Here is a 288,358-nt window from a genome sequence, read left to right on the forward strand (position 1 = left end):
TGTGCTCGATAATTCGCACTTTATTGGCTGCCTTCCCTTCCTTGACTCACTTTCCTGCTCCCCTGCTGGTATTTCCTTCACCTCCCAAATAGACTGTTTGCACTTAAATCTTAGAATCTGTTTCTGGGGAAACTCAAACCAAGACAATTGAGTTCATTGGAAACAATATTTCTTGAATTTCCTGGCCCTCATTATTATTGCTAGCTTAGTCATTATGATCTTAATATTGCTCTTCTCAATCAGCTAGTAGAAATGACAACAAAATCCCTTTCCTTGACTAAAAGGCATAAATTAAAAAATAACCAAAGTTTTGTTTTTTTAGTTTTCATTAATATTGAATAGGAATTATTTTTACAACTGGCCCTTTTTATTAAGATATGATTCACATAGTATAAGATTCACCAATTTAAAATGTGTGATTCAGTGGCCTTTAGTATATTCAGAGTTGTGTAACCATCACCACTATATAATCCCAGAACATTTTCACACCACAAAGAAAAACCATAGCTCTTAGCATTCACTCCCCATTTCCCTGGACCCTTAGGCCCTGGCAACCATTAACCTACTTTTTATCTCAATAGATTTACCTATTTTGGACATTTCATATAATGAAATCATCCAATATGTGGCCTTTTGTGTCAGGCTTCTTCCACTTAGCGTACTGTTTTCAAGGTTTTTCAATGTTGTAGCATGTAACGGTACTTCACTCCTTTTACAGCTGAATAATAGCCAGCCCTGGTGGTCTAACGGTCAGGATTCAGCGCTCTCACCACTGCAGGCTGGATTTGTTTCCCAGTCCAGGAACCACACCACTCATCTGTTGGTTGTTACTGTGGTGTCTGTGTATTGCTGTGATGCAGAAAGCTATGCCAACAGTTTTTCAAACACCAGCAGGGTCACCTATGGTGGACAGGTTTCAGCAGAGCTTCTAGACTAAGACAGACTAGGAAGAAGGACATGGCCATCTACTTCGGAAAAAACTGGCCATGAAAACCAGGTGATGGCAGTGGAGCGTTGTATGATATAGTGCTGGAAGGTAAGAGGATGGTGCAAAAGACCGGACAGAGTTTCGCCTCTGATATATACAGGCTCTCTAGGGGTTGGAATCAACTGGAAGGGACTAACAATAACAAAAAATATTCCATTGTATAGACATAGCACATTATATTTATCCATTCATCACTTGATGCACATTTGAGTTGTTCTCATTTTTTGGCTATTATGAATAATGCTGCTATGAACGTTCATGTACAAGATTTTGTTTGAAAATCTATCTTCAGTTTTCTTAGGTATATAGCTAGGAGTGGAATTGCTGGGTTACGTGATAACTCTATGTTTAACCTTTTGAGGGACTGCCAGACTATTTTCCAAACTGGCTGCACCATTGGACATTGTATGGACATACATACCAGCAGCGTATGAGGATTCCAATTTCTCCGTATATTTGCCAACACTTATTTCCCCTTTAAAAAATATTATAGTTATCCTAGTGGGTGTGAAGTGGTATCTCATGGTTTTAATTTACATTCTCCTAATGACTAATGATGTTAAACATTTTTTTCAAGTGCTTATTGTCAGGTTTTATATATTCTTTGAAGAAACGTCTATTCAAATTCTTTGCCATTTTTAAATTGGGTTATTCATGTCTTTATTGCTGAATTGTAGGAGGTCTTTATATATTCTGGATTCTCAACCCTTGTCAGACATTTTGATTTACAAATATCTTCTCTCTTTCTTTCAATTGTCCTTTTGCTTTTTTGTAGTGTTATGTTCTCTTCTCTGAGTTCTATAGTTTTAGTTTTACATTTAGATTTTTGATCCATTTTTACTTAATTTTTGTGTGTGATATGAGGCAGGGGTCCAAGTTCATTTTTTTGCATATGGATATTCAGTTGTCTCAGTACCATTTGTTGACTATTCTTTCCTCCATTGAATAGTTTTGGTATCCTTGTCAAAACTCAATTGACTATAGATGCGTGGGTTTATTCTTGGACTTTTAATTCTATTCCATTGATCTATGCATCTATCTTTACGCCAGTACCACACTCTTGATTACTGTAGCTTTGTGGGAAGTTTTGAAGTCAAGAAGTGTAAGGGGCCAGCCCGGTGGCCCACTGGGTAAGTTCACACATTCCACTTCAGTAGCCTGGGGTTTGCTGGTTCGGATCCCAGGTGCGGACATGGCACTGCTTGTCAAGCCATGCTGTGGCAGCCATCCCACATATAAAGTAGAGGAAGATGGGCATGGATGTTAGCTCAGGGCCGGTCTTCCTCAGCAAAAAGAGGAAGATTGGCAGCAGATGTTAGCTCAGGGCTAATCTTCCTCAAAAAAAAAAAAAAAGAAAAAGAAATGTAAGTCCTCTAACTTTGTTCATTTTCCAGATTGTTTTGTCTGAGTCCCTCGCATTTCCATATGAATTTTAGGATCAGTTTGTTCATTTCTGCAAAAAGACAGTTGGAGTTTTGACAGGGATTGCATTGGATCTGGAGATCGATTCAGGGAATATTAGCATCCTAACAATATAAAGTCTTCCAATACATGAATACAAGGTGTCTTTCCACGTATTTAGGTCTTTTTAAATTTATTTCAGTGAGGTTTTATAGTTCTCAATGTACAAGACTTGCATTTCTTTTGATTAAATTTTTTCCTAAATAGTTTATTGTTTTTGATAATGTTGTAAATAGAATTGTTTTCTTAATTCCATTTTGAGATTGTTCATTGCTGGTGCATAGAAATACAATGGACTCTTGTATATTGATCTTGTATCCTGCAACCTTGCTGAACTCGTTTACTAGCCCTGAAGTTTTTTTGTGTGGATTTTTTAAGGGTTTCTCTATATAATGTTATGCCACATGCAAATAGAGGTAGTTTGACATCTTTTTTCCAATTGAATGCCTCTTCTATTTTCTTCTTCTTTTTTTTTTCTTTTTGGACTAATTGCACTCGCTAGAACTTCTACTACAATGTTGAGTAAAAGTTGGGAGACAGACATCTTGTGTTTTTCTTGATCTTCAGAGGAAAGCTTTCAGTCTTTTATCATTAAATATATTAGCTATGGTTTTTCATAGATATTTTCTATCACACTGAGGAAGTTCCCTTCTACTTCTAACAACTGACATTTTTGGGTGGAAAAAAATGTCAATTAAGGTCTAAACTTTGGGTAGAAGACAGATTTCTTATGATTTTCAAGTCCAGAAAGCCCAAGGAAACATGCTATGGTTTCTCTGCTGTTCCAGAGGACTTCGGTTGGAAGTGAGTTGGTTTTACGCCTATTTCTAAACTAACATGGACGTTGAAGCTGTTTCACTTGCCTGGGTTCAGTTTTTCATTCAATGACTAAAAAATCCAGTTCATTTGAAGAGTGAGAAGGATTGCCAAAGCAATGACAGCAGAGGTGCGTCTGTTTCCTCATGAATCAGATCAGTGGAAATAGTGACACACAGTAAGCATTCAATAAGTATTTGCAAATGGATGAATTAACAAACTTCAGATGACATTAAGGATTTTTACCATGTTGGATTAGAAACCCTTGAAAGCTTCCCCTAACTTTAATACCCTCAGATTATTAAGGACATTGAAATCGGAGTTACTCCGAGCCTTTCCTGCCTGTGAGTTAGCTACAGGACTGGGATACAGCTGGAGCTCCCTAATTCCTCCTGCAGAACTCTCCAGCATATACCGTCCTAGCTGAGAAAGCCTGAGTCCATGCACCTTCTAGGAACAGACGTTCTCATTAGGTAGATTTAAAAGGGTTGTGTGGCCCCAAATAGCTGCTCCACTGCCAGAAACTCCACTATTACAGATTTATTCCTTTCAATCAGTGCCTTCTGAAAGACTGCAGGAGCAAATCAGGCCAAGACGTGAGGGAATCCAGGCAAGAATCCTGTTGAATGATTAGGAGTCAATTCAGGCTTCAGAGGCAGACAGAGCTGTGCTTGAATCTCAGATCTGTTACCTGCTTGTGTGACTTTTGGGTAGGTACTTAACTTCTTTGAGGTTTGCTTTTTCATTTGTAAAATGCAGGTGATAATAATACCTACCTCACAGAATTATTATGGTGATGAGTAAGATCCTAGATTTAAAGCACTTAGCAGAGTGGGAGAAGGGAGACCTTGAATTGGCTCTTTTTAACCTACTCCCCTGTTGCAGCCATTCAGGCTTGTGAGTCAGGGGGTGGGACCTGGGCGTGTACCAGGAGCCCACCCAAGCCATGGTCCGCACAGACCTGTTGCCCTGAGGGGCCTTCGCAGTAGACACTAGAGCCAGGGAAACTGTGGGCAGAGCCAGGGCAGAGGTGGGCAAAGGAAAAGGAGGAGAGCTTCTTTCTAAACGATTGGGAGGGACGCAGAGAAGGGAAAGTTTCCTCCTTTAGAACCAAATTGGAGGAAGAAGAGAATCCAGCAACACTGAAGATGGAAGTTCCACAGGAGCCTTCTGCCCTCTGAGTTCTTTTAAACCAAGAAATATCATAGCAAAGAAGGCCCACACCAACACACAACAGGTGATTTGGGTTCCTATTTTTCTTCCTCAAAGTCTGTATTACATAATCCTATACAAACTGCGGGGGTAGAGGGGAAATTAGGTTAATGTTGATTTTGATTTATATCTTCGTTTATTCACTGGCACTTGGCTGGCACTGGAGACTTGCTTAAAGAGCTGAGTCATGGCTAAGCCTGGCTTTGGGTTCTCGCGAGGCCGCATACCACCATTGACTTACCGCACTCACCTCTCCTTCTCTGTAGGCCACAGCTCCTGATACCAAAGCCTGCCTTGGGTTTGAATGTGATGCCAGCTGCCTACAAGCCCTGAGGGAGGTCCTCCATACCTAGCGATGGCAAATTTATGTTTGGCTCATGCTAACACCCACTTACTAGTATTACAGTTACAGAAATGTGTTGTAGATTCTGAATCTGCCACTGGTCTCAGTGGGAAAAATTTGTGGTTGACTAGCCCTGTTGGCTTTTGGAATGGTAGTGAGGAACTGCAAGTATAGGTCGTGATTGGCCAGCCCTGGACTACGAAAAGAAGACTCACTGAATCAACAAATTACTGTACCTTTTGTCTCATTTAGAATAGGAGGGACACAAAGTTTTAAAGATTCATTTAATCCTCAGGTTCAAAGGCAACAGGTGATGTGCCCACAGTGGACTCAACCAATTTACCAATTTCTCTTTCTTTCTTTCTTTCTTTTTCTTTCTTCCTTCCTTCCTCCCTCCCTCCCTCCCTTCCTTTCTTCCTTTCTTCTTTTTTTGTGAGGAAGATTGGCCCTGAGCTAACATGTGTTGCCAATCTTCCTCTTTTTTTTTTTCTCCCAAAGCCCCAGCACACAGCTGTATATCCCAGCTGTAAGTCATTCTAGTTCTTCTATGTGGGATGCCGTCTGAGCATGGCTTGGTGAGCAGTGAGTAGGTCCGAATCCAGGATCTGAATCAGCAAGCCCCGGGCTGCCAAAGTAGAGCACACGAACTTAATCACTTGGCCTTGGGGCCGGCCTCTGAAATTTCTTGAATTTTAAAAAGTCCATCACCTTCTCTTTGCTCTTTTTTTCTTGTGATAAAATATACATACCATAGAATTTGCTATTTTAATGGTACTGTTCAGTGGCATTAAGTACATTCACAATATTGTGAAACATCACTGCCATCCGTCTCCAGAACTTTTTCATCTTGCTAAACTGAAACTTGGTTTAGGTAACTCCCTGTTCCCCCCTCTTCCCAGCCCCTGGCAATCTCCATTCTACTTTCTGTCTCTATGAATTTGATTACTCTAGGTACCTCATATAAGTGAAATCATACAGTGTTTGCCCTTTTTTTTTTTTGAGGAATATTAGCCCTGAGCTAACTGCTGCCAATCTGCGTCTTTTTTTTTCTGAGGAAGACTGGCCCTGACCTAACATCCATGCCCATCTTCCTCTACTTTATATGTGGGACGCCTACCACAGCATGGCTTGCCAAGGAGTGCCATGTCTGCACCCAGTATCCAAACCGGTGAACCCTGGGCCGCCAAAGGGGAATGTGCACACTTAACTGCTGCGCCACCGGGCCGGCCCCATATTTGTCCTTTTGTGACTAGCTTATTTCACTTGGCAGAATGTCTTCAAGGTTCGTCTATGTGTAGTATGTGTCAGAATTTCCTTCTTTTTTATGGCTGAATAATATTCCACTGTATATATACGCTACATTTTGTTTATCCATTCACCCGTTGATGGACATTTGGATTGCTTCAACTTTTTAGCTGTTGTGAATAGTGCTGCTATGAACATGGGTGTACAAATATCTACTCAATTCCTTGCTTGCAATTCCTTTGAAATTCTTTTACCCGGAGGTGGAATTGCTAGATCATGTGGTGATTCTATCTTTAATTTTTTTGAGGAACCCACATACTGTTTTCCATAGCAGCTATACCATTTTACATTCCCACCGGTAGTGCAGAAGGGTTCCCATTTCTCTCCAATACTTGTTATTTCTGTGTTGTTTTTGTTTTCTTGATAATAACCATCCTAATGGGTCTTTTGGGGTTTTAAAGATCATGCTAGCTGTTCCCAAAGAGTTATGGCAAATCCAATGCAATAGGATCTCTTTGCGGAGGATTTTCCTTCCCCTTGATTTTTGAAGTATTATACCATTCTTTAGGTAAAACACTAGATGGAGTACACCACATTTTCTTAAAATATACTTGAAATGTTTTCTCCAGTAGTGCTATCTGATCAGACAGTTCTACCAGCTTTTAAGAACAGATACAAAGAATGACCTTGAAATGATTCCGTGTGTCTCCCAAGCCTCTCTGAAGCACTGGAGGAAATGTTGCGTTTGGGGAGGTTTTCTGAAGGCAGAGCTGGGGGCAGTGGTTCATAGGTAGTGGGCATTGACCTCCCTCCCTCCCTGTCAGAGCCGTGGTCTGACCACGAGCTAAGTGTTTATGGGCCGCATCTTGTCCAAAGTACTGGCATTTGGACAGACATGCATAAGGCATGATCCCTGCCCTCAAGGAGAGCTCAGTTGGATTGGATCAAAAGTAGTAGGTAAACAGTGTAGTCCAGGTTGCTGGAGAGGAAGTAAATGCTTCAGGGCTCTGAAGGTGCTCCTCAGGGCTGTGGTCATCTAGGAAGGCTACCTGCAGGCGATGGGACACATCTGGGACCTTGAGGACTGGGTAGGACTGAGAGGGGTGTGGTGTAAGGGGAAGGGGGGAACATTCCTAGGAGATGAAAGAGCCTGAGGAAAGAGAGAAGGAAATAAATCTGAGGTCTTCATCGCCTCATTATAGGGTACCTAAAAGTCACTAAGAGGATCTTTGACATCTTTTATTCAAGGAGGTTTTTTTTTTATTAATGTTATGATAGATTACCACCTTGTGAGATTTCATTTGTACATTTTTGTTAGTCATGTCGTGGGTACACCACTTCCCCCTTTGTGCCCTCCCCCCACCCCCCCTTTTCCCTGGTAACCACCGATCAGATCTCCTTATCAATATACTAACTTCCACCTATGAGTGGAGTCATATAGAGTTTGTCTTTCTCTGACTGGCTTATTTCGCTTAACATAATACCCTCGAGGTCTATCCACGTTGCTGTGAATGGGCCAATTTTGTCTTTTTTTATGGCTGAGTAGTATTCCATTGTGTATATATACCACATCTTCTTTATCCAATCATCAGTTTCTGGGCATTTAGGTTGGTTCCACATCTTGGCTATTGTAAATAATGCTGCGATGAACATAGGGGTGCAACGGACTCTTGAGATTTCTGATTTCAGGTTCTTAGGATAGATACCCAGTAATGGGATGGCTGGGTCATAGGGTATTTCTATTTTTAACTTTTTGAGAAATCTCCATACTGTTTTCCATAGTGGCTGTACCAGTTTGCATTCCCACCAACAGTGTATGAGGGTTCCTTTTTCTCCACAACCTCTCCAACATTTGTCGCTCTTGGTTTTGGATGTTTTTGCCAATCTAACGGGTGTAAGGTGATATCTTAGTGTAGTTTTGATTTGCATTTCCCTGATGATTAGCGATGATGAACATCTTTTCATGTGTCTATTGGCCATATTCATATCTTCTTTTGAGAACTGTCTGTTCATGTCCTCTGCCCATTTTTTGATCGGGTTGTTTGTTTTTTTGTTGTTAAGCCATGTGAGTTCTTTGTATATTATGGAGACTAACCCTTTGTCGGATAAGTGGCTTGTAAATATTTTTTCCCAATTAGTGAGCTGTTTTTTTGTTTCAATCCTGTTTTCCCTTGCCTTGAAGCAGCTCTTTAGTCTGATGAAGTCCCATTTGTTTATTCTTTCTATTGTTTCCCTCAACTGAGGAGTTATAGTGTCCGAAAAGATTCTTTTGAAACTGATGTCAAAGAGTGTACTGCCTATATTCTCTTCCAGAAGACTTATTGTTTCAGGCCTAATCTTTAGGTCTTTGATCCATTTTGAATTTATTTTGGTGTGTGGTGAAAAAGAATGGTCAATTTTCAATCTTTTGCATGTGGCTGTCCAGTTTCCCAGCACCATTTGTTGAAGAGACTTTCTTTTCTCCATTGTAGGCCCTCTGCTCCTTTGTCGAAGATTAGCTGTCCATAGATGCGTGGTTTTATCTCTGGGCTTTCAATTCTGTTCCATTGATCTGTGGACCTGTTTTTGTACCAGTACCATGCTGTTTTGATCACTGTAGCTTTGTAGTATGTTTTGAAATCGGGGATTGTGATTCCGCCGGCTTTGTTTTTCTTGCTCAGGATTGCTTTAGCAATTCGCGGTCTTTTGTTGTCCCATATGAATTTTAGGATTCTTTGTTCAATTTCTGTGAAGAATGTTCTTGGGATTCTGATTGGGATAGCATTGAATCTGTAGATTGCTTTAGGTAGTATGGACATTTTAACTAGGTTTATTCTTCCAATCCATGTGCATGGAATGTCTTTCCATCTCTTTATGTCGTCGTCAATTTCTTTCAAGAAAGTCTTGTAGTTTTCATTGTATAGATCCTTCACTTCCTTGGTTAAGTTTATCCCAAGGTATTTTATTCTTTTCATTGCGATTGTGAATGGGATTGAGTTCTTGAGTTCTTTTTCTGTTAGTTTATTGTTAGTGTATAGAAATGCTACTGATTTATGTACATTAATTTTATACCCTGCTACTTTGCTGTAGTTGTTGATTATTTCTAATAGTTTTTCTATGGATTCTTTGGGGTTTTCTATATATAAGATCATGTCGTCTGCAAACAGCGAGAGTTTTACTTCTTCGTTACCTATTTGGATTCCTTTTATTTCTTTTTCCTGCCGAATTGCTCTGGCCAACACCTCCAGTACTATGTTGAATAGGAGTGGTGAAAGTGGGCACCCTTGTCTTGTTCCTGTCCTCAAGGAGGAGGTTTTTGAGCAGAAGACTGATGCTACCAGACTGCTGTTTAGAAGGATTGTTCTGGCAGCAGGCTGTGGATTGGATAGAAAGTGGAGGGCAGATAGGAGGGCCTTTGTATTCTCTGATGGGAGGCTCTAAACTTCAGGCTAGGCTGGCAGTAACATTAAGGGTTTCCTAGAAACACAACCCCTTTTTGTATCTTTACTTTCCATCCTGGTACCTGGTGTCCTTAGGCCTCCAGCCTCCCATTGGCCAAGGCCTGTCCCCTAGTGAGCCAATAGCCTACCCTGCCTTCTCCTCTTCACACTGGTTTTCTCCTCCTCCTCCACTGGCAAACCACCCACTGCCGAAGGGTCAGGTGGTCCACAGCCAGCCTGGAAGAGGAGTCAAACTAGTCCTTGTTATCTAAACACTCCAGTAGGCTTTTGTACTGACCCACAAATCCTGCCCATCTTTTGGTTTTAACCAGAGGGGAAAAATCAGAAATTACAATAACGAACGTAAAAGAAGAAAATAAAAATCAACCATAATGCCTACTGTCAGCAGTACAGATTAGGTTTTGCTGAGGTAACAAACAATTCCCAACATCAGTGGCTTAAAACCACTGGTATTTTTTTCCACAAGCTACGTGATCATCACATCAGAAAGTTGCCTTGGGGCATCTATTCCAATGTCATCATCTTCCTCACTCTGGGACCCAGCTAGACAGAGCTTGCCCCTACCATTTGGAACATTGCTGGTTGCTGTGGCAGAGGGAAAAGAAGAGAGCAAGGGAAAGTCTCACACCAATTAAATACTTGACACAGAAGTGACACATGTACTTCTGCTTAAAACTCATTGGCCAGAGTACTCCTATGGTCCCACCCAACACAACGGAGCTCCAATGTGCACTCCTACTGTAGGCCTTGAAGGTTGGGAGCCAGAAATATCCAGTCAGGAGCACAAGTTACTATTATACCAGGACCAATTAGAGCTGTAGTGCTAACATTTCAGTGTTTATCCTCGAGGCTTTTTTATTTATGCACGTGTGCCTACATCATCTTCCACACATAAAAACAGACATTTCGTATTAATTTTGGGTTTTGTCTGTTTTGTTTTTATAAAAATGGAATCATGTTATATGTATTATTTTGTAAGCTGCTTTTTGCACTTTATATATCATGGCTGTTTTTACTTATCACTGAACACATTTAATGGCTGCATAGCATTCCACCATATGAATACCTTTCTCCTACTGATGCACATTTAGGTTATTTTCCAAGTTTTACTATATTAAATAATGCTGCACTGGACATCCTCAGACATGTCTTTGTACTCTTGTACAATCATTTCCTTAGCATACATTTCCAGAAATGAAATTACTGCCTCTAAATATATGCCATGATTTATATTTTGATAGATATTGCAAAATTGCACTTCAATAATGTGCCAAGTTATACTCTCACCAGTGGTATTTAAGAGTCCTAAGAGCCTGGTTTCATCAGGAATGACTTAATTCCCCAGCAAGAGCTTTCACAATAACAATCATATTAATAGCGCTTACCAGACCAGGCAGTGTGCAAAGTATTTATTGAGCATTCTCTCATTTAATCCTTACAGTGTGTAAGGGAGATATTATTATCTTTACTTTCCAGATGAGAAATCTGAAGCTCAGAGAGAGTAGATAACTTACCCAAGTTAACTCGGCCAGGAAATAGCTGCTCTGGGTATGACAGAGACTTTCCTTAATCAAACGAGTTGGGCTCCTCTGAGGCCTCTTTCTGACTAGACTTTACCCTTGGGCTCTGACCTTGGCCCGTTTAGTCCAGTTTTAGCCAAAATCCTGCTGGGTCAGTTTAGTGAATATCCTCCACCCTTGATATCTGATCAGATTTCTCATTCCCTATCCTGGTCTACTGTCAGCAAAAATCCTATCAAAGTTGGTTTACCCAGAATTCCTCTTACCCCCGATATTTCCTCTAGAAATTTTCCATCCAATAACCCCTCCTCTGCTCCTTCGCTATAAATCTCCTCTTGTCCTTGTTGTCTTCAGTGTTGTGCCCAATCTCCCTCCCCTACCACTAAGCCCCATTGGAGTAGCCCCTCTTGAATAAAGTCTGCCTTACTGTCTTTAACAAGTGCCATAAATAATATTTTTCTTTAACAAGGATTTAAACCCAGTTTTCTCTGACTTCATAGCCAATGCTATGGTCTCCAACTTTTCTGATGGATGATTTCTACAAAATTTGAACTTGAACCTCCAATAAAACCATAAGTATGCTTACAAACAAACAAGGTTTTTGCCCGTAGGGTGTGCAGCGTAAGGGTTAGTAAGAGAACTGACGATAGTGCTAGACTGCTTGGCTCCAAGTCCTGCTCTGCCACTCAAGAGCTGGGAAAGTGACTTACCTCACTGTGCCTCTGTTTCTTCACGTGGAAAATGGAGATAGTATCAATATGGACCTCATGGAGTGGTTATAAAGGTTAAATGAGTTAATGTATGTGAGCACTTTGAACAATGACTGTGTATATAGCAAGCACTATCAAGTGTTGCTATTAGTGTTATCCCAGTACTATATCTTATTCGCTATAAAGAATATCCCCCTTAAAAAAATGAAAAAGATGAGATCAACAAACAGATAAAACAGAAGTGTGGTATTTCCCGCCTGCCTTCCTTGATTGGCTTGCACAGCCCTTGGCCTCCTCATCCTCTCCTTTGAACACCACCAGGCTTGACTGTGCCTGCTGTGATGGTTCCAATGGGCCATGAAGACCCACAGTCTGGGCCCATTAGGATGCCATCATGGACTTGGAGCATGCCATCTTGGAAAAACATTTGCACTGAGGACCAGTCTGGATACCCAGTGAAAGGATCAGGACAGAAGTCCTGCAGAGACCCACAGTCTGGTTGGCTCCTCATTTCGGCTAAGGACAAAGGTTCCCCCGCAGAGGGACCTTCACTCACTCTCACCCCTAGGCGTGCTCTTTTCCATTACATAGTCCTATTTTCTTTTTGACAGCTCCTATCATTTTCTGGATCATCTGATTTCTTTATTTGTTTGCTCATTTATTGTCTGTCTCCCTCATCAGGGTACAGGATGTTGTCTATTTCATCATGATGGTATTCCCAGTGGTTAAACCAGTGCCTGGTACAGAGTAGGTGCTCAACAGACATTTATGGGATAAATGAGCCATTAAACGTTCCTTCCTGTGCCCCAGGGACTGCGAGAAACCACCAAATCAAAGGAGAATGAACTCAGGAGCTTATCTAAGCAACTCCTCCTCTATCTCCCACCTCTTTCCACACCTCCCCATTCTACAGATCAGGGAACTGAAGCTCAGGTTAGGAGAACATCCAAGAACACATATAGGGCAGGACAAAGGGCTCCTGATTCTTTATTTGACACACAGTGGCCATACTATGGTGCTTTGTCCCATTGGGAGGGAATGGAAAAATGCAACAATCTTTGTGGGTTCAACGGTTGAGAAACCAGACCCTATCATCCCCCCCTTGCAAATAAGAGCAAATTGGGTCTGCATGATTTTGAAATAGATTTTACCTTTGAAAGAGAGAGGAAGGGAGGAAGGAAGGATTCTTCTGGTCCACATCAATTCCATTTGCTCTGAGATTTCTATGGGAGACTAGATTCCAGATCCATTTCAAGAGGCAAGATAATTTGCCCACTGCCCCTTTGTGTTGAGATTTCTTGAGGTTTTCCCTTATTTATTCCTTCTGGATTACATTCCACCTCACCTTGCTCTATTTGTATTCCAGGTAAGCCTCACCTCCTGGATATCCTTCCATATTCTTAACAAAAAATTTTTCAGAGTTATTGAGCTGGGACCTATAATATGCAGTTACTTTTGCCTCCCCTTTTTATGGAATCCTCAGACCTCTGTCTGAGCGGCTTTATTAGCCCCATTCTATGCCTATGGAGACAGAGACCCAGAAAAGTTAAGTAGTTATGTATCCTGGTAAACCACAGGGCTTGATTGGAAGCCAAATCCTTTAATTCCAAGACCAATGCACGTTCCACTCTCCTAACTATTTCCTCTCAAGACCAAGTGAATCGGTTAATCATGGATTTGGCTGCAAATAACACAACATCCAATTAGTAGCAGCTTAAACAAATGGGAACTTATTTTTCTCATATAATGAAAAATCTGGATGCAGGTAGTCCGGGCTGGTGCAGTGGCCCAACAACATCAGCAGAGACTCGGTTCTTCCTTTCTTCCACTCTGCCCTCCTTAACGTGTTGGCTTCACCCTCATGGATGTTGCCACTGATTGTAAGATAGATGGCCACCTCACCTACAGCCTCAGGGCCACATCTTCAAACGAAGAGAAAGGGGAAAGGACAAAAGGTCAAAGGAACATGCTGACTGGGTCTGTCCTTTTTACAAATGATTTCTTTTTTCACCCAAATATCTCTTTGCCCGAACAGTGGCACAGGGCTGCCCCTTGTTGTATGGATAAAGAGGAGGTTAGCCGGAGGTTGAGTCAGGCAATTTGGCTGAAATTCTTTCTTTAGATCCCTATTTTTACATGGCCACCTAACTGTTTTCTGAGGCTCCTCAGAAGCATCCAGAAGTTCTTTGAATGCAGAGGCCATGTTTTACCATCTCTTGCACCCCACATGGTGCTACACACAGAACTGGCCTCACAGAGCGGCATCAGTACAGATTGACTGGACAGAACTGCCTTCTCAGAAGGACAGGGGAGAGGAAAAGCCTCAGAAAGGAGTGATGCAGGGGAGAAGACCCAGCTGGGATCACAGGACGTGTTCCTGGGATCCTGGAATCCAGCTGAAACCTGTTGCATGTTTAGCCCACCAGGGCATGGAGGGCCCATAAGAAAGTGGAACGGGTGTGAGCCATCTTAGTCCGCCCCGCTAAGCAGAGGGGAAGAAAAGGCATGAGGTGAGCCTGTATCTGTTTTTGTCATCTCGCTCACATTTATCTATAGAGAGGAAATGCTTGCACAAATCATAACGACATTCTTTTTAAGCTTGATTTCCTTTGATTTATTTTAACCCTCTTGACACTGAAGCCAAATTCCCTGATGGTTACATATGAGAAGACCATCACTATTCGAGGCAAGTGGGGAAATCTGTAAAATGTTAGAAAGTCCCCTCTCTAGAAATAGCTCCTCCTGGAGCTCTACAACTGTTGGACAGGCCACCGTTCGAGGTTTATTCCTTTGGGTCAAGACAGTACCTGGTGTCTTTTTCTTTATTGCTCCTCTCCTCAAACTTTTTTTTTAAACTACAAACATTTAAATAAGAAGAAAAAAGTCCGTTATCTCCTTACCCAGTAATCCATGTTTGTATTTGTGTGTGTGTGTGTGTCAGGAAGATTGTTCCAGATCTAACATCTGTTGCCAATCTTCCTCTTTTTGCTTGAGGAGGATTGTCGCTGCGCTAACATCTCTTGCTAATCTTCCTCTATTTTATGTGGGATGCTGCCACACCATGGCTCGATGAGTGGTGCTAGGTCCGTGCCAGGGATCTGAACATGCAAACCCGCTGCCATAACAGAGTGGCGAACTTAACCATTATGCCACCAGGCCGGACCCCATGTTTGTATTTTAGTTAATGAAAATAGTTAATCTCTATAGTGTTTAAAAAATTCCAGTAGTAGAGCAAAGTATAAAATGAAATGTAAAAGCCTGCATCCCTCAGGCCCATGCCTCTGCCCAAACGTCGCCACAGATAAAATATTTTTGATGCTTTCGGGAAATTTGTTTATGCCTGTACCAGTGTGTATGTCTGTCTATCTACCTATCATCATCTATCTATTATCTATCTTTCTATTCCCATAAAATTGACACAAGAACGATGACACTGTACACACAGTTCTGTACTTCTTTTTTCCCTATCTCTGTACACAAAACCCAACTTCGTTCTTTTTCATAGCTGCTTAAGAATCCATCATATGAGAGCCCCATGCTTTATGTTACCTGTAATTGGTGGGTTTCTTCTACTTTTTCGCTATTTCAAACAATGCCACAATGAACATACCTGTACATATTTATGGAGCAGCCCTTGCTGGTATATTTATAGAGGTAAATTCCTAGCAGAATAACTGCTAAGTTAAATGATATGTATCTGTCGTAGTCCATCCAGGCTGCTGTAACAGAATACCATAGCCTGGGTGAATTATAAATAACAGAAATTTATTTCTCACAGTTCTGGAGGCTGGAAAGTCCAGGATCAAGGCGTCAGCAGGTTCAGTGTTGGGTGAGAACCATTTTCTGTTTCGTAGATGGCTGTCATTTCACTGTGACCTCACGTGGTGGAAGGAAGAAGCTCTCTGGGATCTCTTATAAGGGCACCAATCCCTTTCGTTGAGGGCTCCACCCTCTTGACCTAATCACCTCCCAAAGTTACCACCTCCTAACACAAAGGTACCACCTCCAAGCCACCTTTAACACAAGAAGCTTGAGAGGACACAAACATTCGGTCTAAAGCAATACCTTTAAAATTAGGTGGATTTTGTCAAGTTTCCTTCCCAAAGTGAACCAGCTCACCACCCCTCACCTCAGCTCAGTGTCTAACAGTATTTGCCTCTCCACAGCCTTCTCAGAATAGGGCCTCATCACTTCAGTTTCTCACAATCTGAGTTAAAAAAAAGTCTCTTATTGCTATTCAATTTGCATATCTTACTTATGAGTAATATTGAGCGTATTTTCATATTTACTGACTACTTTTTATTTCACTTTTTGGTAATTCACTACTGATATGCATTTGGTTCATCATTTCTCTATTTTATTAGCAAGAGTTTTTAAAAATGAAAGAAATTAGCCCCTTTCCTGTCACAAGAGTTAAATATTATCTTAACTTGTCACTTGTCTTTTCTCTTGGTTTATGGTATATTTTTACAAAAAAATTTCCAATTTTTATACAGTCAAACATCAACCTTTTTCTTTATGGCTTCTGGGTTTGGGTCCTTCTTAGAAAAGGATTCCCCATTCTTGGTGTATAAGCTCAGTGATTTATTCTTCAAGAACTTTTATAGTTTCTTTTTTTTTTAAGACAGAGAAATGCATGCCTGGATATTAGCCAAGACCAAAGATTTATTCTTAAATTTTTTAGGTTGATATTGACATTTCAGTCAGTAAGAAAGTGGCCACATTTTTAAGAGATGCATGCTGAAATATCTAGATATGAAATAATCTATCTAGGATTTGCTTTATTTTTTTTACTTATTTATTTATTTTTGAGGAAGATTAGCCCTGAGCTAACATCTTCTGCCAATCCTCCTCTTTTTGCTGAGGAAGAGTGGTCCTGAGCTAACATCCGTGCCCATCTTCCTCTACTTTATATGTGGGATGCTTGCCACAGCATGGCTTGACAAGCAGCGTGTAGGTCCACACCCAGGATCTAAACTGGCAAACCCTGTGCTGCTGAAGCGGAACGTGCAAACTTAACCACTGTGCCACCGAGCTGGCCCCTATAATTTCTTTTTCACATTTAACCCTTTGATCCATCTGAAATTGATGTTAGTGTAATAAGTAGAGTAGAGATCCAGCTTAATTTTTCCTCCAATCAGCCAGTTGCTCCAACACCATTTACTGACTAATTGTCTTTTTCTTGCAGTGGTTTTTTTTTAAGATTGGCACCTGAGCTAACAACTGTTGCCAATCTTCTTTTTTTTCTTTTTTATGGTTTTTCTACCCAAATCTCCCCAGTACATATTGTATATTTTTAGTTGTGGGTCCTTCTAGTTGTGGCACATGGGATGCCACCACAGCATGGCCTGGTGAGCGGTGCCTTGTCTGTGCCCAGGATCTGAACCAGCGAAACCCTGGGCCACCAGCAGCGAAGTGCATGAACTTAACCACTTGGCCACGGGGCCGGCCCCTTTTCTTGCTGTTTTGAAGTGCTAAAATTCATATACTAAGTTTTCACATGAATTTCATTTCATTTATGACCCTCCATTCTTATTCACTGATTTTTCCCTAACAACAATTTTAATTATTGTAGCTTTAAAATAATTTTAGTATTAGACTAGGCTAGTTGTTATTGTTTTATATTTTCAAGACATTTTCTGATTAATATTCATAATTTGTTTTACAAACAACTTTAATATCATCTTGTTATGTTAAAAAATTACTATTTTAATTGGGATTTCATTAAACTTATAAATTAATTTAGGAATACCATAGTTTGTCTTTCAATGTCTTGTCATCTTTATTTCTGTCAAGAGATTATTAAAGTTTTTTCAATAAAGGCCCTGCAAATTACTTTGTTACATTTATCCCTAGAATTCTTTTTGGTTGCTATTTTAAATGAGATCTTTTCTTTTACCACAATTTCTAACAAGTTGTGGTTTAGGAAAGCTATGGGTTTTGTATATCTACTTTGCAAGTCATCTCCGAATTCTCTTACTGTTTCATATGGTTTTCCAGTTGGTTCTCTCAGGTTTTCTGGGCCTGGTATTCTCTTTTAGAATGTAAATTGTCCCATAAGGGGTAAAACTTGTCAAGTCATTTATTTGACTATTCCTGTTTTATGGGAGGTCACGGTACAGTTGTAACGTAATAAGTCAGTGCTTCTCATACTTTCTTATTCAGGTACTTCCCCAAAAAGTCCTGCTTCACCACCCCAACCACTGACTCCTCCACTATCTCTCAGTTCCTAGAACACCTCATGCTCTCTCTTGTTTGTGAGATTTCATATATCTTATTTCCCATTAATCACTTCCCAGATCTCTGCCTACAAGTCACTCCCTTCAAAAAGCCTTCCCTGAATCCTAGTTGCAGTTACCGTTCTCTCGCTCTGTGCTCCTACAGCTCTTTGACTGTCCCCTTTCCCAACGCTTGACCCACTTAGACGTACTGCTTTCATCTCTGTTTTCCTTGCTAGACTTTCAAGCTCTGGGAGAAACAGAAAGCTGCCGCCTTACTCAGTGCCGCGATGGGGAGCCGTGCCCTGTGCCCGGACACAGGAGGCACCCAATGAGCCTTCGTTGGACTGCAGCCTGAAGCAGCCTGTGGCAAATGTGACATTTTTTGATATCTTTGGTTTTATCTTAAAACTCAGAAGAATTTTCCCTTCTATTACATACTGCATCTGTTATTTTCAATATAAAAATAATTTTGTGTTCTAATGATGGAGTAATTTAGCACAACAGGAGATAGCCATGGTTTTTCCATTCCTTTGTGAATTGCTAGAGATGAAAACTCCCCATCTTTAACTTAAAAGATTAATGATGATTTAGCTTCCCAATGAAGTTATATTATGGATGAGGATCTTTTTCCAAAATGATCACTGTGGGGATCAGCATATCCTAGTTTGAGATGAGTGAAGGAAAACTGTCATTCACACTTTGCTGTAGGCTCCTGCATGCCACCCACATGAAGCAGGACACGGGGGCATGCCACGGCTGAGAGGAAAGGTTCAGAATGTCTGGGTGGGCTTCAGATGAGCAGAGGAGACAGCCCAGCACAAACCTGGCACAGACTGTGTGTGTGGCAGTAGGGCAAGAGTATTTGATAAATAAAGAATAAACTTCCCAAAGATGAACTTCCCGAAGTTTGGGTGATAGACCCAGAGAAGCTGAAAAAGAGCAGTCACCCAGAGGCCAGATGGAGAGAACCCAATGTGGCGTGTGCAGGCCTCACTCACTCATGCCAAGAGCCTGGCAGCAAAGTGCAAATCCTGAGGGGGGAGTTCTGCTGTGTCCGTTCAGAGTCGAGGCTGGGCTTTCGGACACTGGCACCAGACATTCTGTGTTCACAGTCAGCGCTGACACTTACTAGTTGGTTGACTACCGGTAAGTTACTTACTCTTTCTAAGCCCCACTTTCCTCTTTAAGGAGTTTTAATGGAAAAATGAAATAATATGTTTGAAGAACTCAGTGCCTTGCTCGTATTGCAATAAAGGATTAACAGACATTGTTATTACAAGGGCACTAAATCAGAGCTTTCAAAAAAGTCCATTTTTCATTCCCCAACATTGACATCCTTGGACCCAAGCTGCTTACTGATTTAAGAAGATGCTGAATCTGGTGAAAAGCAATGCCTGCAAACAGCATCTGTCCTTTGGTTCCCTTGTAGAATTTCCCAAATTAAAGGAAGCTTGACTTACTCCCTGACTATGACTAGGTTTACACACATGGACGGAGCAACTTTCAGGAATTAGACAGTGTTAAGAGTGAGGGAGTGTGGGCAGGACCTCAGGGCTCAAGGATTAAGGAGTCAATAGGACATTTTTCTACCATACAAAGAAAACATTATTCCTACTGGGATGTCTATGAAACAGAAGAGATGATGGACTGAGATGTGCGCACTTTGAGCTGGAAGATCTGGGCTTGAATTACGGCTTCGCCATAAATGCTCTAGATGACTTTTGACAAGTTGTTTAACCTCTCTGAGCTTCAGTTTCCACATCTGTAAAGGAGGTATAATAACATAACCCCAGAGGGTTGTTATAAGGAGATTATATATGGGGAAGTACTTAGCACAGTGCGTGTGTGCTACACACACACTGTGAGTGCTCCTTCCTAGCTCATGGAAACTAGGTTCATTACTTTGTAGCCTCAGTTTCTCAGGAGAGAGATTGGAGACCCACCCCTCCCCCATCCTGATCCCTCCCACTCCAGGCAGGCCTGTTTGCCTGGATTAGAAGCCTCAATTGGCGATCATTTCCGTCATGTTCTTGAAATCTGCAAAATTGTGCTCCAGAAGATATGCAGAAAGGTGCTCTTCTTCAATCCACAGGCACTGCTGTAATAACTGCTTCCCAGCCCCACTTGGCTTTGAGGCAAAGGGTCAGACTGTTGAGGCCCCGAGCTGGGAAGCAGTGAGGGGCAGGGCTAAGGAGCAGAAGGATGTGCTCTTGGTGCTGTTGGGGGGATCTGAGACCTTCTAATGAGATTCCAGGAACCAGGCCCTTCCCTGCACTAGGTAACCAGGAAAATGGTTCACCAGCCCTGAAGGTGGGTGGGAGGTGGATAGGAAGGGTGGAGGTAGGCAGGAGTCTTGATAACACAGGTTAGAGTGTTGGGCGACCTCTTTGTGTGAACACTGACATGCCCGGGCTGGGAAACAGCTACCTAGCGATCAAGAGCAGAGGTTTCAGAATGAGATGGACCTGGATCAAACCTTGTCTCTTCCACCACTCACTTCCCAGTGAACCTTGGGTCACACACTTCTCCTTTCTGTGCCTGCATCTGCTTGCGAAATGAGAGTGGTCATAGCGCAATACCTGTCTCTCTGGGTTGTTGTGAGGCTCACATGGGCTAAAGCATTGGAGATTCTTAGCAGGGGGCTGCTGCATAGATACATGCCACGTGAATGGCGACCTCTGGAGTTGTGCAATGAAGCGGTCCTACACATCAGCAATGACACTGGTGTCAGCTGCGTGGAACTTCACTGCTCATTAAAAGTTTTCAGATCCTGACAACACTGCTGAGAGATCAGGCAGGGGTGGTTTACCTCCAGTTTACGGATGAGTTAACTGAGGCTCGGAGGCTGTAAACCCATGTGTCTTTACTCCGTGTGCAGAGTTACATGTAGATTAGTTGATTTTACAAAGTAGGAACAATTTCAAATCAACAAAAATGTGTCATAATATATGACCACATTCTTTCCACTCGAATTCAATAAATATTAACATTTGCCATCTTGTCCCAGACTTCAAAAGAAAGAAATCTTACAGAGGGTGAAAGGCTGCCTCCTCCCCCATCAGATTATCCTTCCTCCTTCTTGTAAATAACCTGAAGTTGATGTGTTGCTGTTTATGTGTTTATATATCCATTAAATATATCCATAAACAGTATTACCTTATTAATTTATGTTTTTACTTCTTATCATTCTGTGTGAACCCTTTTGCAACTTTTTTTTTCACTCAACATCTAGTTTCTAATTGCTCTTTACGTTGATTCATAGGTATTTAAAATATTCATGTTGACTACTGTATGTATTCCATTTACTTATTTATCCCTCCTTCACTGATGGACTTTTATGTTGTTTTGTGTCTGGTGTTTCTCTGTGAGTTATGAGAACCAATGCTGCAACAAGCATCCCCTACTTACTCTTTCTAATACAAGTGTGAGGGTTCTTACGCATACCCAGAAGGGTTCCTGCCGAGTTTAGAGTAAGCACATCTCCAACTTTACTGGATTTTGCCAAATTGCTTTCCAAATTATTTTGTTAGATTTATTCCTAGGTACCTTTTGGTTTTATTGCTATTGTGAATGGAAATTTTTTTCTTTTTCTTTTTTTTGAGGAACATTAGCCCTAAGCTGACATCTGCTGCCAATCCTCTGCTTTTTGCTGAGGAAGACTGGCCCTGAGGAACATCCGTCCCCATCTTTCTCTACTTTATATGTGGGACACCTGCCATAGCATGGCTTCATAAGTGGTGGGTAGGTTCACACCCAGGATGTGAACTGGCGAACTCTGGGTGGAGAAAGTGGAACGTGCAAACTCAACCACTGTGCCACGGGGCTGGCCCCTGAATAGAAATTTTTTTTAAAGTATTATTTCAATTGTTGCTGGTAGATAAAAATGTTATGGACTTGAGTATTTTAATCTTATGCCCAGCAAATGTGCTGAGCTCTCTCATTCAATATAATACTGTATTTGTAAATTCTCTTGGATTTTCTGGATAAATAATCATATTGTTTATGAAAAATACGAATTTTATTTCTTCCTTTCCAAACTTTATGTCATTTATTTCCTTTCCCTGTCGTATTACACTGCAAAGGACTTACAGTACTCGGTTAAATAAAAGCAGTGACGTGATGTAAGCATCTTTGTGTTTCCAATTTTTAAGAGCGCTAAAAACAGGTGTAACAAATCTCTGATGATAGAAATCAAAACAGTGATTACCTACTGGGTCAGAAAAGGTCAATTGACTGGAATGTGTCAGGAAAAAACGTACTGTCAAAATGGGGGGTGTACTATCTTTCGTTCCTGGTCATGGTCACATGGCTGCACATATTTGTCAAAATTCATTGAACAGGACACTTAAAATTCGTGTATTTTACTGTCATTTGCCCATTTTCTTCCTGATTTTTAAGCACTCTTTATATATTAAAGAAATTAGCCTTTTGTGATGTGCATTGCAAATATTCAATACTAAAGTAAAATTTTCATTTTGAATTTGCTTATTTTGTGTATACAAGGATTTAATTTTTATGTAGATAAATAATCAATATTTTATAGTTTCTAAATTTTGAATCATAGTTAGAATGGCTTTCCCCATGCCAGGCTTATAAAATAGTTCTCCCGTATTTTCTTTGTTGAAATTCATCTGGGTATGGTCTGAGGTATGGATCCAACTTAATTTTTTTCCAGATGGCTTTCACGTGTTATTTCATTAAGAGAATTTCTAGTGTTTCACCATCCTTATCTTTCTAGGATAAACTTCTTGGTCATAATGTAATATTACTTTTAACACATTTCAAATATGTATGTTATTTTAGTATATTGTGTATGCATCTATACACATATTTATGTGTGTGTATATGTATGTACATGTATATAAACATAAACTGTTACAACTTTCTGATATTTTACTTATGATTTCTGCCTCTGATTTATAAGTGAGATTGGTCTATATATTTTTTTTTCTTTCACTGTCTTTTTTGAGTTTTGGTAATAAGGTCAAAATAAATTCACAAGAGAAATTAGATAGCTTTTCTTCCTCTTCAATTCTCTGACACACTTCTTGAAACCATCTGGGCCTGGTGCTTTTTGTGGGGAACTATTTGACTCTTGATCAAATTTTTAATCATTATTTGAGTTTTGTTTTTCTTCTTAGGAAAATTTTATTAATTTCTATTTTTATAGAAAACAACTTCCTTCATCTAAGTTTTCCTATTTATAGGCTTAAAGTTAATACTATTTTCTAATAATTTCAAAAGACTCTACTGCGTCTGTTTTTCCTTCCTAATATTATTTCTTGGGACCTTCATTCTTTTTTGCCTCATTAATTTACAGACAACCTTAGGGTGTTCTGATGCTTTTTTTGGCTCATCGCTTGAATTTTCAGGGTCAGGGTGGGAGATAAAGAAGGAGAAGAGATACAATAAGAACAAATTTCAGGAGGAATCTTCTGATACTACGGGGCAGGTACAACACGTTTTGATTGGTCATCAAAAGCCCAGTTATTTGCTTTGTTTCCCTCAACTATAAAGTAGGAATAAATCTAGTATCTACATCATGGGATGCTATAAGAATCAAATTAATTGATACCAAAAAACTATCTAAAGCAGTGTCTGGCACATACAGAGTTGTCAGTCTGTGCCATTAGTTGTTGTTCTTGTTATTATTAAGTGTAAAGGAGAAATAAAGTGGCAAACCCTGGACAGAAGTACAAGGACCAGGATACTAAAAATATGTGTGTTGTAGATTCTTCCACACTTGGTCCCTGGGGCCCCCTCTCCCACCTGGCCATCTCCTTCCTGCCGAATACTCTCCCAGTCTCCAGAGATAAATACTGAATTACCAATAATTATTGTGGAGTGAAGCAGTGTGGCTTGAACGTGGCCACAGTAACACTCACAGACTTTCCAGAAGCTGCATTCAAGCTTCACACAGTCAGATTTAACATAAAAGAAAGGACTGGATTACAAGATTCTGTAATTGTAGGCTTTTTTCTTAATGCTCTCTCAATGATTTATTTGTTCACTTAGTAAGTATTTAAATGCCTATGATGTGTAAACCCTGAATGAAAAGATGTTAAATCTATTGCCACCCCTGATCGATTAATGAAGTTTTGCTAAGAAGAGATGCAACATTGCCTGCTTTAGTGTTTGTTGAAGTTTATGTGCAGATATTAACCTATCTGTAATTGGGTCTGTCCTATGTGTACATGGCCAACTGTACCTTGTAGAGCTGTGCTGTCTGATATAGTAAAGACTAGCTATATGTGGCTATTTAAACTGAAATGAATAAAAATTAAATAGAATTAAAGAGTCCATTCCTCCATCACTCTAGGCACATTTCAAGGGCTCAGTAGCCACATGGACTAATAGCTACAGTATTGGAGAACTCTAAATTATAAAACATTTCTACCATCTCAGGAGGTTCCATTGGACAGCTCTGTTCTAGAAGACGTTTCAGCAATAATTATAGTAGCAGTTCTTATACGGGTGCCTCAGGGAACAGATCACCTTGTCCTTACTGGGCTGGCTGAATGCCTAGGGTTATAGCTAGCATGATTAAAAATAGTGTGTTCTTTTAAGCAGATTAGACAAATGCTTTGGAATGTTATCTATCCCAGGAATTAGCCTGCAGACTCCAAAATTTAGGAATTCTGAATTAGAGAATTCCAAATTAATGTGATTTACTATAATCCTTAGGTCAGTCTTGAAGCCTCTGCTTTCTTTCATGTTATTCCCGGCTAGAGGTCACTCCCCACCCCACTCCCCCCTTCTGCCACTTACATACTTGTTGATGTAAATGGTCACCTATTTCCTGGTCACTATCAGCTCTAAAACATTTGTCAACTTTGGCCATTTTCCTAAAATAAATCATTGGGCATTTTCATTGCTTTTGCACTATGAGTGACATCTTTAGCAAAAGCACCCTCCCTCCCAACGGTATTTGCCAGCCAGGCCTGGTAAAAATAGATAACTTATCATGATGTTTCCTGTTGTGTATGATTCAAGTATCAGATCTGTAAATGCTGAATGTGTCATAGATGGTAGAACAATCTTTTGATGTACTCCGAGCAAGTCACATGATATGGTGAAATACACATGAATCAGAATGAGGGCAAGGAGATCATGGGGGCTAGGTGTTCTTCCTGTGTTTGGCGTGTATGGATTACCAAAGGGAAGAGGCCTCAACCTGTTGCTACAACTCCTGCTGGCCTGAGGGGTGGGCAGGATACTTTGATAAGAAAAGGGTCTTGTGGCTTTTACCAAAATGTGTGGGGTTTTTTCCCCTAGAGTTGTGGCAACATGCTTGATAGCAGCTTACTCTCTCCTGCCTATTCAAAGTTCATCTTGACCTGGTGTGGGCTGTAAACCAAGACATTCAAAGTCTGGCCGCCCTCTCCTTGGCCACAATCTCTGGGACCCATTAAGAAGGGAGCACACCGGGTGCTACTTCGTGAATGCCTCATTTCAACTAATAATAAGCTGAGCAAAACCAGGGGAAAACCTGGAGGCAGAGGATTAAGGAAACAAAAGGTCAGCAATCTTTGTCCATCATCACCAGACGTCAGAATATGCTATTTTCCTAGCTTTTCAACCCTTCCTGAATATCCATCAATTGCTCCATTTAATCCATCACGAAGTCTGTTCATCCTTCCTTCTAGGTACCTCTGAAATGTGTCCACTTTCCTATTTCACCACCTCAATCGAAATGACCACCATCTTGGTATTAGACAACTCTCAATCTGCCTTCATACAGTAGCTGAGAGCGACACTGAAAAAGACAAATCTGAATATGTCACCTCTCTGCTTAAACCTCTTTTTCCTTAAGATAAAGACCAAAATGCTCAAGCTGGTCTATTAGGACCTACCTGGCTGGGCCCTGCTTATACTCTCTAACCTCACCTCAACCTCATTCCCTGGACCTTGTAATTATGCTTCTGTCACACAGGCATGTTTTCAATCCTTGTAATAAGCGCAACTTGTCCCTGCCTTGAGGTCTTTACCCTCTGCTTGGATCCTTCTCCCAATTCCCTCCCACTTGGTCACCTCATCCTTCTTGTATCGGTTTTACCACCACTTCCTCTTCATGTATCGCTTTAGTCATCACACTCCTCTCCCTGGAACTAGGTCAGGTTGAGGTTTTGTATTTATACGGGTGACTATTTGATTAACCCTCTTTCCTATAAGATTTATAAGCTCCAGAGACAATATTTATCATTTACTCACCATTGTATTCCCAGCTCCTAAAACTATGCCTGGCAAGTGAGACATGGGTAAATCTTTGTTGACCGAATAAATAAACAATGACTTTTGTTATCTGCCAAGAGAAGCATCTTGTATACAAAGGAAGTCATAGACTTAAGAGCCCTGGGTTCCAATCCTGACTCCTACACTTTGTTAGTCAGGTGGCCTTGGGCTGGCTGATTTCTCTCTTTAGTTTTCTCATCAGTAAAATGAGAGTAACCATATTTACAGGGGGTTGTGAAGATTAAAGGCACCCAACAGGTTCTCTACAAACTACAGACATCATCATCATCATCATTATCATCATTATTGTTCTTATCCAATTTGAAGACAGTAGGGTGGAAAGTACGCTGGTGAGGCCACAGGGCTCCTCAGGAAGAAGTGACAGATTACTCACACCCAAAAGGAAACAGATAGTAACATTTTTTATTAAATATTACAGTGGATCAAAAAGTACAAAATATCTCTTGCCTGCTATGTGATTGGGAAACTATTGGCACGTAATACAGTATCAAAAGCAGTAATAAGTACAATTTGGAAAACATACAAAATTGAGTGTTTATACTTGGCTCAGCATTCTTCTGGTAGTGTTTAAACTAATGCAAAGGTTACTCAATAACCTCTCCATTGGGAAACTGTATAATATCACTGGGCCATGTTGCTATATACAAATAATCACCTTACAGAGCATAGAGGTTACATAGCTGGAATCACCAAAAGTATACAATATTTACAACACAGGAAAGTTTAAAAAAGTATAAACAGCCAAGAGATTATGCTGCTATTCTTGAGACATATTTCAACCATGGGGAGACAAGCAGAATATCAAATACATCAACAGCCAACACTGGAATTTAAGTGCTCAAGATAATCATTGCAATGGTGTGGGTCTCACCAGGGCAAACTTGTTCCCATTTCTTTTTAAAACTGGGACAAGAGTAAAACTGGACCAGATGGGACTTGGCTGACCACCACCAGATGTGACTTTGTGGGACAACAAGTGAAGAGAAAGAAATGGTTCTCTTTGAAGGCACACTACATAAAATATTTTTGTGGGATCACCTCGAAATTTCCATCAGACACACCAACACAGTGAAATACAGTACTTGAGAATTCATGCACCAGGTCAGAAAGTTGTAAAGTCAACATTGAGTTTTAACAAACCCTTCTGTATATGCCCTGATAAACAAGTGAACTTAAGAGCTTCTAGCTAGTAAATAAATAAGTCAGTCCTGCGGCAAATATTACAAGTTAGAATCACTTACTAGGAGAATACTTAATTCTGAAACTCAGTTGGGCTGTTTTTCTTTTTTTTTTATGTTGAGTTGCCAAAAGTTAGACCAGAAGTTGCATGGAAAGGCTTTTTAAAAAATATTATTTAGAATCTCCAAATCTCCAGTAAATCACGGACTTAGTGCATTTTGAATTGCAACATTTCTTGGAAGCCACACTCAGTAAATAGATTTATGACTCCATTGCCAATTAGATTCCACAGTTTCCTTTACAGAACTACCAATAACAATGGTTTGCTTGCACAAAGAAAGGCTTGTGCAATTCCATTCAATAATAAGGCCCCTTGAACTCGAACAATGCAAACAAAGCCCTATTTAAGACTTTTTAAAACGTAGTTCTCAGCCAATGAAGAATTCAATGGTCTTTTTGAAAGATTTCCAAGATCTCTGCTCAGAGTTTTAAAACAAATAACACACTGCTTCTGCTGGGAATGTATACCCCCGTTTCTCTTTATTTGTCCTCATGTTTTGCCGAGGGTATGAGCTTCCTCAGACAGAAACAGTGAGTCTCCTCTCGGAAGAGATGAGAAAAACAAAAGCTGGACTATGTTAACATTGTTTGAAAATGGTGTGATCGAATTCCAACATGATGAAACCAGACTGAAATCACTGCAGTGGGGAAAACAAATGGCCTATATTCCAAATGGCTAGGTGAGCTCCACCAGGGACTGACAGCCCCCGTTTTCTTTGAGAAACCAACTCACAGTAACCACGTACGATCTAGCCCATGTCTGCTGCAGAACCACTGGAGTCTCCTTGTTCTTCCATGGCCTCTGATTCCGGGACCATTCAATCTAGTGCAACATTCTTATATGTGTCCTGGCTAGCATTCTGCCAGCTGGAATTGAGTTTTTTTTTTTCCCCTTCTATCTTGTGCAATAGCAGGATAATCTGCATTCACACATTTATAATCTAAATTCTACTAGTCTATCTATGGTTCTATTAAATATATATATATATATATTATTCCACAGGAAGGTAAATAATTAATTGAAGCAAATGGAACTCTTAACACTAGATCTCTACATTCTTTTGTTTCCACCTTTGGATATTAAGTATGTTACATTGAATATTTGGCTTCGTATCATGGAGACATTTCAATACAAATGCACGGCATGCATGGCTTTGTTTAAGAGCCGCAGTTTTATTGTTTACCAGTTTTGATTATTTTGCAGTCGAGTTAGCTATTTAGAAGTTGAAAATTGTCATCAATTTTCATAGAATTAAATATCTCAGAGGTAAAAGACTTGGTTAACTATGGTTCTAATGTCTACTGGTAGTGTTGGGGGAGGGGAGGGCTGGTGGGGGAGTTCATCAAAGCAGTCTTAGCAGCAGGGACGGGGCTTGGAAAGAAAATCCACTCTCTGTATCGATCGACTTTTAACACACTTAGAAAATGCATCCACCTTGATGTTACATCTTGGCAGCAAATGAAATAAAGTGGCAAGAATGACAATAGACATTCTCCACATCTTTTGACTGCTTGAACAGCTTGACCATTTCTTTCCAACAATAAAAGAACTCATAAAGCAGGCTGTATTGCCAGGTGGTTAAAAACATGACAGAAGCCACCGTGTGTGTGCGCGCGCGCACGCGAAACTCAAGCCCCGGAAACCCAAAGAGGATGACTTTCTCTTGAAACGGGTAATCCAGTGTGCCAATTTTCCCCAAAGATGTGGCCTGGGAGGTTCTTCTTGGGAACAACAAGAAACCAACTTGATGAAGGCCATGTGACTACCTATTACCCAAGAGACCACGGCCCAGGGAAGGTGTCTGGCGCGGGGGCCACCTGCTGCTCATCTGCTTCTGGATAGTCGAGTGCCATCCTCTTCCCAGCCCCCTTTCCCAGAGTGTTTAAAGGGATCAGTGCCAACACCAATGTAAATCATTTTGGCTCCTGTTCTAATTTCTGAAATTCCTAAAATATCTGTGCAGCCCACAAATATGTCCTCTAGACTCTGTTGTTATTCAGCAGCGTGCTGCCAGTGAGGTTTTTGTTTTTACGATTCCTCTGGTATGTAGGACAGTTTCACAGCCTAGATAAGGTAAGTACAATGCTTGATATTTTCACGTAACCCAATACTTCAAAGCAAAGCCTTTGGTCGGGTAAGCAGTGTATAAGCTCTTTCAACTATGCCATTTATGAGGAACAAAATCCTTAAGTTGCGGATCTGCAAAGGAACGTTCTCTGCACCATTGTGTGCTCAACTGTTTCTTTTTCATTTGTTCCACTAGAATCAGTTGCTTCAATTTGTAAACAATAACTTGACCACCCAAAGCTGCTCAAAATGATAAGATGTGGAAAAATTACAAACACACGTCAACAACTCGGACAGTCAGTCAGCCTTTGAAACAAAACAAAACAAAATAAAACAAAACAAAAACAAAAGACCTGCAAACAAAAGCGATACTGTTTAATTAAAAAAAAAAAAAAAGGACAAGAAGGAACCAGGAGAAAATGGAACTACCTGTATATAAATTAGGTGAGCAAACAGTGATACGGGTAGTTTTACGAAGCAAATATATACAGTCAGTTTAACAGTGTTTACTTCTCTGGATTGTTTAATAGTGTCAAAATGAAAGATCTGCTGAAGTTTCACTATACATTGCATTGATTGAACCTTGGAGTTTTATGAAAAGAGGGGCATCCCTTGGCATATGTCTGCCAGTCTTCCTTGCCCCTTCTTTGAAATGCCTGCGCCTTTTTTGCCCAGGTTGTTTCCTGACCATCAGAACTCAGGTGGGGTCCTCTAAGTTCTTCCTGGATACACACAATCCCTTCACAAGACCCCCGTGCAAAGTGAACGATCTGGGCTTCCAGGGCATCTGGGTTGGAAAAGGGGCTCAAGACCGACCAGCCAAGGCTGGAGTTGTCCCAGAAAAATCAGGTATGTTCACCTCCCCTCTCGGCCCCTTTGGCAGGGACTGATCTCACCCCTAGATTAGGAGAAATACCGACTTCTAACTCTACAAGCCATCGCCCCCCAGGGTAAGGAGTGCAGCTCTGTCAGCCATGCCATTTAGGATGCTGGGCAGAGCTGGGCTTACAGTTTTGTACTGGGGTGTACAGACGACAGCTGGGAAGATGGAAAGGCAGCTTGAGGATTTATAGCAGCTAAAGGGTAAATGCTGTTGTGCAAAAGGTCCCCATATGAACTTCCTACAGGTGTGGCCGCAGCCAAGTGTCTGTATAGCTGCTGAGAATTTGTCGGCGATGTAAAAATTCCTCTTTGCATCACAAGCGAGTGGAAAGCCAGAGGCTGCATGAGTGGAGAGAGCACAGTCTGGTTTTTCAAGTACTGCAGAGAATGAGAATACCCAGCGGGGAGCCGGGAGTTGAGGCCCGAGTTACACAGGCTCCCAGAATACAAACCTGGGAAGATAGGGGAGGACAGGGGAAGCTTGTGGCCTTCCGATGCGCCCCCAGAATGCCCACCGTGCGCTGCCTTGCTGCCTTCACTCTCTTGCTCAGAGGCCTTCTCCTTCCCGGAGACGTCCTTGGATGCGTCTAGGGGAGACACTGCCCGGGCCTTTTTCCCGGCAATCACAAGGTCCAAATCCTCCAGGCTGCGCTTTATTGGACGCGCTGCACCAATGTTCTGAGGGCTCATTTTCCGGTGCAGGATAGGGTGGACCATGCCTTCCATCTTCCTGAAATTCTCCAGTCTCACATGGTGAGGTTTTCCCGATCTCGAAAGTGACTCAGGGTATTTTTTAGGGGCCGACATGGTCATGGGCGACACCCGACAGGCTTTGGGGTGACAGTCTCGACTCTGGCTGCTTATGACCTGGAACTGGGAGATGCCTTTGCTCTCCTGGGGTCCTGGAGCCGAGTGGGCCAGGCCCAGGACCTTGCCGGTGGGTTTGTGCGGGTTCTTGGGAAGGCTCAGATCCGTTGGCTGATCATCTGTGGGGGCTTCCGCTGCAGCCGACTTTTTGTCTGGAAGGTGTAGAGACGCCAGATAATTTACATGGACCTTCTCCTGGTGTTTGTGGGACGGAAAAGAACTGTTTTCCGATTCCCTGTACATGTCCCTGCAAGGGTACTTGGACGTCTGTTCATTATGAAGATGGTGTTCAGTGTGTCTATAGAGGCTGTGGAGATGAGGGGACGAGTAGAAATCGGCCAGGAAGCTGGGCATGTGGGAGTGGGGGAGCGCCCTTTTCTCTAATAGTTTTTCCTTGCCCTCCTGAATTTCTTGCTTCAGGACGTAGGAGTCAGCAAGGGGGCTAAGGTGATGCTTGGAGAAGCTGCAGCGGTGGGGATCCGATCGACTCAGTTTGTCATGCTTAAAAATGTCATTGATGCTCTTTCTCTCCTCAGAGGGCTTGCTTCGGAAACTCTGGACGTGCTGAATCACTGACGGCCGGCTGACCGCCATGTGGTCAGTGCTTTGGCCATGGTGGGCCTGGGACAAACCCGAACACAGGTCATCCCTTGCAATCAGTTTCTTTTTGCTGATCAACGGAGGTGGGGAGCCATAGGGGTAGCTGCTGGAGAGGCTGGCCCCACTCACTTGCGACAGAAGTTTTTTCTTGGCCAGTGGGGACATGATGCCTGGGTTGCCCCTTGAGTAGAGCAGAGGGGTGTAGTTAAGTCCATGGTTCTCATTCATGGGCCCAGTCAGGTCTTTGTCTTTGAACATGTCAAATGACTGGACCACCAGGACCTTTGGGGTCTGCTTTAGTGCATTGTGGATGTCGTCACTGCCCAGCTGGTCCACCTTCACGGTGCAGTTGGCGATGTAATCCGCCATGGCGGGCAGTTTGTCATCCTCCATCTCACTCTGGTTTGCCAGCGGTGGCTGTGTGGTGGGGAAGCCAGGGAAGGATGCTTCTTGGAGTTCATCTTCAGGGCTCTCTGTAAAACAGCAGGGCTTAGATTCTTGTTTTGAGTCCATGAGAGTGCTGGGAGAGGTGAGTGACTGTTTGCCGGCCCCGGGGATGGGGGCTGGATCCCTTTCAGGGGCCGGAGGGGCACCTGAGAGCGGAGGAGCAGGCCCCTTCTCTCCCGCCTCCTCTGCCACCTTCTCACTGTTGGCACCTTGATCTGTTTCGTTGTCCTTTTCTGGGTCTGCTCTAGACACCAGGGGCCTGGCTGCAAAATCCTGGTACCCTTCCATTTTTTTCTTCATGTCTGCTACTGGAAGAGGCTCAGTGATGCTTTTCTGGTTTAAAGTCTCTTGTTCCTTCTCCTGCTCTGATGAAACCTGAAAAAAGATTTCAGAAGACAGTCAGAAGGAAGCCAAATGCATTGACACATTTTTCTATGAAATAAAATATTACACACAGCAGTTTTTCTTGAAAACAGGCTTGTCAATCAGCTCACGGAGTTTTTGTAAAGCTTTATTACTCCTCATCACAGCTCTAAACAAAGAAATCTAAATTACAGAAACATTAGGGGAAATATGCATATTCACTCTGGTCCCGTATGAGACACCTATCAAGATAGCAAAGCATTATGTACTGAGAGCGTACAATCGTACCGCTCCCTGATTCTAATACATATTTTAATTCTGAGGTTGTCTTCTTGTCAAATCAGTCAATTATCCAAATGGGTTTTAAATTACATGTTGTGCTTTATGACACTTGGGAGAGAGATTTTTTTAAGCATCTCTCTTTCAAAAATCCAACCAAACCCATGTCAACAACAAACTTAGCGCAACTCCTCGCCATTCTTTGAGACAGCAAATCCTGTCTTAATGTGTTCAACGTGATGCATGAAAATTTGCGATGCTTAAGTGTTAATAATTTCTACTCGGTGCCATATGACATGCAGGTAAGGCAAAAATATTGAAAAATTATGCAGATGCCACGTCAGCCTGTCTACCTGAGGGACAGAAGGACTTTAAGTCCTTCTAGGCTGCAGCCAAGTACATTTCTATTAAAGCTAAAAATGAAGTTGTCGAAATTCAGGCAGTTAGCGCCACCACAAATACAGCTTTTCTGTTCATTGAAATAAATTGTAGTCAATGAGATGGATGCTCTTTATGTGTCGCTACTGACAGAAGTGGTGGGCACAATTCGACCCATTCATTGCATTATGTAGCTGTGCAAACTTTGACCTTAGAAGGCCATTTTAACTTTCCATCTGTGACCCAGCTGACTGACAAGCCCTTTCAAAACTCATGTCATTCTGCCCTGACATGTCTTAGTGGAGAACAATCACAAAACAGTTGTATTGAGCTGGTCATCTTTGTTTCCCCCTCCATCTCATCCCTTGAAGTTCTTCTTTGTTAAGAAAAGAAGAGTCGGCCACATTAGCATCTTTGGGTAAGACTGAGGATGCTGGTATAGGGATGCATAGAAACAAAAATTTTAAGGAATCGCACCCATTTCGTAGATAATTTCGCCTAAATCCAATTAAAGCTACCCTGCTTTTTAGAGATCTGTTATATCTAAGAGCCTTTGCTTATCATCTTTTTTTTTGTACTAATAGCTGCCTTTTCCAGTGCAAATATCATTACTTGTTCTACATTAACAATCATCATTGGTCTCTTGAGTTTATGCATTACATAAAAATACAGAAAAATGAGTACAGCAAGGAAAAAAGGCAAATTGCATTTAAATGCTAGTTTCTGTTGGGGCTGCGGTTTGAAGTGGGGCTATGCTTAGTCCTACTGAAGTTGCTATGACCTAGGCCTTCAGTTACACGGAATTCTATGCTTTTGGCTCTAAAACAGGTTTAGGAGGTCTTTGAAAGCTAGGCAGAAAAAAGTAAAGGGCCTCTCTTCTAGGAAGTCATTTTATGAGCTGCCTTAGTATGTTAAACGCTATCTGCCCACCAAGCAACTTGCAATCCAATTACCTAAGACAGTGGGTTTGAGCAGAAGGGCTTTATAAGCCTTCCTATATCATCACTGAATTCACTGCTTCATATTGAAAACATCGAACATTAAAAACAATAAAAATAACAATGACAACAATAAAATCTGAACCCCAACACACAGTCATTGAGAAGAATGATACTTGGTCAATAACCTGAGTCTATGTTGGAGGTAGGGAGCAATTCTTACCATAAGGTCAACCTAGGAGAGGGTATGAGATTCCAGGTAATTTGGATAACCTGATGATGATAAAAACCTTTGACACTCAAGACACAGCTCCCTGCAGGGAAGCATGGGGTCTTTAGGAAACAAGGGACCTAAAGATGGCAGGGAGTCAGGCCAGTACTCTCGGCAATGGTCACCTCCCAAGCTGATGGGCTCAGCGCACGAGCTGAGGCTTCCTCTCCCAACTCACAAACCAACTGTTTCAAACTTCATCACCAAAGTGGAGCCATTCAAAGGTCAGCCGGCCTCTTGGTCCTCAGTTTGTCCCCTGGTGCTTTGGCAATGCTGTACATATGGTATCTAATAGAACTCGCTGATCCAAAACACCATAATAAATCACCAGGCCAACAGGATAAAGGAAGAATGGAATGTAAGCCTTAACTTGGAATTTCCTTGCTTTCGGCCATTTATGTTGCAAGCTTGCAGATGTTTAGAAATCTCTGCAACATCTTTTCTCCCCCTTTTTAATTACTAGAGATTAAGATAATTATGAAACAAAAATAAAAACAAAAAAACCCCACCTCTCTTCTTGGTATTAATACTATCTTCTTACACAGGAGTCAGTTGGGTAAGTTAATTTCTAGTTAGGAGGTTGGTGTGTGTTGTGTGTGTGTTTTAAGCCAGTGTTTAATTACGGAGTCTCTTATGTGTTCATTACAAACCTGATTTTTAGGGGGTGTTTAATATCAGCACCAAAATTCCCTCTGGGGTTGAATCCTAGAACATGCTGTCTCCAAATGTGGCTGCTAAGTTTTTTTATGGGCAGCAAGGTTTTTATGATTCATGTTGAAACAGAGCCCAGATCAGTCTCCATGGCTGACTGTAGGCTGACAGTAATGGCTTCTCCCTAAGAGCTGGTGGGGGCTGTGGGTAGCTGGGGCTTGTTTTAAAAGGTTCAGAAACTACCTGTTACCATGAGAGATAATAATGGTTTCAGGGGAACCGTTTCAAAATTCTCCTATAAATAATATGTACTTAAGATGTTTCTAAATTGGTCTCAACCCAAGGCTGTTGCACAGAGGTTAATTACAGGAGGCAAACAGAATCTCTCAAGTTCTCAGGACAGTCCTGCAGAGACACAGCACGTCCATTTCAGCATCTCTCCTTGCTGGATCCCACAAAGTGTGTTTCAAAGTCACACTGGCTCCTCAGATAGATCCAGACAGAAGCCACATCTTTGGTACCGGAGTCCCATGGCTGAAGTTCTGGCTCCTTCTATCTCAAAGTCGACATTTGCTATCAGTTTTCTGCAGGATGCTCACATCTTTCTAGATCCTATTCTTGGCCTATCCCACTCAATACCAGCATTGCCTTTCAGCTCCTGAGCTAACCAAAAGGTCCACTATTTGGGGAACTGTGAAGTTTAGATGATTTGATTTCTTAGTCGAGCGTTGCAGTTGCACAGGGACACGGCTATGGATGCAGGGCTCCGGAAGACCCGGAGGCAGCCATGTCTCACAGAGGAATTTCTGCGGAGGAGAGCAACTCACCTCTGATGCATCCTGGGGCTTAGGGGCATTCTCTTTTTCTTTCTTGCTCTTAGGGATTTCATGTTTGATGCGTTTGGTTCCTGATACTTTTGTTTTATTCTCATTTTCCTGCGAACTGTTCTCCTGTTTCCGAGGTTTGATTGGAGGCAGGGGTTTATCTTCCTCTCCTTTAATAAACCTTTCATAGGGTAGGATTAATCTGAAAGGACATTAGAAGAGAGGATCAATCAGGGGAGGTAATTCCAGTCGCACTGATGCTATGGGGCTTTACTTCTTTTCTTAACACAATCAATTTAAGGAATGACTTCATCTCCAATGACACCAAAGCATTTCTAGAAACGTATTTCACAAAGTAGCGATCTACTTCTCTGGTCAAAACCAGTACCTGGTAACTTACATACTTCTTTGCAAGACCCCTTTCTGATTTTGTGAATCTATATACCAAGCATACCAATGGAAGCAACTAAAGTTATATCATTATCACTGCCCGTGGAACCCGGCTAAGTGCCAACAACACCACAACAATAATGACAGCTGCCAATCATTTATCATTCTGCCAACAATTATTTATTGACCACCTACTACGTGCCAGGCAGTGTTCTCGGCACTGAGATACAGCAGTGAACAAAACATTCAAAGCTCCTGACCTCAAGAGGTTTATACTCTAGTAGGTACTAGTATGTGCCAGGTAATGCCCTAGGTACATTATATAGATTATTTCATGTAATCTGCACAACATCACTATGGAGTATTACTATTATTGTTGTCGTTATTATTATTCACTTTTTAACAGATGAAGGCACTGAGGCCCAAAAAGTTTACATAATTTGTGTAAGAGTCACACCATTTGTTAGAGGTAGAATTTGAACCTAGTTCTGCCTGTCTCTGAAGTTTATATTTCCATTCATGTCAAAATACAGACTAGACACTTAAGATAAAGAGGTTAATGGGAGGCAAGCCCAGCATGGCCAAGAGACAGCTGTCTCATCCAGAACTCTGAGGGGGGTGGGTGACGCCACTATGAGGGGCTCTGTTTTGGGGTGCCAAGTAAAAGAGGCCCCCAGTGAGAAGGAAAGCAGATAGACCACTCAAGCCACAAAAATCAGAGGGCTGAAAAATTCAAGCATTTTAATTATATAACTTTTTAAACAAAGTACATAAAATTGTTCTAAAAAGAGAAACATCAAACAGCTCTAGTTTTAATCTGTTTTCCCTTTGCGACATAGCACTTGATCTGAAAGGGAAAAATAGCTGATGTAATTAAAAGGGATGGATTGCATTACAATCTCAGTTTCAACTTCAGTGATTAAAGTTTTTATAATGCATTTGGTATGATTAATGACTCACTGTGGGATTAATACAAGACTCAGCCCTAAAAATATGAACTTTAATACAGCAAACATAATTTGTTTTAAATAAGACAAGTTGAGTCAATGAAGAAAATGTACTTGGCTTATAAACAACATAAATCTGTTCAAATATTGGGAACCCTAATTATTTTTAAACTAAGACTCCCAGGCAAAAACTTCTTTGGTTTGGATATTTGTTCGCTCTCCTAAAATTGGTTTCTAGCTATGCAATTTGGCTCTCAGCTACTTAAACATACACAACTGTTCAGGTTTGCGAGTACAGACGTGGGGACATTTGTGATCATAATATTTCACTCTTTAATAAAATACCAAGTAAATTATGGGAGAATCAAATCCCAATTTATAGCATATTAGAAACAAAATTCATTTACTGAGCATGCTTGGACAAGGTATGTGCAAGGAGGCGTGAATAATAGTTTTGAGCCCTACATCTGGCAGCAGGCCAGCCATGAAGATCAACACAGCCCATGGGAAATAGTTATCTTCAGATCCCATTACAAACTGAGTTTAAACATGTTACAGCTGCTAAAACTGGAAACTGTTCTCTCTATGCAGACTTACTAAAATAATATATGGCTGCCAAATACCTGCTTCCCACTGTAATATTACAGTTAATGTTTACATAATAAAAAGCATAACTAAGCAGAAGAGGAGAGAAAAAAGCAATCTTGTTCATACTTGAATTTATTCCGTCTCATCTGTAAAGTCCCCAACATTCCCCCCAATTCCTTTCATCTGCCAGGGACTTTATCCTCTTCAACATGGGCAGGTTGGGGATTTTTGTTTGAGAGCGAAATGCACTGAATACTTTAAATTGGCAAAAATATTTTAATTTGACTTTAATGAAACCATATTTTCATTGTTGGGACAGATAGATTTGTTTTACTTTTGTTTGGTTGCCATGGGAACCAAAGGAGCATTGAAGTCTGGGTATTCCGACGGTTACCATTTGTTGGTACCACTCTCCCTCGAACTCCATTCTCTAATTAAGATGGTGACACCATGAGGGACCCTCTTCACTGAGAAGCTTTACCTCTGAGTGTGGGGAGCTGTGTGAGAGGAAGCAGAGAACTGGGTGGGAAAGACACCCAAGGTGGGACCCCTCAGAACCCCTCAGAACCCCTCAGATTCTGATAGTCCTGGGCCAACACAGCTTTCTAGATATGTGCTAAGGAGACTTTAATTTCCTTATACAATTTTGCAAGTTCAAGAGGCAGGGCAATATTTCTACTTTCTTTCTTTTTTTTCCCTTTGCTTTCATTTTTTTTCTTCCCTTCACTCAACTTAGCAGCTGGCTGGTCGACAGCAGTAAAAAATACATTTCACTTTGCTGGTCAAAGGCCTAAAGCCAGAAGCAGGAAATCTGGAATTAAATGTTTCTTGTATCTGGAAAGAGGCATGACTAAGGTAAAACTGAATCCAAACACAAGCCCTGCTTGTTTAAGGCTTCCAGAAGGACGTATGTGAGTGTGTGTGAGTGTGTGCGTCTAAAGGTCAATTGAGTGTTTTTTTTCCCTCTAAATCACTGAAAGATAATTATAGCGGCTCAGGGAAAAAAGCTCCCAAAATAAAACAAGAAAGGCAGCAGCTAAAAGGAAACAAGTAGAAATATGACCAGCTAAGCCCTGAAGAACAGGGCACGGTCTCGCACGCACACAATCGCTGTTCATGTAGTGATTTCCGTTGGTGCGATTTTCACTGAATGTTTTTTCAGTTATCCTGTCATGGTACAACACAATTACCCCACAGGATATGATCTTATCATCTGATTATTAGAAGTTTTTACAGTACAACAGGACGAAAGCTATTACAGTTTTCTGAACATTTAAATGTTTAACGTACATGCGACACCATTAAAAACAGATTAGCCAACTTAAGGTCAACATTGCCTAATGCAGGAAGCTGAGTAGGTTTGTACTGTACAAAGAATTTAGTATAATGCAACATGCCTGCGCCTTGCAGATGATTATTCCTCAAATATTTTTAGTACAACAAAGATCTAATCAGTTTCTAAACTGTACAGATAAAAGCAAAAATGCACCCCCGCCCCCAAGAACTCATTACGCAGGAGAAATATTTTCAATGGGCTACAACTCCAAGAATGTGGGTTGGGTTTTAGGTGGGTGGAAGTAATGGGGAAGAGAAGCAATATATTCATTAGAAAATCCAGAGAGATATTTCCCCCTGGTCTACATCCAGTCTGGGGATTGAAAGCTGGGCAGATAAATGGGCCTTTATTATTATCCAGATTTCACATTTCAGATTAGCAAAATGCTTATTTACGATGCCATTAATGGATCTGAAATAGGTAAGCCACCATGTATTAAAAAATAACATCTTTCCATAGGCATAAGATTTGTAGCAGCATGAGATTTTATTTTTCCCTAGGAATAATACAAGAATAACATTTTCCACCCCAAAGCAGAAACAGTAGGGGAGCCTTTTGCTATCACGGAGATTCTTATTAAATTCAGTCACTGTGAACAGCAAGGTTTTTTTCTCCTCCTTTTTTTTTTAAAATAAAGACGACTTAAAATCAACCCAAGTTAAAATTAACAAATCAATGGCATTGTAACCTTGATTTATTAGCGTCTGAGCCACTAAATTATCATCATACAAGAAATTGCTGGTTTGAAAAGATTTCGGCTTTGTTAAATCTCAAGTTAAATAATGGTGCTCAGAATACTAGGCTTTTAGATCTGCCTCATCTGATATTATGAAAAATTCAATACATTTCTCTACAGCAGGAGTCAGGGGTCAGCAAATCTATTACTGTAATGTAAGTAATCTGGCAACCTGCCAACTCGTTCTCCCTTTTATTATTTTTTTAAACACCAAGGCAGATAATTTTATATTTACAAATTCTAAAATCCTCCAGGGTCTTGCCTCTCTTTCTCAACAAAAAGCAGCAGCCTCACATTCGAGAAATGTCTGTCGCACATGTCCTCATCATTTGCATTTCATACAAAAGAAGAAAAGACCCTTCATCTTTATTAGGCAACATTCTCCTCCCCTCCCCACAGGCAGAGGAAAAATAATGTCAAATCTCATCTGAGCAAGTAACCACTAATGTCTCCTGTATTGATTAATGCTTGCATGGAATGACTGAACTTTTGGGCCAAAACATTTAGCAAACAGTGCTTAAGAGGAGAAATGAGAATCCATCTATTTATAGAGCTCTGAAAAATGGTATTATAATAATGTCTGGAACTGATTCAACCCGGAGAGTGGGGTAAAGAAGTGGGAAATCTTTAGGGTTGTATTCGAACCTCAAACTCACCCTAGTTACTTCATAGACACGTTTATGGTATCAAACCAGTAAAAAATTCCAGGCCCAGAGATCTGCTGGTGCCCTTGGAGCAGAATATTTTAGGGGCAGAGGGAAATAAAGTCAGTGTGCATGTCAGGGCAAAAATGCTACTGCTACTCTTACACTATTAGGTTTTCCTGTGGCAGTGGAAAAGAAATGACATATTGGTTCCACTGGGGCTTCAGACCTGATCTGATCCCAAATGGAGTCATTACACCACCAAGTTGATTCCAGGGTTGATAAATTCTAAGGCTTGGCCAGACATTTCCCTTCTCAGCCAGAAATTGAAAATATAACTTCACTGTGAAGTGTGGGAAGCAATCTTTCACAAAATATGCAGCCAATAGAAGGTATATTTTTCTTCTTTGAAGATGAAGTACACACACTTGTTAACGTTCCAAGAAGTATAGAAAGTTTCTAATCTCACATACTGTTCACCTCTCAGGGCGCCAGACCATGACACTAAAAATGGCGGAAGAGCATTTGGGGAGTAGGCACCGAAACAAGAGTCAAATACATAAACGTGCTACGTCAACGTGCAAAGAAGTGGGACTGTTGCCTCAGTGGGCACAACACTTGCTAAGTACAGTCGCAACTGTGCTGCCTCGTTTCTGTTCTTTTAAAAGCCAAGCTCCATCTGAAAAAGATGTGGGCTCCGGATAAAGATCTCCTCTGTTTTATGGTGTGAGTTTCAGTAGAGTAGAGAAATTAGTGTGCCGAGTGTGAGGAGCAAAATACCAGTAACCAAGAGAGCTGATAATGAGGCCTCCAGTGTCCCCTTCCAACAGATGAAGATGTGAACTGAAAGCTTTGAGCACCAAACCATGGAGGGAGATGCCATGCTGATATGTAGGCTATGGAGAATGAGCGTATGGCAGGACCCATCTGAGCCAAGAAAATGGTGGGAGAATGCAACATGGGTTCTGTGTAAAAATCTTAGCTTGCCTGTGAGCTACCAAGGGTAAACTGTACCTAGCTCTTTAAAAAGGATGTAGGTATACAGGGCTGGCCCTGTGGCCTAGTGGTTAAGTTCGGCATGCTCCACTTCGGCAGCCTGCGTTCAGTTTCTGGGCACAGACCTACACGACTTGTTGGCAGCCATGCTGTGACAGCGACCCACATACAAAATAGAGGAAGACTGGCACAGATCTTAGCTCAGGGTGAATCTTCCTCAAGCAAAAAGAGGAAGATCATCAACAGATGTTAGGTCACAGTGAATCTTCCTCAGCAAAACAAAAAAAAAAAATGGGGGGGGGAAGTAGGTATAAATACCATCATTTGTATTCTATGCTAAGATACCTAAAAGGTATATGGCCCCTTATCATCAACAACAAAACATGGCCACTTGTCTTCAGAGAAGCTCTTCCTTGGGAAAATTATCTGCTCACCAGGAGCTTCATTACCTACTCAAAGGGCAGCAGAAGATGAACAGGAAAACCATTTAAGGCATTAATACTCTCCACTTGCCCCTAGAAGTGGTGAGAGAGTAGTTTCTTAGGCCCATTGATAACTGTGACATCTTCTTCCATGGTCCTGGAGTGACTATGACCCTAACTAAGCAAAGAGAGGAAAGACAGGTACATGGTGTTGGGATCCAGGAAGATGGTGGCTTGACTCCCATCAAGGTGTGTCAATGTGAGAGAGGCGGCTCAAGGGTGACAGGCCCATTGAACTGGATTTATATGGGCTGTGGGGGCCAGGGTTAAAGGTGAGGTTGGAGGGTAGGGAGAGAAAGTTCTGGCTGTTCTTATATATTGATTCGGCATTACAATATTAATAGCAGCTGTCATGTATTAAATTCCTATTAATACGAGGCACTTTGTATGCCTTGACTTCAACAATTACAAAAAGGAATATACACAGATATGTTATTTTATCCTCATTTTATGGATGAGGAAACTGAGGTTCAGTGTGAAATAATTAAATGACCATTAAAAGGCATGCAGCCAGTAAGTGCCAAAATTTGAGTTCAAACGCAGATCTGCCTCTTCTCCGAGCTGCTTTTATCTCAGCAAGATAGCTGTGCGTCTTCATACATTGTTTCACAAACACCAACATTGGGGAGACACTGAAATGATTACCCCTAGGTTAAGAAAATTCCAAGCTCCTGAGGCACTGTCTGTCTTAATCAGGGTGAGCATTCTCCTTTTCTCAGGGGCAACAGACCTACAAAATACATACGTGGCCATTCCACAAAGGGTCGACCCATTACAACAGAATCAGCCCTATGGCTTGGGCATTGGGCACACCACTCCTTTTACAATACTCCAGGATAATCATGCCCATGCTCTCCAAAAGTAGTAATCCTAGTTGGATCAGGCCTTAAGAATCATGTCCCCCATGAATTCCAGCCTGTAGCACTTAACCTTACTGAGTCTGAGCTTCCCATGGTCTCTCTAACTAGACTGAAAGCTCATGAGGGAATCTGTTTCTATGATGCCTCCTTGCCACTTCTAAGAGGGTCTAGATTGATGTTAGCCCCATGTCTTTCAAATGAAGACCACGAAGCAGAAAGTTGGAATGGACTTAAAAGAGGCTGACTGTATACTCCAGGGGCTAAAATACACGCTCACAACAGAGGGCCTGGACCATAGACAGTACCCAGCCCTCCACAATGCCAGCCAGCAAAGATGGCAGCCATTATTATTCTCAATGATTAAACAATGACCAACTCAGATTCAAGTTGTGTGGATCCATTTCAAGGGCACATTAACATTATTTCAAGAATAATAGACCAATATAACTACAGTGTTTTCAACACGATGCACACCCCACAAAGGAAGGAAGGAAGGCAGTCTCCACACATAACAACGGGCAAACGACTATTGCATTCAAGTCCCATGCATGTAAGATACCACGGGTTCCAGAGCTTCTGGAAGGTTCAACAATTCCCCAAACATTTATTATTTTGATCAAACTCTGTAATCACTTGTACAAAAACAAAATGTTCCAAGAGGTTTTCAGTGGAAGAGTTAAGGATATATTTTAATGGTAAACAATTACATTCTTCTGTCATCTGATACTTTTTTTTTTCCTTTCTTTTTTGGAAACATGCTTTCTGAATTTTCAATAGTTCCTTTGTGAAGGCATCTGTTACTCACATAATTGAAAAGATGTTTGTGCAGTGGCATGCTTGAGAGTAGTTATTTAATCTTAATGATAAAGCCCCGAGGACAGAAAATCATAAGTAGAAACCTCTTGTTATTTATCAAAAAGAAAAGGGGCTAAGACACCTAATCTATTCTCAAATTTAAATTCATGCTTGATGAAAACTATCAATAAAACATGGGACCTGCAAAGTTTCTTAAATACTATAGCTAGGTTCAAAGCGGGTGAGGTAGAGCGAAAACAAAAATGAGACAATAAAGGAGCTAGACAAAGAAAAACTGCTGTTTGGCAAGCTTTTTTTGGGTCAGACAAAGAACTTGCTGTAGTTTACAGCATGACATACACACTTGATTAGTTTGTGCCTGAGGGTGTTTTTACATCAACAGTATAAACTCCAACTTCTATTAATTACAACTTGCATTTAGAGGCAAATTTAAGAATTTTTAAATAGAGATTTTTCAAAGGCTGTTGTTTATTTTTTTTTTAAACAGAAACCAGTTTTTCTACTCCAGGGCCTGGCTGGGGTTTTGTTTTCCTTTGTAAAAGTTTCTTGAAATAGCCAGGCATTGGAAAGTTATCAGAGCATTTTAGGCATGCTGAGTGATACGGAGGGAGGCTCTTGCTTATGAAATTACCTGACTCTCCTTTAGGGAGAAATTCTTTACTGATGATAAGAAGCAGCTACTCCAGGTGTAGGGTGCTTACATCTACCTGATTCAGGTCCTTGTAAGAATGGTGGGGTATAGATGGAGGAACAGAAGCACAGCCTCAGCCTCCCTAATCTCAGCCCCTTGTGTGATATTTCCTGGACTGCCGGTTATTGATAAGGGCCAGGAGGCCTTCTGTGGGTTTAGGGGATAAGGAAGATGAGAGTGCCTGGGTAGCATGTTGCAGAGGTGTTACCAACAGAACGTCCACTGGCCAGGGCCCTGATTATCAAGACAGTGTTTAGAAAGGAGATGCAAATTCATAGATTGGTCAACTCCACCACGGGTGAGGATGGAGCATGGTCTACCCATTGGACCTCAAGGCAAGAGAGTTAACAGACACCGAGAGGATAAACTGCAAGACCTGCCTTTGGTGTCTCCAATTTGGAAGTTCAACTTTTGGACTCTCCTGATAGCCCCTTCTACTACCTCATTCCCTACCTCTTTGCACACATTTCCTTGAGGAAACTGTCCTTTTTGTTTGTATTTAACTTAATTCATTCAACTCCTAATTCCTGAGTCCTTGATATGTTCATGCTGCTGCACTGGCTGCAATAGGGAGTCTTAAGGAAAGCAATACCACATAGTCCTTGCCCTCAAAAACAGTTTCTTTGCTGTTCCTGAATTCCACAATTGAATTATTTAAGCAATGTAGGAGGATGTATCTTAAGTTCTAACCTAACCTCTTTAAGATCCAGTTCAAATTCTAGATCCTCCTGGAAGACTCTCCTCTTTCTAGTTGGAAGTCCTCTCTTCTTTCTTTGACCCCTGTTGAACTTATTATTTGTATCTCTTACTTCCCAAGGTTTTGATAGACTTAAATATTTAACCCTCTTTCATGTATGTATGGACTATGAGTTGGCTCATATGGTAAGTTGGGTAATAAGCCAAGGATCACAGCACCTCCCAGGTCTGATGAGTTGGTAGTGTGCCTGGGGGTGTCATATTGAGAAGAATTCTGAGGCTGACCCTGGGCTCATGGGAAGCAGCATCAAGTTCCCTGAGCAGTCTCTGCCATGAATGTGGTAACAACCTCTTCATTGTTTGCCAGCCTTTTTCTAAACTCTTTGGTTCCTACATTTACAATATCCCTGAGAGTGCTTTGCACATGGCAGATGTTTAAAAAACAGCAACTGGCTCTTGAGGGCAGCAGCAAAGGAAAAAGGCAGTCAATCCAATGGCAAATGTATCCTACCCAAGAAAAAGAAACTGGCCCCTAGAAGAGGGTTTCTTACCAATTTCAAATGTCATCTTAGGCTATGCTGATGGACGGACACTGCCCACATCCCAAGTACTATATGTCACATCTGGATTAGCTTTGGGTATTCTGAATGACACAAATTGGAGGCATCTACACAAGAGCAAGCAAAACTAGTGAAAGTCCATAAATCATGCTCTGAGGCTTGGTTGAATGGAATAGAAAGGCCTGAAGCGAGAGAGGAGCTTTATCAAGCATATGGAGGCCTGTCACTGGGAAAAGGGAGACACAGAACAAGTCAACCCCAAAAGGCAAGGAGGGGTCCATGGAAAGCCACACAAGGCATTTTGCTCGACATGTGGAAGAGCGTTTAGAGGAAGAGTGCCTTCAACAGTGGCGCTTCTTCCCTGCCCTCTCACGACAGGGTGTTCAAGCAGAGACTGCATTAGCCCAGCGACAAAGATCGTGCTCATGGAACTTGGTAGCCTGTGGGCGCATTGTGCCCACGGGCATGTTTAGTTTAGCTTATGTAAAATATTTTCAGAAATAATGGAGCCAATATTTGTAAGTCAGGTGATTTCATATAAAAATTACCTTGAACACATGGAAGGTCTGGAAGCAAAGAGACTGTACCTGCCTAAGGCAAGAGTGTTGGCTGATCCCACTGCCCCCTCTGGCTGGGCTGCGTGTGCCGGCTTCCCACCTTCCTGCCTGGCCACCTGCCCTCACCTGTGCTACCTGCTCCCATAAACATCTGAGTTTGTGACCACTGGCGTGGGGCTGTGCTTCTCCAATGACCTGGGGAGAAGGACAAGTTTTCTAAATTTCCCATTTGTTGCCCGCTGATACTTTTGTAAAACACCCTAAAAATGAATTACTAGAAAAATGAAATTTTTAAAAAGGCCTACAAAATACAAGCTCCAATTTTTTATTAGATCGAATGGACATTAAATTATTCTGGCAAATGGGTTTGTAAGTGTACCAATGCTTACTCGCAGTGGCTGTGCTCTGCCCCTCGCGGGCTGGGAGCACACAGTTCACGGATGGGTCACTTGATGGATGGGTCACCTCACTTGAGCGGCATTGGTCTGCAGGACTGTGAAGGGATGGCTCAGATCTAAAATGCTGGGAGCCTGCCTGTGACTTTGCGAACTGTGCACCGATTAACTGCAACGGTATTAAAATGAGCACGAATACGCCAAATCGTGTCCTGGACATGAACAGAACTGTAGCTCACCTTACTTTCCCTTGGCCTTTACCCACAATACAATTAGCTGAGTTCCTGACAACCTGATACATTTTTGGCATTTATCTTAAAGCACATACTTATACTCAAAACACGAACCTCCCACACCCTGCCTTCCACCTTCAGAGAATAAAGGCCGAAGCGCCAGCTGACTGTCACTCGGGTTCTGCCCAAGTGCATCTGGCTTGGGTACAGCTCACCCCAAGCCACTGCAAAGGAAGCCACCTCAGGATGCAGCATGACAGTCCTGCCCGAGGACTGCTTAAGGGAGAAGCAAAAGGTCAGAATTTGATATTGGGTATTAAGTATGCAAGAAGATGAAGCATAATTGCTCATTTCCCCCCCAAACACATACATTTGTCATGATTTTGATTTTCTAAATACTCAGAAAAGCAGATCATAAAGTACTTTTGCCTTAACGCTCCTTTTTAAATCCCTAATAACAACTTCATGTGCACCGCAGAAACAGACTATGTAATTTATTCAGGAAAATTAAAACCAGTAATCTGGTATTCTGTGTAAAGATTTCTTCTCCTTGCATGTGCTTAAAAAACATTTTTTTTTTAAAAAAAAGAAAGCAAATCTGCATGTGAAAACAAAGCCTTTAAAGTGAATTACTATTCCAGAAAATCAAGCGAAGAGAATTCCATGAAAGTAATCATTTTCCTTTTTGTTCCTTTACTGATAAAAGAAAGCAATTCGAGGTACCTTGAATAAAGAGTTGGACAAGAAAGCCAATATTCCACTTAGAAGGGTCCTGCCCAGGAGGTAGGCATTTTTTTTTTTTTTTTGCATTATAACCTACAGGAACTTTATCTATAAATCCTGAGCAAGAAATGTCCAGAGTAACCACACTTCATAAGCTTCGCTGAGTTTGAGACATCTACATAGCAAGAGTCTTGTGATGGGGAAGCATTAATGCTTTTTATATTGGTGATCATCTGTAACACGAGCAATTAAGTACCGTACTAATGGACTATGGCCAGGAGCCTGGTACTAATATTAAAAACTGACAGAGATGAATAGGTTTGGAAGCAAAACCAGGCTGACAAAGACATTTTTATGAAGTGGCTTAGACCTATTTGATTTAAACCAATCAGAGGCAAGTTTGGACGAGTCAGGCCTTCAGCGACAATGATGCATTCACAGGCATTGTACCATTTCTGCTATGCCTTAAATAAAAACACCCGTTGATTCTTTTCAACAACCCGCACTTTCATTATTACACTCATTAATAAACCGAAAGTGCCCAACGAATATACAAGTAACATTTACTGAGGAACTGGCTACATTTTTTCTTGTTGGAAAATGAAAACATTTACTGGAAACATGAACCATGCTGCACGAAGAATAAATCAGTGGATAATGCACAATAGGGCACTCATGTCTTCTTCTTCTAGGAAAGCAAAGCTGGAGGTAGGGATAGGAAAAGAAGTCAGTCTATATTAAAGTGAAGAGAACGAGAGACCAGATGATCCGGCAGTAGAGGGGGAACTCCCATGATTCTGATCTAGTCTGGAAGGCTTAAAAAATTTCCAAAGGCATGTCCAGACTAGATATTTGCCTACAACATCTTGACCCTTCTGAACTCCTTGAACCTTCTTGAAAACATTGGTCCTTCAGCAATCTAGTCATCACCATTTTAATTGTGTTATCACAGCCTATAACTAGCAAGAATGGATGAAATCTGCCATAAACACGAAACACAGTTGTAGTCAAGAGCTTCAGTCTCTTCTTCGACCAAAATACAACTGTTTCAAGTCCCTGGACAGATCCAAGTGCCCTCTGCCCTTCTCTGGTAGACCCACTGAAGAGAAGTAAGACATCTAGAGCAGTAGTTCCCAGACTTTTCTCCCCACCACAAAACACAGAAGTATGGGTGATTCCTTTGAGGTCATGATTGGTTCAAATGAGTGAGAATGGCATTCCTGTAAGTACAGTCTGATTTAGGAAAAAAAAAAATCAGTTATTTGCAATCCACCCTTCTGTGCTCTGCTTGGTGATGCTGGGACCAGGACTCTGTAAATTACGTGTCTTTTTTTGTCAGCTGTCTTCCTATTGGGGTTCTCCAAATGGGGCCCTAGCAGGCCAAAGAAGGGGAAAGGGGACCTCCTTCTATTTTGCTTGCTTTTCATTTCAGTGCCATCCCAACAATAACTTAGCAGCAGCAGTTGGTTCCAGCCTCTGGCTTCTTTCAACAATCCCAGAATAGTTTCAGTGCATTTCCTCTGAGGTCTAGCACCAGCCACAGAGCACTGCCTCCTCAGGGCTGAGCCCAGCTCAGCAGGGCTCCTCCTCTGAGCCCCTGAAGTATCAGCACTGGTTGGGTGCCTCTCCCTGGAAGGGATCTGAACCCCAGCTCTGTGAGACTCACTCTCAAACATCTGGGTGGTGATAAGCTAACCCTTTTTCTCTATTCCCTGAGCCCTGGGGAACCTGTGGTTATTACCTCCACATTAACATAGTGCTTCACACCCACACTTGTTTCAGCCAATTCTCCATAGTAAATTCTCTTTGTTAAATACCTAGGGTGGTTTTTATTTTCCTTACTGGATCCTGGCGGATACACTGACCAAACAAACTCTAGATTTAGAAGAGTAAGTGACACAGCTTTTCAAAAAATTTAATCCAGTGGGAGACCAAACCTTTACGAAATATCCAGTCTGCTCCCAAGAATGAGGCGAGAAGAGAAATTAGAAAAAAATCTTTAACAGTGTTCCTTAGTTGCTAAAGTTTGAGGCATCTCTACTAGAATTTTCCAGTTTGACTGATTGAAGGCATTTGGGATTCTGCTACTCCAGGAAGAGGTAAATCATGAAATAAAGTACACAATCTTCAAAAGAATGTATCTTGGCATTTCATTTAAGATTGAGGCTATTTTTATCCACACAACTGCTTAAGTAAATTAAACACATACGTGTGCGTATGCACACACACACTTCTATTAGATCCAATCCTTTTTCCATCTCAAACCTTATTTATTTGTTTTTGACCATGTGATGTTTTGTAATACATTTGATTAATTTTTCATTCTTTAACTAAGTGAGCCAGCTAACAGCTGAGGTACAGTCCTTTATCAAATTTTACTTGCTATCTGGTCCTTTAGGTTTGATGGTTCGGGTGTTGGGGACATTTGCACATGGAGGTAAGGAACGTTCACCATCATAACAGAAGCTATTTGAAAGTGGACACTGTGTTTCTAATGAAAATGTTCTGATTAAAGCCTTGACTCATAAGTGAAAGAGAAGTCACCTCTGGTACGTTAGATACTATTTACGGAACACCCACATGAGATACCAAAGCTATTTTGTATGAGGATTTCAGTGGTGTACCTGTTATGTTCAGTGAGAAGGTGGGCTTTTGTATTAAATACTGAAATAGCACTCACATTTTAAAAAATTCATGCGCTATATTGAAAACAATGCTATGAAGAGTAATGATTTGAATTCCTGTCACCAATTTTTAAAAATCCTTCTGGATTATAACACTGTCAAGTAAGGCAATCTCTAGGGAAAACTGGGAATTTTTCATAGGATGCTAAACTCAACTCTGCTTACCATGATTATACCTACAAAAACATTCTAAGTTTCACTGAATGGCCATCCTAAAAGATGCTCTGCATTAAATGCAATACAGATAAAAGTATAATTGACCTCAAAAGAAATATGACTAAGAGTTGATGTGCTGGATGACATTATCCGAAGATGCATTTGTATGACCCAAAGGTGGGTGTTAAGCATCTGGGTTGAAGTTGGAATGGTAACTATGTGAAGAGCAACCATCAACTCTAGCAGTTGTGTTTTACCTTTCAAATGAGCAAGCTGACTGGTCTGTTTGTTCAGCTGACTGTGTCTTGACTTCATCCCATCTGTGGCAGTTATTAAAACACATAGGCACACGCGCACACACGCCTCTACTTGGATCTCACAAGCTCTGAATCTGAAACTAGGGAGCTGAGTCAGTCAACACCTCAGCAGGGAAATACCAGAGATAAGGAAGTTGGTAAGACCTAAACAAATTAAGTATGGGCTTGAAGCACACAACAAGGATAACGCATGAATTTTCTAACTGCTCTTCAATGCTGTGGATAACATAGTCCTAAAGCAAAGAGGAAATATTCCTATGGATACAACCTTCATAATAAGCTAATCTGCCACTGTTTCTTGTTTGCATTATTATCACCTTTCTGAAAGAAGCTGAAATTGTTAGAAAACTAACCCACACAGAACTTGGCAAGAAGGGACTTCCTGGGTCAAAGCATACCCATAGAAGAAAAATACCAAGATGGGAAAAAACAATGCATCTTAGCTGGGGCCAATTTTCTTATTAAAGAAATGATTACTTTTCAATCTTAATACATTCAACGTGAATACATTTCAATGTTAATACAGTTACTTGGTAACTTCATAATAACACTGTAGGCCAATGTTTCCAGAAGTTGAAGGTTCTCACAGTAAATGAACCTACAGAGAACATAGTGAGTAATCTATGCTTGTGGGGAGAAAAAAGTATTGTCGGGCGGGTGGTCACAGGATAAAACCAAACTAAAAGACCATCTAATTTTAGCCCCCGTAACCAGAGAAAGCCACGTCCCCTGAAAATCACCAGGCGGTATGCAAGACTTCCTCTTGTCTTATCCTTGACCAGAAGCTGTTCCAATTAACGCACTTTGAATGAAGTGAGGACGTTCTAAGAAAGGGTTTCTTACCTTTCGTAATGTCTGCGGGTGCAAGTGGCGGCACTGGTGCTCCCAGGATTACCGCCTAATTCATCATAAATATGTTTCCACTGACGGCGGGCTGTTATCTGAAAAAGTGGCAATGGGAAATTCAATCTCGCATCAGAAGAGATTCACAGAACCAGGATTCAAGACATAGGCAACAATCAGAAGAGAACAGTCTGTTCTGGAAATCCAGAAACAGAGAAAGCCAAATGAGTATACAGGGAGACCTACGGTTCTGTAGTGAGATCTCACTTTCAACGCTTTTCTTTACAATAAAAATGAAATTCTGCTTTTGGCTCTATATTTTGTCACCCTTAGTGCATTTTCATCTAAGGCATCTCCCTGGATATTCAGGTCGTTATTGGCTCCCAAGGTCCCAAACTCATACTCTGTTCCTTTCTGTCATGTGATAAAGCATCAAAATAAAATAAGATTTTAGCTAAAATATATTTTAGGACGTCAGTTTAAATGAAATCAGAATAAACACTGGTTGCTTAAGGGATGTGGATACGAGTGGCTGACTACATAGGTAAGAGAGAGGCTTTTCACCAAACCTGCTTTTGTATCTTCTGATTTTTGAACTATGCGACGTGTTGCCTGCTTTAAAAACTAAATAAAATTACTGCACAAATTAATTAACTGATCAAATTATAACACTGTCAAGTAAGGCAATCTCTAGGGAAAACTGTTTAGTTACAGAATTTACAGTCGTCTTAGGGTATGTTTTTATGCCAGCGCCTCTACCCACCAGAACAAAACCAAAATTTGAAACTGTATATGTCGCAAGCTGTCTATTTTTATTCACTTAGATCAGGAAAATGCGATATCGATCAAAGCCTATGCAAACTAACATATTCCAAAGCTAAGATGCAAGCTACGCCTGTTATTGAGTCGGGTGCATAAAAGCAAACAGCTTGCAATATACTGAACGGCACACTATGGTCTTGCTTTATTTTCTTTCTTTAATTTTATTTTGGTACGTAAATGAAGATTTTACAAAATAACAGATGCATGATCTGGCAAATGATTAATCTGGGGAAACCACGTCATTTACTGCATCCGAGCAAGTCTAGTGTTTCCTTGAAACTAGGAAAACAGAACAAGTTCTGAGGTCCTTGTGAATGTTTCTAAACAGGGTTACAGGAAAACTCTGTTACTGGAATGTGCAGGGGGCAGGGCGTGGCAGAGGTGCCAGTGGCATTTAATACAATCAGAGCTGCAGGCTTCTTTTGAAAAATACCCGCAGAGCTGCCAGCGGAGTTCACTTAGGGGCTAAAGGCAACAAGCTGGGGGAAAATATCTCAACTTGCAACCAGGGGCTCTGTAATTGCAATCTAAGGAGGAGGGGAAGGGTGGTTAAATATTATAGGGTAAACGGTACCTTTTCCATTTCAAATAAAAAGAACTCCTTCATTTCCATAAACCCTTCTCAACAGGCCCAAGTTGGTCCTGGAGACAACGTGAGTTTTGCATTGTTCAATTTCCCATGAAGCATTCTTGAACCAAATTGTTTCAATAGTTCTCGGCAGACAGAACCACCTCTTATATCTACTAGCAGCTATAACTAAACTAAAATCCTCCTTTATTTGTAGCTTGGTTTAGATTATAACAAATGGTTTCAAGCCCCTTTCAAAACACTCACAATATCTATTTTGGTGATTATTTTATATTTAATTACAATCTCCCTCTAACCCTTTAAATAATACAATTTCAGGCTGATCTATTCGAGACCTATGTATGAAGGAAGGAGCAGCAGGACCCCCTCCCAAGTGTCTATGTCTTTCCTCAGAGCCCCAAGGATACCGAGACCCCTTGAAACACACCTCCACATGCCCCATCTTCAGAAGAGGTGTGTGGGGAGCCCAGCAGGACTAGAAAACAGCCAACGTACATCCCTGCAATCACTTCAGAAGGAACCATCAGTCCTGTCATTCTTGTATCTCTTGTGTGCACTATATTTCATATTTTATGGAGTTTTCACATCCATGATATCATTTAATCCTCCTATCAGCCTGTGAGGCAGATTATAGAAATCTCATTCACAGATGAAGGGAGTGAGACTCAGAGAGGTTGCACGACTTGCCCAAGACACACAGCAGCAGAATGGCAATGCCAGGACTCATACCAACGTCTTATGGCCCCAAGAGCAGACTTTTTTCCACTACATCAAAGCAGCCTCCTCATCGGAATGACCTGATGATTAGCTCATGCGTGTAGCAGGGTGATAATACAGAACTCTGGGGGCCTTTTGCTCCAAATGAGGCAGATGACCGTGGGGATCACAGCTTCTGCTACAAGTTCTCAACTTTGAGCTTTGGGTCTCTCACTAGTGGGGAATAGCATAGCTAAGAAGGCAGCAAGAATCTCAGGGGGTGAGTTAGGTTACCAGTACTCTGAGATTTTACTCTTTTAAAGTATCAAGTAAAACTATGGCTGCTTCTACTCTGACCACTTGTGTCTCTAGTTAGAACAGAGGTTCTGTATTATGTTCATCATGGAGTCATGAATAAGTCCCAGTGATACTGGAATCCATCCATGCACCCATCCATTCATTCACCAAACATTTATTGAACATCTCCCATTGTTACTGGGATGCATCAATAAAAACCAGACCCAACACCCAACACGACTGCATCCTAGTGGGAGATGCCAAAAATAAAGTGCCCAAATATATGAACAAAATAATACAGATTGTGAAAATGTAATGAATCAGAGACCACTGCTGAGGGCTATTTAATGTGTGGAAACGGACCGTGTCCCCCTCCAACAACCTATCATGTAGACTCAGGAATGCCCTGTCCACCACTTGCCTATCACAGAAATGACAAAACTTCTTTAAGAATAAATAATGCATTATCAAAAGGAAAAAAAAAATCTTCTTCACACTTGGATTGAAACTGTGGCAGCAAGAAGCCAGCATCAAGCATCACTCAATGTTAATAAGCCACGTGCAGCTGGCTAGGGGTCTGTGTTAGCCTCCTGCTAGCAGGTTCTGGTGTTTAAATAGTTTTTACCAGCGAGGGTTCATCTGGAGCAAAGACAAGGGCTGGGCGTTCAAGGAAGTCATCTCTCTGTTTACCGAGCTCCCACTGGCCAGCCTGGATGAATCAGGCCATTTTGAGATATTTTCTTTCCACAGGAAAAGTCATAAAATGTGCTCTTTCCAACTGCTACATGCTTTTAAGTATACAGTTCTCCGGGGTACACATCTCTATTCTTGTGCCCAGATGTGCTTTTAATTCAAACGTTGACCATAAGCTCTAAAGCGAGGAATGTCTAAATCCTCTCATTGTCCAAACCTACAATGGGTCTCAGAGCCCTAAGGAGAGAGGAAAGGACATGAGAACTCCTCCTGGCCCAGCTACTGGGCATCGTGCTCCCACCCATGTAAATCTGCCTTCTGTACCAATATGCTTTTGTCGTGCCTAATTATGCATTTGCTTAAGGTTTTAACGCTATTGTCCAATGTCTTCTCTGCATGAATGTTAACTTTAAACTCCCATGAGGAGAAAAACTGATGTCTGCCTCCTGGTATCTAGCCTCCAGCCCCATCCAGCTGTAAAGTTTGAGCTAGCCATGGATTGAGTTTGATCAACTGTCTTATTAAGCCTCAGGCCTGCTGGTCCTGTTCACGTTTCAACCTGACCTTCTGTTATTTTAGGTTTTTAAGGATACAAAGAACTTCTGGCTCTTTGTTTCCTAAAGAAAATGGCCAAATTCATCCAAGCAGTTATTTCTCTTGGATTGCGCTTCCCCAGTCATCCCCTTCAAGGTCCTCACTTAGTTGACAGGAATCCCTGACATCAATCCATCTTCTATGGCTTACCATTACAGGGCACTGTGCCATGTACAGAGGCATGGAGGTGGAAGGCGGAGGATGGAGGGTTGAGGGTCAGGAGATATCAAGAAAAGAAAGAGAGGTGACTGCTTTCAAGAGTTCATAATTTAGCAGGAAGCATAACCCCATAAAATTAATTGTAAAGCAAGAGGAAAAACTGAGCAGACCACACCCAAGCAAAATAAACCCATCTAGGTGTGTGTGATACTTAATCTCACTTTGAAGACACTTGACAGTTACTTCTTTTCCTAGTGTGGGTAAGACCCAAGAAACTGAAAAGCACTCTGTATCTAGCATGTTCATTAAGTTTTCATTGCTTATAAATATAGTGGCTTTCAAACTGCTTTTTAGAAGCCAGGTGGTGTTTTAAAGGTGGCCTGAAATGAATTCTCCACAGTGCCCATCCCTTCCAAGAAAACGGGTCCAGTGAGTGGGAAAGGAATCTCTCGCTTCCACAATTTTATTTGATGAAAATATCCTGTCACTTAAAAAAAAAAAAAACTTAGAAAACCATTTTCACTCCAGACCTGGTCTTGGAACCTTGATTTCTCTATCTTGGAGGTTGCAGGGATGAAATAATCTTGGAATTTTTGTGGGCTGGTGAGGACAGAGCAATCAGAAATCTTTAAGGACATCAGTGCTTCCAAGGCCTGAGAATGTGTAGGAAATATGAAGTGAAAGGAGAGTTTGCCTGCAAGCAGTGTTGCTCAGGCTGCTCTGAGAAACAGCTTCCTTCTCGGGACACCTTGAGGGCGGACTGAATTCAAGGAAGATGACTTTTTTTTCCTGGTAGTACTCCAGGAACTGGAGCCTTTCAAAACTACATGACATCATCTTTGGCTTCGAGAATTTTGAATTAAGCAAGAGGCTTTGTCTGTCCAGAGAACTAGGGTTAGATTCAGAAGACGTCTTGAGATGATGTCAAAGCCAGTGTCTGATGTCAAAACCTAATCCTTCCAGCAAGAAGACAAGTGACTTCTTCTTCCAGATGAGAAATAATGGTCCCGTCTCACGGGTGGGGAGAGACGGGGCTGCTAGCTGACATTCTTAGAAGGCACCAGTTGCATGGTCCTCTGCCTCTAGGATGAGATTTACTCAAGACCCATTTCCCTACTCTACCTTCTCTCCAAATATTGCCTTTGGCTTGCCATCAAATAGTTAGCCAAAGGGAAATCACTTTAGCAAACCACCCTCTACATGCTGCATTCCTGGTAATACCCCAAGCTACTCTGCAAGCTTTAATTGCTTCGCCAGACACTGAAGTGAAGGCTTCTTTAGCTCATCAGCAAAGCTTTATCCAGTTCTGCCTCTTCCACTGTAGGTAACCCATGCTCTAAAACGTTTGGAAAGGGAAGTTGGACATATGACTATAAAGGAAGGGTCCTCACTGCCAACCACTCAAAATGCCAGGATATTGTTTTTTGGGAAATCAAATCTATTCAATACATTAATGATCTGTAAACCTAAGGATGTAGAGACAAAATATAAATTTATAGCAAAGGCAGAAGAGGCCAAGGAACTGAATATAGCCATTAGTTGAATGCTATAAAGGCTTAAAATAAAACTTCGGCTCTTTTTTTTTTTTAATTCAATTTGAGGGTTGTGAAGGACTGAAATGAAATAATCCATAATTCGCAATTCAAACCAGAAGGTTTGGAATAGTTTATAACCGCAAACAAAAACAAGCCAATTAAGATGGCTTCTTTTTATAACCAAAAGGAATTCCAAAGAGATGTCTTTATCCAATCACAAGTTAACAGCAGAAGAGACACATCTACAAATTTCAAACTCCCAAGTTTTTACTATTACTGAATATTTTCCTCATCCAGACTTCTTGACCCATCTCCTAAGTTCACACATTTTTCTGAAGAGTCAGATAAAACCTCAGCTAGTAGTTAGTATATATGGTAAGGCTCATGATAGGTACGAAGAACTGAGAGAAAAGATGCTACTAATGAAGGTAGGTTATTAGATCCTTTCTCCAAAACATCACCCAAAATATGTGGAAGCATTCCAGATCCAGAAGAGACTGCTGGGAATGGAAGGCATAAAGAATGATCATTTACGAATCTCCTTCCCATGATGCTACAGGAGGTTGAGACAATTGTGCCCCAAATTCTCACAAGTCAGAACTTGAAGAACATCACGATGACCCCATCCAACTCATTTCATCTCCTTGCACCTCAGTTTCTTCATTTGCAGCAGGGCAAGGATCTTTCTCTCCACAAAGGCCAATTTGCAAAAGATCAAAATGTTAGGGCACTACACTTTTTCTCATTCAAAATGAAAATAGCTTATCGAGTCCCAATTTAGATTACCATTTTACCAAATGGAAAAATACTCACTGGAAACTTTGTGCTGCTTTTCAGCCAAGGAAATGTTAATATTCTGGCATGTTTATTTAGTAATAGCACGAAGACAACTTTCTAATCTTTGATACTTGACTTAGATGGGGGCCACATTTGGAAGCTAATAGCCATGAGGGCCAGCAGCCTAAGTGTTAATAATCATTGTTACCATTAGCTTTGAATTAATATCACCTGGGCAGCTTAAGGAAAAGGATTCTCAAGTCCGCAGACCTAGACTCCACTCCAGAGTTAACATCTCAGTATGGAGGCCTAGACAGCTAGTTATACTTTCAAGTTCCCTATTGAAAATCTGAGCCCCAGATCTTGAGTAGCCTTTGGGAACCCCCGATCTAGAATATTCTAAGATCTTTTTTGAGCTCTAATGACAAGTCTACACTTGCTTCTGATATCAGATAATCTCACAGTTAAGTGTTCTCCAGTAACACTATGATGGCAACTTAAGTCATCAGATTTTGGATATTATTCACACATCTCCTGGACTGACTTCAAAACTGAATCCTTACTGAACATCTCAGTTTTATTAGTCAAAATATAATAGGAGTAAAATGGATTTTGTACTCAGGAGGTTCAAAAGCCTAAATGTATAATGGGATTGGCAAACCTCAGTGCCTACAGGGCCAACAGGTAGTATGAGGCATTTAAAAAAAAAGAAGGGAAGAAAGGAAGGGAGAGAGGGGAGAGAGAGGGAGGGAGAGAGGGAAGGAGGTAGGGAGGAAGGAAGGAAAAACCCCACCAATTGGCTTCATCCAGTTTATGGCACCAGATGTAGATTTTATAGTAAGATGGCTATGTAGATTCACTGCCTGAGATGAAAGATGTAGGGTGTTGTGAAGAATGGCAGGGACCCAGTAAACAATGAGGGAGTTGAAGGGTGAGGGGAGAGAGAAGGAAGAAAAGGACGGTCCCAGAGGTCACCCATCCTTTTGAGGTTTGGCTGAAGAGACATGAAGCTCATAACCAGACAGAAGACAGATGCCAATCTGGTTTTCCATATTCCCCCATCCAAGCCTCTCTCTACTTCACTCCACCTACACACAAAGTGAAGGCAGAATAAGTGGCAAAGCACAGCACTTAGCTTGTTATCAATCTTCCACGTGTCCCCCATGCCCCTGCTGCCTACTGAATAACTCCAGGGCCTAGCATCCAAGGTCTTTCCTCACTTGGCTCCATCCTTCCCTCTGGACTTTCCTTCATGGCCATTTGTCCCAGCCACCTAGTCACTCTACTTTAAGTTACTCAAACTCTCTAGGACCAACTTCATTCTACCTCCACATTTTATTTCCCCATTTGGTTTTCTGTTCTTGGAAGACCATGGTCTTTTACATCTAAACTCTATCCTTTCTCCAAAATTCTGCTCAAATGGCATTAGAGCCATAAGTCTTCCTTCCCTCATCTCTAAATGGGGAAATACTTTACCTGAACAGGGCACTGATCTTTTCCCCCTTTGTCTTATTATTCTAATTACGTCCTCCTCTGGCAGGCTCTGGTAACTGGAACCACTGGTCTAGATACTTTTGCATCTCCCAGAACATCCAACACAATGCTTTATATACGTAAGACACTCTGTAAATATGTGATCAGGTCATTTGCTAATTGTGTGGTCATTCATTCATTTAACAAAAGAATAAATACTATTTGCTCAAAGAGTACTGCAAATTCCCTGAAACTTATCAGAAGTTTCTTTTGTATATTCTGCACCAACTTGCTGTTGCATGAAAAAAAATCTTTGTGAAGATACAGAAGATATGAAAGCAGGACAAGCTGATTCTGTGAAATTTGCTGGCACTCTCCCTATCAGTGAGTAACAAAAAGTTCCTGGGTTTAAAAAGACATTTCATAATGTTGTGCAATATCATGTAACTTATCTGCAGTCACAGTTCATAAAAATGTGTATTTCTGTTCCTAACCATAAAAGTTAAGACTTAAAAGTCTAGATTATGGGGTTGACTCCTAAATTTATGAGACTAACTCTGAATAAGTTATCATCTTTTTCACATGGACAAAAGCTATAATTAGCTCAAGATTTTGCAGAACCTCACAGTGGCAAGGAATCAATCTCCCCATCCTATCAAGAGATCCAACCAAGTGAAAAATTACAGTATTTATTTTTACATAGGGTACTTGATAAAACGAGTATTTTAAGAAAATTCGTGTCTATGAAACGCACATTTTATATGTAGTTCACATGAGTATTGTATTTCCTTATAAACATATATATATAGCCCACATATTAAATAAATATTTAAAGCTAAATAAACATTTTACAAGCATATTTGCCCACATCAAAGAATTTTTAGTCAGAATTCATAGTAGATATCTCTATAGCAAATACCCAACGATCTGAATCACATAACGCTTGCCATCTTTTCCCATCCCAAGCCCTTGACATCAAACCATTATATTAGTTTGTGGAACAATATGCTCTATCTGGCAAGAAACACTAGTTATTATGTTTGGGCTAAAATGAATTTCATTTTCTTGACTTTGTGTCTCTTACTGTCATTTTACTATGATACAGAGATATCCCAGGTTACTTCATAAGAAAAGAAAAAATAATTTCTTATTCAATTGCAGAAGAAAATGCACAACTTAATCTGATCATTGTGTGGAGAAAATATTTCCAATGACGACATCTTCCCATGTCAATTGATTTTATTACAGATGTCATCTCTGTGCGCTACATTAAGGCAGCTCTTTCTTCTTCTTTCAAGATTTTAATCTGAGTTTGTTGCTTTAATATTTTATTGGTTCAAAATACATGCTGTAAAAATCCGTGGCCATCAAATTTTCCTGTGGGCTAAAAATAACCCATTCCTGTCAGTTAGAATTAGCTGATAAAGAGTGTCAGAGCCTGTTCCGAATAAGTTTGATAACTTCCTGTTTATGCGGCACTGACCCTTGTCTAATAAAGCTTCTTTGCTCTAGAATGAGAGGAGATTCTGCTGCATTCTATTCCTTAATGGCCAATACTGATTACTTTTGAAAGCCTTTAATACATTTCCCATATTAGACATGAACAGATGTCAGGTATGTTGCCAAGGGAAATTTCTTTTATGCAATCTTGGCTGCTTGTACAATAATAGCCCTTTCTCAACATGGGAAAAAATTACAGACCCAACTAATTTCCCTGACAGGGGAGAGTTACATATGTTTTCCACTTGTAGTTTTTACGACAAGTTTACAATTTTGCCAAACCTGGAACTAATTGGGACTGTTTCCAAAAGTGGCCCAATAAACCCCCAAAAGTGTAGAGCCATTTGAAAAGGCAGTCAATGATGGTTTGCTTTTGCATTTTCTCCATTTTGGTCAAAGGGGGGTGGGGGGAGTTAGATTGCAAAATTATTTCATTTAAGTTGCTTAAACACTTACTGTTTCATATCCTCCCAGTTTTTGAGCAGCTTGAAACATAGTCCAAAGGTTAACTGTTAGAGGGACAATAAGTATTTAGATAAGCATTGCATTAACATATTTCCAAGAAATGTCAATTAAAACATTTTGCTGTTCTTTTTTCAATGAGAAAGAGAAAAAAAGAAATATTAACGTACCCCAGAGAGCTATGTCTTAGGAAACAATTTGCCAAAGGGCATTCAACAACAGGATATATTATTACCACTTAAAATATTTCTTAACAAACAGTCACAAATATGGAAATGGTTCTACTTTTGGGATGAAAGACACCACAGTTTTAGTCCTGTTGCCATCAGCAGACCAAGAGAAGCTACGTTACAGCGTCCTTGGGAAAAGCGTGGGATTTCAAAATTGGGGTTGGTCTTGTTCAACCCTTAGAAGCCATTGATTAAATGGTAATATATAATGCTTCCTTGAGATAAGAACTCTCCATAATCAAAAAATAAGAGTGACTTTAATATATGATTGCCTTCTTAATAGAATGTCTGATGGCAGGACTATATTAAAAGCTCATATCATATTTCACTGACACGTGGCGCCTTGCAATGAGTAGGAAAACTAGTATGTCACCCTCGAGGCAGCAGTGATAGAACAGATCAAAGGGAAGGAAGATATTCGTTCACAGAGGAATTGAGTCATGAGTCCACTCCTTGCCCTAACTTGCCTGTGTGATGTTGTAAACATTTTTTTTCAAACAGATTTCTTTTTCAGGGTGTGCACATGTTTACGCTGTTAAACAATTATGCCAAATTGCGAGCAACCCTGTTCATTTGTACCAAATATCATGGAATGGGACTGCTATGGCTTTGATTCTTTTTACAAGAGGGGAAAATTGAACTTCAAGTAATTCCTTGGTAAGGGAAATGAAGAATAAAATTAAAATCAAAAAAACAAAAAAGGCTCTTTGACACAACACGTTCGAAAAGCCTCATTGAACCTTGCACTGTTTCAAAGCCATCAAGAGCCCTGCCTCGGCCTTGATTTAATCTGAATCAATGCATAATGCAACAAAGCTGTTCATAGTACATTAATTTTACTTCTATTTCAAGCAACCAGTTTTCAGACAAACATTGTAATCATTCGTAGTTATATAAGTTTATAATGGCTGCGAGGGTTCTCTTGCAATCAGTGCCAATTGCTATTAGGTATGTAAATTGTTATGTAAAACATACAGGTTTGACATTCTTCATCAAAATGACACATGGTTTTAATCTAGGAAGATACATTTGGAGAAAATACTATTTCAAGCCAGGGGCTCATCGCTTTGTGTGCCACAAAACCCAGACAGAGGCAAAATATATATTCAGTTGTGAAATCAGGACAGGATCTGGGTTTCTTCTCTTTTTATATGGAATTCTGTTCAGCTATGAGTTCCCTGTTCCACCTAAAAATATATGATGACACTTAAATATGTCGAAGTAATTCAAAACGGGACCCTCGATTCAAATCTGTGTATTTCTTGTTTCCGCTGAAGTCATCAGGTTTTTGTTATTGCTTAACAAATTTGGGGCTTAGGGAATATGTTTTCTTTTTGTGGTTGTTTTGTCCACTTTTAAACGTCTTCCTTTTAAAGGCTGTCTTTTCATAGGCAACATCTGTGCCTGATAAAGCTACGTCATATTATTATCTCAGAAGAAAGGCGTTACGGACACTCAAGATTGACAAAACAGAAAATGAGAAACTTTCAACATGTCTATTTCCAGTCATAATCAGTGGATTCAAGCCTATAAATATCTCACTGCAACTGCCCCAGAAGGGAACAATGTAGCGGAAAAAGGCAGGGAAAAAATTCCTGGCTTGGATGATTTGCAGATTTAGTATAAACAGAGAGCATCATCTCTAGATTAGGATTTCAACATAATCCTGAGTCAAATTTTTTTTTCCAATTCAAAGATTCTAAGCAGTTTTGATATTTCAGAAATGAAAACAAGTATACTTACTCTGCTTAAAACCTAAATAGGGTATTCGTTCTATAGGGGTCTTCCTTTCTTTCATGTATTTATAAAGTGCCACCAGGAAGGCCTGCTCGTCCGCCCTGCACTCTTCACCAATGGCAACCTTTGGTTTTTCCTCATTTGAGACTTTTTTACAGTTATTATGGTTATTCTTCGGCTTGGTCAAGGCTGACCTGGCCTCACACTTCACCTGGAAAAGGGAAAAAAATATGCCACATCAAATCAAGCGCAGCCCTGGAATGCTTATGAAGACACAGCTAGTGACATCTTTCACTGAGTGGGAAGGGCGAACCAGTAAATTAGCCTTGCGCTGAAATAGCTTTCTAGAGGCATCATTGAATATAAATTGTCTTAGACCAGGGGATGGTAAAATTTCCGTAGAGGGCCAGAGAGTAAATATTGTAGGCTTTTGGGCCATACAGTCTCTGTTGCAACTACTCAACTCTAGCACAAAAGCTGTCACAGACAATATGTAAACCAACGGGTGTGGCTGTGTTCCAATAAAACTTTATTTATAGAAACAGGCGGTCAGTGGGCCATAGTTTGCCAAACTATGCCAGCCTCTTTTAGATTCTTTACAAGTATGTTGACGTGAAACCAGAAACAGTGTCTGAATCTGGTGAGACCATTCTCCTGAAACGGTGTCTGAATCTGGTGAGACCATTCTCCTGCCTCTTTATACGCTTTATTTTCCTAAGGGGCACCATCTGTTAATGTCATTGAATAAACTCTGCCTTCTGCATAAACAGTCCCATATTTTGTACTTTGTATCAAAATGAAAGGCAGGTTTATGTCTTCATAGTAAACTTATCTTGTTGTTACCCTTTACAGCAACCTGGAAAAACATGTCAATGCCAGCAGACGTTGGCATCAGGAACATCAACAAGGTCTCTGCTGTCTGTCACCTGAGGGCAATGCCCGGATACACCCTCAGTAGGAAAGGAAAGATCTCACTCTTTAATGAAGGCTTCTTGCTTTTCAGTCAGCTCTGAGAATATAATAGGAGATGTTAACTTGCCTCAAAGGAAAGATTAGAGGTCAGCTGAAAACCCAAGAAGAGTAAAAAGCTTGAAAAAAAGTGAAAAGCTCCATGATTAAAAAATAAATGGCGGTAAATGTGCCAGATGTTCCTCCTTCCACTCTAGGCGAATATGGAACTCGGCACACCGAGCGGCCAACCTACCTTCCCTCCTTGCTGCCATGTTCTACAAGAGGCCTTTGATGGTTGTTAAATATAACGCTAAGTTGCTGAGCTATTTTAATTGTAAAAGGGGAAGTACAAAGGGTCAACTTTGAGTTCAAGTGCGCCCACGGGGAATGTGTACATTCCAGTATTCTTTACATCTCCATATCCAACATCGGAAAGAGGGCAAGTGCTGGAGAAACGTTATGAATTAAAATGTCCCACATACTCGACAATGTTTTCCATTTCAGATTTTTGACCCTTCTTTTTCTTTCCCTTCAGATTCTCCTTCCCAAGTGCTAAGAACATAAAGGTTATGCTTATTTATTAAAGGGAAGTGTATTTTCTGCAAGGGTTTTCTTTATTGCTTATTCTCTCAAGTGATCAGGCTCGTTTAATATCTTCAGAATGGTCCTCTTAAAAATAAAACTGGTTCCTGCACAACTCATTCAACTGGGCCTGTAGATAGGATTTTAATTTTTAAGGGGCTGTGGAAATGGGATTAAGACATTTTTCCATGTAGAATTTTTACTTACAATATTTTCAAACTTTGGTACTTTGTAACATTGTATTAAGGCAAACATCCCGGGAAACTTGATGTAATCATCATTTTTCACTGCCAAATTTTAGATTGTTGAGTCTAAAGTTCTGATGAAATCTACAATTTAATGGCTTTTTGAAATCATAAAATCACTTTAGTTTAATCTGTATTGTCCCCCTAGCCTTTACTGAGGGCTTATCATGTAGCCAGGCTCTATTCTAAGCACTTTTTAGGTATTATCTCATTTCACACTCACAACCAAGTGAGGCAGGTTATTATTCTCTTCTTAGAGATGAGGAAACAGAGGTACACAGAGGATGGGTAATATGTGCAAGGTCAGAGGATCACATCCAAGTTCGTAAGTGGCGGGTTTGGGGTTTGAAGCCAGGTAGTCTCCGTCTAGGGCTTATAGTTTTAAACACTAGACTTTACTGACGCTTATAAAAAAAGATTCAATTGATAGTCAAAACACACTTCCAGTTAAAAAAGTATATCTTATTATGAGGTATTACAAAACCCACAGCTTAGAAATGTAATCTATCAAAAGAGAAGCAAAAGATACAACTAGGTGGTTTTCAAAGTGTAAAAGGGCCCCATTCCTTCTATTGTATATTGAGCATAGGGAAGGAAACCAGTATCAACTGAGTACCTGCACTGAGCCAGACACAGTGTCGCGGACTTCACATAGTCTGCCTAAGGTTCATGAGAATCATAAAAGAGAGGTATTTGGCTGTATTTTACAGTCCAGGAAACTGAAGCTCAGTGAGGTTACATATTTTTTCATTCAGCTAGTACAGAATGCTGGGTTTAGAACTCAAGTGTCCCTCCTTCCGAGCCCCAATCTTGTATAAACAGGAGTAGATGATGTAAGGTTGGCATATAAAACAGGCTGAGTCTGAAATTGGCAGTGATAATGGGCCATTATTTATATTGCTAGATGAGAAGCACTACTGTTAAGGGGGTATGAAGTTTGCCCCCCTCAGTATCTAGATAGCTGCCTAAGCTTCTGCCTCACCTGTGCGGAAACACCCAGAAACAGAAGGAAAGCATGGAGGGGGTGTGCAAACCAGGCCCAAAGTCAATCAGACACCTTGCTTCGTAGACAAGGCTCCAGGTGAAGCCAGGCTGCCACCTGCTGAACCCCATCCTGAACGTCAGTGGGCTTCCCAGCAGGTTCCTCGGGGAGGGGGGAGGAACAGGTGCTTCAAAGGAAGTGAACAGTGATTTCCTTTCTTGGATCAGCTCCATACATTTCTTCCATTAACATAAATGAGCCCTTTAGGGTATTATTCTGTTTCTGGGCACGACGAGGCCAAGTTCCTTTCTACATTTTTCCACATTTATCCAAAACATTCTCAGCATTTTAATCTACTGAAATATTCAACAGGAACCAGTCTTCGTGTTGACCTTGAGAAAGCCCAACCTTTTGATGGTAACAGTTAATTACTAGATGTGTTTTTCCCGACCTGAACACCTTATACTTGTTGAGTTCACTAAGAGCTTTGGGGTTTCCAAAGTGACTGAGGAAGTACTAATTAAAGAATCCACATTTAACGTTTTCAGTGAACCACCACCTATTTGATATTAACCACATCCTTTCACTGGATAGAGTTATAACTAATCCAGCCTCAACGGGGGCAGCAAGATGTGCTGAACCAGCGGGGAACAGCCAGTGTCTAGTTTCAATTTGGTCACTAACTTGCTGGGAGAACCTCATTTTCTCCCTCAGGAAAGCAGGAAGGATAATCCCTGGGAGTAGTTCTGAGGATCAAATGGGAGGAAAAATACTGAAAATAATGAAAGTATCCCATTTGTGAAATACCGAAAGTATTTTTGTGATTGAAATGAAAGAGCATTTTACACACCATGGTTTCCCTTTTTACGTTCTTTTTGGAATACAAATCACCCGTTAGGTACTTCCGGCCTTTGGAAAGTGCTTACAGGATGTGAAAAGTCACTTGCTTTCTGTCAACGGAGGCCTTTCATTGTAGACCCAGGCTGAGATACCTTGGTCCCTACATCTGCTGCTGTAAGGTGATCCCAGTGAAATGGCAGGATTTGAGTTGGACCCATTCATGGCATCTGCAGAGAAGTGGTAGCCTCTTCCCCATGTGACTTTTGTTGTCTTTGGAAAGCCATGAAATTCTCCGTCCCTTGGAGAACAGAGTCTTGCAGAGCTAGTTTTCATGTTCTCATTAAGAGAGTGCAAACTTTTGACGGCAACAGGCAAATTGCTTGACTTGCTTTTCCAGTCATGCACACAACAAACCTAGTGGGTTCTCACTCTAAGAGCTCTTCTCTGTGGAGCTGCAGGAAGCTGGAACTTATCCATAGTTAGAAATGGTCGATTTGAGGCACTTTTGAAAAAAACAGTCACACAGGTCTTGGTCATAAAGCCAAACTGTCATTTGAAATGTTGCTTCTAGTTCAGCAAATGATCAGATGGTCACAGGCTTGTAATTTCTACTGTAGCATTCCATGAGAAAAGACCACTTTAAGGCAGAAAACTCTTTAGTTGTTGTCCTCGCCCCAGATGTGGCTTGTTCATTCTGTAGGGATTTTATACCTGTCTGTTGGTGCCAATAGATAAGCCCCCCATACTTCATACCTACCAGTCTCTCTCTTCTAGGTGAAGTGGTCTTGCCAGACCCACTGGAAGCAGCCAAGGCAGGACCATAATCCAAGGCTCTGAGAAGAGCTGGGCATTTAGACCAGTCCCCAGCAGCTGACTGCAGCCTGACATTCATCCATTCACCACTGCAACCAACGATGGAGGATGATCTTCCTCCTCATAAAGATTCTGAATGGCAGCACTGGTGGGAGGTGGGGTGGGAAGGGTCACTTAAAAAACTCAGTAGTCACTTGGCTACTACCCCTCCTAAGAAGGATATGTCAGTGAACATCAAATACGGAACAGCCTCTTGTTCTCTGCAGTTTTGTGGGTCATAGTGTGAGTCCTGAAGCTGCCTTCCATGGAGAAAGATATTGGAGGTGCTGTTCTTTCCGATCAATTGTATGAATTTTGCAAAACTCCCAGAGGCATACTTTGGTAGTGACTCCAAATGACATGAGAAGGAGCTTCATCCTGCTGGGCTCAGGTACAGAACATGCTGGCATAAACACATGATGTCATCTTAGAAGTATGGGGCAGGGTGCCAACACAAGGTATTGGCAGTACAAGCTCTGCTGAATGTTATGATCCTAAATTCCCGCTCCATTCTGCAGCATCTTGCAAACCACAACACAGGGAATAAACTGTTCCTGCCGACATCCTTCAAGATCATGGAAGCTGAAGTCCTACATAGGTAGTTCTAGGGTCGAGATGTCCAAATTACTAGAAAATGTCATTTTTGGAATCCATGTAGACTCACTCACACAAGGTTAAATGAACAGAACAGAAATCACTTGAGGGAAAGACAGATTTGTTTTTAGCCAGAAAATACACATTTCTACTGATCGATCTCTTTTTAACCCTTCGCAGTCTCAGAAGCATGAAGAAATCCTAATCAAAAAGTCCTCAGAAATTCCCCATGAAGCAATCATCCTTGAAGAGAAGATTTCTAGAATGTGCTCGTCTCGGATTTGCTTCATTACACTGGTAGGAGGAGTGGAGCACGCGGCAGAAAAACAGTAGATGGTCAACATAGAACTGAATTCACGTTTTTCTACATCAGAATCTTCCAAGGTCACCAATAATCGAAATGTTCCCATTTTCATAGGTTTAGTCCTTAGATCTGGAAACGTGATGTCAGTTGAAATGCAGTCTTCAATTCAGGTCCTAAAGGGGCTATTGCTGTCTTTGGCACAGAAACAACACCTGTACGCAAACACTCCGTAAAGAGAACCAGGGAAATCTGACCCAAGCCCACAAAAGTCAAAAAGATAAGTCTAAAAATATGAAGTGACACTTCACCCTTCACAGTGCTAAATACCTCAGGCATGCATTTTCAAGATTCCAAAGAAGGCTTAGGCAAAACAGGGCTGGGTCTTGAAAAACAGTGTAGAATTTGGACTTTCGTTCTGCATTATGAGAGATCTTTAAAAACATCTAAATATACTCATGGGTATATGTATACATGTAAATATTTCGCTATGTGTCTTCAATTTTACTCTAAGGTAAATTAGAGGTGACTTTGAAAAAAAATAGCTGAAAAGATTAATTCTAGCCATTTCTAATTTCATCCTCTGTTAATCTCAAACATATTTAAATGAACACATTCAGAAAGAGGATGGTTCAGCTGGTCTATTTTTGATACAAGCAGAGTAAACTATGTCATTGTGTCACCTACTATGAAATCTCAGCCTCAGTGACGTGGGCGCTTAATCATCTGTCCTTTACCCAACAGGCCAAACTGGGAGGTGGGAAGTCTTTGTGTTGACTAATCAAAATGCCTACACTTCCCCCTCCTCCCGACACCAGGCGAGGGGAGGTGGCAGCAACAGACTCAGCAGAGAGCTGTGAATACCAAAGTCAGATTCTGAGTTGAAAACTGCCACCAGGACACAGGAGCAGAGAGAAAGCAGAAAAAGGAAAAATAAAAAGATGCAGGCAAACGAATACCGTGGAGCGAATGAACGTACCTTGGCAACGGCTTTGCCATCGGAATTGTTGTTGGAATCTTTAACCCCACTGAAAGAATCTCTTCTCTGTGGGCATGGCTTCTTCTTGCGTGGTCTGCCTTTAAGATTTGGCGCTGAAAACAGATGGAGAACAATTCAGAAACATTTTCATCTGCATAGGTTTCCTTATTAAAGACTGAGAAGCGTACTACAGGAGTGGTCCCCTCTGATTGTCTCGAGAAATGTACACGTCTGTGGCAGCCAACCCTCATTTTAGGCTCCTCTCTCTGAACGGTTGCCTCTTGGTAGACTACACACTTCTGTACATGTTTCCCAAAGCTGATCTATTACACTTCAACATGTCTAATTAATATAAATAAAGGGAAGCCCTTAGCTCTAAGCGATAATGATAAGGAAAATGCACTTCCCCATTGTTAGAAAACACAGCCCTGAGCCAGGCTCCGAGATTATTCTTTGTTTTTTGTTTTCTATCTTGTTTTCAGAAAATCTAAGTGATATGCCAGCCCATTACGGTATCGTAGTAATGTAACGACTGAAAACACCTCTCTTCAAAAGTGGAGACATAAGCATTTTCTAAAATTATGATACAAACAAGTAGAGAGAGAGCTACAGAGAGAGGCATCACGCTAACAATCTGAAAAATATTATTCTATGGGTTTACTAATAATCTTGTGACCAGCATGTTTCAAATCTCAACAAATCTGGCAGATATATTTAAATCAGCATGCTCCCTTTTCCTTTTCAATATATTTTTTTATGAAGATCTTGAAGGTTATTTAAAAGAACTTCCAAAGATCACACTGGGGTTAGCCTGCTTCCATGGAGATTATACTTTTTAAAAGCTGTAGACAAGACACAAATCAAAGTTCTATTTTATCCTTGATGTTGAGCCTGATTCCCTTTAAGATCCACACAGAAAGCAGGAAGAAAAGAAAAAAAGGCTGCTGTTTATTGAGGGCTACGACTGTCTGGCGTCAGCTTTTACATTTAACTTCATCAGTCACCCAAGTCAAACAAAATTAAAACAAATCAACTAACCAACTAGCCCTTCAAGAATTCCAAACTAATTAATTATACCCCAAGCAATTTCTTTCAGACCTTTCAAGGTACCCACACTTTTTAGTACTTTAAGGTATGATTATGACTGTGCCAAATCTGAACAACTCGAACCCTCTTAAATGTTGTTCATCTTACTATGTCACATAGTTAGCCAGTGGTTTTAGGACATTTTACATTGTGCTCATCTTACAAACAAAATCATCCCACTCATCTGATCTTCTAGTGTGGATTGCAGTTTTGCTGTTGGTAAAGCTCAATAAAGCAGAGCCGCCTTCACCATCAGGCAAAAGTTTAAAAAGTGGCTTTTGGGCTCAGCCTCTCCCTTCCCAAATCCACTCTCCTCTCATCTCCCCAAAACGTTCCTCTGAAAGGCCATCCCGGAAAGCCAGCCTGGAATTAGCAAAGGTAAACAAACTCACAAACAAAAACCAAGCAAAGAGAAAGTAGCGATTACCCATTCCAGTCGACAAACATCTGCCTGATGATGTCTGTGCTCATGAAAGCTACAGCATGTGACTGCCTCCCGGCCCTTCCCTGGAAGTCTCGACTTGACTTGGTGTGGATGTCAGCTTCCCCGCGAATGCGAATGCGAGCTGCGAGGCTCAGCGCTCTGCTTACAACTCCCCTCCCCCGGCAGCTCCATTACTCATGTAAACACACAGCAGTGACTAGCACGGAGTGTGTGGGATGAGCTCTGAGGACTTGCTGGAGTTGCCAGACTGGCAGGGAGGGCTCTGCTCTCTCCACCTCCCTGCACGGGGCTGGTGATTTCATCGGCCTGTTTTGTGGATCCTGACCTCCTGCTCCCTGTCAATTTGATGCCACCTTCCATGAACTGACACGGTCGGTCCTCAGCCTGGAGCCAGGGAGTGGACTGTTTTGGTTTGAAGACTTAGTGTAGCACAGAAGTGTTTCCACAACTGACCCAAGTGCTAAGACTCTAATGACCGTGAGGGAAGGATGTCCTTTCACGTCCCTTATCAAAATAACAGCCGAGCAGAAAGCTGACAGAAATAAACAGAACTTGGGTAGGTCTGAGGCATTTCATTAAAAGAAACAAAACAATATCGCCTCTGTTCTAAGACTTGTTACTATGATCTTTCCTTCCTAACATTTTGGCAAAAAGCATTTAAACCTAAAAGGCATTTATTTCCAGAAAAGCTTTCAAATCCCCAAGGCCTTTTAGATAGAACTTGCGTTGAACAGGCTGTTTTAAATAAAGGCAAAAGTTCCGGGAACCGACAATAAGTCATCCCCAAATTGGGTCTATTTTCTCCATTCTTTGAGCTGTTTTCAGAAACCAGAGAAGCTGATGTCCTTCCCTAGCAGATTCTGAGAATTACAAATTTAGAACAGACTAGCACCTAATATTCTAGTCACACAGACTTAAACTCTAAATGGGATTTGATCAAGAGAAGAAGCCTTTTGTTCCTAATACGGCGAGAACACAGATATTCAGGTCTAGTTAGGTAAAACCCACCAATCGCTCACGTCTCAAACTCAAATACTTCTTTTAGTCTCCCCTCTGAACTCCTTTTCTGAACTTCTCTTATGGAGGGTGTCACTGTATTCTTTGTACTGTAGCTATGTTTTATGGCTTATTATTATACTAAATTGGAGAGTCCTTAAGGGTAAGAACATAACGGATTCTTCTCTTACCTCCCCCCCACACGCTGAGGAGGGGGCATTGCATAAGATGAATTTGTTGAATGAACAAGTAATTAACAGAAATACAGATGCCTTCATATACATCCTTCGTGTCTTCACGAGCTGGACCTGCAACCTGACCGCCTATATATACCTGTCACTCTGGGCAGAGGTAAAATTTTATTCATCTTTGCTATGTATACTTGAACTCTGGGAACATACACCAGGGACTTGATTTTGCTCTGGGAATTGAGACAGGAAACCCAAGGCCTTTGGTTGCAGATTACTGTTAAGCCATTGTGTCTGACATGATCTTGTCCCACATACAGTGCACAAATGCCCTGAAGAGCAGATGTTCAAAGTCCCAGGGGGAATGAAGCATGCAGGACAGGGTGGCAGTCCCATAATACAATTCGAGATCTCTTGGATCCACAAGACCCCAGGTGAAGCTTTGGGATTGAGGGGCTAGCTTTAGGGGAGAGCAAAAATTCTGGCCCCTACATTTTTTTCCTACAAGGTCAAGAAAACACATCATTTGCTGCTAGGTGGGTCAGTGAAAACAAATGCTTTACAGTGGGGTGGTGTCAGAGGTGGGCTGGAGGTTCTCGCCTTTAATTCTTTTACATAAGAAACAGCTCCACCTCCTTTCAGTAGCCCTGGACCAATCTAAACCTGTCCTCTCCTTGACAGCTAAGGGCTCTGTACCTACTGAGAGAATCCAAATCTTAAGACTCCAGAGTTACACCAGCTCCAGTGCTTTCAATGAGATTGATCTCTACCAGCAAAACCATTCTGGAAGGCCAGCAGAACACCTACTGAGAGCGTTACTGGCTCTAGTCAATTCTACTCCAAAAAAAAAAAAAAATAGCGTGAAGCAATAAATGCCCCATTACCTTTACATGTGTATATAATCCACTGCCCAGCCCTGGCCTGACTCATCATAGAGTTCAGTCAATGTTCTTTGCACAAATATTTTCAATATTATACACGAATAATAATTATAGTTGATACTGAGCACTTTCTCTGTGCTAGTCAGCGCTTTGCATACAATCACTTATTTAAAGCTCACAACAAGCCAACCGTAAGGTGCGATTATTATTCCCATTTTATAGACCAGGAAATTGAGAGCCAGATAAAATTACTTGTCTTAGGTCATGCAACTGGTTACTGGTAGCACAAGGATTCCAAATGAGGCAGCTGGAGTTTATTCAGAGCCCCTACTTTAAGTAACTTCTCTTCAACAGACCGACACACACACTTACTCTGTCTCATAATGAGATATTTATATTATTAACTTGGGCTGGCAGTCACCAGGGAGCTTTGCCCAAATGAAAACACTCTCAAGTACCACATAGCACCAGGCCAATGCAGCCCATCCCAGGAAGCAAACAGCATCCTGTACACTTGACAGGGAGCAGGGTCCCCCTCGATCTTGATTCGGCGGTGGGTGATAAGACTACAGCCACAGAGTTCCAATAAAACTTAGTCAGAGCACCATGCACATTCTCCCTTTGCAGACGGCTACTGACTCTTCTGCTAAATCAGTGAAAGATCTCTGTGGTTTTAAAAACATCTTTCCTCTCTGACTGCCCATCTGTTCCTCTTACTCAGTGCCACGAAATTAACTACTATTCACCGTTGTGAGGTCACTTCTATTTCTATAGGTGCTAATCCCAGGAGACTCAGCTACCGCCAGTGCTCCAGGCTCCTCTGACATCCAACCCGTGTATTCTGTTTTTTCCTTTTTTGAACTCCTCCCACTATTAATGAATTACAGTCTTTTTTTGAAAGACAATGTAGCAAAACAAGTTTTCGGGTTTTTTTCTTAAAGAGTTTAGAAGCAGAGAGTTGCAGGCATTTCATAATATATTTACCTCACTCTGCGTTCTGACAAGTTATGTGTCAGGGCAGCGCAGGTGTGGGAAACTTTCATCTCAACCCCAACTCTTGCAATAATAATAATAAAACAAAGGAAATGTAACCAGTTACTGGCAAAGTCAATTGCTTTTGGCTTAAATGTTCCTGTTTTTTTTCGACTGTGTTCTTCCTGTCATGACCATCTCTCTTTTTTATAACATTTATGCTCTTGGAAATACCACGAAGATAAACTGCTATAAAAGCTGGACTGACTCATCAGTTAACAACACTTTCTTCTTATTTTGCAGAGAGGATTTTGTTGCCAACGCAGCTACATATTCTCTCGAGAAATTCTCTGTGAGCTTCCACTCAGAGATAGGACTTGCTTGTTGGTGGGGACTGGAATTAGAGGAATGGAAAACCAGGCATCATTTTCCTAAGAGTTTGACCCCCAGGGTCAATGTCTAGAGGAAGTCGGCAGAGCGTTAACTCATTTGATTTGTAAGTTGTGTGTGTGGTGTGTGTGTGTGTGCTTTAAACGCTAAACATGAGCCAGAAAACTAAACTCCACTGATGGAAGTATTAAAGACTGACAAACGTTCTATGTATAGTGTGCATTACTGATAATACTTTGCATTTCTGTAATGCCTTTCCTCTGAGGACCTCAATTCTCTGGTACATTTTCTTTATAGACAATAATCTTAAAATATTCTGGCAAGTTTCAGCATGGAGCATTGCTCTTTCTGGAAAAAAAAAAAAAACCCTACCCTAATTTAGTTATCACTTAATGTGTTCTATTTTCAATGTTTCCCTTTCGACTATTTAGAAACTTCCTCTTTCACTACAACAAAAATAAGATGAGTGTTTTTAAAGGTATTAACATATGAGGAAAAGATTTAGAAACCAAGAATGGCAGGAGGCTTGATCAAAGCCACTCCTGAAATTTATGGGTGTAATAAAAGAAAGGCATTTCACAGATAATCTCTTACAGAATTTCAGTTTTCAAATACCTGGAAAAAAAGAAAAGAAAAACAGCAGCTCTCATTTTGGCTTTAACTTAAAGCCAACATTTTTATTTTAAAAATTCATAAATGATTCCCTGAAATTTTGATTTCAAATCCACAGTTATTCCATACAGTCACTGCTCCATACCCAACACAGTGATGCCGGAAAACTCTGGCCCCTGGTACTCAACGTCTGTTAATTGGTTGAATATTTTCCTGAATTCACAGAACGTTAATTACATACAGATTTAAGAATATTCAAGTTTACTTTTATTCTGTTTTCCTACAAACAATCCTCCACATCCCAATAAAAATGTTTGAGAAGCTACTGTGTTGTCTGAGATATAAACACACAGGGCCCTTAGCAAGCACAACTCCATCTTCTGGGATATTCTCATTTAAATGATGAATTTAAAGCAAGAGGCATGGTGAAAAAAAAAAATGCTGCAAGAGAGTTATTATTTTCTGCAATTCTTCTGACAGTTCCCTTTTTAGAATAATTCTTTTCTCCAATAAAGGCATTAGAAAGATGAGTTGGGAGTTATGACTCCAGACGAGAGCCACCCTTACTCTTAAATGCCACCAAAACCCAAAACCACACAGTCACGAACAATGTCCAATGGACATGCCCCAGAGGAAGGCGTCCATTCGCCACTTTGGATGTCATGGCTGCTTTGAGTTTCCAAGTTTGTTTTAACCCAACCATACCCTGACTTTGCTTGAACCACAGTGCCTACTAACTACAGTTTAGCATTTCCAGTGAACTGCGCTCTCACGGAATCCAGGTCCCCTTCTACCTCCTGTGGAAGGGTAAGCAGTTGTGTTGTTAGAAAGGGTGGGGGGGGGGTGGGAAATGAAGCAGGCTTTATACGAGGTGCAGTCACTTTGGCTCTTTGTCAAAATCATTGAGATCCCCGAGAGTCACTAATGAGAGTGGAATGTATTACTGCATTTGTCATACCTGCACTGCTCTCAGGCAGCTGAAGTCCAAAACAGCCGTGGACTTCATTGACTGCTCAACAAACCACGTAAGTAAACACTCTTGTAATCCTTTCCAAAACATGCCTAGTCTTACTCACTCCTTGTTTCAGGCTTATGAACGCTGGAGCAATTGTTAATGCCCCTGATCAAAGTTTTAGTAATTTCATAGGCATGTGATTTGCATTGCTATTTCCTGATCCGCCTTCTCTCTGCCCTGGAGGTCTTCATTTCTCAGAAACACTTAAAAACACAGATTATTTGACTTCTCCCCTTCCCCCACCCTATAAATGGAGCTCGGCTTGCTAGCTCATCTGTATTGCTAATTGGTTTGGAAGCATGTGACTCCATGCATTCTTGCCATTAAAACACAAGCAAACCTCTTTTTCAGTCAAGTTTTACCAGCAGTGATGGGCACATTTCTATCTTTATTTCCCCTCTGTGTCTTGAGAGGGAGAGAAATTTAAATGACCAAATGTTATCTATAATTATTCTGAAATGATGTAGTGAAATCCAAAGGAGTGCAAAAATGTTCTAGAAGTCTATAATAGGCTTGTCTACAAGGGCGCTGGCAAAGAAGAAGGGGTTTATAGACTCTTTTTACTACCACTTTTGGAATAAAGGGAAAATCTGGGAGCTAAATCTAGGTAGAGTGAGGATAGATTCTGGGTTTTCAGAAGATGGACTTTCTAAGGAGAGAATTTTGGAATTATTGGGAAGAAGATTGAAATCCATGCCTTTCAAACTCTCACCTTACTTTTGGTCTGTTCCGGCTACCCACAGAATCCTCCAGTGAGATAATTCTCAGTGAAAGGACACCTCCAGGACCCGCAAGGGGCTGGAGGTGGTGGCTCATGGCAGTTTTGCAAACGCTTATTCGTCTTTGGGGCGATGAGGTCTACGTACCATGGCATCAGGAGCCTATGGGAAAACTCTTTTGCCTTAAAATTCCAAATAGCCTGTAAAGAGACATCAGGGCAGAGTGGACACCTGAGGACTTAGCTTGCTCTTTAAGGCACAGGTGGCAGTGCTGTATCAGGGCTAATACTGCACACAAAGGGTCTGATTTCCTTCCCCACTGCAAGGTCTTGTCATAAAGTCACAAACACAGCAAACCCAAAAATGGACTCTAAGAATACCATAGTGACTCAAACTTCCACTTTTATATTTACCTGGCAACTCCTTTCTCCCACTATTCATCTCCCCAGAATCCAGGTACCCAGGAGCCATTTCTAGGCCCTGGACCCTAGGCTCCTCTCTTAATGGAGATCAGGCTGGATGTTGAGGAAGAAACTGCATGAAAGCTATTATAATTAGAATAAGTGTGCTGTTTCAATGCTTACTATATACTTTTTCTTAAGATTTCGAAATAACTCACGTTTTAATTTTTTTAAAACTATTCCATAAACATAGATTTAGTTTTTCTTAGTACGATTGTCTATAATAAGAATAGAGTATTAATTTAAGACACTTGATACTTGTCTCTTTTCTTTTAGGCTGTTTAAGGAGCCACTCTGGATATACTTTTTAAGGACATTTTGATTTCTATAATTTATGAAGTTTATAAAGATAGGAACTCTTAAACATAGAGAATTAATTTTTGTCTCTCTCTTTTTTTCTTTTTGTTACAATCAATAAACCCACTCATTCTAGTCCATGATCAATATGCTCTGTGGTGTTACTATTGAACATGACAGCCCAGAAGTGAAAGCTACATTTTTGTATGGAACAGCCTTGCAGGGAGCAGTAAATATCAGGGCAATTTTTAAACTCATATATAAACAGAACATTCTTGTTCAGCCATTTCTCCAGGTTTAGAAATGAGATATTCCATTTTCAACATTGAGGATAATTGATTCGCTACATCTCTAAAGAAAACATTCTCCATTTGGAAATAAGTAAAAGAGACTTTTTTTGTGTGTGTATATGTGGATTAATGTAGAGATATTTAACTTCTCACAGACTTGGACTAATATGCTATGAGAGACAATTCAGTTTTTCAAACAAATACACATATGAAAAAGGTCATCAACGAACAAGCTCCCAATTTCTTTTAAAAAGATCCCAAAAGGAATTTGTACTTAAAGGGGAGTTTTCACTCTCTTTATGCTTTTTTATCTTTCAGAGAGAATAATTTAAGAAGTGGGATAGTCTGTTACTTAAATTAAAAAGAGGACTATCCTTGTTTGTCTGAGACTCGGAGGCATTTTTCTTTGCTCAGGTAAATCCCACTTTTCCCCTCCTCTTTTATGAGCCACCACTGCCATCTCTGACCTTCACTTATTTGTGGATATATACGAGCCACCACACTGGAAAGTGACTTCATAAGCTCTACTGTGATACCAAGGAACTGACAGATAGTGGAGAAGGAAGAATGTGTATGTTGGAGCAGTGTGGACTGAGGGTCCAGATGAGAAGAGAAAGGGTCTGGGTCGTGTGTGGAGAGTGTGTGACAAGGTCCATAATACTCGACAGTATTCTAAATAAGGACAGGTGATTATAACCTGGCAAGGCCTCTGTTAATCGGAGGGAGTGCAGGTCACCCTGCGGAGAAACAACAGACAGATACCAACAGAAATCCTAACGTGAATCTTAGGATGAACAAAGAGAATGCACAGAAGAGGTTAGAACTTCTCACTTTATCAGTGTAAGATGAAACATTTTTATGACTGTTTAGAGTCACTCTGTCCAATATGGTCACCACTAGCCACACGGGGCTATTGAGCACTTGAAATATGTCTAATCCAAAATTGAGATGTGCCATAGGTGTAAAATACATGCTAGACTTCCAAGACAATGTCAAAAAATGTAAAATATCTCATTAACAGCATTTCATATTGATTACATACTAAAATGATACTGTGGATTAAATAAAATATATTATTAAATTAAATTATTATTAAAATTAATTCTACCTGTTTCTTTTACCTTTTAAAATGCGGTTACTAGAAAATTTTCAGTTACACGTGGCTTACATTATCTTTCTCTTGGGTGATGCTGTTTAGTCAACAATTCAATGTTGTGATTACAGATATGTCCTTGGAAATATGTGTTAAAGAGCAGACAGAATAAGATTAACGTGAAGGTAGAATAATCAGCAAAAGTGATGATTCAAAGTTTCAGTGCAATATAAGATTTTATTCACTGTTATGGAAAACAGTCATGTATAGCTGTTAGTATCTGAAAATTTTGCCCAAGCTGAGATGTCGCCTTTGTAAAATTCAAATCTGGCAATCATTAACTCCAGGTTACTAAATGGCCCGAATGAAGATGTTATTTCATTAACTTCTTTAACTAAGATGTCAAAGCAAATGTTAAGCCTTGACAACAGACTTGGAGGGAGAGGGGAGGAGAGAGAGAGAGAGAAGGAGAGTCTGTTTAATTATTTATTTCACTAATTATTCTCTCCTGCTACCAACATGGGTTGGGTATAATGTAAGCCATTCGCAAACTGAAAAAGAGAAAATAGATCTTGGGTGATTTTGGCTAGTTGGAAAGAAGAAGCTTCTTAACCACAAATTGTTGAATAAACTCATGGTCTGGTTGTGTTTTTCTTTTTGGAGATTTCATTTGCAAGTAAGTAGAGAGATCAGATACAGTCAAGCATAAAGGCAAGGGCATGGCCTTCTTGGCTTTACCAAGGTGCTTCGAGTCCCACGGTTTCATACGACAGAAAGTGAGATTACTGGGTGAAGACAGGCGTTCCAATAAGCCCAGAAAAGTTGACAGAACAAAAAGTTTGAGTTCTAGCAGGCAGGGGAGGCGACACATTCTTTCCCCAATCATTCTTAGCACCAAAATACTACGGGGCATCACTCTGAGAAGATGGCTGCTCAGTGCCCAGCTGGCCCAATGTCCCATCCTCCCAAATAACTGGGCACAGTAGCTGAAATCAAAGCCTGTTCCCTCCACCCCCTCACTTTTTGATTCCTGTGGCAGCAGCAACACAGAAACATAACTAGATGTTAACAGCTCTCTAAATACAACATGCCAATCAAAGGGCTACACACCCACCTGGATTCTTTTATGGAACCCCTACCTTACCCCCCTTTTAGGGATCCCATTGTAAAAATAGAAGAACAGCAATGGTAGCGGTGGAAATAAGCTTAGGAACTATTTTCTTTTCTTAGAAGGCAAGAGCTGCTATAGCATTTAAAGGAGTAACATGCAGAGAGATTAAGACCAAAATCCCAGCAAAATAAACAAAATGTGCAATGAATATTATACATTTTACTGTATAATACTCATAATAACTTTTGTGAAATCATTTGGCGGGTTCATCATACATCCAGTGAAGCAGTCTGCACACCTCTGGTATGTTTCCGATATCTAACTATAGCAGTATTTGTCTTTGTCCTCCAAACTCTTTTATAGCACATGGTATGCATATTTCAGCATCCAACATTATTAACTCATGACCAACTGTCAGTTGATGGTTATCTAACACATGGGGTCTCCACAAAAGGGATCCTTATTTGGGCAAAAGCTCTTGTCTGCCCCAGTCTGTCTATATTTTCCCTGAGAAGAACTTTATTTGGATTATTATTCGCTGTTGGTGGAAACTCAGAGGCTGCTTGTGTGGCAACTGGAAGGCGGGGAAATAAATCCTTAGCAAGTTAAAACACTTTAGCTGATATTAAAACCATTTCTAGCTTTGTTAGCTGGAAGTAAACTCTCGGTTGCCCTCTGGTGGTGAATCTATGTGATGTGGTGGGAAAACCATAAAAATCCAGAAAGGAACAAGAGAGTTTAATCAGATACAGGTAAGAAGATTCATCCTTGACAGAAATAGCCACAAATCACGATCTTATGTTGTTTTATATGTTTTAGAATTTACATTTAGCAGCCCTCCCACATGGAGAAGGATGAGGGGAGGGGACGAGAGGAGGGGCTTGTTACATGGAAATTAGAACTTTGTCTTTCTGGAATACAATGACTTCACTATGTTTACAACCATAACTGTTCTATATGCGGCAAATTGATTTTTATGAGATTCAGAACCTTAAAAAAAATCAGGCCCACATTTTAAAAGTTCCTTCATAACCAAAAATAGACTGATGTTCCAACTGGTCTGGAATTATAGGAACCAAAGAAAGAAGTCTGAATAATTCCCTAATATGGAAGAAAACCACTTTTTTTTTTTTTAAAGGAACAGTTTATTTGTTTCTGACAATAAGGAACATATGGAAACTTGGAATTTATAGAACCAAGGGTAGGTAGAGAATTTATCCATGTCCTCTAAAAATAAAATTTTACAAAAATCTGAACTCCAAATTTAATAATCGGTTACCTAATTTGGTATTTCATTTTAATTTTTAAAAACACCATTTGAAATTTCTGCTGTATGCCTCTTGACAATTTCCTGCCCAACAGGCCCATCCCCAAAAAGCAAACAAACCTGGTATTAAAACAGACTGAGCAGCTTAAGAAAAAGCTGGGGGCAAAGTACATGAGAAAGTAAACTATTTTTCCTCTTATTACCAGTAAACGTACCATTTCCCTCTTTTATGTGTCTTCTCTTTAGATAAAAGCCGCTCCTTCAGCCAGCATTAACAAAAATGCTCTGTATTTTTAATATGATTTTCAGGGCAGATTAATCTTAACTTGGCTTTTCCACTCACACATGCAAGTTCAGTGTTGCAACAACAGTTGTTTGGTTTTGTCTGTGAATTAGCAAAGTTCTTAAAGTAATTTTACTATAAAATTAAACAGCTGTGAGTTCTTTAGCAAACATGATGATTCTTGTTCTTTGTACTATTGTGCAAGCTGAAATACCCTTTCTTTCATGTCTTTTTATTCCAAAATGAATTCCCTAGTTAGCCTTGTTTAGCTTAAAAAAAAAATAATAAAGAAGGGGGGCGGTGTTTGCTGACCTCTGAAATTCATCAGCATTTAAACACAGGGCGTTTACACAAGGTGCAGGCTCAAAGGGCTTTTGTTTAACTCCTATTATGGAATGGAAAATGATATTCTGCCCCAATATAATGCCAATCCTTGTGTACAACAGAGCCGTTTGCAAATATTTTTGTGGGGCAAGATATCTTATGCCTATTTTGCAGATGAGAAAACTGAAACATGGATAAATGGTGAGGAAGCGAGGAACTAAGACGTTCTTAGAGGCTGGAATTAAATTTAGAATTTGACTCCTAGCCCAGGACTCTAACCACGTGAGGGCTCTGACTCTTTGGAATCAACAGAAGAGCAATTTTAAAACATTCTTTTGACATTATTAACTACAGCCGCAGGGCTTAGGGAAGTGGGGGTGGGGGGCGGGGCCTGGAAATAATACAGAGCTGCTAGGTGACAGCCTTTTGCGACATTGCTAATAAAATGGATTACTTGAGCCATACTGCCATATATTCTAGGAATATTCAGAAGTTTAATATTGTTATTAATACTTTTCTATCTTAAAAAATTAAAATCTAGGGGCCGGCCCGGTGGTGCAGGGGTTAAGTTCGAACGTTCCACTTCTCAGGCCGGCGTTCACCAGTTGGGATCCCGGGTGCGGACATGACACTGCCTGGCAAAAGCACTGCTGTGGTAGGCGTCCCACGTATAAAGTAGAGGAGGATGGCCATGGATGTTAGCTCAGGGCCAGTCTTCCTTAGCAAAAAGAGGAGGATTGGCAGTAATTAGCTCAGGGCTAATCTTCCTCAAAAAAAAAAAAATTAAAATCTAGATTTGAGTGCTAGTGTAGACGGCCTCCTAAAATACAGAGCCAGAGAATCATTACAAGACATGAAGTGCAGACAGTGGTTCTTGGCTTTTCAAATGGTCACTGCTAGGAGTTGGTGTAACCACAGATGTGATGACAGTAGGATTCTTCATTTGAGTAATTTATAAAATGATGCAATTCCAGAGCTTAAGCAGGATCTTAGATACCATCCAGTCCAAACTCTTATTTTACACATCAGAAAAGGGAGGCCCAGAGAGTTTGTAGTTTGCCCAAAGTCACACAGCTAGCGGCAGAGCTGCAATAGACGCTGATGTCTGTTGGCTGCATGGGATCAGCAGCAGAGCCTTGGCAGCAGATGGCTTTTCAATGGGCCCTGAATACCTCCTCTTGGGTCTCTGCGGGGTGAGCTCTGTCATCCCAAGACCACGTTACCAAAACACACTTTCCAAGGAACTGCAATTAATAAAATCAAATGGGAGCTGACAAGGACATTCCCACTGTGTTCAAATGCCAAAACATACAACTGAGAAAACTCACTTGGAGCGCACGGACTGTGGGTCCTTCTGGCGGGACTTCTGTGCACCACACTCCCAGCTGTTTGCTCAGACCCAAGTGGGAGGGACTAAGAGGAAAGCACTTGCGAAGCCACGAGGGCAGTAATCGGTATTTGGCCTCAGGGCCTGCCACCTGCTTGCTTTTGTTGGGCTGTGCTGTATAACAAAGGGGCCCTCCTTGGAGGAGGAAAGGCCTTGGGAATTCAGGACCTCTGGGGGCCAGAAGTGGGCCAGCACAGACCTCACTTTGGAGGGGCCCCATTATCTTCCACCAGTCACAAATGCCTTGGAGATCCTCAGCACCTCACGTCGCCTCACACCTGTGTGTCCCTGCTCCTCTGACAACAATATCTTTCCTTTTTTGCCTTTGTCCCTCCTGCCCCAACTCCTACTTGTTCTCCTAGACTCACATTGGGCATCACATCCCCTAAAAAGCTTTTCCTTACTTTCCTCACTGCCAGTGGGGGGAGGAGCCCCTTGTCCGTGGCTTCTAGATCAAGTAGGCTTCTCTCCTAGCACCTATCACCTTGTATTGAAGTTGGATGTGTCTCTCCCTCAGACTCTAAAGAGATGTTGTCCATCTTTTTTTTTTGAAAGATTTAATTTTTTTCCTTTTTCTTCCCAAAACCCCTGGTACATAGTTGTATATTCTTAGTTGTGGGTCCTTCTAGTTGTGCCATGCGGGATGCCGCCCCAGCGTGGCCCGATGAGCGGTGCCATGTCTGCGCCCAGGATTCAAACCGACGAAACACTGGGCCGCCTGCAGCGGAGCTCGCGAACCCAACCACTCGGCCACGGGGCCGGCCCCGAGATGTTGTCCATCTTGATCACTGTAGCACTGGCATAGTAGGCACTCAATAAACATTTACTGAACACGTGACTCTCTCTGTACCATATTTTGAAATCAGTGTCTGGTACTTGATAAGAGTCTAGTAAATGTTGGTTAAATTGTACTGACTGCTGATCCCACTGGAGGAAATAAACACCTCTGAAGAGGGCAAGGTGGCTGGCTTGTCCTTGGTGGTTCACTGTCCTGTCTGTAGCACCTCCCCTAGATCATGATTGCAATTAAGAAGGGGAAAAGTGTGCGCCCACCTTTTAATTCTCACTATGTAACTCTGAGACCCGACTATTGTCAACCACCTAATTGCTTCACAGAAATCTGCCCTGTCTGTGCATCTATAGATCCACCCTGTTTCGCCAAGACCCTCCAACCCACAGGGATGCTTTCTCTCCTGGAGAACCCTAAACTGGAAAGAAGTCAGCAACACCTAATAGAAAGAAAGTTCCCTGGGGGAGATGGCAGACTGCCTGGTGAGAACGACTTTTTAAGGAACCTCATCCCGGCAAAGCTGCCTAAAAAAATGTGCCTGCAGACAAAAGTGTGGGTAAATCTATAACATAGAGATTAAATTGAAATTCCAATAAAGATTTTTATCAAAGATCAATAAAATAGGAGATTGATCTGCAGTTAAAAATTCCCAGTAATGCGATCGTCTAGAAATTTCATAAATAATGCTTTTATCTTGATTGCAAAATAATCCCCTGCCACAAAAACAAGGTGAATCAAGGTAGGAAATTGTTCAGCGGGAATTAAAATGTCACACTTTACACAGAATAAAGCATTGCAATCACCAGGGAAACACACATTGCAAATGTGTTAACACAAAATTACATACATCACTTAATTATATAAGCGCATAGCTCCTGAGTAACCCATTAGCTAAATATGTCGGGCTGTAGTTGAATATATACATGCAATATTTTTAGCACAGAGGGGATGTAACTATGTCAGGCCTGGCACCATAAAGCCTGAGATGGCAAGTGCTATTAAACTGAGATGCAATCATGTTGAAAAGGAAACATTAACAAACAGCAGACAATTGAGAAGAAAATACAGTGAGCTTGTGTTCTACTCCATGTGCTTCCAAAACCTTATATAACTCTTCATTGTCTATTTTGTCTGGCTTGCCTCCCGGCTTTGTTCTATGCCATACTAATTTTATAATAATAAACTACTACACCAGTTTTATGAAATCACGCACGCAGAGAGGCTGCAGATGACATTACATCTGATTATCTTCGCCAGCAAAGGACACCGTTCTGAAATTAAACACAGTCTCATGCAAAATCACCCACTTTGTTTAAAATGTCCCCTAGAGTTCGCTTCCGAAAAAAGATACAGCATCTTTCCTTTCATCTCCAAAATGCCGGTGAAGTTGGTAAAATTGCTACTGGAGACCCAAGTTTCCTAGGGAAGTAAAGAGGGCACGAGCTTTGAGAGCAGGTAGCTCTTCATTCACTTTACAGAACAGGCAATTGGATGACCCTGCGCAAGTCATCCTCTCTCTCTGGGGTTGAATTTGCTGATTTATCAAAACATGATGATGGAGAAAGACTACGAAGGAGATGAAATGAGACAATATGCCTAGCACATTATTCGGTACACAGGAGACACTAATAAATGCTGGGTGCCATCATTATTACTATTATATACACAGACACAAGGAAGTAATACATCACTTCAAGCATTTCAAGAGGCCAGTAGTTCCCTGGTGGAAGAGTTATTGACACTCTAGAAACACCTGAACCCTCAGCCCAGAGGTAAGGACCTTGTAGAATCCAGGAAAAAAGAGAAGGTGCAATGAAAGCTAGAGGATCATTTGACACTAGCATCTGGTATACCTCCTTGGAGGCTGACTATTGTCTGCTCGGGCAGAGCCTTCCATTACAGTGGCAATAACCAGGTTGTTAAAAAGGGAGAACATGTCTTGGTGATAATTGATTCTATGTTCTAGGGCAACTTTAAATCTCAAAACAAAAAGTGAAGAAAGGAGGGGCCGGCCCCATGGCCGAGTGGTTAAGTTCGCGTGCTCCGCTTCGGCAGCCCAGGGTTTCACTAGTTCAAACCCTGGGCGCGGACACATGGCACCACTCATCAGGTCATGCTGAGGCAGTGTCCCACATGCCACAACTAGAAGGACCCACAACTAAAATATATTTGTATACAACTATGTACTGGGGGACTTTGGGGAGAAAAAGCAGAAAGAAAAAAAGAGAAGAAGATTGGCAACAGTTGTTAGCTCATGTGCCAATCTTAAAGAAAAAAAAAGTGAAGAAAGGAAATTACCACAGTAATGTGTTGCCTAAATAGGACCAAAAAATAAAACTAAAAAAGAGACTATGCCAAGTATCTTCATTCTTTAAATTAATCATTGACTGTTTCTGACGCTCCCACACTCATCTGAATCCTCTATATCTTGGAATCACCATGCAGAGGCCTCTGCACATTGTAGGAGCTCAATAAACAGACAACCAATTGAATGGAATTGAATATGGGAGACCAAGAAGAAAAGCAGCCTTTTGTTTCTAGGAGTCCCGGTATAGACAAATCTATGGGGAGGCTGAATCTCAGAGAGTCCAAGGCTTTTCCCCTGGGGTTTTCACTAGGATGTTCTTATTAATCAAATCTCACTTTAAACAAACCACTACGTGGCAAAAGAGAAGAGCAAATTTTATCTATACAGAAGTAAGGGCAGTTCACTTAGGAGAAAAAAAGTCATTTAAGAAGAAGCATTTAAGGTCTTGATTTCTTGCTGGCCAAATTAAGTCCTGGTTTTGCTTCTAACGTCTAATATTTGCTGGTTCAGTAAATATTTGTTGAGTTGCCATCATATTTCTGACCCTGTGCTAGTCCAGTTGGGGATAAAACAGAGAAGATGACACAGGCCCTGACTTTAAGGAGTTTACATTTTCACTGAATCTGAGCAAGTATCCTCACTCACGAGGCCTCAGTTCTCTCATCTGTAATATTAGGGGTTCACTAGACAGGATTGGTACACGGACCGAATCTGTCTGGTGGCATAGTTCATTCAGCTTGCGCAATTTTATTATTATTGCTATCAATTGAAAATCATGAGATTTTCACATAAAAATCAGTATGTCTGGATTTTCTTAAAGAGTTGAGAGATCTAACTACGCTGGGCTCAAATTCTTACTACACAACTAAAGACTAGAGCTGAAAATCAGCTGCTCCTTTTGACAGAGCATGAGTATCTCCTGCTTCCTAGTTTCCTATAGGCCTCTCCAGACTTTTCCTTCTAGGTTCCCTGCTGACACCTCTGGGCACCTGAGTTTGTGACCTGTGATCTAGAAGGTCACTTAGGTTCATTTCTTTTCAAATAAGCTATGAGTATGAGAGCCAACCAATGGGTAAATCAGTAACCTGCAGAGAGGAGGTTAATTCCTTGACTAACCCATGTTCTTTACCTAGTGGTCTCAGTCCAAAGCCTGCAAGATCCTAAAGTGGGATACTGGAGGAGGTGTTATAATCCTTTTTCTTAAGAGTTTTCCCAAAGTCCATTATCTACACACGTATTTGGGATTAGGTAAGAGGCAAGCCCTCCTTGAACATAAAAAAGTATATCGAGCTACACTTAGAGGTCCCTCTTATAGCTTACACATTCCCTCTTTGAATGTGTCCAAGATGAATAGGACATTTCAGTGGGTCTATACGGATGCCAGACAAGATCTTGTTACTCTTAAAGATGCATAGCCTGATTCCTGGGGGATCTGCTTTGAAACTGGTATCACAAACCTGGTCATCTCAGCTGCAACTCAAACTGTATTTGCTCTTTATTCATTTTTAGACCCTTTGCGCTCCAAAAATGCTTCTTGATGGTTGCTAGGCAACTATTGTTGAATACATGCAAGAGATATTAATTGTGTGAACATTTTCTAAAACAGGGGAAAAAATTGTTTAAAACTGAGGACACTGCCACACCTAAAATAAAACATTTCCTCCTTAGGCAGCTGTCCACAATAGAGACACTGCAGACTGCTGGCTTCTGTATGTCAAGGGGGTAACATGATTCACCAAAAATTACTCATCTACACTTCTCTGTCTCTCCTATCACCCCTCTTCAACCCCTCACTCAAATATGTAAGTAGCCTCATCTTGTAACAAAGTCTCGCAAACAGGATAACTGGGACCTGTCTTATTAAATATTTTCTGCTTTCCCTGTTGTGTGGTTCCTCGCTGACCACAATTTTCCTGACATGTGTATGTCATACTTGCATATCCTCAGGGCAGGACAACTTGTGGCTCGTCCATTATTACATCTAGCTTTAGAACCCACTAAACTTATCGTAGAGCGATCGTCTCTCTGACCCAAGTGGAAACAGCAAGAACTCTTCTATTTTCCACATCAAAGACTAAGCTTTCCGCTGATGCCAAATGCTCTGCACTTCTTACCAGTAAATGTAGATTTCATTTTATAGTGTGCTTTCCTTGCAAATTTTTTTTTGACATTCCAATATCATGATCAAGCTACAAAGACATAGACTTCTCTAAATTGAGTCAAATGTCTAAACTAAACAAGGGTAGAATTGTGGCAGGGTGATCTCCCTCTTTTGTTGGATATTAAGTGGAGAAAAATAATTTTCAATCAGGATGGAGTCCAAAGGGCAAAGTAGGCTAATTACATACTCTTTCCACTATATAGTTTACATGGGTAACTAGTGTCATCATCTGTAAAACGGAAAAAATGATTCAGGGCTCAGAGGAGGGCTTGGAATATAATAGATGACATATAAGTGTTATTATTATTATTATTATTAATATTATTATTTCTGGGCCTTCAATCCTTCATATGTCTTTCTCTATTTCTTTTTAAAAAAATTTTTCTTTTAAAGATTCGCACCTGAGCTAACACTTGTTGCCAATCTTATTTTTTTTTTCTCTTCTCCCCCAAACCCTTCAGTACATAGTTGTATATTCTAGTTGTATGCCCTTCTGGCTCTGCTATGTGGGATGCCACTTCAGCGTGGCCTGATGAGCGTGCTAGGTCCCTGCCCAGGATCCCACCTGGCGAAATCCTGGGCCTCCGAAGAGGAGGGCACGAACTCAACCACTCGGCCATGGGGCCGCCCCATGTCTTTCCCTATTTCTTGATCATATATTCTCATTTTGGCTAATTCCACTCAAAGATTATGTCTTCCCTATGAAATCAATCTGGAAAAACGTTGAGGATAATAGACTTAAGCCAAAAGAAAAAAAGAGGTTGCTACCAGAGATATAAATATATTAAATAAATAAATATGATTCCAAACCTTCAAGTTGACTTTTAGAAAGCCACAGAGATCAGAGAGGGCATGGCGTACCTGGAACAGAGAGTGATCTGGATGGTGTGCAAGTGTTACGGTGGTAAGAAGGGAGGAAGAGAATAAAAATGGAGGCAAGAACATCATGGCTCTGGAATATTCTAGAAAGATATATCCTAGGCCTCTCTGTGCACCTACTGCCACTTCAAACTGTCCCACAAACAGTTCTGGAGAGGAGACGGAGGCTAGCAGATCTCCCTCAGTTTAGGTGAGTGTGGTCTATACTGTAAATCTCTAACAAGTGTTGTATGCCAGGCACTGTGCTCAGAGCTTGATATGCAGACTTCACTTAATCCTCATATAATATCCCCTTGAGGTGGGCAGCATCATTATTGCCAGTTTAAAAATGAGAAAACTGGGGTTTAGTGAGGTGAAGTAATTGCCTGGGAGCACAAAGGTGGTAAGTAACAGTGAATGGAGGCTGAGATCCAGACTCATGTGTCTTCAGAGTTCACCTTCTGGGCCCTGTGCTACCTGCCTCTACAGAGGAGCCTGCTCAAAGACCCTACTGGGGAAGAGACTTTGTCCCCTGAGACGAGAAGGCCAAGGAGGAGGGAGGCCGTAAAAGAGAATGCAGTGACAACCGGCACACACTTCACATACGACTGCTCACTCAATACTATAAACTAGGATGTTTGTGCTTACATAACTCCTTCAAACTAGGAAAGAAACAAGCTCAAGCTTGTTCATTCTTCTCCCTGTCCCATACATCATCAGAAGAAACTCTTCTCATTCCTAGCTAAGGTAAATATAATACCAGAACTAAGAATTATTTTCAACAAATATTTCTTTGGCATCCATTAGACCTATGAGGGTCACCAAAGAAACACGAGACAGGATTCTTCTTTTCTAGGAAAGTGGAAGTGAGTTTGTTTGCTGAGAGATAGAACCGAGGGTTTTCCTTCAACATTCACCAGTTACCTAGGATATAGAGGCTACATACTGGGGACACAGTAGTTTCCAAGATGCCTCTTGGCCTCACTCTCACAAAGTTGAGGTTCCGGTATGGAGAATAGAGAGATATGGTAGAGTGGATGGGTAGGTGTTATCAAGGAGCAACCGTAGAAGCTCTGGGAACATCCAGGGGATGCTGAACTCGTGGAAACATCAGGGAAGACCTCTCTGAGGAAGTGATGTTTAAGCTGAGATCTGCAGGACAGAAGAAGCTGTCCAGATTGAAGGGTGAGATGACGATGAGAAGGTTTCTTTTCCAGGAAGGACATATGCAAAGGTTTAGATTCAAGGGAGACAAAAGCAAGGTCAAGAAACTGAAAAAAGTCCACATTGCCGGGCTGTGTAGAGCACAAGGGAGGGACCATTATCCTCCCACCAGACCCTGTGACACGAGTACATCCCGCTGGTGAAGACCCTCCAGGCTACAGGCTTTCAGGAGACACACAGAGGGATCCAAGGAGGTTGCGGCAGGACTGCGGCAGAATGGGGCTTGCTGGATAGGCAGGATTATGAGGGTTGGTGGGAGGAAGAGAGGAAACACAGGCTCCGTTTCCTTCTGTGCTCTTTCATTCTGTATTACACGGACACGGGGAGACTAACCTGGCTGCCCACCCTGCCGAGGGCCTCCTTCCCCCAGTACTCTGTCTCCGTGACACAACTTCACATTTGTATGCGTCATCCTCAGTGATAAAAGGCTCACAATCACTCCTTTCATTCCCCACTAGCCTGTGTTCAGCTCCTTCTGGAGGCTGATGATGCCTGTTTTAATATGTGATTCTTCCTTTATTCATTTTCAGCTGGCAAACGATTTTTAATTAGCCTGTTCTTTATTAAGAACATGGAGTGGGTTATTAGCTAGGTGTATCTTTAGGTCTTTGAAAAGAGTGAAAAAGACATAATCAATCTGTGTAGTGATGTTTAGGAGTTTAATTGGTATTAGTCAACATTGTCAGAGCAAATCTCGTCAAGTTCCATTTTTAAGCCTTGACTCAACTGACAATCCTACAAGGCAGAAGGGAAGAGTGGAATTAATATATTAGTCACTTATAAACCTTGCCAGTCCCTCAATTACATTAGTCCCAGTAAAATATTCAAGGGAATAATCAAAATAAAAAAATAATAAGTACCTTCCTTTCTGTCCACTGAATCTGAGAAGAAAGATTCGCTTAGCTCTATCATAGTACTTCAACACTGTTAGAAGTGACTGTTTAATTCAAGGGTGCCCCCACTGGCATGTGAGTGCCTCAAAGGGTAGCACTGTGATCTTAATTGTACTCGCTCTATATCCTTACATAGGGTTACACACAATTACATAGTTGGTTATCAATACATACTGGTGGGACACACGAATAAATGAACAAACCGATTGTCCACACCCCAAGTATCTGCTCATACGTAATGCAGGAACGTGGAGGATCCAAAGGCCCACATGAGCTGCCAGTGAGATGGAAGAGAAGGCCTTCAGGTCACCCTATTTGGCAGTCTTGCCCTGGCCAGCTCTTCCATATGGTTCTGTTTCTTGCAACAAGGCTTGGGTATAATAATCTCAGCACGAGTCTGACTCCTCTCACGGAAAAGCCACTTGGGATCTGGACCCACCGGAAGAAGGTAAGAAGGAGGTAAATGAGTGTTATCACCACCTTATTAGAAAGCCAGCCCTTTAGCAGTTACTCGGATATTTCTTTATTATCCATTCTGAGGCACCTGTCAGAATTTGTAAGACCAGGGTCTTTGATGTATCTTCACCAGATAGAAACACCTCTTGAGCATCTACTCAATGAAATTTCTGGAATTCATTTTGGAATACATTTATCAAGATATTTGAGAAATTCTTCCAATTTGCCAGAGTTAAAAATGCAAACATGCTCTTCCTTTGCTTCAATTCCATCGTGCCCCCAGGTCAGCCTGCTTGGGATGACCTGCTTGATTATACACAGAAAACTTGAAGAATTTATGTAAATACAGGCACCACAATATGGTCACAAGTTATACCTATACTTCTCAACATGAAGAGACTTGATCAAGAGTGATTTGTATGTAGCATGTTTTGCTAATTACACCTCTGTTGTAATATCTAGCAGCTATTGCAAGAAGTACACAAGCCAACATAGGTCCATCTAGCTAATTTTAAAGCAACAGATGCCAACTGTGGATACAGTAGCAAGACCACAACTTAAGCACAAATGCCCAAGGTTGTTTTAGGGAAATTTTTGACAAGTAAAGGCAGACAGACAAATCCAGATCACCTTTCTAAAAAAAGTCATTAGAAATGACCCAAAGTCTTCTAAACTCTCTTTAAAGACATCCATGTAGATCTGCTCAAAATAATGTTACTAAATGCTATAGCCAAGATAAAGAGGTTCGTTTACTGTGAGATTTGTTGCAGCAAAAAAATAAGGCACAGATGAATCACAAAGATGTAAGATAAAAACTGCGTGGAAAACACTGTGATAGATGACACATCTCATTAAATGCAATTTTATGTGATCGGTTACTGTATTGCCCTGTTTAATTGATTTATATACACTTTAGGAAGCTTTTTACTGTTCAGAATGTAATTATATACTTTATAATTGAGTACATAGTTGATTAATTACAATGTTTATGGTCATTTCAATTAAAAGCTGGATATCAGGCCCATGGTTGGAAACCTACCCTCCCCACCTTTAAAACACTGCTTCTACAAATAATGTTCTATGAAAATGAATTACACTTAACCTATAAGACTTCTGCTTACAGCACTGTTTCCAGTAGGACGTTTATATATAATATATCAAGGGGTCATCTTTTCTTGGGATAATTGTCTATTCTTAACTATTTTTAGTACAGGGTCATTCTCAATATTTTGAAAGTTCTTTCCAAACGATTTCAGAACAGGAAAAGCACATCAATACAGAAGATAATTTGAATCCAGTGGAAACTCAGTCAATATCTACCCATGAAAACTTTTCTGGATTTTCTTCAATTCAATGGTTTGGTAGCTTTTGTACTTTTTAGGAAGAACAATGAGAAGTTAATCTCTCTCCTTAAAAAAAAAATCAGAAAACATAATTTTGTCAAATCTCCTTCAAAGGAATTTCTTTTCTAGCTTCTTATCTGTTTAAAGCTGCTTAAGATATGGTAGTCAATATCAATCAGGAAACATTTGACCCAAAGAGATAAAGTCCGGAGGTATGATCCTTTGATGAATGTTCTGCCCTTATCAGCTTGTAATTGCTATTATAAACTCAACAGAAAGGTTCCCTTCCACTCTCCTTTCTGAAATAAGCCTCAAAGAGAAAGGAGTGGTGGTCTCACCATTAAACTTCAGGCCTTGGGCATGTGCAGTAACCACTGGCTGCCACAAAGACAGCAGGTGTTGCACTAGTCAAAATTAAGAGTCTCTGAAGGTCTAAATTTTATAGCCTATGATGCATTTTCACATACAGTGTGTCATTTAATCCAGACAGCAATCTCTTTGGGTTTGTAGCTCTTATCACAGCCTGTAATTCTGTGTGTGTATATGTGTGTATGTGTGGCTATATATATAATTATATATATTTATCTACTTACTATTCACATCCCTAGACTCTAGACTTCATCAGGGCAGGGGACCTATGTCTGTTTAACTCACTAAGGTTGACTTAAGGTCTAACGCAATGTCTGGTACATAATAAATTCTCCCTAAATATATTTGTTGAATTGAAGAATGGTGACCTCAACCAAAAGAAGAATAGACTGATGGATGAATAGGGCACTCTGTTCTGAGGGGATTATCATGCTCATTTTAAAGCTATGGAAACTGAGGCTTGAACGTGAAGCTGCTTAAGCGGAGGGGGCAGGCACTTAAATCAATGTCTGCCATATCTTTGTGTGGGTGTTGCTGAGGATGCTGAGAAGTCTCTTATCTTTATCCAAGACACAAAATGTGTAAAGCAGGAGAGAGCACACCACCCGCTTCATTGCTGTGTGACCTTGATCATAACTACTATTGCTATTATTTTAAGACTACTATACCAGGAGCACAGTGCTACACAGTACCCATACATTATCTTGCCGAATCCTTATGACAACAATGGGAAACAGGTGTTATTATTGTACACAAGATAGAAAACTCAGTAAAGTTAACTAACTTAACAAACAATGACAACAATAGAATGAACAAGAGAGCAGACCAAGTATTATGAAAACCTGGGGGTAAATTTCCTAAATATCTATTATCTATTACCCAAAAGTGGGTAGACAACAGCAATGGCAGAGTGATGGCTTTATTTCTAAGGGCCACAGGAAGCCTCTAGCTCTGCATCGCATTACTGGAACACAAGAGTAGCAGTGGTGGCTGAACCAAGTACTGGTTTATTCCAGACTCTCCCATTAACACATTTTATCCCATAAGTCCCAATAACACTATTTCTGCATCTGTGATAATGGGCTAATATTATTTCCCTCCCTTCACTCAAAGGACTCTTGGAAGAACAAGATAAGGAGAATCATGTTTACCAGCTAAATGATACTGTGACAATTTGGAAGAGAGGTGGAGCATTGCTGTGAAAAGTTCCCCTTAAAGCCCTCGTAATCTCCAACCAAAGGTTTCATCTCTGTGGATTAGCGGCTTTGTGTTCTGTAGACTATTTCACCCACAACTCCACCAATCCCAGGTGGCTGTAAAGATAAGCTGCTCTGAATGCCCACCCTTATGGTAGGACACAAAGTCTTATCAGGTTCAAAGCTAGTGTCAGTCCGAGTATGCCAAACAGTGTGGACATACCTAAGTCTTCTCTGTCCTCCTCCAAGTTAAAGACCATCCAGGAAGCCGCCCTGACCACTCTGGCCAAAATTATTATCCTTTTTTTCAGTTGCATAGTCTTCAAAACGCAGTTAGCTCCTTATTCTTCTATGCACGATTTGTTTTATGAGTCAGTTCAAATATACTTACTGACTCTCTCAAATAAGCTGTGTTCTCAAATTGGCTGTGTTCTCCAATGTGCCTAGGGCACAACAGGGCAGAACAACTGCCACCAAATAAGTATTGTGGCTTGATTGGGAGATAAGAAATATTTCTCTTAACTTTGTCAAAAAGTACCATTCTTATTAATTTTATAAGTAAGGCTTCTCTTCACTTGACTACTATTATATCTCACTATGTGTCTTTCTATCCAAGTTGCAACTATCTTATCCTTCTTTGCTTCCTTACTAGGTGCTGGGGAAGGGGTGGGAGGCTTGCCCCAATGTGTCAAAAGTCCAGGCAGGAGAAAAGATAAACAGAGAGCCAGGTCTCTTTCACTTGTTTCCAGTATTTCCTTCATCTAGAGACCTTATCTAAAGTCTTAAGAAAATAGATGGGAAGTTAGTGACACTGGCTCAATGGGTTTTGCTGCCTTGGTCAATGAACAAATTTAACCCTGTACCCAGTTATAAGAGAACTCTGTGGATTGTTTACACTGAGGAGTTTTGTTTTATTTGTTTTTAGTTTAAATTTGGGTCAATTTCTTTGCTAGAAAGTATGCTTCCAGCTCCTTTCTGTCATTTTAGTTCTTTATAAGACTCAGGGAATATATGCCTACGGAAAACACATTGATTTTAATATTCCTTTGATGATGGCCATCAAATCACATCAAATTCAGAGCCAAAGCTACCAATGAGGGATCATGGTGGCACATGGGAGCATATGGAGGCACAAGTAAAGTGGTGAGGTTTTCAAAGGACCCCATGCCCTAACAGGTTGAAATAAAGCAAGAGTGCCCCTAACCTGGAAAGGCACATGCAGTCTAAAAAAATCCTCACCCACAGAATGGGTTTTAGAGTCTTAGGAAAGTGGTGTTTGGAAGATCTTCGAGCTCATCTAGTCCGGTCCACTGGACTACACTAACAAACTCAAGTATATAAGCTCTGCTCACATCACATGAATTCTATTTCAGAAAAAGAAGAGGATTAGAGAGCCTGGGGCAGGGGGCTGTAGAGCTACTAAAATGGTTACCAAGTGAGAAATTTATAAGAATCAAGAAGAGCTATGCGATAGTGTGTCTTATTTCTACTTTTCCCAAAAGGAGAAAATTACAAATCATTAATAACTTCCCTTCTCTGACTCCTCTCTATGTTGTGTCATCTCCCAATTACCGAGATTGTGCTGATGGCGCCAGTTTCTTCAAGGCCCACCTATAAAATATATGGACTAATTGTTGAACAGAACCAGGGAGCTATTAACACCGCAGTGGTGCAGCCCCTCTGGCCACGGTCTGTTACATCTACACCACTGGCTTGTACAGCTCCAACTCAGGCCTGGAAATGCTGAAATAAATTACCTCCTTTATTTAGACATAAACATCACATCACACCCCAGAAGGGGCCAGCATGGACGTTTCTGGTTCACGCAATCAGTCCAGGGCAAAGAGAGATACTTCCTTGTAAATATCATTAACCATAATCTGAATTCTCTAATTCCAGAAACCCATTCCTCCAACAGAGTAATATTTATAGAAAATGAAATTTGGGTTTTCAGTTTTGCCAACTTTCTCTTTCATATTCAAATGCTACATATATTCCAGAACATGTTTACAGAATTTTCCCATATTTCTAAATAAATACACAAAAGAAGTTCTGAAATATACACATTTTAAAGATGACTTTGCACACACCAAGTTATTTCCAGATGTTTTACATTCTGAATTTCTCAATAAATGAATAACATACTAGGAAAGCAAACACGGGCTGACAGTATTTAGTCTAAGTTTTTTAAATGGTATAACATGTGTAGCTAAAAACAATTTTCAATAACTATATTTCACTATCAGCAGTTATTAAAGAATTCAAAATGAGCATTTGTAGGGCTTGGCCCTGAGTTCTTACAAATGTGGTCTTTAGGATGATTTTAATTGTTTTGGGTTTCTCACAACCACATGGCAGCAACAACTCTTGTATCCTGTGAGTTATATTATATATATATTCATGTGACAAACCCATGATCTCAGTTCACTGCCACAAGTGCTCATTAACAAGCCTCACAGCCCCACAGTCAGTTCTGGGAGCTTTGAACCAGTTCCAGAAAGAGGGCTCCAGCAAATGGCAGCCTGGCCTTTTCACTTCTCCCATTTTTTACATTAAGAAAAAAAAAAGCAGAAAATTCCCAATAACTGCTCCTTTCACACCTTTTATCTCCTTTATAAATTGGTAATATTCACTCATTAAATCTCAAACTTTGCTACATTCTTATGTAATTCTCTTCTTCTCTGGGGTTGGCTTGTGAAATGTCTTTAATTAAAAAAGCTAAAAGCACTCTAAATCTGGATGGCAGACTCATTTCCAGGGCATTCAGGCATGTTGTCTAATTTTAAAACTCTGACAGGATACATGTAAATTTATGCAAGTTTCATAAAAGTCACAATTTCCTCCTTGAATTCAAGCTAAAGTAAATGCCCCTGAGCTCTTTTCAAAGCTGTTTGTTTTACTGGAAAGCTCATTTTGCCCATTGTGTTGGAGGTGATTATTCTAAAGAATATCCAATGTCAGAGTCCCATCAATCCACTAAGAATTAAGGAGTTAAATTTCCCTACTATTGATCAAACGGGCTCTTTGATCACTATTTTATGGCTCTTAAACACAGATGGGGGAGGGGAGGGGAAAATATTATCATGCAAATTATTTTGGTTGACAGTAATTAAGAAATTATATGTTAAGAAAATCAGTAATTGTTCACATGAGTCATTAATGTGTTTTCATTCTTTGTAAAACTTTCTGGCACGCCCTTCCTTTCTTGCTTTAAATAAGCAAGGACTGGAAAATATGCACAGTATTTGGAACCCAGGGGAGTGACATATTAATTCAAAGTTTGCTTGGAAGCGTAGCTGTGTGGAAACTCAAACGTGTTCCCATCTTTTTTGTTTCTACCACCCCTTTACCCAAGACTCCTCTCTAGAATGTTGGGGCCGCCTATTTGAATGTGTGAGGCAGGGTCTTCAATGGGCTGGGGCTCTCCTCCTCCTCCCTTCAGAGTGCCTTAACTAGAAGACCCAGTGCTTAAGAAATCTATAAGGAAAACCAGAAAATGGAGGAATCAAAACCAGCTCAGCCATGGGCAATTAACCAGTCCTTGCTAATTCTGTTGCTCCCCAGAAGCAAATCCTCACTCTGAATCAAACCTTTGCCAAAGTTTGTTTTGGAAAGGTCTTAAATCCACAGGAAAGAGACTAACAGTGTATGATGGAAGGCTGAGACAGGCTCCCTCCTAAACGGTTGGGACACCTTCGAATGAACTCAGGTTCGCTTACAAATCGCCGATCCCTAAAAGAGCGCAAACTAAAATTACATTTGTTTTTATTGAAAGGCAGCCTCAAGTGCTGACATGTAGTGTATGACATGTGATACATAATAATACTCTTAAACCAGTTCTGACATAATATCTCCGGCGGCCTAATAACCACAAATGATTGCTTTAGTTAAGAACTAGCCAGAAGCAAAATAGATCCATGTAAAAGTAGCTTGAACCATAAATACCTCAACAATATTTTATGTCACTTTGTAAAAGTTAAAGGACTCCTATAATAATTAACAACAAAAACGCCATGTTCTTTACTATTGTGTGTTGGTTGTGAAAGGTTATTTCATAGACCTGAGGCTGCCAGTGCCGTAAATTATGCAGGCACCAAGAAGCATTAAGGAGAAATAATAGCAATTTAAACGAAGGCTGACGTAATTCATGATAAACAGTCATTGGAAAATATTACAATGTTGTCTTTTTTGAGTGGGTTTAATCACAAGAATGTGACCATATTCTAACATAAACCACTTCTCTTTTCCATTGTGCTAGCACTTGGAATGTTGGCACCCACCCTAGCTGCAAGGTTCTTATTCACAATAATTGCTGAATCCAGAGCTCTAACACCTCCAGGGAACCTAACAATGTAAATTTGGTATTCTGATTGATGGAAGGAGCTTCCAAGACAAAGCTCAAAAGCTCTGGGCTGCATGGTGGTCCAAGAGAGGGACTGAAATTTGAGACTCATGCAGCCAGGATACCTTAAAGAATACCTATCAAAAAGACGGCTAAGTAATGCAAACACTGAAGAATTACTTTATTGTCGCATCTAAGAGAACCTTCAGATGTGGGATAAATCTGGCAGCTATTCTGATAAAAGCAAACCTTTGTCACAGATCATTCTGGGTGAACTGTAAATACAGCAACACGTTAAGAAGCAAATATGATGAGGAAGACCAAACCTGCCAACCTTCATTAATGCAAAATATTGCCGGGTCAGGATCATGAGACATGATCACAGGATATGGTGGCCAAGCAGATGTTTATATCTGAACAAACATAAATAATTGTTACCTTTAATATGGGGGAGGGGGAAGGGAATGCTGTGCATAAAACTGATTGGGGGAAGCTTTTTTTTTACCAAAAAATTAAAGCTCAGAACATGTCAACATGGAGACTGGTCAATACTTACTTCTCTGGATTCGCCCAGTCTTTGGGAGTGTAAAGAGAATAGTGATATTGCGATTATAACTGCACAGCCTTCCTCCGTAGAGTTCATTTAAAAGTCTTTAAACCACCTATTGATTATCTGTGTCGACGAAGCAAGGCAAGGATAAAAGAAAACACAGAAAAGCTAATAGCTTATTTTTCCCACTGGTTTCTATTTCATTCATGATCCATTCTTTCCAAAGGCCATTAAGAGCAGCAGAAGTGATTTCATTTTTTCTTCCTCTCCTTTTCTCTGCCAGCCTTCGGATGGAGGTGCTAATGAGCTGGAATAAACTCAAATGAAGGCAGAGGAGGCCTGCCCAGGAAGTCAGGGACTTGGATAATTTACATAGTGGGGCCCCTGTCCCTCATAATCAAAAATTAATTGCCACCTTCCAAAGATCATTTAAAATACCCATTATATAGCAAAACAGACTATTTGTGACCCTAGATCTCTTTTTCCACCTGAATCTATTTAAATAGTCCCAGAGGTCAAATATCTGGCCCCTCCTTTAAAAATATTCTTTCAAAATACGATAAATGGCTTTCTTTGGCATTCATACTAACAAAAACGTGTTTTATCTCCTCTTACCACACAAACCTTACTTTCTCTAAATAGCCCACTGCGAACATTATCAGTGAATTTTGCTCAGTGTACAAATATTTTATGTATTACAATGAAGAGCAGAACGCAAAACTTGCAAATATTTATTTTTAGACATATGGGGAAAAAAGCAATTAGAGCTAAAAATGTGAAGAATGAAGAGCTCACTTAGAAGCAATTACATTGGACATGCAAACTGTTCTGCCATGAAACTTTTATTCAGATGCTGAAAGCATATTAAGAAATATCACTTGCACATAAAAAAAGAGAATATTATTTCACAACTGAAAATATCCGATCACTATAAACAACATCTGGGGGTCATTAATAACTTACTCTGCAGCTGAATTAGCCAAATAATACGTGGCCTGACTCAGAATTCCTAAATTTCTATACTTGAAGAAAAACAGAAAAAACAAAACATAACAAATTATGACATATTTGCAAATATGGATGTTCCCTGGGCAGTTTACGTGAGTATGCAAACATGTGTACACATAATGGTCAATTTGTGTACACATACGAGGCACAGGCTGTTTGTGTGTTACTCACTACCTCCCCTTAAGTGGTGTCCTGTTTTTGTTTGGAGGAAGTTTAAGATTGTAATATTGAGTTCACTCTCTGCTCAGAGCCTTGTATGTAATTAGCATATTTTTCAGACTGGTAAGAATCTGACCATAAGCAGCATCTGAGAAGCTTTCCATTCCAATCTACTACAAAGCCTTTCATACGTGGCCTCATCACACATTTTAAGAACAAGCACACTGTTCAAATATTCCAGTCCTAAGATAAAAGAACTAACAATTTTACTGCCACACAAGCCACTGTACTGAAACACCCTAAATATTTATACTAACAGGAGTTGAAAATAGTATCAGAGAACAAGGCCAAAATATTTCTCGCACTCATTAATAGCAACAGTCTTGGGGAAGACAGATGCCAAAAAGCCAGCACTTTTCTAATTCACTGGGTCCCCTCACATGGTCTGTTATTATAGGTTTCATGGGGAGTCAACAGACTGGGTGACTATGGGCAGGGGAAAAATAGTCTTTCAGATAATCCATATTTACATTTTTTTAAATGTCTCTAGAACATCTCTCTGAAAAGTACCGACTTTCGATTGTAAGATGCACAATTCTTTTCACATCTCAATGTCTCCAGAATCCGTGGTCTCCCAAGTGATGGCATCCTACAATTATAACGATTTTTATTTCCTAACGGTATATATAAAAATGTGTATTACAAACAATGTTGTCTTGATGAAATATAGTACCTAGTTTTTGGTCTGTATCAAGGGTTAGCAAATTTTTCTGTAAAGGGTCAGAGTGTAAATATTTTCAGCTTTGTGGGGCATACTCAACTCTGCCATTGCAGCACAAAAACAGCCATAGATTAAGACATAAGCTCATGAGTATGGCGTGGCAGTGTTCCCATAAAACTCTATTGAAGGCGACGGTCCAGATGTGGCCTGGGGGCTGTAGTTTGTCCAATGTAAACTAGATTGTAAACAGCACGCTGACCTGTGAGAATGGACCAGCCGTGCACAATGATGGGACACCAGGCCTGGTGATGTACCTGCTGAAACACGAACCTTGCCATATTTCGCAGTCTTCCCAGTCTAACAACTCGCCTACAGCAGGTGCTCAATATATGTCAGATAAGGCTGAAGTGACTGGCCATGTTTAAACTCACATGAGTCACTAAACGGACATTGTTCAGGGGCGGGGAAGCAAAGACTTTGCAGGTAAATGGGAAGAATGTACCAGGCTACCTCTATGGGAAAATTGCTTTATATATTTGACAAAAGCCCCGGAAATTTTGAGTAGCATTCTTATAATTATTATTTAGTGAATTAGAACAGTTCACAGTCTACTATAAAGAGGAGCCCAGCATACCCTGTAAGAGCACCGACTGTAAAGTACACAGAGCCTGGTTCGAATCCCAGCTCCACCACTTAACCAGCACTGTTGGATGACTTCCTTAAACAGCTCTGAGCCTTGGTTTTCTATCTGCAAAACAGGGATAACAATACCTACCTAAAAGTCCTGTTGTGAGAGTGTAAGGAGATAATGTATATAGTAGCTGCTCAATAAATGTTAGATAAAGTTGGCTTCACTAAGCCTTTCTCTGAAGTGATCAGTCATATTTAATAAAACAATTCATCAAATGGGTATCATTTAGGGGCACAAACTATATTTAAGCATCTCACACAGTGCCTGATGCACAGCACACTCTCAATAAAAGGTATGAGCTACTGGTATTATTGTTATTTTTTAACTAACCAGAATTCTCAGGGAACGAGCTGTCCTACTTAACAACTTGTAAAGTTTACAGAGAATCATTTCACATCGTGATTTGTTTGATTGATAGAATATAAGTATGTGAGAACAGAAAGGGATCTTAAAGATCCTCCAGCCCAGGAGTTCTTAATCTAAGGTTTCACATTGTCTATGAATCCTGAAAAATATATGCAGAATTTTCTATATTTACTCGATATGTTAATTTTTGCTAATAACATTGTTCAAAGCCATGATGATGATGGTGATGATGTTTGCATGCACATTTTTATGAGAAGAAGATTCACAGCTTCCATCAGATTCTCAAAGGGGGCTGAGATCCAAAAAGGCTCAAAAATTTGGTCCAACCTTCCATTTCTCATATAAGACACAGATAGACAGAGTTAACAGAGTTGCCAAAGCTCTCTATTTGGTATGAGGGTCAAATTCTGAACCCATTTCTCCCGGGTCCCAGTCAAGCGCCCTTTCTATTATGTTGTGCTTTTTCTTAATTTCTTGATATTTAATAGCACTAGAGTATATCTCCCCAAAATCACGGCTCTGCACTTTTCCTTAAGGCAAGGCCTTCTACCTGAGCCTGTGACTGTCCAAGGAACACACCGTGCCTTCTCCTGCTACTTCTCACCACATCTGACACGCATGTCAACACCGGTTGTAGCTCAACGGTTCCTCCACCACACCTGGACAGAAGCAATTAAGGAAGGAGGAGCTGACGGTAATAATTACTATGTCAACTTCCATTCTCCATTATCATTGCCACCAACTCCAACTTTAGGCATTCCTACAGCACTGAGTTTCAATCTTAATGTGTATAAAGTGGACTTAAAATAATGGTAACAGGACATTACCCTTTCAAATTCAGGAGGTCTGAGACTAAAAATCAAAGTTTTAGTAACTTCTTCAGGAGACTGATGCTGATGTGAAAATCTTTGCCTGAGCTCACCTTCTTGCCTAAGCCCAGTATTCATTGAGGAAATTTTTTCTGGTTGTTCTTTAGAGCCGCGCAGAATCTCTGGATCTTCCTTCTGAACACTGGTCCTCAGTGTCCTCAACCGTAGCTCTAGAAGGTTCGGTACATGGGGCTGTTTGTGAACTAAGCCATAGCAGGCTCTGATTATCTGATCTCTCTGCTATGACTTAGAAGGAAAATAGTTTTGGCAATAAGAGATTCCTGGAATTTATCCTAAAGAAACCATCAAAATCCTGATCCTTTTATAGATAAAGATGTTCATTACAATATTACACATCAAAGCAACATAACAAAATGAAATCCTGGAGGAAACAATATAAACTTCTAATAGAAATGGATTCTGTAAACCCTATAAATTCACTTTATGCAGTATTATGCAACCATTAAAATGGTGTTTATAATAATGTGGGGAAATGTTTATTTTATAATAACTAAAATTTTAAGATACAACAATTGCATACATAAAATGTTCTCAAGTAAATAAAAATGCTTGGAAAAAAAGACTGGAAGGAAATAGATAAACACTGATGCAATTATTGATGATATTTAGAGAGATGATATCAAAGAGTGGATAAGCATATCAGCCTTGAAGCCAGACAGACTTGAACAAGAATCCAGCATGACCACTTACTAGCTCTGTGACTTTGGTTGATGTAAGCTTTTGTAGCCTCTGTTTCCTCCCCTGTGAAGTGCTGGTTAATATGAGCTTCCATATAGTGGCGCTCTAAGGGATAAGTAAGACAATATATGTAAAGGGCTTAGCATAAGGCCTGGCATATGGTACATGCTCACAGAAGCATGGCAATTATTATTATTAGTATACTTGTGCTTTTCATAATGGAAGTAATTTCATAATGAGAAAAATATTTGGAAAAACATATGAGCTGTTTTTACTATTTACTTTTTTTTTCCTCCTTGAAATAGTGTACAAAGAGGGTGAGGGATTGGGAGCAACTGGTTAACTGAAGATTCTGGTTCATTAGGGTTTGCTGCACATAATCTTGCTGCTGCGACGCCATGCCCTTCAGCACTGGGCCACATTTGGGGTATGGCATTAAGAGCACAGGTCGAGAAGCTGATGCCCAATCCCACTGTGGTCTTACCATTACTGCACTAATGTTTAGCCACTGATTTTCCTGATCAGTTCTTCAACTGCCCAATGGAATCAATGACACCTGTCCTCCTGGTTATACAGAGTTGTTTAGAGGCAAGACATCATGGACTGGGTGAAGTCTCTTTAAAAAGTATGAGGAGTGCTCTTCCATGTGAAAGACATTCCTCTCATGAGGTGTGAATACCAGGGCAGAGAGTGGGATGAGCAGTCACCGGGGTTGGGATTGCTGAGGCCACAATCTCTGCGTTTCTGAGGCCACCTCCTCAGCTCAGGCAAATGACATTGGCACCAAGGGTCAGCAAGACAATTTAATGGGGGCTCCACAACACTGCCTGTTTGCTCTACTCCTGACACATTTCAATTTCCTTTCTCTCAGGAACAATGGGACCAAGGCATTCTTCACAGCAAAGATCTGTCATGTGTAAAGACAACCCTCAAAAGAACCAACATCCTCTCTCTTTCTGAAGTCATTTATGTGTGGGGATGGGGCAGGGGTCAGTGTCCTGATAGAATATAGTTTCTGGCACTGTGTGTGACATCAATGTTAAAATATTTAATCTTCTATTTTAAAGACCTAATGTTCACGTCTGGGACTCTAAGGAAGAAAGTGTGTCCTGCTAAACCCTGCATGTTGTGAACTTGCCTTATCCAGGATACTCCATGGAACTCTCCTGAGAAACAGAAGGCCTCATTCTCATCTATAAATAACACAGAGCATGTCAATGATCCATAAAATATCCTTGGGCCATTAAGTGCCATCCATCAAGTAGTTTTCCTAATAATGAACATTATACTGGCTAAGCCTTTTCTTCCCCAATGCCTTCTGATATGATTCCAGCTTGAACTGTGATCTGCATCTTGTTCCTGATCCATAGAGCCCATATTTAATTAGAACTTGTCAATGTGCTAATGGTCCTGTCACTGTTCCTTGATTTCCACAAAGAATTCTGATATATGTGGTTTAGAGGCTGGAAAGGTCGATAAGCTGACTTCTGGGTACAGGCTACTGATTGCCCTAACTTAAGGATGCTCCTCAACTTCTTCAGAAAGAACACCCTTCTAGGTTGTGCCATCTCCAGGGCCTGTTAAGCATTGTAACAAATGAACAATCTTCAACCAAAGACATTGACCAATTTATGAGCAACGTGCTTCTGGTTTGAAAAGTTGAGGAAATGTTGAGAAAAACCCACTTCCTTTGTGCTGGACACTTTCTCTTGAGAGTTCAATCAACTGGCAATGAGCGAAAGCTTAAAGATTGAGGTCAAGAAATACTTGACTCTAAGAAAGGAAGTAAGATGGTGGAGATTTGAAGCTGTCTGGAATCTAGCAGAGTTTCTATATCATTTCAGCAAACACATGTTGATACAAAGATGAGTAGGGCATGATTCTTACCCCCTCTAGGAGCTTAGAATCTAGTGAAGAGAAATGCAATTGAAGCTGTTAACTTTAATACCAAGCACAAGGAAAAAACAACTTTGGAAAAGTACTAACACAGAAGGGACAAAGAGCAAAGTGTCAAAGCTGATTATTCTGAAGCTATTCTTTTGGCCTAGAAGTGGCCCTTTAAGCAGCCAGGAAACCAAGCAGACACCTCACTCTCATATCCCCTACTGCAAAGCTGGTGCAGCCCTCCTTTTCTTTCTTATAGACCCAGGGGAAAATTTCCAATTTAATAAGAGACAAGTTGATTTTTCCTCCAAGAGGCTTCCCCTGGGTCCAAACCACAATGAGGCCCGTGAGAGAAGGGCTCAGGAGCACGTGCTCCCTCAGGGTAAGGTGACATCTTCTAGGAAGGAAAAAAAGAATTTTGCTTGTAGAGACTGTTTTTTTGTCTATGCTGAAGCTAAAAATGACAGAGGACAAAACCTCTGTCTTTGAGCTTCGAAGTTCAAAGTATTTTCCATCTCCTCACCTGAAAAAACTTCCTCCTTTTTGAATCCCTTAAGGTCCAGTTGAAGATCCACTTCCTCTAAGAGGCCTCCCCTGACATCTGGGCCCTCTTTCACACATCTTTTAACTCCGGTGGCACCTAGAGCTTGACCTCCTCAGTTAGCCCTTAGCAGACTGCCTGGCAGTGTCCATTATGTGGCAAACCTTTCCCACTTACGAAGCTTGGCAGATGTCATCTCCTCTGAACGTCAAAATAACTCCCGACCCTTAGTTCCACGCTCCTCTCACTTTGTGGTGGAAAAGTGTGCCCACTGGGGTCAGCAGACTGGGCAGGAGGAGGTACTAACTCCCACTTCAGAACATGCTAGGTCTGTGGCCTTGTAGTAACTGTTACCATAAAATGCAGAATTGTTAAGGAACCACAGATAATATTTGCAGTGGCCCATTGCTCTATGTCTTCTCTCAGCCAACTTGATTTTTAAGTGTCTTGAGAGCAGAGACCAACATCCCAACAATGCCTGGAGTTCTGCCTTAAACAGAGTCAGTGCTCAGTGAATGAAAGAACAAGTACCCAAGAAGCATTGGAACACATCAGTCTTTTTCTGCCCAAATCCCATCTGTTCTTTAGTCCTCCAAGATGGCGACTGGAGAGCCAAAAAGGCAGATCAGAGAAGAAATTCTTGGGGAGAGAATTTCTAGGCAACTTCCAAAGGGAGCATAAAGCCCAGATGATGGAATAAAGGTCCACGCCAGCCAGCAATGAGAAGATTTCCTGAGCAGGCAGCACAGCCGGCTCTCGTGCCAAGAGCTTGGCTATTCTGCCTCCTTTGAAAACCCATTACCAAATCATGGCAAGTGAAATTTAATTTTAAAAAGGGAAATGATTTATGTGCTACAGGAATAAAGAAGTGACAGAAGCAGGAAAGCTTGCATACATTTCATTTTTTGAAATTAGACCTATAATTTTTTCATTAAAGGAGGATGCCAAGTTGGGAAAGCCAATGCGTTCTAAGCAGAAAATTACAGAGAGGTGTATAATGAAAGTCCTGTCAGCATTGCAATCCCATGTCTTAAAAAGAGTCCATGAGAACACAGGACAGTTTGCTACCGCCCCCTTCAACTTCTAAATTGTTCCAGCTCTTAAAGGGCTCTATACTCATACCTGCTTCTCTGATGAGATGGAAAGCCATTGAGCGACTGGAGCAAGGAAGTGATTATTCTAGCTGGTGTGCTGAAAAAAGATGAAAGGACAGCAAGGCCTGAAGCAGGGAGATGGAGAGGACAAGAGAGGATAGTGGCTGGCATTAGAGTTTCTTGATCCCAAGCCACTGGTTTTCAGATTTTGAATCTTTATGATCATTCCTGTCCCAACCGCTCCAACACACCCAAGCTCTCTGCATCCTACAGAACCGATTGTACATTCATTGTGTAGAGACCTGGTGGTCAGTTATCTGTTTCCAGTCATCTTGATCTCAGGAAGTCTGAAAGATCTTTCTGAGCTAGGTCTAAGAGGAGAGGCAGTCTAGTGTAATGGTTAATGGCATGGATGCTGAACCAGACTCTCTAGGTTCAAATACTGGTTTTAGCACCTGCTAGCTGTGTAATGTTGCTGTGCTTTAGTGTGCATACCTGTGAAATGAGGGAGAGCAATGATATTGACACACAGTATGCATGTATCCATTCATTCATTTAACCAATATTTATTACACATCTACTATGTGCTAAGTATTGTTCTGGTCCCCAGGCACACGGTTATGAACAAGACAGAAAACTTCCCCACTCTTAAAGAGGTTACATATTTGTCTGGGTTGGCAGGGGGGAGACAGACTATATAAACATGTAAAGAAACAAATATAAGAGTTAATTTCAGATAGCGATGAGTTATAGGAAAATAATTATACATTTGGTGATGGGATAGAACCCAACTTGTGGAAAGGGGAAGGTCAGAGAAGACTTCTCTGGGGAGGAGACATTTGAGCTGAGGCTGGAATGATGAGAAGGAGCCAGACCCAAGATATCTGGGGAAACACATTCCATGCGGAAGGACAAACAAACAAATATTTCTGGAATGAATGGATGTTGAATGAGTTTTGGTGGCAAATGATCCCTCATTTTCCCTAGCAGTCTGTATAGGTATGAAACAATTTTGTGGGTGTTTTTTGAGGAACCACTATGGACCTGATATGTAGTTAAGGTTGTGTTGGGTGGTGCAAGAGGTAAGAGAAGATTCTTATACTTAACAATGAGTATTTAAGTAGTATTTACCATGTACCATCTAAGTGCTTTAAGTCATGAACACATTTAATCTTCAGAACCACCCTGTGAAGATTATGGTATGGTCTATATTTATGAGGTATGGTCCACGGCTATCCCACATTTTGCCAATATCTTCCCCACATACTACATTGTAAGCTCCTTAAGAGTGGGGAATTTTTCTGTCTTATTCATGGCTGTGTGCGCAGGGACAAGAACAATACTTGGCACACAGTAGGTGTGGAATAGATACTGGTGAAATGCATGAATGGATGGGGCCTACTGTGTATCAGGCACTGTGCTGGGCTCTAGGCATCCCTCAGTCCACAGCCTAATCTACAGTCCAACAAACTTAAATCAATCCAGTTCCCCTGACAGGAAAGGATGAAAGAGCTTAGAGACAATCTTCTTTTATCAAGAGGATTTTAAAAATCAAGTGAATACAGACTTACTCTGAACTTCATTCCACCAACCCTAACCCTCACTAGCAATTTTGCCTGTGATTTTTTCAATGACCTGGCTCTTTTCTGTAGTGTGTGTGGTTTTTTTTTTTTAATTGATAAAAATATCTGTTTCACCCTAGAGAGGAATATGTTGATATTGCTAATGTAATGGGATATAACTTTCTTGCTTTTCTAGATGAAATGCTAGGTGAAATATTAGCCAATATAGACACAAATCCTTTCTTCTGGGGTGAACAAGAGTTTATTGTACTCATGAGTCCAAATAACTTTTTAATAACCCATTGAGTCCACTCAGCTACAAAAGGAGTCCAGAGTTATTTTAAAATATCCTTTCAAGTTCCAAAAATAGAAAAGAAATCCACTAATCCTACCCATTCCATATGACTCTGTAAATTAATTTACGGTAGCAACATAAAAACTCTTTTCATTAACCCCCAAGAGAGACGGTACCCTAGCTTCCAATGTCTCTGCCCAAGGAGGTCTGCCCTCCAGCCCTCTTTGCATCTTACTGTCCTGGAAACCAAGGCCATGTGTTAATCATTACATGCGCTATGAGCACATCCGATACACCTCAACCAGCAGATTTATTTGGGTCTGGTTTATGATTTTGCATGATGAACTTAACATTCTCTCTGTCCCCACTTTGGCAGCACATAAAGAGGAGGCACCAAGAGCGGTCTTGGTTAGACGATTCTCTAATGATAAATACTACCTCTAGAAAATTTCCAAGACAAAGCAGTCCTCCAAATGGGATCTCTGAAGGACAAGGTCTTCTGCATAAACAGCACAACTTCTTCCCCACTTGGCTTCAATGAAAGAGAAACGGCTGCCTTGTTATCATTTTGGAGCTCGGTGGGCCCCGCGGGCAGGCAGCAGAAGCCCGAGTGTGGACAGTGGCCAGAACAAAGCCATTTGATCATTGACATCCACTGTGACCATGAAACCTACTCTGGCAAGGAAAAAAGTGTTTACTCACTTACAAATTCCCATGATCCTTAACAAAACAACTGCCTTTCCTTTCATTTCCAGCAAAACATGTGATGTTTAGAGGGGAAGAGGCAGAGTCCAGCTCGTCCTTTACGGTTCAAAATAATTTTATACATCCTGAGTTTTCTTTCATAAAAAAGTCAAGGTTTCGTCCCCTCTTCTGTTTCCCTACCCCCCTTTGCCTTTTCTTTTGTCCATAATGTCATTATTTCACCCAACAGGAAAACGGAGAGGGAAAGTTCAGTGCAGAAAAGCTTCTTTAAATCATACTGTAAAACGTAGAAAACTTTTCCTTTCCATTAAGGTTCCAGTAAGAGCCTCGGAGCCTTAGGGAAACGATTCCCCTATTATTCAAAGAGCAAGATTGGTTTAGATGACTACAAGCTGTCCACGGCCGAAGATCCTAGCAGAAACAGTAGAGAGTCTGCACTTACCAACAAGATTTTTTTTTAATCAAGTGAGTACAAATTTTCCTGAGCCTAGTGAGTGGGCTGTTACACCTGGATTTTACAGAAGGGACAAGTGAGGGACCTTATGTCACTTGCCCATTGGCACGGCAAATCAGACAGTTGAGCCTTGATTAAACCTGGGCTATTTGCCTATAAGCCTAGTACTCTTTCTACTGTACCATACTGTCCCACTGCTCCCCCCTAGCCCTTTGGCAGAGTATATGTTTTAATATTGATGTAGCCAACTTCTTCTCCCCGAAGATTAGAGCTCGTTGTGTTCAACACATGGACTAAACACCAAGATGACAGTCCATCTCATCTCTGTTCCTCTCAGGTAAATTACCACATCCTTCCTCTAACCCCATCTCATTCGGTCAAGAAACACACTCACACACACAACCATCTGCCAAAGAACTTAGAAGCACAACTTCTTATGTCTCTTTGCAATTCAAAACTCTAACCAAAATAAACTGAATTTTTATTATTTTTTTAATCAACCTTATCTTAATCCATTTAGGCCTACCCACCTTTGAGGACTCATTTCATCTCATTTATGCATACTGGGTCTGCCTGACATCTCTTTGATAGAAGCCAATACCTTAAAGTTATCCATTTATCTGCAGTACTGTGTGTGCCTCTGTTTGGATTTAGCTGTCAACACTTCACACATGTGAAATCAATCTGTGTGATATTAATGTAAACATTGTGCATTACAAACTGGTGGACATTTTATCGTTCCAACAGGAAAAATAGACAAAATGTTTGCATGTATGTGTTTTCTCTACAGCATAGACAATAACACAATATAAATGACAGTATGTGTTTTTACAAAAGAGGAATCGAATTATAAAAAGAGGTAAAAGGAAGATGGGAAGCTGTTGGAGAAGACTCAGGTTAGGAGATTCTAACAGGATAGTGGGGCAGGATTATGCATCGGGTAAAGATTTTCATGAAAAATATTGTCATCCCTAATGTCACTTTCCCCTCATTCTTATTATAATCTCATTTCCTAATTGCATGCGCAATACAACCAGTTTTCATAACGCTTTAATGGGGAATCCATTGCTTTAGTTTTAAAAAGAGCCAATTCTCTTGTGCTAAGAAAAGAGCACATTGCCTTTAAGAGATTTGTAACTGACAAGATGGAAGAATGCGGGCAGGATGTCAAGGCTGAAGTTTTTCAATCACCTACCATTAATATGATTCAATTTATGCTTATGTCATAGGTTTAGACATTGCACAGTGCTGTAAGCAAGGAAGGGACTTGAATAAAATATAACGAAGAAAGCAGATGGTATGCTATCAAAACCCTTCAAGCCTAAAATAACCTTTCCCAAGTTAGGAGGATAGTTAATTAGAACCAGGACATATTTACTCTATTCTGAATATCTCAATGTAAATAAAAATCAAAATGACACTACTGTAATGTGGAACTAAATGATGAAATTTCATCTATTCTATTTTTCTTTAATAGTTTCTAATCAAACTTTTCATTAAATAGCTTCATAAAATTCCACGGAGAATTTATTTACAGGGACTCATTGTAGATTTAAAAGCCTTACTTTTATTGTTCAATTAGACTTGTTATTCAGTGGACATTAAAACAATGGGCAAGGGGAAGGTGTCTGAGCAGCCAGGCAAGGTTGTCACACACAGCAAAGTCCGTTTTCAGAGACGAGCCCTGGGAAGGCAAGGAAGCTGCCAGCACACGGAGAAAATAGGGGGGCAGGCCTGCCCAAGAAGGAAAGCCCAGTTCCACTTCTAAAGCCACTGCCTGGGTTCATCCCAGCCCTAGTCCACCAACTCACATTCATATCTCTCTGGTAGAGAGGGCATCAGGCCATTTACTAAGGGAAAACAAACCTAAGAGAGGCCAACAGTTGACCCAGGGTGAAGGCAGCCATTCTTAATGTGGAGAGTCAGCACATGAATTTTATAATTTAGATATTTCCAACAGTTTTCTATTACCCTCTCTCTCTGTCCTTTAAAACCAGATCCAGTACTGCCTTTTCTGTGAGACTTTCCCTGACCCTCCCCATGATCACCATCTCCAGCCACGCCACCTCTCCCACCCCCCGGCTTACGGAGAAATTCCTACCGTACTTGCTTTCTGCAACGCTCACCAAATACTTAATCATTGACTTTCTTGTAACATTAGTTAACCTTTCAGGTGCGTTAATCCTGTCTTCCCCAATTAGATTTTAAATTCTCAAAACAAGCAACGACTGTGTTTTATTTATCTTTTGAACACCCTCAACCACCCCCACTCCTTAATCCCATTTAACAGAAGAAAGCAAAAAATATGTTAGTTAATAAAATAAACATTATTTAATCATAGGAAAGCAGACACTGTCCTTTTGAGAAGGGCCTTGGAGGTATTTTAGGGCAATTTATGAATTTCATGTGTCAAAGGTGTAGCTGCTAAATGCTATAAACTCTTTGCCATCAGCTCCACCATTCATCCACCTGGTGATATGGCTAATAAAATTTGATTTTTACAGCCTAGGCATACTGTTACCTAAATTACATTTGACCAATTACTGAAGTCACCAAATGTGTGGTACAGAATATATACTGTGTAGCAAATTCATCTGTGGGCCCCCTGGCACTCGTGGTAATCTGACAGAAGTGTTTCAGTCATCTGGCAGTGTTTAATATTAGGAACATTTGTTTAATGCTAGTCACTAATTAAATTTATGTTCTTCCACCAACTATTAGTTGGTTGGAGAGACCCAAGCCCGCGTTCTGACGAACGCCTTAACCCATGTTGATCTCAAATACAACCAGTTGGAGGTTTCAAAGAGCGTTCTCTGGAAATTTAGCTGTGTGACCAAAAGTGGAATGTGGGGGAGGGATGCCAGTGAGGGTGTTCAAATTAAGTCAAAATGAGCTGTTTTTGTTCACTTACTAAAATGAAATACTATAAGAAGTACAAACTATTTGAAGTACACACTGAACTGAAAAATGAAAATCTAATACTCTAAATATTATACTAGCCATCTAGGAGCTCTTTAAAGGTACCTTATTCCAAAAGAAAACTTCCACTTTAAGAGGCTGGAGAGGAAAAAGAGCATTAAAATTAGCCATACCAGAAGAAAGTTCAGGAAAACATTCAAAAGTCAGATGCTTGTGTTTGTGAGAACATTTAAAACTAATTTAGTAACTCAACAACCATTGTGATCACTATTAAATTGGAACTTCTTTCTGTTACCAATTCTAGATGTAACAGCTTTGAAACTCAATGACTAATAATTCAAACTAGCCAAAGGTTAAAACATTTTTTCATTATTTTACATTGTGAAACTCTAATTCTGAATACTCTTAAATGAGGGAAAGCATTCTTTCAGTTTTCTTTTGTGTCAGGAATTTAGAGACCTCCTGAGCAGCAGGCAGGACGGATGGTCTGCGGGTAGAGATATGGAAGAAGAACTCCAAAAAGAAGTATTGAAAAGGGAAGATTTGTAAATGCTGATCTGAAGAGGAAGTACTTTTAAAAATGTATTGGATATGTTCATCTACTTGAATAAAATGGTTATTTGAATATTACAAATATGACAATAAACTCTTTTGGGAAGAAGGAAAAGATAAGGTATAAACACTAGTACTCTCTTATAGATTGACAGTGATTTGATAAGCTAGAGTGTGAAAGGCATCTGAAAAAATGGTTCATAATAAAAAAAAGTCATGTCCAGTGAACTTACGTCCCCTTCCTCTCTTTCTTCCCTGCCTTCTTGAATCATTAGATCCCAGCCTCTCCTCCTTGCCCCTCCTCTGCCCATACACCTACTTAGAATATCCCTCCCACAGCAGCTACAGGGCTGCTGGGATCATGAATAATCACATTGGAAAGGCCACACTGGACCCCAAAACCATGCCGAGGCCTGTAATGGTTAAGCAGAATAATCTGAATTTGAATAATCTGCAAACTAGGGATCCTTAGGAAAACATTAGCCAACAGAATCAAGGACTTTTCCAGCTCAAAGGGACCCTGTACTCTCTCTAGACCAGAGGTCTCAACCTCTTCTCCACCCAGGTACTCACGAGGGACTCAGCATGGCTCAGTCGTCACACTGGTCACTCTATTGTAGCGATTCCAGAGAAGGGGTGGGGTGAGGGTGGGGGATGTTCATGCCTCTGTTAGGATAGGAATTTCCAAGGAACATGTGTAGTTTGGTAAAGTACCCTGGGAGTATTCTGTATCCCTGCCTAGCCTGTTGAGAACCACTGATATGGTCGAATCTCTTCAACAAACAGATGAGAAAGTGAAGATTCGAGAGATGCGATCTTGGCTTGCCTCCAGTCATTCACTGAATCATGCAAGGTCTCCTAAACTGATATTGTGGTATCTTCTCCTCCTTCCCTTCTATCTATAAAGACACGTGACCAATCAGTTAGGCAGAGATGCAGATAAAGATCCATGTGCCCACCAAAGATGGAAATATATATATGTATACAAATACATTCATACACATGAAAAAATTCAGGGGCATGGGTATCTATCGTCTATCTGTCTGTCTATCTATTCACCTGATAATACTGAAGCGGTTACAATTGGTGCATTTTTTTCAGTTCCTTATAACACTGAAAAGGGAGAGATCAGTTAAATAAAAAAATCAGTATCTGAATAGCCAAAGCCTTTTAAGAAAGCACTAACATGAAGGTTTCCTGTCCTAAAGTCCAATTTCAAGGTCGACCAAGCAACTTCAGATTCTATATTGAACAACAAATTCGAAATAACAATCTTTTATCTTGGTAAACAGAGGCTGCCAAGGAGGCAATGATGCTGTATAATGCAGTAATTTGGGGGATGGGAGGGGTGGAGTGGCACATTGGGCTCGTGAAAATAAGCCCTGTTCTCCATCACTGCTCTCCACAAGAACTGAGAACAACTAAACACACACGCACAAGCTTCATGTAGAAAAAAAAAAGACTCACCAAACTCATCGCATATACTCTCATTTTCTATGAGAGTTGGGTGGTCAAAGGTGTCCCGACAGTACAGGATCTGAGGGTTCTTGCTGACCACTGCAATGCCCCCCAGGGCTAATGCAAACTGGTCCGTTAGAATGGAAGACGGCTTATCCTGGATGCGTTTCAGCATCGAGCGGTACCGGCAGTACTGAGGGTAGCTGAGAACTATCACATTCGTTTCTTCCTCGTCCTCCCCTAGACAAACGAGAAAACACTTCCATTACCCTTCTCCCTCCAACAAAGAACTGTCACAGCCATGATATAAGTTCAATGATCACTTCTGGTTTTGTACTAAAAATGTAGTCTTCAACAAGACTCTTATACCAGTTCATCTTATCACAGTCTGGCTAATGCCAGTATCCCCTCCAGCCCCATCTCACCAATCCAGTTCCACAGCAAACCCTCAGGCTACCCGCAGAGAAAAGAAAAAGTGGAGAAAAGAAAGAGTGGGATGACCCTATTGACAGATAGAGTAATGCTTCGGTCACCATCAAGCAGCAGAACCAAAACACTGTTTCGAAAGAATTTTATATATATTTTAAGCATTAAAGTCATCATCGTAGGAAAAAATCAGAATTTTCTTGAGCTTCTTTATACTTATTTTCACAGCCAGCTATTACTTTTATTTTGGATTATATAGTCTTTCGGTGCTTGAAGGCTCTGGAAAGGTCATCTGGCCCCAGAGAGATGTCCATGGGTCTAAATACATCATCTGCTTTGGAGGTCCTTCGTGCTGTTCAACAAATATTTCTTGTTCTCTTTACGGACCCTGTGGAGAGACCGTGCTCCTCAACCCACTGGAGTCAAGTGGCTGTGTGACTTGTTTTGGCCAATGAAATACGACAGAAGTGGGTGGCTCCTTTAAGTGCCAGTGTGTAACTGACCACACTCTCTCCTTCCCTTTGTTCTGGACATCTGTAATAGTTCAGGGAGTTGCTGCTCTGCCAGTCTGGGTTTTGGAGGGAGAATAACATGGAGCAGAGCCCCTGGTTGATCCTAAATGGACATATAGCATAAGCAGAAAACAAACCTTTGTTGTTTTAAGGGAGACTGTGATTTGGGGGTTATTTGTTTTTGCAGCATGATCTATCTCAGCTTGATTAATATGCCCACCTCTCCACCCTCCCCGAACCCATACCTCCCATCTTCTAATGTTCCTCAAATCCATCTGGTAACTTGGCACATCTCAGAGAACAACACCGGGAGGACTTCCCAAGCACGCTTGTGAAAGAGCTCCATCAGAACCAACTTAACTCAGGAGGACATTTCAGCAACTTTAATGAAGCTCCCTCTAACAATGATCTTAACGCTTATTTACATCTCACTATATTAATGCTTATTTATAAAAACCAGATTCTGCATGGATGAATCTTTCCTTCGTCTTAAGCTTGAGAAATGGCAAACACTCACCGTTGGTGGCCTGCCACCTGCACAACGTCAAGCTGAATTTAGGCTCCATGACCCAGTTTGACATCGCTCTGTGTAACCACACCATCAGGGCGTTTGTAAGCAATTCCCAGATATCTCACTTGCTTATCCAAAGGGAAAACACTCAATATTTCGAGCTCTTACCCTGCTGCAGGGAATTGCACAAGACAGTTGTTAAGGATACCAACATTATCGTGGCCATCTGGTAACCAGTGGGAGACGAATGAGTAGGGACAGAACATAATGATGGAACATAACCAGTACCAGTGGAAGGTGTGCATGTGACCTTTTCAGATAGGAGGCCAATCCCCAGATGTATTTCTAATTATGTTCACTTAGTTCCTCAGGCTGGAGGCTTCTTCAAGAATGGAGATGTTTAGCTGCTTTCAAGATGACATCTTTTAACAGTTTACATTTCTTAGACTCCTGCCTGGTTTGTGGGTAGCCACTTTGTCAGCTGGCACACTTAATTAAAAGGAAATATATTTACATTGAAGGAAAGTCCCCAAATAAAAAGTGGTTTTGAGATGCTGATATATGTCCCAAGACATGCCAATTTGAGATTTTTACAGCAGACCAAGACACCAGTTCACACTTTGGGTTCAAATCTGTGCTTTCTATAGAGTTAAAGCACAAAAAGTTTTAGTGGAAATATTCACAAACATCATCAGGACTCCAGAGTATCTAAGTGCTAGTTGAAGAAGGAGTCCCCAGTGTGGCAATTCTATCATTCAATATTTGTTATTCTATTTGTCCAAGACGTTGAGGATGAGAGAGAGGGGAATAACCATGAACCCCCAGGACTTACGGCAGTATGCCCAGCACCTAATACCAACTCCTGTCAATGAGAAATACTGTGCAAATACTATGACAGCTTCCAAAATTCTACCTTGGCTGTGCTATTGGCTTTCTGTGATGGGGGAAGTTGCACTAGTTTCTCCAAGTGTTCTTGAAACGAAATGGAGAAAGTTGTGCTTTTTAGGTTAAACGAGGGCAAAGGAATTGATGCTTTGGAGTTAGTTTCACAGCAGAAAGTGTCACCTAGACTCTTGAGACCACTTCACTTCCTTCCTATGCCTTCATTCTCCTTCTGTTTTTCTCTGACCATTTTTCATGATGATGCCATCTCTAACTGCTTCCTCATTCTCTGTTCTGGATGGAATAAACTCCTTGGTGATTAGAAATGACCTCTTTCTCTCTCTCTCTCTACCTCATCTTAGCTTGAAACACTTATCCTTCTTTTTTCATGCAGTTCCCAAAACACTAGACAAGCCAGGAATCCTTCTCTTCCTGTTGGAAGAAAAACAGCAAGTTCCCCCGATCCCAAGTCATGGAAACATGTCCTACGATGATCATTCATTCTGGAGAAAATCTCTCTGAGTGCTCCTGGGACTGTCCACATCAGAATTACATAGGGTGCCTCTAAATAGGCAGAATCCAGGGGTCCATCAGGAACAACTGACTCAGAATCTCTAAAGTTGGGACTAGGAATTTACATTTTTTTTTTAAAGATTTTTTTTTTCCCTTTTTCTCCCCAAAGGCCCCCGGTACATAGTTGTGTATTCTTCGTTGTGGGTCCTTCTAGTTGTGGCATGTGGGATGCTGCCTCAGCGTGGTCTGATGAACAGTGCCATGTCTGCGCCCAGGATTCGAACCAATGAAACACTGGGCCGCCTGCAGCGGAGCACGCGAACTTAACCACTTGGCCACGGGGCCAGCCCCAGGAATTTACATTTTTAACAAGCTCCCAGGTAGCTCATGCACATTAAACTACCTCTGAGTGTGACTTTAGCTTTTGCATAGATTTATAGTAATTTATTTAGTTTGGATTTTGATGCCCCTCTCTCTCTATAGATATACATATAGATATATAGACAGATATAAATATATTTATACATTCAGTTTTCAAGTATATGCTTCTATCCAAACCCGCATTATACCTAGAACAGAATACAGGACCAAATACCCTTCCCCTTGCCACTCTCCCAGGATTGTTGCAGGTATCACTGAACACAGCAAATGAAAAAAGCCCTCTTAACCAAAAATATGAGAGACTGAGGGACTGTTTTCCTGTTTAGAAAGCAGAACAAATACTACTGCGTTTTATGGTACTAATAATAAAACACTAAAATGAAAATAATAAATAATAAAACCTATGTATCTAGTTCCTCACAATAATCCTACAAGTAGTAGGATTACTATTTTTTTTAACATCCTCCAATTGAGAGATGGGAAAACTGAGTTTCAGACACCCAAGTGACTAGTTCGGGATCTCAAAGAACTAGAAAGTGATGAAGAGGAGACTATAACCCAATTTTTTAACTCCAAGCTCGATGAGCTTTTCATTATGACAAAATGTCTCGAATCACAATAATAATAATAATAGAGATTTAACTAATTTACAATATTAGGGATAAGGATGGTGGCCTTTGATCAAGTAAAATCTGAGGCTTCTGTTTCATTGAGAACTGTAGAATTCAGCCAGTGGTATGCCAGAATTACTCTATTCTGGTTAAGTTAGCTTGTTATAATTTTGGAACACTGCAATTCCCCATTATGTAACAACATTATTGACACACTTTTCATGTATATCAACTTTCTGCTTCCCACTCATGTGATAGGAAATAAAGCCGACTCTAGGCGGTGCAAGCCCAGAACCCCAGCCCTTCATTAACCTCTTTCCACACTAAGAGGCTAGAGGCACAGCTGGAACCCAGGCTAATGTGGCAATGCTTAGTGATGCCAAAACAAAAATGATGATAACTTTCTTGCTTATGAGCAGAACCACCCATTTGGACCAAAATTTTGGCATTGGTTGGACAGCGGCAAATTTCCAACCTTACAATTACCTCTTCCCAGAGGAGTTGCCTTTAATATTTACAAAAACCAGAGAAACCCCATGAGACCCTCAGGACTCCTGTGAAGGTGGACAAAGCATTCCAGTGAGAGTCAAGAGAAGATCCAGAGTGAAGGTGGGACCTGGAAGAACCAACAATTCATCCAGGTCAAAGTTTCACTGAGTGAAGACGCCTGAGTCTCTTCTTTGTAGTCTCGGCAGACATTCATTTAACTGGAAAAACATTATCTTTCTCAAGACAAAGTGTGGTCACCTTAATGTGAAAGGTATGTATAACAGAGGGTAAAATTATGAGTTTGGAAGAGCTTTCTAGATCTAAAATTCGATGATCCTATAACTCCCTTCTAAGCCTTTACATTAACTTCCTCCTGATACAGCTACAAAAATATTAAATTGTTCAACAGCTGTCGTATTTTATTTTGCCCAAGTACGCTAAGAAACAAATAAAGCCAAACAACTCTTCCCAGAATTCTTATTTAAATTCCTCAGATACTTCTTTGCTCCTTATGCATTTCATATACACACAAACACTCCTGGGCAAAGGTACTCATGAAGAAGTGCTGCCAATCAATGTTGTGTGGGACATTTCTCCCTCTCCAATTCGTGACACGTCTAGTAGACAAATCTAAGAATGAATAAAGAATGGATAAATTGCACATTTGTTTAGGAAAAGACAAACAAAATGTTCCTAGAACAGAGATTTTCTTTCAACCACACGCACATAGGAAAAGAAATCGAAGTATTACCCTAAGGAATCTTCCTCTAACACACTCTGGTCAGTGGCAGTTGGTTGGGATATATATACATTACTTGATTTCTGTCAACAGAAAATGATCAGCAATAAATTGCTGGTACCAAAGACTGAAATTTTAAACCATGATTATGCTATTCTATTAAAATGTCATCTCATTCCTCAATTCCCCCTCAACCAAAAAAAAAAAAAAAGTGAACGTGCCTATTTTAAAACGAAATATTCAAAGGGAATAAGAGACCCCAAATTACTAAACCTCATTTCAACTTCAATGAAAAGAACTTTGCCTATTAAAAGTTAATACCTAAAGTACACTGCTTGTAATGCTCAACCAAAATTACTCTAATCCTGCGCTTATATCATAATTACACGTTTTGTTAACCTCTCTCAATGTCAATTTTTCACTTATTTATATATTTTCAAAGTCCAAAACAGAATTCCACAGAGAAACTGTAATTATAACATGAGACTCCACCCAAGCTTTTCAAACAGTAACTGTATACCATTGCTTTAATCCTCAGAGTTGGGCTGGGGGTGGGGAGGGGGTGGAGGGAGAGGGTAAGAGCAGGCATTCATTCTCAATAGCACGTTGCTCAAGTTGTCTTTGCACAAAGAGAGATGCATGAAATGGCAAACACAATGAATTAATGGAGCATTGACTTTCAAATATCCATAATGCTATTTTTTTAAATAGATTATGGTGGCCAAATGCACAGAAGGCTGAAAACATAAATTCTGGAGGAGAAATTTGCTTTCATCCCTTGCACAACAATTTAGAAATGTAACTTTCTTTTTCATTCTGGGGGGATGAGGGAAGGCTTGTTTCGGAAACATCACACTATTATGCTTACTGAAAACCACTATAATCTACTTCTAACATCAGTAAGCTTGAAAAAAAAAAATCTTAAAAAAAACCGTCGCCCTGGGATTTTAGAGAGCCTGGTGGAAAAAGTATGCATGTTCCTTCCTGTACCTAATTACCTCAACTGAAAAATCTGCCAAGTATTTTGCCCTTTAGTTCTCTTAATCGTATTAGGGCAAATGCATTTGGATGCCAATAGAAACAAACATTTAAAGATTTTCACTTAAAAGATTCCAAATATGTATGAAGGTTATGTTTGAGGCACAATGTCCCTAGTCCTTCAAAGACAACATAAAGTGTTCTTTTTTTTTTCCCAAGCAAATATGAATATGCTCATGTTATAAAACTTGAAGTCTAGTTTTGAGACAATCTAAGTAAAATAATGTCAATATGAGAGGCTCTTACAATGATTTATGCTTCTTTCTGTTACTTTATTACATTAGACATTCCTTTCTCAAAGCTTTGTACTTTTCACTGTGCTCCTAGCAACCAACCCACGGCAAAGCATCAACTTTATATACCTGGCAGTATTCCAATTCTTACTGCTATTGACAATTATATTGAAGTTTCCATTTAATTGCTGCTCTGTTGTGACACTGAATATTTGTCATAATTAGGCATTTCCTATTTTCCATCCATTCATTTTTGATTATTACTGAAAATGAAATTTTTTTATTCCAGAAAAACCTAAGCATGAAAATTGTACAGATAAGAGTAGCCACAGCTGTTACTATCATTACCAACATTGTAACATGCAGCATAAAAAAAAAAAAAGAATATAATTTCTCGGAAGGTAATTTTCCTTTCAGTCTAAGTGCTCTTATTCATCTTACAGTTACTCAATGATTTCCTGTTCTAATTACAGGACATTATACAGAAAGACATTTGTAAAAGGGAAATGCAGCCGTGCATAGGACTAAATGGCTTGAATTGGTTGAAAATGTTTAAAATTCCAAAGTTGTACCTCAACTTTATCAATTCCTGATTACAATGCTGTGTAAACGTGTAATGTGTCCCACCATATTTTTAAACCTCTCTTAAGGCAGTCAACTTGGTCCCCAAAGTGAGCACACATCAAAGGGGAAAATACATTTGCAGTTAAACTGATGTCGTGGAGCTGGGGTGGGGGAAGGTCAGTTGCGTTCTTTTTTTCCCTCATCAAAGCTGTTAAATTGGAGGCATGCCAAGACAAGGAGTGGAAAATATTAATAATAAAAATAAATTAAACGCCTGATTAAAAGGGAAAGAGAACAAGATTCCATCCGGAATAGGAATGAAAATGCCACAAACTATTTCATAAAAACATACTGTGACGTAAATTACACATCAGTATTGCACTGTTGTGGTTATTTTGAGAAATGGTTTGTACTGTAAGTCAGCTGGTGCTGCCCCACCCTTAATGATTTTGTAATTCTCTACACAGTAAGCAAGCGGGGCAGCCCAGAGATTGCTAAGACAGAAAACAGACCTAGCCATACAGAACTGGCAATAAAAAGATAATGTACTTTTAACATAACAGAACAAGAAGATTGGCTTTATTAACTAAAAAACTACTTTAAATGGTCCCCAGCTTGCCATTTGTTTTGATAAATGGAAAGACAGATCTTCCCAAGATAGGCAACAAAAACATCACTGGAGAACTTATAAAAAGAAAATGTGGGAAAATATATCAGTGCACGGTGGCAAACGAAACAAAGAATATTTCAAATGCAAAACCCAGGGTTGTAGCCAGCTGTTTCCAAACACAAGTCACTTCAAATGGATGGACACACACAAATATAAAAATATGTATTAATATGTTAATATCAGCCTTTGCCCTTATGGTTGTTTCATGACTCAGAAAAGAAAACAACACAAAGCTAAACTAAAAGCAAACACTGCCATCACTCCCAGTAACAAATGAACCCACTGGGAAGCCAGCCAGCTCCACCTCCAAGGTTCTCCCAAATGGTCACTGAGTTCTAAGCCACATTCAGGAGCTACACTAGATTTCATCTTGAGAATTCTGCATCTTATTTCCATATGGCTCATCTCAGCCAAATTTAAATGTCACACAAGACAGGGATTATGCAATAAGTATATCTACTGCTGAGACCACATGGCCACACTGACGCATAGGTAAAGTGGTGTCTACATTTGGGGTGTGATCCTAAGGCGCTCGACCTACCTTAACTTGCTTCCCCTTCACAGAGTTAACCGTTAAGCTACAGTCAACCGTTCACTTTTAGTATAAATGAGTTTTAGTATCTGAAGAAGAAAATATAAAGGACCCATGAGAACACCTGGGAGCCAGGGCTTAGAGAAAATTTCTCCTACTCTAAAATTATGCCAAATGTTTTCTCAGAGATTAATTTATGCATTTATTTATTTTGTAGTGACCCAGGTAAGGCTATTATATTGGATTTGAACTTAATTAAACTCAACCCTCTATTGGTTTACAAGGAGCTATGACTAAGATCTGATCAGCCTCTATGGTTTCCAGGACAAAGCTGCCATAAGAAAAGGAAACTTGACCATCATTAGCGCAACTGGCCTTAAAAATCATAATAACTTCTGCCATCTTTCCTCTTGGAATACCTACATGGCTTTTTATTTTTCAGGTTGCGTTGTATGCCTGCCATCATTGCAAGAATCACAATTCCATTACTGTAGCAGCTGTAGAAACCTTTGACACTTGAGCGACTCTCCTCAAGCCCCAAACTGATGAAGAAAGCTAATTAAGGTGTGATCCTGGACAGATCAATAGCTAAATGATTAACTTCCACACATTACTCTCTCAGCATGCAAGATCCACAGTTGTGCCTTAACAAAATGACTAATCACTATCTGCCATGACTTTCACGGACATGATTATTTCACAAGTAGTTAACACAGATGAGGCTAAATCTCATAGTTTCTAACATCATTTATATCAGGGGAAAAAAATGTGTGTGTGGAGAACTAAATACCAAACAGTGTAGGACTAATATTGATTACCTAATGTCTAGCATTTTGAAGGCATTCTATACATATCTACATACACACACACACATATACATACAAGTGTATGTGTGTGTTTGTGTATATACAGGTATATATATATATAATGCACATATATATATAATGAGTGGTATGGCTACTTTCATCAAAACTGGGTTGCCATTAAAAATAATAAAAGTAAATAACATTTCAGGTCATGCAAAGATGCTTCTGTTATATTCAGTGAAAATAAGGAAGGTATGAAATAATGTATTCAGCCCCATGTTTTTTATTTAATAGCATGACTGAGCTACAATTCACCTATCAGACAAATCACCCATTCAAAGAGTACAAGCTTTTAGTATATTCACAGAATTGTGCATCCATCACCACAATCAAATTTAGGACATTTTCATTATCCCAAAAAGAAACTCTGAACCCTCCTGCTCACACATGTCCCCGCCCCTCACCAGTTCAAGGCAACCACTTATCTACTTTTGGTCTCTATAGATTTGCCTATGCTACACATTTAATATAAATGGAATCCTACAATGTGTGGTTCTTTGTGATTGGGTTCTTTCACTCAGTATAGTGTTTTCAAGGTTCATACATAGAGTAGAGTGTATCAATATTTCATTTCATTTATGGCTGAATAATATTCCATTGTATGGATATCCCACATTTCATTTATCTATCCATAAGGTGATAAGACATCTGGGTTGTTTCCACTTTTTGGCTACTATGAATAATGCTGCTATCAACATTTGTGTAAACCCTTTTGTGTGGACATATGTTTTCATTTCTCGTGTACATTCCTAGGAATGCAACTGCTGGTCATATGGTAATTCTATGTTTACCCTTTTGAGGAACTGCCAGACGACTTTCCAAAGAGGCTCTGCCATTTTACATTCTCTCCACCAATGTATGATGGTTCTGATATCACCACGTCCTTGCCAACACTTGTTATTATTTGTCTTTTTGATAGCCATCTTAGAGGGTATGACATGGTATCCTATGTTGTCTTGGTTAGTGCTTAAAAATCATTAACAGGGGCCAGCCTGGTGGTGCAGTGGTTAAGTTCGCATGTTTTGCTTTGGTGGCCTGAGGTTTGCTGGTGTGGATCTTGGGTGTGGACCTACACACTGCTTGCCAAGCCATGCATCCCACAGATAAAGTAGCAGAAGATGGGTACAGAGGTTAGCTCAGGGCCAATCTTCTTCAGTAAAAAGAGGAGGATGGGCAGCAGATGTTAGCTCAGGGCTAATCATCTTCTTCAAAAAAATAAATAAACTTAAAAAAAATCATTAACAGTCAGTGCCCCTAGGTTGTGAGATTATCTGCAATTCTTATTTTCTCCTTTGTTTGCCTGTATTTTAACTGTTTGTTTGTTTTTTTCTTTTTTGCTGAGGAAGATTCCCCAAGCCAACATCTATTCCCAATCTTCCTCGTTTGTTTTTTCCTCCCCAAAACACCAGTACATAGTTGTATATCCTAGTTCTAAGTCCTTCTAGTTCTTCTATGTGAGCCACCACCAAAACACGGCAACTGACAGAAGGGTGGTGTGGTTTTGCGACGAGGAAATGAACCCAGGCTGCTGAAGCGGTGAGAGCACTGAACTTTAACCACTAGGCCATCAGGGCTGTCTCTTAACTGTGCAATTTTTTAGAAGATGTAAACATCTGGCAAATTTATGTGGAATTTCAAGGGATCTTAGATAGTCAAAAAAATCTTGAAAAAAACAAAGTTGGAGGACTCACACTTCCCTATTTCAAAATTCAGTACAAAAGCTACAGTAATCAAAACTGTGGTGCTGGCATAAGGATCAAGTGTGATCGAATAGAACAGACAGTCCAGAAATAAACTTTCAAATATATGGACAATTGATTATTGACAAAGGTGCCAAGAACATTCAATGGGGAAAGGACAGTCTTTTCAACAAATGGTGAGGGGAAAACTAGATATCCATAAATAAATAACGCAGCTGGACTCTTACCTCACACCACATACAAAAATTAACTCAAAATGGATCAAAGACTAAAATTTAAGAGCTAAAACTACAAAACATAGGGAAAAATCTTCATGACCTTGGATTCACAATGGTTTTTTAAGCATGACACCAAAAGCACAGGCAACAAGAACAAATAAAAATAGGTAAACTGGACTTCATCAAAACTTGAAAATTTTGTGCACCAAAGGGCACTATCAAGAAAGTAAAAAGACAGCCCAGAGAGTGGGAGAAATTTGCAAATCATATATCTGATAAAGGATTAATATCCAGAATATATAAAGAGCTCCTACAACAACAAAAAGACAAACAATCCAACTTACAAATGGGCAAAGGACTTGAATAGATATTTCTCCAAAGAAGTTATACAAATGGCACATGAAGAATTGCTCAATATTATTAGTCACTAGGGAAATGCAAATCAAAAGCACAATGAGATACTACTTCACACTCACTAGGATGGCTATTATTTAAAAAATAAATAAAAACAAAAAGCCCCAAGTGTTGGTAAGGATATGGGGAAACTGGAACCCTCGTGCACTACTGGTGAGGATGTAAAATGGTGTGGCTGCAGTGGCAAACAGTCTGAAGTGCCTTAAAAAGTTACATATAGGGGCCGGCCCCGTGTCTGAATGGTTAAGTTGGCATGCTCTGGTTTAGTGGCCCAGGGTTTTGCAGGTTCAGATCCTGGGCACGGACATGGCACGGCTCACCAGGCCATGTTGAGGTGGCATCCCACATGCCACAAATAGAAGGACTCACAACTAGAATATACAGCTGTGTACTGAGGGTGTTTGGGGAGAAAAAGCAAAAAAAAAAGAAAAACATTACATATAGAATTACCACATGACCCAGTAATTCTACTCCTAGGTGTATACCCCAAAGAATTGAAAATAAGAACTCAAACAGATACTTGTACATCAGTGCCAATAGTAGCATTATTCACAAGAGTCAAAAAAGTGGAAACAAACCAAGTGTCCATCAATAGATGAGCAGATAAACAAAATGTGGTACATGCATACAATGGAATAATATTCAGCCATAAAAAGAAATGAAGCTCTGATACATGCTACAACATGGATGACCCTTGAGAAGATTATGCTAAGTGAAATAAGCCAGACACAACAGGACAAATATTGTATGATTCTATTTATATAAGGTATCTAGAATAGGCAAATTCTTACAGAGAATAGAATAGAGATTGCCAGGGGCTGGGGATGGGGGCAGGGAGTGGAGAGTTATTGCTTAACAGGTACAGAGTTTCTGTTTGAGATGATGAAAAAGTTCTAGAAACAGATAATGGTGATGTTTACACAACATTGTGAAGGTACTTAATGCCACTGAATCGTACACTTAAAAATGGTTACAATGGTGAATGCTATGTTACATATATTTTGCACAATTAAAAGAGGGAGCTATTACTTGGCAAGGGTTATATTTTCTATGTGGATGCACTCTTATTTGTTTCTTGGGAGGAAAGGAGGAGCCTCTTCAACTAGCAGCTAAAATATAAACTCCTGGAGGGCAGAGAATCTGCGTCCTGATTTCTCGTTATCCCTCCTAGACCTTTGAAGGAGCAGTGACAAATGTAATCGCCCATAGACAGCATTGCAATAAATAACTGGACCTTCTGTCAAAGAGTAAGAGCAGTCATGTCATTAGTTCACCCTAGGCTCTGGACCAACAGCTCTTCCTAAAAGGCTGAAGGAATCTGGAGGAAGTTATCCATCAAACAGGGCTGTGGTCATAGGCTGCCAGGCCTTTTTAGACGAAGGGTCATGAGTCTAGGCAGTCATTTCATTTTTTTGAGGGGGGAATAATCGCACCACTGGAGGACTTTGTGGACCACCTCAAAGTGCCGAGCCATCTCCAGACAAGTGTACTGACCTCTGGAGCTCACATCCTAAGGTGATGAGAGTTGTATAGGCAGCATTGTTTCTTTCTTATTATCATAGGGCTTCTGGAGTGGCTTAACAAGGAAAGGAGGACAGAGGCCTCTCTCTTCTATCAGTGGCTCATCTTAAATCAGTGGTCTTCAAACTGGTGAACCCTTACCCAGAGAGTCCAGGAAGACTTTCCTAGGGGACCCTACGTAGGAAGGAGACAGATCCTCAACATCTGTATTACTCCCTCCTCAATTCATCTGCCTGAGAACGAGCCTGCATTCAGTACAGCCAATCTCCTTCTTTGCCCATCTCTCATCCTTAGCTTTATTATGACTACTAAAGAGACAAATCAAAATACTGGCTTCAGAGAAGCCTCCTTTATTGATACATCAAGGCATCTTACACCACAGGCATTGATTTTTCCCTTCTTCCACCAATTTCTGTTAAAGGAGAAGCTTGGCAGTAGAAATGGAGTACTTTGGCCTGTGTTAGGATGCTCTGAATTCAGAAAAGCCAGAGCAATAAAGGTTAACGATGATTTAAATATAGCTAGAATGCTCTGCAAGGCTACCAGATTTTTTTAAATAAATTGGATAAAACCTAAGGCTAAAAACTTCACATGAATTATTTCAGAACTACTATGCTTTAATAAGCACAGATTTTAAAAATTAAGATTTTATCAAATTATATATAATGTTTAGTTTAATGATAGTCAATCATCATCTTATTTCATTCTATATCATGTTTAACATTTTCGACCTCCTATTAAAAACTCATTCAAACTTATGATAAAAATATTTAGATATACACTTAAAACTGGGCAAAGGAATATATACAGTGCTTCAAAAACCTTTTAGAGCAGTACCGTCCAATAGAAACATAATATGAGCCAAATATGTAATTAACATTAAAAAAGTAAAAGGAAAACAGGTGAAATTAATTTTAATAATCAATTTTTTTAGCTCTTATTTTTCCTATTAAAAGCAATAATTTAATGAAAATTTTGTTTTTCTCCCCCCAGTTTTATTGCGATATAATTGACATAGAACATCGTATTAGTTTAAAGTGTGTAACATCATGATTTGATACATGTATATATCGCAAAAGGATTTTGTCTTATTTAATGGTACAAGAGTTTCTCTAGCGCACTTTTTTTTAAAATCTATTTTATTGATTGGGTTAGAACCCAACATACCCAAAATATTTCAACACACAAGCAATATAAAGAATTATTGGTGAGATATTTTATGTTATTATTTTCATATTAAGTTTTTGAAATCTGTTAGGTATTTCGCATTTACAGCATCTCTTAAGCCACATTTCAAGGGCTTAATAGCCATATGTGGCTGGTGGCCAACCTATTGGACGGCATAGCTTTAGAGAGTCCACTGGAAAGAAATGTGAAGGCCATTGTGTTAGACAACCTGGGCCTGAAGAGGCAGCTGGGAGGAGCAGGGCTGGTCTGGGCTCCTGGCACAGTCCCCATGGTGCCTTTCATTCTGGACTCCAGGACCCTACAACCTTACAAGAAGAGGTTCAGAAACACAACTGGGAGAAGAGAACGAAATGGGGAAAAGCCACTACTGTGGCTGTTATTTCATCCTTCTGATAACCAAAACCCCAACAAAGGCCAGCAGGCAGCAGGCTACCCTGTGTCGTTATTTCAGTAGAGAGGCTTGCTTGCCACCTTCAGTTTCTGGTGAATGATAAAGATCAATTAAAAAAAAAAAAAGCTTCAACTATAAAACCTGGTAAGAGCCCTCTCCTCTGGGTTGTAACTATTCTCCTGCTGTAACTAGCTACAGGTTCACCTGGTGCCATTTCCACAAACCGTCAGCTCTGTTTTCTGTCACAATGCCAGGAGAACATCAGTCGTTCAGAGCAGGTACTTTTTTATCTTTCTTCTTTTCTCTAGTGTATGCAATTCGAAAATTAGTTTAACATCTGAAGGAAAGAGATACTTATAAAACCTACTGGAAACTGAAACCCCTATTCAGTCTCACGGCGATGTAATCATATAAAAACTCTGGCACCTTCTATGTGCTCTCACAGTGCACCGTGAAAGAACATCACTGAAAGCTGGTGATACGGATATGCTCTGTTTTACTTCCTTTTGTGCAGTGTTAGTAGTGAGTAAGCTGACGTAAGACAGGAGGAGGAAGAATCTGGTTTATTCACATTTCCCATAATACCCATCAACTGCTAGAAATCATTTCCACTGCAAAGTCTTCCTTTCCCCAATCTCTAATAACCAAATATACTTCCCATTTCTCATAAAAGACACAATAAACAAATTGCTGGTGACTAATATAGTAATTCCAGTTATAATTCTGCGGTTTCATACCACGAGTTACCAGTGCTACAGATCCCTGTTCTGGTCACCTCTTAGATAATCCCGTGAGATGGTTTATGTTAAGCAAGGGTTGGCAAACTACAGGCCAAATCCAGCCTGAAGCGAGTTTTTAAAGTTTTACTGCAGCATGGCCATGCCCATCGTTGACATTTCGTCTATGCAGAGTTGTGCAGTTGCAGAGTTGTGTATTCATCGTGACAGAGATCTTATGGCCTGTAAGTCTGAACTATTTACTCTCTGTCTCTGTGACCCCTGCTCTGGAGAAGATTACTGCTTCCAGAAATATTAGTCTGGATCACTGATATCAGCTTAATTCCTGAGACACAGTTACTCTGTGATACTTCATTGAACTTTCCTGTTCATGTGAGGCTCCCCTTTCTAGACTGTGTGTTCTTCGAAAGGCAGGAGCTGGGTTTCTAGCATCTCTGAATCCCTAACATTGTGGATACAAGTAAAGCATGGGGTAGGTTTTCAATTAATGTCAATTTCAATTAATATTTCAAATTAATGTATTCTGGTTATTCACTATTTGGTGTCCCTACTCCTACCCCACCCCGCATCCAGTACCTAAGCTCTCTCCCCTGCTGCGTGACACCTGAAGGTTCTATCACTGGGCTCCCTCACACTCTGGCTTTTCTTAGTTCAGCACATGGAAGACACCAACAGGAGATCAGACGGTGGGAAAGAGAGAAGCTGGGGTATTTCTTCCCGCCTCCCTCTCAGCTTTGGCATCACAGTTCTGGCCACGGCTTCGCCCCTCCACTGCTGCGGTTCCTCTGGGACTCCAGCTTTCACCAGTTAGCAATAGTTCCTCCCCCTTACTTCCTGCTGTTACTAGACCCTAGCGCCTCAACCGCCCTTCTTGGTTCTCTTCACCCTGACTACGCCTCTGTAAGTCTTCCCTTTGTTGACATCTCTTGAGATGAACCCTCTGAGTAGAAATCTTTTTTTGCCTTGACCTTGACTGATACTCCTCCAGGGTTCCCATTTGGCAAGTGGTAACTCAGTAGGATGTCCCCACACTCAGAGGTTAAAGAAAACCAAGAGAGGACACATGTTCTGTGGACCAGTCACATCAGAACCACTGAGGGGCTTGTTTAAATAAAGATTGCTGGGCCCCCTTCCTGCCATGCTGAACGAGGAGGTCTGAGCTGGGTCTCTGGATTAGTGCTTTGTAATAAGTACCTCAGGGGCCGTTGTACCTACTGAAACAGATGGTGAAATTCAGGTTTGGGGGCAGGGTGGAAACAAGAAACAGAAAACTAGGCTGAAGCAACTGCAGAGTGTCTGAAAGCTTCGGAAGTCAGATGTATAAATTCAGAAGGATTAAATGAAAAAGGGGGTCAGGGCTACCCACCAGAAGGTCACAGGCGGTGCTGAAGCTAAAAACGGGAAGTACCCATTTCCCTTGGTAACACAGTTAAGCCCTTTAAAGGAGGCTATGCACTTAAAAATTATACATTCCAAAATATTGGCCTCCACAGTCTATCTATTCGTCAGTACTGGTATCATGGTGAGCACAAAGATCAATTGCCTTGAGATTTGGAAAAGCATGAGCCCCACAGTTCAATCGTTTGTAGCAGGTGTGAATGACACGCAGCAGGGCATGACATTTGCCACCTGCTAACTATGTGATCTGGGAAGTGATGAGCTCACAGAGCCTCAGGTTCCTAATCTGTAAAATGGGCACAAAAATAGTGCCTTCCTGGGAGGATACATGAGTTAAAACATGAAATGTACTGAGGCCAGTGTAGGACATGGTAAACACTTGATAGATATTCACCGTTGTTACTGCTTTGCAAGTTGTTTCCCAAAGTATTCCAAAGAACACTAGTTCCTGGGGAGAGAAGGGAGCATATTACCAAGCGACATGTGGGAAAAGGGTACCAGAGTATGAACACAGGAGTTTACAAAGTTCCAGACAGTCTCCTTGGAGCCTTTAACATGCTAATGGGCATCTTAAACTACAGGAGGGAATACACTGCTTTTCCTGAATTTGTTTTACCATGAAATCCTCTCTCACCTCCTTCCTCATACTCCCCGCCCCATTCTTTTTTCAGTCATTCAAGGCTCAACCCAACAGGCTAGTGTTTCTCTGATCACATTTTGGGGACTGCTCACCCAAATGTTGATTACAGCAACCCCTCAGCTCCCTTCAGCTCCTCTTCCTGTATACACACCCTGCTTAGCACTGTGCAATTACAAATAGTTTATTACGCTTAGTATAATCACACATTTGTATAACACTACAGAATTTCTAACGTCCCTTTGTGTGTTTAGATTCACTTAATCCTGCCAGAACCCCCCGTGAAGTTTATCACGAATACCCCCATTTTATCCAAGAGGACATGGAAAGCTCAATGAATGACTTGCCCAAGGTCACCCAGCTAACGGCAGGGACTGGTCACCTGGCACTAAATACCATGCTGTCCCCATTACAGCCCATCTGCCTCCTGCTTGGCCCCAAACCTCTGAGAGGGGCTCTGCCAGATTCATGAGAATCTGAGAGTCTTCCAGAGACTTTCCAGGGGGCTGGTGTCCTTGAGAATCTTGGTGACTTTATGAACTAATGAGAAGAAAATTTCTTGTTTCAGGTTGTACTATTCAAGTATTCCTTTCTGTCTCATGTTCAAAACAATGCCCGAAGTGAAGCTGGGTTTTGCCTTATTTGGAAGACAATCTCAGAAAGAGATTGCCATTGTATAAAACGCCCTTCATCAGCACACTTCTCCACTTTTAACCCCTTAGGAAGCAAATTTTAGCCTCAGTGAAGGCAAGAGTGTTATTTTTCTTTATTATCTCCCCTCTTTGGATCCCAGGACAAAGACTCACATCCGTCTGCCCCTCATCCACACACAGCTCACACAACCGCACCCTCTGCATCATGAAAAAGATAGTATCTGATGTCAACATGGCCATCCATCCATGGACCAGTCAGACACCATTTCCTGTGGATCAGGAGGTGGCAGGAGGACAAAGATTAAAGAGCCAGTGCCCCTCCCTTCAAGGATGTACAGCCTGGTAGAGGTGGTGGAGATGGACACAGATATACAAATAAGTGTCCTGACAAGAGGCACGGCAAAGGAAGCAGGTCCCTGCTACCAAAAGAATGTCAAGAAAGCCTTCTGGAAGAGAAAGCTCAAGCTGAGTTTTGAAGGACACAGAGAAACTCCCTAAGCAGACAAAAACACCATTGCTCACTGAGTCCCTCCTCTGTGTCAGTCACTGGACATATTCTTTTTCCTCCTTCAGACAATTCTACAGAAAGTTATTATTATCCCCATTTTTCAGAGGAGAAGACTGATGCATAAAAAAGATTAAGTGAGTTGCCAGCAGTCACATTGCTAAGGAGGCCTGGAGAAGGAATCCGAGCCCAGCACCCAGGTCTGCCTGCCACTGCTGCCTCAGAAGGGGAGAGGTGCATCTCCAGTCCCTCGGGCTGCAGCCGGAGTCAGCCAGTGAAGACGCTGGAATTAAACCGCTGTGGCTGAAGCACATGGTTGACACTCTGAGAGGTGACAGAGAACTCCAGGCATCATGTTATGGGGTTCTTATTAAATCCTGAAGGTACTGGGAGGTACCATTCAAGCATGGTAGGTACAGCCCCAATTTCCATTTAAGAAAGAGTGGAAGATGTGTTAGAGGAGAGCCAGAGCCAAACCCTGGCTTTCATTTTCCTCTTTTCATCTCAGGTAACCGAAGCCCCCCATCTGTCCAGGCAGCCTGCACAAGCTTCACTGACCCTGGTTCAGGGGAGACAATGTTCAATGTCCCAGCAAGTCCCTTCAAGGCAGAAAGAGACCATGGGTGGCCAGCATTTAAGGGGCAAGATCCCAGGAATGGTAACGTACACTGGATTAATTAGATACACAATAATGTCTTGTGCTTTACTCATTCATTCAACAAGTTTTTAATTAATTCCTACTCAGTGCCAGACACTGTGCTCATCAGTGGGTTTCCACCGGTGAACATGACAGGGCCCACCCTCAAGGATCTCCAGGCTTGTGTTCCAGTGGAGAAGACAGGAGACAAGACTCCCGGGGAAGGAGGGATGATGGCTTCAAAAGGAACCACAGAGCTTAAGGGATCAAGAATGAAAATGCAAAGCACCCCACAGAGCCCGACGCTTGGGAGGTGTTTATGACCGAGCTCTGAAGGCCATGTTTTTGTTTCATCTTCAAGGCTAAAATTTCAAAAGTGGTGGTCAGTGAAATAGCTTGAAAAAAAAGGGGTTTAATAAATGCAATTTGGGGGGCTGGCCTGATGGCATAGTGGTTAAGTTTGTGCACTCCACTTTGGTGGCCCAGTGTTCGCAGATTGGGATCCTGGATGTGGACCTAGTATCGCTTGGCAGGCCACGCTGTGGCGGTGTCCCACATACAAAACAGGGGAAGATTGGCACAGATGTTAGCTCAGCAACAATGTTCCTCAAGCAAAAAAAAGAGGAAGATCGGCAACAGATGTTAGCTCAGGGCCAATCTTCCTCACACACAAAAAAAGCAATTTGGATTATGACCAGGTTCATGCAGAAGAAAAACAGATACACCAACTAGGTCTCCTACGGTTTAAATGCTTCCTTTTTCATTTTTATTTCTGGCACTTGCCTTGCAAATAACCCACATCTTCAACGGGACAGACGTTTCACACTCTGGGCATGAAAGCAGTTGAGATCTGTTTTAATAATCAAGGATATTATTAATATATTTTGCCTCGACTGAAATTCAAACCCAATTTGATTTTTTTCCTCAGGTGGGATGTGGACAGAGAACATCTAGATAAAAGGTGTTATCATTCACGAGGCCAAGACTGAACCAATACTTTGTAGCTAAATGTAATCCGTGAAGCATAATTTCACAGCTCCATTTAGCAACTCTTCACAATCAAGATGATTTCAACAGTCTCTAACACCAGCCAAGACACCGCCAAAGTACATTTAAATACCAGCAAATATTACATATTATAAAAATTCCATGTTGGTCTCCTTCTCTGACTTAAGAAAATCACCTACCTCTCTCATCCTACCTTAAGACAAAGCCGGTGCAATTCTTCACTCCTAAGTGGGAGGACGAAGGGTACAGGCTTGGATGAGAAAATAGAGGTCTGCTCTTGTCTCAAATTACCACTCATCTCCCACCAACTCTCCTTTTATTGGCTGTTAAGCTTTCAGTCCTTACTTCAAGTCAAGTGGGACGCCCAAAACACCCTCTCCTTGCTCCAGTAACAAATCTTGAAGCTTAGGGGACTTCCAACACCAGTTATTCCAAGGATTTAGTCAGAGGCACCATGAGCAGTGTCTGAAGGAGCCTCACCAGGCAGCACTTAGGCAGCCGAGAAAAGAAACGTTGAGACCCATCGCATCCCTCTCTCTTCCCCCAGCCTTCAAATCAATCAGATTATTTAAAGTCATTCCTTTCTTTCTGTTTAGGGGGCCTGTTTCTAGATTAAAAAGCAACATAATTTACCACCTTGGGTGGGTTGCTCATGCTTTGAAATCTGGAAGTAAAATCTCGTCTTCCCACGCACAACATGGAGAACCAAAACAAGGGGCTTCCAACGTCGCCATTTCCCCAGGCTGGCCGAATCTCTTCTCACCTTTCTCTAACAATAAGCTGGGCTTCAGAGCTGGGACAAATGTTCTCATACACAGATTAGTGGAGAAGATTCTTCCAATAAATTTTCCCACCATTTGATATCTTGGGTTAAAATGCTCTAAGTGTCAACCAACGAGTTACTCCTTCACAGGTAATTGTCAAGAGACCAAATTTCTTTAGTCATAAGAAATGAGATAATTCTTTTATCCTTGCTCACAACTCCTTAAGAATATTTTTAAATTTCAGAACTAATATATAAACATATCATTGTTGTAAAAGTGAAGACTCTTTCGACTGTACAAACTCTCAAACTTTAACGGGACCTTCCACTTCCACTTCAATAGACCCTTCCTGAAAACTGGAGAACTGTTGTTCTCAAGACATGAAGAGGGCCTGGAAAGGAAGAGGAGAGACCCGGTCCAGCAGTTCTGCTCAGTTCTGAGGTTTCTGACTCTTTCAAAAATCAGTGAGATAATAGCCCTCTTAATTCTCCCAGAGTATAATTTACTTAATACAGACACACAAAAATCCCACCTCTACAGTACACTGTGACGCGTCGGCGCACACAGCATGGAGGCGGGTCTGTGTGAAAACAACCAGCTCCATGTAACCCCAACTCTCTAGCTGTGATGTGCTTCTCCCAACACATGGAGAAGTGAGAATGATTACATTTTGTTCAAAGTGTCTCATTACATTGATTTAAATAAGATTTCTAAACCTGCAAAAAGAAAAACATTTCAAAATGCCATTTGTTTCAAACAAGACTCTGTAAAGACAGTTAGTGAAACCCTTCAGAAACTCAGGTTGGTGGGGACCGAAGTCATCTCTTCAGCCATGGACATCTGACAGAAGATAATGGAGTTTAGTAACACCCAAGTCAGGTGTTTCTCTCTGCTTAATGCATCCTCGTCCGCCCAGCATAATACAATAGACAGGTGTTAAGAGACCTGCGTTGAGGAATATTCATTGTAGGCTTTGAGGAGCTCTTAAACCTGACGAGCTTGCCTCATCTCTGACAACATTCAAGTGCAACTGACTTGGAAGAATTTTCTGAGAAAGATCTCACACCTGGACAGATAAGATACAGTCCGGTTTGCAAAATGCCGAGTACACTTCCTGATATTTATCAACACTGCAGTCATCATGATGCATGATGCCAAACTAAAGAAAAATACAAATAAAAACCTCCGGGCTACCTGTCAGAACATTCAGTTATCAAATACCGTCCTGTAGAAGCCAGCTGCCTTTTATTGAACGTACACTATTGACAGGCAAGCGCTAAACCCTTAGTGTGTATTTAATCACGGTGGCAACCTTATGAAGGATATGTTTACTGCTTCCATTTTATAGATGAGGAAATTGAGGTTTAGAGCGATTCAGCAGCTTGGTCAAGGTCACTCTGGAACCCAGGTCTGTCTAGTCCAAAGTCCCCAGTCATAACCGCTGCTTAGGATGCCTCAGAGAAGCCTACACCCAGATAAACCTGTGACACAAACGGAGCTGCCACGGAAGCAGCGCAAAGAACAGAGCTGTGAGCTGTGTGCTATTCAGGGGAGATGCCCTGAGGAGCAGCCTACTAGTTGAGTGATGACATTTGGGATCCAGGCATCATATAAAGTGGAGGAGAGGAGGCACAGTCCTGGAAAGCCACAATCCTCCCCTCTCCCGTTCAGGGTCAGCACAGAACCTGCCACCTCGGGGGAGGCAGGAGGGACCCATTCTGGTTTCACAATTCTAATTCCTTCACTGCCCGCTAAATGGAGGCAGGTATTTACTGAGCACGGGACGGGACGTTTACTCTTATTTTCAGACAGGCCTTTGGAACCAGGAAGCTCGATAAATTTATGAGATCAGCAGCTATTTTTTCCAAGATGGTCATAATACAATTCATTTCATTTGCAGCTGGTTTAACGTGAAACATTAAGAGAGACAAATAAACAACAAGTCACTTTGCTGGGCTTCTCTCCTCTCCACCTCTCCCAGTTGTTCCACAGGAAATTTTTTATTGATTAAAGTACAATTACATTACAGTTGGGGAAAACCAGTCCCGGAATAAATCATTTTAGGAATAAATCTCTGTGAGTCCTATGAAGAGCAGCATTTGGAAGGGAGCGCTGGCCCAGGCACTGGCTTTGTGATCTTGGGCAGACTCCTGTCCTTCTCTGGGCTTTCAAGTTCCAACTCGGTAAAATGATAGATAGGGTCACTGCCTTCTAAGGAAGATTGGACCAGGTAAAGGCAGCACTAGGTTATGACTTCCCTCGGCCCGTAGGCATGTTTGTCTTCCATAGGAAAACATTAAAAATTATATTTTAGGACTGCATTGGTATTAAAACATCTTTTTCAACCAAGAGGATTACTGCGTTTTCCTATAATTTTAAAAGGAATGAAAACATTTTTGTGGGCCCCTACAAGTATTGCGGGCCCTATGCCTGCTGCAGCCATTGGATGAGCTGGCCCTGGATAAAGCTCCCGCCCCTTGTTTGCTGAGGGCCTGGAGATGGGAAAGCAAGTTTGGAGGGGCTGGGCCTGAGCAATGTTGCCAAAGAAAGTTCTGCGTGGGAGAAGAGTGGAGGGGAGTCCTCCTATTGGTCCCAGTCAATGAGACAAGGGGAGAGGAGAAGCGTCAGGCGGGAAGGATGACGGCGGAGCTGAGTACGGAGTGTGCGATGGAAACCAAGCCCTCTGCCGTCTCTCCCATCTACTCGGTGAAATCCTTAGGAAGATCTCCACTGCTCACCAGGAATGTTTAATTTAAAAAATAAAAGCAAAATCAAGAGATTGCATTCCATGATGTCTAAAGTCTCTCTGTTCCTGCTCTAATATTAGACTTTTCACCACAAGTATTTAAATAACTGTTCCACAAGGCCAAGAGCAGCTTCCTCTCCCAGAAGAAACTCACTAAGGCAGGAACTAAGAAAGGACTTTGAGGAACATGGATTGCTTGCAAAGATGCATCACTGTCCAATGGGACAGAGGTGCGGATGCACTGCCTCCCACGAGCAGGTCACGTGGGCTCCGGCCTCACAGGATGTTCTCCCAGTGATGTGCATGTTCAAGTCTTGCTTGGCTGCATTTCCTATCCAAGGTCTTTGGAAGTTTCTGTTCCACGGACATGAATGAATTCTGATAACTCAAAATGAAAACGTGGAGGGCTACATTTTCGCCACAGGGCCGGGAGCTCTATACTCTGTAGTTCAATGTTTGTAAATCCTACCCTTAGGACTGTTGGGTGCCAATAACCACAAATTGCCTTCACTCCCCAGGGGTGAAGCAAATGAACATCCCCTGTTTCAGCAGCACCACTATTGGATCGTCCACCAGAGTTTAGGCTCTGTTTGAGAACTTTATTCATTTTCCCCATTGATATGCACCAACTCCCTGTTTCAACAACATATACACTCAAAAGCAATTCATCCATTTTGTCCACTGGCATTATCCAAATACTAATTTCTTGAGCTTTGGCATTGTGTCTCATTAAGGAGAAAGAAAGATGGGTAATTGAGTCTCCAAGTGCTTCCAAAATATTTAGCTTTAATTCCCAACCTGGCAATTAAACTAGCAAATCTTTACTCTAGAGCTGGGCTGTCCAATACACTAGCTGCTAGTCACATATAGCTATTTAAAATTAAATTAATTTAAAAGTATTATTTTATCATTTTTAATATTATTAATAAAATTATTATTAATTTAAAAGTTAAATTAATTAATTAAAATCAAATGAAAATAAAAATCTGAAAATTCTAACTAATATGATGGGTCAGTTATACTTCAATAAAAACAAATTTAAAAATTCAGTTTCTCAGCCTCACTAGCCATATTTCAGGTGGTCAACAGCCACCTGTGGCTGGTAGTCCCTTATTGGAAAGCACAGATATAGAATAGGTCCATCATCACAGAAAGTTCTATTGGAAGAGCTGCCTGAAGGCTTGGATGCTTGGCAAGGACCTTCTACCACTGTATCCCTGATGCTCCATAGGAGCGGGAAAAGCTCCCATAAATGCTTACGGAACCGAAATTCTTCATCGCTAAACACGGAAACAAAATGTGATCCCTGAGAAATGTTGAGTTAGATGAGGAAGAAGTAAAAAGTACAAAGAAAAGGCTATATTGGGAAAATTGTTTCCATAAACAAAAACCAGAATTCTCGTGTCAGCACAAAAAACCCATTCCTAAACCTCTTCCTTATGAAAGCAAAAAGTGAATAAGACCGTTGCTCAAAATTTACATCCATGAGCCATTCACAATATTAATAGACAGGCAAAGTTACCAAAGCCAACATAAGAATAAGACAATAGCAATGGTGTAGCAATCAAAATAATGGCGGTGGTGCTGATAATACTCATGCAATATAGAGCATTTTACAGTTACAACACCCTTTCACATCTTGTTTCATTTGAATCTCACAACAGTTTTGTGAGGTTGGGATTCTTATACCCATTTTATTGGTGGGGAAAAAAGAGGATCGGAGGCTCAGTGACTCGCTGGGATGACCCAGCTGGTAAATTGGGAGAAGAGATATCTGGGCTCAGGTTTTCTGCCTCCAGGTCTCTCTGCTCTATCATAGATGCTACATTTTGCCCAGAAATTACCCACTGGACTCTTCCCACTTTCTATCTATGGCATTAAATGAATTGAGATCCCTTAAAGTGGACCTATACTTCCATCCCCCCAAAGGTCAACTAATCGATTGTCCCCCTTAACAATAATTTTTGGCTTCTGCAATATTGAAGGGCTAATCTTTGGTAACCATGGGCTCCAGAAAACATTATTAATTTATCAGCCAAGAAACCATTTGTTCCGTGGATTATCAATCTCAAACAGTGGTTCTGAAGCCCAAGCATGATATACTGTGCCCTGGGTTGCACAGCTGCTTTGCATTTTGAATTCTTTATTTATAGAACAAGTCAAATTAATAACTCAAAAATGTTGTTTCAGGCAAAGTAATGGACACACAATAAAACTATTCATTTCCTAAAAGGTCACTCCAGGAGATGCATACATTGTTTAAAAGCCTACCAACAATGCTATTATTCCCTCGAAAACTGAAAATGTATAATAAGCAGTTAGAGCACATACCTGCCCCGGAGACCCCGGGCTAATTTAAAGTACAATCACAAGGCAATCAATCATACTCCAAAATTACTTCATTTTCCAAACTGTTTACACTTTTTAAGTTACAAATCCACTTTCTGCTATTTCAACTCACGATTTACAACTACAGATTTAGACCGCTTGGCGAGCAGCCAAGCGCTAGTCATGAGGGAACTAATGATATGAACAGATCAGTGTTTTATAAAGGAGAAAAGCGCATGTAAATTTCCAGTGTGTCTGCAAGTAATCAAGGCGCTGCTGACTATAAATGAGACCGTCTCAAATTTATTTTAGGAGAAATATCTTAAAGCTGCACTTTTTATCCAGGCCAAAAAAAGCCTTTAGGAGGAACTCTGAGATTACTCAAATTATTGTAAATAAACGGTTATGTGAACAATATGGAAAGAATAGTGAAATAAGCGACTTATTTCAATAAGTGACTTATTCCAACATTCCTGCCCCACATGCCCTTATTGTGATTTCTAGAAGGCTAAAGAGAGGAAAAGATCTGCCTCTCTGTCTCTCCTTGAAAATTGCTGTTGTTAACCGTAGCAGCAAATCATGTTTGTTTTAGTAGCCAAAAATGCTCTGAATAAAAAAGAAGACCCTGGGGGATACTGTTTTAAATTAAGTATGATCTTTATTGTTTCATTACAACGGCACAGCCAAATAATCACTTTGTATTATTTGTACAAATAACGTAGGATGCTCATTTTCTTGCGGAAATAATTACTCTAGTCTATCATATCCTGCTCGTCGTCAAAACCTCCCCCTTTGCTGTCACCAAGCATGTGCATTAGACTCAGGAGGCTAAATTTAGCCAAAGTTTCATGTGTTCTTACATGTTAAAGAGTAAAGCCAAGTAAGCATATTCAGATGTGAGGATGCCTTACAGAGAGAAGCTCAAAATCGCCTCCCAGTATGTACATCGCCAGAGTCCATTCGCGGTGATTGATATTTTAGTTAGAGAATCATTAAACGACTAAACTCAATTTTATAATTGGATAAGGCCAGATACAATAAACCGGCACTGCACTGTTAAAGCATCCTACATCTTAAAACTATCTGTAATCATAAATCAACCTCATTATTTGAAATACAGTCATGAAGTGGAAAGGAAAAGAAATGAAAATAAACTAGCTGCCTGAATATCTCCTCTCCTTTTCTAAGGACCAAAGCTTTTCATTGGCCTTACAGCGCAGCCCCACAATGCCTAGTAAAACCTAGTCTTCAGACTGAGCTGTACACATAGAAGATCAATAACAAAGATTAAAAGCTTCTCCCTCCCCTTTTTTACACCTGCATCTGGGGGTGTGTGTGTGTGTGCGTGTTAATTTAACTGTACTTAAAATAATGATCTTCAGGAACCTGGAGCAACACACATAGGCCTATTTTATTAAAACTTCAATTTATCCTTGTTTTTGTCACACTAAAAAAAAAAGCCACTAAGAGCAGAATGAATGTTTCCAGTTCTGAGTGATTTCATAATAAACTCCCCGGAGCTTCTGATATCACCATTATGACATCATCAGGAAAAATGCTTATTGGCTGGAACAGCCTTTCAGATTCACCCTTTCAAAGATGCCCCAGCCTATCACCGGCTGGTTCTCCTGTGTGAGTCGCCTATATTCACCTATGAGAGCATAGAGAGAATGGGGAAGAACACCCCTCCCCCCCATACACACACACACACACAGCATGGAGCTAGAACATTCTAAAAGGCAGGGGGTGTGCCTCTTCCACTGGAAGGTTTGGTGCCCAGATATAGGCCCCCAAAGGGGCATTGTGGAAGGTTCTGGCAGGTGGAGAGGGGAATGGTTAGGGGTTCTCATAGAGCTGAGTTGCTTTTCCTAATCACCGCGTGAGTGTTAGAGAGAGAATTCTGGGTACAGAAATATGTTCTACACACAAAGTACAAGTCTGCCCAAAATTGGCTATATCTAAATTTGCCCAACTTCTCTTGAAACTTGATAACATATTTTTCATTTTACATTGGCTTCAGCAATGCCAAGCATTGAGGAATTTTTCAATACACATGATACCCTAATTCCATGAAAAAAGTTCTTTACAATTTAACCAATACATCGCAAAAGTGTCAGAATTCTGCTCTGAACTTTGACCTCACAAGCTCCATTTCTAGGAATTTATCCTAAGGAAATAATCAAGGATACAAACAATGATATAATTTCAAGGATGTTCCTGTGAGCACTGTTTATCAAAGTCAAAGGCTAGGGAAAAAAGAATCCCCAAAGTCCAACAATAGAAGAATAGCCACATAAATTACAGCACTTCTGTATAACGGAATACAGTGGAGTCCACTACTAAAAATGATACTGAGATGAACATCCATTGTGTATAAAAGAGCAAATTAAGTAAAAAAGTTTGATATAAAACTGAAGATACTGTATAAGTAAAAAAACTCCCATATAGGCAGAGAAAAAAAAGACCCAAATGACAGACAATAAATATCAATACTAGCTATTTCAGTATGGGGGCATTAGGAATAATTTAAAATTTTCCTGCCTGTTTCCATGTATCGTCTTAACATAATAAGCACGCATTACTTTTATTATAAGAAAATAAGTACAATTAAAAGAGATGAGGAGGGAAAAATGTGGACTTAGAGAAAGAAAATAACTCCACATAAATTCTCCAGTGTCAGGTAGTCCAAATATTTGATCAGTCCTTTTTGAAATAATATATTCAACTTTCATGTTTTTGTAACTCTGATAAATCACCCTCAAATACCTAGTAAGGGAATGACAATCCAATAAATATATTTAGTTAATAATAGTGAGAAAATAGCTGTACCAAACTAAGAGGGGAAAAAAAACGGATATTGGTTTACATACCAATGCCATATCTTTTCTTTTCTTCTGCTGCTATCTTCATGGAAAACATATTTTTAACATCTTGCATTAGTGTGGTACATTTGTTACAACTGATGAACCAATATTGATACATTATTATTAATCACATCCATATTTTACATTAGGGTTCACTCTTGTGATACAATTCCAGATTTTGTCAAATGCATAATGTCATGTACCCACCACGACAATATCATATAGAATACTTTCATTGGTTATCTATTTTTTTCAAACTGAGGTTGAAAATTTCCTTTATTACAATAGATAAAAACATACCAAGAACCCTGAGCACAGTCCAAGGTACAAAGACAGCTACATAGTCTCAGCAAAATTAGACAATCGGTTTTTGGTGCCAGTTCAAAGGGTGGCTGTGAATAGAGATAAAACTTTGGGATCAGCTAGTCCTTTTTTCTGAAACAGGAGGAGGAGGAGGAGGACCCGCTTAAATTTCCTTCTTCTCCTGCTCTAAATTCCAAGTTACTATTCAATTACAAGACAGAATGTCAAGATATAATAAACTGAACTGAGAAAGGGAAAAGAAAACATGTTCTTTTTTTTACAAATGAGGTTCAGAGCTTTTGCCCATTAAAGTAAACCAAATATGTTTCTCTCAAAAATTCCAGCCAAAAGGCAGGATGCCAAACACACTTAACAGATAAATCACTGTTCCAGGGTCTCTCTTTTACTCTTTTTCCCCTTTCTTTTTTTTTCTCCCTTTCTTTTGCTATACACACACACACACACACACACACACACACTTTTAAACAGAAAACTGAACACCCATCCCCCACCCTTCAATCTACTTACAGAAAAATAAACCAAAGGAAACAATTACTTTTGTTGAAGAATGCATTGTTTAGGGGAAAAGTCACATTAAAATAAGTTCTACCTTCTTCATCAGAGATTAGCATTTCATATCTTGGGATCAAGCCATTGTCCTGCACACTATGTATAACTTATTGTAGTTAATCTATCACTAAGGTCATTGTAAACTAGGAGGGAGTTTGTAAACAAAAATGAATCACAGGTTTCATTTTTGTATCCTTTTCAAACTGGAAGACCTAACAGTTTCCTGTTCCAACATACAAAATAGTATTGCTTCTATCAACCTCCTCAGCGGCTCTTGCCAGCAGTTTCCATTTAATTAAACTGACAGCAAAACAGGGCCTTTTGCTAATGGGATCCAGACCATTTTTCCTTCAACGTAAATTCTCAGGCATGAAATTACATCTGAAACAGACACAATAATCCTTCTATATCTTCGACATACCTTTAATCTATAATAACAATTCCTTTGTCTATATTACAGTGTGTTTTAGATTTCAGTCAACTTTGTTTTAACTGCAATTCTCAAGTGTTAGCCAATTTGAGTTCACCTTAGCACTCCTCCAGGGCCCTGGCTATATCCAGCCATAGATCAAAGACCAGAGGCAAAAGGCTAATGTCCATACCAGGGAGGAACAACTACAAAATGAATGAATTATGTTTTTGTTTGCATCCTTGTTCTCAAAGTCAATTTATTTAAGTAAGAGTTTTTTCATCAATTGTTGACTTTAAGTAAATAAAAGCTATTGGCATTTATATCTGAATTTCGTATTACAAGTCAGGGTTTCAAGTATTTCAATACGGCTAATCAAAGCTGGATATAGTGATTAAGTACAGCTTGGAGACCTGATCCTATTAACATAATTAGTGGACTGGCTAACTGTTTTTCTCTGCTTGGATGTCAGTCACTTCTCTGGTAATGACAAGCCATAATATATGCTTAAACTTAACTTTTTCCAGTTCTTTAAGCATAATTATGAAAAAATATCTTTATTGGATATGAAGAGAGGGAGTCTCGTCAGGTAGTTTAGCATGGAAATCAAGAAACTTCAGGGCAAAAAAAAATTCAAAAGAATCATAAGGCTATTTCTAAACAAAATGAAAGCACCTAGTAAATTGAGTGATGAAAATGCCAATTTATTCTGATTGTGAGACAAGAGAACATGATGATTTTTGATTGAAAATTGGTTGGGTCAAGGGTCATTAAAAAGACAAGCCTCTTTCATACTCAGGGTGGGTCTAGAGATCAGCAAGGCAGGGTGTTTGAGCATATAAATAATTTGAAAATGCTAAGCCCTATGGTCAAGGAAGGCTGACTGATAAACTCAACTCAGTCATTTTCAACACATTTATGAAATGGCAGGTCCCTTGGTATGGTTTGTTCAGCTATCAAGAAAAGACCTGTCTATTTCAGCAAAGAAAGGGAATTTTGTTGTAGATACTTATCGCCTTGATCCCCCACCAAAAGAAACAATGGCCGCATGCATGCAATATTTTAGGTTCAATTCTTGCTCCATATCCAAAGGGCTACTGTCCTGTTTGTCCATCCTATAAAACTAGGAACTCTTGGTGGTTTATGAATCAAAGAAGAGGATCCTATGAGCAACGTGGTGAAACAAAGAAACTGCTAGAAAATAAGCATTTTAGGAGTTGCTGGAAGTCATATCTTCCAATATAAGAAATAATGCCATTGTTCTCTTGGAAAATACAAAGCAAAGCATTTTATTTTGGGGGGGATGTGCAGAGCCGTGAAGGAACTGTCTTCAGAATATCCTGACAGTCTCTTTGAAAATGAAACATTTCATTTATACAGCAGAAGACAGTTGTGGCAAGATTAGAAATCATTTCAAATCTCCCAGGCAATCAAAATACAGTCTTTTCATGTGGATGGAAGGTCTCTTGTTTTACAGAAAATGCTAAACAAACAATTCCATGGGCAGAAATGTGAAAGCAATTTATTATTGTTCTATTCACTTTGGTTAAAACTTTAGAAACCACATGAATCCTATAAATAGAAGCTTTTCTTTGTCTTTGGGATGTTGAAAGCAGTTTCTCTTAGGTCCAAGGCAAAGAGGCAGGAAATTATTGCTCTTTCTCCACCGAGGAGTAACACACCAATTCAGACAATGCCTAAAAGATGGATTCCTTAAAAACACTGCATATGGGAAGAACAGTCAACCTGTCCACATTTTTTGAAAAATCAAGGGCATTGTGTCATAAATGGACTATATTGTGAGATTCTCTTTTTATTTTAGACATGAGCAGCTTAATTACTTATGACAATACTTTATATTAGATTACCAAAAAGAGCATAGAACTGTTCCAGTAATGGTGCCTTAGAAATAGGATACCTTGGAAGGGCTCACTTTTAGACTTTGGAAAAGAAACACAAGTTCTGTAGGGATTGTTATAGGGTTGGGAGAACCTAAGTAACAGTTGGCCAAATTCAGATCCATAAACACTTAGCTAAAATACTTAGGAAAAAGTGTGCTTAACCAGACAGAAGACATCATGCAAAATGATTACTTCTAAGTCAGTTTTTTTCAAACTGAGGTTTGCAGCCCATTAGCAGGATTACAAAACCTATTAGGTAGGTTGCAACCAGCATTTTTAAAGAATGAAATACAACATAAGAGAAAAGAAAATGCTAGAACACCTCACTCATAGTAGGGCTAAGTAGGGTTGGTGGAACTATTTGTTCAAATATATATGTATACATATTCACACACATAGACATATATATAAATATTTGTGTGTGTGTGTGAGCCTGTGTACTGACTCACCATGTTAAATTTATGATGATGATGATGATGATGAAACATTAGATTAGGTATATTTGTATACCTACAAATTCTTATCTAGGTAATTCTCATGAAATGATCCATTCCCAATACAATAAGAAAATTAATATTTTCAAGGATCTTTCTAAAAAGTTAAAGTCTAATGGAGCTTGAGCATAATAGGCCCTTAAGTGTTTACTGAATAAACCAATGAGTGAATAAATAAATATAAGAATATACAAACAGATGGTTATGAAAAAACAAGGTCATCTACATGAAAAAACAAGCATATCCAAATCAAAAGGTTACGTGAACTACTCCATGGGCCTGGGTAGCTCCCCTTTACTGCATCAAGCTACACTTCCAACACTTTGTCAAAATAAAGTGCCAGCATCATTCTTCTGTTGTACATGGCACAGATATTAACAGAGACATTAACATTCACAGGCCAGAAAGGTATCTGTGGAGGCTGTGTCTACAGTCTAGCAAAATATCTGCTTGGAAAGGGAAAAACTGAGTTAAATGTTCACACAGTTTGTCTACACAATATAAATCATGTAGCTGAAAGATGAGCATTTGTCCATCAACAGCTCTGTTCATCATTCTACAAAAAAACACATGGATGAAAGAAAAGGACTTTTTTGCATTAGGATACATGACACTGTGAGACCCATCTCCACCGAGGTACACTGGGTGGTCTCACGCCACTTATTTCCCCTTTGTTCATGTACAAAGAATTGTGGTGGTGGCTGAAAGTAAGGCAAGATAGACACATGATTCACTAACGGCCAACGGATCCATCAAAAATTTACTCTGAGCTAGGAGCTCTGGATGATACAAATATTGACAAGTAAGACAAGTTTCTTCCTGTAAGACACTTGGAGTCAAGTTGGGAAGATATACCTTAAAAAGAAATCCCAGTAGGAATATGGTCACATTCAAATAATAATAATGGCTTGTTTTTATTGGGTGGTCGCTTGTTTTAATCAACTACTTGAGTAAAGATACAGATGATTTCTCAAACTTGCAGATGACACAGTTGGAAGATGTGATCCAAATACACCAGAGTCAGAGCAAAAAGTTCTTAAAAGGTTGAAAATTGGCTGAAAACAAACAATGCTAAATGTAATAAAGAAAAATGCAGTCTTACACTTAGTTTTAAAAAAGAAAAAAATTATTGTACAAAATCAGGATGGTGGTGGCCCATCTTAACATTTCACATAAAAAAGACCCAGTTTCCTTAGGCTAATCATAATTTCTATATGAGTCAAAAGAAAGTAGTGCTCAGGAGAAACCATAAAACATGAGCAGAATTCATAGAAATATAGGTCCAGAATAAAGAATGTTATGGCCTTATGATATGCCACGTTGGCTGGAAAACATCTATAGTCTATAGACAGTATTTTTAAGTGGGCATTGATTGACTGAAGTGCACCAATAGAAGAGGAGTATAAAGAATACTCTAGGTTGAAAGCACCAGAGATGTTTAACCTAGAAATCAGAAGATGTCAGAAGAACCAGGAAGATTTCAGGAGCTCTTGAAAGCAACATGAGAACTGCCTTTAATGTATCTAAAAGACTTTTATGTGGGAGAAGAGTTTATACCCTTCTCTTGTGGAGTTTCTTAAGTAAACTGATCCCAATGGGTAAATGCAGTGGAGCATAGTATTTGGTCTAATATAAAACCAGAGAATTTTCTAAAATTCAGAGCATGTAAAAAAAAAAAAAAAATCCGTGGTTGTGTAAGGTAAGTCAAGTCAGTATCCCTGGAAGAATCATGGGAGGACTATTGTGATGGATATAAAATGGGATTAGATGGAATTGCTGAGGTTCCTTACAGTTGTAAGAGTCTTGGACTAGGGCAGGGTTCACTGTGAGCTGGGAACCCAGGGAGCCCCTGGGGGAGGAGGGCCAGAGGGGGACCTTTTAAAATCGATCCTAAAATGCATTCTTTGGCTCCCTCCACCACTTTTTAATGTTCTGAAATCAGTAGGTATCTAAAAACTATGTCTATATTTGGAGTGAAATTGTTTCTTGTTCCCCAAAAGCTGTCGTGAAATCAATGGAGCTTATTTACAAGCAGTGGCATCTTAGGATCAAGAAAATATTGTAAATTGGAGTTAAACTGTTAACAATGGCAGCCTCTGGGTAGTGGGACTCTGAAGGATTTTTATTTTTTCTTTTTGCATATTTTTACTTCCTGCAATAAAAACATATTACATCTGTAACGGGAAAAAACATTTTAAAAGGATGATTTAGAATTAGATTCGATTTTTATCTAGAAAAGTCCCACTGGTGAAAAATGAAAGTGGTGTTTAAATTATGACATTTCAATGTTTCCCAGAGAATATACATAGTTTTCATTCAGCCAAAGCATTTACTTTCCTAGACCATGAAGAACTACCCATGGCCTCAAATCTAATTTCAACATCAATGACTGAAAAGTTGCTTTATGTTACTACTCCTCAAATATACCCACATGTTAACGTTTTAGTGGGCAATGTTCTACCGACATTCTTTTATTTACTAAAGTAGTTAATCTAAGTTGTAAAACTAGAGCCCCCAGGGACTCAAAAAAAGCCATTTTTGCTTTAAATAAGGAAAAAAAAATGCAACCTGTTAACATTTTTATTTTTCTGAACTGGCCTACGTGCACAAAAGCTATTCACTTCAGACAGGGATATATCTTGACTCAACTGTGGCAATAATTTACTAAATACTAACTCATCTATCTGACAGAACAATTGTATCGCCCTTACTTAATTTTCGGGATGGGTGGGGCATGGGGAGGTGAAGATTTATTATTATATCCCACTCTGTGGGTTCGTGAACTGGATTTTTAAAAATAATTGTCTGTTCCTTTTCTTCAATATACTATTAAAACTAGTACACATTTAAAATCCTCCTCCCCTACAACATACAAACAACCGTGGAGAATATTTGCTATTATCTTTAAAGAAGGATGTTCAAAGGAGGTGTGAGTTTGAAACATATAACTCTGAATATACAATGTTCTTTCAATAAAGGCTAGGCAAGGGTCATAAACTATAAAAAAAATCCTCTGCCCCTTTGGACGATAGCAGCTAATCATTAGCCATCCATTCGTAATGTTTACCTTTTAGTGTGTTATTTTCACATTTTTCTTCACGGGGACTAACCATTAGTATCCCCCAAGGCTAACAAAAGCACATTCATTGCCTGCTGGCAAATGATTTCCGGCCCCAAAGCATTTGCTGGTAGAAAAAGTTAAAGTCTATCTAGGCTTATATTTCTATTATTGTTGGGCATTAGCAGCAGCATAAATTTTTCTTCCCAAGAACTTCATTCTAACTGGCTTCACATATGATGGTAAAGAGGGCACCCCGAATTCACACCTACGGTTTAAATGTCTATGAATCAAATTTAGGGAAATACAAAAGTTGAAATATAGTAGATGTCTCAGAAATCTTTTACTAAATGGACATAGTTTAAATTCATTCTCTATTCAACCCCTTCTTCTCTCACCTTCCCCCCCACCAAAAAGACTACCCCAAAGCACCATTAATTCCAAAATTAATATTCTTCTCTAATTTTAAAAAGGGAGCTTGTTTGCATTTAAACATGGGTATGTAAACAAGGTGTTTGACTAGGGGAGATTTTCTTCTCAGAGTATTCAAGAGCTGGAGTGAAGCTATTTAAAGAATGGAGTATTCAATTCCTTAGGCCAGATGCTAGTATAAATATGAAACTATGTTCACACTGCAGATGAAACTATTTTTAGTCGGTGCATTTTGAAGAGCACTATTCAGTTAAGCATTGTAGGGTGGGATTTCAGTTCAGAATCTAGATAGATTCTGGCCCCTGTGTTAACACACTGACACCAGGACGGTAGAGGGAGGGCAGCCCTTCCGCTGGTACACACCAGGATGGCATCGCCAGGTGAAAATAGCAAGAGACTTTCATGTAGGTTAGCAAATAGCCACTGCCCCCAGTGCTCCCTGTTACCTCCTCCACATCCCTGGATCCTCCCTCGGGAGATCCAAGACTCCCTCCCCGCCGCCCCCCAACACACTGACACAGTCCAGGCACTGCAGGCTTAACTTCTGCCACACACTAGGGGTCCCTGGGTGCTGCTCCCACCGTGGGGTGTATGTCCATTTGAACTGGTGCCAGCATGTGCCCTACAGCTGTTAATGTGCTGATTATCACCCTTAACTCTGATTATCCAGTAAGTTGGAGTCTGATTCCGGACTTCAAAATCAAGAAAGGTGCAAATCTAAAAGGGATTTGAGGACCACAGAAATGCGCAAAAGTAAAATTACTCTGGGGCAGATCCTGGCAGTGTTTTTCACACCAGGCACACCTGACCCTGTGTGTAAGCTCCGTTAACTAGCTGATGCTAATGGCGCCAATGTAGTTGTGTTGACTGCACAGGTCATTTCTTTCCCAGTGCCTTACACATACTAGATACAATTATAGTAAGTGCACACAGAAGGGCCTCAAGAAATGCTGTAGTTAAAGATGATGGAAGTCTCCTGAAACTGCGATGCAGGCACAGAAGTTAAGAGGACAGCTAGAATGGCGAGCAATTCTCAACATCCGCCAACACTTGGTACGCATCATATCCTGTGGAACTTTCTGTGGGACTAATGGACTTTACAAAGAATTGTCTTGCGCCTTATTCAAATATAGGATGCTGTGCCAGGCTGGTCCTGCTGGGCAGTGACGCTGGCCTGTATATCAGCTTTTGGGCTGGATCTTCAACTGAGATGCTGCCGTGATGTCACCAGGGGCGGCTCTGGATGCAGTCTATCTCCCACCACCGCACTGAAAGGTCATCTTTCCTGTGGCTGTGAGTGAAGCCAGGAGGCAGGTGTGGGTGGCCACCACTTTCAATGTCTCTACTGTTAGCAGACAGGCAGGTAAAAAGGTATCGAAACAAAGTCCAGGGCTGGCATGATCAATGCCTTACTTCCTAGACTATGAAATTGGAGATAAACCAGCCAAACTGGGGACAAGGAACTGAGAGGCCAGGGATCTTTAGTTGTTGTCTTCTTTCACTTACACAAAACTCATTCAAAGGAAGGGGACCAGAAGTGAGGAAAGTAAGAGAGGGACAAAAAATATTTTTATTTTTCTTTAAGCATATATCCTGTTTGTTAAAAGATTCATGCCTTATACAAACTGAGGGCCTAATCTCTAGAGGGATACTCCCATTGGCCCTAATGGAAAAGAGTTGCATGTTTTTTGATAAAACACCAATTACCCCTCCTCCTCCCCAATAAAAACCTAATTGTGGTGCTGAGAACACGGCTCTAAATATTTCTCAAGGTTCTACTAACATCAGAAACCACTCTAGCTTCTTTCGTGGTTTATTATGATGTCACCAAATCCCTGCTATGTATTTATAGCCTTGTAAGTTCTAATTACCAATCATTTACTCTAAGACCATAAATGTTTTTTGGCGACTTAAAGGGACAACTAATGCTATTAGTCAATAGATGAAGGTAGTGCTCACGGATGGTAAAATTTATTCTAGTCCCAACTTCAGGAGTTCATTTGTCAGATATTTTATGCTACTATTCTTTTAATGAATCATTTACCTTTAGTAATATTTATATTCAGAACTGTGGTATTTCTAGCCAACGGCACAACACTCAGCTGAATTATCTTTTTCTTTCACAGCATAACAGAGCAGAGCACAGTCAAATTGAAGAGGGCCTCCAGTACACGACTGGAATCGGACTGTCTGGCAAACACATCCAGACCCATTTCTCAAACCACATGTGATGTTCTGACTACCAATGTGCCTGTAGAGTTATTAACAAGCATTCTAGAACTTTCTGTACATATTTTAATAATTAGGAGAGCGGTACGGACGATGAGCCTGTTTCCAATGGTGCTTCAGCTTTTATCAATTCTGCAACACAACACAGATGTGAGCCTTCACCTTGGTGTTTCATGTGCCGTGAAGCACACTCCCCTTTAGAGCTGTGTTTATTTCCTTCTGCTTAGCTCAAACCCAACTCTTTGGCAAGGGAGTTCTTCTAATCTAGACAACCTGAGGGATTCTATCTCAGCAAATCACCTTTGGCTAGGCAAATTCCTAAAGAAACTAGTTTTACCCAGGACTCAGTTTTCCAAAGTTACACAATCACTGTTTTGGGCCAGTTGGTGGTAATAACAATTACCCTTTTCCTCACCCAGTTGGGATCTGTGTTCAGAAACAGCCCAGAGCGGAGATTCTTAAGCCTGCATCCCCACTCAAGAGCTGAGTGTTAAACCATTCATAAGAGTTCAGGCATCTCGAGGGTAAGATTCATGTCTTTATTCTAATGTTCCTACAGTGTCTAATCTATTGGTGCTCAATTAACACTGTAACAGACACACAAATAAGGGCAGGTGCATGGTGGGTTATTTTCAGACTTCACATCTGTGTGGCAGTTATACTTCTGAGCCTATAGATTAATTCAGTGCAACTGGCTCCAACCCTTCCTTAGCCTGCTGTTGACATGAGGCTTGCCACAGCCCAAGCAGGTCTCATTGCTATCAATAACCTAGGCTGGGCTGTTGCCCAAGAGAAAAGCCTCAAAGGAAATGACTTAAGTGTGGTACACGCCAGTGGTACCCAAGTCAATTTTAGGTGGTATATGAACAAACATTTTTTATGTTAAGAATTACGTATTTATCTTCACTGTTATTAATAGCAAGTGATACAGATTTTCCATTTACAGTAGTAATATAAAATTTTCTATTAAATAAAGTAAAAAAAGCAGTTAATTTAAATAAAAATATTAAGTAAATAATAAAATAGGGAGTTACTGATATGACAAAAATTGTGATGTTGGTTTATAAATGACTAAAGTCTACCATATCCTAATTTAAGGCCTGAGACTTTAATAATGCTGCCATTTATCAAATGTTTTATTGTGCCAGACACTGTCTTCAACATTTGGAATTCAATATATTAATAAATCCTATAACATCCCTATGAGGTAGGAATTATTATACAGATTTTCCTTTTAATTGGAGATCCAGGGTTCAAGTCCAGGTCTGCCAGACTTCTACTATTACATTATGCTGCCTCCAGGTATAAGACTTAAAGCATAGTCATCCATCCATTCATGCAACATATATATTGGGCACCTACTACAGGCCAGACAGCATCTTAGCTTAAAAGTGGGGAGGGGACGGACCCTGGTTCCCTTTCCTGTAAGTAGTTTAGTCTAATCAATGGCAGACAGGATCTTGATGAGAATTAAAAAAGAAAAGTTTCTCATCTTGGGCTTCAACTCATGCTCCCAAGAAAGAGACTGTATTTAGACCCACAAACAATATGCAGAGCCTCCTAAGTAAAAGGCAAAAAGTCATTATTTTATAAATATTTAGAATAGTGAGCATGAGACTGATTCACGCAATAAACAAATTGCTCTTAGAAGTGGCCACTGGGTTGATTTGACAAAAAGGCTTTCAAAAGAATCCTCAGGCAGGCCTCATTTTATGAAAACCTGATATATAAAAATTAAGCCATAGGAAATATATTTTCATTACAAAAGGGTGTTCTATTCGCCAAAGGGAGTTTTCAGAGGGCTTCCCACTCTTGCAAGCCTCTAGAGCATTCTAAAGAGGAAGTAGCTAATAAAGACATAACATGTATACAGCATATCCGGACTATCCAGACAGTAGAAAGTAAGAATTACCTATTGTCCATCCCTGCTGTCAAAATTTATAATTTGAAAATATAAAAGAAAAATACACGAGATGAGAAAGACACGCTTTTCCTTCCCACACATGCATGAAAAACCAGAAATCCTCATGTCTGAAAGTGGAATCCTATCAACCTTGTGGGTGGACATACATCATCCTTGTTTTCCTTCTTCATACCCTGATGATTTTGTACTCTTTAAAGGAAGCAACCAACAGTCTTTAACCAAGAGTTCACAGGCCAATTTCATTAGGGGGTCCATGGTTGTCCTCAAATGTCATTCTAATCTTGTAGATGTAAATATTTTCTGGGTAGGGAGTCCACAGTGCTCTTCTGATTCTCAAAGTCATCTATATGACCCCCCTCAAAAGGTTAACACCATCAGAACAGGTGAATCCACCTACTTTCCTCCCTGTCACATGTGCATGGGCTACTAGGAAAATGCAGTAAAGAAAACTTGGTGGAAATGCTTTTTGGGGAGAGGGGCGACTGATAAGCAGGCATTGAAAAAGTATTTCATAACCTTTTTATCGTCATAGACCCCTTTTAGAATCAGATGAATGTTAGGAAATGTCTCCCAAGAAAACGTGTATTTATATACTGAAATCGGCATGAAGATTTGGGCAAGGGGCAGGGGGCGGCGGGTGTTAGGTATCTCCACAAAAATTTATACATTGGTCCTTTATTAGGAAACCATGACCCAGTGGATTCCCCAGAAGAACATGCAGGCAGTTGACTTGCAGCTTAAGTTATAGTTTTTTGGGGCGGTGAGGGGAAGCTGATGATTCTCAGTATACCTCCTGCCAAACGCTGAACCTGGTATCTATGGTACAGATTCTATACCATCCCTATCTTCACTCTGAGAGCAGAGATTGACAGGAGAAGTTTCATTAAGACAGAAAGCTCTGCCCAGGGTAAATTCTCTGATTTTGTGAGATCCACATTGCCTTCAGGAGAAACTGTTTTATATGAATTGGTTTGATTAACCACACTAGGCCCATGTGCAACCATAAATAATGTAACCAGGCATAAAGTTGACATTTTCATGGTAAAGTTCTATCATTTGCAATCTAAAATTGCTAACTTTTTTCTTAGCTTGTAGGTAGTACAAGGTAAGAATGTGATATGAAAATATTGCTTTGATGAATCAAGGACAACCAATGAGAGGATAAAGACTTAACATTTTGAGTTTCAACTGGTATCCTTTTATTACCAGAGCATGTACTGGTAGGCTTGAAAACACTTCATTGTTATGAAACAAATGAAACTCTATAAATTGAAATAAATCAAGAGTCTTAGGCTTAATTATCTTCCCTTCAACATCCCAGAACACTTTCCATGTGGAAGTGCTAAAGCTTTGGCAAAATATTAGGAATTTCAATGAGGAATATATAATATACATATTTTTTCTACTAACCAGACAAACTTAATATGAACCACTATGTATTTATTGGAGACACTGAAAGGCTAGCATTTAACATCAAGCACAGGAATATCTGGAAAGCCAAATTTGAACTAAGTTAAAGTTCTTAGTGGGATGAGTAGGTCTTTCAAAAAGATCTAAGCCAGAAATGACCACAAGATTCTTCACTTCTAGTAATATCCTGGTAGAATGGAGAGATCACATGGGCTAGAATCTCCTCCTTTATTCAACAATCACGTACATGAGACTACTGCCAAAGAAACAGGGGTCATAATCCCCGCTCTTCAAGCATGTACAAGTTTGCTCTCGTGCAAGACATGTACTTACGAACCTTCTTCCATGCTCCCAGGGCACTTTGAGTACGTCTTCATCCGTGCACTGGTTCACCCCTATCTTATAACTTGGTTGTGTCCATCTACCCCACTACACTATGAGTTCCTGAGATCTCTTTCATCTCTATCTTCCTTCCATAGCAAGTATAGCGCCCTGGCCTTCTTAAGCACTCATGCATACAACAGTGATTCTACTTGAAAATAAAAGGTTTGGCTAAACATCACAGCTGGCCAAATCTCTCTAGATCACCACCATCCAATATAAACACAATGTGAGCCACACATATAATTTAAAATTTCCTAGTAGCCACATTAAAAAAATTTTAAAGGAAAAGGTAAAATTAATTTCAATAATATATCTTATTTAACCCAACATATCAAAAACTTATTTCAACATGTGACCAATATAAAAACCATTAATAAGATATATATTCCTGTTTATGCTAAGTTTTTGAAATCTGGATGTATTTTACCCTTACAGTACATCTAATTTGCATGCTAAATATTCAGTAAAGTGATAGGTAGTCCGACCAAAATAATAAAGTGATGTTTAACACAAAAAAATTTTACACTGCTTCAATTTTAATTTTAAACTGAAATTAATTAAAATTAAATAAAACTAAAAACTCAGTCTCTCTGCTGCAGTAGCCACATGTCAAGTGCTCAGTAGCTATATGTGGTTAGTGGTTACTATACTCGAAAACACAGTTTTAGGCTTCAGTTAAATACTGACAAAAACAAGTTGCAAAATAAAGGACACAGTAAGACCCTATTTTTAAAGCAGAGCAATTTACACCACACACACACATAACTGCAGAAACAAGCACCAATTGTTAGCAATGTGTTAATTCTGGGAGAAGGAGTGGAATTGGAAAGCAGGTGAAGGACTTTTACTTCTGAATGGTTTAACTTTTTACGTGGATTATATAAAAAGTTAAATTGAGAGGAGAAAACAGATCGAAGTATCATCTTGTCTTTAAACAAAGACAAATATAGTTACACTCTGGGAGTGACAGGGACAACTTAGATTCCTTCAGATAAGGTCTATCAGAAAGGTGAAGAAACTAGTAGTCATACTATATAAGGAATGTGGGATAGAGGCTGCTGGCCTTTGACCTGGAGAATGGAAAATTGAGGGTGGAGGCAGAGAGTAGTGAGAAGGCCTAGAAACTATTTTCAAATATTTGAAATGCTGTCAAGAGGAAGAAAAATCTGATTTGTTCTTTGTTGTTACAAGAATAGAACTAGGGACAATAGTATACCATTAATCCAATAGTTTATACTATAAACCATACATTTCAAATGTAATTCATCAAAAGTAAGAATTTCTAACACGGAGATGGATCAAAGATGGACTTGAACCGCCTCATAAGGCAATGAGCTGCCAATCATTGAAAATATTAAAAAGTCAACTAATCACAATTTCTACAGAGGATATTTAAGAAGTAGTAGGTGCAGGAAAAGTGTCATAACTAGAATGTTGTAACTAGATTATCAACCCTAATATTGTATTATTCCATGAGATTTATCATCATCTTAAGGGCATGTGTGAGATATTACAAATATTCACCAAACATCCAATTTTCCTCTTATTCTGAGAATGTTGTAGGGTTATATATCCTCACCTCCTTGAAGTAAGACATGGCCATGGAGTTAATTACTTCATTGATTAATGAAATGTGAGTAGAAGTGATGTGTATTACGTCATGTTACTATTGAGTGTAAACATTTCATTGCTAGTACTGAACTCTCTACCTCTCTTTTCTCTTTCCTATGAGCATAGAAGCAAACGTTGATACCCAAGTCCAATGGGGACCCATCACAGAGGGAAAATTTGTTCTGTAGAGTCCTGTACACCACAATGAACTGTGCATAAACAAGAAATAACCCTTTGTTGTGTTAAGTCACTGAGATTTTGGAGATGTTTGTTACCGTAGCATAACGCATGCTGTCCTGACATACATCAAAAATTCTTGCTCATGACCTCCAAGAGAAAATAGGATGAAACCATGGCCATAGCAGTGTACTTTGGTTTCTTTTGGAATAATTAGGCACCTCAAGGACAAACAGGATTTCCAGCTTGGGCTATCCCACAAACACACAAGCATCATACATCCACCTCCACACATCCAATAAACTGCAAAAAGAGCCAGTTCACAGCCAGAGAAGCATCAGACAAGGCCAGTAATTTACATGTTTCACCTGTGATATCCTAAAATACATTAGAATTCCTGGCACCACATTTTCTAAGCAACTACAATCAGCTGTTAATTATGATCTAAAGACATAAAAGCAGATGATTTGCAGGACAATAAACACTTAGATAATTCTAGCATAGAGAATTAAATTTTGAAACATCATATTAAAAGCACTTCAAAATAACCCTCAAGGTTTTCTGGACACCTAGAGAACTGAGATCATGGCTTATTTAACCCTGAATCAATTTCACTGCCTTATAATAGATACTCAAATATTTGTGAATTAACCCGAATGAAGTCACATACTCCTGTTATCTATATCTTGGTATCCTTTTTATGTTGTAATTATCCACTTCACTTTCGTGGGGAAGAAAACAGCATTTTGTGAGGTTTACTTTTCTAAAGGAAACTGATGTTCTTAACTAAACGCTCCCACTGTGTGCTCCCCCATACGTGATCTAATCTAATCTTCCCAGGTCCCGGGAGATGGGTATTATTAACTGTGTTTTACAGATAAGCAATCAAAGCAGAATTGAAAATTTTTAAGGTCATCCAGTTTACGGAGTAAGGATTGAATCCAAGTCTGTCTTATTTTAAAGCCCACGCTCTTTCCACTACATCATAACTGGCTACAAAGGTTGTGCACAGTGGTCAAAAAGAAGTTACCCTAAAATGGCAGCTTCTGTGTTTACTCATTCTTCTAAATTTTTGATTGAAAACATTAATACAAAACAATGGGAACTAAATGAGAATTCTCAATTAACAACAACAACAAAAAAACCCACACAGAGGCTGCACATGTGAAAAGCCTATATTTATACACAGCCATCACGTGATGGGTAATTAACCAGGTAACTATAGGTTTTTCTCTGCTAGAAAAGTATACGTTTCATCATGCTTTGAAATCTGCCTTATTATCAGCACTGCTATGAAAACAATGCTTTATTTCTTATTGAGTGAATAGGCCAGGCATGAAGCATTGTTTTTGTAGGGCCTAAGAGAATACTTTCTTTGTGAACCAAAGGAGTAGAATGGGTAGTTGGAAGGTGGAGATATCCTCCACCACGATTAGCAAGTAACCATTTTAAGGGAGGTAAGGATTAAAACGGTGCAATTGCCTAGAATAAAAAGTATTAGATGTCATGCTAAAACCTTCTCCTTAATAACCTGTCACCTAAAAAAAAAGACATTACAAACAAGCTGATAGTCAAAAAAGATAAGGCAGAGCAAGTTCAGTCTGGATTTGTTTATTTCCCTGCACATTTTTGTCCCTGCTCTAATCCTGAAACATGAAAAAGATTCTCCTGAGGAAGGAGGAATGAATAAGTGTCAGTATTAATATGTAAAATGTCCACACACAGCAAACTCCTACACCAACACCCAAAATTCTCAGGCTAGGGGTCCAGCTTCAAGCATGTTCAAGAGCTCTCTCAATAAGTTTCCCAAAGTGAGTCTATAGGCGCTTGACTACAAATTAAGCCACGAATAGTTACAAACTAAATATTACAAGTCTGTTGCTCCTCCCACCAGGTACCAATGAGAGAGCCCCTCCACCAGAGGGTGTCCTAGGAAGTGCTGGAAAAGAGGTCAAGTCAATCCCTGAATGCACACAGGCGTCCCAAGTACACTCACAGCAGAGAGCTCCAGAGATTTCAGAGGAGGTTGATCATAAAAGTCGTATGTTTACTTAACCTACTAGGTAGAGCTTTGAAGTCAGAGCACCTACACGAGAGAGTGAAGACTGTTACTGGGAAGATAAGACAAACACATAAAAAAAAAAAAGATACTGCATTATATTGCTGGTTATAGAGTAAGGTGTTCAATAAGGTGGTAGAGACACTAAATGTGATAAGAGCTCCATAAGCAGGGAAAATCCTGTAAGCTGGATGGCTAACAAGGGCTTCAAGAGCTTAAACCGAGTCTTAAAGTAAAGAGAGAATTCCTACAGGTAAGAGTCCTGGAGGGGGCATTCCGAGAATGAGTAAAGGCATGAGCACTCAAAACATACTGGAGAGTTTGGGGGGCAGGGGAGTGCGTGCATGTGGTTAAAGCAAAAGAAGACCAAGCAGTTAGCCCAGTTAGGGTAAAGCAGAAGGTTTACAAAGGGACGGGATAAGGTAAAGAGAGAGACTGCCCTAACAGTCTGTGTGCACTTCGAGCTGGCAATTCCACCTCTATGAATGGAGAAGGAGATAGTCACCGGCGTGTGCAGAGCTACAAGAATTTCATAGAATTTTTGGGAAAACAGAAGCAACTGATATGTCCATCAATACAAACACCTCTATAATGAAACATTATGCGGGCAGAAAGAAACTGTATTTTACAACATGGAGGCGTCCTCACAATACAACTGTACGAAGTTAAATTGGGAGAGAGGCAAACACTAGATTTCATTTTTATGGGGGAAAAGAGTGTACAAATAAATTCTTGCCTAGACACACATTCATCTACACTGGCATACAGATGTGTAAAAATGCAAATAGCAGTTACCTCTGGGTAGGAGGAAAGGAAGCAACTTATATTTTTCTGCTTTTTTGCTTGTCTATGTTGCCTACATTTTCTAAAAGGAATGCCAATAACATTGGCAATACAACAACAATGAAAGTTATTTAATAAAAAATAAAAGAACTGGAGGCCGGGACTAAACAGTTCGCTGGATGCTCGCCTACAACATTTGTATTTTATCCAGTAGGCACGAGGTTAGTGAAGAAAGGGGGGCTACAGGCTGAAAGGCAATATTTTAAAAGGGTCAGAATTATAAAAGATATTAGAAATGATTAAAAATTTAAAAAGCAAGTGGAGGGGTGCAAAGAAAAGAGTTTGAGCCAAGGCATGGCTCTGGGGATTTAGGGAAGAATGAAGCCTCGCCACTTCACCCCAGCACACGAGCTGAAAACACACAGAGAGGCAACTTGGAAAACCCCGGATCAGCAGCACTATTTGCTTAGCAACTACGAGCATGAAGCACCATGGAAAGCCTTTGAAAACCCACTATTATTCCAGTCTTCCCTAAATAAATATATCTATTAAAATGGGGTAAAAGTCCAAACCTCAGCTTTCCTCTGCAGTGACCTGTAAAACTATAGACTTAAACACATAATGTTAGGGGACAGAAAGGGAGTGAATCTTTGACATTCAGGAAAACGAATGTTTTGTAATAAAACCTCACATTTAAAGTACTCTAAAAGATAAACGAGCTGTTTGGAAGAATCAGCGTCAGTACTAAAGAGAATTAAGCCTAGATGCCCAAATCAAGTATCTGCTCACAAAAACTTCTGCAAAAGCCACATCAATTCACCCGTAGGATGTATGTGCTCTGTGTTCCAAGGTGATGCTATGGTGGTCACAGCTCTAAGAATGGCCTAGAGTCAGTAATCATGCAGTAAAGAAATGAGAGGTGGGAAGCAAACAAAAGCATTTTAGAGTTACAATAAAAGGAGAAGAGCATTACACACCTCCAACTGGAAGAGGAACTAACTGTTGACTCAACTCTCATTTTTAAAGCACGTTTAAGGCAGAGTCAAGGCTGTATTTTCAAGGATATTTAATAGACCATGTGGACCAATTGGGTTTGTTCTTCACAGTAGACTCCTATCACCAAATGCAAATAGAACGATTGCTCCAAGTTTGCCAATCTATCACAGATAGCAGAAACTTGTGAGCTTGCAAGAAGCCAGTAGACATCAGGGATGTAACGAGAGACTAAAGGTGACCTGTATGTTACAAGGGACTCGGACTACAGCTGAATTTCTTTCACCTTTGGTTATCTTACCATCAGATGGCGACCACCACAAACAGTTTCTCATGAAATTAACATTTCTCATTAATGATGCTGAAACAAAAGTATGGGGGGGTTTGCCTTCTCCATCATGGTCTTTTTATCACAGATATGGCCATAGAGTACCCGATCAAAGACAAAACACCAGAAAAACAGAAAATAAAAAGAAAAAAAGCAAGAGCAGCTGAAGTCCAGGAGGATGATAATGAATCAAACTAACATATGATAATTTAAGAAAGACTTGTTGGTCTTTATCTTATTTGATCAGAGCAGCTTCAACAAGCTAAACACCAAGCTGCTATTCAATTGTGGATCTTTATTGAGGCAAAAACCAATTTGGGGAAGTCTTACCGTAAATGCTACAGTATACAACAACAGGAACTACAGAAGCTCAAAAGGCACAGCACTGATATTGAGCCACAGTGGCTCCGGCCATATTAGTTGACAATGATGTTCACTGGATAATAGTCTATATTTAATACTACTGTTTAAAAAAGATACGTAGCTAAACTTCAGAAGGTGTAGAGGCTGCATAGCATCTTTTTCCCCCTTTTGCTCTGAGCAGTTGAAAAGCTAAAGCCATACAGCTCAAGGGAAGTGAGTCTAATAGTTTTGCCAGTGTCATGTCCTACCTGGAGGGCGCCAAACCTGATGGATATATCACGGCCTCTCTTCTACTGGAAGCATTCCTAGTCTAGGCTGTATGCAAAGATGAGCTCATACAATGTAAAGGGGTACCAGCTTTTACATTTACATTCTTTTATATATAAAAGAACACCTAAAGTGTGTCCTGAGATGAGTCACAAGGATGGTGAGAGATTCTGAAAACAGATTCTGGGGAAGAACTGAAAAAAACTGGGATTGTTTAGCCAAATAAAGAGAGGATTGAGGACTATTTCAAGAAAACGGGAGGAAACATCGACTGTACCAAGGTCCAGCCTAACAATTCTATGAACAGCTCCGAAAAAGCATCATTTTCTTACCTTGTTCATACGTTATATCCAAGAAGTGAATACTGGTAACCTGAATACTAAAAATAGCACCGAAAGTTCCAATTTCACTTTTTCTTCCTACTTCTGCTCCAACATCTCCAATTCTAAAAGTGAGCATAAATTCTTAAATTCTACAAACTTCTTTTCAGTTGACTATCCATCTTCAGTCCATTATCAAAAGAAGATATGAATCTGGTGTTCTAAAATGAATTCATCACTCTAGAAAACACTAGAAGATCTGCAAGTCAAGAGAAATTCCAAATGAAGGGGTCTTAACTTGGGATAAGCTTTCATGGGCGATGGCAGTATGAATATCTAGACAGCGGTATCATTGACCAACTGGTGACTGGCTCACATATGGTTAGATTTTGCCGGCCTCTCTTCTAGTAGGAATAGTCGAGATAGCTGAGTGCAGACAGCATACATGATTGTTATTTATTCAAGACACTTTTTACATGCTCATTCTGCCATTATTTCAGGACAATATTCAACTATTTGATTACATGGCCAAGCTGAATTTTAACTTTGAAATGAAAGGAAATAACCTCCCTTATGTGTTCCCAGGTCCTTGGAAAATATTCTGTCACTAAGCTGTTCTAAAGCCTTGAATGTCTTGGATACAGATTCTTGGAAGTGGGAACTTCTCCTGTCAAAAGTCCTTTGGGCTGTCACTTTGCAATTGCATGAAGCAACCTCTTGAAGAAAGAGCCATGTTGGCACTCGGACAGCATGCTTCCACAGTGTTAACTGTGCTATGATTAGATTCTTTAAAGAATGTATGGTTCACACAACAATATTGCCAGAGACCTTGTGAGAAGGTCCTTTGGAAAGTATCTTTACAAATTTTTGATAAGCCCCATATGTAACTGATTTCTATTTTGAACTGAAGGATACTATAAAGACCACATTTGTTTCAGTGAAGAGGCCCTTCTGTAGGGATTCCTCATATTCATGAATAGAATAATTCAAGAATATATTGGGGCTGGCCCAGTGACATAGTGGTTAAGTTCACGCACTAACTTCAGGGATCCTGGATTCCCGGGTTCGGATCCCAGGCGCGGACCTATGCACGGCACATCAAGTCACATGACGGCGTCCCATGTGCAAACTGGAGGAAGAGTGGCACAGATGTCAGCTCAGGGTTAATCTTTCTCAAGCAAAAAGAAGAAGATTGGCAACAGATGTTAGCTCAGAGCCAATCTTCCTCACCAAAAAAAACCCCCCAAAAGCAAACAAAAGAATATCATCTAAGAAACCTCTCAAATTTCTGTCTTAGGGAAAATAGTACAGCTAGCCCAACAATGGGAGTTAAAACATAAAAAACAAATACCTTCACAAGATTATTTAATGGACATACAAAATTTACATCTAGGAAGGAAAGAAGGAAAGGATTGTTCTAGTAAGACAAATTGTTCTATTATGACAAATTGTCAACCCCTTAGCATGCTTCTTATTAGAGACATTTATACTGTTTTCTTCAACACAGAGCAAGAATCCTTCCTATATCCACATCCTAGGAAGCAGCTTGACACATCAAACTCAAAAGTGATCCGAAACAACCATTTAAAATACAAATTTCCAAGCAAAGACCATAGTCAATTTCTAACTACATGTACTTGAGAAGTCATTTTCACTACTGGCCACTTGGGGCCCAGCTTATTTTGACAGAATTTTCAAGGAGAAAAGTTATACAATATGATTTATAAACATATATCTGTACATGACGAACATATAAAATATACATTTATATTGACAATATAATATATATATGTATAAATAAAAGCAAGGACTTGAAGGACTTTAACTACCTGCCTTCTATTGAGGCTGATAGTAACGCGAGTAAACCCTGCCCTAAATCACTAGAATGTGTGATTAGAGGAATTCAGAGGGGACAAATAAGCTAATATTGTCCCACAGAGCTCCCTAACACACAGACCCTCCTTCTAATGATCCTATGATGATAATACCATCTTAGACTTCAGTATCACAAGTGCTTCCATAGATAGTAATTAATTTTTTCTCAGTTGATCTTCTCAAAAATCAAGTGAGATAAAGCAAGGTACCCATTTTACACACAAGGAATCTGAAGGTGTAAACATATAATGCCTTTTCCAGCAAATGACAGATCTACAGGACAGGTAGAGTCAGGATTCCCCTAACCTCTCATCCACCGGTCTTTCAACACTGCCATGCTGTCTGTTCCCCAACCGTACAGTCAAAGTCCCAGAACCAGAAGGGCTAGGGGAAGTCACTCTTTCTCAATTTGATGAGACTTTAGAAACAGAAATTGAACTGAGGGAGCTCCCACCATTAAATTCAGCCGTACCCACACCCACATCTCTTGGTCTCTTTTCTCGATTTCAGCTCAGATTCCTCTCTTTCTTCTTTTTTTTTCTAGAGACATATTTGGAGATGAAACCATTCATAACTGCCCATCCACAGACAGTTTGTGGCAGCATAATTGACAATGAGTCTGCTGCAAAAAAAATGAAAATGCTGCTTTAATAACCTTGGCCTAAAATACATTCTGTTGTATGCCTCAAAGGGTTTCAATAAAAAGTCAACCTGTAGAGACATATTTTCTTGGCTTAAACAACAATCCAAAGCATATAAATGTAGTCCAACTATAATGACATATTTATAGGCCAATAAAGCTTACATTGCAGCTTTCAGGCTTCACTTAAAGGAACTCTGTAAGAAGCAGTGTTATATAAAATAATTTGATTTTTTTTCAAAGTATAGCCCAAGGAATAAAAAATGCAAGTTTGCTATGTTTAACTGATAGTGTTTATATTTCTTAGTTGCTAAAAATTTTGTAAAATGAAATAATTCTTCATTTGACAACTTCCAACTGCCATACCAAATATGGGTATCAAGTCCACTTTATTACAAAAGCTAAGTACTGTAATTCTAAAGACAAAAATAAATAACTAGAGGCTTGTGTAGTGAATGATTTAATCAACCCGATTCTTCTGGAAAAACAGGTTCCTGTGTTCCTTATGCTTATGAATAATACATTCCTTAAACCTTTCTATTTTAACACTGTTATTTTTTCTTTTTTTTCTATAAACTTCAGTATGAAACTCTCTGAAAGAAGGTAAAACATTTCACTGAGTAAAGTCACAATTTGAATTGGTTTCATATTGAACTTTCTTTCTTTGAAAAGGACAAAGAGGAAGGAAGGGGACGAATGTACTCTAACACATCTCGGAAGTGTTTTTGAAGATTATTAGTTTTCCCACTATCTAGATCTGTAGTTTCGGTCACCAGTCATTTAGAATCTTAAATGAAAACTCCAGAGATTTTTAAAAAGCAAACATGACATCCGCAAATATTGTCCTTGAAGAGGAAGGGTTTAAAAAAATGAAAGAGTTGTGATTTGAATCAGAGCAGTTATTGGAAGCTGCCATTTGGGGCAGAGTTTCTCTTTGTGGAGTATTAATTTGTTGGCAGACATACATTTTTCAGAACATTCTTGTTTTTTTACTATTCAGACAGAGACAGGAAGTGACACAAACTGGGATTAAAGGGAACTTATGCTACCTAAACACTGAGCAAGAAGAGTTCTTTAATTAGCTTTTATATGGTAAAATCCCTTCTTTGTCAACTCAATTATTATCTTATTACTGACTTTAACATGATGAAATAATTCAGTGAAAAAAATAACAAATCGGAGTTTTACTTTATCCACAGAAAGGTGAGATCTTTTCATTCTTTGCTTACTTCCACCAGAAAAAAAAGAGGAGGGTCTTAAGTAATCTCAGAGTTCATCTTCTTTCTTTGGTAAGAACAATGAGGAGTTGGAAGTGTTCTACAGAAGGAAAAACCTAATAAGTGTGTGAACTTCCATTAACAATGTGGTATTGGAAGTGGTTTCATTGTGGCCAAGAGAAAAGGAGATAAGAAAACCACTGTGTAGAAAGAAAAGTACAGACAACAAATATTTTGATGTTGCAGACAGAGAAGGGAAGAGGTTGCAGAGAAATTTGCCGGGACAGGAACGCATACAGCAAATGACACCCCCTATCTCCCCAACATAAATCCTAACCATGTAGACTTGTAAACCTCAGATCAAGCAGATACTGGAAACTCATTACATTAAGGAAAGTTTTTGTTTCTCTTTCCACATTATTACAACACAGTGTGCATTCCAATTACAAAAGCTATTTGTCTCGAATTCCCCACAGTTCATACCAACTGAGTAGAATTTCAAGGCCCCAAATTCTATCCTTAAAGGGGTATTTTACATTAAAAACAAAAAGAAAAAGTACATGGTGTTGCTTGTTCACCAGAGGCAAGCCTCCCAATCAAATCTGTTGATTATTTTTCCTTCTTCAGCATTAATCGTACGGCTGTCTCCCAAATAAGAGCCCCCCCGAAAATGAAAAAAAGAAAAATCAGAATCACCCAGAAGGCCTTTATCAGCACATATTGCTTGATCTTGCCTCAGACCTACTGAATGAAGAATCTGAGGAAGCTGGACTCACTAACCAGTATTATTTTTAAAATTCCCCTAAATGAATCTAATAAACAACTAGATTTTAAAACCACTAAATACTATGAATATTCACTAATTTCTTCTGGAATCAACTATTAAAAGGGTATATTATGGACATTCTTTAGAATTCAGGAAGATCAAAATTTCTAAATCTTTTGAGAGAATTGAGAGATTGGGTTTCTTTTTATATTCATTGATAAACTATCAATTTTAAACACAAAACAACTCTGCTATAAATACTCTTGTTTATATGTGTGACATCAAGCTTAACCATCTACACATCCTTTTGTCCCCCACTGGGTTTCCTGTTTAGTTTTTTATTAGTAACAGTATATTCCAGAACTAAAAGAAAAAAAAATCAAACAAACAAAAGAAAGGGTTTAATGTTAAGGAAAACATAAGACAATAGCAGTACAATTTAGATCATGCATTAGGAAAGTAACACAACAGATGTATTATTCAGCCTTATCACACGTCAGAAGACTAGTCATTGTGTGTTCAAAAAATTGAGGGGGGGTAACAGCATATATAGGAAGATTACTGAAAAAAAAATCTTTGGCTTTAAAAGGAAAACCATTAGATTAATAATTTTCTCTCAATGTGCACAGGACAATCAGGCCGCCATGTCCAAAATATTATTGTCTGACATCTACCAAAAGATGCCAGGAAGCTGTTGATCGTTAAACTCAAACTGCAAGAAAACATTAAGGCTGTTCCCAAAGCACAACACAGTTCATCACAAACCAGAATCACATGAAAGACACAGTCAGTTACTGGTGTTATTCAGTCTCTTTATGCCAATTAAAATAAATAGTCGAGGTTTATTGTAACAGTTAAATTCTAGGTTAAAAAAAACAGGAAGTTGTCACATTAAGGCACAAAATAGCGCTACGAAAAAATCAGCATTGTGCTAGAATGAAAGAAAAAGATGCCTTAATATGTTAAAAGCGAAGTTCCTCTTTGTCTAAAGAGGAAATAAGTAGTCTAAATCAGAGGTCAACAACTCTGGTCTTGAGCAATGCTTGGAGAGTAAGTCAGTGAATGCCACAGGGAGATATAAACTGGAGAAAAACAAGGTAGGGACACAAAAAGTCACTGGAGAAGAAAGTGTTAAGAAAGAGCAATAGAAATAACTATAGAGCCTCTCATATCCACCAATCACTGTGCTAGACCCTTTATATCTTACATCTCACAGTGACCTTGTAAAGTTCCCATATTTTTCAGATGGGGAAACTGAGGCCTGGAGGTTAAATTATTTGCCTAAGGCCACACTATTAAATAAGCAGCAGAGTCAGGATTCAAACACTAATCAGAATACTCCAAATCTCAAGTTCTCCTCTAAACTTATACTGGAAGAGGGGAAGGAAGGAAAGAAAAACAATATACAGTTGACGGTGATGACTAAATGCCAAAAAGCTCAGGGAAACCTATGCCACAAATTGCCAACCAGTGGCTCCCCCGCTTTGACACTGCTCTCCGGCTCCACATTAACTGACTCATCTCTCTTCCTCACTTTGCTTTCCATCCAACATAAAACATGAAATTCTGACCCGGTGTTAATAGATGTCATGCTGTCTGCTTAGACCAAATATTTAGACTCCTTATTAATTCAATTTTAGGTGCCCTAATTAAGTCTTATGCCTTGACACAGACTGGAAGCTGCTTAAGGCCATGTGTTGTATCACCTAGTTTCCAGCACAGGGCTCCACACATAGAAGGCCCTGTGATCCAATAGGTAACGTTTGTTCCTCACCCACCCAGTTATCTGTCCGTCCATATTCCCAGGTTCCTTTGAGGTTAAAAAAAAATTTATAAATATATACATATATATATATATACATATATGTATATATATATAAAACAGGGTTTCCAGAAAAATCTACAACAAAAAAAGTTAGTTACTGGATACGCCTACACATTAGATTTCGAAGTGCAAATTATATTTACCAAGGTCAGCCTTTTCCTTGAGAACATCTTTGAAGTTGAGTCCACTGTTTAGGGTTGACTGCCTGTACTTCAGCAGAGCTTCCTTCTGTCCATTTCTTCCCAATGCCTCCGTTTTCACTGACCCAGCCTGGAGGCCACATCTCCACTTGGAGAAATCAGAATGTACCCACTTGACCAGGTCTTCAAGCTTCACAATCACCTTTTCGGAAACAGCAATGACTTCATCCTACAAGAGGTGGTTAGGAAAGAACAAAAAACATTATTTGTGGTTCTGAAGGAAATGATAAATTTTCAACAAGCCCATGTGAAATACCATTTGAGTGGTTTAACCTTATGCAAGCAGACAATGACTTTTCAGTGACAGAGAATCTTCAATAACTCAATTCGTTTCAATGGCTTTTCACCGCTAGTTGTCTAGTTGAGGAGTAATTTATAGGATATATTTATTCTATGACTAGAAAGCATCCAAAAACTCGGCAGTAATTCTAATAGCCATTTTTAATGCTGGCTGCCAGTGCCCACTCTGCCTATCTGACCACTTGGGTGAAAGCTAATTTTTAGGTGCAATTAATTGCAAAAATAAAAAGTGAGAACTAGATGACTAATGGTTAGCCTGTCTCTATATAAATGGCCTAAGTAAATCTGGGATTCTTGGAACTCTGACTCACCCCCAAATTCCTATGTTTATGGTACATTTTCCCTTGGCTTATACACAAATATTGAATTTAACTTTTGTCCTAAAATTAAATAAAACTGTGATGTAATCCCAAAAGAAATACTTCATAAATGTTATGTGCTTCCCACTGAAAGAAACTTACACATTCTCATGTTTCTTAAAAACTTTGTAAGTTGAGAAATGAACTGATTTTTTCTTTTAATACATATGGGGTAAGAGGCGAGAGGGCGAGTGAGGAGAAAGCTTTTGAATCTAAGCAAAGTAGTTGAAACTTCAGTTTGTCCTATGGATCATAAATTTGAATTTTAAGCATCTCTAATTGCTTCCAGGAAACAACCAACTTTTCTGACTCAGAATTAATCCAGCAAGATATTTAGTAGATATCCACACATGGAGCCAAGGGGGGGGAGCTCTCTTACCCAGAGTCTTTGGAAAAGGCTTAAGAAGATCATCTCACTGGGTTTTAAGTTAAATTATTTGAAGCATTTGACATTTCAACTTGAAGCGACTTCTTTCATTTCTTTTACTTCACATTTCTGAAGAAAGCTTAACTGTGAAAACCCCTAAGCTTACAAAATCTTAGAAATATTTTTGACCAACGACAACAGGAAGATGTCTCAAAGCTATTAAACAAAAGGAATTCACAAGTGATTTTGGCTAATTTTGCTGTCAAACATGACTCTTTCCTCCTTCTCCCCCACCCACACACACACACATACAGACACACGCACACACTTACACAGTATTGCGCACACTACTCCAAACCAAACAAAAAAGCATTTATTAAGATAAGCTCCACACAATAAGAAGCTCTGGATTTAGTTTTTAGAGTTTTTTTTTAAAAGGTAGGATCTAAAATTTCATTTTTCCCCATCCAATTCCAAGCTGCTTTTGAGAAGGAAGTTTGTTAATGAGCAGCAAAATAACAAATACTCTATCAAAAATAAAAAGTGAAACTTCTGTAATGGAACCTTCTCTCTTATCACAAATAAATGTGAACTTCCACTAAATGGGAGACAAAGGAGAAACTGTTTTTACCCTCTGCTCAAGAAAAAAAATTTCAATACTTTATAAACACTGGGGCATATTACAAAGTACTATTTCAACGGGTGATTTCACTCTGGTTCACCACACCATCCTCTTGAAATAAAAGATCTGTAGTTGTCACGCATTTTTATAGCTATTACATGGTGATTATTAAATGTCAGAATAAAAATTCAGGCTGGGTATTGTTTCAAAGCATATGGGAACAGCTCAGCTTCTCGACAGAGCTCACCAGAAATCAAGTTTAGAATATCCTGGAAAATAATTAAGTATCATGGTTAATAAGTCTCAACATTAGCAAAGACAGAATTTGGCAATAATGTTACCAAATATGGTTCCTCAGAAGAGACTAGTTTGGAGATGAGTGTTATTTTCAAATAGCTCTAACTATGATCAAATGATTATCATTTCAATTACCAGTTGCTTCAGATCTTTTCCAAGAAATGGCATGACTAGCTCTGGCTGGCTTACAACACCCGCCAAACAAATACTTTATTAACCCAGAGAAAATACAATCCTTATGATGTCATTGATGAATAAACCCATCTTTCAAGATTCAGTCTTTAGATTTTGTCCTCCCTCCTTTTTTGTCTCTCTGAAACAGAGCTCCTGAATATATACACAATACATAAAAACAAATGCAGGAATTCACATAAACATGCATAAGCCATAAACCCACATTTGGATTAATTGTGAAACCACCAGTATGTTTTACTGTGGATTCACAGAGAAACTGGCCCTGCAACATTGTCAAATGCCAGGATTTAGAAGGAAATCTGATAAGCGGAGGAGGGGAAAACAACAAACCAATCCAAAAAACAAAGCAGCCAACATATATATAGAAAATGTCTCAGGAAACATGACTTTGTACACACAATGCCATAAATCACATGCTCGTATTTACTATTCTGAGCAAGTGCTGACTAAAGTTCCTAATACTCACCATTTGGGCAAGTCTCTATGTCTAAGAAAAGAATTTCAATAAGCTCATCTCATGCTTACATTAGCTCTCCGCAAACTGAGAATTAGCACTGGGATAAATATTGCTGATTTACCCTAATACAACACAAAAGGAACACAAAGAAAAACACTTTGTTATTCTATTAATGTACCTTGGCTTTTCAATTAACCCAGCTCCTGATCAATATTTATGTAGGCTGTGTTGAGACACTTTCTAAGTCCATATCCCCTTTCATCATCGTTTTAAACTGCCTATTTCTGTAATTTGGATTTTGTTTCTACCATTTTATAAAAACAGCTACTCAATCATGGAATCCTCTAAGTCAGAAGAGTTCATCTAGTCAAGAAGTCATAAATCAGCCAGCCCGTGTGTATGGCTGACCTCTCCAAGTGTTCTAAAAGTTGAGAAATTTTACACAAAGTATCTAGACTTGTCTTCTCTTAGAAAATAAAAGGGGTATCTGGCAAAAAAAAAAAAAAAAAACCCAGTTGAAACTGAGGAACAGTTGCTTTCTTTAGACAGATGCAAGATCTGTAATTTACCATTGTCCCACCACTCCCTATAACTTTACTTTCAGCCCGCTTTCCCTTACCTGCCTGGTCCCTTGGGCAGGAGTCCACAATTTAAACTTGCATGCCCTGATTTAGTCCACCTCTGTCATTATAATGATGAGGACAGAGAGGTTCAGCGACATGTCCCAGTGCCAACCTCTGGTAGAACTTGGACAAGACTCCAGGCTTCCTATCTGCCAACACAGCATTCATCCTGGACTCTGGAGCTGGACTGCCTGGGTTCAAATCCCAGCCCTGGAGTTTCACTCTCTGTGGAACACTGGGCAACTTCTTTAATCTCCCTGTGCTTCAATTTTTTTAACATAGGTTAAAAAAAAGGACAATAATACCACCTACCTGTCATAGTAATCGCAAGGATTAAATGGGTTACAGAAATGGAGTGGTAAGTCAGCATTAGCTATCATCATTGCCATTAGTCCTCTGCATCGGTGTTTTCCAAAGCACGCCATGCAGAGATGAGTTTATGGATAAACTTTTTTTTTTAACAGAAGTTACTCATTGCTTATTTATTTTTGTGGTTACTTCCATTTTTGGGAAAGTGGTACTGGTTTTCCATTTACAGAAAATATAGAAAGTTTCCTCTTTAAATAAATTTAAGTTTAAAAATGGGTCAATTTGAACAAAACCATTAAGTAAACACAGGGGACGTGTGGGTATGGCAAAAAAAAAAAGTCAAGATGCTATGAAAATGTCTGACATTTGGGACAGTGTATTCTATCAGTGGCTCTCAGAGTATGGTCCAGGAACCCTGGGGAATCCCTGAGAATATTTCAGGTGGTCCACAGAGTGAAAAGAATGATCATAATAAGACATTATTTGCTTTTTTCACTCTTATTCTCTTTCAAGTGTGCATGGTGGGGTTTTCCAGATTCTATATGATAGATGGTACGGCAACAGAACGAATGCAGAAGCAGATATGAGAATCCAGCTGTCTCAAATAAGCTAGACTGTAAAGAGATTTACAAAAATGTAAAACAATGCCACTGTTTTTCCTAATTTTTTGTTTTTGAAAATATGGTTAATTTCCATTAAAATGTGTTACATTTACATAATGGGTCTATACTGTTATTTTTATTTTTAAAATTAACTTACAGTAATGTTTCCTTTTTTGGTGTAGAGTTCTATGAGTTTTAACACATGGCAACCAGTGATCTGTTCTTGCTTTGTTTTCTCTTTTCCAAAACGTCATATAAATTGAATCATACAGTATGAAATCTTTTGCAACTGTTTCTTTCACTCATATGCCTTTGAGATCCATCCACGTTGCTGCAAGTATCCACAGCTTGTTCCTTTTTACTCCTGAGTAGTATCCCATGGTATGGATGTATCACAAGGTTTGTTTACCCATTCACCTGTTGAGGGACACTGGGCTGTTTCCAATTTTGGTGATTACAAATAGAACTGCTATAAACACTCACATACAGGTTTTTATGTGAACATAAATTTTCAATTCTCTGGAGTAAATATCTAGGAGAGGGATTGCTGAGTCACATGGTAAGCATATATTTAATTTTACAGAAACTGCCCAACTGTTTTCCAGAGTGGCTGTACCATTTTGCATTCCCACTAGCAATGTATGAGAGTTCCAGTTGTTTCTCATCCACGCTGGTACTAGACACTGTCACCGTTAATTAATTTATCATTGCCATTCTAATATGTATGTGGTGGTTTCTCATCATGTTTTTTAATTTTCATTTCCCTAATGGCTAACGATGTTGAACATCTTTTCAGGTGCTAATTTACCATCCGTATATCCTTTTTGGTGAAGTGTGTGCTCATTTTTAAAATTGGGTTGTTTGTTTTCTTCTGTTGAGTTTTGAGAATTCTTGTACCTTCTGGATACAAGTCGTTTGTCAGATATGTGGTTTAAAAATATTTTCTCCCGTTCCATAGCCTGGCTTTTCATTCTTTTGACAGTGTCTTTTATAAAGTAAAAGTTTAAAATTTTGATTGAGTCCAATTGGTCAGTTTTTTTCTTTTATGGATTGTGGTTTTGCTGTTATATCTATGAACTCTTTGCCTAATCCCAAGTCATGAAGAATTTCTCTTATGTTTCCTTCCAAAAGTTTTATAGTTTTACATTTAGAAGTAAAATCCACTTTGACTTAATTTTGTATAAGATGTGAGGGTCAGCCTGACATTTATTTTTTTGCATATGGATGTAATATTATTTTTATTTTTAAATGAAGTAAGTATTTAAAATTCTTTCTCAATTTTAATGTCTAATTCAGTAAACATCAATAGGTGTAACCCACATAAACAAAAGCTCTTTGGGGTCCTCAATAGTTGAGTGTGAAGGGTCTTGAGTCCAAAAATTTTGAGAAATACTGTATTAGATCACCAAACCAAGGCCTTTCTTATTCTTCATTTTGCCTGACCTCTGAGTAGCATTTGACAATGAACAACCCTACCTTTGACCTGAAATGCTCCCTCTTGTTAAGAACTATGAAAGGGGTGAGATTTTACTCTACTTTCAAACTGACAAGTTAGCCTGCCACAGTTTCACGGATGCTGATAGAGGACCCAAGACCTCTCTGATCAGAGACAGAAAAGGGTCTATTGCTCACAGCAATGGCTGTAGTCAAAGTATCAGCATTTGTGTTGGTTCTTTAATTCCCAATACCCAAAAGGAGAGGCAAAGAGGACTAATGATACCTGCACATACAGTGGGGGGCATTACAGGAGAAGGACCTTGAGCATAGGGAACCCAAATTGTTAATGCTATTCAGTAAGCATGCCTGCCCTTTGTTCTGGAGGAAGACATAGGCTCTCTCTCCCAAGGCTGTTCACTATATAAACACCCTTGTAAAGACAGTCCAGAACAAAGGCAGTCAGTGGCTCTGCTCACAAGATGTGGAGATACTCAATGGACACATGAAAAACACTACCATCTCTACATTTCTTTTCTTTGTTCAATTTCTCTTCTTCCTTATTCCATCTCCCTACTAGGAAAATGTAGGAAACATATAACCTTAGACGCAGTCTGGGTCCCGGTCTTCTTTTTCTGCATATCGCGACTGAAGAAATCATTCTCTACGGGGATTCCAATGTTCACCGCTAAGCCCATGACTACATTCTACAGTTTGGTCCCAAAAGTTCATCTGGACTCCAGTCCCTAGTTGTTAATTTAGATGTCTCAGAGTCAACTCAAGCTCAGTGGAACTGCACAGTCCATTTGGCTTACATGTAAGAAAAGATCTTAGTTGACACAAGAAGAATTTGATACTCCCCAACTGTGGCTAACCTCTCCCCATATCTATTCTTCCTTTCTTCTTTAATAAAAAACTGTTAATTTGCTGGGCATGGAATAAAAGCCCCATTTTTCTGCTTCTCTTATGGCCAGGTGCAGCCATATGACCAAGTTCTGACTGATGGGATTTGAGTATTAGTGATGTGTGCAATTTCCAGGTCGTACCCTCAAAGGGAATAGATAAGCCTTTGCACCATACAAATGAGGGCAAATTTCTCAGGAGACAAAGACTGAAGGAGCTGGGTCCCTGGACGACCTCATGGCGCGGATCACCACGCTAGCCCTGAACCACCCACCTCTAGGCTACAACACAGGCGAGAGTTTGAACTCCCAACTTATTCAAACAACTGTAATTCTGAGTCTCTGTTAGACACAGCTGAACCTGTATCTTTACTGATATATCATTCCTCAGAAGAGAGAACATGAATGGGACCTTCCCTGTAATGCCACATGGTCCCCAATGACAGCTCATTGCTGGGGAGCGCTATATTCAGCTGTGTTAATAGAGTCCAAAGGACAGTAAGCACATAAGTGTGACATCAGAAGGGTTGGCAGGGAGAGCATGGAATGAGAAGAGGAAAACAGCATATTTACCTCTATCTTCCCCGAAGATCCTGGATTTTTTAAATATTCATTTAAGCAGTTGAAATATGATAGAAGTTGGGAACACTAAACACATCAACAGGTGACGTTAGCTAAATAAATTGTGAAACCAAAATAATAGTCCAACCGGTTCCACAAGAGTGAGAAATTTTCATCAAGATAGAAACTAAAAATGAAAAAAAACTGTTGTGTCAACTTTTTTAAAGACTAGCAGCAACCACATCAACTTGTGCTTTAACCACTCATGTCAGGCATGTGTACCTAATGTGTGTACCAATGGATTCAGGCAAGGGAAAGGAAGTGCCACCATTGGGCCTGGCTGGGTTCACCACTCTCTTGCTTTCAAGTCTCCCTCAGACTCACTGCAATTCGAGGCACCTACCCATTTGCCCCTGTTACACTCCTTGTTACACATTAGTGTGTTCTGCTAACAGGACACACAGAGTGAGCAAAAAGTTTTCACTCTATAGGCACGTGGTTGCCAATTAGATGCTCAAGAAGGTCAAGCAAGACAGAATGGTACTGTGGGTTGACAAGATGAAGCTTGCACTGGCCAGCCATGAAGTGAGAAAAATGAAGACAATGCCGTGAGAATTTCATGAAGCTGAATTTGTTAGATTTCTATCCTTATATCAGTTAGGATCCCACCAGATAATAAATAGAACATTTGAATAATGATAATCCAGGGAGGATTTTACAAAGGGACTAATGACAAAGATGTTGGTGGGTGTAAAGGAACCATGAGAGAGAGAGTACCGGAATCTGGGCTAGCAGTAGCACAGCTATCACCACTCCTAGGCCAAATGGTCAAAGGCGGGAGGGGTGTTTACCAGGATCAGAGCAGACCCTTCTACTAGTGGCAGGGACTCTTCCTTAGAAGGACACCAACAGCCTGGAGGAATCTCACAGGAAAGAACAGGGAATAAATACCTGCCTTCACTCTCCTCCCTTTCTCCCCCTCCTAGCAAGGCACCTCTGTGGCTGAACCCCACTGGAAGCCACAGGGCCCAGGAGCTGTTAATGGAGCCCACACAGGGGAGCCTCCCAAGGCAGAGAGCTGAGAGAAGAAGGGAGCAGCACTGATCTGGAGGGGCCCCCATACACTCTTTCTATTTAAGACTTTTTCTCTCTTCCTTTCATCTGGTGTCATGATATCCTTTTTTTCCTTTGAAATGAGGATGGCAACGGATGGTAGTAGTTATTTTTTAATGTCCTTTCAAGGCAAAATAAAGTAATATCAGGGGCAGTCCCCGTGGCCGAGTGGTTAAGTTTGTGAGCTCCACTTTGGAGACCCAGGGTTTCACGGGTTCGGATCCTGGGCACAGACATGGCATGGCTCATCAGGCCAAGCTGAGGAGGCGTCCCACATAGCACAACCAGAGGCACTCACAACTAGAATATACACCTATGTGCTGGGGGCTTTGGGGAGAAGAAGAAGAAAAAAGAGAAGATTGACAACAGCTGTTAGCTCAGGTGCCAATCTTTAAAAAAAATAAAACAATATCAGTACTAAGTTGGCCCCTGAACTGGGAATTACTGTTCTTATTACATGCGATATAATGTTAAATCTTTGTTGCAACAGTATTTGATGCTGAATTGCATAGTTCTGTCTTCTACAATAAACACCTGAATTACAGAGACTTTTTAAGTGCCCTTGCCTAACGTCTACTTCTCTTGTACTTCCCAAAGAGCCAAGGACTGTGCTGGGCCTAAAGCATACAACAAATACTTATTTTAATGGCACACCATCTCTGGATGTTCCATGTTGGGAGAAACTAAGGGGTGGCTGAGAAAGCACTGGCTTCTGAATCTGATGGACCCCGGTTCAAATGCAGCTCTACTGAGCTTAATACCCATGTTAATCTTGGGACATGGCATCATCTTGCCAAGGTCTCATCTAAAAACAACAGGGAAATAGGATAAAAGAACCCACTTCATATGGTAGTTAGAGTGGTGAAGTTGTTACAATACACTAGTCAGCACAGAGTAGGCGTCCAAGAAATGATGGTTATTACTACTATTCCATAATTATCACTTGAACTGAAAATGAGGGAATGAGGGTGAGTGGTATTCAGATGTTACCTGTGAGTGACTGTGTGTGTTCCTAACTCTTCTTATTTCTTTGAGAAGAATAACACCCTTGTAGCTCCTGCTGGGTACCTCCAAGGGAAAGCTGGGCCAGAAAGCAATGAAGAATGTCTGAGCTTCCAAGTCATTTTCCTCAGCCCTCAAGGATACGGCAGTCGAAAACTCTGAGATGCTTTATTTTACTCATACACTAATCTATGAAATTAACAGACAGCATCTTATCTAACCCCTAGGAGGACTCTCTGAGGTAAGTATTCTTGGACCCATTTTAGAGATGAGAAAACTGAAGTGGGACCAGAAGCCAGCTTTGGGAGCACTGTCATCCTTCTGAGAAATTGGTCCCTTAGGTCCTTTCAGTAGTAACACTCTGCCCTACTCCTACCCTGGGACAAAAGAACCCTCCCCTACATCCTGCCAATTTCCTGGAGTGGGTGGGATTTAAAGTTTAAAGAAACAAACAGGATTTTAATTTTTAACTTGTATTGTGTTTTTCTCCCCAAACTAAGACTACAGAAATCTCCATTCATGTGCTGGTTAAAAATGTGAAGAATTTTATGTTGTCTGACTGATAAAGAGATCCTCTCAAGTCTGCAAAGGTTTAATTTGACCCCCTTAACATGATGAAATGGATTTTCCATGGAGGCTCATTAGTGTATTGGGTTCCAATTTCCCAAGCCAGCCCCTTCTCTTCCAACTGTTTCCTTCTCCCTCACCAGTCATTTGGGTGAAGCTTGGGGCTCAATGAATTTTGGAAACCCATCCTGGAACAATTAGATGGGGTAAGCAAACAGAAGACCACTCTGAAGCGCAATTCATCAAATGTAATGCCACCATCCTTCATGGTACAGCCAAAGGCGTTTGCGTATCAAACAAGTAATTCAAAAATCCTAAATATTTTATGTTCCTAAATACATTTTTAATACACACTAATCTAAAACCTGTTAGGCTGCAGCCTGCTCCCCTGACAGGAGTCCAATTTCAAAGAAAGCCCCAGAAACATCTTCTCACTAATTCCCAGGTCCATGTCTTTCCTTTTGGACTTACCATGCATGCATCTTTTACCTTCCCCCAAATTAAAAACAACTTACATGAAAAGCAAGAAAAGTCATCCTAGATATTTCCTCTCTAAACAGGCAAGCATTTGATATCTACAGAAGATGCCTTACATCAATGGTCGAGCCTGCCCACCCTTCCTTTGGCCAATCGAATAGGGTGTTAACTCACAGTCTATTTTTTTAACTACTTTCAGGTTGCCATAATAAAAATTACCTTGGCACCCATATGCTTAGCTCTGGCCATTAAAACATAAGCAAAAGAAGATAAATCAGCCCAATTCCAGGGGCTCCTGTAAGGCCCAGCTGAGTTACCTATAAGAACATTCTAGAAAAGTAAAGACAATAACAATAAAACTCAAACTCAACCACCATCCAATCCAGATGTTCTAAAATGCTAAATGACTTCAAACCACTACTTTTACATCTCCTGATCTTTTTTCACCTAGTTTTTACAAGCATATGACACTCTGACCAGGTACACAGTTTTAGCAGGGCCCATATTTCATACAGACCCTAAAAGGAAGAAGAAAAGTCTTTGCCTCTGTTGGTATAAGAAAATCACAGTGGAAGCCGTCTGAATCTTTCAAGGTTATTGTTGATCTGGCACGGAGTCTTGATATACTGCTGTCATTAATAAGAAGAGCCGTCTTCACAGAGAATCACTGAAAGCCTTATGCCTATTTAGAATGCTTTAATGTAGAAACCAAGTAAATCTTCCTGTTTTGTGTAGCCTCTATTTAAACATAAACATATGATTTAGACATGCTCCCTCTTGTTAAACATTTTTTTGCTCTGTTCACTTAGCACAGTTCACATTATTATCCTCACATGTACAATGGCAGCGGAATAATTTGAGACCCGCAGCTTTATTTAATAATGTAATTATCCTATATTGGATTACTTAAAGGGGCTTTGTATTTTTAAGTTCTAGTTTTTCCTATATTGGCGATGTGCTCTGCCACGGTAAATGATTCAGGCTTCAATCAAAAGCTCTAAACTCAGTTTGGAAAAATATTGAGTGTTTTTGAGTAAGCCAGGATTAACGCAAGAGCCAATTTGCAGCCACAGTTGGTGACCTTTCTACTCCTGTTCAAAGACTGTGGTGTGGAGGCCAACACAGAGGACAGACTCCAGCAAGTACAGGCACCTGATTCCAACTCTTCTGCCACCTCAGGGAGGTTGTATAAACCAGAGAATAAAGCCCAGGTTTTCCTCAGGGTAAATTTTCTGAAGGCAGGGCTGAAACTTGCATAGCCTTCCATGCCTTCCAAGATCCTGTACTCTTCTAGGTGGAGCTTAAAGAATGGATGGATGGATGGATGGATGAGTGCTACTGGGTGTTCCGACAAAACAGTTGCAGAAGGGAATGCAGAAGGACCCATGCTTAGCACCTTTAAGGGAGAATTCACAAGCTGAGCTTCATCCAAGGATACTGTCAGGAGGGATTTTGTTCTCGCTTTTCCCCAACTCAAGTCAGTCTGATCCAATTAACCTATATTAACTCTGTTCTGTGCCAGGCACTGAGCTGAATACCAGCCATGGAGAGATAAGGATGAATAAGACACTGGTGCTGCCCTTCAAATGCACAGTACCCAGGGCCTCCTGTTCCCTGCCTAGGAAATGAAGGTTACTATGTTTCTAGTCCTTTGCCAGAGAAGCCATTCGCTCTTTCATTCTCAATGTCCTGAGCATCTACTCTGAGCTGTGTTAGGCACTAGGAACAGCTGGGGAAACATGGACACCAGTCTCGAAGGGAGGTTGGAGGGAAAGACAGTACACAACAGCCCTCAGCGAAACGTGATTTATAGAATAAGAAACTGTCATAAGTGATTTCATTCATTCAACAAATATTTATTGAGCACTAACTATATATCAGGCATTGGGGTTACAGTCGGGAATAAAACAGACAAAAATCCCTACCTTCCTGGAGCCTACAGTCATGTGTAGGGTGTGGTGGGGTGGGGTGGGGTGGGGTGTGTGTGTATGTGTCTTGAGGGAGAGGGGAGTGGGGCAGAAGAGCCAGAAAAATAATAAAATCCAAAGTAAAAGAACTGGAAGAGGCAATAACGGGAGACAAGCGGTGGAACTGGGGGTGATTTCCCATGAGTGGTCAGGTAAGGGCTCTCTGCTCAGACTCTAAGGAAGAGAAGGAGCTAGCAAGGTTAAGAGGGGAGGGAAGGAAGGAGCAGAACACAGGACACTGTGCATGCAGAGGAAACAGGGGATACAAAGGCGCTGGGAGGAACACGGTACACTGTCAAATTCAAGGTTAAAAAAAGAAAAAACACAAGATGCCCCATGCATTGTCTTACAGCTGATGCATGCTTCTAAATTTGAATCCAGACTCCTTTTCTCTAAGTTTCCAGTAGGGTTAGTAGGAAAGCTACCCCATAAATCAAGTTCCATTTTTAAAAATTGACCAGAATCTGCTTAATGTCACCTTTTTCTCAAACTTTTAATGCTTACGTATGTATGTTTTGAGCATTTTGTTGAAAACCAAGTTGCACCCTCCCGGAAAGAGTTTTCCCAGGAATCAGCTAATTTCCACAGAATTTAAGAGACGGAAGGCCAGCTGCTCCCTGACATATGCACAAGGTTGGAGCCTGGTGGGGACATGCTCATCTCCTACAGACAAACTCATTAGAGACAAAAACTGGGGCAACAATCTCTTTCAGCTGGATGTTTAGGACCACTTTACATGGACATATGTCAATCTGATTTAATGCCCCTCCTCAACCACTGTGCATGAAACATATCTATTTTCCTATGCATTAAGGAATCTGTTTAATTATATGAGGTACAGGGCCCTCCTTCCCCTTCTACCTGCAGACTCATCATCACACCAGACACAACGCCCTTTCTAGCAAAACTCTTCAGATTCACTGATCAAGACATTAGGTTTAAGAAAGACCCAATACAGCTTGTTGACATGCTCCAAGACTAACAAATCTTTAAAAGATTAAAGCAACCTGCTGTCTACTCTGTATGTCATCTATAATTAAATACCCCGAAGAGTGGGGAGGTGTTTGGAAGGAACCACCCAAGGAGAATGCATAATAACAACAAAAGGAGAAGAAAAGAAAAACAAGACAGGGTAAGAAGAATATCATTCGACCCTCATCAGACTAACTTTATACTGAAGTGATGGGTCCCATTGCTGACTGCAGCAGGCAGCCTCTAAGATGGCCCCTAATGATGTCCACCCCTTGTATTCATGCCCTTGTGTAATCCCCTCCACTTGAGTGTGGGCTGGATGTAATGTCTCACTTCCAACACACAGAATTAGGCAAAAGTGATGGGATGTCATTTCTGAGATTAGGTTACAAAAGGACTGTGGTTTCAGTCTCGCTTGCACACCATGAGGGAAATCAGCTGCCATGTTGAAAGCTGGCCAGTGGAGCAGCCCATGCAGGATGGCAAGGAACTGAGGGAGGCTGAGGCCAGCTACCCGGGAGGAATGAGGCCTTCAGTCTCACAGCTCGTGAAGACCTGAGGCCTGCCAACAGGCAAGGGAGTGAGCTTGGAAGTGGATTCTACCCAAACAGAGCTTTGAGATGACTACAGCCCGGGCGGGCACCTTGACTGCAGCCTTGAGAGACCCCGAACCAGAGGCACTCAGACAGCCTTCCTAGACTCCTGACCCGCAGAAACTGTGAATAGTAAATCTTGTTTTAAGACACAAAATTTGAAGTACTTCATTACGCAACAATGGATAATAATACACTAATCTTTAACGTGGGATACATTTACACATTTTTGCCTGACAATGAAATTAAGCCTGTGAAACAAGGTGCTAAATACTAGTTTCAACCATGCCTGGAAATTAGATTAATTTCTGCTAAGAAGTTGACAAGCCAATGGAAAAATGCTTTATGCAACTGCCTGAATCCTGAAGCAACTGCCTACACAAGAGATCTTTTCTTTTTTGGATACCCATAGAAATTTCCAGGAATACTATTTAACAGTATCAGCATACCTTTCAGGATGGAAGGGGCAAAGGAAAATACAATCTTACCCAGTAAGGCTAACTTTAGGTTTCATCTTCTCTAAGCAACTAGGAGAGGGGCAGATCTTATCCATCTCTATCATCTCCATAGTACCTCATATACACCAATAAATACTGCTTCAATTTAACTGAATAAAAGTTTGCAGTCAAAAGGCCTATATTTAAAAATAGAAATGTCATGCTTTTCAAGAGCAATATTATATTATGTCCTTAGCTACCACCGAAAAATCCCAAGCCTCATGTCTCTTTTCCTCCTCCCACTTTTTCAAGACATCTTTTAAAGGCCCTTGGCACAGCTGCCCAGTGAGAACTGTGTTGCCTATAAGCATAATCTGCAGGTCCTGTAGACACACAATCCCCCAGTCCTGAAGGCCAAGATCAAGGCAAGCCTTCTCTTTGCTTAAAAAGAGAAAAGGGGGGCGGGAGGGGAGCAGAAAAGAGGCTTTAAAAATTAAGCCCCCTCCCCTAAAAAAATTAAGACAACTGAGATATCTCAATATTCTGACATGCTGAGAATGTTTTCACTCCACTGCTTCGAGGGGTCATTTAAGGAATTCTGGGGGTCAGAAGTGATTTGAACACCTGCTTAGCTGTCTATTGAATTACTGATCTAGTAACATCAAAAATGTGGAGTGAGAAACAGAACCTACCACTGTAAAGAAAAAAAAAACAGAGCCTGTTGATAATTTTAAAAGACACTACCATTTACATGATTCATGCGATTTGCATTAGGAAAAGCATCTTCAGCTTTTTTATTAGAACCTTCTTTTTGCCTGCCCAGATAGTTGGGGATTCATATTTTACAACCCAATGCATTGTTGCTGAACCAACACATTCAGCCCCCAGGAGCACAAAACACAATTAGACTATTATGGAGAATATTCACAAGAAACAGAATGGAACAGATTATTTCACTTAAGACATACAGAATTCAATTATTTTCTGTATTTATAACCCTTGGACACTAGATTCTGGAATAATTTGGTGAGGAGACTGAGTCCTACAGCAGTGTTTTCATCTGCATTCTAGTAATCTGATATACACTGTGGGATTAACCCAAAGCAAAAGGATTTAATGGCTCAGCAGGCAGTCTCTATTTTGAAGATCCTTCTTCTAAGATCCCCAGCCATTTTGGCTGGGACCCTCTCCCTTTACATCATTTTGCTAATGCTTTCTGCTTTTTTAAAAGAACCTGGCAGTACCCATCTTAAGGGAGTTGGCTTGTAACACACTCCCCACCACCAGCACCAAAAGAAGAGGAAAAGGAGGAGGAGATGAGAAGAGGGTGAAACAAATTTTCAAAATAGGGGTGTTTTGAAGAATAGGAAATAGGAGAGGCTTGTAAAAAATGGTGGGAAAGTGAGGGTATTTAAAATAAATTCAATGTTGTGCACATTCAGCAGATCAACACCAGGTTTCTTGGAGGTTGCATCATGAAGGCGGGGGAGGGGCTGGGAAGGACCAGGTTTGAACTTTCTTTGGCATACTGAGATGGAACATCTGGAATGCAGGTTTTGTCTCTTGACTCCATCATTCTCCCATCTCATTTTATTTTGTTGTGGCTGATGGAAGAGATACCCCTAAAGGTCCTTTAAGACCTAAATGGAACAGAACAGAATAGTTTTGAGGGTGTCCCCTTCACAGTGACTGGAAACCTCAAATAGGGATCAAAACTTCTGAAATTAAACATCAGAAACATCTCTTGGGACAGATGGAGAACCAGGAAGCTTAACTCTATTTATAATGGATAGTTTTCTTAGTTATTGTTTCTCAAACAATAGTTAGTTGTCTAATGACTCAAACAATAAATTACTTATTAAGAGGCTATTAACAGTTTAGCACCATGACAGGCTTAACAGGGACAATAAAGTTAGGATTTGGTTCCTGACCAGGAAGGGCAGGGCAGATGACTAGTATATGCTAAAAGCCTGGGATAAGACAGGGCATGGTTTGGTGCTCTACGCCCACACAACTTGCATTTGATATTCACAGTGCAGCAAGATTAACCCATTTCACAGATAAAGAAACTTGACACCCCAGAGATTAAGTTGACCAAGGTAATATGCAGCCACTAACTGGCAGAGTAAATAGTCACATTTGGTTCACTAAGCTTCAAGACTAAGAGTTTATATTCTAACTAGAAAGAGAAAACACACATGTGAAATTATTAATCAGCACTGCCTTCAGATTCAAGTCCAGTCTTCTAAAACTGACCTGCTAGACTCCCTGAGGTCTGGCCTCAGCTTACCTTAATTTCCTCTAGACCCTGCTCTCTTGCCAAATGCAGACTTTATCTGCATTGCATTATGCAGATAATTGTATTATCTGTATTGGTCCATATGTCCTTCCTTCCTATTTGCCTACAGCTTTTCTTCTGCCTAGATTTCCCCCTCTCTTACCCTCATTATTCAAAATGAAAGCCCTGGTAACTTTCAAGGGCCTGCTCACAAGCTCCCCTTCTCGAGGAGCCGCATGGCTACAGGCCACCTTCCCACTCACGCACTTCTTTCTTTCCACATCTCGATCCCTGTACCTTCCCTGAGGCGGACCTGTGCCCCCAGGACAGAGCCCGGCTCTCCCCCACTGCTTTCTTTGCTGCCCCTTTAGGACCAACAGATTCCTTTTGCTTTATTTATAGAAAATTAGCCAAATATGAAAAAGTTTCAAAAATCGTAATACTCCAAAGCTTTGTTCTAGAAATTGCAAGGTGGCAGCCTCTAGACCGAAGGCATGTTTTGTTTAGCCACACACAGTTTTTGAAAAAGTGGATTGACCTGCCAACTAAAATCACACAAAAATCTGGATTTCTGGCATGTCTCTGGAAAAATGGAAAGTTCTGGCAATATGGGACAACATTCCTGCCCGGCAATGATGAGCAGGACCTGAGAAGCAACATTAGAACGAGTCACGTGCCGCCCAGTTCCCCCAAACATTATATTGTCTCGCACACCTGGCTGACTTCACTTCTTCTTACCTGCCTGGCCCCGTGGGTGTTTACACGTGTGCCTCTGCTCATAGCTCCCTGCTCCCCTAGAGTCAGTGGAAGACATCTCAGAGGAGGCGGCTTTTGAACAGGACCTTGAAAGATGGATACAACTGTTGTGCAGTTTTATTTCACAGAGGAAAATCTCAGCAATTTGATACCCCTTTTCTGACACCAACCCTGTTTCCTCTTCTTGTCAACACGACAGCACAATGTTTCTGCCATCTGTGTTTTGGAATTAAGATGGTTCGAGTTCCCATTCAGTCTCTGTCATTTGCCTGATGCATGACTTTCGAAACCTGGACCAGTTACCTAACCTCTCAGATTACCTTTCTGCAAAATGGAGATGACACTAGAACCTACCTCATAGTGTTATTGTTCTGAGGAGCAAATAAAAGGTCACTTATAAAGCTGTCAGCATTTAGTTTTATTATTACCTTTATGAATATCATTTTAGACCAGCGGTCAGGCAAACATTTTCTGTAAAGGGCCAGAGAGTAAATATGTTAGGCTCTGTGCGTCATACAGTCTCTGTCGCAACTACTCAACTCTGCCACTACAGTGTGCAAGCTGCCAGAGACAATTTGTAAACAACTGGGCATGGCTGTGTGCCAATAAAACTTTATTTACAAAACAGGCAGCAGGCCAGATTTGGCCAACAGGCCTTAGTTTGCTGACCCTTATTTTCAACCTTCTCCAGAGCCAGACAATGTAAATCAGCTCTGAAGATGCTGTCTAGGTGTCTAGATATCAATGACATCTAGAACAATCGTGCCTCAAGTGAGCATCAGTGGCATCTCTAACCTGTTACTGGATTTGCCAAGATTAGAATCAGCCCAGAAATCATCCTGCAGGGAGACAGCTCCCATCACCTCCACATCTTGCCAAGAAACCTCTTCCCAGTCTTCACCCCAGAATCTCGTTACAGCTGAGCTTAAACATTATTTCCTCCCAAATGCCTCCACAGCCCTTCCAGGCAGGATCAGGCAGCCCTATCATAGGTCCCCGCATTTTCCCTTCTTCACAATGACCACACCAGAAAATCACCCACTTATTTGTGATAGTTTGATCAATCATGAGAGTGCTCCCGACTTGATGGTAAGCTCCAAGAAGACACGATCTGCCTGGTCTCCCACCTCTGTCTCTCCAGGGCCCGAGAGAAGGCAGTCTGGAGGGACTGAGGCCAAGTTCCCTCTCCCGTGAAATGATCGAGAGGCACTGTGTGCCTGCTGTGGGGATGTGCGATTTAAAGAGCCCTTTTAAACATTTTATTACACAAGTGCACAGTATTATTACTGAGTTATCTGTGTATCTGTCAACTGCCAATTTGACAGCAGGTTCCTAGAGAACAAGATAGAAGCCTTCAAGAACCATACGCAGAATAAGTAAATGAAAGACCAAAAGAAACACTCTTCATAAAGGCTCAATCAGACAATAGGTCAGTATACAATGAAAGTCTCAATGTTAGGAGCTCTCAATATATTCTAAAGTTATAGAGGGACATAAAGGTCATCAGTCCTGGCAGAATCCAGAAGAAACTGGGTTTCAATCTTGGCTCTGAGTCTTAGCTATATATGACCTTGGGCAAGTTAATTAATCTCTTTGGTCTCATTTGCTTCATTAATAAAGTATGAAAATGTCATAATACTACAACCGTAGAGAATTTCTTGAAGAATTAAATGAATATTTAATTTATATATTAATATATATGCAATGCTTGACACATAATGACTACTCAATAAACAGAAAATGTGACTTCATTGAAAACACTGTGTGAAACTTCTGCAGATGGTTTTGAAGAAGAGACAGTTGGGACATTTTCTCTGGATTATGAATACATAGAGAAGAGAAGGGAAAACACTCTAGAAGGAGGAAGCGTGAATGTGGTTCTGAGACTAAAATTTATGGAGATACTTTTCCTTTATTTTGAATGATCAATTAAGTTGCTTCTTCTTACTACAGGAGAGTAAGCTCACTCTGTGAGAACAGAAACCTTTATCTGTGTATTAGTCATATTCACTATTATATGCTCAGTGCAGAGAACTGACACACAGTAGGCACACACTCAACATTTCTGAATGAATGAAACCATCTATGAATATGAGATGGTGGCAAAAATGCCAATTCCACTTATTACCAAGAGCAATATCTCGACAAAGCTTTTCTTAAGTCAATAGAAATATCCCCATTAGAGGGCCCTCTCGGCTTCAGGAAAGAATATGGAAATGAAGGCAATGAAGGTGACATCCAGTCGGGGACCCTGAATGTCAAGCCTGGTTTCTATGTAATCACTGCCCTTTGGCAAGTATCTTGTCATTAGACTAAAGTCCATACTCTGCATTAGTGATTTTATAAAAGTGATGTCCCATAGAGGCACCATCTACTGGTATAAGACAGGGGACTGGAATGACCCACCCTAAACACAACTATGGAAAACACTTGCCTACTTTCTCAGAGTATAACCTCAAGAGAGCAGCCCTTCCCCAAAGCAGCAGACCACTGTGCCTGAGGACGCTGGGTTCTAGTTCCACTTCTGTCATTCACAGGTTCTAGATTTTTCTGGGCTTTAGTCTCTGCATCTATAAATAAAGGGGGCTGGATGCATTCTCTTCAATCTGTGAGTCTATTAAAATGTCCATGCCAAATTAGACACCAGTCTTTTTCTTAGATAACCACGGCAAGTCCTGTTGGTCGTTTTTATCAACAATGCCAAGGAATCTCCAATCAATCACACCTTAAACCAAATGTGTCTGTGCCGATGGCAGAGCCAGAGGGACCAGCTGCAACTATGGATACGCCAACGTTCCAGCCAGGAGAAGGTCTCTGGGAACAGTATAAGCAACCTTCTCTGCATGTGACCCCTTCAGTGCATGTCAGTGGCCTTCGTTCCACAGTGGAAATTTCCAACCAGAACGTCCTTAAAGTTGGGTGGTCACAGAAGAAAAACAATTATACCCGGGCCTGTCGTTGAGGAACGTCTGAGGTCAAGATAATGAGTGAGAACATTCGTATTCTCTGGTATATCTCGCTAGTTTGATTTTTTTCCAGTAGTACTCTGAGCTGGCCTCAAACTAGATGATGGCAAGCAAAGCTTGGACCAAACGGAAAACAGTATTCTATCGAAATGATTTCCACCTCTGATGTTCCGTAGGGAGCTTGAGCCAGGCCTAGTGATAAGTAACTGAAGGGTAACTTGTCCTGTTTTCTCTTTAGCATGCAAGGCTTCCCTTGTAGGGGTAAAAAAACCACAAAACCCTATACATCCATACCCATATACAAACAATTTAATATGTAGGTATATATACATATTTTTAAAACACATTCTTCCATTAAGAAGAACACACAGAATTAGCAAGTTTAAATTATTCTCACTTAGGGCTTTGTCTCCAGTTATACTGTGTTCTTTTGTGCTGGTAAAACATGTGCTTTAATTAGCAAATATCTGTAAATAATTTACTTGCTTTTCAAATACAACAGAACAATGGAGTCAATTTTCACATACGTTTACCCAGCATGCACCCTGGGTCTTAAGGCAGACTTTCCCATTGTTCAATAACTATATCAAGCTGCCCAACTCTTGCTGCCTTCCTTGGTGGAGTGGAGGGTGGGGGGAGGGGGCTAGAAACCCAAGTTCCAGTAGCAACATCCCATTTTGCAAGACCCCAGAAGGCAAGCACATAGCATTGTCTGGCTTAAGCTAAAACAAATTCCTATGATCTCTAACCCTGGAGCCATCTGCAAGGAACGTGGAAGTGTGCCAAGGGTGAAGGGCACTGGAGTAATAGCTGCAGGATGCAGGCGCTCTGCTGTCTCCCTGCCCCTGGACAGTGCGAGCCCAAAAACATAAGGAGCGATGTATGAGGCCAATGAATCACAGAACCTCATCTAGGCTCTGCAGGGTTAAAACTGGGCGCCACGCATGCGGCGCAAAGAAAGATGTTAAATCAAATGAGAATGACTGCTCCAGGACTGGAGGCACTATTATTTTGAATAAGATTGAAAAGGCCAGAAAAAGCAATTCAAAAACATTTCAATTATGTATTTCCCAGAACTACATCTTTGAGCAACTAATGCAAATGTTACCACCACAATAAAACTTCTTCTCACATAAAAGCATATAAAACAGGTTGAACAGCATATACTTTATATATCATATGCATATTTTTGACTATTAATAAAAAATTCAAAATCTATGTATGCTTTACTCTCCTAAGCAATACAGTAATTATGATTAAGGGACAGGCAGCACAAAAAGAGCCAATTTATCTTACTCGTGCTCAGGAATACTATTGTGTAACTAAGCAACTAAAGACAAAATATGGTCTAATTAATTCACTCCTATGCTTATTTAAAAGACACAATTAGAACATTTTTATTTTCCAGCCTGCACAGTAGCTCAACATGCTTGAGGGTGTAGAAAGCAAAGCCTATTATTCTCAAAGACAAGAGTTTAATGTTTAGTGCCACTGATCAGGCCTGGAACTCAACCATGGAGAGGAGGGGGCATGTTTCACAGCCCAGGGATGCTCGGAGTCATGAGAAAGAAAAGGTAGGGGGGAAAGATGTTTATGGATCCACTATACTGACTAGCAACACGTGGCCTCTACCCTGTTTTTCTCACCGTGGCACAAGGACGGAGATGGGACTGTGAACTTGATGGTCATGTGTGCAAGGACACACGCCACTGTGCGTGTTTATACAGCCACAAAGATTCTACAGAAATTTCATGTGATTAAACCACCCGTCCTAGTCTGCATGATAAATGTCAAATATCCATCTTTAATGCAGCTAACAGTGCATCTGATTTTAAAAGCAGAATTAATTTACGCAAGTGTGTGCTGGAGATTGATGCCATTAGCATGATTCTAAAGCACCCTTTCAATAATCATCATCATCTGCATGTTTGAAATGTGTTGTTAATACAGACACTCACAGTCCAGGGTGTGAGCCATGTTCCCTGAAGGTTAAGACCCAGGTTCTAATCCCCAGCAAGCCAGTGAAGATCATGGTGTGGCTGAAGAAAGCTATCCTCGTGCAAGGGCGCAGGAGCAGATTTATCAAGGAATGCAGGAATCCATGACCACATTTCTGAGAGGCGAATGAATCCTTAAGCCAACAATCGATAAATTTGTTTTAAATTTCTTTAAAAGCCAAGCCAACGGGTAATCACTAGCTACAATATTATTCTGAGTAGAAGATGGCAAATATCCAGCTATCCTGGCTATAAAAAATGACAAGCAAATGCATTTGATTCGAGCAATTATATTCTGGATGTTGGTTAAAACTAGACTTTGATAAATGAGCCTGAATCATGTGTCGCTAGATGCCACTCTGAACAATCGTATGCTTTATTAATAATTAATAACGAAGTATTTACGTGTATGGGCTCGTGTACTTCATAAAAATAACATTTCCTTAGTATGTGCCTGACACTCAAAATGTGAAAAGAGGTTTTAATTGCTTACAATTTTGACTTGCTATCAAACATGTGGCCTAGTTAAGACCAACAGTCTGAAAAATATGCTGCTCGCGGGAAGTGCCGACCAATGCTCAGGTGAGGACTGACTCTTCGTCCCTGAAGTCTAGTCTTTTCACAGATTGCCTCCCCAAAGCCCGGACTTTTTATGGGCTGATGGCTGAAGATTGGAAAAGTACTCAATGCAATGGAGATGCTGGCTCCAGCCTGACCATTGAGTCCCAAATATTTACTAATTTCTTTGTTGAGTGCTCCTAGAACTTTTTCACATCCTCCAGTGCAAAACGACTACGGGTTTTAGAAGAGAAAGGAGTGTGGATGGGGGCTGGAGTTGGCCCACATGTGAATGACCAATCGTAGCTCCTTTCCCAGAAAGAAACTGGGCCATGCTTAAAGAAAGCGGACTGTGGGAAAGAAGGTATTTTAATTATGTGATTCAGTCAGCATAGTGGATTAGCGAATAGCACTGAATACTGTGGGGGACCCAGAGGTGGATAAAGCACAACCCTCTGCTCCTGAGAACAGCACTGTAGTGGGGAGGGGACAGGGGGAGTGACAGGCGAAAAGGAAAAGAACACAGCCAACCATCCCAGAAGGCACAATTTGCCAAGTACAAGGGAGGTTGAAACCAACCACTGGATGGTAAGCTTCCGGAGGGCAGGGATTCTTATCTGTCTTGTTCACTGCTGTAGCCCCAGGGTCTAGAACAGGCTGCAACACAAAGTAGGTGATCTACGGATCAGTGAACGAGACTTCACTTTCTAGTTTCCAGAAAGATCACAGAAGGCTACAAATAAATAGTAACCTTAGTTAACCTCTACTTTAACTAAAGAACATAGACAGAAAGAATCTGGCAGCAGCTCTGTGACTAGTGTCTGTCTATGGGGTAGACTATGAGCTCTTAGAAGGCTGGGGCCATTCTCCTTTATCTCTGTATCCCATTGTCCAGCACAGAATAGGTCTTCAGTCAACATCTGAGGAGTTGGATAAATTCCTTTTGCAAAAACAGGCAGTGAGCCTTCCTTTGAACACATTATTACATTTATTGTCAGCACAATTCACCAACGTGTTATACAGCATATTATATTGTTTATACATTTTTTAAAAACATGTATTGATCTCATCTCTCTACCAAGACTGATAAGCTTCTTGAGAAAAGGGGCCACATGATGAAGGGTTTCGTATCCATCTCTGTACCTAGCAGAGCGCTGAGCACGTGGTTAGCACTCAGCAAGTAATTTTTGATTAACTCAAGATAGGTGATACCAACTTGGTCTAGAGTTAGAATCCTAACCATACAAAATGTAACTTAGCATATATTCTACTGATTCTCAGATTTGAATATCCTAGACTCAGTGTTGAAAGAGTTTTGTATATGTAAATGTTTTGACATATTAATGTTAAATTACTTCTTATATTACTGGATCTTGCTCCAAATCCAAATAAGAAAGAGAAAACGGTACACAATCACATTCCTTATAAACCAGGGGCTTTAGCAAACTTTTCTATAAGGGGCCAAACAGTAAATATTTTCCACCATGCGGGCCATATGGTCATGGTCACAACTGTTCAACTCTGCTATGGAAGCCTGAGAGAGGCTATAAACAATATATAAACAAACAAGTCTGACTATGTTCCAATAAAACTTTACTTACAAAAACAGACAGAGGGCCAGATTTGGCCCTCAGGCCTTAGTTTGCTGAGACTTGTCACAGTCCAACAAATTCTCTCCATATAATTCATTAGTTCTCACCCAAGTTCTAAAGGGCCTGTCAGGCAGAGTTAAGATATTCTTTCTCTTAGCTTAAGTAATCATTACTAAAAGTAAAAAACTATAATAACAGCATCCATCATTTGCTGAGCTCTCAGGTATGGGTACTATGCTAGTTGCCAGGCTCTTTTCATTATGATGTCTTCTAATTCTCACAGCAAAGTAGAGATCATTAAATTCATTTTACAGATGAAGAAACTGAGGCTCAGGAAACTTAAAGAAATTGTCCAAGGCCAATGAAGTCACTGAAGAAGTCTCAGAAATTTCTGAAAAATAAGCTCATGAATACAAACCAGAGATGGAGTGGCTATCCACAGATAGAGCAAGGACAATCCTAGATTGCAGAATGTGTCTACCTAACCCCATGTGTGATATGATCAGGCAAATCTTTTAAAATAGCCTGTTGATCCAGTAATCAACATACTTCAATACTAAAATGCAAATCCTTAAGGAATCTTTTATTTTGGTGACACAGCTAAACTCAACAAACAGATGAAAGCCAGCCTAATTTGGGGGGAACTGAATTGCTCTATGTTCTAGCAAACTAACCTAGATGCTGCCCTCTCATAGAGAAAAGCTTTGTTTAGGAAGGTCTATAGTAGTGGTCCCAAACTTCAATGAGAACAATAACACTATATTAATGATAATAATAATGAGCCAACCACTATTGCAGAATCTACTATGTGCCAACCTCAGCTGTAAGCACTTTACATGTCTTAATTTATTTAATCCTTAAATAATCCTAGGAAGTAGATGCTATATTTCCATTTTATAGATGAGAAAACTGAGGCATGGAGAGTTTAAAACTTGCCCAAGATCACAAAGCTAGAGCAAGACTGTTTAAAACGTTTAAAACGCAGAATCCTGGGGCTGGCCCTGCCGCCAAGTGCTTAAAGTTCTGCACGCTCCACTTCAGCAGCCCAGGTTCATGGGTTTGGATCCCAGGCGCAGACCTACTCCATTCATTAGCCATGATGTGGAGGCATCCCACATACAAACTAGAGGAGGATTGGCATGGATGTTAGCTCAGGGTGAATCTTCCTCACCAAAAAATAAATAATAAACAAACAAAATGCAGAATCCTGGACCCCAATTCCAGAATTCTAATTGAGTTAATTTCAGTAGGGGCTCTGGAATATCCATTTTAAACAATTTTTAACCAGATAGTGAGGCTGGAGATAGTCAAACCACTTTTAGAAATCCTGGCTGCACGCTAGCATCTGTAGTGCCCAGATGTGCTTGATCTTGACTCCCTGACATCATTAGCTTACTCATCCACACTCAGTTGCACGTGACCAGCAAACCTTCTTGTAGAATCCAGCCCATGGCCAGTCAGGCTGAAATCCAAGCTTGCACATCCACCTATTTTAAGAGGGTATATTGGCAATAGCTTAAGTACTTGGCAATTTGGAAAAGAATGTAATCAGAAGTTACCCAGTAACAGAACCAATTACCCGCCTACTTCGCCATTTTCTTCCTCTGAAGAGCTACTGGCTGAATGTGGCAATTTGGGGTAATTACTGAAGACACTTAACTCCTTGCATATGGTCCTACTCTTCACTTTCATGGTAATTTAAGACAGTATCATGATTAGAGCCAGGAACCTCCATACAGACATAAAAGTTATTATGTTTATTATTTATAAATTAAGAATATCTAGAATAAGGGCCACCATGATCATAACTCTTTTCTATTTAGGAACTTTACAGCTTATAAAGTACTTTTGCCCATATAATGCCTCTTGATATCCACAACAATCCACAGTCAGCCTTATTATTCTTCCCATTTTGTTGCTGAAGAAACTGAGGCTCAGAGTGCTTATGATTCTTCAAGGTCAAACAAATAGTAAATGCCGAATCAAGATGTGACTCTTTCTGGAATGCTTTCCCTCAACACCAGCTGCCGGCACAGGAAGGATGCAAAGGCAGCAGTGTATATAAGCAAGCATGTCATTACCATAACTATTAAAACTAATAATAAATTCTTAATGATTACTAATACTGGCATTAAATGTAACTGTTATTGTTATATACCACTGGCTAGGGTTAGCTGAACTTTATAGAATCTGAATGGTTCTGCTACCTAAATATCTGGTGACTTTTGGCAAAGCTGATTGACTAGTCAACTGTGCAAGGAACTGGCCTCATTAGTACACACCTTAGAATATAATATGATATATTCAAGCTCTGGTTTAAAGGGTAGGTTTCAGCGGAAAAGTAAACCAACCCTAAAGAATAAGAAGGCCTAGGTTCTAGCCTGAGGACCTTTGACAAACCACACTGCCTCTCCAAGCCTCTGTCTCCATCCGTAAAACGGGCATATAAGTTCCTGCCTTATGCAGCCTCCTATAATTATTGCAAGGACCAATAAGAAAATGTTCCCTAAAAAAGCTCTCTGCAGATCATAGCAAACCACACAGGGACGCTATTTCTAATCTTGCCCAATGATAATTTTCCTGCTTTTAGAACTGACGTCTTTACATTTCTAGAAATCATAAAAAGACAGAATGGTTCTCTTAAACCAAAAAAGCACACCGAGGCCTGGCTGGCCTTTCAAAATGGATGCTGATGTCAGTCAATCAAGAAATTATTAACCTCTATTTGGTTACTTAAAATAAACTACTGGCTGATTAAATGTGCTGAATGCTTTCTCCAAGTAACAGCGCGCATCACCAAGAAACCTTTCTCCTTCAGTTACACATTGCAAATGGCAAATGCACCATTCAGAACTATTTAAAATCAATAACAAAAATCATTTCAGTGTATATAAACAAGTTAATGGAGTAAGCGAAAACAAAGCAAATTTCTTAATGAGAGGGCCCTGTTGCCCCCTCTAGGTGCCAGCAGTAAATGCTGGTTTCTGTAAGCTCTCCTCTGCTGCTCCTCTCCTGCTAATGAATGACTAACTTAGGCCAGGGGGGAAATGACATCACCAGGGTGGAAAACCGATCTGCATTGGGAAACTTTCTACCTGCTTTACATTTGTCATAATTATTTTGCACAATGCAGTCTGCATTTGCATAATTTTGAGGCGTGTCATTATCTCAATTGAAAATTGTTTTAATATGGCTGAATAATTCACAATGACATCAGCCAAAGTCCTAATGAAATATACAAGTATAATCATACAGCTAATTACCAGTCGTGTTAGCATTAAAAAACAAATCATGCATAATATTAGACGATGTATATGCAGCTGAGGATTATAAATAGAGCCATCTCCCTCCCCAAGCCCCCTAGAGTTTACTTTTAAATGGCAAGATTAATTTTCTCAGGTATGGCTCATGTAGAAGCGACGAAACGCACAGATCATTACAATGGTTCGTTTTCATTTCCCCATAACGAACCATTTTTTTCAAGCCGTGTATTTAAAAATATATCTATTCACTCTCAGCAGTTCTAACAGATGCAACCTTCGGCTAATATTGCTTTTATTCTTAAACCAGAATTCACTATTTAATTACACCAACAGCAATTAAAACTGGACCAAGTGGGGTCAACTCGGGGTCTTTAAAAAATATTCCAATTTCAATTAACAAAAAAAAGAGAGAGAGTGGCCACAAAATATCCCATAAAACACTGAATAATTTCCTTCTGGGTTTAGTCAGAAGTCTATTAGGCACCAGCTCTTTTCTGGATATTTAATCCTTCCCTTTTCCAGATCACAGGCCATGTTGAAGTAATAAATTTGAAAAGCAAATAATAAGAAATAGGGAGGAGGAGGGGGAGGAAGACAGCTGCGCAGGAAAGTTGGGTCGGGGGAGGGGCCGAGCTAGACCTTGGGAGAGGGAAGGAGCTCAACCTGTTGGTAGGTTGCAGGATTTTTCACAGTATTTCCAAACAACACCTTTGTAAAATTGCAGGCAGACGTCGGGAAATATGAACGTTTAAAACCCAAAGCTGGCGGGGGAGGGCGGAGGAGAAGAGGGGAGGCGTCAGGGGAGGAGGGTGGGGCTTATTTCCGAAGAGGCAGATTCGAGGGCGAACGTTTTGACGAACTCCAGTAATTAACCGGCAAAGACCACTGATGGGTAATTTGATCCCGGGGAGAGGGAGTGAACTGCGATGCCAAAAGTACAATCAACTCTGTAAGCCCAAGGAATTCTGGAAGGGCTGGCAGGCAGCACCAAGCTCCGGAATGAGTTAAACGGGGAACCATTCATTTAACAAAAAGATCCTTGCACCTACCTCGAAAGCTCGAGAGCCTGTCACAGAGCTAGCTGCCCTCAAAAGTCTCAGTTTGATTACCCTGCTCTCGCTTGGGCAACACAAAGCCTTGCCAGGCGGTCGTGCGCCCTCCCTCCCCGCCGCGCCGAGGGCACAGCCTCCCCAAAATAGTTCCCCCGGTAGGTACCACGGCGCTGAGGTCGTCAGCTGACGAGGGGAGCCCGCAGAACTGCGGTCACACGTGAAATGACAGAGCCGAAGGGAGGCGGCCGCCCTGGAGCCCGGTGACAGCGGGCTCACCTCGGGCGTCCTGCCGAGAGCGCGGCGAGCGCCCCCTCGGCCGCCCAGAAACGTGCCGGGGAGGCTGGGTGCCTCCCCACCCTCCCTGGGAGCGCGGTTTGGGCACGGAGGACGCCGGGCCCGCAGGGCCAGTGGGCGAATACACACCCCTCTGCCCTTCCCTCCCCGGTCCCCGTCCCACACATCCCCAAAGATCGCACTAGAAGACGTCCACTTTGCGTGGAGTAATTGAAAACTAGAACATCAAATGGCTTGTCCGAGGGGGAGGGGGTGGGGGAGAGAGATAGTTGTTAATGCTTAACGTGTTTGTGCCGGTTACACGACCGCTTTGAAATCCGCCCGGGCAGATCTGCAAGTTATTTGAATGTATTATTCCAGTACCTGTCATTTATCACTTTATTCAACACGTCTTTGCCAACTCAATAGCTTTTGATCTCACTCTGCCTCCATTTCGTAATTTCCGCCCTCTTAAACATATCAAATACTTACTTAAAAAAAAACGCGAACAATATCGAAACCCACCGAAAGAAATCCACCCAGCCCCGACCGAGCCAGACGCGAAGGTAAATTTTCAAACGGCAAAAAATATAAAAAGCATGTGATGTTCAAGCAGCAGTAGCAGGAGAGCGAACAATCTCTCTCTCCCTCTCTCTCTCTCTCTCTCTCTCACACACACACACACACAGAACCTTGAACAAAACCCTCCTCGAACAAGTTATTTGATCTTGACTAAAATCAGCAGTTGGATCCTCTTTGTAAAGCTGACAGCCAAACTCTGACAATGGCAAAATACTCGAGCCCCAGCTAGTGGCGCTACCCCTTTAAAAAAGGAGTCGATCCTGCTCGCCTGCAGAAGTGAATACAGTATTTTCAAGCTTGCCCTGTAATAAGCATTCCGGGGGGGGGGGGGGGAATAATAAAGAAAAAGGAGAGGGAGAGATAAGTTTACCACCTCGCCATGGTCGCTATTTCTGCCCTGGGGAGTGTCTTCTGGGAGGAAATAAAGTTTAGAGCTGGATAAAAGTTGCCGGCTGGTCCTCTCTTCCCACAACAGCTGGAGCTCCGCTATGCAAATCGGATCCTTTGGCGTACATCTTACAAAGAAAAAGTCGCCAAGGGACAAAATTCTTGGTTTGCCTTCAAGGTGGAATTGAAAAGCCTTGTAGAAAATGTAAGGTCCGTGCAAGCCACACGGTGAGCCGACCCACTGCAGGGGAAAAAAAGCACCAAATAAATAATGTAGCCATCAGAGCACAAACATCTATTCCCAGACACATTTACACACAGACATCCACACTCTTAATACAGAGGAGCCAACAGATATAAAGCTGGGTGGAAAAATAATAGAGCCCACAAATTTTCTGCCTCCCTTAAAAAAAAAAAAAAACCCCCGGGCCCCCCCCCCCCCCCACCGCCACCTCTCCCTACCTCTCCATCTGAGGCGGTAAAATTACATTATGTATGTATGATCAGTGCAGGGAATTTTTTAAACAATAAAAATGATTTGGGGGGATGCAGAGGGTAAAAGTTTGGTGAAAAGTTTGTGGGGGGTGTGGGTGGGTGTAGAGGTGTGGGTGAGCTGGGGGGCTGGCGGGAGCCGGGGGGGGGCCGGGATCGGAGGAGCGGAGGAGAGCGAAATACCTGGAGTGAGTTGGGCTCCATCTCGACGTTCTGAATTGATTGAACTCAACATTCTCTCCAAACTTGTTGGCTTGAATGGATTGCATCAGGTCCTGGCAGGGAAAAACATTCTCTGCCTTCAGCCGGCGTAATGTCTCAATATAAAACTGAGCTGTTGCCTCCCCTTCGGCACCAAAATGATTGAAAATATGTCCTAATATTTCTCTGACGACTCAATTTTCAGCTCCTGTCAAAACTGTGTAGGTTTCCTTCCAAATGTGGGTTGATCAAATTCATAATCGGGAGAAAGGCTCCATCAGATCTCGGCGGGAAGAGGCTGGATCAAGGCAAAAAACCTATAGGAAGGTTTGTAAAAATAAAATCCACCCTAAAACTGTGTAAAGATGAGATCGCCCTCTTCTCAGTCTCCCTTGTCTAGGGGTGTCGTCTGATGAGATTTTTGGAGGAGACCAGTGCTAGCGAGCTCCGCTGTGCATCTGACAGGACCTGCTTGTATATGTCTAATATAAAGAACATTTCCTGCAGAGATTCCGGGGCGCTGCTCCTCTTTCTAATGCTCCTTAGCAGATTTGCTGTTATTAGACATGTAGATTTGTTTGATAGTTAAATTACGCTTCCTCACTGCCATGTTTTCGAGAACTAATCTGTTAAATTATCTTTTGATGCCTATTTACATGGAAGGGAAAAGTGGGTTATCGATTATATAAACATATAAATATTAATGCATTTGTTCGCTTCGCAAAAAAAATACTCAGCAAAAAAAAAAAGAACAGAAAGACAAGTGAGCAGTGCACACACATCTCGGGATTTTGCAAACAATATTGAACGGACAGCGACTGCATTTAGGGACTGGAACAATAAACGATGCATGATAAATCAATAAATGCGAGCAGCGAGTCTGCTCGGAATATGAATTCAGGCTCCCGGTTCTGCGTGTGCATTCTTTAATTTTGAAGTATATACACTAGTACGTGTTTACAATGCTGATGGACGCCAAGGGCGCTCTCAAATGATAATGTGTTTATATAACCCAGCGCTACAGGAATAATATACCGACTCCTACCCCACCCCCACCCCCGCCAAAAAAAGGGAGGGGAGCTTCCTCAATAATAGTTTGAAACTGAAAAAATCCATTTGCAAACTAGTTAAATACAACCAGAAATTAAGCTGTTGAAAACCGGGGGCATGAACCGTAAGACAATAAAAGCTTTAAATGTGTATATTTATTGTTCTGGAGCCCTGGAGCATTGCGAGGTTTGCATGCACGGCTATTATGCAAACACGGAGAAACTTAAGAGCGACAGAACAAGGAACAGGCAGAGACTGCAAAGCCCTCGCTCGCTCTGACCCAGCTGCCGGTCCTCCGCCAGGCTAGATTGCATTTTCGCAGTGTTGATGTAAAATGGTGTACTCGCTTCCCCCACGCTCCCCCACCCCCTTCCCGGCTCTCCTCCCACTCCTTCCAGCACACCCCCCCACCCCCGATTTTATTATATTGGCACCAATCTTTCCAAAGTGGGTCTGGCATGCTAAAAAAGTAAACATGTACTATATGGGGAATAAGGTCTGTATAGTATGACAGTTGAAACTTGATCTGTGATAAAATTACAGGATGTTGAAATTACTAGTAAGCTATTTTTAACGCTTTCGCAACGTTTCACCTCTAGTCACAGCATCCAGTTGAAACAGGATTACTTTAATGAAAATTATATTCACATGGCTGAAGTTAATACACTCGGCAGAGCACAAATGCCTCATATTCAGTGACTTGAGGTGGAAAGACCCTCTGTGTGTATTTTTACGCCTTTTCATAACGTCTGCGTCTGCTGCAGTAAGAATTAGGGCACTTAACATTATCTAAACCACATTTTTGATTCAGAACATGGGGAAGTAATAAAAGGCAAGATCTATCTCGTTTCTATACACACTGAGATAAACGAAAGAAAATGGCAGATCCTCCAATTACAATAAGTAATAAAAGCTCATGCCAAAGAGCCGGTATTCTGAAGGATGTCGAAAACTATTTTAATAATTTAAAGTAATATCACAACTCTGCACCATGAAGGAGGACAATGTCACAATTTGCTGTCTCCCATCTTTTGCATTAGTCAAATTATGACTTGCACATCACTCTTTAATTATCTTCCTTGAAATTTCATCTGATCTTTCTATTTTATAAACATGGGTTACAAAGAGAAATTACAGCTCTCTCGCGCTTTCTCTCTCTAACTTTATGATGCATAGTGCAGACGTTTGATTAGAATAACCCATTTTGTTCATTTTTTACATATGAATGGACTTGACTGAAGGGCATTTTACATATTTTTTTTACATATGTGAGAGATGCCTAAGGCTTCAGTTAGTCTCTGTCCTGATAGCATAAATATATACATCCAGTTCAAGAAATTCTATATTAAAAAACTTGAGTTGCAGTATTTTGACAAGATCATATTTGAGATCAACTCTGAGTCAGTTTCCTGTATGACCAATGCAGCAGCATTTATGCAGGAAACCTCAACAGAATGCCTGAGGGTATCCCTCGATTGTATATTAAATCTCTCTCTTAAAAAATACACAGCTCTTTAAAGCATCCAAGCAACTTCTGCTGGTTTCAGTGCTGTTAGTCTTCAAGTATCTGTTAGAGACTTCACCTAATTAGAAACCCTGTTTCTGTCTCTTCAAGGTAGGCGCTGAACTAGGCTGCATGCTGTGTAATCTCTCTTCTCGTAAACTCCGGATAAGGTTTTTGAGAAGGTAACAATCTCAGGACTCTAGGTCTGAATATTTCTGAATATCTGCAGTCTTGTAATCAGATCAGACAAATTTCAAAACTGAATCACAGGGGTATCTTCCCTCTCTTTTTACAGCACCACCAGCACCCCCCCCCCCATGAAAATAATAAAATCTAATCAATCAAACCGGTCCAATCTTGTGAATGGCTTTTAAGATTATAGATCACAATGGTGTGTGTTTACCAAAAAAAACCCAAAACAAAAATCGAAAACCCCCCTCTATTTTACCTCTTTAATATGACGCTTGATAGGCACCTGTAAATTATCTGTGTAGCAAATATCCATACAAAGAAAGTTTCAATTAAGATAAGGAGATTGTATTGAAACAGTTCTTTGAAGTAATGTAGTTAATAGCCTGTTTGATTTCTGCTTGTGAGAGAGTAATAACGTGGATTCAAGGCTCCATCAATCACAGAGCAGATGTAAGACTTGAGACACCGACACCCAGGGGAATAGAGGCAAACTCCTGCAGTGCAGGGTCCCTGGGCTAATGTAAAGTAAATACTCATAAACAGATTGAATGTTGTAAGAAGACAATCCATTCAGGACAGTTATAATCATGAAAGCAACTGCTTTATTTATCTACAAAAAACCTTGTAGCTGGGACTCACTGTGTATAAAAGAAGAGTGGAAAAAAAAGCAGTATATGTTTATAAGACCCACAATTCGGGGCTTTTTCTTATCCTGAGACACGGGAACCTTTACCCACACATCTATACTCTTGCAGCTTTGCTAGCCAAAATTCCAACTCTCTATTTTAAGTTATTTGGTTTATTTAAAAGGTAAAAAATTAAAAATCATTCTCACTCCTCAAGGGAATGGGGGAGAAGTAGACACATTTTTCAGTGTCTGTGAATCGTTTCATAAAGGATCAGGAGGATTAAGTTAGTTGCAAAAACCAGCAGTGACATAATTAGGCAGCTTGGACTATAATAAACAGGATCATTAAAAAAAGTACAGTTTGAAGAAAGAAGGCGACCATTTCGAAAATTCAAACCTCTCTGCGCACCTCTGGGCCTCTCCCTCCCCCAAATTGCAAAAGACAACTGAAGCATTTTTGACCTTGGCTACGATAATACTTCATGTTTTAGCACTTTAGTCAGCATTTTATCTACTAATTGCTACACACTACCGCATGTGGCTCGAATCTGCCACTGCAGCTTTCTTTCATTGGTGAGCGAATTGCTTGATAAAGACTGGGAATTCAACCTGGCTGTTTCCTTTCTTGCTCCCCCTCGGCGCCCCCCTTCCTTTTTTTCTTTCCTCTTCCAGCTAGAAGCAGCTAGTTTTTCCAGAAAATACCGCATGGATCAGAATAGGGATGGTGAATGATTCCCTAATCTCCTTCCACCGGTTAAACTCGGGCCACTTTGACGATCGCGAGGCAAAGGGAGGAGGTGATGGGGGGCGGGGAGGAAGACTGGGGCGAAGCGAGAGGAGGATCCTGGCCTCTCGGTGGACCTGATGCTAGGTGATTCTACACATTGGTCCTTTGGCTAGTCCATCGCTGGTTGGAAGTCCGACAGACTGCGCGCTGCCCACCTGGGGACCTCGAGTTAGGGGCTCTCTCTCCTCTTGCTTGGTCAAGATGTGGGATTCAAAGAGGTAGCCACGGAATCTGCAGACGGATTCGTGGCTTGAAAGGCCAGCACTGTCTGAGGGTCAGCCACCGCCTAGTCCCCTCCCCCTTCCAAGTCTGGCGCCATCGTGAGCGTTGGAGGTGGGTGGTGTTATTAATAAGGCGGCCTCCAGCTGAGCAGGCTCGCCAAGTCTTAGTGCAACAAGTCTACTGGTTAGAAGGAGGATAAACCGGGTTATACGGGTCATTGCTTTCCAGGAGACCTCTAGTGGTCAAAGGTTGAGCTACATCTTAAATCTGGGGCTCCTATTTGTCGCCTGCCTCCTAGGCTGTGGTGGGGGGTGGGTCTCCAACCCAGATCCAGGCAATAAAGGCCGGTAGCTTGGGACAGATTTCTCATGGACTCGAGGCCAAAGCCAAGAGAGAAGCAGAGAACTCGGAGAAAGGGATCCCTTGGGGAGGAGTCATGTGATGCCCTTTGCGGGCACTGGTGGCCCCAAGTGCCTCTGCCCTTGGTACAGATGGAGACTTCCTATCTTATCTTGATTTTCCTCCCGGGTCTGAGATTAATCAAGAATTCTCAGGGAAGTTGGATTAAATTTGCCCAAGCCATTTCCAGTTACAATAACAATGCTGAGTCTGTTTATTTTTTCTAATTTGTTTGTAAATTAAGCCAAGTCCCACTCCCTCACCCCAATCACAAATACATACAAACACCCCTTAATTTTAACAATTCATTGCCTTCAAGTGCCCTTGACATTTATGGGTTATTTAGTTTAGAAATCACTAAGCTTCTTTTTTCTTTTTCTTCTTTTTTAAATTGCATGCACTGCAGTGGTGTGTATGTGACTTTTGACTGCGTTGTGACCTTGTTCCTCTATCCGGAATGCCGCACCATTCCATTGCAGGTGGCGATATGCTGGGGAAAAGGGTGATGCTGACTTACAGGCTCCTTGTTCTTCAGACTCATTTGTGATCTACATGTTAATAAAGAGTTCAATCAAACTGACCCCCAGCATGGTATTAAAGGCATTGCTGGGAAAGGCTGTCTTAGATCATACTGAAAACAGAGGTCCCAGCCATCTGAGGTGATTAAAACATCTTGCCATACCTGATTTTTAAAAAAGAAGACAAGAAAATGTACAGACATGGAATCTTGGCTCCACTGGGGGACTCATATACTGCCTACTAAAAATTTCTCTGTGCAGTTTCAAATAGACGTTAATGATGCCTTGTATTTGGTGATTTATAACTTAAAATTACTTGACAAGCATTAAGTAACTCATTACTTAGAAGCGGAGTGGGTATGGTAGGTAAATCACTAGACTGAAAGTCAAGGGGACCATTCTTCACTGATTTTCTATGTCTCCCTGTCCGTGGCTATAATTATCTGCGGGACTCAAACCCTAATTCTGGCTTTGTCGGAATTTCTCAGATAATTGTGGCAGAATTATCCAGACTGGTCATCTGTGTAGTGGCAGCCCCCTGTGCTAAGTCGTCAACCAAACCCACGGAAGCGCCAGTAAGTCCCTTGGCTGCCTCCACCTACATTTTGTCATGCCACAGACTGATAATTTTATAACTTGTTATTGCAGGTTGAAATATGTAAATGTAGTAATTCACTAAGGGTGTAAAGAGATCTGACTACTTCCGAAGAAAAATAATACCAAGAAGAATAGTGAGATTGTTTCTGTTCTCATCTTCAATAAGCTTTGGTCAAAATGAAATTGGGCAGGCTTTTCACAAAGAAGGTAGAAGACCAGGCGAGCCTCGCTCAGGGCTTACACTACGCCAGCCTCAGGGTGTGCGGGAACCAGCTCTTATGGACTCACCGGAGCTGATTGTTACATTGTCAGGAATTTTACAAGATAGCTATTAAACACTTCTATTATTCAACATTAAATTGTATAAACTCACAATTAAACAAAGTAAACTATATTAAAAACAAAGGTAATAAGTACTCAAAACTCATCACTTTCTGATTATTTTACTACATTTTACTGCTATCTATACTCTTGAGGTTATGTTTTTCTTTTCTTTTTCTGAGGAAGATTTGCCCTCAGCTAACATCTGTTGCCAATCTTCCTCTTTTTTGCTTGAGGAAGATTAGCCCTGAGCTAACATCTGTTCCCATCTTCCTCTACTTTTTATGTGGGATGCCTCTACAGCATGGCTGGCAAGTGGAGTAGGTCCACGCTGGCGATCCTAACCTGCAAACCTGGGCTGCTGAAGTGGAGCACACAGAATTTTAACTGCTCAGCCATGAGGCTGGCCCCTCTTGAGGTTATTTTTACCTTTTGTATTGTTATGGTTGCAATAGTACATAATGGTGTGCTACGGCGCATCTGTTCCCAATCCACGTCCATTGGCTTTATGTTGGTAGCTTGAAGTTGGCTGTGATGGGAGTATTTAGGCCATGGAACTCAGAAAATATTATAAATCAGGACTTGATTTATTGTTTTGTTGATTGTTTAGACTTAAGAAAGTGATGGAGAAAATGTTAATATTGCAGATTGTGATGGTTAATTTTATATGTTAACTTCACTGGGCCATGAAGTGCCTGAATATTTGGTCTAACATTATTCTAGATGTGTCTGTGAAGATGCTTTTTGATGAAATTAACATTCAAATCAGTAGTAAGTAAAACAGATTGCCCCTGCCTAGTGTGGGTGGGCCTCATCTAATCAACTGAAGGCCTGAATAGAACAAAAAGGCTGAGTAAGAGGGAACTCCCTCCTGACTAGTTTAGCTGGGACGTGGGTCTTTTCCAGCCTTTGGACTCAGGTTAAAACATTGGCCCTTCATGAGTCTTGAGCCTGCCAACTTTTGGACTGGAACTTCTACCATCTTCTCTCCTGGTTCTCAGGCCTTTGGACTAAGACTGGAACTACATATCAGCAATCCTGGGTCTCCAGCTTGCCAACTACAGATCTGGAGACTTCTTAGTCTCCATAAATCATGTGAGCCAATTCTATATGTACATACCTTTATATATTCACACACACACATATATATATACATAGACACACAGACACATACATATACACACACATTCTATTGTCTTGTTTCTTTGGAGAGCCCTGACTAATCCATAGATTAAACTTAAAAGTGTGTCAAGTCTGTAGACAATTATATTGTGAATAGTACAAAAACTTGACAAAATATTTGAAAACTATTATTTGATTCAGCAAAGAAGTTACTCGAGTCTCTGAAGAAGGAGTGAGAGCTGAGATACATCTTTGTTTTTTCACTTTTGTCTTTCTCAATGTATACGAAAACATCAGCCAACATTCAAGTTGAAACTACACTCATTCATTAATTGTGATCACATGGATGCAAGAGTTCAGCAAATAGTTAACAAAAAGATTCTATGAGAATAGATTGGCTATATGGAATTTTATATGTATATATTTATATGTATATATTTATATGTATATTTTGTTATTATTTGTACATGTGTGCTATACTTCCTGTATATCAGCAAAATGTATAATGAAGTTATACACCTACATATATATGTGTATATCTCAATCTAGATATCTATATCTATCTCTGGATATATATAAACAAACATACATACTGTTTGGGCGATGGGGAGCTACTTACATATTTAGAAGCACACCTCTATCTGAAGGTATCTTTGAGCCTGACGTACAACCCAAACTTCTAGAGCAGGAGTTGACAAACTATAGCCTACCCTCTGCTTTTGTATAACCCATGAGCTGAGAATGTGTTTTACATTTTTAAATAGTTGAAAAATATCACTAGAAGAATACTATTTCATGGCATATAAAAATTATATGAAATTCAAATTTCAATGTCCATAAATAAATTTTATTGGAACTCAGCAATGCACATTCATGTATGCATGGTCTATGGCTGCTGTCACGCTAAAATGGCAGAGTTGAGTAGTAGCAGTAGAGATTGCATGGCCCTCAAAGCCTAAAATATTTACTATGTTGCCTTTTGTAGTAGAAGTTTGTAGTAGAAGTTGCCCGTTCTAGAATATGTAGGTACGTTCCTTGGCTGGGAGTAGCAGACACAACCAAATGACCTTTTGAAGTCTTTTCTTGTCATTGGTCCTAGAATTACTTCCTCAGTAAACAGATAGAGAAATGGAATACTCAGAATTGTGAGGGATTCAAATTATTGACTCAAGGTCAAGGAGAGAGCCAATGCCATCATAAAAATATAAATGGAGCTTGAGATTTCCCAGTCCTTGGTTTGTGCACCAACCACTGGATGACAGTGCCTTTCTTCCTTACCACTTGTCCTAAAGCGTTGTATAATTTTGTTGGGTGCTGTTAAATATTTATTGAGTTTTCTCATCCAATGTGGTTCAGTTACTGTGTGTCTTTGTGTGTGATGGGACCCTTCAGGATTAAAGGTGCTATATAAATAGAGGATTATTTTATGTCTTGTTATTGCAGGTTGAAATATGTAAATGCGGTAATTCACTAATGCTATATCTGTGCATATATCTAGGAAACAAGAATGCATTATTTTTCCATTTGAATGTAACATCATTTATATTCTTTAAAAAAAAATACCCAATCAATTTTTTTTTCAAATGAGGAAACACAGTGGAGGAAAAAAATTCCTTTAATGCAATACTTCAGCTGAAAGTTTAATGACACAAAAGGCAGGCAATTCAAAGTTACAGTTCCCACAGCAACTGTAACTCTGCTATATAGCACATTTAGGCATAGATTTCACAGCATGTACTGCAATACAAAATACTCCACACTGGGCATGCAAGGGGGCAGAGTTATGGTTGCTATGGGTACCATGACTTTGAATTTCCAGATTTTTTGAGAGTTTAAATTCTCAACCAGAACATCACATTAATAGTTCATTTTTTTGCATTGAAAATAATAAAGGTTATATCACTGTTTCCACTGTCAAACCTATCTCCAGCTCAGTCCACTGCTTAGTATAAATACCTACCCAAACATATTCACCCTACTTGCTAAAATTAAACACATGACCTCAGCTCAGGGAGTATTTTAGTTTGCAAATTTATATGCGATGACTTTTACTGGATTAACTAAATCTGCTCCCTCCTCCTTTCCAAAAATCACCAATAAATTCAGGTTAACCCTTTCAGCATTCTGGCTTATTTTATCTGGTATTCATGGGCTCAGAGGATATAATAATCATATTCATTGTGTATGAATGTGTGATGTATATATTTATAATTTACACTCTGCCTACTTCCAGAAAGAACTGGAGGCAGCTAACTGCATGGATTCATTTATTCATTTATCCCTTGAACCCACCATGCAATTTTATGCCTTTATGCCAGTGGTCTCAGGACCCTTTTCACTTTCAAAAATTGTTAAGGACCTCAAAGAGCTTTTGTTTATGGTGGCTTTATATATATATATATATATATACACACACACACACACACGCATATATACATATACATACATATATGTGTGTATATATGTATATATGTATATATGTATATATAATATAGATATCTTAATATTTGCCAAATCAGAAAGTATAATTGAATTATTGAAAAATATTTTAAAATATTCATTAACTCATTTTAAAATAATAATAACCCATTACATGTTGACATAATGTATTTTTTAATTAAAAACCTATATTTTCTAAAACAAAGAAACAGTGAAAAGAGAGGCACCGTTTTACATTTTTACAAATCTCTTTAATGGAAGACAGCTGGATGCTCAGAGCTACTTCACCATTCAATCTGTTGAATATCACAAGTCATGTAGCTTCTGGAAAATGCCACTATACTTTTGTGAGAGAATGTGAGTGAAAAAAGCAAATAATGTCGTAGCGTTATTATGATCATTATTTTAACTCTATGACTACCTGAAATTGTTTCAGGGATTCCCACAGACCCCCAGACTACACTTTGAGAACTCTATGCGTTTGCTTATGCTATTCTTCCAAGCATATACCCCTTTCTTGTCTACAAGAAAACTCCTATTCATTCTTCAAGGCACTAGGAAAAATTAATTGCTCCCTTAGCTATGTTGTCATAGTACTTTATGTATATGCATATCGGAACATCTATTATGTGGCCTTATGATTGCATGTATAAATGCCAGATTTTTGTTATTGTTGTTGTTAGACAATGAGTTCCTTAAAGGGGAATGACATTTATACATTTTTTCTTCATTTTCCAGCATGGTACCTGGCGTTCCATATGTATGGGATGTAAGACTTCAATCCAACAAATAAGTAAAAAATAGTTTCCATTCATTGAGTTCATAATATATATTAGGAACCAAGCTATGAATTGTCTCAAATTTAATCCTCATAATAATACTATGAAGTGGGTGCTATTGTTATCAGTATTTTTTGAGTGAGGAAACTAAGGCTTGCCCAAAGTTGAACCACCATGCATCGTATACCGTGTCAAGAATATGGGGGATAGTAAAAGAGCAAGAAACAGAGCCTTTGCCTTAAAGGCATTTACATTCTACGTTGGGAGACAAGACATAATGTGCAAATGAAAGGCAAATAACAATACAGAAGTTAGCTAACAGTAGACCGCAAAGACTATAATTAAAGAAATGCCTTCTTAGTAAAAATGGTACTTACCCAATGAATTATTTAGATCCAAACTTTTGGATGATATACTTCTATCAGAAAATCCTTGTTTTAGAATTTACACTAGATGAATGTGTATTTGTTTATAAATTATATACTTATTATTGCACTACTATGTTACAAATGTACTAATATACTCAAAGATATAAATTATAAAGAAATTTAAAAGAATGATATAAAAAATATATAAACATACATTCTAAAAGTTTTGTTCAGCATGCTGATGGATTATGCACCCCACTTTGGAGCCAGTTCATCTGGACTAGTGGCAGTCAACACTGGCTGCAGTCTAGGCTCATCTGGGGAGTTTTTAAGATGCAACATTGGGGTCCCACTCCCAGGTCAATTAAATCAGAACCTCTGAGGGTGGGTACACAGGTCATAGAAATTTCCCCCAAGGAGGGCATTCTATTGTGCAACCAGAGGTGAGGATCATGGTCCAGCCGCTAAGGACCGTGGTACCATGGAGGGAAAGGAGGATTTGCAGCAGCTTGGGACGACATCACAGAGAAGGCAATATTAAAGACAGCGTTGACATTTTTACATGGAATTATTGAAAAGTTTGGTTTGTAAAGTTGGGTAAGCTCATTTTTAAATCCTCCGCTTGCCTAAGTTAGTACCGGTGTTTTTATTTTTTGAAGAGTATCCATTTTGAGTGTACCTGGCTTGTCAAGGTCTGGATGTAAGGAGCGCTGAGTTGTATCCTGTGCCTGGCTGAGAATTTGTATTGAGCCCTTGGGCTGTTTTTCAATTATAGTAATTATGGGGGAGGTGACTTTCCGTTGTCATAAAGTACTTCGTCTCAGGAAAGTATGTAGCGTCAATATATAGGCCCGTAAATGGAATCATGAAATGTTTGTTCCAGAAGGAATCTTTTAGAATAGCACCCTTGTTTTACATATGAGGAAACTGAGTCCCAGAGATTCTAAGTGATGTTGGGTGACTTATGTAAGGCAAAGCTCTAAAAGAAAGGTTTGGGACATTGGTGGGGGGAGAAAGAGGAGGTTTATTGTCATTAGACAAATGGTTCTCAAATATATGCTATGGAATGCCAACTTCATAAAATTCCTCAAGCCATTCTGGGGTAGGATGTATGGGCAGTATGGGCTGGAGTAATTGTGGCTCCTCCATCTGTAGTTGATCCCATCAGCACTGGGAGTTTAAAACAAATTACATAGAAGACTCCTAAACTCCAAAAGTTAGAAAGCCCCTTGAGCTCTCTGCTTCCTCCTTCTTGGATCCCTTGTGACTATTGTGATCCAGAACCTTCTCTGTGAATGAAGAAGTTGAACTAGATGAGCTCTGAGGTTCTTTTTGACCCTCCATGAAATTTCTGGGATTGTGTGCATTTCTAGATAGTCTCGTCCAAACTTGAGGACAATATTAGAGCACAAAGTTGGTTCTAATAATTCCCTTTTGTGCTGTGTAACAAGGCGAGGAGAGGCATTTTTGTATGATTTGCATCTTGAGATCCAGAGGCTGGGGCCCATAGAATTCTGGGACAAATAAGGCTATACTTTACCATGGCTGTTCAACATGGGTCATTATAGGTGAAAGACAGCCCAACCTGGGAGCTGCTAGACCCTGGGGGACAGTGTCATGCACAGACCAAGAAAACTTCATGTTGTTGACTTGTCAGGATTTTCCCAATTTGGTTTAAACTGGGTTTCATGAATTGGAAGACAATGCATGAAACCATTCTTGTTCTTCATTCTTTAAAACACATGAAAATATTGGTAAGGTTCAAATGTAGGAGCTAATATGACACTCCATGTTCCTTTATGCCTTTGTTTATGCTATTACTTCTTCTCCATATCCCCCACCTCGTCTTCTTTACCATATCCACCTAAAGAAGTCCAACACACCAATTAAAAAATAGGCAAACAGTAACAGCAGCTCGTTGTCCTGAATGCTTGCGTGTACTTAACTTTATGTGATAAGCACTAGTATTACCCACATTTTAGGTGAAGACATAGAGGCACAGAGAAGATAAGTAACTTTGCCCAAGGCCACACAGCTAGAAAGAGAGCATGGGTTCAAACTCAGGTAATCAGTCCAGAGTCTACTCTTAACAACACATTTTACCATCTCTTCGATGACACTGTCAGAGATGTCGCAGAAGAACAAATTCAAATGTTTGATGAATGTGTTAAACAGTTTTCATTACCACTTTTGATAAAAAATTTAAATTAAAAAATGAAATTAGATTTATGATTGATCAACTTGGCAAAGAATTTAAATAGTAGCCAGTATTGGGCTGGAAGTAAGAGAATGGAATTTGCCCCACTGTGGAGTGTCAATTTGAAAAGTCCTTCTGAAAGACAAGTTGGTGGTATATAGTCAGTCTTTTAGATACAGCATACCTTCACACCCAGAAATTTCATGTCTATGAATTTATGCTAAGGAAAATTTTGAGCAAGTTCACAACAAGGAAAATAAGTTTACACCAGAACAAGGTTTAAAATAACAAAAAGTTGGAAGCAACATAAGTAATTGAAATAGTTAATTGGCTAAATAAATCATGGTGCAACCCTCATAAGGAAAAATATGCACATATTAATGTAATAGAAATGTGTTTATTGACATGGAAACATATTCAAAATACTGTTGTTTTAAAAAGAAAATATTTTTCACTTAAAATATGCAAGTTTATGTCAATAGTAGAATGAAGTCAATTATGTTTATACTTTTCAGTAGTTTCAAAATTTTCCACAATGTATTGCTTATGCGATATATATAGAAAATTTATTTATTTCTTAAGAAAGAAAAAGTACTAGAACTTCCTTGCCTTAGCCACTGGAAAACTTTTTGCAGATGTGCAAAACAGGCAGTGACTGTAACCAGAGAACGTTCAAAGTAAAATTAATAGCTAACATCTATTGAGCACTCATTATGTGCTAGGAGCTCTACTAAATATTTTGATTGAATTACTTCTTTTAATCCCTACAACTCTTATGATATAAGCACTCTCAATGGTCCTTTTGAGCAGCTGAAGTATGGAGAGATTAAACAACCTGCCCAAGTTCACTGAGGAGGAAGCTTCTAAGGGGATGTGAATAATTTGTAGGATTCAGAAAAAAAGGAATAAAGTTGACCTTTGGGTGTTAAGACATCCTCTCCTGGGGAAAGGAATAGTAGCTAGCTAACCCAACACAGAGGATACATTTATCTGGTTAAAAATCAAACCATCCATTACTAGAGATTGAGCCCTGAAGGAACCGAGGATGGGTAAATAACTATATTGTGTGACTTTTGATGGGGCAGTTAACATTTCTGCCAGATAGAAAGTGCTTTACTGGTGTGTGTGTCTATTTTTTGTTTTGTTTTAATTGAGCATGACACAAAGGATATCTGATCATCTGGTCTGAAGAGGAGTCTGGGAGTAAATCAATTTTATTCATTTGCTAATTTGGGGATCTGGCTTGGCTTGGCACCCATTGCTCTGCTTCCCAATACCTTCCTTATAAACATTGATCTTCTCTTCTGCATCCTCTACATTCTCATAATTTAGTTGGGAAATGCAGACACGGAAGTCCTAAATGCTGTAGTACTCTAGAACTTTTAAACAATAGGGCTCTGGGGGTGGTGGTACAGCTGGAAGAGTGACTCTCTTCAAGTTGTGTTTGCACAGGACTCAGCATCAGAATGAGAAAACATCAGTTGTGTAAATCAAAGAATGGGCCACTGATAAGTGACTTAGTCCCAAGGACAAGTAATGAATCAGTGTCCAGGCTGCAAAGAAAATGAGCCTAGTGCCCTAACATTTGGGTCTCTGTCTAAACTCAGGGCACCTTCAGACACAGAGGAGTTGCTTTCACTATTGCCTCTGATTATCCTCAATATTCTCAAATAGTGGCAACCAGGATTGTGAAAGGACGGTAAAACCTTCATGACTGTCATGCTTTTGTTTGTGACGTTTATGTTCCTAGAATGCCTCTATTCATCTCTCCCCTCCACAGCATTCATTGAAACCCAACTCAAGGGCATCTTCTAGAAAGAAATCTGGTGCTGCCAACTGAGAATTTTCTCAAAATTCCTGGAACTCCATAGGCAGCATGTACTACTTTCCTTTGCTATGGCTTTTTGAATAAGTTTTATAGTTATATTGTTCTTCCCTTGAGGGATAGGAACTCTACTAAATAACAACAATGGCAAAACAATGGCAACTAGTGTGGAGCAAGGCTGTCTACTTCAATAGAGAGAAGCCTGGTGGTTTGAAGTTAGACATCATCTACCAGACTAAGCCTTCAGTGCACGAGACTTCACGTGATTTGAAAAGTCCAGTGTATTGAGAACCTATTCTGTGCAAAGGTTTAGTTGTTTTCTAGCTCAAGACTGAAAGGTAGAAGATACAGCTTACAGGTGTGGTTCAGTCATCAGTAAGAGATATCCTCAGTTAATTCTTGGGGCCTTAGTTCCCTCATCTGTCAATGGGACAAACGACATAGTCATTCATACCTAATAGAACTATTGTGAGAACAAAATAAAATAACAGATGTGAAAAAGCCTTTATCCAAGGCATTATTGTAAATCATAAACCAAATCCTACGTCAAGGAGGAGATTGCTGTTATAAGGATGGGTGGTCACTATCTGGAATTCACATATGATCAATGAAACCAACTATCTGGAACTGACATCCCCTAAGGAAAAGCCTGAGTGGCTGAAGAGGTCACAGGGAGATGAGGACAGCTCGTATCCAATCAAGAGAGAATATTAATACGGTGAAAAATAGATTCTTGCAAGTTTTTCTGAAGTGCTACCTAAAGTTTGAAGTGAGATAGGACAGGTTTTTCAGGAAGAAAAATGAGTCAAATAAGCTTGAGTTAGACAAAGTCAAATAGGATTTTCACTCACAGCCTTTACAACGCTCACGTGACTCTTCAAGAGGGAGATAGGCAGGCATCTTCAACCTTCTCAAGCGCAGTAACCTGGCCAAAGCTGAAACTCAACCCGTTGTATTAGGGTCTGACAGAAGAAAGAGAGTGTTCGTGATCTGCTTGGCGTTTCTGAAACAAGAACTAAAAGAGGAAGACTTGAATGCTGTTTATCGAGCACTATAAAGGAGGAGACTTTGATTTGGGTAGTTATGAGGACTTTAGTCCTTGGAAAGCTGGATTCTATTATAAGGGACAGGGTTACTCAGGCACACCTGGGTCTGGGAGACATCTTCCTCCAGACAACTGCTACCTTGGCCCCAACTCTATGCTTGCTCACCAGCCTTCTGATTACCCATTTGGCTTCCAGGCACTGTCATAATGGGTAACAACCTAAATGATGAGCAGCAGCATCCTGTGCCCAGAAAAAAAAATACCGTGAATTAAAAACTATTAAATCAGCATTCAATTTTTCTGATTAATTATTAATTATAAAATTAAAACATCTTCACTTAAAATTTCAAATGGAAGAAATACAGAATAATAAGTGGGTGTTCCTTTTGCTCCTATCCCCATGCCAGGCACTCACACATAGTATAGATATACTGCATTAAGAAACAAAATGACTAGTGCCTGATATCTCATAACTATTTAACCGTTTATTGCCGGACGCTTAAGTAGTTTCCAATTTTCCATTATTACAATAGGTGTTGCAATAAACTTGGACATATATTTTTGTGCATTTTCTCTGAGATAGATACACATAAATGAAATTGCCAGGGCAAAGTATAAATAAATTTACAATTTGGCTATATGCTGCTAGATTGGCCCATAAAAAAATGATACAAATTTACACTTGCACCAGAAGCATATGGGTTTGATCAGTTGGGTTGGTTGCTTGGCGTGGATTATGTCTGCAGCAATGACAAAATTGACTCTCTGGACTGCAAAGCCTCTGGAACTTGGTGATGAAAGAGCTGCTCCAGTGTCGGGTCTTGTCTAGGTGGTCAGCAGGCTGCTCTGAACAACACGGACCTCATGTCTCTCTTTAACTTAAACTGGAGCACCTTCTGGCTTCTGGAGTGTATTAGATCACACAGAATTTACTGTGAAAACCCCAGCCAATTGTTATTTTGGGGGATCTTGAAAGACCCAGTAAATATCCCCCTTCTTTTTGGCCCAGGGTCTGAATCAATTAGAACTGGGCAAAAGAGTAAGACAGAGAGAATCAGAACATCACCTTTGTTATTGTTAAAGTCGATAGTGAAAAATGTGAATTATATCTGCTGTGCAAGTGGGTTTCCCCGTTCTGAACTCTGGCATTAAGGAAACAACACGCAGTCTTAGGCAGCACTGGGTCACTGCAAATTTCTCCTTCAGGCCAAGGCTTTCACTGGTAAATTCATTAGCTGGTGGAGAAGAATCAGGAGCACGTGTTCTTTGGGTACGTGTGCTTGGCAACTCATGGCTAGTGCTTCTTTCTAATCTCACTGATCAAATTATGTCACTTTTCCTTCCCTGGGGAAGAGTAAGTGAGGAGAAAGAGTGAAACCAGAAGTGTTACACTAATGGCACTGCCTCCTCAAGAAACAAACATCAGGAACAGGGGAGATTCTTGCCCTTTCTGGCCCTCCTTCCTCAGTTCTATTCTAGTAGGAAAGAGTTCCGTGATTGATTAGTAATGTCTGCCATGGTGTGGGTGGGGGGAGTTATGGCACATTTGTCATACATTTTCAATCCTGCAATAATCATGCAATGAGTAATATGTGGTTAGTTGAAAAGTTAGATGCAATTGTATCTCCTAAATTATAAAAGGGTTTCACTACAGATCAACTACCCCTACAGGCTTTCTGTCTCTATTCTCTGTGTGTTATGAGTGTCTTCTATAGTAGGGTGGAGAGATAGTCTGCTGCCAATAACTTGTAACAGTCTGGGTCTTTATACCTCTTGGTGCTATTCCCAGCACAGAGCTGAAATTTTTGTGTGTATGTTTGAAGAAGATTGACCCTGAGCTATCATCTGTTGCCAATCTTCCTCTTTCTTTTTGCTTGAGGAAGATTGTCCCTGAGCTAACATCTGTGCTAATCATCCTCCATTTTGTATGTGGGATGTTGCCACAGTGTGGCTTGATGAGTGGTGTATAGGTCCACACCCAGGATCTGAACCCGCAAGCCTGGGGCTGCCGAAGAGGAGCGCAAACTTAACCACCAGCCACAGGCTGGCCCCAGAGCTGATATTGTTAATGTAATGGTTCATAATTCGGGACTCACAATATCCAAATCTCTAGCTTTTTCACTGGGGTAACAGAGGCAGAAAAGAAAAAAGCCAGTGTTTGCCAAGCGGTCAAGGATAAAATTGGTAGTGGAAAAAATTATATTTCCAAGCTATTAAGAATTTATTACAAACAATGGAGGATTTAAATAAAATGAAGTTGATTTTGTCTTTCTAAATACTTGGCGTTTTCTACTTTGTGGTCTTGCTGATGTTCTTTCTTGCAGAAGGAATTTTTATTTATATATTTTATTTTTTTTTTTGTAAGCTGATACTTTCCATTTGCTGAACTGAGGAGAGAAGAAAATTTTTACTTGAGTTGAGTGACTTCAGCGCTCAAGAGAGGAGCCAGATATGCCAGGGACCAATTAAGCTGGGTTTAAAAATGCTTGAGCTTCTTAATAGAAAAATAATAGGCCCTGGGTTGGGTGGAGTTGGGGGACCAGACAGAGGTGTATTGAGGAGGAATGCTGAGAAGACAAAAAGAGTCTCTTCTTTGATTCACGTCTTTCCCTGTTGACACTTAGTATTTGTTTTTTTTCTCTTTTCCGTATTCAGCCAATAAGATGGCTGCTCCCTGGGAAGGGATTTTAATTAACTTGTAGATAGAGGAAACCCCTCCCAAGAGCCCGGACCGCACACCTCCTCCTTCAGATTAGTGTATCTCCAACTTCGGACACTGGCATGTTTTCTTTTTGATTTTTGCCTCATCAGCTGGCCTCCCGTACTGTTTTCCCCGTAGTTATTATTTGTTATTTATATTGACTCAGTTTTAAAACTTTTCATGACTAAAACAAAAATCAATGTCACTTGTAGTAAACAGAAGGTAACCATAAAAATAAGTAAATGGAAACGAAAATGTTGTTAAAAAGTTTTAAAAAATAAAACTCAACAATGAAAGTAGTTATTGATAAACCTGAGAGATTTACAAACTTCTACACCTAAAATACATTCCTCATTGAGAAGAATGGATCTGTTTATTAATAGTAATGGAGGGATAGTCAGCTTATTGCTGTTTGCTTTCATCTAAGATCATGTAATTGCCTACAGTTTGGGAAGCAGACATTTCTAGGAGGCCGTGAAGTATGGTAGGAAAAGTTTGGGATTTCTTATCAGACCACACTGAGTTCTTGCTCCTACTGGTGTCTCACAGTAAAAGTAGGATGCTAATATCTACTTCGCAGGGCTCCTATGAGGCCAGAATGTGATCATATTGAAAAGTACTTAGAACATATTTAGGCAATTTCACTTTTATTCTTTTCTACCCATATGATATTTGTAGAACATCTCCAGTTTTGGAGTATTTTTTTCTGGGTGGAAAAAGGCATAACAAAACACAAAATCACAGAATTTGAGAAATGGAAGGGATTACTCATAAAAAATAAACAAAATTTATGGGCAGCATTTATTTTCCATTCAAAATAAAAATAGCTTTATCGAGTCTGATGGGAAAAATGTACTGTCTTATAACTTATACTGTCTACTTCATTGACTAGAAGAATTCAGATGAGAAAACTGTTACAGTTTCTAGTCATTCAAAGTTAAGATCTGCGTCTATTTGAGAAGCAGTAACATAGGTAGCATTCTAATCCTTTAGCTTTAACATTCCAAGTGAGGCCAATGGGTCACATGGGACCTTGGGCTTATAGCCCCTTGTTTAGAAGCATATTCCCCCATTACTGATGAAGAAACTGAAACTCAGAGCATCAAGCGTCCTCATGATCTTAAGTAATAAATAAATCATAAATGTGACAACACGGAGTTTTACCCACTGTAGACCCTCGTTACATTCTTTTTTTTTTTTTTAACTTTTTTTTTTTAAGATTTTATTTTTTTCCTTTTTCTCCCCAAAGCCCCCTGGTACATAGTTGTGTATTCTCCGTTGTGGGTCCTTCTAGTTGTGGCATGTGGGACGCTGCCTCAGCGTGGTTTGATGAGCAGTGCCATGTCCACGCCCAGGATTCGAACCAACGAAACACTGGGCCGCCTGCAGCGGAGCACGCGACCTTAACCACTCAGCCACGGGGCCAGCCGCACCCTCGTTACATTCTTATTAGTGACCCAATACCAATTGGCAGTATTTCATACAATTCTAGAATAAGAAAATGCTCAATGTGGAGGGACTTTCAGAGCTCTCCTAATTCAGGGGTCAGGTAGCTAGCATTAAGGAGGGATGTGAATCTGCTGTCCCTGGGATAACCAGAGAGACCAAACTACGTAGAAAAGGGACAGCCCCTAACTGTCCCTTTGTGAGACTTTGGATCCAGGGTTGTCAGATGTGATTTCTAAAAGAAGACAGAAATTTGGGTTTCTGGAGTTTTGGTGTGCTTTTTTGTGTGCGTAAGGAAGATTGGCCCTGAGATAACATCTGCTGCCAATCCTCCTCCTTTTTTTCCTCCTCAAAGCCCGAGCATATAGCTGTACATCCTAGCTGCAAGTCCCTCTAGGTTCTCCATACCGGACGCCACCACAGCATGGTTTGATGAGTGATGTGCGGGTCCACGCCCAGGATCCCAACTGGGGAACCGTGGGCCACTGAATTGGAGGCGTGAACCCAACAACTCGCCCATGGGGCCGGCCCCCCAGATTTCTGGATTTTTATGTGAAAATTTCTTTATCTATTGGCAACTAAGCAACTAAACTCCCCTCCCTCCCCTCCCGCCCCTCATCACCTTCTACCACATACACACAAACAGAAAACAATAAACCTCTGTGCAGGTTAAATAAGAAATGTTTATGGTTTCTATCCACTCTGGTGTTGCCGTATTGGTGCCTCTGATCTGGTCCAATTGTCTTCTATCCAGGATGAGGAAATAAGGCCCATAAAGGAGAAATGAAGTAACCAAGATCATATCAGAAGTCTCTCTTCTAAAATCTCCTGTGAAAAGCTGACCAGATCATTCATTTTAAGAAACATGATGGAATGAATCTGGAATCTGATAATCTAGAGAGCAATGATTCTCAGCACAGCTCTTTGTTTAATTGTCTGTAACCTATATTATCCAAGCTGGTGAACACATGAAGTTAAGAAAGTGGACCACAGCAATAAAGAGTTGGTAGGGGAGGGTTTGGAAATTAAGTGGAAGTATTTGTTGGTGCAAGATATTCCCAGAGATGAGTTCTTATTCCAAACTTGTGGACCAGCAGTTAAAATAATATGGAGGTTTGTCCACCCGTGGTCTCAGAGAGAAAGTTGCACGAGATAATGAGCATCATTTGCAATTCCGTGGAAGAGAAACCCCTGCATATTTTGCGTTAGTCTTTGAGGATGGATAACTGGATGGATGATTCATTCATTAATGCCACAAATAATGATTGACCTCTTATTATGAGCTAGTCATGGTTCAGGCACTGGGGATACAGCTTGAACAAGAAAAAAAATCCTTGCCATAATGTGACTTATATCCTAATAGGTTGAATGAGCTTCTTAGGCAATTCTCAACTGGCTAAATAATGGATCAGTTCTTCCATCCTTTTTAGTCATGCCAACAAGAACAGGAAAGTTGATGGTGGCATTGGGAACAAAAAGTTGGCTCTCTTGCTCCTAGGCCAGTATTCTATTGCCATGGCAATGATATGCTCACTGGTCTGGATTATGGCATAGACTTTTATATTTTGAATCAAAGCTCTAAAAATACCAGGAGGCAAAAGTTGCTATTAATGGACAAGGCAGGGAGACTGATATCAATTTACTTCTTTGTTGCCCATGCCTTACTTAAAAAAATATCTGAAACCCAGCACAAACAGGGTGTGCACCTAAATTAAGCCCGTGGTCAGCTTTGCTGGGGAGAGATGACACATTTCTGTAAGTGATTCGTCTTCAGCCCTGTTGGCTCTGGCAGATTTATAGGGGTTATATTTTCACACACAAATTTGTCCTTGAACAATTTCTCCACTACCTGGAACACCACTCCCTCCTCCCTGTCCCCTGTCAGATGTGCCCATCTGCTGTCTCCCTTGAGACTTTTTCTTTAATAACAAAGTAATTGTTGACATTGTAAGAAAAATCCAATTTTTGGTTGAAGTTTACGTTCCACAGGGTCTCTCTTTGGGGAGACAATCAGCAGCAGATAGAGTTGCACATTCCTGATGTTGGGGCCAGCTCCCTCTGAAGCCTAGAGTACCGTGCAACAACTGCACTGCCCTTTCCAGCTGGTTCTCTTTTCTTTCTTGGGAGAGATTGAGAAAGACAATGCTTCTTGGCCTTTACCCTCCCTCTAAGTGCCAGGGCTGCTTCATGGAGCAATGTCAGCAGAGGGTCAAGGGGAGGATGGGAGATGAGCCTAATAGCCCCTGAGTTAACCTTGCATGCTCACTTCCCATTTGCTGGGAGATTTTGTCACCTTACGCAGGTCATCTCTTAAACTTTTCAGTTCCCTGACAATGAGGGGAACTTGGAAGTCATCATGAGCATCAAACCTCCCATGGCATCCACACACAATGACATTCAGCCGGGCTGAATGGACTTAATAAAGATTTGGTCAAACTCTTTGACATCAGTCTTAGAAGGATCTTTTCGGACACCATGTCTTCTCAGACAAGGGAAATAAGAGAAAGAATAAACAAATGGGACTTCATCAGACTAAAGAGCTTCTTCAAGGCAAGAGAAAACAGGATTGAAATAAAAAAACAACCCACCAATTGGGAAAAAATATTTGCAAGTCATATATCCGACAAAGGGTTAATCTCCATACTATATAAAGAACTCACACAACTCAACAACAAAAAATCAAACAACCCGATCAAAAAATGGGCAGGGGACATGAATAGACATTTCTCCAAAGAAGATGTACGAATGGCCAATGGGCACGTGAAAAAATGCTCATCATCTCTGATCATCAGGGAAATACAAATCAAAACTACACTAAGATATCACCTGACACCTATTAGAATGGCAAAAATAACCAAAAGAAAAAGGAACAAATGTTGGAGAGGTTGTGGAGAAAAAGGAAGCCTTGTACACTGCTGGTGGGAATGCAAACTGGTGCAGCCACTATGGAAAACAGTTTGAAGATTCCTCAAAAAATTAAAAATAGAACTACCATATGACCCAGCCATCCCACTACTGGGTATCTATCCAAAGAACTTGAAATCAACAATTCCAAAAGCCCCATGCACCCCTATGTTCATTGCAGCATTATTTACAATAACCAAGATGTGGAAGCAACCTAAGTGCCCATCAACTGATGATTGGATAAAGAAGATATGGTTTATATATGCAATGGAATACAACTCAGCCATATAAAAGGATAAAATCATCCCATTCACAACAACATGGATGGACCTTGAGGGTATTATGTTAAGTGAAATAAGCCAGAGAAAGACAATCTCTGTACAACTCCACTCATATGTGGAAGTTAAACATGTAGACAAAGAGAACAGGTTAGTGGCTACCAGGGGAAAGCGGGGCTGGGGGTAGACACAAAGGGTGAAGTGGTGCACCTACAAATGCCTGACAAAACGATAATATACAACCGAAATTTCACTAAGTTGTAAACTATCATAATCTCAATAAAAAGTTAAAAAAAATTCAAAAAAACAAAGATTTGGTCAAGTGTGGCTACTGTCTTCTGGGAACATACCAGCTGATGGTGTGGAAACTGACCCTGTTGGCATATTTCATTGCAACAAACTCCCTACTAGGTTGACCTAAGTGGATTAAAGGTAATATTAATTGAGACAAAATAAAAAAAATAGTTAGGAGAAAGGGCTTTAGAGCCAGAGTTTGTACCTTAGTTTGTACCCCTGCTCTGTCACTTTCTAGCTTCAGGGGAGTGGAGGAGTTACTTAAACTCCCTGAGTCTGGCTTTCCTATTGTTGAAAAGAAAGTAATTGTCTCTACAATACATCACGAAGTTGTTGTGTTGTCATAAGGGTTAAATGAGATGATGTGTGTGGAAACGCTTAAAACACAGGCCTAACATCAATGAGCATGCAATAAAAGGTAATTTTTATTCTTGGTGTAAAGTCTAAATTATAGAATATTTTCAGCAAATACATTTTTCATTAGGAAAACTCAGTTAACAAAAATCTTCATGAGTAGGTCCTTATGGGACTTGCTATAACAAAAAGGTAAGAATATTTCAGAATTGCTATATTACTTATTTATAGGCAGAGGTTGCTTTGAAAACATTTTTTAAAGTTCTGAGCAAAATGCCTTGAAGACTAACTCAAGAGTGGGGTCAATATTCCCCCTGAAGCCTTGTTTACACGTTAAGTCCTTATTTCATAATTGGTGCAAAGATATATTTTAGTTTATCTCCCTCCAAGGGGTGATATATTCTGAATTTGCAGAGTCTGGATTCCTGAGACTTTACTAATATCAAAGGCCTTAATTTCAGAGAGATCTTACATATTTTAAATCTGAAATAATGTAGTCTTACATCCAGTATGGTTGACCTAGAATATGCCCTGCCGATGACGTGAGTTTGAGGCAGAGATCTTGGTGCTGGTCTTCAATAAGACAGTGATAAAAACAATAATGATAATACCTCCTGCATTTGTGCAAATGATTTCATTTGTGGTTCACAACAATCTTGTGCGGCAGGAAAAAAAAAAAAAACGTCTTACTTCCCTATTTTATTGTTGAGGAAACTGATGATTAGAGAATAAGCCACTTGCCTCATGACACTTGCCTTAGTGGTTGGCAAACCTTTGTGTAGCTATTTAGCTGCAGAATTCTTTCACAAACTGAAATGTTTTCTGGAAGAGAAAAATTGAACCAGAGAACAGCCTGCCAGCCTCGCCCTCCAGTGCTGTCCTGACATTCAGTGATCCCAAATCTGAAGTAGGATGGCAGCCTTCTTTGTCTATGATCATAGTAGCATGGACAGGTGGTCATGAGAGAGTAAAGCTCTTTGGTTCCAGATTTCTACATGGCCTAGAAATCTAGTGAGAGTTAGTGAGATCTGCCTACCTAATGCTGATGGAGCAGCCTTGGTGAGTGAAACATGAGCTGATGGGCTCTGCTCCATACTTGCCATTGGTTGAAATTATGTTTCTTGCTTGCTTATGTACCTGGGGAATGGTAGAGTCTGTAAATGAGGAAGAAACCTAGAGTTGGTGATGCTGGCATGCATGGATGAGGCAGGGAATTAAATCAATGTTTTGAAGCTGAGGAAATAGCAAAGTGGTCAGTGGGATATGGGCACCAATTTTGTAAAACCCTTTTTTGCAGTCTCCGAGATAGATTGGGATCCTTTGGACATAATGATATTGCATATTCATCTCTCTCTTACTGGTTTCAAACACAGACACACATCAACAGGAACCCAGCTAGCTAGAGAGATACAGGAACATAATCACCAACCACTGTTGAGTGCTTTATGGCTTATAAAGCACCTTCAGGTATACAGGCTCATTTCATGTAGCATTGCAACCTATTTGGTGCTTCACTAATGTTGGTTGAATGAATAAGTAAACAATATCGTCTGCAAAGTAGGTATCTTTACCCTTATTTTACAAATGAGGAAGCTGGGAGACTAGGTGATGTGCCTGAGGTCATGCAACTGGAATAAAGTTTTCTGTCTCTGAATCTGGTGACCTTTCCATTACACTAATGCACATTCTCATTGACCCCATATCCTTGCACCAGTGCATGCTCTCATTGACACCTTTGTCACTGCGTTACAGAAGCAGACTTTTCATGCTGCGAAGAAGCTTAGGTCATGTCTATTTCATGCTTTTATTTGTCTATAACGAAAAAGGGCCCAGAGGTGTTTAGAGTCAAACGCCCATGTGGAAACATGATCTCTTCCTCCAAAGGGACTTGGATTTTATCTTCTTGTTCTCTGTTCTCCTGAGATTATACAATTTATGGTGTACGAAAGATTAGAGATATACGAAAAGTACACAGGAAAACGCAAGGGCATTCAACAAATGGAAATGTGAGGTGGCTCTAATAGAAAAAGAGATCTGTATTGATTAGGGTTGTAACATTTGCAGTAACAAATTCTAAAATACTAGAGGTTCAACACCATAAAATGTTCTCACTCGTGAAACCGTCCCATGCAGACGTTGCTCAGTAGTAATGGTGCGTGGTTGCTCATGCAGTCATTCAGGTATCCAGGTGAATGGAGGCTCTGCCGTGCTCAACACGTGGCTTCTCAGTGCAGGTCATGCTGGGCATCCATATATATCAGGCAAAGGAGAGAGGAGAATGGGGGATTGCACGTCGAGTTTTTTATGGGCCAGGCCTGGAATACATCATTACTTTCCACATATCATTGTTAGAATGCATTCACATGGCTGTATCTGATGCAAAGGAAGCTAGGAAATGTAGCTGTGTTTACAGGGAGAAGAAAGAGGAAGCACTGGTAACCAGCCAGCAACCTCTGTCACAGGATCCAAAGGCAGGATGGGCATTATGGGGAAGTGACAACCTCCTCAGGTTGAAAAAATTCCCGTGTGTCTGCCCGTTAGATGGAGCTCTCAGAAGATCACAATTCTGAACTATATCTTTGACAAGGAAGGGTGAGTGGATGGAGGAAAGAATGTCATTATGTTCACCTTTGGTGCCAGTATTATGAAGATTTCCCTGGTTAGCTCAGCCAGAAGTAATCGTTTCCTCCTTTGGATTCTCACATTACTCCATTTCCTCAACTCCTGTGTACTCTTCAGCTTTTGACAATCGGCCTCCCATCTTTTTCTTCCTTACCCTACATAACCTTTGAAGTATAGAGTGATTTCTGGAGCTTTACAATTTGGTTCCACATCATTCCACCGTTACTTACGTGTGACCCTGGACAGGTTACCCAACTTGTCTCTGTCTCAGTTTCTTCATCTACAAAATAGAACTTACTTGCTAGAGCTGTTGTGAATATTAATTGAGATAATATGTGTGAAGGGCTTAGAACAGTGATTGGCACCTAGTAAGCATTAGATAGTTATTAGTTATTAGTATTTTGATATTGTTGACAAGTTCCTGAAATCACTTTCCATGACATGGCCTTCTCTTGGATCTTTTTCTTTTTCTCTTTCTCAGTCTTTTCTGTAGGCTTACATTCTACTCCTGACAACTGAATTTGGAGCTCTAAGAATGTGCTTGTCTGAGTCTTCATCTCTTCCGTTCTTCACGTTCCCTGGGAGATCTCATCCACACACGTGTCTACATGTAGATGACTCTAGAACTATATGTCAGCACAGTTACTGTCCCTCTAGTCCAAGTTAGTGAAAACAGGTGTCAAACAAGCATTTCTATTTAGAGATTTCACAACCTTCAGTAACTCAACATGTTCAAAATGGAACCCATAATCTTTGTCTTCATCACTTGCTCCTCCATCTATACTTCTGAACCGGAGGAATGGCACCATTGTCTGCTCTACTCTCCAAATGAGAAACATGGGAGTCCCTCTAGACTTCAGTCTTTCTCTCATTCCCACTATTCCAACTGTGACTTTGAAGGACAGAATTATCACTTTTTTTTTTCCCTTCAAAATATTTACTGGTCCCATCCCTACAGTACCCTCTTTACTGGTCCCATCCCTATAGGACCCTCTTTACTGGTCCCATCCCTACAGGACCCTCTTTACTGGTCCTATCTCTACAGGACCTCTTCCACTATAGGACCTTCCTCCCCATGGCAGAAATATATTCCGAACTTCATTGGCATCAGGCTTTGCCATGTGAATTTCTTTGGCCAATGGAATGTGAGCAGAAGTGTCACATGCTATGTCTGAGCAGAAGCTTTAGGAACCACTGCTTTTTTCCCCTCTACCATAAGAATGAAATATCTCAAATAGAGTCTGATCCCTGAGCCTGGGTGCTAGAATAAAGAAGACTCATGGAGCACAGCTGCAGCTGTCACACAGCTGACGTGTGACATGAATGAGAAATAAGCCTTTATTATCATAAGCCACCGAGACTGTTGTGGTCATTTCTTACTGAAGCATAACCAAACTATGTACTATTTGGGGCTGGCTAATGGACAATTAATTGTTATTGGAAGATAGAAAGATGGGAATCCATGTTATATGGAGGTGAAATAACATAATATACAGAAGTAAAAATTGTCATCTGTGATTACTTGAAAGTATGGGAGTTTGGGAAACAGAATAATGCTACTATGCCTTGGTTCTATTGGCTGCATTTGATGAGAAGGAGAAGAGCTGGAAAATGAACTGGCAGGTTGACAGGAACAATCAAAAGGTCATATATAAACCTCCAAGTTGCAAGACTTATGGAAAGTGGAAGCATTTGTTATCTACACTGATAAAATGGAAAACTGAGAAGGTCTTTGAGTGAAGAAGTCAGATTAAAACTTGGTCTCTTACAACAATACAAGTGTTTCTAGAGCCATTGAATGATTATTTTTGTAGTGATCCTTACTGGGCAATTGCTTCCTAAAAACATTATTTTAATTAAAAAATTTATTGAGCTATAATTGAAGGACAATTGCTTTAGACCAACCATCACCCTTTTCTTTTGGCCGCTTATCAAGTTTTATTTGAAAACTGAACTCTGCTCTTAGAGATTTTTGATAATCTGTCTGATTCACAAGTGATAGAGACTCTAACATGACTTAATTTATTCAACAAATATTTATTAAGCACTTAATATGAGTGAGGCATTGTAGTAGGTAATCGGATCAATTAGCAGAATATAAAAATTTCTGTTGCAGTAAAGCTTGCAATCTAGTGACTACATTAGATTGACTAATAAAGTTTAGCAAAAAGAAAGTAGACTGTGGGAATTGGTGGAAGAGTAGGAGGGATGGTTAGATTGGAGTTTACTAAGGAGGAGATGATGGCATTTGTAGACATTTCAAGAGACAAAAAGTGGGAGTAGAAAGGTAAGTAATAATATGATGTTAAGATTTGGGATATTGGGTCATTGAGGCTTTTTGTTTCTTTATTCTTTCTTTATTTTAAAGATGGGAGACAATAAAACATACTTTTTTTACTGTTAAAGGAATAATCTATAGAGAAGGAGAGGTGGGAGATGCAAGAAGAAGAGAGGCAGCTGAGAAAGCTTTGTCACTTACTTCACAATGTATACTTGGGCAAGTCATTTCAATTGTGGGTCTTGGTTTCCCTATTTCTAAATATGGAGGTTGGACTAGACAAGCGGTTTTCAAGTCATATTGAAGGGATTTGCAGCAATTTAATTCGAGTTTTATTTTAAAGTATATTTCTGTTTAATTTTAAGAATTGCAATAACAAAAATCATATTCCCCCAAATTCTAAATATTAGAGTCTAGCAACCCTTTTATTTCTGTGGCCAGGTTATCTTGTTTCTATGAAGACCTTATAACAGATGCTGAGGTGGATACAAGACTGTTAACCATCATTCATAAGCCCAAATTTCAATATTTTGGATTTGTCAAATCAATTTTATCATTCTTATTTGTTGGTTTTATAAAAGGTAAATGTTAAAATTAGGACTTTTTCTTGTTGCTTGCTTTTTAAGTAAATTTATAGCGGTGAAATACTCTTAAAAACCTAATTTATATATTGGAATTCTACGTGTGATTTTATTAATAAAATATTTCAAGTTTGAAAGCTATGGAATAGGATAATCTCTAAAATTCCTTTAAGCTCCATTAAATCTACAATTCTGTTGACCTAACAATATAACCCAGATTTATAGGATAATTGCCAACTTCCCACTTCACTTTGTACTTGGAGCAAGCTTTTGAGCAAGAAGAACATGGAAAAAAATGGCTGAGTGTGGAGGAGGGAAAATTCAACTGAACTTATTGAAGTCGACTCAGCCCTTCCAGAAAATACACTAAAGAACCAAGTGACCAGCTTTAAATTACCGTTTCCCATAGTGAATTAGGAAATGGATTCCCCTTAGTGGGTCATATCTGTCTTGTGTAAATGACTCTAATTCAGTTGGTCACATGGAAGTAAAACAGCATCCAGGGGCTGTTTTGAATTTATCAAACTGAATTCTCCTGTTATCTAACCCAACCTCTAATTTTCAGTGTGTCAGTGTGTAAGTATATGCTTTTTGCTTTCCCTGAATTTGCATAAACTCCAGTAATCTTTTATCTTTTTGGTTGATAATAGTGTTTGTGTTAAAAATCACACCTTCTTTTGATTTCTTGCGTGCATATAGGCTTTTCTCTTGTTTGTGGACATAAGTACTTTTATCTCACTCCGCAATCAGTCACAACCCAGGGTGGAGGCAAGGAATGTTTGGTACAATGTTTCCTATATAAACAGTTTCACTGTAAAAGGAACAATATGGCTCTAATTTTGATGTATGATCAGTTTAGAAATATGCAAACACATTTGAATATACATCCTGTACATGGCAACAGCAATGTGAAATTGGATACACAAAAGGATTTTTTTTTGCTATAGTGATTTCCTCAGCCTTTCCCCAACCAGATAATATCAGTTTTATTTCCAAGCTTTTAAGTGAAAATGTCTGCTTTGATAGCTTTCCTAAATTGATAAATATATATGTAGTCAAACAGAATTTTTTTAATGGTCAAGTTGTCTCTTGGCACACACACTCCATCGTAGTCTGAATACAAATAAAACCAGCCTAAATTGAAGAGGGTTTAAAATTTTCCAATGGAGCTGTGAAGTAAAATTGGAAGTGGCAGTGGTAGACACACCACCCAGGGATATTTCAGATGCATTTGTTCTGTGTGAGAAAAAAGCACTTGGATCATTAGGTACCATTTGACTGTGCCAGGTGGGAGGTGAACTTTTGTCCCTCTGGTTTGGTCACAAGCTGCCCAGGTGTAGGTTAGCCTGGTGGTGGTGGTGCATTTGCTTTTCTCTCTCTTTCTCATAGTACAACTTTGGAGTGGAACAATAGAAACTCAGTGAATGTCATTGTAATTTGGCTATTTGCAGTCTCCGTTGATGAACAAATATCCTGTCTTAGAAGGTAAAATTATCACTCAAATCCTACCATCTTAATGTTGGTACTATTTATCGTGAATTTATTCAATACCAGAATTTACCAATACCAGCTAAGCCAATCTATGAGGTTGATACTATTGTTAATATCCTTGTTGTTCTGAAAAGGAAACTAAGGCTTAACGAGAGATGATGTAATTTAGCTAAGATAACACATTTAGGAAGTGGCCTAACTGGGATTTAAGCACAGTTATTGGACTCAAGAGCAAATGTTCTTAACTTCTACACCAAATTGCCTCTCAGCTCTAACACACTGAAAGTTTTATTTTTCCATATTTTTATTTATCTTTGTCTATTAGTATGCATAATTTTTCTCATGTGAAATTAGAGTGAATATACACACACACTGGAATATTGGAATATTTGGAATATTTTAAAATTATCTTAAGGATTTTTGATATTGCTTTTATAGTCTTCATTACTGTGATTTTGTCATTTCTAATGGCTGCATAGCTCATATTAAAAAATATATTTACCATGTGATTTCAAAGTATGTGCTAGGTACTATGTTTTTACATGCATTAGAAATTTTGTCCTCCCCTCCATAAAAAGAAATTGTTAGAAGTGTGTATCATTATCTCCATTTTACAGATGTGGAAGTCGAGAGTTGCTGGATTTAAGTAACTTATCCAAGATCACACAGCTGGTCAGTTTCTGGGCAGAAATGCCAAGATAGACTTGACTCCATACCCTGGCTCTTTCCACTATCCCACAGCGACCTTCAGAAAATTAGAAAACCAAGGAGAGGTACATCAGCATCATGGCAGAGTGCATTGTTCCCTTTGTCTCTCCGATCTAAGCTACAACTAAATGGACATTTGTTAACCAACAGAGCATTCTCTACACAGCACAACAGGATGCCTGAGAGATCCACATTGCCATACATCTGAAGGTGGGTGGACTGGATCCCCAGGAAGCAGTGGAACTAGGTGGAACTAGCTCCTCTTCTCCTCCCCTTTGGCAGTGATCCAAGCTGTGGATTCTCAGACAGCAGCTGGTGCAACTGTAAGAGGAGGCAGGGGCAGCCTAGCCTGTGTGCAAATGCTTTCAGAGTGGTAGCTCGGCCTGCAGGAATGCCCACTGTGCTGTGGTGGCCCTGCACATGGGAACTCTCCCCACCAAGTGGCAGTGTCTCAGCCCTTGCAAAGGAGCCCTGCTTACCAATCACAACAGCTCAGCTGAACCACCTATGATCGCAGAGCTGCCTGTGTGTGAAAGAAAGTGCCCCTCCCACCTAGACCAGCAGCTCGGCTGGTCCCCTGACGAGCACAGTGGGTGGGTGAGGATCACCCGCATGAGAGCTACCCATGGCGGAGCACAGAGGCCCTGCCTGTACATGCGGGCATGGCCTGTCAAGCAGCTGTGGCCAGCCTGTGCAAATGCAGAGAAGCCTTACTGGCATACAACTTCCAGCAGATGAGGCAGGATCAGAAAACACAGCTCTTGCCCTCCACCCCAGCAGTGGCAGGTGGAATCTGCAACCTGATACTGCTACAATTGTGTCGGCAAAGGATCAATTCATCAAACAACATGAAGAACTGCAGTAACACTTCAGAGCAGAAGGAAAATGACAAGTCTCTAGAAACCAATCCTGAAGTCATAGAAATTTACAATCTAAATGACAGAGAATTAAAAATAGTTGTCACAAAGAAACTCAACAAATTACAAGAAAACTTAGAAAGACAGTTCAGTGAGCTCAGGAATAAAATTAATGAGTGGAAGGAATACTTCACAAAAAAGATTGAAACTCTAAAAAAACAAACAAATAGAAATTCTGGAGATGAAGAACACAATTAATGAGATAAAAAATAATCTAGAAACCATAAAAAATAGAGCTGATTTTATGGAGGACAGAATTAGTGAATTAGAGGATAGAAATATAGAAATGCTTCAGGTGGAGGAGGAGAGAGAACTAAGATTTTTAAAAAATGAAGAAATTCTTCAAGAAATATCCAATTTAATTAAGAAAAGCAACACAAGGATTATAGGCTTTCCAGAAGGAGAGGAAAGGTAGAAAGGAACAGAGACCTTGTTCAAAGAAATAATAACTGAGAACTTCTCAAACCTGGGAAAAGAACTGCATTTACAAGTACATCAAGCCAATAGAACTCCTAATTACATCGATGCAAATAGACATTCTCCAAGGCATATAAATATTAAAATTAGCAAAAGTTAGGCAAAGAAAAAATATTAAGGTCAGCAAGGGAGGAGAAAATAACCTACAAGGGAACCCCTATTAGGCTTTTGGTGGATTTCTCAGCAGAAACCTTACAGGCTAGGAGAAAAAGGAATGATATATTCAAAATACTGAAAGACGAAGACTTTCAGCCAAGAATACTCTATCCAGTGAAACTATCCTTTAGCTATCATGGAGAAATAAGGTTTTCCAAGATAAATAAAAACTGAGACAGTTCATTGCCACTAGGCCTGCCTTACAAGAAACATCGAAAGGAGCCCTCTCATCTGAAACTAAAAAGCAAAGGTTTACAAAACCTTGAGCAAGGAAATAAGTAGACAGATAAAATCAGAAAATCACAGCTCTATATCAGAATAGGTTAGTAAACACTATTATAACACAAAAGATAAAGAGAAGGAGAGCATCAAAAATAACTATAAATACTTCAATTTAGTCACAAACTCACAACACAAAAAAGAATAATTTGTGACAACAATAACTCAGAAGAGGGAGAGGAAAGGGATGGAACCTGCTCAGACTAATGGAGATAAGAGGCTATCAGAAAATGGATTATCTTATCTGTGAGATCTTTTATACAAACCTCATGGTAACCACTAAATAAAAAATCAGAGCAGAGTCACAAATCATAAATAAAGAGAAAATTGAGAAAACCATCATAGAAAACCACCGAACTGAAATGGCTGTCAGAAATACAAGGGAAACAAAACAATGGAAATATAGAACAAGCAGAAAACAAGAGATAAAGTGGCAGTATTAGGCCCTCATATATCAATAATCATGGTAAACATAAATGGATTGATTTCTCCAATCAAAAGACACAGAGTGGCTGGTTGGATTGAAAAACAAGACCCCAAAATATGTTGCCTCCAGGAAACACATCTCAGCTCTAATGACAAACAGAGGCTCAGAGTGAAGGGATGGAAGATGGTACTCCAAGCAAATAGGAAGCAAAAGAAAGCAGGTATTCCCATTCTTATATCAGACAATGCATACTTCAAGATAAAAAAAAAAATGAGAAACAAGGAGGGGCAGTATATAATGATAAAAGGGAACATAACTTATGAATGTATATGCACATAATACAGGAGCAAGAAAATATATAAAGCAACTATTAACAGACCTAAAGGGAGAAATTGACAGCAATACAATAATAGTAGGGGACCTCAACGCCCCATTTACATCAATGGACAGATCATCCAGACAGAAAGTCAACAAAGAAACAGAGGCCTTGAATGAAACACTAGACCAGGTGGACTTAATAGATATGTATAGAACATTCCATCCAAAAACAGCAGAATACACATTCTTCTCAAGATCACATGGAACATTCTAAAAGATAGACCATATGTTGGGAAATAAGGCAAGCCTCAATAAATTTAAGAATATTGAAATCATATCAATCATTTTTTCTGACCACAATGCTATGAAACTGGAAATTAGCTACAAAAAAAAGATGGAAAAGGCACTAATATGTGGAGATTAAACAACATGCTACTGAACAACCACTGGATCAATGAAAAATCAAAGGAGAAATCAAAAAATACCTGGAGACAAATGAAAATGAAAACAACATACTAACTCTTATGGGATGCAGCAAAAGCTGTCCTAAGAGGGAAATTTATAGCAATACAGGCCTACCCCAACAAACAAGAAAAATCTCAAATAGGTAGTCTTAAACTACACCTAGCAGAACTAGAAAAGGAAGAACAAACAAAGCCTAAAGTCAGCAGAAGGAGGGAAATAATAAAAATTAGAGCAGAAATAAATAAAATAGAGACTGAAAAAGAATAGAAAGGATCAATGAAAGTAAGAGCTAGTTCTTTGAGAAGATAACCAAAATTGGCAAACCCTTAGCCAGACTCAATAAGAAAAGGAGAAGATGCAAACAAATAAAATTAAAAATGAAAGAGGAGAAATTACAACAGACATCACAGAAATACAAAGGATTATAAGAGAATACTGTGAAAAACTATATATCAACAAATTGGATAACCTAGAAGAAATAGATAAATTCTTAGACTCATACAACCTCCCAAAACTGAACCTCCCAAGACCAACCACAAGGAGAGAGATTGAAACAGTAATCAAAAATCTCCCAAAAAACAAAAGTTCAGGACCACATGGCTTCTCTGGAGAATTCTACCAAACATTCAAAGAAGATTTAATACCTATCCTTCTCAAACTATTCCAAAAAATTGAAGATGATGAAATGCTTCCTAACTAATTCCATGAGGCCAACTTTACCCTGATACCAAAATCAGACCAAGATGACACAAAGAAGAAAAGTTATAGGTCAATATTGCTGATGAACTAGATGCAAAAATCCTCAATAAAATATTGGCAAATCAAATACAGCAATACATTAAACAGATCATACACCATGTTCTGGTGGGATTTATACCAGGAATGCATGGGTGGTTCAATATCTGCAAATCAATTGATGTGATATGCCACATTAGCAAAATGAGAAATAAAAATCATATGATCATCTCAATAGATGCAGAGAAAGCATTTGACAAGATCCAACATCCATTTATGATAAAAAAAAAAAACCTCTCAATAAAATGTGTATGGAAGGAAAGTTCCTCAACATAATAAAGACCATATATGACAAACCCACAGCCAACATCATACTTAATGGTGAAAAACTGAAAGCCATTCCTCTGAAAACAGGAACAAGACAAGGGTGCCCACTCTCACCACTCCTATTCAACATAGTACTGGATGTTTTGGCCAGAGCAATTAGGCAAGAAAAACAAATAAAATATATCCAAATTGGAAAGGAAGAAGTAAAACTCTCACTGTTTGTAGATGAGACATGATTCTCTATACAGAAAACCCTAAAGAATGCACCAGGAAACTGTTAGAAATAATCAACAGCTACAGCAAAGTTTCAGCATGCAAAATCAACATGCAAAAATCAGTTGCATTTCTATACACTAATAATGAACTGGCAGAAAGAGAAGTCAAGAATACAATCCCATTTACAATCACAAGAAAAAGAATAAAATATCTAGGAATAAATTTAACCAAGGAGGTGAAAGACCTATACACTGAAAACTGTAAGACATTATTGAAAGAAATCAAAGAAGACAAAGAAATGGAAAGATAGTCCATGCTCATGGACTGGAAAAAAAAACACTTAAAATGTCCATATTACCTAAAGCAATCTACAGATTCAATGCAATCTCAATCAGAATCCCAAGGACAATCTTCACAGAAATAGAACACAGAATCCTAAACTTTATATGGAACAACGAAGACCTCAGATAGCCAAAGCATTCCTGAGAAAATAGAACAAAGCTGCAGGTGTCACAATATATGACTTCAAAATGTACTACAAAGCTATAGTAATCAAAACAGCATGGTACTGGCACAAAAATAGACACACAGAGCAATAGAACAGAATTGAAAGCCCAAAAATAAACTCACACATCTGTGGACAGTTAATCTTTGACAAAGGAGACAAGAATATACAATGGAGAAAGGAAATTCTCTTCAATAAATGGTGCTGGGAAAATTGGACAGCCACGTGCAAAAGAATGAAAGTAGACCATTATTTTACACCATATATGAAAATTAACTCAAAACGGATTGAAGACTTGAATGTAAGACCTGAAACCATAAAACTCCTAGAATAAAATACAGGCAGTACACTCTTTGACATCAGTCTTAGCAGGATCTTTTCAAATACCCTGTCTACTCGGCCAAGGGAAACAAAAGAAAAAGTAAATTGACTACATCAGACTAAAGACCTTCTGCAAGGCAAAGGAAACCATGAACAAAACAAAACACAACCCACCGACTGGGAGAAAATATTTGCAAATCATATGTCTGACAAGGGGTTAATTTCCAAAGTACATAAAGAACTTGTACAACTCAATGATAAAAAAACAACCTGATCAAAAAATGGGCAGAGGATCTTAAGAGACATTTTTCCAAAGAAGATATACAGATGGCCAACAGGCATATGAAAAGATGTTCAACATCACTAATTATTAGGGAAATGCAAATCAAAACTACAATGACATATCACTTTACACCTATCAGAATGGCTATAATTGACAAGATAAAAAATAAGAAACGTTGGAGAGGATGTGGACCCAAGGTAACCCTCATACACTGCTGGTGGGAATGCAAACTGGTACAGCCACTATGGACAACAGTATGGAGATTTCTCAAAAAATTAAAAATAGGAATACCATATGATCCAGCTATCCCACTAGTGGATATTCATCCAAAGAACATGAAATCGACAATACAAAGAGATCTATGCACTCCTGTGTTCATTGCAGCTTTATTCAAAATAGCCAAGATGTGGAAGCAACCCAAGTGCCCATCAACTGATGAATGGATAAAGAAGATATACACACACTACACACACACACACACACACACACACACAATGGAATACTACTTAGCCATAAAAAAGACAAAAATTATCCCTTTTAAAACAACATGGATGGACTCAGAGGGTATTATGTTAAGCACAATAAGCCAGACAGAGAAAGACAAACACCATACGATTTCACTCAAACATGGAAGATAAACAAACACATGGACAAAGAGAACAGATTAGTAGTTACCAGAGGGGAAGGGGGTGTGGGGGTGGGCAAAAGGGGTAAAGGGGCACATATGTATGGTGACAGATAAAAACTAGACTACTTCTGGTGAGCACAAGACACTCTTTACAGAAACGGATATATAATAATGTTCACCTGAAGTTATACAATGTTGTAAACCAATATGATGTCAATAAAATAATTAAAACAAAAGAGAAAATTAGCAAACCAATATGTTCAATACTTGGGGCATGGATAGATATCGTACCTATCCTTTGTGGGCAGTAAATTTACTATGTTGCTGTGAGCTGAAGGTAACAATGTGCACCAATTTTCTTCCCCGTGAAAGCTCATCCTATGGACTCCAATGATAGGATGTGGATGGGCGTTCCAGTGATCATAATGAATTTGGGCAAATCTATCCAGGCCCAGCATTCTGTCAAACAGTCTGGGTTTGCAGGGTATGGGCCTTAGGTCTCCTGGAGGGTCTGCTCTGAGGACAGAAGGACATCAGAAGAGGATGCAGGCATCTTGTGCACCCAACATCAGTCCTTCCTTTGGTGTGTGTGTACTGATAAGAGGTACCCACCACCACCATGATCAGATACAGTTTAGAAACTCTTTTTCTACTAATACCAAGTCCTGGCTATCTTTTTCTCATTTCCTCCCCTTCCTGGTTTCATCTTCTATATCTTAAAGCAGGTATCTTCATCAGTTCAGGCTTTTATAACAAAAATACCACGGACTGGATGGTTTAAACAACAAACATTCATTTCTCACAGTTCTACAGGCTGAGACGTCCAAGATCAAGCCGCTGGCAGATTCAGCGGATGGTAAGGGGCTGCTTCCCCCTTGCCAGACAGCCATCTTCTCACTGCATCCTCACATGGTGGAGAACAGAGAGCTGGAGCTGGCTCTTGTGTCTCTTCTTATAAGGGCACTAATCACATTTATGACGGTTCCATCCTCAAGACCTAATTATCTCCCAAAGCCTCCACCTCCTAATACCATCACATTGGGGGTTAGGATTGCAACATGAATTTTGGAGGGGCACAAGCATTCAGTCTGTAACAGCAGGGCTTCCCGAAGTGTGTTGTGGGCATGACTGACGGTATTCCTGGGATAATTTCTAGGGGTACCCAGATGGACATTTCTTTATTTTAATAGTTATGTACTTATTTTAATGTATATTAGAAAAATATAGAGCAGCTCATTAAACAGTGACTTTCACCAATATTATTGCTTGGGATGAGGCTAACTTAAAGTAAAAAAGTGACTCATCTAAAGAAAAATATTAAATAAATAATAATACAGGTGGTTTTAGGGCATGCAAAAATCCTGAAGGTGGTTTGTGAGTAAGGGAATTTTGGGCGACACTGCTTAAAACATGTTCTCTGTCTCTTTCCCTCTCCTCTCCTCTGCACTGCCAGCTCAGTCTGTTATTCCTGCAGCACGCCCCGAGGATCTTTCTGGCTCAAACCCTGCCCGTCTTGCCCTTTGAATCCACTCATTCTCTGTCTCAGCACTTGGCACAGTGCCCAGCACACAGTAGGCCGTTCCACTGGGAGCCTCAGTTTCTCAGCTTGTAAAATGGCAAACAGGCCAACCTGTGCCTCCCCCTGGGCTCTGCCTCCCAGCAGCAAGTTCCCGGATCCAGGGCTCCTGAAGTCAGATCTGCAGAGAAAGAAACACGGGACAGAAATAGAACAAGAAATCTTGAACACAGATAAAAGGCTTTTTGATATTTGCATGAAATATGCTTCTTAAAGAGGAACTATTTTTATAGTATTATCTATAAGAGATTATAGGCAAAAATTAATTTTCTAAGTCTTTATAGTTAAAACAGTCTGTGCACAGAAGGAATTTAAATTCCTCTTTTAATAAAAAACCGTGCATTGTCCTGGAGGCAAAGGGCTAGGTTTTTTTAATGTGATTATTTTGTGATTTCTGAGGCCAAGAGAAATTTGTAAAATGCTATAAAAACTGCTGTGCTTACCTTACTGCATTCCAGACGGTGTCTATGCTTCCTTATAAAGGATTATTTGAAGGGTGGGGAGGGAGGAAGACAGAAACATTACAATATAGCAATTCAATAAAGTATTGTAAAACCATGAAATACAGCAAGGATAGGAATTAGAGCTTTCTAGGTGAAGGAATTAAGAGACAGGTGAGGCCGGACTGCCTGAGTTAAATGAATAGGAGGCCAAGAATTGAGCTTAGAATTAACTGGGGATTGAACTAAAGGCATTTGAAGTGTTAATTTATTAAATAACCCTTTGCTTTCATGGCTTACAATAAAAAATATTTGTGGTCAGGAAAGTTAGGAGACAGGAAACTGAAGTCTTCTAAACCCATTTCTATGTTTGGAAAGAAACCAAACCTTTATCCAAATCATAAACCTTATGTGTTTATCTGCAAGGGAGTGGAAAGGGAGAAAGAGAGGGTAGCGATATTTGATTTCTATTTAAAGTACCTCTTTCGCCCTGGATTTTGGTCCTAATGGGGTGTCTTCATGCAGCTTAGAGGAGACTGCTGTCTCCCCTGCTTCTCTCCTGCCTTGATCCACAGCACCCACCCTCTGAGCCGATGTGCATGCATTGGCTCAGTCTCCCGGCTTTGGTGAAAATTCACAGGGAAGTAGGGAACGGTTTAATGATCAAAGCTGAACTTGATCTGTATCAAAAGGATCCTTTCCATCCTGGAAATCTGAGCCACTTGAAAATAGTTTAGATCCAAGAGAGAGACTACCCAACTGTCCACACAAGCCAGCTTGAAAGGACACTGGGGCAGATCACCAAACATGACCTGTCTTTAATCGATTGCCTGAGAACAGTGTTTGAGAGCAAGCCACTGCCTCCAGGCTCCTTTACACTGGTGCTGCATCCAGGTCTAGTCTCAGTGAAGAATTTGAGGGGGAACATCCCCAAGGGCCAGGACAAAAATGTGAATTTCTTATGTGGTTGGAGAGTTCCTATATCTTTATTTGATGGATGTAGAAACTGAGACCACAGGAAGCAAAGTGACTTTTAGTGGTATGTACCCACTGAAGAATAGGATAGACTCTCTGAGAGCTGGTTGATAGCAGAACAATCTCAAGTAAGAGTCTCAATCTCTCCAAACCTCAGTTTCCCCATCCTTAAAATAGGTGAATGATAGTTTGCACTTCCATGAGTTGTTTATAAATGTCTAAATTCTTGATTCCCAGTCCACAGCTGAATGTGATATAATTTTGCCTTCTTTACAAGGCATTGCCTCTTTTTTGAAAGCTTGGAGAAGGAATGTTTGTAGGTTTGATATAATCTGCTCACTCTTTACCCAGTGACAGTCTGGGACAGGGTTGGCCAGAGACGACATAGAAATTAAAAGAAGGGTTAAGGAACTTAAATATACAAAGTGCCTACTGTGTATCAGGCACTTTACATACATCATCTTATTTAATTTCTGCAAAAACAAAAAGACAATTTGGGAGATAGAGATTATTATTCTCATTCTCAATCAGGGTCATTGAGCTTCCAATAGCTTAAGTGATATAACTGAGGTGGCACAGCCAGGGGCAAACCAGATTCCAAACCAGGTTGCTCTTGTCTCCACAGTCTAGGCTTTTCCACCTGCACTGCATCACCTTCAGTGGTGGATTGCTGGTGCTGATGGTGGAGGGAGAGGAGACGAGCGAGGGAGACTAGAAATGATCACCCTGGGACATCGCGCAATGCTCAAGTGGCCTGAGATTTCCTCTTGATTAGTTACCAAGAAAGGGACATTGTGAATCAGATCTCCTGACATGCAAGGAACATTCAGATTCCGTGTGCAGGTCCTAGGGGAGATCCCTGGAGATTGCAGGGACTGTGTACACATATGGTGGAGATTTACTGAGCATCACTTACATGCCTGGTTTAGATGCTTTATGAGCATGACTCTCATTTAACTCTCACATGAGCCCAATGAAGCGAGCATTTTAGCAAATTGAGGCCTATCAACATTAAGTGGCTCGCAGAGTCAACATTCAAGGTGTTGTTTTTAGTTATTTCATTCCATTACCTTCAAACAGTGTCAGGGAAGGGCCTGTGGTGAGAACAAGATAGCACAGCGCTCAGGAGGACTGTGTCACAAGTTTGATCTTTCAGGCCTGCTGGAGTTGCCTAGAGGGAAATTCCTTTCAGTGGTTATCGGTGTTTTCTCCCTTTTGCGGGAACATGGTGCATCGGCCATGGTCCAAGGGACATTTGAGAGACCGGGAAGATTTGGGCAGGCCTTGGTGACAATCGCCACTGCTGTGTAGTGAGTGGACTTTGGAATCAGCCGTTTCTAGCTTGAGTCCTGGCTCTGCCTCTATCTAGCTACATAAAGGGAGTGATTTTCGGAATAGTTCTAAGCCAGTTTCCTTTGTGGTAAATGATGATCATAATAATAATTACCTCACGGGGTTGTTTGAAGATTCAATGAGAACATCTTTATAAAGAAGTAGCAAACTGGAGGCAGGATCCAGCCCATGGGTGGCCTACAATGTGTTTTAAAGTGTTCTAAGTAGTAGCTAACTTTTCTTTTCTTTTTTTTTGAGGAAGATTAGCCCTGAGCTATCATCTACTGCAAATCCTCCTCTTTTTGCTGAGGAAGATTGGCCCTTAGCTAACATCTGTGCCCATTTCCTCTATTATATACATGGGACGCCTGCCACAGCAAGGCTTGATGAGCGGTGCATAGGCCTGTGCTGGGAATCTGAACTGGTGAACGCCAGGCTGCAGAAGTGGAGGGCGTGAAATTAACCGCTACGCCACTGGGCTGGCCCCAGTAGCCAACTTTTAAAAATTATGAGATATCACCAAAATACCTATCATCTCTCTTTCTCTCTCTTTCTATTAATTATCTTCATCTTTTCCTTCCCCAAATGTAAAGCCTATGATGTAAAGATTTTCTCTGAAAATTCAGAAGATCTGGCAGCAAAGGACCCTTGTTCCTATGTGGTAACAATCGAATAAAGATAAACAGCAGCTACTGCCTTAGAAAGGGCACGTGGGTTCCAGCTTGCCTTAGTCTCCTGCATTCCCTACTGTCCGCTGTGTTCATCTGGTCCCTGTAGACTTACAGAGAAGATCCTGGCATACAGTAGCAGTGTTGTTCTTGGCATAGAGTAACATGCAAAAGCACCAGAACCAGGATTTGAACCCTGTCAGTGTGACTCCAGAGCCAGCAGGATTAATCACTCTGCTGTCTGGCATCAATACTCCAAATGTCCACAGACAAACAGTCCCAGCATCACCTGGAGCTTGTTAGACGGGCAGAATGTCAGGCCTCACCCTGGATCTACTGAATCAGAATCTGCATTTTAACAAGCTCCCTAAGGGGCTCACGTGCACATGAAAGTTCAAGCAGCACTGCTCTGTAGGTCTTACTATTAACTGGATGTTTGGACCCTCAGCTTTAGAGACAAGGCCGGGATAGTAGATGGAAGCCTGGCTGGGATTTGAGAAGGGAATTCAAGCCTTGTGACTTTGATCAAGTCTACTCTGGGCCTCATGATCTGTCTCTGTAAAATGAGAGGACTGAGCAATATTTATACTTTGCATGTCACAAAAACACTTACTCGTGGTGTGGCCTCTTGGCAGGTGTCTCTAACACAATGCCAGGCGCCGAGGCTACGAAGTCCAATGAAGCATAGGCAGCTCATGCTGTCCTCTGGGGCCTCTCAGTTCAGCGGACCAGGGAGACAAACAAATTAACAAATTAAGCACTTAGGACAAACATATGCCCAGGTCGTACTCAATGCTAATACTCTGTGATCCCCAAACAGAATGGAAGATGCATTCAATGCTCCCCAGCGTCCTGACCCAGGTACCTTAGCCCTCACGTGTGTCTGAGCCACTCCCCAGCACAGCACACACGCTCAGTGAAGAAATGGCCCCCCCTGTGGATAGCCTGGCCCCTGGGTGCAGGCCCAGGGGAAAAAGTATTTTGGCTCCACACACGATAAAAAATATAGAGCTCCAAGACCTTTATTTATTAACATTTATCCTGAGGGGAAAATGCTTTTTAATTTCATTTAAAAAAATAAAATAAGGCCTCTAAGCTAGCACTGAATTATAGATAGTACTAATTTGGTTCAATTATTTTGCTCATTACGGGCAGAAACACAAGTGACATTACAGACCCAGGACTGAGAAATCAAGTCCCAGATTATTGATGTGAAAATACAAGTGGGATTTAAAAATGTATCAAATAACTAGCTGTCACACCTGATTAATACCACCCCATCTAGGAGAAGCGGCCATTCTATCTTCTAAAATGTCATTAAAATATCAAAAATAAAGAGTTCACGTAATTAAAGAAACATTATTTTGTTCACACAGCCAGAAAAAATGTGATTAGGCAGCAGTTCTGAAACGGTGATGTTCAATCAGGTAGGCGTCTGTATACCAGCTCGGAGCAGATACCGCTGGTTATGTAAAGTGTTGCTCCTCATGTGCTGCATTCGGACAGACACCAGCGAAAGAGAGAGATTGAGGTGGGGGCATGTGGTTCATTCGCTCTGAAGTCGCAAGAGTGTAGTTTTTTGTTTCAAAGCCAAAATAGCCCTGTTTTATCAAATAAGCTGTCTGGGTTACACTTCCTGTCAGCAAAGTGACAGGATCCACGTTGACGCTTGGGTTCCAAATGAGACTGACTTAGTTCTTCTGTCAATAAACACAGGCTGAATTTCCATTCAACAAAAACAGGAGTAATTGGTTTGGTTTTAGAAAGGCAAGCAATCATTTTTCATTAGCATATGCGGGCAGGAAGCATGCCGTTGGTTGCTAATGTATGCTCACAATGATACCTGGGGATGGGCATGCTAACTCCACTTACCAATCATTTTCTGTGAAATAATTTTCTTAAAGTGGGACCTCTGTATGTAACTGAGTCTCTTAACCCACATATGTATGTTGGCTCAAGTCATCCGGCAAAAATAAATTCCTATTTGTTGTGTCTTGTTCAAGGTTGGCACTCAATAAATGCTAGTTGAATTAATTTGCAGGAATATGAGTAGAAACTGGTGTAAGGAAACACCATTTTATTGTAGTTCATAGACTGCACAATTTAGCCCTGGGACTAGAGGATGGCTAGAATACTGATGCTTCATAATTGAAGGCCTGGTTGGAGTGTGCAGCCAGCCTTGTCCAGGTAATGTATTTCTGGAGAGAATGCACTGGAGGTTTTCCTTGGTCCTTGAGTTTTCCGGCGTTGGTCAATAAACCAGCTATTCTTGGTGTGTAAGTGAGATATTTTGTGAGGAATATTCACTCAAGCAGTGTGTCTACACAATGCCAGAGCAAATGGTTGAAAACTCAATCCGTTAAACAACTGACTTGACTATAGTTGCCCTCGTTTCAAGAGTGGTTTTAGGTGTCTGTGAATCCTGAACAGAATCAGTGATGGCAGCTAGGCATGGATTCAAGAGCTGCGATTCAGGTTAGGCCAACGCTTGGACAGTGGCAGCCCAGCCCAGTAGACCAGTGGTCACCAAAGAGGAGTATGGGAAGGAAATATTGCAATACTTTATGTCAAATTTTCGTCTCATCTTTTTTGCTTTCTGCTTTTCTTTTGGTGTGTATACTTCATACTACACATATTTGAATGTAGGGCAAGTATAAAATCCATAAACAAGTAAATATACATTTGTTAGGGATGTGTGTTCAAGAGTTTTTCTAATGACACAGAGAAATAATTTAGAGATATTGTCCTCGGTCAAGCTCTGTGAGTGCAGAGATGATGTCTGTTTTATTTATCTCTGTATACCCAGTTTCTAGCACAGCACAGAGAAGACTTTTTATGCTGTAAGCACCAAAGGAACAAGTTCTCTTATTTTTGCTTAATATTGTATTCAAGTTCCTAGCACAGTCCTTGGAATTTAATAGGTGCTTAAAAATTTTTTTTTTTAATGAATGCCTACTAGATAAGTCAATTGTTCCAATAAGAAGGTTTTGTTGGGTTTTCCTTACATAGTTGAGCATCTCTACCCTAAGAGATCCTTGGAAGCATTTTGGACATTTTGAATGATCTATTTGTCCAAATGTTTGAAACAGAGGGTAGGAAGTGCTCTGTCTTTTACACATGATCTGCCTAATGTCAGCATTTCCTCTCTCTTTAAATTGTAAAACAGACGTTTTTAAGCAACCCTGACTGATCAATGCCCAGATGTAAATGAGGGCACTAATTTGCTTTTCAAAATTAAGATTCTTCACTTTGTAGAAGGATCATGATAAAATCCCTTTGAATAAAGAATATATCTATAAATAAAACTTGACTAATAAAAAGTAATGGGTACTCACATTTTTAGGAATTCTGCTCTGTATTGTGTGAGGCAGACCTTCAAAGTTGTCTAGTGTAATCGTTTATCTTGATGGGAGAGAGGACCTGAATGACCCACAGAGGTCATTTAAAATCCCATTGTAAAGAGTGTGTGTGTGTGTTTTCCCTTATCTACATTGTGCCAGGTTTTTAATCTCACGACTGAGAACAGCAAAGCATAGAGTTAGGAAAACCCCTATTCAAATCTTAGCTGTGCTATTTATTAGCTTTAATTTGCCTAACATGATGTTTTGCTGTCTTAATTTACAAAAATTTTTTCCAACAATACTTCCTTTATAGGCATATGGATTAAGACTCTTCTGGTTTGCAAGTTATAGAAAACCTAATTCCAGCTGACTCAAGTAAATAAAAGAATTGATTTGCTCATGTAAATGATAAGTTCAGATCACAGGCGTGGCTTCAAGCCCAGTTTCGTCTAGAGTTTATCCAACATCATCACAACTCACATCTCCCCTCTCTTGGCTCTGCTTTCCTTTTCGTTGGCATCATTTGGAGGCTCAGGTGGGGCAAGACGGCTGTGGCAATTCTGGCAGTACATTTTCTGGAGAAGAAGATGTACATCTATCTTAGCAACCCAAAGACACATTTCTTTGCCTCTCATTGGCTCATTTGGTCATGTGCCCATCGCTGAAGGAATCACTGCAGTCAGGGCAATGTAATATGCTATTTGCCTTTAATCTTGGTCATATATACCTAATCCACTGCTGGGTACTGTTAGAACCCCTCGCTCTACCCAGATCACTTGGTTCTGGAGTAAGGTTACGAGAAGAAGGAAGAGTGAATGCTAGAAGGAGGTAAAAATACCAGCAATCTACTACAACGAGTTTGTGAGAAGATTAAGTGAAATTATATATGTGAAAATGCACAGAATGTAGATAATCAGTAAACCTTCAAAAATAGATGATCAAATTAAGTAAATCTCAAGAAATGAGACAAGCAATGTAGGACAAGTTTGAGATTAAGCACACACGGGAACTTTATTTATTTGGAATAAATTAGCTGAGTTCACTAAACATTTCTTCAGCATCTATGATGTGCCAAGTATTATGTAGAGGCCTACGGGTACTGAAATTTAAAAAGAATTGGCCTCTGCATTGGATTTTCTTACCGTCTAGCAGGGGATGCAGGTGTGTATGTCACTTCAACACAGTGTGCAAAGTGTTTGATAGATGTGTGCTCAGGAGCCTGTGGGAGCACCAGAGAGAGGCTCCTAACACAGCCTTGGAGGTAATGAAGAGATGAGGGGAGGCATTAAGGGAAAATTTCCCCAAGGAAAAGTTCCTGATCAGAATTTTGAACAATTAAAAGAGCTATCCAGGTGAAGAAATGAAGTGAGGAAAGGGCTTTTTCTGGGCAGAAGAACAGCATGGGTAGAGGTGGCAGAGCTGGAAAATGCACAGTGTAAGTGCTGAGGGCAGTTTCAGGGGCTGGGGGCCATTGCTATAACTGGTTTGTAAAGTTGGAGGCTGAGAATGGTAAGAGATGAGGCTGACAACATGCTCAGAGGGGTCTGATCATCAAGGGTCCTATGCTCCACGTAATGGAGACTGAGCAGTATCCTTAGGTTATGAGAGGCCACTGAATGGCTTAAAAGCAGGGGAGTGACACAATCCAGTTGGAGTTTCTGAAAGATTACTCTGGCTGGAGTTGGCAAATGGATATGGGTGGGCCCAGCTGCACTTTAGGGAGCCCAGGGAAGATGCTATTGCACCGGTCCAGAAGAGAGATGTAGGAGAGCCTGGATTGGGCTCTGCTAGTAGGTATGGAAGGGGGAAGAGACAGAGGGAAAGAGGGGAGGAGTTAAGGCAGCAAGACTCAGTGATTGGTCAGATGTATGGAATCAGGGATAGGGAGGAGTCAAGTCAAGTGTACGACAAATGTGTGGGTGCATATGAACCTGTTCCTTTATGGTAAAAGGTACAAGGAAAAGTGAACAACGGAAATTGGACTAGTCGATCAAAAAGGAAATGGTTGAATACACACTGGTGCTTCCATATGGTAGGCTAAACTTACTCTGCAGAAGTCCAAAGTAATGTTTTTATAAAATATTTAATGGCTGGGACTATGTGCATGATATGTAGAGTGAAAAAAAAGCAGGCTATAAAATGGAATAGCATTATGATCCCAATGTATGTAGAGTAGTTATGGAAACATCTGTATTATATAATTCCAGATGATTTATAGTGCAATGTTAATCATTTTTATCTCTGAAATGAGGGAGCATTTCTGCATTCTTCATTTTTAGAAATAATGAACTTGTTATACTTCTTAAAATTAGAAGAAAATAAATAGTACATTATAAAAGAAAATGAAAACAATCATTTCTCATGTTCATTGATCTTCCAGGAAAGAGGCTCCCAGTGAAGACGGGCAGCTAGGTTTGGGGCTTAAGCCCAGGGTATGGGCGAGTGTCCACTTTTGGCCTAATGCATTGGTGGCGAGAATGGTCGTTCACACCACGGCTTATGAAGAGGGGCGCTGGGAAAGACTAATGCCTGAAGTACCTACCCCACTAAAGCCTGAAGTCCACCACTTGCTATTGGTTAAGCAATAGGCCCAGAAAACCCAAAGGCCTTGAGATCCGAAGATGGTTGTGAAGCTTTGCCCTGTGGTTTATAAGCAGTGGGACTGTGGGCAAATCACTTATGTTCTCCAAACCTCAGTTATGTCATTTCTAGAATGGGATGAATACTACCTGCCCTGCCTAACTCTCGCGGTTGCTGCAGGATTCAAGAGATGATGCAAAAAGGCTTCCTTAGGGTAAAATTTTATCCATCTCTGAGCTGTTATTACATTTGTCTTGTGATATTTTACAGCTCAGTACCACTTGCTCTCCCCAAGATGGCCTCCCACTCCATGATGGAACACTTGTAGGCTCTTTCAGTGTGAATAAATTTACAAATAAATTTATGAATGTACTCACCCACATCCCTCCCCACACCAACAAATATAGAGTGTATCGCATTTTCCTACTGAGAAGCCTGGAGGAGGAGTGGGTTTGCTTCTTTTCCTCTTCCCCACTGATATCTGCTGGCCTACATCTCACATTTGGTTTACTGCACCAGAGATTGCAAAGTTCAAAAGGTCACGTGACATTGAACAACAGGGGAGGAGAGGAACAGCTTTAGATGAGCCCTGTATGAAGCGCGTTTTTTAGTTTATGAATATATGAGTAGTAGTATTTCATTTTTGAGAAGCACGCCCACAAAAGTGCAACTAAAGGCAGGTGTTCTAGGCAGAGTAACCCGCAGGAAGAGGAGTTGCTCAGGGCTTCTCTGGTTGCCGAGAGAACAGACACCACCTCCACCTAGGTGAGTCGCCGTTCTTTCTCTTCAGGATTTTCCTGAAGTGAGATTTTCTTGAGGAGGAAGAACATAGATCGCAGCACGAATGGCCCTCCCTAGAGTCGTAATCGCGCCACCATCGACAGTGGCCCTGGAAGGGACAGTCTCATCAACATGAAGAAAAGTTGCTGCTCTTGGCTTCTGTGAAATGTGAGCTGACACTCTAAGTTGACTTGCTGTAATGGAGATGTGTGAATGTGGCGTTTGTTTTAATTTGGATCCCATGTCCCCCCATCATGGGTTCACATGGGCATTTTGGAGTCCTGACAGTCATAGCTCTCATAGATGGCATTGGTGGTGTAGCCTTGGGAAAAAGAGCACCTTCTAAGTATTTAGAAGAGTCAACTTATTTGATGCAGGAATCATAAATTTTAAAAAAAACAACTCACATTTTTAGTGGCCTAGGCATCTCTTGAGTTCGAGATTATTAAGATCCTCTGGAATAGTTTCAAATCTCTTGATGCAATTTGGACATCAAGATTTTGTTTCACCGTCTTATTTTCTGTCTTTTCTAAGCTCAAATCTGTTTCTCCTCAACTTCCCCCCATCTCAGTAAATGTCACCATCACCCACTCGGTTACTCAGAACCTTGGAGTCATTCGTGTCTCCCCTCTATCCTTCACACTCCATATCCAACCCATCAGCATTGGCTCTCCATCCTGAATCTGATCACTTTTTCTCATCTCCATGGATTCTACAGTAGTTTAAGCCATTATTGTCTCTTTCCTAGAACGCTGGGTTAGTCTCTTCACAGTTTTCTCAGTTCTAGTCTTAACTTCTGACAGTCTGCTGTTCACACAGTGGCCTGGGTGATGTTTAGAAAAGACATCTAAAGACATTGTTTGTCACTGCCCTCTCAGAATCCTCCACTGACTGTATCTTAGGATAACCAAGACTGGATGAGAAAAATTTTCTCCTTATAAAAGCATTTCTACTAATAAACAAAGACTCAATTAGAAAACCACCATTTAAAAACCGCCTGGTAAAAAAATATTTCTAGACAACAATCATTAATGACTGCTAATTTCAGACAAAAAAAGAGACAACTTGACATCATGTATGGACGTACACAGGACTGCTTATGAAGTTTTCTTGACAAAATATTAAACCCAGATCTGATCTAGCTTCTAGATCTAATTGCCAATTTACAAGAAATACAAGGGATAGAGGTACATCATAAATGACACAATGGGAATGCACTCGGCACAATCCAGACTGGAAAATGCTGCAGGATGAATAGCTTGGCTATTTCAACACATAAATAGCAAAGGGTGGAGGAAAGCAGAGGCCAGCTTGTACCTGTTTGCCCAGGTCTTTCCTGATCTTAGCATGAAAACTGGGACGGTTGGTCATCCTTAGTGGCAGTAGGGGAGGTGGGTGGGTGGGGTAGGGAGGAGAACCCTATAAATTAAAAGAGGCTTAAGAGATAGACTTTAGTTGAATCCTATATAAATAAAAATTTGGAGGGGGGGAAACACTACTGAATGTTTGCTGATATCAAGGAATTATTTTTATTTATTTATTTTTAAGGTATGATTATGATATTATAGTCATGCTTTTTAAAAAAGGAGTTCTCAGGGCTGGCCCAGTGGCATAGTGGTTAAGTTTGGTGTGCTCCACTTCAGTGGCCTGGGGTTCATGGGTTTGGATCCCTGGTGAGGACCTACACACCACTCATCAAGCCATGCTGTGGTGGTGACCCACATACAAAATAAAGGAAGATTGGCACAGATGTTAGCTCAGGGACAATCTTCCTCACCAAAAAAAAAAAAAGGGGGGGGAGTTCTCTTTTAGAGATATATGCTGCAACCTTTATATATAAAATGATGTGATGTAGAGGATTTCTTTCTATATACTATACAGGGTTTGGGATGTAGGTTTAGATGGAATTAGGCCATCTGAGTTGACAATTGTTGCGGTTGGGTGATGAGAATATGAGGATTTCCTATACTCTTTTCTCTAGTTTTGTAAATGTTTGAAATTTTCTATAATAAGAAGTCAACATGCAGACAAACAAACCAACAATTTGCTCCAATGGCTTCCCTGTACATTCAGAAGACAGCTCAAACTCTCTGTCATGACCTAGTGTTCTGAGTGGTCTGGCTCCTCCCACCCTCACCCCTCTACTCCCCACCACGGGGTGCCCTCTTGCTGCTCCTCAAGCCCCAGGCTTGTTCTCCTTCAGGCTTTGGCATTTCCTTTTCTTTTTGTCTGAGGCTCCTCCCAGACCTTACCTTCTGTAGGCCTCTGCTCAATTCCTACTTCTTCCCTGGCTAGTCTACAGAGTATTGTCTTTCTCAAAATCCCAACTGTATTAATCATGTTTTTTATTTTCTATATTTTAAGAGACTTTGACATCTTGAGGCCTTGTGGACCTGGGGAGGGACTCCCCTCCCAAAGTTGGCTAATTTGCAGAGATAACCAACAACTGCCTTTAGCATGAGCATGCCTGGGATATGCAAACCGATCAAAGCTGAGTCAATCCCCCCTGCCTCCTCTCATCAAGCTCCTATAGTCCCCAACACCATCCCTCTGCCCTAAATCTCCCCTTGGCCAGGTACTAGAGGTCACCCCAATGGCCCAGAGCCCACTGAAATTATTCCAACTATCTAATCCTAAACCTGCTCAGCGGCTTACTCTACCTCACTCATCCCTTCCCGCTAAAACCATAATAAAGACTTTTGCCCACTCTTTCCCCTCACTCCTTCTGCCTCTTGACCCTGGTGCTTCCTCATGTGGCCCTGCATGGCATAGTGTCCCCCCTTCCCATGGGAACTGTGAGGAACAAACTATCTTTTCAATGGCTCCTGATGTGTTGGCCTCACCCTACCCAAAAAAACCAAAATCCTGGATATATTTTAAAATACCTCTATCTCTACTCTGCTTTACTTTTACCTAGAGCACTTATCACCACCAAAAAGCATTACTGTTTATTTATTGTATATCTCTGTAGGTCTTTGAGAGTATCAACCTGATCTGTCCTGTTAATCACTTGGTCCCCAGAATCTAGAATGGTGTCTACTACACAGCATTTACTTGGTAAGTATTTATGAAGTGAATAAGTGAGAGAATAAGCTTTGTTCACTGCTTGGGTACACGGAGGTTTAGGAAGGGAAAGAGAGGATTGCAGGGTGTGTAAGGCCCTTAACAGTTAACCATGGAAGTTTTCCTCTTTTCAAATGTCAGGACAGAGGAGGTGTGATCTCTGATTGGTGGCATTTGATTCAGATACTAAGATCTTGACCTCCGGCGATAGCAAATTTTGATTTTGGGTTCTGAATCCCAGTTTCAGTACTTACTAGCAATGTAGCTTTGAGCAAGTCACAACCTCTCAGAACCTGTTTCCTCATATTTAAAGTGGAAAAATAATCGAAAATGAATGAGTGAATGCAAAGAAAGTTCTTAACATAATGCCTGGCACTTGGTAAGTGCTTAATAGATAGTAGTTTTTACTACTAGGATGTTACCTACTATGTTGCCTGTTCTTTTCTTGGGTCAATAAAAAAAGTAGGAAAAACTAAGGAAGGAGAAGGCAGGCCTAACATCCTCCTTATTGGTCAAAATGCAATTGGAGTATGGTAGTCTCAAATCCACTTAGTAACATGGATCCAGGGTAGAGCTTTCTGGATGGCAGATAGCCCAGAAACTACATCATATGAGAGATGACTGTCACATTGAGAGTACTTGGCCCTCAAAAATAAGACCCAAGGGAGACATTACAGATAACTTCTAGTAGATGATGTGTGACCACGTAGATGAGACAGTAGATACATTTTGAAGACTCCTCAAAGGGGAGGCCAGGGCTCATAACGTGCCTGAGCTCACACTTTGAGCTGTCCTGATACGGAATGAGCTGCCTCCAACAGACTGCAGCTTTCTGAGGCAAAGTCACCTCTGTATGAACCTCCACGGCATCTCCAGGGTCCAGCATTGAGCCTGGTCATTACAGGCACTGAATAAGTATATGTCTCAGAAAAGCGAGAAACATGGTGGACAACACCTAAGGTCTTTTGCAACCCAACTTTAACTTTCTGTGGTTATACCCCAACCCAGCAAGCTTTAGAGAATATTCAACTCTGGCTCTCAGTTCATTTATCTGTTTTAACTCATGATATTTCCCTAGTAAAAGAATTCAATGAATATCGATTTCTCTTAGAAAAACATCATAACAATGTCCTCCTATGTATTATCTTAAAAATACAAACACACAGAAACCTCTGAAACTGTGTATTGATGTTTGGGATTCACGAGACTTGTCTTATATAAGTAATTCTATCAGCAAGGAACAAATGGAAATGTAAGGCCATCAGAATTGGAACGGATTTAAATGGCCATTTGGTTTAAATCTAAATGATACTTGAGTCCCTTCTACAATATCTCTGCCAAGTTCAGTCTGTGTTTGAAGATTTTCAGTGATGGCAAATGCACCTCCATGGACAAGAGGTATAGCAGAGGCTTTGAGACCATGGACGTTGTGGAGGCCAGATCCTAGGTTCAAATCCCAGCGTCACTACTTACTAACTCTGTGCCCTGAGGAAGTTCTATAACTTAGTGGCCTTAGGTTCCTCATCTGTGAAGTGGGGTAAATAATTTTGCTTATGTTATGGACTGATTGAGAGCTTTAAATGATATATGAACAGGTTGTAACATTGCCTGGCACATGGCAAATACCCAGTAAATGGTAGTTCTTTTGTTTATTGAAGCGGAACTACTTACTAGATTGACTATTCAAAACCTTTCCCTTCTGTAGTTGAAGTGTGTCTTCCGGAAGTATAATCCTTGTTCTGGAAGATCAAATAGGTATAGTCTCTAAAGCCATCTTTAACTGATAGTGGCTTTCTGGAGATCAATGCTCAGAAAGGTTGTAAGCCTTTATCCAATGGGAAAGAAAGACAAGATGACTTAGTGATGTCTGCCACGGTGTAAGAACTGGGAAATGGGGGGAGGTAGGAATTCAGTGAGTGAAAATTTGTGTAGTTCATTTGCTGGCGCTCCCTGTTTTTCCTCTTGGAATCCTGCAGAATGTCCCTGTTCTCTCATATCTCCCTAATTCTTCTCTTCTCATAAGACTTGCACTCAATACTTATATAATATTTTCCCTGCACTGTTGCTGACTGGCTGTTCTCACGTCAGTAATGCCCCTCCTACTTGGACAGCAGGAACAAGTTCTGAGCAGCTGTCAAAAGGCCCTTGCTTTTTAACCAATTGGTCAAACTCAACAATGACTTATTGCAAGCACAATATGAATAAGGAGAGGCAGGTCTCACTTTTTGATGCTAACAGGGTGACAATTAAACTTTGAATAAGGAAATAGAGCTCCTAAACAAAACTCAAGCACTAAAAACACAGAAACTTTAGGGTCTTTGGTATGGGGGCCAACAACTCTACTTGCCTTACTAGGCCCCCAGGGCTTCATTGTAAGATATCCGAGGACAATAATTGGTGTGTGTGAAGTTGCCAAAGTCATGAGGAAAACAATACATTACAATCCTTGTATTCTGTTCAAGAAAGCAGGGAAGTCTATAATGCTCTTTATAAGGGTTATCAACAATTGATTAAAATAAGGAAATATTGCTGAAAAGAAGACTCTGAAAATATTAAACACCCCATTCTTTGATAATATATGTTTTTATTATTATGTTGTCCAGTTGATTCCGACTCCTAGTGACCCTGTGTACAGCAGAGCAGAAAACTACCTGGTCTTTTTGTGCCATCCTCTCACCTCCTGGTGCTATGTCAGGCAATGTTCTGCAGCTGTTCATAGGGTTTTCACGGACCAACTTTCCAGAAGCGGGTGGCCAGGTCCTTATTCCTAGTCTGTCTTAGTCTGGAAGTTCTGCTGAAGCCTCTCCACCATGAGTGACCCCGCTGGTATCTGAGATACTGGTGGCATAGCTTTCAGCATCACAGCAACATGCAGCCACCACGGTATGACAGCCGACAAATGGGTGATGTGGTCCCCTGATTGGAAACGAACCCTGGCCACGGTGGGTGAGAGTGCCGAATCTTAACCAGTAGACCACCAGGGCTGGCTTTGATGATATTGCATAATTATAAATACTTTTAACCCCGACCACATTTAGGTGGCATGTAGCATTTAAAAGCAGAAACTATTCAGTGCTATCAAGAGATTATAAATTAAACAGATAAAAAATAAACATTGAGAGAAATAACAAGTTCATTAGGACCAATGTAATATATCTATTTTATTTCTACAAGCATTTACCAAGCACTTTTCATGTGCCAGACACTGTACTGAGCCCCAGAAGGACTAAAGGAGTGAGATGTGGTCACTGGCTCAGGGAATTCATAATCTAGCAGGAGAGACCAACAAGTTAAAAATAACTATAGCATAAATGCAGGAAAATAATTCTGCCCAGCGAAGGATAAACAGTGTGTCTGGGAAAGCTAAGAGGAGATGTAATACTTGAGGAGAGTAGTGAAGGATGAGTAGGAACTTGCTATTTTCCAGATATGCAAAAGGAAAGGCATCCCAAGAACTCACAACTTTCTCTTTGTTTACATGTCACCCTTACCCATCTCATCATAAAAGGAATGAGGAGCCCAAAAAGAATTTTTCTGGGAAAAAGTTGGATTTTGAGGATGCTTGTACCAAGGAAGGAAATATTGGAGGTGCGTATGGACCAAAAGGATGGAGAAAACCTCAAAACGTTTAAATCAAAGGAAAGACTAGAGATGGAGTTGAATTTATGTGGTGGAGTGAAATGTATGCTTAGACTATGTCAAGAGAACCACATTTTAGTGGGTTTCTAGCCCTGACTGCTATGATATGATCTTTGAGATGATTTTTATGATATGTTGCAAGTCATGGACACCTAACTTCTTCTTCAGGTGTTTAATAAAGGGCTGAACCAACTTGTAATCTAGTTTCCTTCTGGATCCAAAATGCCCCAATATTCTCCAAGACTGAAGACCTTGGATGGAGACAGCACCTGGAATATAGTAGGGGCTCCATAAAGTCAAAGGAATGAATTCATGGCCTTTCCTTTAGGAGCGGGAGGCAACTTGTGGGGTCTTGTGGAAGGAGTTGGAATTGCATCGAAGTGTCTGATTTTGCAAGTGGCTGGTATTTTGTAAATGGACTTGGGGTTGGAACTCAGAGAGGTGACTGAAAGTGAAATGATGACACTAAAGATAAGACAAAAGAGAAACATCTGAGGACTTATTGATCTGGGAATTGCAAGACGGAAGAGATCAAATATTGTTAGGAGTGTCAACATTTGGGAATGCTGTTGTGGGATTCCAGGAAGTGGCTTAACCTAGAATATAGTGTTCAGGTCTCTATATTGAGAATGTGACCCTGATCCACGTCCTTGGGGTGCTGGGTTAGGTGTTAGATTAACCTTATAAGTGACGATCAAGGGCTCTGTAAAGATTCCAGGAGGATGATGAGCCACAGACCCACCTTGTCCTGCAGAAAATTTATGGGACTTAGAGGGGAAGCCAGGATACCTAATGGAGAGCATTAACCTTAATGCCAGCCACTAGCCCTTCTAATGCTTCTGATTACATTTTATATTCTTCCTAACAATTTCCACAACACCTTGGTAAAAACCTCATTTGATTAGTCTGTGGGGATCAGTGACAGTGTGTCATGGGGAAAGTCCCAGGAAACCAGTAACAATTTACAGATTACAGTACAGCAACAACAGCAGCCCACCCTCCGAAGCTTCTGCAGTTGTCAGAGCCAACAGTTTTGTGGGGAACAGGTTCTCAGAAACCTGAGCAGAAAGAAGCAATAGTACAGGAAGGCTTCTCAGTGCAAGGAAAGGGGTGCCTTGACGAACATCTCATTTTCCTAAGATCACAGACGCTTTGAGGCACAGAAGTTAAGTAATGGCGCAAATACCAAGGCCGAAGTAAGTAGCAATTGCCCTGGTTCACAATGCTCTCCCATCAGTACCCGTAACGGGTTTATGGAGAAGGAATTTAATTGATCCATGTCAAGCTCTTTGATAAATGATACTGTTTCAACTGGTGCTAACATTGTGGAGTTTTTATTGGGGAGGGTGTTATATTGAAAACCAAAAAAGAGTTAAAACTGTTATATCATCACTACTTTTTTATTAACAATAATATGAAATTAAGCATTAACAATGACTTTCCCATCTCATTCCACCTACCAAAGGTAACTACTCAACATTTTACTGTGAATCTTTTCTGAGTTATTTTTGAGTCTTTCTATCTATCTATCTACCTACCTATCTAGCTGTCATCATCTAGCTATCCATCCATCCATCATATGTACATATGTATATATAAATATATATATTAGATAGGATCATTTTACATACTATCTTAGTCCAAGATATACTGTGGATATGTTTACATATTGGTAGATATAAATTTATAACATTTAAAAAACAGTTGCATAACACTCTAGAGTGTGTACCATAATTTCAACCACTGCCTTACATTTAAATTTCTTTTTTTCTAATTTTGTTTTAAACAATGTTGCAACAAAATCTGTATACGTAATATGTGTGCTTTCATTTCTGCAGGCTGGATTCCTAGAAGTGGGATTACGAGGTCAAAGCCTATAAACATCAAAAATTTTTACTTTCCAAAAAAGTTGGGTCAATTACCATTCCAAACATTGGTGAATGAGAGTGCCTATTTCTGTTATTTCTGGTACCACATAAACTGTAACTCTCACATTTTTACATTTTTGCTGAATTGAAGGCTGACAACTAGCCTTCAACTAATCCTACCTCATTAAGGATTCAGTTTGTAATTCCCTGATAATTAGAGGTTGAACATTTTTCTGTGTTTATTATACATTTGTATTTTCTTTTCTCTTAACTGCCTATTCAAATATTTTGCCTATATTTCTATTGAGTTATTTGTATTTTAAATTAATTTTTAGGAACTCCTTATATATTCCATGTTAACCCTTTATTAATTTTTTTTCCAAAGACAAGTGACTTTCAAAGAAATGTTTAAGTAGCAAAACTTTTTATTCAACGGGGCTCTCATGCCAAAGCTCAATAAATACAATAGATAAAAGTGGGGCTGCAGGACGTGGTTTTTAAATATCATTTCTCACTAAAAATAAACCAGAGCTCTTTGGAGAAATGACTAATTCCAGATCTGGGGCAGAAAAGGTAGAAGAAATACCTAGAACATCTTGACATACTAGGAAAAAGTCAAAGATTACAAGGGTCTTATAACAAGGACTCAGGAGTCATTCTGAGTCAGCTCCCACTGGACAAAGATGTGAAAGACATTAACTGCAATGAATCCAGGCCCACTGGACAAGGATCAAGAAAGACATTAACTGCAATGAATTAAAACACCTCAAGTTGTTTGAATCCATGGGTTTATAAGGATACTTCAAAAAACCTTTGATCGATATTAAGCAATCAACTTGATAAATAGGGAAAGCAATCATTTATCCTGCCTTTCCTGTACATCAGGGTAACCAGAAAGCTGATGAGAAATTTTCATCATAGAGGTATTCAGCTGATAAATAAAGCTATTAAGTTAGAATATCACCAGTTGAATAAGTGATCCAATGCAATGACTCTGAAGAATTCTCTTAGTAGTTCACGAATCCCTAATGAAATAAGGGATCTAGGCAATGACCATACATGCTGCTAATATCACAAAGAGCTCAACATCAACTAGATATTAAAAGCCTCCTGATAGACCTTTGAAATACTCTCACCAAAAAATCAAAACCAACTCGGAGCAAATCTCTGGCTATAATGACCACATTATAGGAAATACATGGGACAGAGAAGGAACATATTAAATGATACCATGGGGATGCAATCAGCAAAATCCAGACTGTACAGAATAGATGACATGGTTGTTCTAGCAAATTTCAAGACCTTCCACCCCCAAAATGAGAGGGGGGGTGGCAAGGGCGTCAGTGGAGAATGCTTTAGTGCAAAGGAGACTTAGGAGACATATCAACTAATTTCACTGTATGGACCTTATTTTGACCCTGATTTGAATGCATACACTTAAAAAATACGAGACAATTGGGGGAATGCTAACACTGACTGTAAATTTAATGATGTTACAAAATTAATGTCAACTTTTTAGGTAGGATCATGGTATGTTGTTAATTTTTTTAAGATTATCTACGTCTTAAAGATACAGGCTGACAATATTTCCGGGATTTGCATCAAAATAATCTGGGCAGTGAAGGTAAAATGAGTGTGAAAGAAGATTGGCTATCAGCTGACAGTTGTTGAAACAAGGTGAGAGGTATACGGGGTTCATTATATTACTTTCTCTACTTTTACGTATGCTTTAAAATTTCCATAATGAAAGCATGGCTGTCTTGTTAAAAAGGTTAGGGGTGTGCAAGGTTTCATTGGCTCAGTCCCCACACTCTCACGCACTGAGTCACCAGGAATATCTCTGGGGAACCACTAGAACGAAGCTCCCCGAGAGCAGGGTTTTTTGTTTCTTTTCATCCCTGAAGAATCCCCAGTGTTTGAACAGTCTCTGGCACCTAGTAGGTCCTCAGCATTTTGTGGAATGAATGAATGCTTCTCAACATCATCAGAATCACTGGGGGACATGCTACACCACAGAGACCTGGACACAAGCCCCTCAGATTTTGTGCACCATGGGCCTCTTCAGAGACTAGAGACTGTTGGTGCAAACAAATAAGCTCATGTCTTGTTTACAAATCTGGAATGTCAGAGATCTGTTTCACATTGTAAGCTAAGGACCTTGGCAGCCTCATGGCCCATGTGGCAAGGCTGACCCAGACTACTAGGTCCGTGGAGGTCTCCAAACCAGAGGGTCTCCACGTCGGCTGTGCAGCAGAACCACTTGGGGGTACACTGAAACTACAGGTTCCTGGGGGCCAGTCTGGTGGTGTAGTGGTTAAGTCTGGTACACTCCGCTTGGGTGGCCCGGGTTCTCAGGTTTGGATCCTGGGTGTGGACCTATACCACTTGTCAAGCCATGCTGTGGTGGTGACCTACACACAATAGAGGTAGACTGGCACAGATGTCAGCTCAGGGCTACTCTTCCTCCAGCAAAAAAAAAAAAGAGAGAGAGAGAGAAAGATTGGCAATGGATGTTAGCCCAGTGTGAATCTTTCTTATGAGAAAATAAAAAAGAAAATACAGATTCATGGGCCTCACCTCCAGAGACTTGGATTCCCATCTGCAGGCATGGGACCCAGGCAAGCTATTGTAAAACGAAACTCCACAGGTGATTCTGAGGGCTGTAAGCAGTTACCCAAATTACCTCCTCAGCCCTGTCCTGGCCTTGGCCACGGAGCTGTGGTCTACTGACAACATTCCTACAGGGTCTCCCTCACGGCAGGAAGCTGAATCACCTCCTATCATCCGGCACCTGAGGAAGTTTACTGTGGACACACTGATGGAGTTTCCCACCCATCTTGATCCTCCTCCTTGCTCCTCCGCTCATCTGCGAGTATTTGTTCTCTGAAGTTGAAACATTTTGCTTTCATGGGGCCCTCACTCCATTTTCTCAGTAGGCAGCCGAACTGTCCTGCTTCTTTGTTTTTAACTAGCATTTTTAACTAGTTTCTAGAGGTGGGGCTGCCTGCTGCTACAGTTCCCCTCTGGGCTAGAGCTTCCAACTGATCTTCTCCCTGGAGGAAGCCTCAGAGGTAAGACTCCTTCATGCCTTCCAAATCTGGCTGATTCTTCCGCGGGCCTTGACCGAATTTTGCTTTCCTATTATGTAACCTTATTGATTAATCAAAACTTTTGCTCACAGCTGCTGGTTAATGGATGATGGCTCTGGAGTTTTCCTGAATGCAATTATTTATTGCTTTATTGATGTGCTACTTATTACTCTGTTAAGTACCATAGGGTGTTTAATTATGTGAAAGGGAAGTGCAAAGGCAGCTGCTGAAAGCTGGAGTTAAAGAGGCCCAGTACCTGAGTTCCTGACAATGTGTCATAAAACAGCTTTAAAACACATGCACACACAAAGGACAAACCCCATTCCAAAGTTTAACGAGCTTGGAAACAGAATGAGCTTGGAGAACTGCCTTGCCACTTTGTGGCCTGATATTAGCCACAGCACAAGCAGTGAAATCTCAGTGTTTTAAATGAAAAGGAGACTTTTTTCCCCCAGGCTTTTATGCATTTTTAATTTATTGCTAATGATTGAAGTGAAGCCCATGGTAAAGACGACAGTTAGAAGAGTAGCGGATGGGACTAAAAATGGCTTCCGTTAGCATGGGGGTGGGGTCCAACATGGCCCACAGGCTCCATGGAATGGGCTCCATTCTGGTAGGTAGTCAAGTCTTGCCCTTCCAAAGGGCAGCCATATTGCCCCAAGAGAAGCTTTTGAAAGAAATACAAGCAGTGGACTGTGGGAGTACTCACCATGTTTTGTATCTCGCTCTGTCCCTGCCCATGGGGATGAATTCCTTGGTGTGGAGCCAATGAGTTCAATGTCTTACAGGCCTTGGTGAGGCGAATTTGTGCCTATGTTTGAGTAAACTCCTTACTGTTAAGTCTGAGCCCCGACGTGACAAAGAGGGAGACAGTTCCATTATTTTAATTCTTTAGGTTGGAGGTTCTCAAGTTATACTCTGAGCAATTCCAGGATTCCTTATTTCAAAGATGGGCGGCCTCACTCACCGTGTGTTAGGCTGAGGCAGCAGGATCTTTGGGCAAAACACCTGTGCTGGGCGCCTGGTTGGGAGCCTCCCCGGGAAACCACACTGCATCCACACCTCCAGTAAGCCGGATCTTCCTGGCTTGTAGATCACCTCTGCCCTGGGAATCCCTTCTGTCTTGGAAGGCAACCTGCCACAGTTTTGATCTGCGGAGGAGAAAATGCCTTTTTTTCTTACAGTTTCCTGTAAAATCAGGAACATTCTATAAATTAATATCTCAGTAAATAATCTTGTCACAGAGACGTGTATGGATGCCAACATAAATTTGTGTGATGAGTTGTGTTGTAGTGCAAAAAACTCTCAGCCTGGAGTAAGAAAGAGTTGAATTCCTGCTTCTGCTACTTTTCAATTGTGTGACCCTGGAACAGTCACTTAATTTCTCTGAACCTTGCTTCCTTATTAATAAGATGGACAAAACGATAGCTCTGTCACAAACTTCTTGTGGGTGTCAGTTGAGACAGATATAAAAAGTCCAGCCCTGTCCCTGATACGTGATGAATGAGCATATTAATGTTCATTTTTTGCCTGATAATACTTGTGGCATTTATTCTTTTAGATTAGAAAAAATAGATCGCATTTTGACTTTCAATGTAGTCCTTTCTAGAATTTTTTCCCATGCTGAATAATATAGAAATTGTATACTCATGAAGTAAGTTTAAGTAAAAGTATCAGGATTATAAACTCGCATATAAAACATAATATTTTGGGGGCTAGCCCGGTGGTGCAGTCGTTAAGTTCGCACCTTCCACTTCTTGGTGGCCCGGGGTTCGCCTGTTCAGATCCCGGGTGCGGACATGGCACCGCTTGCCATGCTGTGGTAGGCGTCCCACATATGAAGTAGAGGAAGATGGGCACGGATGTTAGCTCAGGGCCAGTCTTCCTCAGCAAAAAGAGGAGGATTGGCAGTAGTTAGCTCAGGACTAATCTTCCTCAAAAACAAAAACAAAAAGAAAATAATGTTTTTTTGGAAGTATATTTTAGAAATATTTACTAAAAGTTTAAAAAATATTTATGAAATTGGGATCATATACTGTATGCAATTGTATATCCTACTTTTCTATACAATTGTATCATGAACAGGCTCGTTTTGGGAAGATTTGTTTTGTTTTGGAACTTAAACTCCATTCTCAAGAATTCCTAGGAACTAAGTTTGCTCAAGTACATTAGAAAAAAAGTTGTTTACAATACTTAAAAGCCCATATTTATCCCATGTACTGGGGAATGTATAAATGAAAATGGGTACTTTTCCATCACTAGGATTCAAGACTCTGGAGACAGGGGAGCACCATGGATGAGTCTTGGAATCAGTCAGTTAGGATTTGAATCTCAGTTCTTCCACTTATCAGGTTTAAATTGACCTTGAAAAAGTGCTTCAACTTCTCTGAGCTTCAGTTTCACATCTATAAAAGGGGAAACTAATAGCACTAACTCAGAAGGATGTTGTGAGTAATACAGGTGAAAACCTAAGTGAGGCATTTAGCCCAGTGCCTGACACAGAGTAAGTGCTCAGTAAATGAATAGTAAGTTAGCAATTATTATTTGATTCTTAGATTCTCCCTAAGTGAACTCATTGAGATGCAATGAAGGAAGTGATTACAAATAGGGCTAATTACTTACATTTCCTCTTGTTGACTTGGCTGAATTCTTGTGGAAGTCTTAATAATATCTTAGAGTAAGAGCACTGGGAGAGCAGTGACCATGACTTTGTCTTCTCTTGTATATTCATGATTCAAGTGCTCAGTCTAGTGACTCTCGATGCTTTGTTGTAAAATAATTTTCCTTCAGGATGCTGAAAGTTAAAAAATACGTATTATCAATTAGATTTTCTTTATTTTGTCTTTATCTAATTGTAGTTAATTTTGAATGGTATCAAAATGTTATGATGTTCTTGAAGAGCAGTGTTATGCATTGCTTTACAACCCTCTTGTCGGCATCAGGCAGACCTGGGCTTCAGTTTTGTGTAGCCTAGGCAAATAACTTATCTTTTCTAAGCCTCAGTTTTATCAATCGTGAAATAAGAATAATAAAAGGGCATTCATCTTTGCGTCCTCTGATATACCTAGCACATAGTTAGTGCTCACACATTCTCTTGGAATCAGCCTCAGGCTAAGTTTTAGGAATCTCCCTCATGTTTGGTGTGCATGAGGCCCACCTTGCCTGCAGCTTCCAATCAGGTCTACTCACATCCCTGGTAGGTGACTTTCTTGGTTTAATGGTTCCTGGTATAAATTCTATTCTTGGTTCATTAGGAATCTTTATAAATACTCCATCCTGAACAAAAACCTTCAGGATCCACGTGGGGATGTCCCTGCTGGATACTGACTCTCCTGCCCACTCTGACTGCCTTGCCACGCATTAAAGGGTTAAACCCAGTTTCCTCTAGGTAGGTACCTCTGTGCAGCTGCTATAGGTCTCTGGATCATCTCACAGGCCACCATCTAATCCAAACACACATCAGACTAAGGGCATTTGGAGAAATGGAGAAGCACTGTCCTATATTGAAAGAACGATTTGTAAGTTCAGGATCTTTCCTGCTCAGAAATGAGACAGTGTATATAAAAGGATTGTGTAAACTGAAAAGTGCTCAATAACTGTGACTTATACTCATGATATCTGCTTAGAATCTCGATCTCTGGGAAATGAGCAGTGGGCAGTTTTTGTTCCCACTTTAGAGATGGGGGAGCCCTGCACTGGAGAGGCCAAATGACTTGCTTGAAGGTATATGGAGAGTTGGTGGCACAAGTGGGATTTGAGGTCAGAGAACTGACTTGTGTCATTACAATAGCATTGAGTACTTACCACGTGTCAGTTACCGTACCAAGCCTTACATCACTTAGTCTTCCCATCTTATATCATTTGTTACTATGAAACAGTACTAGGCATTTTACAAATGGAGTAACTGAGGCTCAGAGAAGAGAAGTAACTTGCTCAAGCTCTCACAGCTAGAAAGTGATGGAAGGGGGATTTCAACTTTGGTCTGCCTGACACCAAGCCTGAGCTGATATTGTATAGTGTCCTGAGAAAAGTTGAAACTATTCAACATCAAACAGAGCATAAACCATATATGTGAAGCTTTGGAAAAAAGTCATTAACTGATGTCTTATTCTGTCCTTCCTTCAACAAATATTGACTAAGCCCCTATGATGTGTTAGCCACTGTGCTAGACACAACAAAGAACTTGAGTTAAACTTCTCAGAAGTTACTGCTTATATTAAGACACTCCACCAAAGGGTGCTGTTGGGGCCCTGTCCATAATTCCTCACCCTGCTGACTTTAGAGCATGCTGGCCTGCTTTCCAACTGTCAGCTCCTGGATTTCTTTGCTTGAGAGCTTCCTTTGGCCACCAAAACCTGCTTTGCTTGACTATGTGGCCAGCTGCAAGCGCCCAAAATTAATACCTCATGCAAAGACTGATGGTAGCTGGTATATAGATACCCCAGCTCCCACCTCTCTGGTGGGATAATTCCGAGGTGCGTGTTCTGCACTGGCTTCTAGAGTTTTTCCATTGAGATTAAGTACCAGTTGCCCACAGTATAGCTGGCTTCATCATACATCTCATATTGGCTGCCTTCTATCCTGTCTCATTTTCCTGCTCCCCAACTGGTGTTTCTTTTGCCTCCCAAATCAACTTCTTGCACTCAAATCCTTGCCTCAGGGTCTACTCTTGAGGCAACCCAAATTAAGACAGGGCTTCTAAGGGCTGTTTTGTTCTATTGTGAGTGGATATTTTGAATCTTATGAAGACAGGCAGCCATGTTTAAATTGTCTTAGGAGTTAATTCTTGGTCTAGTAGTGGTTTAACTTATATTTACCTCAGCCTCTCCATGACTTATATGGAAATGTTGAGACCTGTTACCTGCTATATCCTGGACTCTTAGTAGATATCAAAGAAATAATGTACCAAACTTTCTCCTAAGAGCAAACTGTTCTTATTTCACAGGGGTTTACCTTGTGAGGCCCACTAGGGCAAAGGAGAATTAGAGAACAAGGTACTTGAGTACAGTATTATTTTCCTTTCCCTGAATCTTACTATTTTGAAGGAAGCGCTTATTGCTCCTGTTGAGAAGAGAGTACTTCCTGTACTCATGCCGGTTTTTGTTGGGCTTTGCTGGACAAGAGCGAATAGGTGAGCCTAGGAGCCGTCCTTAGCTCCTTAGAGGGCATTTTCATTTTGCTGTTCAGCAAAAGTTTATTGAACCTTTATGGGATCTGAGCCCCAGGCCAAACAACGTGGAATAGACAGAAACACATAAAATGGATAAAAGGCATAGCTCCATGTAAGGGTTCAGGGATCTGGGAAAAACAGTTGAAATATCTCTTTTCTTTTGGCTCATTTGGGTAGTAATACATTGCATCTTGGGGAACAATCAGAAAATCAAGTTGACTTTAGTAAGTCTGCTTGATTTTAAAAATATAATCCAGGGTGGGGGATGGGGAATGGCCTGTCTATGGAGACAAATGGTTACCAATCTCAAAATAGCTTTTGCTTTATTTTTACTCAGCCAACAAACATTCTCTTTTGGAGTCTTAACCTAATTTCCCAGAGTTGCCTGGCCTATCTTTCTCCTCTAATTTTAATGTTCTACTCAAGTCTTTAAGGTCTCAGCTGGTTAATGTTTAATGCTCTCCACGACCAGTGTTTGATGTTTACACTTTATTGGACTAACCAAATTTGTAGAGCAAATTAAAAGTGTGCAGGTCTTTGACAAGCCACGTTTAGATATGTGTTGCTCAGAAACCATCTTCTTGTTCAATACTGCATGCCCCAAATAGTTTCAATTAACTATTTTCCTTTCCTGGCAATATCCTCAGCTCTCTGCATTGCTTTTGAGGAGCTATTACTTCCTAGATTTACAAATGTCACAGTCGCATACACTTCTCCTTCCAGAAAGCCTGTCACAATAGAGAGCTCCACTTCTCTGTGAAGTGAGAGTGTCAGCAACAGGTAACCTATTAAACCAGATTGACCAAAAACCACAAAACATTTCACTGGGGAGGGAACAAGAGAAACTGGGAGAGGAGGGTTTGTGTGGGGGAAGGAGGGAGAAAGAATTGAAGAGTTGGTATTTTTGTTTAAAAAAAATACACATTCTAAGAAAACATACGGGTGTAATAACACACAGATTAGGTAAAGACCCATTACTATAATTACCTGAAGAAATATATTATTTCTCTTACTCATGGGTTTAATTTCAGTCTCTATTTTGAACAAACTGAAATGGTGGTGTGATATCACACAACAGACATGGTCGGGGAAGCCAAAGCTTGGGTTCCACGTCCAGCTGGGTCAGGCCTCCCGGTGTGACGCTGCCTGTGCCCTGTCCTTAACCTTGCTGGGCATCAGCCATGAAAGAAGAGAGTTGGCTGTGATCTCTCAGTGTCTTCCAGTTCAGGCATTTTGGGATTCGATCCTATCTTTAGCCCCACTCATAATATTTCTGGGGAGTGGAAGGTGGGGTTTACAATAATCTTCTTAAAGGAAGAAAGTTTCACAAATAATTGCCCCCTAGACTACGACTTAACCTAGTTTTCCTCAGAGTGCCTTGATTGTGGCTGGCTGTTAGCAATTTTTTCTCCATCTTTCCAAACCAATATTCTCTTTCAGCTTTGCTGAGAGATACTGGTTTTGACACAGGGGGAGAAGATATTAAGGAGGCTTTGGGATTAAATCAGCAGATGAAAAGGAGGAATCCCCAAACTACAGGGTCATTGATGGACTTGGGGGCTCAGGTTTCCTGGGGGGTCAGATTTCCTCTCTCTTCTCAAGGCTCCCAGCGTCAGGCCAGGCCCGGAGTGATAGCTGCTTTCTTGACACATCCACGGTGGCTGAACGCTAATGTGTTTAACAGTTGGACTTATTTTTAATCTACTGTATTAGGAGCACAAATTTAATCAAGAACAAAATGTTACCAATGTTGTTTTTTTTGTCCCTGCATACGCATATATCCTTAACACTGTTTTGCATTCCCTTGTGCTAGAAAGCTCTCCATGTGACATCTGACTTATTTCATAACATTAGTTTTTTTTTAAGTGCAAATATATGTGGAGAAAGAAGAGAAACAAGGAGCTGAATTTCCATTCTTTGCAGCCCCCCTGCTTCAAGAAAAAACTGCTGTACACATTTTAACAATTAACATTCCTGTAGTGGATGTCGTTATGGATGGAGCTAATAAATGTTTTCAAACACTCCTCGTCTCAAATACACGTTCAGCTTATTTTCTGTCATTTGATGGCATGGGTGGGTTGAGACATTCCTCTAAGCGTTTTTTTTTCCCCTCCTGGTTAAAGAAAGAGATCTTATCTTCCTACCCACCCTAACTCACCTCCTTCCTTTGCCCTCCCCACCCGCCCGTGCCTACTTTACTGAAACCTGACTTGCAGGTCAGCCGGCTGGTAACAGATTAATTTTACTCTGTGAGGAACACCAAGCATTTTGGCCAGGAAACATGAGAACCCTGTTATAATATTACCGTTTTTCTAAATTAAATATTAGGAAAAATTAAACCAAATTGTGGCGCATAGTGCAATGGAAAATATTTCTCTTCCAAACACTCGGCTGTGATAAATGCCTGTGTAAGTGAAAGCACAATAAATATGCACTACGTTAAAAACCTAGATTATTCAGGTTTTAAGACTTATAGCTAAAAGTGGTTTAATGTTTCATGCCTAATAATAGATTACTCCTATCACATTTCTAACCTTTATTTCTCCTAGCTTTGAAGTCCAGCCATATAAAGGTTGTTTGTAGAACCACACGAAAGTTAAAGCAAATATTACTTAGAATGATTCATACCAGCAAGAATTTGCAATGAAGGCCGAGGCTTTCTTTCTTTTTTTTTCTGGTGTGTATGTGTGTCTGAATCAAAGGAAATGAAATGTTTGTAATATTTTTTGGTTGATAAATTTATTAAAACATTTTAGAGGCTTGTAGTAGAGGCACGGCTGACATAAACAGACTGACTGGAAACAGATTACATTCTGCTCTGTGGGGGAGGCAGAATTTAAAGGGGGAAAAATTCCCTGGATTTCAAAAATTGCCACCAGGTCACAGCAATACTTAATTAACTGAATACATTAACGGAAGGCTATAACATAGATGCTAAAAAAGGCGGGGGGAGCAGTCAAGTTCATTTAATCCTGTTCTTTGCTTACAGATTAGCCTTTCAGAATGAGCAACCTGATTTTTTTTTTTTAAAGGATCCATTTACCTTCCAGAGCTTTTCATAGCAAAACATTTTGCATGGTTGCAAAAGAAATTAATTTGTTGCCAGTTGCTCCATACTGGCAGGAATTCTGAATAAAGAATGTAAGCAATCTATCTTTGTTTGCAAGATATAATTAATCTGGCAGTTAAAATTCTTTGGAAACATTCTGATGACTTATGTGGAAAAGTAGCGCAGCATTTTCAAAGAAAACTCAGAACTGTATGCAGGGGAAGATAAAAGATATATGAAGTGTTTGTTCTAAGCGATACTATTCATTTAAAGATCATAATGTAACCCCACCCTAGCAATTATTGTGAAAAACAAGACAAATCGCCATCTATAGCTTTCTGACACAGTCTTGATTTGAGAAAGAAAATAAGCACATTACTGTTACAGTCTAATAGACTGCAAGCTGTTTTATTAGAGTCAGCTGAATCCTGTTTTGCATAAAAAAGAACTGTTTGCTATCAAGAACACATTTACATTAATATGACTTTGACAAAGTAAAATAAAATCACATTAAGATGATGTAAGTAGATAAGACAATGAAATCTCTGTGAGAGAGTTTTGGCATACGCTAATTACAGTCAAGTCCCTGCAGGAAAAGAACATATTTTTACACCAACTATCCATGTGTTTGAAAATGTAGAGAGCCCAAAATGTAATCCTTGGTTTAGGTATTTCCTGAATACATTGTGTTTCCGAGGTAGTTTTTTTTTTTTTTTAAAGGAGCCTGCCTGATAAATAACACTTTCCTTTACTATAAGACAAGCAAGTTTCTTTCTGAATACTAGCCTGTAATCATCCTGATTATTTTAAGGGATTTTCCAATATAGGGCAGCTGAAAACAAGGTTTTAGATTACATGGTAATTTAGGAATGCATGAAAAGCTAAGCAGTTACCATAATAGGGTTCTGGATAAACTTCATGGTTTTTAGAGCAAAACATAACAACATATGTTTTGTGATTTGTTTCAATGATTTTTCTATATTTTTTTGGTTCAGGTTCTATCAAAATATTTGGAGGCCTCATCTGCGTTCAGCGTTTTTATAACCTTATTTTGAAAACTTTGATGTCTCTCTTTTTAGTTCAGTCATTAAAAGAAAGGCAATGATGGATGATGATAATGCTGCGGATTTTATGACTAATCGGTTCTTGGCAGCGGCCATATTTCTTCCGTAGTGAAACTTTAATATTCCTTTGGCCTTGTAAAGGCTTAAAAATAATTTTTTTTTGGAACTGTGCTACAACAGCTATTATTAAGTATTACCAAACAGTTCTTGCACAAAAGTTAGCACTCTGATTTAACACCTGACAAATGAAGCATTCAGGAAAGTGGATTTCTCCTCCTTTCTAGCTGCTCACAAATTTTGGATGCCTTGTAACCATGTTTTTCTCTATGTTTTAAAGGCAAGAAAATGGAGAAACACTACACAGATGGTAGACAATTTGAGAGGGAAGAAAGTCTCATGGGGTGAGATGAGCTACCATTTGCATGTCCTCTTCTCGAATTGTCTTTCTGACATGCAGTTTTATGAGGAGCCCGACTTTCTGCCTGGAGTCTTTGATGTATTGTTCTTGAAGTTGCAACAACAAACACCAGGTGTCTCCACTTAGCTGAGCTAAAGGTCCTGCAGAGGAAGGCCCCTGCACCAGGAAAAAGTTGAAACGGCCTTCCCTTTCCCCAGCGCTTTTGGCTGCTGCCTGGATAAGCCCAGAAGGGCTGGTTGGGGCCAGGGGAGGAGAGATCATTCTTTGATGAGCATTCAGGTTGGAGCCTGTTGACTCATATCAGATCTGGAAGGGAGCCTGATTTTTGAGTGGAAGTCATGAAGACTGGGGCCCCTGGCAACACTGGTGTGCTGGGGATGGAGTCTAGTGAACCAGGAGGCAGTGGCTGGGATTACATTCTTGGTCTACTCTGACAGGGACTCGCCATCTTGGAAGGTAAGAGGCCAGTACTGGGTAGATGGGTGCTGCCTTCTTGTGGGAGTGCCAGCTCCATAGGGACCTCTGCTTGGGCACAACCAGACTCAAGTCCCGGCAGCTGATGTGTTGGCTTTTTCTCTTCCATTGGCTGATGCTTCAAATTCCAAGTTGTGATTCCCATTAAAATTTATTCATTTCTTCAACAAATCATCATTTAATCTCTACTGTGCACCAGGTACTGTCCTAGCAGTAAAGAAACCAGACAAAACCTGCTGTCTCATAGAGCTTGCATTGAAATATGACCCTTCCTTTGAAGCTAAGGATAACGACTGAGGCCAGTGTTTCCCAAAATGTGTTTCGTGGCACTTCAAGGATGGTGATAGGTATTCTACTGAGAAAAGATTTCATATTTCATTACACTCTGGAACTGCTGGATGAGCTGGTCTAGATGCAGGACTTAGTAGCCTCTATGTGTTAATTTGCATTGTCCCTTCCCAAGAGATGTCCTATTTGTTTATGAAATGCATTTGGCCAAGGAGTCTTTTTTTCTTCCAAACCTAGAAATTACCCCAGATACAAGTGAATATTTTGAGGAATATAGATTTTTTTGAGTGGTGGACACTCAGAATCTTTCTCCCTCCTGCAATAGACTTGAGGTTAGATTTGGAATATGGAAGTAGGCAAAAAAGACAGGGCTCAGAGGCCACCTGTCTGAGGAGGGAGATGTTTGCCCCAGAGAATGTGACTGTAGAAGCAGCACTGATCTCATTGTAGAGGAAAGCTCTGTTCCCCATCAAGCTCTGAGTAACCTTCCGATGACCACATGGCACATGGGAAAGCTAAGAGATATGGGTTCTAGTCCCAGCTCTGCCTCTAACTAGCTGTGCAATCTTGGGTAATTTGCTTACCCTTTTTGATCTTAATTCCTCATTCCTACTAATCAGCACTGAATATGTATTAAGTCATTTACTCATCAAAACAGCTTTATGAGGTAGGTCATGCTATTGCCTCTATTTTATAGATAAGGAATCTGAGTAACAAATAGATTAAGAAACTTGCCCAAGGTCACACAGCTAGAAAGTGATTGTGCCAAGAATATTAAATGACAATCTTGGACCAGATGGTCCCTTCTTTAAGATCTAATATTCTATGATTTTATGAGAATGACTTTTGCTATGTCTCATATCTATTGTTATCGGACAGTTAATCCTCTAAGCAAAAATAATTCATCAGTTAACAAATTTATTGAGCATGTACTCTGTGCCAGAACTAGCCAAGGCCCTGGAGAATCCACAAAGAACAAGACAAAGTCCCTGCCCTCAGAACCTTACAGTCTAGGGGTATGGGGTTGGGGACAAGTAAGAGGCAGTCTATCCATGTAACAAAAATATTATCACTAACATTTCTATAGTGAATCAAATTATTAAAATATTATGGCATACTGTTCATAAAAATCAAAATGTAGAAACAACCCAAATGCCTATCAACTGCTGAATGAAATAAATAAAATGTGGTATATCCACACAATGGAATATTATTTAGCCGTAAAGAGGAATGAAGTACTGATGTATGCTACAACATGGATGAACCCCCAAAATATCATGCTGAGTGAAAGAAGCCAGACACAAAGGCCACATATGGTATGGTTCCATTTATATGAAGTGTCCTGAATAGGCAAATCCATAGAGACAGAGAGAAGATTAGTGCTCGCCAGGGCCTAAGGGAAGTGGGGAATGGGGAGTGACTACTTAATCGGTACAGGGTTTCTTTTTGGAGTGATGAAATGTTCTGTGATGGTTGCACAACATTGTAAATGGACTAAATGTTACTAATGGTAAGTTTTGTCCTATGTGCATTTTGCCACAATAAAAAAAGCAATGATAGATAAGGCGAAGCTTATTATTCCCATTTCAAGTTCATAAATCCCTAATCATCACCTGCATCATGAAACACTTGGCTCAGCAGTGTTGTGGATATAAAGGTGAATAAGACATAATCCCTGTCCTAACAGATTTTACGATCTACTTATTGGAATTATAGAAGATCAACAATGAATTACAATAAAGCATAATTAAATCGGCATTATAATGGCAGAACAGGGAAAATGATGAGGAATATTTGGGAGAAAGAAACCATTCATCACCAAGGCTCTGAAGACATCATCAACGTAAGTGGCAGCCGCAAAACCCAACAGGCCTTCTGCATCGTGATGGTGGCATAACATAGGGGTTGATGCAGAGTCACACAGCAGTCATAGGCCGTGAGACCTGAAGGGAGTAGTCAATTGAAACGAAGAAGGTAAAGAGGAAGAACCGAGCACACAGCGTGTGTAGGATAAAGCTGCCTGGTGTTCTGACAACATGGCCATCATCTGGGGCACAGTGACAGATGTGGCAGATGTCCATGAAAGACAGGTGACTCAGGGAAAAAAAAGAAACAGTTCATTTTCAACTGAGGTTATTGGAAAATCCTTATGGAGGAACTGGTGGTTCATGTGTCCTGAAAGTTGAATAGAAATGCAGTAGATGGAGAAGAGGAAACCAACAGACAGAGAGGATAAATAACTCGCTGAATGTCACACAGCAGCGACAGAGCAGAAAGTGAATCCTAGGCTCCTTATCCTCGTTGAATATACATTCGATCCTCCTTTTTCATGGATTCCATATTCGCAAATTTGCCTACTCACTAAAATTTATTTGCAACTCCAAACCAATACTTTGGGCATTTTTACAGTCATTCGTGGACCTGAGCAAAGTGGTGAAAAATTTGAGTTGTGAGACAGGCACATTCCCAGCTCAGGTCAAACAAGGAGATGCTCTGCCTTCTTCTTTCCTCTCTTAAACTATAAACAAGTCTCTTTCACAGTGTGTTTAGTGCCATGTTTTCACATTTTTGTGCTTTTTGTTGGTGATTTCACTATTTAAATTGTCCCCAAACATAGTGTTGAAGTGCTGATTGGTGATCCTGTGTGCAAAAAGGCTGTGGCGTGCCTTGTGGAGAAAATGTGTGTTAGATAAGCTTTGTCCAGACTTGAGTTATAGTGCTGTTGACTGAATTCAATGCTAATGAATCCACATTATATATTAAATAAGGTGTCTTTAAACAGAAATACACATAAAAGCAGGTTGTATATTAATAAGTTGATGCAAATGCTGTGACAGAGGCTCATAGGAACCTAACGACTTATTTCCCCTAGGAACAATGGTTTAGTATTCACTAATTCAGTGTTCGTGACAATTTTATTGGACATAACTACCACAAATGCCAAGAATCAACTGGACTTCTCGTTATTGTCTACTCCCAGATTTGAAATTGGGCCATTTCTTCTCTACTCATCACTCATCATCAACCCCTGCCCCCTGGCTAAACACAACATACACATGCACACACACTGTGTGTGCAGTGCAGGTGTGCACATATGCATGCATGTGCACACCTACATGAACACACTCATACAGGTGTGTGCACACATAGGTGTGCTTCTCCCTAGAGTTGGTTATTTTGTAGGATTCAGATCAAAATCAAAATGCTAGGCCCCTTGTTTAGTAATTATTAAGAATTTTAAGATGGCAAGAACAGAGCATTAAACCACACGCAGGGGCTTGTGCACGTATTGCACACTGATGAAGCTGACCCTCTTCTCTCTCCACCTGGTCAGTCATGTCCTCACTTCACTGCATGTGCTGCTTTTTCCTCTGGGACAAAGAAAATCTGACCACTGTTCATCCAACGTCACTTGAGATAAGAAGTTTACCAAGCCATTTGGACTTAGCCAATGTCCCTGGGGAAGAAGCTGATACACTCATAGACACACAGTCTGTGATGACTCGGTAGCTGAAGGGCTGCTTTGGCCTTTGGCCTCCTGGAGTCAAGTGACTTGGAGGGGCTTCATTTTCTCACTGACAACCAGCCAGAGTCACGTGGGCTTGCATGTCAGAGCGAAACAGAGCTGCAGAGCTCCACTCTGCCTCTTGTGAGTCCCCTGGGCCACATTCCCTGCAAGAAGTCTCCTGAATAATTTGATAGGTCTCCATTTAGCCTCCTTGAAGTTCCTGGACAATGCTCTGGCCTTGGCAGCCTCTCGCAGGCGGCCTTCGTTCAAGGACTGCGGGCTTTCCAGATAGATGTCCAGATTCCAGGACAGAGGCAGGGGGAGGGCAGGCGCTAGAGTCCTGAAGTGGATTTGCTTGGCCCGGAACTTGCTCATTACAAAAGTTGTGGCTGAAGTCTTCAGCGAGGAAAGGAGGAGAGGGGAGGAGTAGACAGTCAAAAGCAACTCACTGAAGGCAGATCCCTGGAGTGCATTTTCTTATCAGGGCCTCCTCACCCCTGCTCTTCCTCTGACCCAGAAGGAGCGGGATGAAGTTGGAGAAAGTCTTGCAGACTTGTGAGGAAGCCGGCTGGGCTTCCTTTTGGAAGGGAAGACCCAGGCAAGTTTGCTGGCTTCACGAATTGCTCCCTTGGGCCGTTCACAGCTGTCTTCACCTCTCTCTTCTGTGTGGCCACACGTCACAGGGCCTTCAGAGCCGTGTTCTTCTGGAAAGCCTTCTGAGCCTTGGGCAGGTAGAAGGCTGCCTTGGTTTGCTAGGGCTGCCCTAACAAACTACCACGGACTGCGTGGCTTAAACAATAGAAATTTATTGTCCTGTAATTCTGGAGGCCAGGAGTCCAAGATGAATGTGTCAGCGGATTTGGTTCCTTCTGAGGGGTGTGAGAGAAAATCTGTTCCATGCCTCTCTCCCAGCTTCTAGTGGTTTGCTGGCCATCGTTGGGGTCCCTGGCTTGTAGATGCAGCCCCCAGATCTACGCCTTGATGTTCACATGGTGTTCTCCCTGTGTCTCTGGTTCCAAATTCCCCCTTTTTATGAAAACACTTATATGGCCCCCTCGCTCCAGTATGACCTCCTCTTAACTAATTACATCCACAATGACCCTATTTCCAAAGAAGGTTATATTCTGAGGTATTGGGGGGTCCAGATTTCAGCATATGAATTTCGGGGGACTCAATTCAATCCAGAGGCAGAGTAAATTCAAACTTGGTGTAGAAGGCAAGTGGCAGCCGCTGTAAACTCTTGAGCTGGATCGTGATAGTGTAAAAATGGCATTTGAGGACAATGGCTCAGGCAGTGGCAGAGAGGATGGATTGAGCAGTATGTCAGGAGAGGCAGGGGGACTGACTGGAGTCTGGGCTACAGAGGGAGTGGAATGGAAAGGCCCTGAGGGTTTTTAAAGGAAAATAAAATGTTAGGATTTGATTAATCGGCTGGGTTCAGAAGACGGGAGCATTAGTGATCAGGACCTAAATTCATAGCAAAGCTGAGAAGGGAAAGGTGGTTGTGGGGTCCATGTATGCACGGTGTGCATGAATGCACGTGCTCAGGTGAAAATCTTAGTCTGGGATGCACTGCGTTTGAAACGATATTTGGCGTCTATAAGGACATATGCTCTATTCAGAGGTCAGCAAACTTTTTCTGTAAAGGGCCAGATGGCAAATATTTTAGGCTTTGTGGTCCCTACTACCACTGTTGTAACTACTCAACTCTGCTGTTGTATCGGAAAGCAGCCATAGGCAATATGTAAATGAATGAGTGTGGCTGTGCTCCAATAAAACTTTATTTACAAAAACAAACTGCGGGCTGGGTTTGCTTCAAGGGCTATAGTTTTCCGACTTCTGCTCTAGATAATTGGATATATGATACAACCGTATGTTAAAAGGAGAAAGAAAGAACATCCATGTCCTTTAAAGGCCGATTTTGCGATACCTTCTGGAATGATGAATGTTCAGTGTTCGGTGGAAATCTACGGGATCAACAGAAACTTATTCCTTTGTTCGTGCATGCAACAAACATTTTATTGAGAATCAGCTGGGTGCCAGATATGTTCACGTTCTCACAATCACTCTCCACTGGCAACTTTGTGAGTTGGGCACCTCTTATTCCTATTTTACAGGTGAGGAGATGGAAGGAGTGCTCAGCAAGGCAACTTGCAGTTATTAAACTTTCCTCCTGATTAGGAAGTTTAACCCATCTCTGAGTGGAAGCCTTCCACTCGGGTGAGAATATTGCCTTGGCTTGACCTTTTGCATGGAGCGATGTCGAATTTAATATCTGCTTACACGTTGTCAAAGTTTTAACTTTGCTCTCAGTTAAGTCTAAAGCATAACAGCACTCTGTGTTCTTGCTAAAGTGTGAGGTCTTGAAATTGTGTACTCTCTACAACCTGTCAAGAGCCTGGAAGAGAGAAAAATTGAGGGAAGATAACTTAAGGCTCATGTAATTTGCCCTTTTCTCTAGATTACCTACATTTTTTCCCTTGATCAAATTGATTGCTGGGTCCCTCACAGAATCTGTCTCATATAATTTAAGACATCATCTTGGTCTCTTTGCTAGAATTGCTACCAAAAAAGTTGTGTGGATTTTGCTCCTGATTTAGCTGAGAGTTGTCATTGAAAATATTATTTACTACATTCCCTATATATTGCTCCCTGAGAGAAAATTATCTCAGAATTTGACATGAGAAAAATTCTTTTCTTCCGAGAAAATAAGATTCTACTTCTCAGCTAAAGAGAATCATGCAAACTATGCCCCTAGTTGTGTTTCCCTTTTTGACTGGGCCTCCAGGAAGCTCAGAGCCATGTTTAAAGTGCAAAGACAACAACTATTGTCACTTACTACCAAGTGTTTTCAAGGCTATATCCCCTTTTTTGATCTCATTTTATTAATTGTCTTTATCCTCTAAGCTGCTTCAAATTCTTCTTGGGGAGAGATGAGTGTTTAAAAAAATGGAATTGATTCAAACCCAAAGCAGAGGGTCTTTCAACCACTCGAAATAATAACCTAAGTTCCATTAGGCTCATGAAAAAATGTTGAAAATCCTTTATGATTAAGGGCAGATATTTGCTTGGGTAACTCTTGGAGGATATATGTTTCTTGATCTGTGATGACAAACTATTTCACATCTGGTGACTCACCTGCTGAAATAGACTACTATGTCCATTTGCCTTAACACTATGCACTGGGTGAGGTACTGAGGACCCGGAACAAGCTTAAGGTTTGGAGTTAGATGATCTGAGAACTTGTCTCCACTCTGCCACTAAACACTCAAGTGACTTCGGGCAAGTCCCAGAATCTCAGCTGAATGATTTTGAATGTCCCTTCAAATGTAACTTTCCAGGAAACTATTGCATTGTTCCTCAAGTAGGTCTTATTTTTCTAGCAAGACTCCAAGTATGTAGGCGTCAGGAGCTACGGCTAGGCTTGGTCCCAGGCCTGTGCTGAGCATATCAATTTATTTACATATATATATATATTTTAAAATATATATAAATATATAAATATATATATTTATTTATTATATTTATTTGTATATATTTTATATATTTTTTAAAATATATAAAAATATATAAAATATATATATATTTTCATTTAGTTACATATTATTTCAAATAGATATAATGTAGCTTACAAAGATGAATGCAAAAAAATAAGATGAAATGCATTTAAACTAAATAAAGTACAGGTTTACGTAGAGAGAAAAAATGATTAAGACTAGAAAGATGAGAAGGTAGGTAGGTAGGTAATAGGTAGGCACCTGCTGAATAGAAGGCCAGCATCCATCTGCCTGTGGAGAGCACATTTGGTTTCTGCACAGACACAAATTGCCTTGGAAACTGAAGCAAAATGGGATAAAGGTGTGAAGAAATCTCTTTGTCTTAAATGAAATTTAACCAACACATGATGGAAACAGAGCACATGTTGATTGAGTGTTAAAAGTCAGTTGCTGAGTCATTGATCTGTAAAGGTGCTACGGGATACGATAAATGGAAATTCCTCCAGTCAAAAGGGCCGCACGGAGGTTCGGGAGATTTGCGACAGTGGGACAAGGAGAGAGATTTCGTTTCAGACAGAAAGTGTTTCACTGGGAAGAAGTTTTGGTTCCTGAAGTCTGCCTGTGGCTCCACAGAATGAGGAACAGCTCTGAGAACAAAGCAGATAGTAGCAGGGAGAGTGAGATCCAAGGAGGAAGCGGGTTGGGGGAATTCGGCAAACAGCACGTTTTATGAAATTAGTGAGTAATAAGGTAATATAGGGACCCGTTCCTCTTTATGGGGAGTATTCTCTAGTGAGCTCTTCAAGTGGAAAATTCTCAAATACTGTAATGCAGTGATATGAAAGATTTATGTAGCAAGAGGCCTGAACAGATAGCAGAAGAAATTTGAAGCTATGAAGGTTGGCAGTCCTGCCATTAATACTTCATTTAACAAATATTTATAGAGCCCTTTCCAGGTATACTGGATACTACACCAGTCACTTGAGGGAAGGGAGGCAAGGGAGTAAATAATGAGTAATACATTGTATCTTTCTTTCAGAAGTGTACATCCTAATGGGAGGGCTAGCATAAAAGGGGTCTTATTAATTCATTGAAAGTATTCATTGAGCACCTATTACATACCAAGGCTAGTGCCAAGTGAGGTATATAGTGCAGAACTAAAATGAACACCATCTGTTTTGAAATGTGACATTAGAAATCTGTAAATCAAGAATTCTTTCTTTATTTTTCTATTGAAATAACATTGGTTTGTAACAATATATAAATTTCAGGTGTACATCATTATATTTTTTTTGTCTTTTCACTTTTTTATTGAGTTCATAATAGTTTACATCATTGTGAAATTTCAGTTGTACATTATTTCTTTTCTCTTACCACATAAGTGCTCCCCTTCACCCCCTGTGCCTACCCCCGACCCCCTGGTGTCCACTGAACTGTTTTCTGTGTCCATGTGTTTGTTTATATTCCACATATGAGTGAAATCATATGGTGTTTGTCTTTCTCAGTCTGGCTTATTTCGCTTGGCATAATACCCTCCAGGTCCATCCATGTTGTTGCAAATGGAATGATTTTGTATTTTTTATGGCTGAGTAGTATTCCATTGTATATATATACACCATATCTTCTTTATCTAATCATCAGTCAATGGGCATTTGGGTTGCTTCCATGTCTTGGCTATTGTGAATAGTGCTGCAATGAACATAGGGGTGCATACGTTACTTTGGATTGTTGATTTCAAGTTGTTTGGGTAGATACCCAGTAGTGGGATAGCTGGGTTGTATGGTAGTTCTATTTTTAGTATTTTGAGGAATCTCCATACTGTTTTCCAAAGTGGCTGCACCAGTTTACATTTCCACCAGCAGTATCTGAGGGTTCCCTTTTCTCCACACCCTCTCCAACATTTGTTATTTTTAGTCTTAGTGATTATAGACATTTTAATGGGTGTTAGGTGGTATCTTAGTGTAGTTTTGATTTGCATTTCCCTGATGATTAGTGATGTTGAACATCTTTTCATGTGTTTATTGGCCATCTGTATATCTTCTTTGGAAAAATGTCTGTTCATATGCTCTGCCCGTTTTTTGATTGGGCTATTTGTTTTTTTGTTGTTCAGTTGTGTGAGTTCCTTATATATTATGGAGATTAACCCCTTGTCAGGTATATGGTGTGCAAATATTTTCTTCCAGTTGGTGGATTGTCTCTTTGTTTTCATCCTAGTTTCTTTTGCCTTGCAGAAGCTTTTTAGTCTGATGAAATCCCTCTTGTTTATTTTGTCTTTTGTTTCCCTTGTCCGAATAGACATGGTATTCGAAAAGATCCTTTTTTGTTCGGTGTCAAAGAGTGTACTACCTATATTATCTTCCAGGAGCTTTATGGTTTCAGGACTTATCCTCAAGTCTTTGATCCATTTTGGGTTTATTTTTGTGTATGGCATGAGTTAATGATCTACTTTCATTCTTTTTGCATGTGTCTGTCCAGTTTTCCCAACACGATTTATTGAAGAGACTACCTTTTCTCCATTGTATGTTCTTGGCATCTTTGTCAAAAATTAGCTGTTTGTGGATGTGTGGTTTTATTTCTGGGTTTTCAGTTCTGTTCCATTGATCTGTGTGTCTGTTTTTGTACCAGTACCATGCTGTTTTGATTGCTACGGCTTTGTAGTGCATTTTGAAGTCAGTGATTGTGTTGCTTCCAGCTTTGTTCTTTTTTCTCAGGATTGCTTAGCAATTCGGGGTCTTTGGTTGCTCTATATGAATTTTAGGATTCTTTGTTCTATTTCCATGAAGAATGTCTTTGGGATTCTGATTGGGATTGCGCTGAATCTGTAGATTGCTTTGGGTAGTAGGGACATTTTAACTGTGTTTATTCTTCCAATACATGTGCATGGAATCTCTTTCCATCTCTTTGTGTCATCATCTATTTCTTTCAATAATGTCTTGTAGTTTTCATTGTATAAGTCCTTCATCTCCTTGGTTAAATTTGTTCCTAGATATTTTATCCTTTTTGTTGCGATTGTAAATGGAATCGTATTCTTGAGTTCTCTTTCTGTAATTTTGTTATTAGAGTATAGAAATGCAACTGATTTTTGTAAGTTGATTTTGCACCCTGCAACTTTACTATAGTTGTTAATTATTTCTAATAGTTTTGCAATGGATTCTTTAGGGTTTTCTATATATAAGATCATGTCATCTGCAAGCAGCAAGAGTTTCACTTCTTTACTCCCTATTTGGAATCCTTTTATTTCTTTCTCTTGCCTAATTGCTCTGGCCCAAACCTCCAGTACTATGTTGAGTAAGAGTGGTGATAGTGGGCATCCTTATCTTTGTACATCGTTATATTTTGGCTTCTGTATAGACAACATGGTATTCACCACCAAAAGTCTAGTTTCTGTCCATCACCATACACATGTGCCCTTTACCCCTTTTGCCCTTTCCCCACCCCCTTCCCCTATGGTAGCCATCAATCTGTTCTCCATATTTATGTGTCTGTTTATCTTCTGCATATGAATGAAATCATATGATGACTGTCTTTCTCCATCTGACTTATTTCACTTAGTGTAATACCCTCAAGGACTATCCATGTTGTTGCAAATGACAAGATTTCATCTTTTTTATGGCTAAGTAGTATTCCATTGTATATATATACCACATCTTCTTTATCCATTCATCTGTTGGTGGGCACTTAGGTTGCTTCCAAGTCTTGGCTATTGTGAATAATGCTGCTAAACAGAGAATTAACACAAAAACTTTGCTGAGAACTGCAGAGATTAAATGGTATTAGAGAGGCTTCAAGTAGACATATAATAAAGCAATAGGAAGGGAAACATGCCAGAACTTAGAGATTCCTTTCCTTTCTTGGGCTAATTCTTGGTATGCTTATTATGAATAAATATTTAATTTTCATAAATAGAAAGCCATTTTTTGTTCTGAAGATTGAGGTTGTTGGTTACCTAAAATAGTGACCTTATACCTTATCTAGTGGCAGAGCCTGGAAAAATAATCTGTGTTCCAAGGAGAAGAATCCAGAGATAGCAGATATGTAATGTATGTTGCAACACCTATGTCCCATGTCCATGGCAGACATTACCAATAGATCACAGCACTTTTGCCTGCTATGCCTGGATGTGACCTCAAAATCCTTCTCATTATAGTGTACCAAGTGGCCAGGGCTGGTTGTGGCACATAAGGATGAAGCATTTTTGCCCTCTGAAGGCCCTTTAACCTTTGGGATGTGCCCTAACCCTTCATGCTGTGAGAAACAACTGAATTCATGGAGTTTCTTTTGGGGTTTTTCCTGTTCTCTCTTTCATTCTCTTTCTCTCTCATCCATGCACTATACTATGTGCTTTACATACATATTTTATTTAATACTCACAGTAACCCTGTGAGATAGGTGCTATTATTGTCTCCTAAAACTAATTTGCCTGAAGTCCCACCAGGAGTAAGTAATGGAACTCAAATTTGTATTCACACCTTGTGTCTGATCCCAGAGCTGAAGCTTGTCCCTGCCTACAGAGTCAGAAATGTGAAACCATCACCCCCAGGAAGCAAGACTGTTCTTCTCAATGAAAAATTCACTCCTTCATTTCTAAACTTGAAGGCATCATCTGTATTTCTGGGAGAAAAGATAGAGTTGGATTACCCCTCAAACTCATGTTCCATCTTCTTAATCAGACAGAGGGAGAAACAAGATGCAGAGGCCCAAGTGTCTGTACCTGCCTCCCCACCCTGCCCAACCTCCCATGCCAGTGACCATTACATGGAGGGAACAGCTGATATGGAACAGCTGGCCTTGGGGAAAGTGATTAAATGCTTGGAACATTAACATTTTTTATTCTTTTTCCAAGGATGTTAATTAACTGATTTGAATTCCATTTCTCATCTTTCCCCATACTCATCTTTGGATAAAACAGACAAGAGGACAAGGTAGGCATCAGAAAAGAGAAGCAAGAGATGTCGACATAGAGAATCATAATCCCCAAATAACCAAGCGTTGACTCTGAGGGGGAAAACCTTATTTTCTGAACAAATATTCTGAACAAATACTTCTTTAAGAGCTTTACATGGATTTTTAAAAAATTGCATGACCGTATGAGGTTGACATTATTTTTCTCTCTATTATAGTTGGGCAAAGTGAGGATCAGAGAAGAGACTTATCTAAGGTGACACAGCTGTAAATGGTCAACCCAGAAGTCAAACCATGGTTCCCAAACCCCATAGCGGTTAATCAATTTACAAAATCTGACTTACGTGAAAATAGCATGTTATCAAGCACACAAAGCAAATTTACCATGAAGCTAATGAAGCTTAAGCTTCAGGGACCCTCATTTGCCAGGGCCCTCTCTAAGATCCTGGGAGAGGCCTCGGTAGTTTTTATTCACAATTTTACATTCTTTTACTTAAAGAGGCTCCCCTCAATTATACAAGCTTTGGGCCCCACAAAACTCGACTCTGCCACTGAAAGAACCACGTTGTTCTAGACTAGGTCATCACATAGTCCTTCCGTTCTTATCCCCCAGCATCCCACAGAGAATCTGGTAGAGCCTTCTCTTCTCTGCAGTATTATTCATCATCCAAATTCCCAGTGTTCTCCTTCTCTGGAATCTTTTTTTGTTTTTTTTTTTTTTTATATAGCAAGTTGTGTTGGGGGCCAACAGCTTCCAGCCACTAGGCAAAAAAGTATTAATCTTTTCTCTGGCACCTCACATATGACATTGCCAATGGTGTATTTGTAACCCCCTGTGGGAATGGTCTGTATTCTAATTATGGTAAACGCAGTCAAGGAAAAAAGCCCAGATTTTAAACAAACACCCATGAATTCTGCATTTGCACGTCATGCTCTGAAATTATCTTTTTCTGAGTCATGGATTATCCATTTAGATCAAGCCACGAAGAGCATCATGTTTTGTTAACTTGCGGCCCTTGGGAAGGGTACAAGAATTCTAGGCAAATATCCTAAGAGATTCTGTTCTCCTCAAAGTAAAACATCTTGGTAAATCATTAATAGTTCTTGAGTGACTACACATTTAGGACAAGAATATATTCATGCTAAGTGAACTACATTTCCGGAACTGCAACAATGTAGAATATACAATTATTGGAAGATTCAGTGAGCACTGGAGAACACTGAATTACTGTCAAACTTGAACTAATTTGGACCATATGATTATTGGGACAAGACTTATAAAACATTTATTTCTTACTATCCATGAAAACAAACCCATGTATGTATAAGAGAGTATTAGTTTAGGCAAGAGCACATTACTAATAAGCTGTGTGATCTTAGTAACGATGATAATGATGATAATAATGATAAAAATTACCATTATTGATTGTTTACTATGTCGGGTACTATGCTGAGCACTCTGTATTCATTATCCCATTTAATTCTCACAGCTCTACCATTGTCCTCATTTTTCAGATGAGGGAACTGAGGCCCAGAGAGGTCGAGTGACTTGTTAAGTGTGTTTGGTAGCTTGTGGACCTGGGATGTGGGCAAGGCCTGCCTCATAACAGAACTCAAGCTCTTAACCTCTCTTCATGCTCTTTTACCTTTTGAGGCTCAGTTTTCCAATCTGCAAAATGAGGGGCTTGGCCTCCCTAATCTCTGTCATTTCTTCCGGCTCTAAAGCTCTAGGGTGCTATGATTTCAAGTTGGAATCCTCTGGTAGCAAAAGAGTGCTTGATTTTTTACTAATATGTTTGTTTTTCAAATTGATCTCTACCAGCTCAGGGTAATTAAAACCCCACAGCTCTTACATTCCCCAAATAAACAGAGGCGTGCACGCTCCCCACCCCTCCCAGCAGTGCACATGGCTCTGTTTATGCATGCCATCTATGATAAAAACCAAATATGTGGTGGAAAGTAGCAAGCTTTGTGTGAACAGAGGAATAAATGTGTGTACACCATGGCCTAATGTACTATAAGTTTCTGCTTATTTTCTGATGGCACTAAAGTGTTGACCTGATCCAGGGCTCCTGTAAACTACCACAGATGTTCTGTTGGTAAATAGTATTTTATATTCACGGTAACTATGCAGTGGAATGGTGGGTTTAGAAACACAGAATATCATTCAGCAGCTTGTGATCCAGGTGACCACAAGAAGACGGAACTAGCAATAGGAAAAAAATGCTCAGGCTTTCTAGAGTAAGATACCATCATGACAGAGTTCTTCATGCACAACCTTAGTTACCATGGGAATCATGATGTAGAATGTTCTAAGTTCTTGGCATCTCTGGATTGCAGGTGTTTATTTATCTTTTGTATAGGATATATTTCTGAATTGAGGCAGAAACAGAACAGGATTTCCTACAAGGAGCATGGATGAGGGTTCTTCAAGAACAGTCTGTCAGAACAAGGGAGAGGACCCTTTGTTCATTGCATAAAGAGTTACTGAGTACCTCCTTTCCTGGGTGTTGTGTTGGGAGTCCTTGGTGCTATTAAGATGATGTATGTGAGGCCTTTCTCTCAGAAGCCTATAGCAGGGGCAAGAAGATTTGCATAAAAATCTATCCATATGCTTACATGGTGCACACATCTTTCTTGTCTAGTTTTATGTTCATGAAGAAGATGGCATTGGAACTAGGCCTTAAAGGATAAGAATTTGGACATACAGACATTAGGATGAGAGTGGAGAGGTTAGGTGAGGCAAGACAAGGAACAGACTGGGCCTATGACAAACCTGTGTCTGTTTTTCCATTGTAGCATCAACATAGTTGTTATTGTTTGTGTTATTATTTGCTTACTGACTGTTTCTTCCAACAGGGAGAGTGTAATCTCCTTGAGAGCAAGGATTAGGAACAAGGTCTGTTTTATTCACGGACATATCCCAAGTGCCTATGACCCTGTCTGGTATGTAGAAGGGACTCCGTAGATATGTACCATGTAGAGAGAGGAACACAGGTTTGGAACGGGACTGGCTGAGAGTGGAGGTGCATGCAGAACCTTGGGATCAAAGACAAGTAGATTAGTGATCCAGACCGTTAAACAAGCCTTTTTCAAAAATTAGAGCCTTGATGTGGTATGGTCATTATGCTGACTAGGCAGCATTTACATTGTAATAGTCAAATAGACTTTTTTTTTAAGATTTTATTTTTTTCCTTTTTCTCCCCAAAGTCCCCCAGTACATAGTTGTATATTCTTCGTTGTGGGTCCTTCTAGTTGTGACATGTGGAATGCTGCCTCAGCGTGGTCTGATGAGCAGTGCCATGTCCACACCCAGGATTCGAACC

General features: G+C 40.3%; 1 protein-coding gene across 3 annotated transcripts; it reads right to left on the bottom strand.

Annotated features, from left to right (window-relative positions):
- Positions 1-26,585: 26,585 nt before the first annotated feature.
- On the bottom strand, positions 26,586-201,610 carry ARID5B (AT-rich interaction domain 5B). Of its 3 annotated transcripts, XM_046651239.1 has the most exons (10): positions 201,590-201,610; positions 200,901-201,155; positions 170,998-171,223; positions 115,850-116,080; positions 69,557-69,669; positions 63,237-63,441; positions 61,258-61,310; positions 51,667-51,764; positions 36,020-36,218; positions 26,586-32,687 (listed from the first exon to the last, which is right to left on the bottom strand). In XM_046651239.1, the coding sequence occupies exons 1-10, from the start codon at positions 201,608-201,610 to the stop codon at positions 30,522-30,524; spliced, it is 3,567 nt and encodes a 1,188-aa protein (XP_046507195.1). In that variant the 3' UTR covers positions 26,586-30,521. The 3 variants fall into 3 exon arrangements, with proteins under 3 accessions (XP_046507195.1, XP_046507198.1, XP_046507200.1); XM_046651242.1 differs by lacking the exons at positions 200,901-201,155; positions 201,590-201,610 and adding an exon at positions 188,227-188,296; XM_046651244.1 differs by lacking the exons at positions 200,901-201,155; positions 201,590-201,610 and adding an exon at positions 173,661-173,678.
- Positions 201,611-288,358: the final 86,748 nt, after the last annotated feature.

Source organism: Equus quagga, chromosome 2 (genome assembly GCF_021613505.1).
Source record: "Equus quagga isolate Etosha38 chromosome 2, UCLA_HA_Equagga_1.0, whole genome shotgun sequence".
Lineage (NCBI taxonomy): Eukaryota > Metazoa > Chordata > Mammalia > Perissodactyla > Equidae > Equus > Equus quagga.

Bases quoted from the DNA above. Each gene is read 5' to 3' on its own strand.
- ARID5B (XM_046651239.1), bottom strand. From the start codon at position 201,610: ATGGAGCCCAACTCACTCCAG. The intron at 69,670-115,849 runs GTGAGTCTTTTT...ATCTGTTTTCAG, and splicing joins GAGTATATGCGATGAGTTTG to CGCCAAATCTTAAAGGCAGA. The intron at 36,219-51,666 runs GTAAGAAACCCT...ATGTCCTTTCAG, and splicing joins ACCCGCAGACATTACGAAAG to ATTAATCCTACCCTATGAAA.